Source organism: Phyllostomus hastatus, unplaced genomic scaffold (assembly GCF_019186645.2).
Source record: "Phyllostomus hastatus isolate PE091 unplaced genomic scaffold, TTU_PhHast_1.1 phas_contig_17, whole genome shotgun sequence".
Lineage (NCBI taxonomy): Eukaryota > Metazoa > Chordata > Mammalia > Chiroptera > Phyllostomidae > Phyllostomus > Phyllostomus hastatus.
This window is the reverse complement of record NW_025333664.1, coordinates 885350-1147767: the sequence shown is the minus strand read 5'-3', so window position 1 is coordinate 1147767 and position 262418 is coordinate 885350. Positions and strand designations below refer to the sequence as shown.

General features: G+C 70.1%; 15 protein-coding genes and 1 long non-coding RNA gene across 21 annotated transcripts in view; 8 read left to right on the top strand and 8 right to left on the bottom strand.

Moving 5' to 3' along the window:
• Window positions 1-6265, top strand: part of LSM14B (LSM family member 14B) — a 9757-nt gene extending 3492 nt beyond the window's left edge. The window contains exons 4-10 of one of the 2 annotated variants that reach the window (XM_045833455.1): window positions 485-601; window positions 2521-2715; window positions 2838-2915; window positions 2995-3156; window positions 3424-3574; window positions 4908-5093; window positions 5274-6265. In XM_045833455.1, the coding sequence (XP_045689411.1) occupies window positions 485-601; window positions 2521-2715; window positions 2838-2915; window positions 2995-3156; window positions 3424-3574; window positions 4908-5079 (875 nt within the window). In that variant the 3' untranslated portion in view covers window positions 5080-5093; window positions 5274-6265. The remainder of the gene's footprint in view (window positions 1-484; window positions 602-2520; window positions 2716-2837; window positions 2916-2994; window positions 3157-3423; window positions 3575-4907; window positions 5094-5273) is intronic. The other variant, XM_045833456.1, reaches the window with a different exon arrangement.
• Window positions 6266-7477: 1212 nt separating this feature from the next.
• Window positions 7478-12405, bottom strand: PSMA7 (proteasome 20S subunit alpha 7). The gene is made up of 7 exons (XM_045833000.1): window positions 12219-12405; window positions 10128-10254; window positions 9501-9625; window positions 9001-9123; window positions 8487-8606; window positions 7993-8055; window positions 7478-7686 (listed from the first exon to the last, which is right to left on the bottom strand). The coding sequence occupies exons 1-7, from the start codon at window positions 12312-12314 to the stop codon at window positions 7594-7596; spliced, it is 747 nt and encodes a 248-aa protein (XP_045688956.1). The 5' UTR covers window positions 12315-12405; the 3' UTR covers window positions 7478-7593.
• Window positions 12406-12646: 241 nt separating this feature from the next.
• On the top strand, window positions 12647-24870 carry SS18L1 (SS18L1 subunit of BAF chromatin remodeling complex). Its single transcript, XM_045833105.1, has 11 exons — window positions 12647-12856; window positions 19079-19155; window positions 19798-19882; window positions 20085-20229; window positions 20370-20567; window positions 21323-21487; window positions 21824-21928; window positions 22734-22826; window positions 23281-23400; window positions 24188-24315; window positions 24716-24870. The coding sequence occupies exons 1-11, from the start codon at window positions 12788-12790 to the stop codon at window positions 24740-24742; spliced, it is 1212 nt and encodes a 403-aa protein (XP_045689061.1). The 5' UTR covers window positions 12647-12787; the 3' UTR covers window positions 24743-24870.
• Window positions 24871-26720: 1850 nt separating this feature from the next.
• Window positions 26721-27857, bottom strand: LOC123815141. The gene is made up of 2 exons (XR_006785024.1): window positions 27719-27857; window positions 26721-27310 (listed from the first exon to the last, which is right to left on the bottom strand). It is a non-coding gene; the product is annotated as an uncharacterized LOC123815141 (long non-coding RNA).
• Window positions 27858-27873: 16 nt separating this feature from the next.
• Window positions 27874-36300, top strand: MTG2 (mitochondrial ribosome associated GTPase 2). Of its 2 annotated transcripts, none has more exons than XM_045833345.1 (8): window positions 27874-28011; window positions 28810-28985; window positions 31498-31693; window positions 32588-32735; window positions 33434-33549; window positions 34068-34286; window positions 34471-34609; window positions 35186-36300. In XM_045833345.1, the coding sequence occupies exons 3-8, from the start codon at window positions 31502-31504 to the stop codon at window positions 35578-35580; spliced, it is 1209 nt and encodes a 402-aa protein (XP_045689301.1). In that variant the 5' UTR covers window positions 27874-28011; window positions 28810-28985; window positions 31498-31501; the 3' UTR covers window positions 35581-36300. The 2 variants fall into 2 exon arrangements, with proteins under 2 accessions (XP_045689301.1, XP_045689302.1); XM_045833346.1 differs by lacking the exon at window positions 27874-28011 and adding an exon at window positions 28026-28196.
• Window positions 36301-40084: 3784 nt separating this feature from the next.
• Window positions 40085-44926, bottom strand: HRH3 (histamine receptor H3). The gene is made up of 3 exons (XM_045833179.1): window positions 44296-44926; window positions 43101-43267; window positions 40085-42030 (listed from the first exon to the last, which is right to left on the bottom strand). The coding sequence occupies exons 1-3, from the start codon at window positions 44555-44557 to the stop codon at window positions 41119-41121; spliced, it is 1341 nt and encodes a 446-aa protein (XP_045689135.1). The 5' UTR covers window positions 44558-44926; the 3' UTR covers window positions 40085-41118.
• Window positions 44927-58066: 13140 nt separating this feature from the next.
• On the top strand, window positions 58067-78352 carry OSBPL2 (oxysterol binding protein like 2). 3 transcript variants are annotated; one of them, XM_045832900.1, is made up of 14 exons: window positions 58067-58207; window positions 65316-65464; window positions 66120-66264; window positions 66578-66653; window positions 68039-68173; window positions 68691-68788; window positions 70244-70426; window positions 71413-71520; window positions 72050-72139; window positions 73446-73569; window positions 74755-74892; window positions 75579-75702; window positions 75824-75914; window positions 77087-78352. In XM_045832900.1, exons 2-14 carry the CDS (start codon window positions 65428-65430, stop codon window positions 77187-77189), a joined length of 1452 nt encoding a protein of 483 aa, XP_045688856.1. In that variant the 5' UTR covers window positions 58067-58207; window positions 65316-65427; the 3' UTR covers window positions 77190-78352. The 3 variants fall into 3 exon arrangements, with proteins under 3 accessions (XP_045688856.1, XP_045688858.1, XP_045688857.1); XM_045832902.1 differs by lacking the exon at window positions 58067-58207 and adding an exon at window positions 59989-60010; XM_045832901.1 differs by lacking the exon at window positions 58067-58207 and adding an exon at window positions 61938-62255.
• Window positions 78353-85101: 6749 nt separating this feature from the next.
• On the top strand, window positions 85102-90578 carry ADRM1 (ADRM1 26S proteasome ubiquitin receptor). The gene is made up of 9 exons (XM_045833696.1): window positions 85102-85241; window positions 86045-86258; window positions 87055-87171; window positions 88410-88620; window positions 89174-89255; window positions 89480-89712; window positions 89842-89999; window positions 90117-90219; window positions 90357-90578. The coding sequence occupies exons 2-9, from the start codon at window positions 86046-86048 to the stop codon at window positions 90458-90460; spliced, it is 1221 nt and encodes a 406-aa protein (XP_045689652.1). The 5' UTR covers window positions 85102-85241; window position 86045; the 3' UTR covers window positions 90461-90578.
• A 290-nt stretch (window positions 90579-90868) lies between these two features.
• Window positions 90869-131946, bottom strand: LAMA5 (laminin subunit alpha 5). The gene is made up of 80 exons (XM_045832720.1): window positions 131640-131946; window positions 127686-127838; window positions 120413-120530; window positions 120026-120144; window positions 119779-119949; window positions 119590-119687; window positions 116738-116853; window positions 116416-116534; window positions 116219-116309; window positions 115851-115985; window positions 115678-115737; window positions 113950-114090; window positions 113733-113870; window positions 113504-113638; window positions 113291-113425; window positions 113067-113204; window positions 112622-112674; window positions 112301-112406; window positions 112117-112169; window positions 111917-112022; window positions 111507-111606; window positions 111227-111383; window positions 110950-111088; window positions 110676-110818; window positions 110482-110588; window positions 110237-110390; window positions 109722-109882; window positions 109524-109632; window positions 107862-107959; window positions 107576-107777; window positions 107343-107469; window positions 106704-106843; window positions 106049-106164; window positions 105728-105939; window positions 105151-105355; window positions 104802-104946; window positions 104450-104590; window positions 104166-104327; window positions 103901-104002; window positions 103725-103808; window positions 102876-103106; window positions 102465-102578; window positions 102184-102311; window positions 101926-102006; window positions 101628-101842; window positions 101204-101304; window positions 100747-100927; window positions 100494-100643; window positions 100057-100208; window positions 99879-99989; window positions 99576-99687; window positions 98901-99065; window positions 98616-98812; window positions 98350-98466; window positions 98051-98205; window positions 97734-97875; window positions 97529-97631; window positions 97077-97187; window positions 96249-96428; window positions 96002-96150; window positions 95749-95919; window positions 95526-95662; window positions 95286-95439; window positions 95038-95171; window positions 94800-94962; window positions 94533-94655; window positions 94289-94437; window positions 94074-94206; window positions 93854-93997; window positions 93562-93692; window positions 93284-93454; window positions 93059-93194; window positions 92826-92968; window positions 92556-92751; window positions 92313-92480; window positions 92042-92204; window positions 91789-91922; window positions 91613-91706; window positions 91352-91471; window positions 90869-91217 (listed from the first exon to the last, which is right to left on the bottom strand). The coding sequence occupies exons 1-80, from the start codon at window positions 131898-131900 to the stop codon at window positions 90979-90981; spliced, it is 11148 nt and encodes a 3715-aa protein (XP_045688676.1). The 5' UTR covers window positions 131901-131946; the 3' UTR covers window positions 90869-90978.
• A 12467-nt stretch (window positions 131947-144413) lies between these two features.
• On the top strand, window positions 144414-145688 carry RPS21 (ribosomal protein S21). Its single transcript, XM_045833393.1, has 6 exons — window positions 144414-144511; window positions 144684-144746; window positions 144829-144892; window positions 145059-145130; window positions 145482-145537; window positions 145627-145688. The coding sequence occupies exons 2-6, from the start codon at window positions 144697-144699 to the stop codon at window positions 145634-145636; spliced, it is 252 nt and encodes an 83-aa protein (XP_045689349.1). The 5' UTR covers window positions 144414-144511; window positions 144684-144696; the 3' UTR covers window positions 145637-145688.
• A 116-nt stretch (window positions 145689-145804) lies between these two features.
• On the bottom strand, window positions 145805-155857 carry CABLES2 (Cdk5 and Abl enzyme substrate 2). Its single transcript, XM_045833392.1, has 10 exons — window positions 155448-155857; window positions 151970-152041; window positions 151772-151864; window positions 150811-150888; window positions 150128-150236; window positions 149590-149755; window positions 149094-149197; window positions 148838-148944; window positions 148065-148269; window positions 145805-147854 (listed from the first exon to the last, which is right to left on the bottom strand). Exons 1-10 carry the CDS (start codon window positions 155831-155833, stop codon window positions 147714-147716), a joined length of 1461 nt encoding a protein of 486 aa, XP_045689348.1. The 5' UTR covers window positions 155834-155857; the 3' UTR covers window positions 145805-147713.
• A 789-nt stretch (window positions 155858-156646) lies between these two features.
• Window positions 156647-170015, bottom strand: RBBP8NL (RBBP8 N-terminal like). Of its 2 annotated transcripts, none has more exons than XM_045833056.1 (14): window positions 169937-170015; window positions 165759-165878; window positions 164736-164778; window positions 164064-164159; window positions 163639-163751; window positions 163173-163245; window positions 162555-162679; window positions 162353-162432; window positions 161976-162133; window positions 160787-161477; window positions 160494-160620; window positions 159953-160035; window positions 159719-159851; window positions 156647-158122 (listed from the first exon to the last, which is right to left on the bottom strand). In XM_045833056.1, the coding sequence occupies exons 2-14, from the start codon at window positions 165817-165819 to the stop codon at window positions 158103-158105; spliced, it is 1803 nt and encodes a 600-aa protein (XP_045689012.1). In that variant the 5' UTR covers window positions 165820-165878; window positions 169937-170015; the 3' UTR covers window positions 156647-158102. The 2 variants fall into 2 exon arrangements, with proteins under 2 accessions (XP_045689012.1, XP_045689013.1); XM_045833057.1 differs by having other exon boundaries at window positions 169915-170003.
• Window positions 170016-189226: 19211 nt separating this feature from the next.
• GATA5 (GATA binding protein 5) lies at window positions 189227-198331 on the bottom strand. Its single transcript, XM_045833232.1, has 7 exons — window positions 198094-198331; window positions 197379-197919; window positions 195978-196153; window positions 191829-191954; window positions 191230-191317; window positions 190845-190972; window positions 189227-190555 (listed from the first exon to the last, which is right to left on the bottom strand). The coding sequence occupies exons 2-7, from the start codon at window positions 197896-197898 to the stop codon at window positions 190400-190402; spliced, it is 1194 nt and encodes a 397-aa protein (XP_045689188.1). The 5' UTR covers window positions 197899-197919; window positions 198094-198331; the 3' UTR covers window positions 189227-190399.
• A 27839-nt stretch (window positions 198332-226170) lies between these two features.
• LOC123814973 (translation initiation factor IF-2-like) lies at window positions 226171-230844 on the bottom strand. Its single transcript, XM_045833127.1, has 3 exons — window positions 230837-230844; window positions 230506-230718; window positions 226171-226957 (listed from the first exon to the last, which is right to left on the bottom strand). Exons 1-3 carry the CDS (start codon window positions 230842-230844, stop codon window positions 226429-226431), a joined length of 750 nt encoding a protein of 249 aa, XP_045689083.1. The 3' UTR covers window positions 226171-226428.
• LOC123815060 (homeobox protein CDX-1-like) lies at window positions 230030-238932 on the top strand. Its single transcript, XM_045833218.1, has 4 exons — window positions 230030-230583; window positions 230803-230985; window positions 233129-233222; window positions 237997-238932. Exons 2-4 carry the CDS (start codon window positions 230871-230873, stop codon window positions 238376-238378), a joined length of 591 nt encoding a protein of 196 aa, XP_045689174.1. The 5' UTR covers window positions 230030-230583; window positions 230803-230870; the 3' UTR covers window positions 238379-238932.
• A 20470-nt stretch (window positions 238933-259402) lies between these two features.
• Window positions 259403-261027, top strand: LOC123814971 (proline-rich protein 2-like). Its single transcript, XM_045833126.1, has 3 exons — window positions 259403-259492; window positions 260120-260144; window positions 260244-261027. The coding sequence occupies exons 1-3, from the start codon at window positions 259403-259405 to the stop codon at window positions 261014-261016; spliced, it is 888 nt and encodes a 295-aa protein (XP_045689082.1). The 3' UTR covers window positions 261017-261027.
• Window positions 261028-262418: the final 1391 nt, after the last annotated feature.

Here is a 262418-nt window from a genome sequence, read left to right as displayed (position 1 = left end):
TCCGCCTCAAAGGACCAGTGATCACCGGGTGTAACCACAGTGCGCCTACCTGCCTGCCCACCTGTAAGCCCGTAGACGTGGGACTCCGACGCAGCGCCCCCACCGCCTTCTCCCGGTCTCCTGAAAGCACCTCACGCAGAACCTCCCCTTCCTCCAGGGGGGACAGCCCTGGGCTGAGGCTGCCCACATGCTCAGAGCAAGGGACCCCCGGCCCCGGCCGGAGCTCTGCGGCGACAGGGTGCGATCGGGCCCTCGGCGGTTCTGTGGGGCCTGAGCTCCAGGGAGCCCGGTTGCCGTCACCGCTGCCTCTGGTGTGGCAGTGCCCTTCCCGGCCAGCTCCCCGGGTCCCCGACGAGGTCTGTGCGAGCAGGGCGCCGTGGGGCGGACGCTCGGCCTCTCCAACCTCCACGCCTGCCGGGCGCAGGGCGAGCTTCTCGTCGCTCACCTGTGCCCCTCTGTGCTCTTGTCTCCCCTCCCCTTCCAGAGAAGCTGGTGAGCCCCCCGGCCTCAGCCGCAGCCTCCAGCCCCAGCTCCTCTCCGTCTCCACAGCCCGTCGCAGAGCCCGACCTGTCCTCAGAGCCGCACCAGCTCGCCTCCAAGGGTACGGCGGTCTGGAGAGCTGCGCGCTGTCCTGCCATCCAGGGGGCGAGGGGTGAAGCGTGCGCCAGGTGCCTGGCTGTGGCAGAGCGCCAAGCCCGTGGGCCGGCTAAGCCGTGTCTCTGGTTCGGCACGTGGCGCTGGCTCAGTAACTAACGCGTGGAAGGAGGGTCAGAGAGCCGGGGGACCGGCTCCGGGTCGACCTGCACCACACCCGCCGCCCTCGGCTCCACCCGCTGTGTGGGGGGCCGTCTCCCGGGGACCGCCGCTTCTGCGGGGCCTGCGCGGTGGGGCAGGACCGGCGGGGAGCCTGCGGGGCGGCCCGCACGCTGCTCTGGGGCTTGGGCGGCTCCACGTCAGGAGGCCGCTTTAAAGTGCGGTGACCAGCCTGAGCCATTGGCAGGTGAACCGTGTGGGCCCGACGACCGGCTCGTTCGTTCCTCGCTGTGCCGCACCAGCTGGCTGCCGGCAGCGGTCCGGGCGGGAGTTTCTGGGCTTCGGAGGGCGGCGGTTCATTCCGTCTGGCCCAGGTTGTGGTGTCGGCCCGTGTTACCAGAGGCAGCCCCCGCCCACACTGTGGGGGACCATGGTGGAGACGTCCAGGACAGCGTTTGTCGGTCTGTGCTTGCACGTGGTGTGCGGTTATCAAGGAGTAATGCTTTCTTCCCGTCTCAAGTTACTGCGCACGTGCTGCTGTTCTTGGGACCCTGCACACCGCTCCTGGGCAGGACGGTGTGACTGCTCCGCCCCCGTCAGAGAGAGCAGGCGGGCCCAAGGTTCTTGTCCGTGTCGTCCGGGTGTGAGGAAGCAGTCCGTCCGGGTGTGAGGAAGCAGTCCGGAGCTGTGTCACTCGGGGAGGGCTGTGAGGGCTGGAGGAGGCGCTTTGGGGAAGGGGCGGTGCCCAGCGTAGGGACCCTGCAGAGGGCCAGTCAGCTTGGGCAGTGCTTTGATCTGGTAACGAGGACTTTGTCACAGCGATTCCTCTGGTTTCTATTTCTCGGGGAGAAACGGTGAACTCTGCAGTCCTCGCTCGCCCTGGCTGCCCCTTGAGGGTGGGGTCTGGAGGTCGGTCAGGGCTGGCTTCTGTCTCCCAGCTCCGAGCACCACCCACTCCCCAGGCCGGGGCTGGAGGGGGCGACAGCGAGTGAACAGGGTGCGTCCCTCTGCACTCGCGCGGCTGCCAAGGGCCCCTCCGGAGGCTCTGTGTCTGCGTGTTCTTGTCCTGGGCCCGGGCCTGGGCCTGGGCCTGGGCCGGCAGGGCAGCCCCACTGCTAAGGGCAGCCTGGTGCCTGCTCCTCAGGATGGGCCTCCCCTCTGAGAGCAGTGCAGGCTGTCTCTGCCGCTAGCGCTTAGGTTCTCCTTTCCACCTCTGTCGTTCCTTGTGCAAAGCTGACAGCGTTCTGTTCTGCGCCTTAACCCCAGTGGCCGATCACTGCGCTCTCTGGGCCATCCCAGACCGGTGCTTACTCAGCGCGGACCAGCACGATACGCATTCTCAGACCGGGAACACACCAGCATCTCGGGACTCCCGAGCCCCCTCGGGGTCCACACCTGCGTGGTTTCTGGAAAGCCATCCCTAAACCTCCCCGAGTGCTCGCTGACGGCCAGGTGGCGTTCTCTCCTCTGGTGTCCCAGCACGGAGCCGGGGTCGGCGCCCCGTGGAGCTGGCCTGGCTGTGGGGGCTCCTGCAGAGGAGGGTCCCGCCAAGGGCCTTGCCTGTGTTAGGTGGACCCTCGCTGGGCAGTTGCCGCACCCGCCTGACCTGCGACCTGAACCTGAGTGTTGGCCGGGGGTGGGGCGCTGCCTCCCCTCCCTCCCCTCCCTCCCCTCCTCCCTCCCCCTCCCTCCCCCTCCTCCTCCCCTTCCCTCCCCTCCTCCTCCCTCCCTCCCCCTCCCCTCACCGGGCCTCCCTCCTGGACACAGGAGCTGGCTTCCCGTCCGTCCCTGCCGGGAAGAGCCCCATGGTGGAGCAGGCCGTCCAGACTGGTTCCCTCGACAACCTGAACGCCAAGAAGCTCCTGCCCAGCAGCAAGGGCGCCGTGGGGGTGCAGCTCAACGGGCGCACGGCCCCACCCAGCAGCAAGGGCACCAGCGGCACCGAGACGCGCGCTCCCTGGGGTGCGCACCCTCCGCTCTCCACGCACGCTGCTGCCTGGGGCCTCGTGCCCCCATCCCCAGGGGGAGGGGGGGCGCCTCTGCCCCGGTGGGCGCCCGCCTCACTGTCCCCTCTGGTGCCGTAGATGTGAGCCCGCCCGCCGCGGTGCAGGCGCCTGCGCAGGTCAACGACGAGAACAGGAGGCCGCAGAGGAGGCGATCAGGTACCCGCGCCGCCGCCGGCTCGCCCGTGCTCGGTGCTGCCTGCGGTGGCCCCCGGCCCTGACCGCCCTCTGTCCGCAGGGAACAGGCGCACCAGGAACCGCTCCCGAGGGCAGAGCCGCCCGGCCGACGTCAAGGAGAACACCATCAGGTTTGAGGGCGACTTCGACTTCGAGAGCGCGAACGCCCAGTTCAACCGAGAGGAGCTGGACAAGGAGTTCAAGAAGAAGCTGAACTTCAAAGGTCTGCGTCTGCAGGAAAGCCGCCCGCGCCCCAAAGAGCCTCCCGGAGCGGGTCGGGGGACGGCAGCTGGAGCGGGCGGGGGGCGGTGCGGGGGGCTGCGCCCTCTGAGGGTGACTGGGGCGTGCCCCGTGGGGCGGGGGCCGGGGCTGCAGGTGGAGGTGCCACTTAGCGCAGAGCGGCCGCCGCCGAGGGGCCGGGAGGGCCTGCCCGGGACAGAGGGGCCTCGTCCGCCTGCTCCCCCAGCTCAGGGTGCCCCTCTGGCTGCAGACGACAGAGCTGAGAAGGGAGAGGAGAAGGACCCTGCGGTGGTGACCCCCAGTGACGAGGTCCCTGCCGAGGAGGACCACCTGGGGCCCTCCTGCTACTACGACAAGTCCAAGTCCTTCTTCGACAACATCTCGTCCGAGCTCAAGGCCAGGTGGGTGGGCGCGGGGGGCCCCGGCGCTCGCCCTCAGTGCCCCCGCTCAGCTCGGGGTCAGGGCGCGCCTCTCCGGGCCCGCTCCCGCGGGGCCCCCGTGGACACAGCGTCAGCGGCACGGGCGGCCCTCCTCGGGCTCTCCCTTCGGGCTGGGCTCCCCCGCCCGCCCGCCCGCCCCAGTGGTCGGGGGCTTGCCTCCTGTGCCCGGCTGACCCTGGAGGCGCGAGGCCCTTGCCGCCTGAGGCGACCTGCGGGGTGTTCAGAGGGCCGAGTTGTGGGTGCTCTTCCCTGACAGCGGGGCGCAGGGGCCTGGCGCTGCCCGTGCGCCGGCTGCACTGGGCGTGGAGTGCGGGGAGCGAGCGTGCTGGGGGCTCCGACCCACCTGCCTGGCAGGCCGGGTGCCGGGCACGCTGAGCACTGGGGGTACACGGGGCACGTGCTGGGGTCCCCGCCGGCTGCGCTGAGGCTTCCTGGCAGGGAGCGGGGAGCGAGGGCGAGGGCGATGTGCACACAAGATGACGCGCGTCGGGGAGAACCGGGGTGAGGGCGGGTGACGCGGGCAGCAGGCGGGGCCCCCCAGCCTGAGCTGGGCGGGTGGTGTGGGGGTGGGGCCGGCGGGCTGTGGTGGTGACCGGTCCCCACCCGGCGCCGTGGGGCGCCCAGAGGCTCAGGGCCCGGGCTGCGGCCGGCTGCCGTCTTGGCGCGGAGGTTCTGCAGTGAGCGGCTGCGTCTCAGCGGGGTCCGGGGGAGGCTTGGCTTCCGACGTGCTTCCCAGGCCGGGCTGGCGGGTCTGCTGCTTGGGGGCGGGAGGGGGGAGCAGGTCTGCGGCCGGGAAAGGCAGTGGGGATGCAGCCTCGCTGCTGTGAACGAGACTGGGGACGGACGTGGGTCCTCGCTGGAGGTGCTCGGGGAGCACAGGGCGCTGCGGCTGTGCTGTGCTGTGCTGGTCCCCGCCGCCCCCACAGCGCCAGCACGGTGGTGGGGACCCTGCCCGTGCAGCCAGCCCCTCCTCGTCCGGTAGAGCCCGCTTGGAAGGGATCTGCTGCGGGTCCCTGGGACTCCAGGGGCCAGGCCAGCCCGGGCGGCTCCTTGGCAGCCCTCCCGTCTCAAGCTCGCCTTGGGTGACTGAGGGGTGGGTTCTGTGCCCAGTGGGCTGGTCCGAGGACGCCTGGCCGGGGTGCACCTGCAGTGTCGGGGACTGGGGCTGGCTGGCCGCCCCTCTCACTGGCCCTCGACTGTTCCGGGAGCACAGTGGCCATCTGCCCTTGTGCCTGGGTTCAGAGAGCTGGGCTGCGCAGCCCTGCAGTCAGTCCCACGCCCTGGTCTGGTTCAGTTCCAGGAGGACCACGTGGGCCGAGGAGAGGAAGCTCAACACGGAAACCTTCGGCGTGTCAGGGAGGTTTCTCCGTGGCCGTGGATTCCGAGGTGGACTGCGAGGGGGCAGGGGCAGTGGCACCGCGCGGCGCAACCCCACCTCCCACAGAGCCGGGACCGGCCGCGTGTAGGGAGGCAGGCGGAGGTGAGTGGGGGCCCCTCAGGGTCCTCAGAGGGCAGTGCGTGCAGAAAGGACTCTGTGCTGGGTTGGTGGGGGTCTGGGCAGCCCTGGCCCGGCTGGGGCTTGGGGTGCTGCTTCAGTGCATCACGTGGTGGTCTTCCCCCTCCCCATCCCTTCCCTAACCCCCTCCCCTTGGCCCCCCAGGCTCTGGCCGAAGCAGCAGCAGACGCCACAGAGTGAGGACGCCGCACTCACGGGCAGACCTGCGTCAGGTCACCCTTCTCCGTTTTTGTTCCCGTCGTCACGCAACTTGGACGAGGTTCCGCTTGTTTTCGGGGTGTTTTGGGGAGACCTCTCAGGCCTCTGGACCCCTTCCTCTTCAGTTTTGCACAGTCCGGTCTACGGTTGTATTTTGAAAAAAGGTTTCTAAAGTGAAAGCCCGATCCTCACTTTGACTTTAAAAGTGGAGGCAGATCCCGTTTGGCTGCACGGCAGTCAGGAGCAGCCCTGTCCCCCTGCTGGACCCGGTGCTGCTGGCCGGCCTGGCGCCCTCGCTGCCACTGGTGGGGCCTCGGGAGCCAGGCAGGGGCGGCCCGGGGGTTGGGGCCCCGGGCAGGGAAAGGGGGTCCCCACCGATCATGTTGTGTGAGCGCGCAGACTGCCTGGCGCCTGGGGGGCGCGGCGGAGGTGAGTGCCCCCGAGGGCTGTGCGCACTCAGAGCCTGGCCCCCCAGGGGGGTCCGGGTGCCGGTGGTGTCCCCGCCTTCTGCCCCGCCTGCCCGTGGCCTGGCCAGGCTCTGGGGCTCGGCTCCAGCCACCATCGGCGGCTGCCCCTCTTGGACGTGAGCCCGCGTTTCCCAAGAGGCCAGCCGACCGAGAGCACGTTCTCCTGAGCTGTACATAGTTGTTTCTTTCGTGGGCGGCGGGAGGGAGGCGGGCTGTGCACCGTCGCATGCGTGAGCGGGGCACCCTGGCACGAGCATGCGCCCCTCCGGGGCGGGGCGGGGCGTCGCGGCCAGCCGGAGCGCCGTGGGGACTGACCCCCGGGCAGCTCTGAAGATTTTGGTTCTGTATTAAGTTACTGTAAAAGCTTGGGTTTATTTTTATAGGACTTACGGCTAAGACTTAGAACGTAGCAACAGGGCTGCTCTGTTGGAGTAATGTAAATTGTAATTAAAATAAACACGCAGACTTTAATTTAAGACTTGCTTCTCTGCCCCGAAGTAAGTGGTCCCGTCTGGCTCTGCCTGAACCCTGTCATGCCCGACACGCCATGGGTGGGCTGGTCGCCGAGTCCCTGCCCCCGCCCCCGCCCGGAGTGGCACGGCTCTTCGACACAGATGGACCTGCTCAGGAGCCCCCTGGGGCCGTGCAGAACAGCTGCTTCCCAGTGCCCCCTCCACCGAGATGGGCGCCGTCGGAAGCAACCCCACAGGACGGGCCGGTCAGCCAGCTGCGCCTGTCCTCCCTCCGGCCGGGGCAGCAGCCGTCCCTGCACACACCGCAGCCGGTGCCTGTCCACCTTCCCCTTGTTCGGGCCGCCGATGTCCCTGACCGGGAGAGAAGATGCCCCGGAGTGCCCGAGGCACCCCCGCTTCCGTGGGCACTACACACGGGCCGATCCCGCTGCTGGCGGCACCTGTTCAGTTCGTGTCCTCGTTCCCGTCAGAGACCGGGCGCAAACTGCAGGTTACATGCGGGAAAGCACCTGTAAGTTTGCTGGAGACTCTAGTTAAACAGGCGAGTCGCCCTGAAAGTGCTTTGATAACCGCCTGTTCCATGCCGGGCCGGCCGTATCCTCAGAAGGTGCACTGTAGCAGGCCCGGCGGACGGCGGGCCACCCACCGGTCACCTGGACTGGCAGGGCCTCGGGTGGAGCGGAGCCGCATCGCTGCGCAGGCAGTGGCTGGTCTTCTGCTGGGTGCTGCAGGGGGACCCGCTGCTGCTGGCCTGGGGCCCTGAGGGGCGGGCTTCTGGCAGGCCCCGCGCGCCGCAGGGAGACAGTAGTGGCCCCGAGACGGTACCCAGAACCAGAGGTCCGAGGCTGCGTCAGAACAGAGCTGCCCCACCAGGAAAGTCGGGGTTGACATTTCACGCCGAGTGCCCTTGGGCTCCCGGCCGCCACCTTATGCTGATTAGCCTGAACAAGGTCCAGGGAACAGGGTCAGCCTGTTGGGGAGCCCTGAGGGGGCACTCCTACCCCCGCCAGAAGTGCCGGGCTCCCCGCCGACAGCAGCTGTGGACGGCCCCGAGCTGCTGGACCACTCCCGAGAGCCCTTCCGTGGCCCCGAGGGGCGGGCGGGCAGGCAGGGGAGCAGTCCCCACACTCAGGAGCGTGCTGACCGACGGCTCACGCTCACAGCTCCCCCCCCCCCGGGGGGGGCACATGATCTACGAGGAAGACGAGGCTAAAAAACGCGAGTTTATTGCAGACGCTTGGGCGGCATGGAGATGCCGATGCGTACCCCCCCCCATCACCCATGACCGGAATTTAAAAATCACTCCCAGCCAGAGCCCTCTGTCCATCACGATGCTTTCTTCTGTTTCTTCTTCTCGTTTTCTTCCTTCTCTTTTTCAATTTCAGCAACATACTTCTCAATTTCTTCAGGATTTAGAATCTACCAAAGGGAGTGTTTCTGGTGAGCCCCTGGGGGAGGGGCTCCGGGACCCCCATAGCTGCGCCCGCGAGGAGACAAGGCCAGGTGCCGGTGGGGTCCGGCCCCGGAGGGGGTGGAGCAGTGTGCACGCCTGCCGCCAGCTTGTTCGAGGGCCAGGGCAGCACGGGAGGGCCACCCGGGACCAGGGGTCAGCACTCGCTTCCCACCGGGTCGTGGGGACACCCCCAAGGCCCACAGGAGCCGGCACTGCCCCCACCCATGCGTGGGAGTGGGCCACTGCACACACAGCCAACACCCAGCCTTTACCTTGAGTGGCTGGTCGCGCCGCATGACGGCCAGCTCGATGTTCTTGCCCCCGGACTGCACCACCTGGGGGGCGGGGAGTGGGGGGGAGAAGTGCCTCAGCCAGCCTCGCCCACCCCAGGACCACAGCTCCCTAAACGGGCGCCCGTGCACCCAGCCCCCGCAGCCTCTGCCCCCCTCCTGCCTCCTGCAGGCAGACTCGGGCACAGCAGACCCTCCGTCCCACCTGCCAGCCCTCCCACCAGCACCTCCAAGGTCCAGAGCCCCCCAGCTCCCAGCCAGCTCGCCCAGCCCCCCTCATTGCCGCTCCTGTAGCAGCTGGAGCCCCTGAGGCTGCGCGATGGCGGTGAGCGGGGCCTGGCCTGCACCTGCTGTGCACATGGGGGCTGGTGCAAGCGAGGGAGCTCCTGCGGCCTCCATCCCTGCCACCCAGCCAGAGGGACACTGCCGCGGCGTGAGTGTCTCGCTGGCCGCCCAGACCTCAGAAGCAAACTTACTTCCAGGAGAGCCTTGATGACCAGCTTGATGGTCAGCCCATCGGTCTCAATGGCCTCGTCGGTGTAATTCTTCTCTAAGAACTCGCGCACGGACTTGGCTCCCCGGCCAATCGCGTTGGCCTGAAAGACACGTGTGTTCTGTGGCACTGGACGGGACAATCCAGAGCCAGTCCGACAAGGTGGCCACCGCGTGGGCCCGCTACTCTGCGCTGGGCCGGGAGGCAGTCTGGGCCCTGAGCCCTGGGCCCCGCCCCCGCCTCCAGGCGAAGGCTGCCCGGAGCCCCTGACCCTCGCCCGTGACAGGTGGCATTTCCTGGTCCACACACCTGCGCCTTTCGCCGTGAGGCTGCGTCCTTCCAGCTCGCTGCCCAAGTCTCCCAGACGGGGCCCCTGCACAACCCCCGGCTCCCCCGGGAGGGTCAGTGTCCGGGACAGCCAGTGCGAGTGCACACGCCTGCAGCCCGAGGCAGTGCGACACACAGGAGGCGCGGCCCCCGCGCCGCCCGAGCCTCACCTTCCAGGCGTGGTAGGTGCCCGACGGGTCGGTCTGGTACAGCCGGGGGGTGCCGTCGAAGTCGAAGCCCACGATGAGCGCGGAGATGCCAAACGGCCTGCGCCCGTTGCTCTGGGTGTAGCGCTGGCGGGAGGAGGATGGGTCAGGGTCCGCGTGCCGTCTCCCCACGACGGGCCCGGAGTGCGCCGTCAGCACCCGTCACTCCCCACGCTCACGCCCACACCGCTGCGCCCGTGCCGGCCCGCCCCTCCCCCTCCTGAGGCGACTGTCATTAACAGCACTTGGGGATTGCCCCGTGGTGCCAGTCGACGAGCACCGTGCCAGCCGCACGGGCAGGTGACGGGCGAGGGAGGAAGAGCAGGGCTGGGCATGGGGGCGCTGGCGCAGGCCTCAGCTTCCCCGCCCCAACATGTGCCGGCACCCACGCAGCACGCAGTGGGACACCCTCCGGGACGCAGGAGGGACCGCCCGTGCCCAGAGCCGAGCCTCGGGGGGCGCACCTGCTTCAGGCTGGCGATGTAGCGGGTGATGTACTCCACGGTGACCGGGTCCTCCACCGTCAGCCGGTGGCTCTGGCACTCCACCCGGGCCCTGTTGATGACGATCCTCGCGTCGGCGGTGAGGCCTGCGGGGACAGCAGACGGCGGCGCCGTGCTGATTGCGCTCACGTGCAAACACGGGTCGCACGAGCAGACAGCATGGGTTCCCTGCGGCCCAGCACTGGGGCCGTCCAAGGCACCGACCCCCGGTGGACCGGGAGGCCCGGTTAGCCCCCGTGACCCTCCTGAGAGCACCGGGCGCACTGAGACCAGGGCGTGCCAGGCCACGCGGAGCCGGGCAGGGCAACCCCAGGAGCCTCAGACGTCCCCAGACTGGACCCCGAGAGAGGAGAGTGCTGAGACCCTGCGCCCACAGCCCCCGCCTCACAGGCGCAGTAGCTGTGGGCAGCCTGACCTCTCTCTACAGACCGTGAGGACGACCAGGGACGCGCTGACGCCCGTGGAGGTGGCCGCAGCGCCCGCGTCCCGGGGCCACCTTTCCTGCACCCCTTGACTTAAAGGCCCGAGCCCCCGCCCTGGAGGACTGGGGTGCACCCAGCCCCCAAGACCCCGCAGCCGCCGGCGCACCCGCGAAGGCCATGCAGACGTTGTCGTCCAGGGCGCAGATCTTCCGCACCGTCCTTTCATCCTGCAGTTTGGCCACCGACTTCTTCTCCACGCCCAGGACCACGATGTCTTTGCCTCGGACGCCCACCTGCGGAAACACCCGCACGGCACTCGGGTTTGCTGTGGCCCCGCGGAGCTCCGAGTCCCGGCCCCGGCCCCGGCCGAGGGCACCACACCCACCAACCACGGCCCTGACCCGCCCGTGGCCCAGTCCCCCAGGTGTCCTGACCTGACCGGCCAGCCGCCTAGTTCCCTGCCCTCACGATGCCGATGTGCGGGTTCAGGGACGACACCACCGAGGGTACCTGTGTCCCTTCAGCCCACTGAGTCAGATCCCACGTGCGGCCTGGCAACTCAGAGACCTGGCGTTCACGCGGGGCCTTCAGAAAGCTGTGGTTCTGCGGCTGTGACCCACACCACCCCCTTGGGGAGGGACGCCTGTCTCCCCTATTCCCTGGAGGGTGGCGCCGCCGGCAGGCAGGCACAGACCCAGGGGGCCAACCGCTGGGAAAAGCAGGGCTCCGCGGGTCCTGGGCTGACCAATTCTTTGAGGTGGGGGCCGCCCGTGTTCCCCCCACGCACACCAGGAGCGCCCTCCGTGGCCTGGACAAGGGCTTCCACCTGCACAAACGCCCCCTGGGCACACACCGTGGGGGTGGGAGCTCCGGTGTGCTGAGTCCGACTTCCAGGTGCTGTCTCCCCTACGGTCTCCCCTCCCCCAGTGTTCGTGGTTCTCCGGAGCCCGCGGGGTTGGGGGCAGGTCCGGCAAAGCCACCCACCCCACGGGCCTGAGGTGGCATGGGGGGGGGGGGGCAGCGGCCTCCACCCCAGTACTCTTGAAGCCGAGTGAGGCCGGGAAACGGGTTCTGGACACTCAGTTCCAAAGACGCTCAGGGAAGGAGAACACCCAAATTCTCCGAGTTGTGTGCGCTCTGTCTGCGGACTCAAACCTCGGACACGCCGGGTAATACAAGAAAAACTGACGGACAGGCAAACCCCTAGGTGTCTCACGCTTCAAAGGGCAGTCAGAACAAGAGGTACCTGCTCAGATGCCCGCGGGGACAGTGGGTCGGTCAGCGCACTGCCCGCCTCGCGGGGGAGGGGGGCGTTGTCAGCGGAACCGCACAGCCCAGAGCAAGACCCGCCCCGCCCCCCTTGGCTGCGGAAGCCCACCTGCACCTCCAGGACAACCGCTGTCCCTCGTGCGGAAAGTCCCTAACTGGGCCCGGGCCGGGCACACTTCACTAAGTCGCAAGTCACCCACTTGCTTAACATCTTCGGAGCGCGCGCCTCCGCTCGCTGCGGGGCCTCCGCGCAGCCACACCGCGACCAGGCCGGGCTCCCGCTGCCCGGGCCCAGGCGGCCGCCAAGATGGCGTCGCCACCCAGGCGCGCCTACCCGCTCCGCGCTAGTGAGAGGGAAAAGGAAGGTGGCCCTTGGAAGCTCACCACCCACGCCCAAATCGCTGGTCCGCACAGCACCCGTCGGTCACCAGCAGACCCCCACCTCGAATGCCCTTGGCGACAATCCAGTGTTGGGAGGACAGGTCCATCCGACTGGCCAGCCCCGCCGGTTCCCCGACCCGGGCGCCCACAGTGTGCAACGCGCCCCTCTCCACTTCCTTCGTCAACGCCAGCGCCACGGCTCCTCTGCGTCCATCTGACGCCGCGGAGCTAATTCCGAAAGGTCGATCGGATAAAAAGCACCCGGCGACGAAGAGGAGGCTGCCAGCACCGGCACCTGGCTGAAGCTCCGGGCGGGGAGCGCGTCCCGGCCCCGCCCGGCCGATGCAGACGCCGCGCTCCAGGGGTCCGGGGCCGAGAGGGACGCGGTTCCTCCGGACCCCCCTGCTGTCTAGAGCCGCGCCGGGGCCACGAGCGCTCCGGCTGCCCCCCATTCGGGGCCTCTCCGCGCCTCAACAGGGCGGCCAGGCCTCACAGGCTCCTGGGCGCCCAACACGTCGCGGGCCTCCCTCGCCTCCCGCGCCCCAGCAGCGCCCCTAGGCCCGCCCGCATCCAGCCGCCCGCGCCCGGCCCGGGGTTCGCCGCTCACCGCGGTCGAGCCCTTCTTCACGGCCTCCTGTGCGTACTCCACTTGGAAGAGGTGGCCGTCGGGCGAGAAGACGGTGATGGCGCGGTCGTAACTCATCCCGGCGAGCGGCGCGGTCAGGCCGGGCAAAAGCGCACACTCACCGCCGCACGGCCCACGACTCCCGACGCGGCGGCGCCCGCCCCCCGGCCCCGCCCACTGCGCTGCGGGCGTCAGGCGGCGTCGGGCAGCGTCTGCGGCGTCGGGCGGACGCGCGCGCGCCGGGGCGGGGCCGGGGCGAACCATCCGCCGCCAGCCGCGGGGGACAACGCGGCGGCGGCGGGCCCCGCGGGGGGCGCAGAGCGGCCGCCGGGGGGCGACGCGCAGGGCGGGGCCTCGGGAACTGGCGGCGCGCGTGGCGGCGCGGCGGCGGGCGGGAGGGCGGCGCGGTGGCGGCGGCGGGGCGGACGAGCCCAAGGCGGAACCCCCCGCGCCCCCGCCCCCCAGCGACTGCGGAGAATGAACACCTCAGGCGGCGGAGCGCAGCGGGAGAAGAAACCCCGATGATCTCGGGCTGAGCCCGCGCCGGGACCATGTCTGTGGCCTTCGCGTCCGCCCGGCCGAGAGGCAAAGGGGAGGTCACGCAGCAAACCATCCAGAAGGTGGGCGGGGGCCCTGGGGCGGGGGGCGGTACGGGGTGCGGGCGGGCGCGCGCGGGGCCGGGGCGCGGGCAGCCGGCGGGCGCGGGGCGCGAACAAAGCCGGGGCGCAGCCGACGACCGTGACCCCGCGGGGCCCCGAGAGCGCATTGCCGCCAGCCTGCGCCAAGTTCGGCGGGGGCTGCGGGCAGGGGCACCGGCGCCGGGCGCCTTCGGGATGGTGTCCGAGGGGTCGTGTCCGCGGCCAGGCTGCGCGCAGCGGATCTGCCGCCTTCGGGGTCGGGGCGCGCGGGGATCGTGGGCCAGAGCGCAGGACGGCGAGGCTGCGCGCCCTCGGGATGGTGTCCGAGGGGTCGTGTCCGCGGGCCAAGCTGGGCGCAGTTGGGACCCGCCGCGATCGGGAACCCTGCGCCACGGACAGGGGCGCAAAACGCGTGACCGGGCGCCCTCGAGACGGTGCCCTTGGGGGTGGTGACTGCGGGGTGGGGGTCTTGGCCCAACCGAAAGGAGCCGGACCACGCCAGGCTCAGGGGGGACCCTCCTGGCTGGCCAGATCATTGGCGCAACCCGGCGGGCGGCCCCTGGCCTCAGCGCACAGCTTGGCGAGTGGACGGGGAGCTGGGGGCGACGGGGGCCCGGCCGGGCAGCGGGCCACGCTCCCTCTCCGTAAGGTGTTCGCACTCCGAGGCACAAAGGGGCGCGTCCCGAGTGTGCGACGCTGTTCCAGCGTGTCCGGCGCCCTTTGGGGAGCGCGCTACGCCGCGGGGTCTACCTGCTGGCCCAGCCTCGCCGCCCTTCCGCGCCTGTCAAATGGTTTCCCAGCGTGACACCCGGGCCAGGCTCCTCACCTAGCAGAGACTTTCCAGACCCGCGTTACAGCCTTTCCCCGCGTCCCTGCGCGCGGCCTCGGGGTTTTCCGGGGACCACGGTCACAGGGAGTGGGGGCGGGGGGCGCCTTCAGCGAAACCCTGGAGTGTGTAAGTTGAGGATTTCACATTTTCCGCAGTTTTCTTTAGAAGAGAAGTCCAGAAGGAAAAAGGAACAGTGTTAGTCTTTCCGATTGCGTTTTCTCGACGTCTTTGGTAGCTTTGTCGGTTGCTAAGCCCGGGGCTCGTGGGGTTAACAGCAGAATTCCGTGTTCCCGCGGGCCTCCCATTTCCCCGGGAGGGAGGACTCTTCCTCTTGACGATGCCGGGACCCCGAGGGCCCCGTCCACACGAGTGGAGACGACCTTTGCCGCGGCTGGTGTGACCAGTGAGAAGCCTCGGAAAACTCTGCTCAGCGAACTCCAGTTGAGGAGCAGTAGAGATACAGACTTAAAAGTGGGGCGTTTTTTAAATTTGTTTATTGAGCACTTATGTGGTGCTTACTGCATACCAGACACTGTTCTAAGGGCCTTGTGGGTTCACATTTGTCATTAAACTCCTGTAATTCCTCGTGGTAGTCGCAGCCGTCCTCGTTGTGCAGATGCGGAAACTGAGGCAGAGGGAAGCTAAGTGGCTGCTGACCAGGGGTGGGACCCCGACGGTGGCTGCAGGGCCTGCCCACCCGTGATCCCCAGTGTGGGGACACTTGGCGAGGCGGAAGGCCAGGCGCCTCTCCCCGGGGCCTGGCTTTTGGTCCTTCAGTGTGACGAGCAGAGCTGCTCTTCCGGAAGCCACGTTTGCCTTGCACACTGACCTGGTTGGTTGCGCTTTGCACCCTCCCCGTGTTACAGCCCCCCACGTTTTCCGGGCGGAAGCACCGCCCCTGAAAATCGGGTCGGAAACGGGGAGCCCCACGGAGCGCCCCGGGGCAGGAAGGCGGCCCGCTCCCCGCGGAAAGCCGGTCTGCAGTTCAGGCAGCCGTCTGGTCTGACCTGGGCGGGCTGGCGGTCCGTGTGCTCGCACACCCAGGGCTCGTTGACCGGGGGACGGAGAAGGGCGTGCGAGGTGCGCGTCCCCCGCACTCGTGGGCTGTGTCCACGGGGTGTGCGTGTGCACCGAGGAACGCCGGGGTTGCTCGGGAGCCACCGGGCAGGGAGGGGGCAGGAAGCACACTGCTTCCCCTGCTGGGCATCGGGGGTGGGGGGGACCCTGCCAGGCAAACTCCCGCTCGGCCCCTCCCGCCCGTTCCCTCGGCGGTCACGTGCCGGGTGCGGCACTCGGACACGTCGCGTGGGCTCCCAAGTCTGCCCGTCGGTGGCTCTTCTGCCGCGCCCGGCCCGGCCCCGCCAGCGCCCGTGCCTCCTGGAGCGCCTGTGGTCCTGGGCGCGTGTGGGGGAGGCGGCGAGGGGGAGGCGGCCGTGTCCGTTCCCTTCGCTGCCCTGACAGCTACCCCAGACCGGGCGGCTCGAAACGGAGGAAGCTGATGTTCTCAGTTCTGGGGGCTGCGAGTCCAGCATCAGGTTGTCGTCAGGGCTGGCCCCTTTCGGGGGGCTCTGAGGGAGGACCTGGGCCCTCCTTTCCTCTGAGCGGCTGGGGTGTCCTGGGGGGTCCTGGCCCGGCCGGCGCTCCTCGGCTTGCAGACGCGTCGCCCCCATCCGCGCCTCTGGGCCTACGTCCCCTTCTTCTCCTGGGGACACCAGTCACGGGGACTAGGGCCCGCCTGACCCCGGCCTGGCCTCACGTCAACGTCACCGCGTCTGCAAAGACCCGGCCTCCAAGTGAGGCCCCTGGCGCAGGCACTGGGGCTTGTCCGGCTTGCGCGGATTCTGAGGGACGCAGTTCAGCCCGGAACAGAGACCGTGTGGGGGAGGGGCGGGCCAGACCGGGAGCGCCGCGGAGCCGGGGAGGAAGGGCCTGGAAGATCCAGGGAGTCGTGCGTGGTCCTGCCCGTGGTCGGCAAGGGGCAGGCGTGAGTCCCAACGTGGAGGGCCGGGGGTGCTGGCTGATCTGGGGAGCCCGGGTCCGGGGGCTGAGGTGGTTCAGCTGGCAGTGACCAAGCACAGTTGTAGTGCAGGGTGAGGTGCAGGTGCGACTGTGCTTTGGTGACAGCCACAGGGGCCCCTGGGGTGGAGATGGCAGTGTCCCGGCAAAGTCCTGTGGCCCTCGGGCCTGGCCGGCTGGCCTGCGGGCCAGCACCCGCCCCTGCAGCTCTCTGTCGTTTGGGGCCAGGGAGCCCCTGCTGTCCGGGGCTGTGCCCCCAGCGCTGCTGAGGTGGGGTCGCGGCCGTCCCCACGCACCGAGAGGCCAGGCCTGGGCTCCTTGGAGGGGCCTCCGGGGCTGGCACGTAGGCGCCTCCTTGCCGCTTAGCACAGGCAGGTGCTTAGTGTGAACCTCATGGTTCCCATGTGCTTTGGGGCTCTCGATTGGTTTTCTCTGCGGGAGGGTGGGGAGGGTGTCTCGCCCTTCCACCCCCAGCACCTCCTGTGGGGAGAGACACGCTCCACGGGAACAGGACGGAGTGGACAGGCCGGTGGGCATCCGGGGCGTGTGCCCCCTGGGTCTGGAACAGGACAGTGGCACCAGTGAGGGCAGGCGCCGGGGCCAGCGTCCGGGAGCGGCAGGAGCCCGGCCAGCCCTGCCCCACTGTCCATGCCCGGGGCCGGGGTGCGGGGCGCAGGGGCAGAGGAGGGCGTCTGGGCTGGGGGGCGGGGGCGCCCTGGGCTCTCAGAGCTGGAAGGCCTTGCTCAGGAGCGAGGGCTGACTTGGCAAGGAAGCAGCATCGGCCATTTGCGAAAACTCCAGCTGCCCCGCCTCCCGTTTGAGCACAGCAGTTCGGGGCCGGGGCCTCCCTCCACTTGGCTAACAGGTCGCTTCCGACAGTTGTCGCCGAAAGCACTTGCTCTCCAGGGGCGAGAGGGGGCGCTGTCTCCTCGCCCCAGCTCGTGGGGCAGCCCTGGGGAGCATGGGGCTGCCGGTGGCCTGGAGACAGCCCGGTTCCCCTCCTGGCACTTCTCTCGTTTCACCGAAAGCACGCAGCCCGCCAACCGTGAGGGTCGGGCGAGCCCTCCTCCCGCCCCCAGCAGCGCCCTCCTGCCCCCTCGTCGCTAAGCCGTGACCGAGCGGCTGCTGCTTCCGTGTTTCTCGCCCCGGGGACCATGTGCTGTCCTCGTCGGCCCGCTCTGCTGGAGGGCGCCTAACGGGCACACGGTCCTTTCCCGCAGATGGGGAGGCTCCAAGTCCGCGACCCCGAAGCCGCAGGTTCTGGACTCCGGGCTCCGGGCTCTGAGTTCTCGGTTCTGGGTTTCCGGTGCTGGCTCCTCCCACCGCCCCCACCCCTGCTCCCTGGCCCTCCGTGTCCTCCTGTCTTTCCCCCCAGACTCTCCTCCTCCCTGGGAGACACCTTCCCCGCTCCCCAGCCCACGGTCCCGTTTCCTGCCAGGCGAGCGGTGGGGAGGACCCACGGGTGTCAGCCGCCTCCAGCCGGCGGCTCCCCGGTGTGGCTCAGGGTGGCGCCCAGCACCCTGGGGTCTGCCAGTCCTGCTGGCCCTTGTCCGAGTGCTGCTAGCGCCCTGCTGCTGGCGCGGCCGGCTCAGCCCTGGTCCCTCCGCCCCTGGGGGCGTTTGTCTTTTTCATCCCTTCCTCACTGCGGGGGGGGGGGGTCCACTCCGCTCCTTGACCCCCAGTCCTGGCCGTTGTTCCTGACCTGAGCTGGGCGGGTCCTCTGCGTCCTACTCCTTTCCTTCTTTCTTTTTCTTTTCTTCCTTCTTTTTTTTTTTTTTTTTTTGGTCACAACATTTTGTAACACATTCTCATGCTGACAGATTTTGTAACATTTTCTCATGCTGATAAACTTTGTAACAGTTCCTCACACTGATAAGTTTTGTAACAGTTTCCCACGTTGATAAAGACCTCGGAAGGCTTACAAAGCTGGTTCACATCCTGATCTGGTGCCACCCAATGCCCCCCCCCACCCCCGGGGCGCTGCTCCTCTGCCCCCCGCCCCTCCCCCCGGGGAACACCCTGTGCAGAGCGGGGTTGCCACGCTGTGCATCCTTGGAGGGACTCCGGCGCCGTGACGCCTTTAGGGGCAGCTTTCCCGGAGCGGGAGCTCTTGTCACAGTGGTTCTCCTCCGCCCACCCATCTGGAGAAAAGAGTCACAAGGCGCAGACGCCTGCAGTGCCCTTTCCCGGAGTGTTTGAGCGCCCTTCACCTGTCCCCAGGTGAGCGAGGCAGGCAGCTCCGGGCTCACAGCGCCCCCTGGTGGCACCCCTTTTCCTGGGCCCAGGCGGGGATCGCTGGACTTCGGGCACCGTTTCTGAGGTGGGGACGGAGGGGGCCGGCACGGGCAGGAGGAAGTGGCGATGGAAATACAAACCAGAGCAAGGGGAGCGGCAGGACTTGGAGGCCAGGGCGCAGGGGCCGCTGGCCAGGCCCTCCATGTGCCCCCACCCCCGCCCGTCTCTCCTTGGTGGGCAGGTGTGGGCCCAGGTCTCCGTGGGAGCAGAGGCCACCGTCAGAGCCCAGTCAGGCGGCCGTGTTGCCCGACTGGCAGCAGGGAGGGGTGGCCCTGGGGCAGCGTGCCGGGGGCCAGGGTGGTGGCAGGTGGATGGCCCCTCTGGAGCTGAGCCTGCCCGCGGGGCCCGGTGACGGGGCGCCGCCTGGTGGAGACAAACAGCACAGGCTTCCCCTTGGGGGGCCGTTCCCAGGCTGAGGCCTTTGGACGTTTGCGTGGGGGCGGGGGGGGGGGCTCAGTTCTGCTGCTGCCCCCAGCAGGGATGGGCGGCCGCAGGGACAGGCTGTGGATACACGGTGTGCCGCCCCATCACCTCCCTGGCCCACCACCCCTGCCCCCCGCTGGCCGTCCTGGGTGCAGCCCCTCCCCTCCCCCACGCCCCTTCCCCTCCCCCAGGTGTCGGCCCAGAAGAGCTGGCTCTGGTTTGTCTTTGTGATGCCCGGGGGCAGGGGGGGTGGACACGAGCTGATGCCCACGCACATGGGTTCTCAGACCTCGCACCCTCTGGACGGGGCCTCAGGGTCCCGCGTCCACGCTGCGGGTTCCTCGCCCACCCTCGGGGGGCGGATGCACCGTGTCGGGGGCCCTAGATGAGGGGGCCTGGGGCGGTGGGGTCCCATCCGCAGGTGAGGGGACCTGGGCCCCGCCCCTGGGGGATGAGGCGTGGAGAGGGCCCTGTCCTGCCGGCCGAGGCTCCGCGTGGAGTGACAGCATGGACACAGATGCCCGCACACCGAGGGCAGGGCTGTCACGCCGCCCGAGCGGCTGACGGAGCACGCGCGCCTCGCCCCGCAGGGCCCCGTGGATGCGCCCCTCGCCCCGCACTCACGTCTGCTTTCCCCGCAGATGCTGGACGAGAACCACCACCTGATACAGTGCATCCTGGACCACCAGAGCAAGGGCAAGACGGCCGAGTGTGCCCAGTGAGTGCTGCCCCCGCCCGGCCGCTGCCGGGCGGACTCTGCTTTTGCCCAGCACTGGGGGCACTGGGCTGCGGTCTCCTAAGCCGCCGAGCAACACCCCTCGGAGGGCGGCTGGGGGTGCCCAGGCTGGACGCTGCGGGCAGCTCTGTGGGTGGTGGTTGGACACACTGGGGACAGCGAGCTCCGTCCTCCAGGGCTGGACACAGCAGGTGCAGGAACTGGGCATCAGAGCCCCCAGACGGTGGCCGGGTGAGTGGCCATCACAGCCACCTGGGCTGTCCTCGGGGCGAACTGAGCCACTTCGTCTCCTCCCGGCACCTCCCGGGTGGGGGTGGGGCCGGGTTAGCTGGGGTCGCCTGGAGGAGGGCTCGTCTGCACCCCTGTCTGAAGGGACCGGGTGACACCTGCCCTTCGGCCACCGTCTCGGAGTCTTTGCAGCATTTTGTCGCTGGACCGGAGCGCACCCCCCACGGGCCCATCCTGGACCGAGGAGCGCTCCGCCGCCTGGCCTGGCCCCGGGGTCCTCTGCGGCCGGCGTCCTGGCGCTGGCTGCAGGGCAAGGCTGTCCTGGGTGAACTTGGCTTTCACCCAGAGGACTGGCGGGCAGCTCCCCGGCCCACCACACGCCCCCATCTCCCGCAGGTACCAGCAGATCCTGCACCGGAACCTCGTGTACCTGGCCACCATCGCCGACTCCAACCAGAACATGCAGTCCCTGCTCCCCGCCGTGAGTGCCGGGCTGGGGGCGGGGGCCGGGGCCCTGCCCCAGGCTGGGGGTCCGGCCTGGCCTGGCCAAGGTCCCTGATGGGGCGTGGCATGGGGCGGGTCCCCCGTCTCCAGGGAGGTCGGGTGGATGGGTCTGGGGAGTGGCTGCTGGTTGGCGGAGGTTCCCCAGCTAACCGCTGTCCCGCTCACCCCCGTTGCCGCAGCCGCCCACCCAGAACATGAACCTGGGCCCGGGCGCGCTGTCCCAGAGCGGCTCCAGCCAGGGCCTGCACCCGCAGGGCAGCCTCAGCGACGCCATCGGCACCGGCCTGCCCCCGGCCTCCCTCATGCAGGGCCAGATCGGCAACGGTGAGCCCCCTGGGGTGTGGCTCGGGCTCGTGGGCGGGGTGGGCGCCACCGGCATGGGCTCCCACGCGGCCCTGCAGGGCTGGGCACGGGTGCCCTGATACCTCTTTGCGCCACCCCCCCCCCCGCCCCCGCCCTGGCAGGTCCGAACCACGTGTCCATGCAGCAGACGGCACAGAGCACGCTGCCCACGACCTCCATGAGCATGTCGGGCAGCGGCCACGGGTCGGGGCCCGGCTACAGCCACTCGGGACCCGGCTCGCAGAGCGTGCCCCTGCAGGGCCAGGGCGCCATGGGCAGCTACGTGTCTCGGGCCAACATCAACATTCAGTCCAACCCAGGTGACGCCCCACCGGCCCCGGGCCCCCACTTGCACCTGCATGTCCCCGGGGCCCCCGAAGCGTGCAGGCCACGTGCGGGCTGCCCTCCTGCCGGACGCCAGGCCAAGGCTGCGAGGGGCACAGGGCTGCCCTCCGGGACCTTCCCCAGGGCTGGGGGTTGGGGGCACAGCTCAGGCGGGGCCCGGCTTGGGGGGGCTGAGGCCACTCCGCACGCCGGCTCAGGGAAGGCTCTGAGGAGGGCATCCGGTGCCTGCTGGGAGGACGGGCTCGGGGTCACGCGGGTGGGGGGACGGCAGGGCGGAGCACAGCAGTGGGGCGGGGCGGGGCTGGCTGAGCAGCCTGGGCTGAGCACTGGGGGGAGGCACCAGGCCCCAGTGGTGACGGCCCGCGAGTGACGGGCGGTGGGCCCCGGAGGCTCGGCTCAGAAGGGGCGGCGAGGCGCTGGAAGGGGCCACGCTCTGCACGTGCCGAGTCGGATGAAGCACGTCACCGCGCCGGGCGTCCCCTCCTCGCTCGCTCCCCGGCGTGGCTCCCGTACCGCTGCGCTGGGCGTCGCCACGCCGGAGGGTTCTGGGAGGGCACGGGAGTGGACAGGCCAGGCGGCGGGGGGTCGAGGTGGCGTTGTCCGAATGCTGCGCCTGGTGGGCGTTGGCTCGGAGGTCCCCTAGCAGGGGGGTGTGCCGGAGACCTGGACGGGGTCGCAGGGACGTGCCCCGGGAGCCTCTCGGGGTGACGCGGTCTGTCCTGTCGCCCAGTGTCCCTGATGCACCAGCAGGCCGCCTCGTCCCACTACCCCTCGGCGCAGGGCGGGAGCCAGCACTACCAGGGCCAGCCGTCCATCGCCATGATGGGCCAGAGCGGGCAGGGCAGCGGCATGATGGGGCAGCGGCCCCTGGCGCCCTACCGGCCCTCCCAGCAAGGTACCGCGGGGCGGGGGGGCGGCACTGGGCGCGTCCGTCGTCACCTGCGAGGAGGACACCGGGGCTGGGGCTGCGGGGCTGGGGCTGCGTGGGGCCCGCACCTCCCCAGGGGCGGGCGGGGCTGGGGCCTGCCGTGGGGGGGTCTCGGGCAGGGGCGCGGCCGCGGAGGGGGTGGGCCGCTGTGTCTCAGTGGACAGATAGTTCAGGGTGCAGAGGGCTGGGTGTGGGGACAGTGCCCTGCCTGGTGTCCCCGGGGTGGCATGGTGGGCCCGTTGGGGAGGTGTCGGGGGCGGGGGCCCCCTGAGCTCATGCCGCCGCCCGCCCGCCCGCCCGCAGGCTCCTCGCAGCAGTACCTGGGCCAGGAGGAGTACTACGGGGGCGAGCAGTACGGCCACGGCCAGGCCGCCTCGGAGCCGCTCGGCCAGCAGTACTACGCCGACGGTGAGGCTCCGGGCCGTCCGCCCGCCCGCACACTGCCCGCGCAGCGGCGTCCAGAGTCCCCCGGCCTGAGTGGGCCTGGGCCGGAGTCTGGTCCCCGCCCGGAGGCGCTGCTGGCGCTGGCCGCAGCCACTCGCCCCCTGGGGCTGCTCCTCTCTCTCCCCGAGAGGCAGCCGAGCCCCGGGTGGGGGCCGGCCGCAGCCCTCTGAACAGGTGGCTGTGGACACTTGAAGGGATGGACACAGCGGTCAGGCGGAATGCCCTCAGGACAGTGGCAGATGGGGTCTGGCCGCTCGGGGCTCGTCACACGTGTCACCAGCTGCCTGGTGTGACTCCTGCCAAATGTCCCCCTTCGCCGTCACCTTGCAGTCACCTTGGGTCGCCCCAGGGTTCTCGGAGGAGGCTTTTACGGGGGTCAGAGGGGATGGCTGGGGGGGGGGGGGGGGGTCTCCCAGACGGGGACCCAGCGTGACTGGGGTGGGCTGAGACCAGCGCAGGGCCTCTAGGGGCCACCACCCCCCGAGCGGACAGCACGTGGGAACCGTGCAGTAACGCCGACAGCCAGCAGCCGCCGCCGGCCGTGTCCCGTCGTCGGGCACCGAGCACAGTCCATGCCCACGGAAGCCCGAGGGCAGAACGGCTGTCTGCGTCTCCCTGAAGTGGACCGACCGTGGGCGCGGCCTGTGGGGGCCGCCGCGTGCCCAGCGCTGGCCACTGCCCGACCCCACAGAGCTGCCGTCCGGCCCACGGCCGTCCCCTGACAGTCAGGCGGTCGGGCCCCTGACCGCTGGCCGCCGCCTGCTTGCAGGGCACGGGGACTACGCCTACCAGCAGGCGTCCTACTCGGAGCAGAGCTACGACCGGTCCTTCGAGGAGTCCACGCAGCACTACTACGAGGGCGGTACGGAGCGCCCGGGCGGGACGGGGCGGGCTCGGGGTGGGGCAGAGCTTCGGGAGGCCGCGTTGACCTCCGGAAGTGGGAGGTCAGGCAGGGCGCTGGCCCTGCGGGGAGCCCGGTGCTGTTTTTGCATTTCCGAACCCCCGGAAGTTAGAGCTGATGCTGAAGCTGCAAGTGCTGGCCACGTTGCCGTCCCTCAAACCAAAGGGCCCAGACCCCGCCCCCGAGTCCGGCAGCTGCAGAGCCGGGCGCAGGTGCCTGTGGGTGGGCGCTGGGAGCAGCGAGGACAGCTCCTCCCGGAGACAGCCCGCGCGGGGCCCCTGAGCTGCACCCTGGCTCTTGGAGGGGTGGTTTTATGGAAGACGCCAGCCAGCCAGTCGATCCCTCGTCTGCTCCTCGGGCCTGGTTTGTGGTGCGGTGGCTGACGCCAGCATCTCCCCGCCCCGCCCCCCACCAGGGAACTCGCAGTACAGCCAGCAGCAGGCGGGCTACCAGCAGGGGGCGGCCCAGCAGCAGGCGGGCTACCAGCAGCAGTACCCCAACCAGCAGAGCTACCCGGGCCAGCAGCCAGGCTACGGTAAGAGGGGTGCCGCCCACGCAGACGGCACGCAGCGCCGTCCTCAGGCACACGCCCAGGACACGCTTACTCGGGGACAGTGTCACGTGTGCGGGACAGCTGCGAGGGCCGTAGGGTCCTGTCGTTGCCCTCATCCGACAGGCGTGACCCTGAGGAGTAGGTGATGAGTTCGTGAAAAGTGAGGTCAGGGAGTGTCCCTAAAACCCCTCCGTCCACACCTGCAGCACCTTAGTTTGCCTTAAACTGGACCCCGCCGCGCCCACCCAGCCAGAGCCAGCCGTCCCCTCTGCACACCGCACGCCGCGGCCTCTGGTCTGCCAGCGCCTCCGAGGGGGCCTGCCGAGGCCTCTGGGTCTCCGCCTTCCCTGCCGCCGAGTCTCCTCCCGGGACGCTGCTCTGGTGTCCTGGCGGCCCCGCCCGAGAGCATTCTGGCTAGGCCCTCAGGTGCAGCCTCAGTGAGGCGGGAAGACGGGTCAGGGCTCCGGCAGCCTGTTGCAGCCGTGACTGGCTGAGTCGTGTCTTCTGCAAACGTCCCCGGCCTCCCCGGGTCCTCCCCAGAGCCTCCAGCTCAGCCCCCGCAGGCAGGATGGCCGTCTGTCTTGCACACGTGTGTTCCCTGGTCGCTGCGACCTCACGCGGTGTCCGTGACCACTGGGAGCGACGGGAAGCGCTCAGGACACCCGGCGGGGGTGCAGGGCAGCGGGGCAGCGGCCGGCCCCGGTGGGTGTGCGTGCTCTCGCCATGCCGACTCTGCCCGGAGGCCTCACGGCGGCGGCTCTGTCCCCAGGCCCGGCCCAGGGGGCCCCCTCGCAGTACTCCAGCTACCAGCAAGGCCAAGGCCAGCAGTACGGGAGCTACAGGGCGTCGCAGACCGGCCCGTCCGCGCAGCAGCAGCGGCCGTACGGCTACGAGCAGGCAAGCGTGCCGGAGGTTTCCCCGCTGCAGGTCCGCGTGCCTGTCGGCACGGAGCCTGGGCCCCTCTGGGCTTCCGCAGAGGTCCCGTGCGGAGCGTGGCTCTCCGACCCTGTGAGGGTGTTGGTGATTTCCTCCGAGTGGAGCGCGCTCTGGCCAGACCGCTGGCCGTTTGTGTCCTGGGCCCATGTAGACCCCAGCATTCTCCTCGGCCGTGGCGCCCTCGGCTGCACGCTGGAGGCATGCGGGGACAGCACACAGGCAGCCCAGTTTGCCGACGTGGGCAGGAGGCCTCCTTCCTGTCTCGTCCCCCGCATGGGCGGGGGCGGGGCGGGGGCAGGGTGAGGGCGGGCTCCTTAAGCTCTTGACTGGGGCATAGAACTCCTGTCCCGGTCTCTTCCAGGGCCAGTATGGAAACTACCAGCAGTGAGGGACAGACGTCCTTGGTGGAGCCTTGCGCCGGCGTGTCCGCCCGGCACGGCTGGGCCCGAGGCAGCTCTGATGACCTGTGGCTTGTCGGTCGCCCCTTGGCCCTGCGCGTGCCGCATGTGAAGCGTGCACGTTTCGTGCCGGGCATGACGCGGAGCGTGCGCCGAGGCGCAGGACCGAGCCCCGGCGGTGTGACGTGCCTGGTGCCGTGTATAGTGTCCTGTGTCCCTCCAGTGGCGGGGGGCTGTCCCTTTTTGTCCCCCCCATGTGTCTAGCTAGCTTTAGGGGTCCTCTCGTCATCGGAGTGTTCTGCGCCCAGCGATGGGACAGACACCTACCTACAAGATGCCATTGTCAGTGTTTCCACGTAGACAGACCTTGGGTCCAGATCTCCCCGCGCAGCTGTGACGTGGGTTGCAGGCGCGTCCCTCGACCTGCTGGCGCAGCCCCGGGCACGCCTCCCCCTGGGCCTCGGTGGGGCGGGGGCCCCTTCTGGGGCGGGTCTGCTTCTGTCGAAGGCCACCTCTGCTTCCCCGGGGAGGCCGCGCCTGCGCACCGCCCCGAGGTTTCTGGCACCCGCCCGTCGCCTGTGTCTCCAGCCCATTCAGTTTCCCGGAGGGTCACCTGTGCGCGCTGCCAAGGTAACAAGGGATCAAGGATGTGCTGCCAACATGCGTCCGGGCAGGCCGAGATCAAGCCTGACCAGGGGGCTGTGGGGCGACACCGGCAGCAAGGGGAGCTGCCTGGCGTCGCCCTCACTGCGGCCCTTGTTGGTCTGATGGTCATTTTGGGGGTTTGAATATGTGATATGCCCCTTTCTAAACTTGCAGCTTAAAATAGTGACGCCGGATTTTCCGCACAGTGGAGTTGTTCCTTTTATTTCTTCCAGAACCTGCTTGTTTAGATCTCTAAGCAGGTGGGGGTTTTTTTGTTCGTTTGTTTTGCTTTTTGAGGGATATCTGAATTTGCATCTCTTATTTTTTTAAAAAGTTTTATTTATTTATTTTTTAGAGAGAGGAAGGGAAGGAGAAAGAGAGAAACATCGTGTGGTTGTCTCTCGCGCGCCCCCTACTGGGGACCTGGCCTGCAACCCAGGCATGTGCCCTGACTGGGAATCGTACCGGCGACCCTTGGGTTTGCAGGCCGGCGGCACTCAGTCCACTGAGCCACCCCAGCCAGGGCCACATCTCTTTTTTAAAAAGAGCCTCACTGAGTTTACTGTGTTCTTCCTAGTGAAAAGGAAAGGTTTTATATAAGAGAGAACTTTGAATAAGTTTTACATTCCCAGGATGTTAAATCTCATTTAAATTCTGTGCAACCATGGAAGACGGCTCACTGGGGGAAAAAAGTCTGGTCAGGAAAAACCCTACATTTCCCTAAGTAATACTGACATTTTATCAATTTTTACTTGGATGATAATGCCCACTTTTCCTGTAATCTTTTACAAACATCCTTGGATAGTGCTGACGTATTTCCAAGAACAACCAAGAAAATACACACAAAAAGAGCTAATTCCATATACACTGGGTCTCCTGGGATAGAAGCGTTTACTTGTGGGCATAGGGGTGTGAAAACCCCGCACACTGGTGAGGGCTCAGAAGTCCACCGTCTCGGTGAGATCGCCGGGCGGGAGCCCTGGACTGCTGAACCACAGGTGTGGGCAGTGGCCGCCTTGTTCTGTTTCTTTCCTGGCAGGTTTCGTAGAACTAAGTTGCAAACTCAATCAAAAACTAAAATTTCCCACTGAAAAGGTTCAACATTTTAGAAAACTGTGAAACTAGTCTGTTTTTATTCCTTGCCATCCTGGGCATAGGCCTTGTCTGTGTGCGTGTGTGTTTTGTTTGTTTGTTTGTTTGTTTAAGTGCTGTCTGAATACTTTTTTTAAAAGGGCACTGAAAAGTTACCCCGAAACTTCAATCTGAAATGTCTTACATTAAGAATTTCTTGAATGTTGTGTATATATTTTAAAAAGCACTTTGTGAGATAGTTTGTACATTTATTTCCTTAATTTATACATGATTTTTGGTGTTAATATATTTAAGGATTAATAACAGAATATTTATTTAACGTGTAGTCCATTTTTTAAGTAATATTTTTGTGGGGAAAGTGACGGCAGCAGCAGTGTCATTAGCTGTATTATTTTCTCCTGCGTGACCCGAATGTTTGCAAAAGCTTACGCTGAGAGGAACTGTCCGCGCAGGGTGGGGGGTGGTGCCTCGTCGTCATGACTACTTCCGCAGAAGGCCCGTGGAGATGCAGAGGAAGACTCGGGAATTGACGCTGTCCTCGACCCCGTTGTCCTCGACACCCAGCAGGTCACAGATTTTAAAAGTGATCCGTTTTCAGACGTGCTGACAGCTTCATATCGGTACGCGGAAGCTTGGCACCCACGGGCCGGCCCCAGACTTTCGGCAAAGCCCGACCGCTCCTCGAGCTGGAGCCTGCGCCGGCCTCGGGTTGCACCGGTTTTCACTGATGCAGCTGCTGGTGTTGGGCGTCCGCTCAGAATCGTGCAGAGTGGAAGGCCGTTTCGGTTTTCGTTTTCAGTTGCTCAGCCATTACTTCATCTCTATTTATTGAACAGGTCGGGATTCGTTTTATTTGTGAGCACAGCACATTTTTTTTTGAAGATCATCTTTATTTCATTCCCCCCCCAGCCAGAATTTGGCGTATAAATTGTTTATGCTTTCGGTGTAATTAATAAACTGGTTCTTCAAAAGTCATCCTAAAAAGTGAGTTTTCGCGAGGTCAAAAGGGTAGGTGCGCCCTTTGCACCTGGACCCAGGGGACTGTCTCCACGGACAGTCGCCTTCCAGGGGAACCTGCTACCTGGGCAGTGTCCAGCGGGCCACCGGCGGCCTGAGGGCAGGCTGTCCGGTGCACATGACAGCCCGCGGTGGCAGGGAGCTGCCCCCGGGCGCTGCGTGCACGGCGTAACGCGACGGGGAGGGGCCGGGGAGGTAACCCGAGACCACACCTGATCCAGGACGCGGACGCGGCTAGTGGTCCGCTGGCCCAGGCGGAGAGCGCTGAGAAGGCGGACTGGGGCTGGAGGGAGCGGCGCTGGACGGCCAGGCCCGGTCTCCCGCCGTCTCGATTCGGCCCCCGGCCTCGCGCCCGCACGGTCCCCAAGCTTTGCATCCCGAGACCCAGCTCGGCGCAGACTCGGCGCGCCGGGGACGCCCTGCGCAGGCGCAACCCCGGCCAGACCCGGAAGTAACCGCGGAGGTGACAGCCGAAACCCCGGAAGTGATGTGACCTTCCGCGTGGGTGAGTGCGAGCGAGGGGTCGTGGCCTTTGGGGGCTCGAGTAGGAGTGAGGGGTCGCGCCGGGAGGACGGAAGAACCCAAAGGAGGGGCCGACCGGATGACTCGCCATCTCCGTCCTGCGTGTAGAGGGACGGTCGCCGCGGGCGTGAGCCGACCCGGGCTTCCGGCGGAGCGCGCCGGCGACCGGTCCGTGGGTTCCAGGCGCCGGGTCGCAGCTCCTTCCGCCCCTGGCGCGCGCACCCGAAGTGAACGAGTGCGCGCGTTTCCTTTGGCCCACGGTCCTCAACCTTTCTTCCGGGTGTTTTTTTAAGATTGTATTTATTTTTTAGAGAGAGGGAAAGGGAGAACTAGAGGGAGAAAAACATCAGTGTGTGAGCGATGCAACGACGGGTCGCCTCTATCTCGCCCCCGAGCAGGACGGCCTGCTCCCCAGGCACGTGCCCTGACCGGGAATCGAACCGTTGACCCCTCGCAGGTCGGGGGCTCAGTCCAATGAGCCGCACCGGCCAGGGCTGCGTGTTTCGTTATAATCAGTGGCACATAGCAACGTCAGCAAGCACACACCGAGTTTCGATAAACATTTCATTAAACAAAAATAAAGTTTTATTGCCAATGCAGCTCTCCATGGGTGGGCGGTTCTCCGGGGAGCTCACTGGCCACGCGGCGCCCGCAGTCTCACTCCGTAGGTCTACATAGCAGCGGACAGAGGTCTCGCGTTCACACTGGCCAGCCGGGTGGGGATCCGCCGGTGCTTTGGGAAGGAGGAAGGGGAAGCCCAACGCGATTCTTTCCCTCCCAGGTTCCAGCCAGAGCCGTCTGATCTTTCTGAACTTGCCCTCCCGAGGTGGCTGTGCGTGCACCAGCACACTTTGAAGATCCCTGCCGTGAGATTCAGCCCAGCACCCTGCCGGCGAGGCCAGAGGGCGTTGTGCCAGCTGCTTCACCCGAGTCTCCGCCTCCCCGGCTTTAAAATGGGTATGAAAACGTGTCTAGGTCAGCAGTCACGACCCCGCCGCACAGAACAACTCAAGGAGGGTTTCGAGAGGGAGAGTGTGGGGAAACGGAGGTGGTGTTTCAGCCTGCAGCGGTGACGGTGCGGTTGTGTGCACCCCTAGGTGCTGGGGCCTGAGGGGAGGGGCAGTCACAGAAGACCGCAGCGCAGACAGGGCCCCCCTTCAGTCTGGGCGCGGCGGGGCAGGGGCAGAGAAGTCCCCTCCTGGCCCCCTGCTCCTCCCTCCGGTCTCCGCCCGCAGGCAGGGGAGCCGAGGGGAGTCCCTCAGGGCAGGCCCTCGGGGCAGCAGCAAAAGTGGGTCAAGAAGAAGCAGACGAGGTGCCCCGTGTGCACTGCCGCCCCTCCTGCCGTTGCCCTGAGGAGTGAGCCTGCGAGTTTCCGCACAAGGTTCAGCAGGGGCCCCTGGCGCGGGGGCGTGGGTTGCCGCGGTCCAGCGGAGCTGAGCGTCCAGCTTCAGGGCACACAGCAGTGACCCTGGCGTGCAGCCCTCGCCCATGTGGAGTCGCTGCCGGCAGCCTTTCCGAAGCCCCATCCTGCCGTCGAGGGGCGGCCGACTCGGCCCGGGCTTCCGCACGGGCTCAGCTCCCCCAGCCGGGAAGCGGCCAGCCGCAGAGGAGTTCGAGTTCACCGCTCTGGGTCCGCACTGTGCGGCAGTGCGGGCAGGCGGTGTGGACCGGCGCGGCCCCGCGGGGCTTCCTGTGGCGGCGGACACCTTCCCGTCGGGGCTGCCGGGGTGGGCGCCCGTCGGCCACACGCGCCTGTGAGCACTTGGAATGAGGGAGTGAGGGTTTGCATTTTTAAGTTTTTAGTTGACTTAAGCCACGGGTCTCAAGTCGTCACCAGGGGCCACATCAGCCTCACCGTTGCCTTCCCAGGGCCGAAGTAATTTTAGGGCTGTGTACATGTGACTTCTCCTTCACTGCTAAGGAGTTGACATTACATGCAGCCCCGTGAAGGCAACCTCGAGGCTGATGTGGCCCCGGTGAAAATGAGCCCAGCACCCCTGACTTCAACTGAGTGGCCACGGGGGGCTGGTGGGCACCTAACTGGGCGGCACAGGTGCAGCAGGAGAGGGACCACGACGACCACGCCGCAGCGTGAGGCCCAGCTGAGTGTGTTCAGCTGGCAAGGGGGCGCCGCGCTGCACAGGCGCAGATGGAGGTGTGTCAGGACACGGAGAGGGTGGAGGGGGCCTCTGGCTGGCCTTGCCGTGGACCAGGTTCCCACCTGCTGTGCCCTCCTCCTCCAGGTCCCGTGTCCTCAGGGCCGGGGCCTGGTGCCCGACGCTGCGGCTTCCCAGCGGGCTGAGCGGCGGTGTGGCTAGTTGGTGGGCTGGTTTCTCTTCCCTCCAAGGGCCTGTTCTCGTGCCCCGCCCCTGCCCGTCCCGTCCCACAGTCCAGGGGCAGGTCCCTGGCGCTCTCTTGCCTCGGCTCCTTCACTTTCTTCACTGAGCCGCGTGGAGGACTCGACGACCTCACCCCCCGGGAGACAGCCGGGCCCGGGCCCTGCCGGCAGCGAGGCAGAGGTTCCGAATGTCGGTCACCGGACTCGTCTGCAGGGACTTCTTCGTGACTGGTGTTACCGCCCGCCAGTGCGATTGTGTTCCGCCCGTTTGGGAGACCACAGTTGTTGTGTGTGCTGCCCTGGTGACCCGCGACCTTGTTCGGTTCACGTGTCCTGGTCAAGTTTCGCAGATTTCCATGGAAACAGACCTTCCGCAGCTTGTTCCTCCTTTTCTAAAAAAAGCTTCAAGACAGTGGGCGCAGAAGCAGCAGTGGACGCTGGGCAGTCAGTGTGGCATGGGCTGTGGGCCTCTCAGGGTGACCGTGCCCCCTCCACCCCCAGTTAGATTCTCTGCTCACGAGTGGGTGTGACATCTGCCCGACGTGTGTGGCGGCCGGTGTGGGGTCTGACCGCCGGTGACTCGTGTCTCGGGTCGTCCCGCATGGTCCTGGGTGCGTCTGCTGGGCGCACCTGGACACGGCGAAGTGAGGGTTGTCCGCATGCCGTGAGCTCTAGCGCCTTCTACTGCCGGGACTGCGCGGCTGCAGGCTCCTCTGGCTCCTCCTCGGACTTCCTCCTGCGCCTCCTGGGTGGTCCCGGGGGGCGATTCGTCTCCGGGCTGACGTGCCCTCCGGGCACGAGGTGACAGCAGCTCGTCTGAGAAGACGGACACTTTCCAGGGGTTTTGGGCCGAGGCTCACGCTCCCTCTGCGAGGTTCTCGCTCGGCGGGTGTCGGACGCCCTCAGGGAGAGTCTCGGGGCGCGGGAGGGCCCTGGGGACCCCCACGCGCTCACACACACGTCCTGTCCCTCAGGCCCGCGGCCCCTACGACTCAGGCTCCCGTGTGCCGAGCGACGGGCCGGCGTCACGGCCTCCGCTCACTTCTCTGTCTCAGAGACGCACGCGGAGGTCCTGGCGCGCTCGGTAGGTGGTCAGGCCCCTTACTCCGCCCGTCTGACTGTTCTCATCAGGACCATGACGCCCTCGAGGCTGCTCTCTGCAGGATGGCGGGGCGCGCTGGAGGGCCTGGGGCGCTGGACTCGGCCCCCCGGGGCCGCCCTCCGCCCGCCCCTCCCGGGGCCCAGCTCCCCCCGGCGGCTGTCGCTCAGCTGCGCGGACCCGGCCAAGGCGCCCCCCGGGAAGAAGCCGCTCTCGGAGAAGAGACTGGTGAGCCTGCCGGCGGGGCGGGGCCTGTCTGCAGCGGGGGACCCCCCCACCCCCCAGGGACGCTGTTCTCCCTTCTGTCTGTGGCGTCTGGTTTGCCCTGACGGCGGCACCACCGAGGGGCACGGGCAGGCCTCGCAGAGGAGCTCCCGCGGAGGCTGCCCGGCGGCGCGGGGAGGAGCCCGATGGCGGATGAGGCTCCCCCGCTCGGGCCTGCACGTCTTCCGCACATGCGCGGGGCTCCGCTACGTGAGCAGGACGTGGGGGTGCGTGCCCGGGATGCGGGCGGAGCTGCGCTTCCTCCCGGCCCCACCCGCTTGCCCCGAAGTGGGGCCCCGGGCAGCAGCCCCCCCCCCCGCGTGCAGGGGCGCTCAGGGCAGCGTCCGGGGCGCTGTCCCCCCCCCCCCGCACCCCAGCGGGGGACGTCAGGCCTGGCCTAACCCCGCCCCCCGCCAGGGCGCATCAGGGTGATTTGGAGATGTTGGCAGACAGCAAAGTTAGGGTTTTTAAAATAGTAATTCATGGTTTTTCCATGTGGTGGTGCCAAAGAATCTTTAAATATGTGTGTTTCCTTAAAAAAAAAGATCTGGGGGTCAAGTAGTGGGCGGAGAGGCCGGTGCCCTGGGCCTGGGGGAGGGGCCGGGTGGGGCCGGTCCGTGCAGGCACACGGAGGCGGGCGGGGCGGGTGCCTTGCTGGCCCCCGTGTCACCGTGGGAGCGGACGGTTGTTGAAGAGGATCCTGCTTCGGGTCGGCTCCTGAGCGAGACTGAGCACCCCCCGCCCCGGGACCCGCAGAGACCCCTCCCGTTGGGAAGCCCGCTGCAGGCAGCAGAGGCGCGCGGCGGGGGCGGCGGGGGTGGCGTGAGTGGCAAGCTGCCGGCCCCGTGCTCTCCGTAGAAAAGACACTTCGTGGACCACCGCCGGGTGCTGTTCCGGGGCGGCCGCGGAGGCAACGGAGCGAGCTGCTTCCATAGCGAGCCCCGGAAGGAGTTCGGGGGCCCCGACGGCGGCGACGGCGGCAGCGGTGGCCACGTCGTCCTGAGAGGTAGGTGCTGGGGGGAGGGGGGGTCAGGGGGGGCAGCGCTGGCCTGGGTGGGTGCCTGGGGGCAGGAAGGGTCGACCTTATCCTGACGGCAACTTGAGTCAAAAGTTGGTGGATGGCATCATTTTTGTTAAATTATGTGATGCTCGCCTTTAAATGATGCACCAAAGCCCAACTTTGATAGTGGGGTTGTCGTTTTGTTGTTTCGTTTAATCTCGGGCGCACACCGGGGAACCTCCCTGTCAGGAGCCCCGAGTTCCAGCCAGGCGCAGGGCAGGCGTGGGTGCTGGGGTGGTGTCCTCGCTCAGCACCTTGCGGGCGCAGGCGCAGTGAGCTGGAGACTCGGTGAACTCGGTAAACGTCGCCCTAGTAGGATGTAGCCGTGTTCACATGGTAAACACTCACAACATCATAAAGTGTAGCTATTTTTAAATCGACGGCACAGCTGGTTTGGAAGTTTTCAGAAATTGCATTTTCTGAAAGAAATTGCAATTTCAGAAATTGCATTTTACACAACAGAGTGTAGCTGTGGCCGCCCTGGGAACTTCGGCGGCAGCCTCGCCCCCACCCCCGAGCGCGAGGCCTCGGTGGCCCACCCCCCCCCCGGAGCGTGCGGGGGGGGGGCGGGGACGCAGAGGAACAGGGCGGCGTGCGGGGGGCGGGGACGCAGAGGAACAGGGCGGCTCTCCCTCCGATTGCAGTCGACCGGCAGGTGAAGTCCCTGTCCTTGGTCCTGCCCCGGTACCAGGGCACCGACGGAGAAGACGGCGGCAGCAAGAACTGCTCAGGGCGAGGCGGCGCCGTCCTCTACGTCCCGGTGAGCCCCGGCCGCAGAGCCCCGGCTGCAGAGCCCGCCCGGCTCGGGTCTGGCCCTCCCGGGCTCCCGGTCGGTCCGGCTGTGGCCCCCGGAGCCGCGGCCCCCGCCCAGCGGCCCCGCCCCAGCCCGGGCGTCGCGCGGACTCCACACGGGTGTGCGTGGGGCCGCCCCGGCAGCCACAGAGCCACCGCATGTACAGAGAGGGGGCCCTGGGGGGCCCCGTCCCTCTCGCCTTGGTCCAGGAGTCGCCCCCAGTCCCCACCCCGGGGGCCCTCTGAGGGAGGGGTCCCCGATGTGCCCGCTCCCCTCGGCTCACCTCGCGTGCCAGAGGCACTGTGTGAACAGCCACCTGTGCTTCTCATCCTGGGCGGGGGCGGGGACCTCTTCCTGTAACCCCCAGCTGCAGCTGCGTGGAGGGCACCTGGCTGTGCCTGCCCCGCCCCCGCCCGACCGCGTCCCCTCCCCGGACTGGGCAAACACACCTGGTCCCGCCTGACGGTCACCGCCTCTCTTCCCAGGTCCCCCTGGGCACGCTAGTGAAGGAGGGGAGCAAGGTGGTGGCCGACCTGTCCCACCCGGGGGACGAGTATCTCGCCGCCCTGGGCGGGGCCGGAGGGAAGGGCAACCGCTTCTTCCTGGCCAACGACAACCGCGCGCCCCTCACCTGCACCCCCGGGGAGCCCGGGCAGGAGCGGGTCCTCTCGCTGGAGCTCAAGACGGTGGCCCACGCCGGCATGGTGGGCGTCCCCGGGGCCCCCGGCGGGGGGTGGGCCGCGGGAGACTGGTGTCGGGGGTGGGATGGCCGCCGGCCTGCAGGAGAGCAGCAGCCCCCTCTCTCCGGCCGGCCTGTGCCCTCGGCCAGGAGCCGTGCCCGGCCCGGCCCAGACGGAGGAGGTGGCAGCATGTCCCCCTGTCTGGCAGGTCGGGTTCCCCAACGCGGGCAAGTCCTCGCTCCTCCGGGCCATTTCGAACGCAAAGCCCGCCGTGGCCGCGTACCCGTTCACGACCTTGAACCCCCACGTGGGCATCGTGCGCTACGAGGACCACCAGCAGGTGGCAGGTGGGCTTCCGGGACTCTTTCTGGGAGGTGGGGCTGGGCGAGGTGGGCTGCCTGGAGTCTGGGACCCGGGGGCCCGGTCTTTCTCGGCGGGGGGCCGAGGGTCTGCATCCGCCCCCGGGTTCGTGCTGCCCTCCCCCCACCCCGCGTCTGCGCTCACGTCTCCAACGCGAGGAGGCGGCTCGGCCCCTGCGGGGCTCCCGCCCCTGCCCTGCGAGGAGGAGCCTCTTCCGGGGGGGGGGGGGACACGTCCCAGAAAGGGCAGAAGGGCAGGCCTGCTGGGGGCTGCGCGCCCCCTCGGCACCCCCGTTCACCCCGCGCCCCGTGGGTGTCTGCTGGGAGCCGGGTTGTCGAAGGGCCGCGGGCGGGGGGGTGGGGGGGCGGTCCCCTTCGACAGCCACGTTGGGAGCTGGGAGGACTGGAGCATGCCGTTCCAGCCAGTAAACACTCCTCGTCAGAAGGGCCCGTCACCGTGCCCGTCACCCAAGCAGTCCTCGGCCCTCTGTGAAACTCAGAGCTGAGGTTCCAGGGGTCCTTGAAAGGCGTGTCTGAGACCCCAGCCCTGCCCATCTCCCGCAGTGGCCGACGTGCCGGGCATCATCCGAGGCGCCCACCGGAACCGGGGCCTGGGGCTGGCCTTCCTCCGGCACATCGAGCGCTGCGGCTTCCTGCTGTTCGTGCTGGACCTGGCGGCGCCGGAGCCCGGGGCCCAGCTCGAGGCCCTGAAGTTCGAGCTGGAGCAGTACCAGCCGGGCCTGTCTCGGCGGCCGCACGCCGTCGTCGCCAACAAGGTCGACCTGCCGGAGGCGCGCGCCAACCTGCCCGCGCTGCAGGCCCGCCTGGGCGGCACGGCCATCGCCCTGTCGGCCGTCACCGGGGAGAACCTGGAGGAGCTGCTGCTGCGCCTCAAGGAGCTGCACGACGCGCACGTGGCCGCCGAGCTGGCCCAGGGCCGCCAGCCGCTCAGGTGGTAGCGTGCCGCTCGGCGGGGCTGACTCCCTGCTCTGCACGGCCCCCCCTCAGCCTGCTCCCCCGAGCCCCCGCACCGTCAGCCTCCTGTCCGACTCTCGGGGACCTTCTCGTCCCTGCGGTTGGTGCCCGCAGCAGCAGGGGCCGTGCTGCGGGGGTGCAGGGCGTCGACCCAGCGGGACTGGAGCCGGAGGTGCCCTCGCGGCTCGTCGGCGCCAGCCTGCAGGACAGCAGCCGCCACGGGTGGCCCTGCGAGTCCCCGGCTGTCCCCACGGCCTCAGAGCGGCTGGAGACAGGCCCCGTCTGCAGGTGCCTCTCCGACACCGCCACCGCCACCGTGTCTGGAGGAGCAGGGAGGTGCCACCTGCTGTCCCCAGGCGGCCGAGCCTGGGAGCTGAGCCCGGTGCCGGCGTCATGGCTGAGTGCACCCAATATCCGGCCCCGGGGCAGGCTGTGCGGCCGTCTGCGGCGGTCAGGGTGACTGCTGGGCCCACGCTGGCCTCCAGCCTTCTGGTGGGCTCGGGGAAGAGCCCTGGGGGGCGGGCCGTCGAGGCCAGGGCCCACCCTGTCTCTGCTGGAGTGACCCCGGAGAGGCTGAGGGCCCCAGCGGCCGCCCTACCCGCCGCCCGCAGGCCGTGAGGACAGCCAGGCCGAGGCCGCTGTGGCTCATCCACTCCCCCAGCAGAGCACCACCACCGTTTCCCCCAATAAAGTCTGATGCTGCCGACCTGTCCCCGAGGGCCCTGCAGGGGGGCGGCGGGGCGGAGGGCAGGGGAGTGGGAGGACAGGCTGGGCCCCGGGATTGGCCTTGAGGTCCCGGGGTTTCTCTCCTGCATGTAGCGGTCAGCGCTGTGGACGGGCTTCGCACCGGCCCCCCACCAGGCACTGTCCTGCAGGGTCAGCTCCTGCTCTGGGGGGTGGTCCCCACGCCCGGCCACCTGCCGGGCCCACAGAGCCTTCCTCTCGGGGGCCAGGCCTGAGGTGGGCGAGCTGCCCGGGGCCTCTTGTCTCAGCGGCTGCGCCCCCACCACAGCACGCAGCGGAGGGCACGGTCAGGCTGCCTGCCCGCAGGAGCGCCCCCCGGAGGGAGGGCGGGGTCCCCATCCCCTCCCAGCCATGGCCCCGCAGCCTCCAGACTCGGCTGTGTGCGGAACGAGGGGGCGGACGGCGGCTGGCGTCAGGTGTGGCCGGGTGCCTTTTCTCTGGAGGTGTTCGTGAGCGGCAGGTGGTGGTGCCGAGGGGCTCCCGCCAGAAACACCGCCCTGTGCCGCTCACGCCCGTCCCCACTGCCACCCTCCAGCCGTTTCCGCTACAGCCATCTGCCCCGACGCTGTTCGGCTGTGGCTTCTCCATCAGCCCGGCCACCGCCTGTCCACATCTCCCTGGGGACATGGACTTCGATCTCCGACGTCCCCCCGCCCCTCCCCTGGTGGCCCGGGGCTGCAGGGGGGCTGCCCTGGTGTGCACAGCGGGGCCGTGCCCAGCAGCGGACCCCACCTCGCCCTCCATCGCCCCATTCTCCCCCGGCCTCTGGGTGTGGGGAGCGCCTGCCCCTCCCTGTCGGTCCCCCCCCTCCCGTCCCCTGCTGTGGGTGGCAGCCCCGGCCTCTCCAGGCGGCTCTGAGGAAGGGGACCGAGGCTTCGGGACGCAGGACCTTCCGAGTCCCCCATGTCAGCCCTACGGCCCAGCACCCCCTTCTCCAGAGTCCTGTGTCCACACTTCAGGGCTCCCCCAGGGCACAAGGGGCCTGGGGCTGCCGCCGTGCCCCCTGGAACCCCCCCACCAGCCTCTGTGGGAGCTGTCAGCCCTCCCCTGGTCTTTGTGGGGGTCCATTGCTTCCTCCTCCCTGTTCTATGTTAGAACGTGGGGCCTCGGGTAGCAAGTGGGTGCGCACCTGTTCCCAGGTGCAGGAGGGGGCTGGGGGAAATGGCGGAGAGCTCCGTGCCCCCTCGAGACTGGGGCCCCCTTTGGGAAGCCCCCTCACTCCTCCGGCAGCAGGACCGTGGCCGGGGCTCTGCCCACCCCGCTGCAGGGGCTTCGCCCCGTCCCTGCCTCCTGCCAGGCTGGCCTGCCCTCCCTGGAGCCTCCAGGCCTTGCTGCTTCCTGCCGCCCCTCCCTCCGCACGCAGCGCGGGGGTGGTCGCCGAGGCCGGGACAGTGTGTGGACACCATCCCAAAGAAGCCCGGGGGCCCCGAGGGCACCAGGAGGGGCCGGCGAGGAAGCACAGCCCCCCCCCGCCCTCCCGGCATCTCAGAGACCAGATTCTGCCCCGAGGGGGGTGCAGGGTGGGGGCGGAGGGCGCCCCCTCCCTCGTTCCCACAGCCCAGCTGGGAGCCGGGGTCTGCTGGGCGCTCTGAAGACCGCCCGGCACTCACAGCGCCAGCACGTAAAGGTCCCCGAGCCAGTCCGGATTTGGAAACCAGCGTGACTTTGGGGTGTCAGACCCATTTTTAGCTCGGTGCCGCTCCCACAGCGGCCACCCTCCTCCTCCTCACGTCCCTGTCTCCTCCCTCCTCTGAAGGACGGCTCTGTGCCCCCCAGGGTCCGTCTGAAGAGTTCCCACTGAGGCGCCACCCGAGACGGGCGCCCGCTCCCTGGGGGACAGCATCCCCGTGTGAGACCCGGGCTCCTGGGAGCCATCCCAGGATGCACCTCCAGGACACGTCCCCCACTCCGCTCCCACCCCGGGGGACACCGAGATGGCACCCAGGGGAGAACCCAGCGGAGGGGCAGCTGGCGTCCCGGCCCCAGTCCTGCTGAGTTGGGGGGTGCAGTCGCATCCCGGCCTCGGGACCCCAGTTCTCGCATCCGCAGAGCAGAGAGTGTGAGCGCCCCTAGTGGGCGTCTGCGTGGACGTCGGGTGCTCCAGTGTGTGGTGGTGGAGAGGCTTTGTCTGGGATGGGGGAGTGCGGGGAGGTAGGGGCCAGACGGTCACGGGGGCCTCCACATCTCAGCCCTGCCAGGGAGAGCCCAGCCCCCTCCGTCAGGGCCCTGGCCCCTCAAACGCAGCGATGATTAACTGGGCCTCTTTAGGGAGGACCAGGGGCTGCCTGCTGGGCACCATGAGAACTCAGGGTCTTGGTCCCAGGCGCCCAGAAGCTCTTCCTGGGGCCCCTGCAGCCCGTGCCAGCCCTGGGCCTTGCTGAGCGCCCGGCCTGTGCCTCTCGGGGGCCCCCCCTCCTGCCCCCGTGACCACAGCCCTGCTCGTGCAGCGTGGGAAACGCCAACCCCTCAGGAAGGCCCCCTGGGCGTGTGAGCTGGGCCGCTCCTCTGGTCCCCGCCCCCGTGGGAGCGACTCGCTTCCCTCTGTGTGTGTGTGTGTGTGTGTGTGTGTGTGTGTGCGTGCGCGCGCGCCTCCTAGCTGTGCGCCAGGCACACAGTAGGTGTTCAGTAAACATCCCCAGCTGGGGGGGACAGGCAGGGGGCGGATCAGCCTCTGTGTGCGGCGGGCGCGGGGCTGGGCTGGGCTGGGCTGGGCGGAGGGGGAAGGCCCCTGGCGAGTGTGTTTGCCGCAGGGCCGGTCTCCTCAGCCCTGTCCCCGTGCGGGAGCCCGAGCGGCACTTTCCAGAGATTGAAGGCAAAATTGCTTGAAAGCCTGTGCTTTTATCCTCCAATTTGTAGCCATTTAGCAGGCTGGGCGGAGGGGCAGGGAGCCTCTGGCGGTGCTGGTGGCGAGGAGGGCGGGTCCTTTGTCCTTGCTCAGATGGCCCTGGGCTGCAGGACGGGGGCCGACAGGGGGCTCAGGCTGGGGCCAGCGGGGTCAGCAGGCACAGCTGCCCACAGGGGCTCCCCTGAACTCTGGGCCCCGGAGACGGTGGCCACCACCGTCCCTGCACCAGCAAACCCTGCGCTCGCTGCCACCTACGCTCCAGACAGCACCCAGCCTCCAGGGGAGCCCTCGGTCATGAGGGAGGGGCCGTCGGGACCAGGGTGGTCCCGGGCATACCAACGGGGACCGAGGGGGAGGGGTGCCAGCCGAGGAACCTGGAGGAAGTTTTCGGGGTTCTCGGGGAATATTTGGAAGTGCCGTACAGCTCCCCAGGGTGGGGCTGGTCAGCTCCCTGTGGTCAGGTGCTTCTCCCCACCCACCCAGCACCCTCCAGTCCTGCCTCTGGGCCTTTGCACTGGGCAGCTCCCCACCAGACCTGCCTCCCCTCCCCCTGCTGGGCCTCCCCCACTTCTTGGGCTCAGCTCCAGCTCCCACACCCCTGGAAGCACCCCAGACTCCAGGTCAGAGCCAAGGACAATGACAGCCTCTGGGGGCAGCAGAGGGGCCGGGTGCGGGGAAGGGGGGCCCTGCTGGGTGCCTGTCCCTTACTGGGGTGTGCTGGCCAGGTTGCCCTTTCCCCCCACAGCAGTCCCCCCACAGTGGGCCCCCCCCCACTTGGAAGAGAACACTGAGTCCGGGAGAGGGGCAGGCCTGCACCTCAGGTCCACCCGCTGAGTGGCCTCGTGTCCCTAGGGCCCCACTGAAGCCCACCCCCGCAACAAAGGTCTCAGGAATCAGCACCAATAAAAAATACACTTTACTGAGGGCCTCAGGGTCTGCAGGGCCAGCGCAGCGGGCACAGGGGAGGCGGGGCATGCAGGGCGCCCACGGGTGCAGGAGACGCGGTGAAGTGGCCCCCCACTCAGCACCCCAGCTCTGGTCCCCTCTGACCACCCCACGAGCCTCAGGACCCCGGGGCAGGGCTGGGGGCTGGCCCTCGGACCGCCAGCCCCAGGACACGCTGGCGGAGCTGCCAGGCAGGCGTCCGGCCCCGGACGCCCCCCGAGCCACCAGCCGGGGGCAGGGGGCGGGCGCAGCTGGCGCAGCCCCGCCGGAAACGAGCCGGAGGCGTGAGGGCGTGGGAGCCCGCACCTGCCAATCCTGCCCGGAGCTGCTCTGCAATCTCGTCTCTCTTGATTAAACACCCAAGGAACAGCGAGTTCACAGATGTGTTTTCCCCGTCTTTGTCTTCCCGAGACACCCAGCGCGAAACGCAGAGAGTGGCAGCGCGTCCCCGGGGGGCCGGCGGCTCTTTGGGGCGGTGGGTGCCGCAGGAAGGAGGGCTGGACGGCCCGGGGCCCGGACGGAAGCAGGGGGCGGCTGGCAGCAGGGGGCGGCCCGGGCTCGTGGGGGGCGGGCGGGGAGGGTGCACCGGTGCGCCCAGGTGTGTGCAGTGTGTGGGGGGCGGGCCCACGAGGGGCCGACCCCGGGTGGGGAAGCCCGGAGCACATACCAAGCATTTGCTTTGGGAAGAACGCCAAGCAGCAGTTGTGCAAAGGGTGGACACCACTGGCCATCACTGTCTGGGGGTGGACATTGTGGCTGAGACCCTCCTGGGGTGGACCTCGGACTCGGGGGGCAGGACCGGCCACCCCATTTCAGTTCAGGCAGCGAGCTCGGCCCACCCACCAAGCCGCCTCCCCTGCGGGTGGGTGGTCCGGGAGAGGCCCCCACGGCGCACAGCCTGGCCACAGACGAGGGGCGGCTCCCACCCGGCAGGCGGCCGCCCGGGAGCCCGGGCCGCAGCGTGGAGGCGTGGCCGCGGCGAGCCGGCTCACTTCCAGCCGTGCTCCAGGGAGCTGTGCGGCTGCGCCTTGAGCCGGTGGGGGCACAGCAGCTTGGTGAAGGCGCGGCGGAAGCTGTAGTGGCACAGCGGGTAGAGGACCGGGTTCACCGCCGAGTTGGCCCACAGCAGCCAGAAGGACGTCTCGTACCAGTAGTCGGGCACACAGCGGCCGTGGCAGGCGGCCCGGATGATCATCAGCAGCGTGTACGGGGCCCAGCAGAGCCCGAAGATGCTCACGATGACGGCCAGCGACTTGGCCACCTTCTTGTCCCGCGACAGCCGGAAGCGCTGGGTGATGCTCTGGGACACCATCTTCATGCGCTTCTCCAGCGACGCCGAGGACGCCGACGGCTTGGAGCCCCTCTTGAGCGAGCGGGGCCGCTCCGCGCCCCGCGAGGAGCTGCCCGAGCTGGACGTGGGCGAGCCCACGGTGCCCCCGCCGCTGCCCCCCGGGGCCGCCTCCCCGGCCTCGGGGCCGGGGGCCGCCTCCCCCGCCCCGCACCTGTGCAGGGGCATGGCCTCCCCGCGCCCCTTCCGCCGGCAGCCCCAGCAGCCGCGCGCGGCAGCGGGCGGCGAGGGCTGGGCCTCGGGCGGGGGCTCCGGCCCGGCCGCCCCGTCCAGCCGCTCGCGCGTGCGCCTCTGGATGTTCAGGTAGATGCTGAGGTTGAAGAAGGTGACGCTGAGGAAGGGCGTGAAGAACTCGAGCGTGGAGGCCGTGATGAGGAAGTACCAGTTGTAGAAGAACTCCGCGTAGCACTGGCCCTCGGGGATGGCGCTGTGGCCCGACAGGTGCTCCCAGCTCAGGATGGCCGGCCCGTACAGCAGGAAGGCCAGCACCCACACCAGCACCATCTTCCACACCGCCCGCCGCGTGTCGCCCTGCTGGGCCCGGTAGGAGACCTGCGGCGGGACGAGGAGCGGTCAGGAGGGACGGGGCCGAGCCCGGCCGGCTGGCTGCCGCCGGCTGCAGCGGGACTGCAGGATGGGGGAGGCCCGCCCGGCAGGGGTGCCGGCTCCCTCTCCTTTCTGCCCCCGCCCTTCCCCTCCCCCTCGGAGCCCCGGGCTGGCCGGCGCCTGTCACACCGTCCCACAGCCAGGTTCTGGGGGCGTTTGCCGCCCCCCTCCCCGCTGCGACCCCCCCCAAAGGTGGGTGTCGTCCTCCCTGTCTCCCGAGCACCCACAGGGCCCTGGGCCCTGTGCACGATGCCTCTCGGATACCGCTTCACGTTAACCCTCTCAGTGGCCCTGTCGCTGTCCCCACTTTCTTTCCTGATGGCTCAGCGAGGGAGGGTGGACCGGCTGAGGAGGCGGGGCCGGGGGCCAGCCCAGGCCTGCGGGCCCGACCCCGTGCTCCCCGCACCCTGTCCCCTTCTCCCCAGACAGCACACGTGTGGCCCCAAGCAGAGGGCCCATGGGGCGGCAGGTGGAGCCATCAAGGGGAAGACGAGAGGCCAAGGGCAGACCCCCACCCCAGCGCTGCCAACGGCCCACCCGCGTGGCAGCGACGCCGGACACCCTGGCGGCCCAGGGCCCCGGCCCCTGGGAACCTGCAGAGCCAGGACCCCAATGTCTGTCTTCCTCGGAGCCCACGGGCACACACAGACGCACAGAGAGACACACAGACACACACGCAGAAACACACACAAGGGGTCCTGCCTCCAGGGACCTCTGGCCCAGGCCCGCCCTCAGCTGCCAGGACTCTGGGCCTGCCCGGGAGAGGAGCATCGGGTGCCGGGTCCTGCCGCTGCCTCCGCCTGTCCCGGGACCACCCTCCAGGCAGCGCGGGGCCGCTGAGCGGGCAGGTGGCCGTACAGACTGCCCGGTGTGCCGGGTGTGAGGCCAGCGGGGACCGGGCTCACCCGGCTGTGCCCACCACCCAGAAGCGGCTGCCCCTGCCACGTGCCTCCCGGGGCCACGGTGGACCCCCGCCCCCCGGGGCGCGAGCGCGGCCCCCCCGCACCCAGACTCACGGCGCGGGTGACGGACAGGAAGCGGTCGTAGCTGATGAGCACGACGTTGAACACGGAGGAGGTGCAGAGCAGGTAGTCCACCACCAGCCACAGCTTGCAGAGGCCCCGGCTGAAGGGCCAGCGGCCGGTCAGCACGTAGGGCACGTACAGGGGGATGCAGAAGGCTCCTGCGGGCAAGCGGGGCCGTGCTGGGCCGTGCGGGGCCGTGCTGGGCTCCGGCCGGCTGCACTGCAGAGGCGGGCGGGACCGGCCGTCGCCCCAAGCCCACCTCACCCACCTCCTCCACCCTGTCTCCCAGGCACCCCCTCCGCCCTGGAGCTGGCCTGGCGCCTCGGCCCGGCCCCCAGCTCCACTAGCGCCCCCTGGGGTTGGGGGTGGGAGGGAAGCTGCTGCGGGGACCTGGGGGCCCCCCAGGAACAGTGAGCCTCTGATCCTGCATTCCGTGCTTCCTAGGCCTCCTTCCGCCCAGCCCTCCCGTCCCCAGAGGGAGGAGGGAGGAGAATTTTCCCCGTCTCCTCTGGCCGGCCGGATGCCAGACCCCATCCTGATTTCTGACAGCCTTCCCTCGGCAGCTCAGAAACCAGGAAAGCCGTCCTCCGGGCTCGCAGGGCACTTGGCGGCGGCCGAGCCCTGCCTGGAGCGCCAGCAGACGCTGCTCCTCCTCGCAGCCCCAACAGGTGTCTGGCGCTCCAGCCCCCACCGCGGGTGCCCCGCCTCCCCGCCGGCAGCAGCTCGGACACGTGAGAGCGCGCTCCTGGGAGCCTCTCCCCACCCCCACCCCTGCCTTTCCCACGGCCCCCCTCCCCCAACACGGCTCCCCCCCATTCCATGTCCACTCCGCCAAACCTCACTCCAGCCCCCTCCGCCCACCCCGACTCCGCCACAGCCTTTGTTTGGCTCCTGCAGGAGCCAGCGCTGCGCCCGAGGCCGCCGTGCCTTGCGCCTCTCCCGGCGGCCGCCTGCTCCGGCCCCTTCCGCAGGGGCGTCACACCCCAGCCCCCTTAACGTCGCGGCAGGGAGGCAAGGCGCCTTGCCCGCGCCCACCTCCCCAGCAGTCCCGAAGGCGCCCTCCCCGGGCCGGGCCCCCCACAGGGGCGCGTGCCCCAGCAAAAGGCACTCTAGTTCGGCGCTCCAGTTCCCGCTCCCCTGAGCGGGCCGGGAGCCCAAGGACTCGGGCGGGGGTTGAGGGACTCACCCACGAGGAAGTCGGAGATGGCGAGGTTGAGCAGAAAGAAGTTGTTCTGGGTGCGGAGGCTCGAGTCGGCCACGAAGGCCAGCATGACCAGCGCGTTGCCCAGCACCGTGGCCACAATGAGCAGGGCCATGAGCGCGGCCAGCACGGCGGTCCAGGCGGCGGAGAAGCCGCGCGTCCCTGCCGCCGCCGCCGCCGCCGCCGCCGCTTCTTCAGCCAGCGCCCCCGACGCGTTCAGCGGCCCGTCGGGTGCCGTGCGCTCCATGGCCCCGCGGGCTCAAGCGGCGCCGGGGCGCGGGGCAGGGTGCGGACCGCCGACCGGCCGGCCGGGAGGGGCCCCGGGCCGGGAGCCTGGTGTTTGCGGGCTTTCGGCTGGGCCGGGTTCCCCAGGGGATGCCCGGCGCATGGTCCGCGGGCGCCTAGGCCGGGGCGGTCGGCGCCGAGGGGACGGGCGGATTCCGAGCCGAGTGGGGCCAGCGGCACGACCGCTGCAGCCGAAGCGGGGCAGGAGCAGAGCCGGAGCCCAAGCCGCCGCCGGAGCGCCTGTGCGCCCCGAGCGCAGCGCGCTGCCAAGAGCGCCCCGCGCCCAGCCCGCCCAGCCCCGCGCAGCGCCCCGGCCATTGGCTGCAGCCCTCGCCCCGCCCCCGCCCCGCCCCCGCCCCTCCCGGCGCCGGCAGCACCACGGACAGCGCCGCGTGCCCACCGGCCGCCGGAGCCCAGCCGGGGTGCGCTCGGCTGCAGGCTGGGAACCGGGCCGGGAGCGGCGGGGCAGGGCTGGGGGCTCTCTTGCTGTCAGCCGACCCGTGCGCACAGGGTCCGATCTCTGGGGCGCTCGGCCCGGCCGGTGCCCTCTCGGCCCCGGGGATCTGGGGCTGGCGGCTGGCGGGAGCCGGGGTGACTGTGGGGACCCGGAGTGGGGGTGGGGAAAGCACCCGCGCTCAGGGGCCCCTGCGCGCCGGACCCTCCTTCGTTCTTGGGTCAAGCGGGTCTGAGGGAAGAAAGGTCTTTACGAGAAGGGGGGAGGGGTCCTCAAGGGCCTGCGCCCTGGCCGGTGCGCTGCGCTCCCCATGTGCGTGGGACTCTGGGTTTCAGTCTTCGCGCGGGCAAGGCCCAGCACAGAGCCCAGGGTGACCCACAGGGCGCAGACAAATGTGGAGTTACATAAGGAAAGCCGAGGGGCCAGCAGACCCCGCTGGGAGGGGATTGCGCCCACCCCACCGGGGCGCAGACGGGGGCCGCGAGTTGAGGGGGGAGCGGCCAGCACCTCGGAGCCCAGGTAGAGGCCCCCCCAGCGGACGGCGCGGTGGCGTGGTCACGGCTGCGTGGACAGACGAGGTCAGTGCGCTAGGGCGCAGCCAGGCGGCGTCTGTCGCTGCGCTAGCGCCTGCGGAGAGGGATGGGGGAGGAGACGCTCAGAAAGGCAGCGCCCCTCCCCCCAGGCACGTTCAGACCGACAGGGTCAAGGACAGACTCCGCGGCAGACACAGCCAGACAGACAGACACGCCCACAAACAGACGCACGCGGACACCCACAGACCAGGGAAACAGCCAGTGAGCGTCAGCCTGGGGGATCGCAACGGCAGTCAGACACGCGCATCAGGCAGCGACGGCGAAGGGAACAGCGTCGGAGGGGAGGGAGGCAGGGACTCTCCGTGCCGAGCCCGTGCCGCCGCGGTCCGCCGGGGCCTCAGGGACGCAGCGGTGGGCGTGTCTGCGTGGGGGCTGGGGGCTGGGGCACCGAGGCGGGGGCGCCGGTCCACACCGCGCCGCACGCCTGTGCTCCCGCCGGTTCCGGGTCCTGCGGGACCACCCCTCCGCCCCAAGACGTGCTCCAGAAACTTCGGGGAGTGGGGGCGGGGCTGGCTGCAGGGAGGGGACCCACTGTTCCACCTCTTCCTGCGGCCTGTGCTGGGCTCCGCGGGGAAGCTCCGGCGCTCCCCGCCCAGCCCCGCCCCATCCCCTCTCTGTGAGGCCCTGGCGGTGCCCCTCCTGCCCGCCAGCGGGGCCTGCTCCCCCAGCTGCCGGCCCACCACACACGCCACAACGTGACGGGTGGGCAGCGCCACGCCGGGACTGGACACCTACTCCAGCCGAGGTGAATAGGTGCTCTGGCGCGCTCTGCGAGGGCGGCTGGACCCAGGGCTCCCGCCGAGAAGCCTCCCCAGGACCTGGGCTGCTCCCTGTCTCCCGCTCCCTGAAGGCGGGACCCCACCCGGCCCTGCTCCTCCCCGAGGCCGGCCCTGGCCACACTGGGCTGCGCCAGTGCCCCCCGGCACGACATGCCCAGCCCATCAAGGGGGGTGCTGGGCGAACGCCCCGCTCACCCCCCGCCCCCCCGCCAGTCAGCCAAGCCAGAGCCTGCAGCCCGCCCCCAGGAGCGAGCTCGCCCACCCACGGGGTGACCGTCCACCCGTCCGTCCGTCCGAGGGTCCCCCGAGCTAACCGTCGAGCACCTGCCGTCGCTGAGGGAGTGGCCCCGGCAGATGGTCCCAGGTGGTGCACGTGCGGGCGCCAGGCGCTGGGGGGAGGGGGCACAAGGCCGGGCACGGGCCCGTGTGCTGTGCGGCCCCCCCTTCGGGAGAGCCTGCCGTGTGGGCGCAGGGGGCTCACAGGTCCTGGTGGCGGGGCCTTTGGGGCTTGCTGCTGCGCTGGAGCGGAGGTGAGGGACCCCTCCTCCCAGTGGGCGGGACTTCCGGCTCCTGAAGGGCCCTGGTGAGAATCTCTCCGGGTTCTGGGGCACCCCTGAGTGTCCACCCCCCCAGCCGCACAGACCTGCTGGGCCCCCCCAGTGACACATCCTCCAGGAGAAGCAACCGCCACCTGGTGGCGCAGCGGCCAGGTCCGGCCCTGCGGGACTGGACAGCCCTCACGTACCTGCTCAGGGGTGGGCTTGCGCGTCCCCCACCCCCACCCTGTTCATCCGGGGGCTCGAGGGGTCTGGCCCACAGGTGTGGGGTCCGCTGCAGCCCGGGGCCCGCTTCCCAGACAAGGACGCACTGGTGGTGTGGCCCTCTGCCTCCCCTTGGAGCGGCTCGCCCCCCGGGACACAGGAAGGGGCTCCCGAGGGCACAGTGGAGGAGGTGGGTGCCACCCTGCGGGGTGCGTCCTACCGCACAGCACGGCGTCTCCAGCAAGAAGACCCTGAGCATCCAGGGCCCGGGGGGAAGCCGGCCGGGCCCCAGGGCCCCCCTGCCAAGGGACCCACTGCGGAAATTGTGCCTCGGCCCCTCCGGGCTCTGTAGGGTTAGAGGTCCCCCCACAAGGGCCCACGGGGGTCTCCGCGCACTCAGCTCCTGCTGCAGCGTGCAGGGTGGCTGAGCCCCTCGGCCGGGAGCCGCAGGCGGGAGGAGCCGGTTCTCTGGGGCTGACCGTCCCCATCGGCAGGAGGAGGAGGTGGGGCCCGGGCACCCACACAGAATTCAGGGCCCCCTCCGCGAGTGGTGTCCCCGAGCAACGGGCACTGTGGCGGGACCGAGTGGCCCCCCCAGCCCGAGAAGGAACGGTAACTGGAGCACAGGCCTGCAGGAGTGGGGGCTCAGGCCTTGCCCGGGCCGACCGCTGCCCTGCAGAGGTGACAGCTGAGGTGTTGTCCGCTGGAGAGCGGAGGGGGAGGGGACAAGCATCATCCGTTTGGCCCCCTCTTCTGCAAACGCCCCAGGGGAGAGACACCCCTGCAGGGCCCCCCGGGCTGGGGACAGAGCCCACGGCACCGGAAGCATGCTGTGCAGAGGCCCCTTCTGGTGAGGGGGGCCGAGCTGGAGCTCGGGGAGGGGGCAGCAGCGCAGTCCTCCGGCTGAGGGGGATGGTGGCCAGACGGGGTAACCGCCTGGCCAGGTCCTGGGTGTCTCTCTCTCTCGTGTTGAGAGAGAGGAAGGGAGAAGGGAGAGAAACGTTGACGTGAGAGAGAAACATCGATAGGGTGCCTCCCACCCGGGCCCCAGCCGGGGATCGAACCTCCAACCCTTTGGTGGACGGGACGACATTCCCAGCCACTGGGCTGCCCGGCCGGGGCTGTGGGGGGATTTTGAAGCTGACCCGTGAGGGGTGTGAGAGAGAGTCCTGGCTGGCTGTGGGGTCTTGGCTCCTGCGGCCGGGAGGGTGGCACTGGGAGCCTGTGGGGGCAGCCGGGGGGGGGGCGGAGGTGCTCTGGGTGGACAGCGTGGAGCTCGGTGCCGAGGGGGCCGCCGGAGAGGAGGCTGCCGGGCCCCGGCCCCAGGGTCGGAGCCTGGCCCAGCAGAGGTGGCCTGCCCGCCTCCTTCTGGGTCTGGGGCCAGAGCAGCTCCGGGCTGCAGACAGGGTCGGAGTGGCCAGCCTCAGGCTGGCAGGGTGCTGTCCCTGCGTCCCCTGGGCCTGGCGCTGTCATGGGGCAGCAGGCTCTGCCGCACTCCCTCCCTGTGCTAGAAGATCCTTTCTGCTCCGGCCACGGCAGGCCTGGCGCTGTCCCTGAGAGAGCTCTGCCCTGTGTGTGGGGACACGGCGCGCTAATGAGAACTGATGAGGGAGCCGGGCGGCCGAGGCCAGCCGCCGGTGGCTGTCCTGCCCGCTGCGGCCGCGGCCAGCGCTGTGGCCCTCTGGAGCAAGCGGCGCTTGCTCTCTCCTGCAGGCGCGTCTCGGCTCAGAGAGGCAGCTTTCCCCTTTTTTAGTTCCTTGTCTTTTTTTGTTTTTCTCCCGTGACATTCTGAGCTTCAGTGCAGCCTGAGGCGCTCAGGGACAGAGCATGATCAGCACGGAGGCCACCGCTTTGGAATGAAAGTCTGATGACCCTGCCTTCAGGGGTAAGGCCCCCGTTCTGCCTCGGGCCAGGGGCCAGGAGGCCCCGAGGAGGGGGCGGACAGGAGAGCCCACGCACAGCTGCTGTGGTGGCGGGTTTATTGTCCGAATCGGGGAAAACTCGGGGTGGGGGGAGGGCTTCAGACACGGCTGCATCCAGGGGCTCGGAGAACAGCCCTTCTTCCCATCCGTGCTCCCTGGTGTCCTCTCCATTCCCGGCAGGATGGCCCTCGGGCCGTCTCCCTGCAGCTCCCGCCCTCTCCTTCACCCCCCAGCAGGAGGGGGCTCCGCCACCAGCACCCCAGAGCGAGCCCGTCGGCCACGCTGGAACAACCCTGGTGGTGCTGCCCGAGCTTCCAGCAGTGTGGGTCGGGGGTCGGGGGTCAAGGTCACCTGAACAATTTTTGTGGAGGGCACAGGAAGCACGGAGGGGAGGGGCGTCAGGCAGGGTGAGTCCGAGTGGTCCCCAGCAGCTGATCCTGGGGGTCCCGGGAGGGGGCTCTGCCCTTCCCAAAACCCGGCTCTGTGGCAGAGCTGAGGGGACCGGCACGGTCCCGGGGCCGACGGCCTGGGCGCCGAGAGCTCTGTGGGAGACCCCCGCCCCGGGAGCCCGATGTTCCCTGCCCGTGGACTTGGTCGGGGTGGGGGGCCAAGCCATTCCTCGGTCTGCACACTCGGCCGGCCCCTGGCCCACTGCTGGCTGCCCTTGGGGGTCCTGCCCCCCGGAGTGTGCCCCTGCTCTGCCCACAGAGCCACTGCCACAGGGCGGGGACCCACCGTGCCAGCCTGACTTTCCCGCAGCGACCGGGTGCGGTGGCCCTGATGACAGCGCTGCTGAACTGACCCGGTCCTTCGGCAGGCCCCAGGCCCACAGTCCCACCCCGGCCTCACAGGCTCAGCCCCCCCAAGGCCCCCTGCGCCCCTCCCCTCTCAGAAGCCCTCAGGTCACCCCTGGTCTCCACGGCCCTGTGTGTGGGAACACGTGTGTGCTGTGTGTGTGTGTGCGGCCCCACCCCCCGGGCCGACGTCCCCGCGTGGCGCCCTGGGCCCCGTTTCCCCCAGAGGCAGCCTTGCGGGGGGGGGGGGGGTTTGCAGGGGTTGCAAGGAGGGGCCCACACGGGAGCTGCTTCTGCAGGAGACAGAGCCCAGCCCCAGCCCCCCTCTGCCGACTCCTCGCCCCCCCGGGGACGCGGCGGCCCCCCGGGGAGCCTGCGCCTGTCAGGGCGATGACGGATGAGCTGCTGCCTCCGTGTGCAGGGCGCGGGACCCAGTTAATGGAGGCGTCTCCCGAGGCCCTGAGGGAGGAAGGCGGGGGCTGGGCAACCCCCGGGAGGGGGGTGTGTCGTGGGTCTGTCTGTGTGTGTGTGCGTGTGCGTGTCTGTACGTGGCCCCTGTATGTGGAGCGTGGGCCTGGCTGTGTGTCTCGGTGGGCGTGTTTCTGACTCGGAGCAGGGTGAGGGCTCCTGGAGGGAGCTGGCCCTTGTGCCCCCCCCCACCCGTGGGGACAGGTCAGACCAGAAAAAGGCCCCGCCCCTCCCCGGTGGCCTGGCTGTGGGGCCAGCCCCTGGGCCAGGGCAGAGGCCGGGCGACGGCTCCAGAGTCAGCCCCCTCCCCACCCGGTCTGGGCCCGAATCTCAGCTAGAAACATGCTGACTCTCTTGGGCAGCCCCCTGGCTGGGCGGGGACAGAGGCCAAGGCAGGAGGGGTGGGGGCAGTGGGGGGCGGAAGCTCTGCAGATGGAAGGGCGGCAGGGCTGGGGTACCCAGAGCAGCCCCTCCCCGGTCTTGCCAGGGCTTTGCTTAGGAGGCTGGTTGGCTTGTTCAGAACCTGCCTGGCCCCCGGGCCTCCCCCTGCAGACAGGCCACCGGAGACCAAGGCCAGGAGCAGGAAGCGCAGACCCGGCGTTGACTCAGGGCGTTGACTAAGGACGGTGCAGTCCCGGCCCTGAGCCCCAGACCAGAGCCCCGCCTTCCGCACTGCCACGGTGGGTGGGGCCCGGGGTAAAGGCGCGCCTGCCACTCCTGCAGGACCCCCTGCCCTCCCCCCACACCCCTGCCAGACCTCAGTGTGGGCCCCCCTTTTCCTGGCACTGCACAGTCTTCTCGTCTATTCCAAGGGTGCTCAGCGGACTCCTGCACAGCTGGGGACGCCCCTGCGGGACGTGCTGAGGTTCCCTAGGGGCTCTTCTCCCTCCTGGGCTCACAAGCCGCCTGGGGGCAATGCCGGGGGCTTCGTGGAGCCTGTCCGTGGGAGGCTCACCTGCACCCCAGCTGGAGGGTGGTCCCAGCCTGGGGCGCCCTGACGGGGAGAGGAGGGGTCCAGAGGCCTGTCCAGACAGGCGGCTGTTCTCCTCGTGTGTGGAGAAGCAGGCATGGAAACCGTGGCTCCACAGGCATGAACCTGACAGTACACTGGTGGTGCCCCTCCTTCAGGCATGGCTGGATCCAGGAGCCCCATGCCTCTCCCCAGAGACCGTGTCTGTCAGCCCTCGGCTCGGGCCTGCTCCCTGCTCAGGCAGCTGCGCCCTCCTGTGGCACCTCCAGGCTGACATCCCACCGCTCTTGGCCCTGAGTCAGGCTGATGCACTGTTGTCCCAGGTGCCAGTCCTGTGCCCCTGTCTCTGCAGCTCCAGGTGAGGTCAGCCGGGGAGTGGGGGTCCCCACAGGAGGGTTTGGGCAGAGCACCAGCCGTTTGTCACAGGGGGCCTCTCCCATGTCCTCGCACCCCCACAGGCTCCTCGGAGAAACCGAGGCTTACACGGATTCTCTCTCAGCGAGCTGCAGAGCCTGGGTCGGGTCAGGGTGCCAACCTCAGCCCCACCCCAGGCCATCTGCCCAGAACGGACGGGCCCACCCCCTTCTGGCAGCTTATTGAGCACCTACTACGTGCAGCTGGGCTAGGAGCCAGGAAGGTCCCATCGTTACCGAAGCCAGGGACTGACCGGAGGTGCCAGGCCAGGTGCCCTGGAGAGTACCGCCCCCCCCAGACCCCCCTGTGTCCCGGGCCAGGGCCTCCGGGACAGACTGCCTTCCCCGGAGGGGGGGCGGGGGGGGCCGTGCCGGCGTGCGGCCGCTCGTCAGCCCCTTCACCTCTTCCCGGGCACAAGCCTGGCCCCAAATCCTGCCCTGAACCCCCTTCACGTAGGACGACTAGAGAATGGGGGTCCCAGTGTCCAGTGCAAATGTGGGCCCCTCCCCCAAACTAAGAATTTCAAATGGTGACAGTAGAGCAGTCCCCTGAGCCCAGAACCGACCCCCCCGGGACCACCCAGGTTGCCCCCCTGTGAGCCCTGACACTCCCAGCCCCCAGCCCAGCCTTCGGGGGCCCCGTCTCACCCCTCCGCCCTGCGCCGCGAGGGCAGGCCCGGGGCACTCCTGGCTGGCTGCCCCCGGCCCCTCCTCCCCGCCCCTGCCTTCCTCCCCCACGGATGGAAAGGATAGAACAGTAGGGAGGGGAGCACGCCTATCCCCAGGAGAACCCAAATGCCGGCTGTCTCTTACCCCGCCCTGCGGATCCCGGCACTCCTGCCAGGAATGGGGGGGGCCTGCCGCCAGCCCCCTCCCGCTGGCAGGAAGAGAAACGGATCACACTACCCTCCGAGCCCCCACCCCCGCTCCCCAGGCTGCTTGAACTTTCCCCTCCCACCCCCGCGCCTGGCAGCTCCCTGGCCAGCAGTTCCGGTGAAGTTAAATTTACCCCTAGCCCAGCTGTCTGTGTTCCTGCTCCTGCTCCTGCCCGCCGCCCCACTGGTCCCCGTGTGCAGCCCCCGGGGAGGGTGGAGAGAGGACGGGGTCCCTGCTCACCCTCTGTTTCTCTGGCCTGTGTCCTGGCTGCGCCCACACATGAAGGAGGGCCAGCAGGGGGCCAGCAGGTGCCCAGCAGGTGCGCGCAGCAGGTGCGCTCAGCAGGTGCTCAGCAGGTACTGCAAGAGGAAGCCCGCTGCCAGCCCCCGGAGCACGCCCAGGAAGACAGAAACCGCAGGCAACCTGCTGTGGGCACTTCAGTGGCCAGGGGCAGCCTGGGCTCCTGCCCCACCCACTGCTAGGCCACGCACAGTGCGGGGATGCACAGTGGGGGCCCAGGCGTTATGCTGCCAGGGTGTCAGGGGCTGAGAACAGAGAGTTCCGCGTGGCCGGGCAGTGCCCTCTTCCCTCACCGCGTTTGAGGTGCCCACGACGCTGGGCCTGCCTCTGCCGGCGCCCGAGGACACCTGGAGGTGGAAGGCAGCCCTGGCCACAAACAGGGCTCTGGGTGGCATCAGCAGTCTTCGCGGATCCTCGGGGAGGTGGCCGCCCACGATCGTCTCCCTGGGGGGCTCTGCTTTGTCCAGGCTGGCAGTGCTCACTCAGCTAAACCGCTATCGCGCCAGGAGCAGTATGGAATGAAGTTCCGGCCGCTGAGTTGTCAGCAGAAGCGCCTGCTGTGTCTTCGGGGTCAGGTCCTCAAAGAGAGCTGACTCAGCCCTGGCTGGTGCGGCTCAGTGCATCGAGCGCTGGACTGCGAACTGGAAGACTGAAGGGTGGATTCCCAGGCAGGGCACAGGCCTGGCTTGCACACCAGGTCCCCAGTAGGGGGCGCGTGTGAGAGACAAGCACACACTGATGTTTCTCTCCCTCTCTTTCTCCCTCCCTTCCCCTCTGTCTAAAAATAAATAATAAAAAGAAACTCTTTAAAAAAAAAGAGAGAGAGAGCTGACTTACCTGGTGGGGCAGCTCAGGAACTGCAAGAGGAAACCATCTCTGCCCTTGTTCTTTCCCTCCCTTCTTCTTTCTTGCCACACATGCATGTGATGGCTGGAGCACAAGCAGCCACTGTGGGCCATGAGGTGACAATGAGACCAGAAGCTAGCACTACAAGTGTGGTACAAAAACATAGGGACTGGGTCCTGGTGATGCCTGGTACCCCACCTGACCTGTGGCTCTAATTCTAAAGGGCAGGCAGCCAAGCTGACCCAAATGTGCCCTCCACAAAGTGGACAGCCACTCCAGCATCCTACAAGACATTCCATAGAAAAGTCTCCCAGTATTTATTGTTTTTTAAAATATTTTATTTTTAGGCAGAGGAGACGGAAGGGAAGGAGAAAGAGAGGAAAAGAAACATCGATGTGTGATATACATAGATCAGTTGCCTCTTGCACTCCCCCTACTGGGCACTGGTCGCACATCCCCCGGGCACGTGCCCTGATGGGGACTCAAACCGGCAACCTTTAGGTTCGCAGGCTAGCGCTCAGTCCACTGAGCCACACCAGCCAGGACAAGTCTCCCAGTTGTAATAAACCTTGAGTTTGCCGCAGGCCCTTCTGTACCTCGGTCTCGCACGAACACCGGAGCCAGCAGGGCCCTTGGAGCCCTGCCCTGGGGGGTGGGGGGCATTGGCTGGCCTTGTTTAAATGGCTTTCCCGGGCCCACTGGACACGCTTGCCCCGGAAACACCTGACAGCAGCCAGAAAGGCCTTGGAGCTCCATGGCCCCTGGCCGGGGACACTTCAGGGGGAACGGAGACAGTGCACTGACACGCACCCAGCCCAGCACCAGCACACAGAACACGCTCAATAAATGCTGGGGGGGCTCCTAGAGCTGGAAGTGGGGTCCACGCGGAAGGAGGTCGCCTGCCCCCCTCATTCCTGCTTGTTCTGGGGCGTGGCCTCTGCTCCACCCTTCCTCTCCCCACTCCGGCCCACTTCCTCCCGGCCAGGCGGGTGCCCCGGAGGCCAGGCCGCAGCGTGGCGAGGCTGCAGGCTGAAGAGCAGGCAGAATTTAACGGGCGCAGGCCGCTCGGGTCCCGAAGCCGCGGGAGAAGAAAAGAAAAGGCCCTTTGAGGCTGCTATTGATAACTTGCCTCTCTTCAGGTGGTGGGTTCAACACTAAAAATACTCGCTTCCGATGACGGGGTGCCAAGCACCGTCACGTTGCACAGGAGGCTGGGAAGTTTCCCGGGGAAGGGTCAGCTTGGGCCACGTGAGGGCCACCGCCCTGTGGCCGCCCGGGCTGCCTCTGGGGAGAAGGTCCCCTGGGAATCCGCAGAAGGGAGTTGGGGCGGCCGGGGGAGGCGTGAGCCCTCAGGGCCAAAGGCTGGTCAGCAATGCTGGGCCCCAGCACCCTGGCGTGCCCAGACCGGCCGGAGCCTGGGAGGTGGCTGTGGCCGCCGATGGAGATAAGAGACCAGCCCTGGCCCGGCCCGGCCCGGAGACCTGCTGGGTTGGTGAGAGTGAAGTGGGGGAGAGGGCAGTGAGCTGTGGGCAGTGCCGCCGCCGCCGCTGCCCTGCTCTGCTGTGGGGCCCTGGGCCGGCTGCTCCACTCTCTGAGCCTCAGTTTCCCCACCCGCAGCGGGGAGCAGTTGCCTCCGCTCTGCCTCCTCGGGGCAGATCCAGGGCGTGTGCTCCCACACGGCTGGGACCTCCGACCCCGGCACGCCAGGGTGTGTGCCCAGAGGGTCTGCTGGCCAACGAGGGGAGGCGGGGCTGCCTTCTGGGGAAAGTCGTGGGCCGTGATATCCGCTGATTTTGATTCAGAAGGAGTTGGGGTGGGAGGGGAGCCACAGACGGACATGACTTCGAGGATGGCTCGGGGGGCTGGCCCGGGCTGAGGGCGTTTCTGGTGGAAGCGGTCCCCCGAGTGATCGGTGAGGCCAGCACGTCTCAAACGCCCGGGGCCCCACGCGGATGGCCCGCTGGGGTCCTGAGAGGACTCTGGGTGTGAGCCAGGCCCGAGTGCTCGGCCCCGTGATGACCCCAGCCCTGGAGCAGGCAGTCAGCCAGCTGTCTCGTGACTCGGGCTCCCTGAGGTCCCAGCCGCCCAGGAAGAACACCTGGGCTTCTTGCTCAGGCGCGGATCCTGGTGCGGGGGGTGCCGGCAGGTTCTGCCTTTCTGACAAGCTCCCGGGCTGGGCCAGGCCACGGGGCTGCCCGGTGCGGGGCCACTGCCTCCCACTTGAGACGTGGGAGTGGGGAGACACAGGGCCTACTCAGCTGCCTGTTGCAGACGTGCGACCGGATGAGGTGACCAGAGCACAGGCGCTGGGTGATGTCCGCCGTCACCTTTGTCCTGTCGTGGCCGCGTGGCCCAAACCTCCGTCTCCAGTTCCGCTCCCGCCCCTCACCCCACTCCTGGGGAATTTGCCTCTGGAATTAGCCTCTGCGTCGAGCGCAGATCAGGAAAAGGCTCCTAGGCACCGACTGAGGGCGGGCTCCCGTCCAGTCCCAGCCTCCGGGCCAGACGGAGGCGGCCTCGGGTGGGAGCCCAGCTTGTTGCCTCTGTCTAAAGGGGGCGACACGGGTGGGCCGTGGGCAGACCCGAGGCTCACTGGACCCCAGCCTCTCCTCAGGCCCCAGCTCTCTCACCCCCGAGTTCAAGGCCAAGGGTTGAGCCCCTCCTCTCCAGGGCATGTTCTTTACACGGGGGTCAGAGTCTTAGGGACTTGCCGGGGTTCAGGGTCGCAGGGGGTGGTGGGTTTCTAGAACTCCGCACCAGACCTGGCCCAGGCGGGCCAGGGAACCTGCTAGTATCTCCGTGGCAACCGGCCTCGTCCTTGTCCCGGCTTAGGGACCAGCATGCTCCACACACCCTTTCCTCTCCTGCTCCAGCCGGTTTCTTCAGGGGTAACCATGGCAACGCCTTTGTTTCTGAGGCCCAGCCCCGCCTCCTTCTGGTTTCTCCGAGCAGAAGAGGCTGGGAGAGATCCTTGCGGTCCTTGCTCGGTGCCAGCACCCGCTGATAGCGGGCCCACCAGTGAGCTGGCTCGGTCTGGGGATGGGGGGCGGCTGGCGTTCTGGCTGCGGAGGTGCAGCCTAGGCCCCACCCCTGCCTCAGAGGCCCCACCCCTGCCTCAGAGGCCCCGTGCATTCACTTCTGCCCTGCTGTTCGCAGGGGGCACCTTGACCTTGAGGCACCCACGTCCTGCTGGGGCAGAGGGTTTTCGGGAGAGGCAGCAGTGCGCTCTGGGGTCACAGGGGCCGGTCGGTGCTCTGCGGCCCACCTCACTGGCTTAGACAGAAAGGAAAGGCCGGGTCACCGGGAAGTCTAGAGCAGAGGTTTCGAGAGGCGTGGCTCGTCCCAGGTGACTCAGGGCATTTCCTCTGGGTTGGTTTCACTCCCAGGTGGCCGTTCTATTCATGGTGGCGAGATGCCGTCAGCAGCCCCACGCACACATCTTTCTGTCACCTCCCCCCATTCTGGGAAGGCCTGTGAGCAGTGGGTGAGTCCTCTGACCCCCGCTGCCACTCGGGCCTGAGCCCTCTGACCCTCAGCCAAAGTCCCAGGGCCAACCCTCAGCGGCCAGCACAGGGTCTCTTGCCCTCCTCAGAGCCAGCCAGGTTCACGTGACTCCACCTGCCCCTCCAAACCAGACCCGAGACTCGGGTGGGACGAGGGCAGGAGACACCTGGTTTGCAGAGGAAGCTCTTGGTGTTGGCAGGCTCAAGCCCACTCGTCTAGTAAGGACACCAGCTCAGCGCCTGACTCCAGCGCTTCTGGGCTTAACCACGGAGCCACTGAAGGTCAGTGGGACCCCCAAAAGATTTTAAACGGGAGCAAAGGGTCAGGAATGCAGCCAGAGGGTAAACAGGCTCCGGATTTGGGTGAGCTGTGAAAGGCATGCCAAGAAGGATGAGCGGTGGGGAGTCCTGCAAGATGCTTAGCTGAGGGAGGCAGCTTGGGGAGAATGACTTCCGCCCCCGCCCCTAGACTCGCCCTGTGGGTTGCGAAACCTGGGCACACAGCCACCTGCCCGTGGAGCGTCAGCCACCTGACTCGGTGTTTGTAAACTCAGCTCTCCAAGCCACGCCCCTTCTCCCACCCCGCCCGCCCCTTGGGTCAATATCTGCATAACCACGCCTCCTCGTGCTATGATTGGCTTTTCGCGTCGTCACTCCTCCGCGTGGGCGGGACCCCCGAGGGAAGGAGAGAGGTGCTGCTCTGGGGAAGTGATTAGCATAATCCCGCCTCCCGGCTCCGTGCTCAGGTCTAGCGCTGATTGGGCGAGCGGCAGTCTAGGAGACGGCGCGGGGCGCCTCGAGTGGCTGGCGTGGGCTGTCAGTCGATAGGGCGGCCGGCCGCACTTCCGCCTCGGTGTCAGTGGGTCTTGGGCCTGGTTGGGGGGGCGGGGCGGGCTACGAGGCTCTGCAGGCGCTGAACAGACTACAGTCCAGGTGAGTGACCCCAGCCCGGACCCCGGCCCGGACCCGGGCCCGGACCCTGCGTCCCCGGGAACGGCTTCCGGCCTCGGGCGGGCCTGGGCCCCGGGCGGGAGGCGGGGAGGCCGGGCCGGGGCATCTGGAGCCCTGCGCTCCCCGCTCCGCGACCAGGCCCCGACCGGCCCCGACCCCCGCCTTGCAGCCCCGGCCCAGGAGTCCCAGCCCCGAGGAAACTCGGGGGGAAGTTGGCGGCCGGCGGCAGGGCGGCTGGCCCGGGTCCCGGGCGGCCGCCGGACCCCCGCGTCGCCGGGCAACTGCGGCCCCGGGCGGGACCCGCCGCAGCAGCTGGAAGCGGGTTGGGGGCCGCGCGGAGGCCGGGACGCTCGCCGGTGGCGTCCGCGGGGAGGGGCCGTCAGCTCCGCGGGCTCCCCGGCAGGGGGGCGGTGCGACCCCCGGCTTTCCTCGTGTGTTTGCGGCGAGAAGTCGGTCCCCGGGCTGGTGGCCCGGCGCCTCCCCTGGGGCGACCCCCTGTGGGGCCGCCGCCTCCCGGGGGGGCTGCGCGTGTGCCCGCCCCCCACCCTGCTTTGTTTTGTTTCCAACCCGCCGGCGGGGGCGCCCCGCGCGGTCGGCCGAGGGCGCCGACCCGGCTCGCCGCGGACTCGCCAGGCGGGCCGTCGAGTTGGAAAGGGTCCTCGCCTCCCAGGTCAGGCTCGGGACCCAGGTCGCTGACTGCCCGCTCGTGCGCGCAGATCCAGGCTGCTTTTCACAGCCTCCTTCCTGCACGGTACGATCTGGGCCCCCACCCACCGCAGCCCGGCTGTGTCCGCCCCTGAGCCCAGACCAGCACTGCTGGGCCGTCACAGATCTGACCTCCCGGTTCCCGGGCACAAGAAGCTAGGCGGGTACGTGGCTCCTGGGGCGCTCCTGAGGTGGGGGGTCACCTCCCAGGAAGCGGTGGTCATGCACTGGGGGTTTTTTTCATCCTGAAGGCCCGTGGAAGCCAAGCCCGGGACCAGGAGCCAGGCACTCTGGCCCTAGTCCCTCTTCTGGGGCGGCCGTGCCCACCTGGAGACCGGTCCTTCACCGTGTCCCGGCCGCGGGGTCACCCCCACCCCGGGGATGACGGGAAGGCACAGGTGGGAAGCACAGGTCCTTCCTGACTCTGCTGGGCCTTGGTGTCCTCCCCGGTCCCCCGGCCTCGGTTCCCTCCTCTGTGGCAGGCAGCGGCCAGCCGGGCGCCCCGAACTGCCGGCCCCCTTGCTCCGTGCTGAGGACAGGAACCTCATCTGCGGGCTTCCTCTTTGTCCGGCCCAGTGCCTGCCCCGTGTTGTCATTTTAAACGGGACGATGAGGAAGCAGGCGATCTCCCGAGTCGAATTCGCCCTTCCTGTTTCCCTCCGGTGCCCTCCGGTAGCAGCTGTTGCCCAAGGCGGCGGTGACGTGGGGCACTGCCCCAGGGTGGCCAGGAGCACCTCACAGCCGCTTCGTCGGTGCACGCTCCTCAACACCCAGGGCCAGCCTGGTGCCGGGCTCACGCCGGTGGGGCTGCCGGGCAGAGAGGCGGAGCCCCTTACCCGGCGGCGTCACACAGCAGCGAGGGAGCTGTGGAGCGCGAGGCAGGCCGGCTGCGGGGTTCACGGTCTCCGGCGCCTCTCCCCGCGGCCTCGTAAAGCCGGCCTCCTCGTTCCCAGGGTCCCCGGAGAGTTTCCTGTGGAGCGTTCCAGCCGCATGTCAGAGCGTCGTTTCTTGACGCATCGATGATAGGTGCTCATCTTTCACAGGCACAGGTGCTGGTAAAACCGTTGTGTTTCTTCTAAGGTAAAGCAGCTCCCCATCGATCCCAGCTTTAGCCGAGGCCCCTCGCCTGGTTAGTAGTGAGGTTGTTGCGGTTGTTGCTCGTCTGGGGCAAAAGGGGGGGTTGCGGGAGTAGGGTGGCGCTGCCGTCACTGGGGTCTGGCTCCGGGCACGCTCACTGCGCGGGGCGCTCCTCCTCACTGCGCCCAGGGCCCGGGCTTCACCTGCCTGAGGCCGGTGCGCGGTGTCGCTTTCGTGTTTAGAAAGTTTAGAAAGTGCGTTTCATCCTGGAGCCTCTGCTCCGGGCACGGGAGGCTGGGGTCTGGCTTACAAGCTGCTCAACTTGGAAATGTTGTTACCTCCAGCTCATTACAAAAGTAACGCTTCTTTTTGGTGCAGAAAGTTTTGAACCATTTGGTGTACTTTTATGCTACTTTCAAACAGGGAGCCACCCTCTCCGGCCAGCATGGATCTGGCTCCCTATGAGGAGCCCAGGCCCCCTTTTCCTGGGAGCGTGGCCGTGGCCGGGGTCGGTGTGTCCGGCAGTGGTGGCCGGGGTAGGAGTGTCCGTCTTTCGTCCCTGAACAGAAGCGCTGACGATGGGCCTCGAGGTGACTCACAGGTTCCGTTTGAGAGGCTAAGGCTCCTTCTGGGGGTCAGAGGGGAGAGCGAGGCCGGGGTTCTCGGGCTTGGCAAATGGAAGTGACCTGGCTGCTCTCGCCTCCGGGGTCCTGGCCCACCCGGTGGGTCGTTGAGCAGAGCACAGGTGAGGGAACGTGAGGGCGCGGGTCCGGTGTTGCCCTGGGCGTCGGCACACCTGCGGCCGCCCACCTGGGCGTGGGGACGTCCACCGCACCGGACAGGGACGCTCCCCCACACACAGGCAGCGCGGTCGGAAGTGAGGCGAGGGAACCTGCGAGAACTGGGCCGCACGCAGTGCCCCACTGTGTGTGGCCGTGGCGCTCTGGCCTGACGGGTGCCCGAGCGAGGCCGTGCCCGGGAGAAGCCGCAGGGCCCCGGGGGACGGGCTGTCGGGCAGCCACGGGCCGGGGTGGCAGGCTGCCAGCGGGGCGCGGGCGGCCCCCCAGCGGCGCCGCACTGCCTGCCGGAGGGTGTGTGTTTGGCGGTTGGCAGCTGTCGGCGCGAAGCGTGACCCTGAGCCTGGCGCACTTCGAGGCCGACTTGTCGCTCACTGGGACGGAAGGGAAGTCAGTGTGCGAACGGGACTGAGTCTCACAGAACAGGGAGGTCCTGCGAGTTGGTGTGTTTCAGGGCCTGGTGAGACGCTCTTTGCAGTTTCCACGGGCAGTGGCTAAATTGTATCTCTGCTCGAATTTTTGCTTTTCACGGTGTTTTTCCCAGCAAGGGGCAGGTGCTGGCACAGTCCGGGCCGGGCCTGCCGTGGAAACACGGGGGGAGGGAGGGCCGGCGGCAGCATTTACCGACCGTGCAGTTGAACGAATGGGCATTGGCTGTGCCCGTGACCTAGACGGTGCTTCTGTCTTGTCTCCCCAAACTCGGAAAGGAACTCGGGGTCACTGGGCAGGCTGCCGGCACATCCCATTTCCCCCACTGGCCCTCCTGGTAAGGCCGCTCCCTGGCCCCTGACCCCTGACCCCTGCGCCGTGGGAGGGAGCCTTCGGGGGCTGCCTCTGGGCAGCAGGGCCGGAGGGGCCACCTGGCCAGGGCATGTGCTGGCGGAGCCGACCCTGGCCGCACGGTTTGGCCTGAGAGCGGCCCGGGCGCCTCCCTCCCCTGGCCCCTGCCTTCCAGAGGCCCGCCGCTGGGAACCGGCCGAGTGGCTCTTGCTGGGGCAGACCTGTCTGACCGAGCTCACGCCTTGAGCAGGGGGCGGCACCTGTGTCCTTAAAAGGTGCCGAGAGGTTCCGGGAAGCCTGTCGCAGGCCGGTGCCGGGTGCCAGGGGAGAGGCGGCCTGAGAACCGGCTGCTGCGGGGAGTCGTTCTGACCTCAGGGCCGGGGCGCCAGCGGCCAGCGGGGCAGGTGCACGCTGACGCAGAGGGAGCGGCCGTGTGTCCCCTGGGCAAACACCGGCTGCTCCCAGGCGGCTGTGAGGAGAGCCAGGTGCAGCCTGGCACCTGCGTCCCCGGTCCGGCTGGGAAGTGACTCCCGCCCGCGGGTGTCGGCGGGTGTTGGCCCCTCTGGGGTGCGAGTGGGAGCCGGGCCAGGACTGCAGCGGCACCAGGGTTAGCGGGGCGCCTGTCAGACGCCCGGGGGAGAAGGGCCAGGGCCCTCTTGTCCCGACTCCGGGTGAGTCAGGCTCTGCGTGTCAGGGCCCCACCGCGACCCCTGCACGGGGACGTCACAGCGTGGTGGGGCGGGGGGCGCGGGCAGTGTGCGGGGAGGAGGCTGGGCCCCGGTGTGGCCACGGCTCCGAGCGCCGCCATGCTCCCCGGCTGCCGTGTGTGTGCGTGCCGCATGGGGCTCGGTGCTGGGGCAGGGTCCGCGGCTGCAGGGGGGCCGGCCTGTCGGACGGGGAACCAGTGCACGCCTGTGGGGGGGCCGGGGAGGTGCCGGGTGGCCCTGCACTCCGCGGTGCTTGGGGTTCCCCGTGGGGCCACGACCTTGCTGTGGATCAGGGACTCCCCCTGAGCACCTGATGAGTGTCTGAGTCACCTCCTGGGGGAAATGAGCACAAACAGAAGTTTGTCATTGTTTCCCTTTCATTTCCCTCTTTTTAAAAATGTAATGTGTCTTTTTAAAGCATTGTTACATATATATATATTTAAAGATTTTATTTATTTATTTTTAGAGAGGGGGGAAGGGAGAGAGAAAGAGAGGGAGAGAAATATCAATGTGAGGTTGCCTCTCATGTGTCCCCTGCTGGGGACCTGGCCCAACCCAGGCATGTGCCCCGACCGGGAATCAAACTGGTGACACTGGTTTGCAGCCTGCGCTCAATCCACTGAGCCGCACCGGCCAGGTTTCTTTCTCTTTTTTAGGGAGGTGTAGAAATTCGAGGATTTTCTTGACCTTGGTTTAAACCCCGCCCGCACCAAGGCCCAGGAAGTGTAGCTGGGCACGGGGCAGGGCAGGGAGGGCGCTCCAGCAAGGCTGCGGGGGCTGCGGCGTGGGGCGGAACGCCCCCGGTCGAGTCGTTGCTTCCACCTGTTCTTGCACCCTCACCTGGGAACACTCTCACCCAGAGGGCGGGGGGCAGGGAGAGAAAGCACCACGGTGAGAGGGAGCGGTGTGGATCGGCTGCCTCCCGCACACGCCCGGACCGGGGATCGAACCAGCGACCTTCCGTTTTCCCAGACGGGGCGCCAGCAGCTGAGCCACCTGGCCGGGGCCCCGAGGCCTGTCTTTAAGGTCCCCTGAGAGGCACCCGCGGCCTCGCGGTCTGGGGGCGGCCCCTGTGCCCCGAGGAGACCAGGGTCGCTGCTGCGTCTGGGGGCGGAGGCCCTCGCTGTGCGGGTCTCTGTCTGCGTGTTGCTCACGTGTAATTTCACGGCGCCGAGTAGACTGTGTGTCATCCGAACAGCTCGACCTCAGAATTCGCACCGGACCTGCACAGTGGACGCGGAGTTCTCGCGTTGTCGGGGACTTTTCCCGCTCTCCGGGGGCTGCGTCTCGGCTGCCCCGCCCATTTCCGCAGAGAAGAGGGGCCGCCCGCGCCCCTCCACCTCCGTGACCCGGCCTGGAGACCCGGGTCTGCAAGCTCCGAGCCGGTCGGGCGCTGCCCCGCAGGCGGCCAGCCCTGTCTCCAGAGGAAGCCGTAGGGGCGGCTGCCCGAGGCCCCCGAGCCAGCAGCCCGGGAGGGCGGGCGTGTTGGGTTCTGAGCCGGGGTCCGCAGGGCGGGACGCGTGGCCCTAGTGGGCAGAGCCGGGCATGCTCGTCCCAGGCGGTGGGTGCTTTGTGGGAAGTGGGCAGGCACGTGGGGGGGCGTCCTGGGCTGGTGCCCGGCCGGGGTCCCCGTGGTGAGACTGGGAGACTAGGAGCAAGGATTCACTGCGGCTGCCAGGGGCCCGGGGCTCCCTCCCCCACGCTGCTCCGCCGCCGTCCCTTCTGTGAAGGGACGTGCCCCGCCCTGGTCATCTGGCCGCACAGCCGCGCCGGCTGCCTGCGCTGGACAGTCGGGGCAGTGGCTCGACGTGTCCTGTTGTCCACTGGGCTCCGAGAGCCTGTGTTGGCCTCTCCGGGGCCCCGGTTCTCAGCTTGCTCGGCGTCTCTGTGAGCTCGGGGCGGGGCGGGCCGCCCGTCCTCATCGTGGCCCACGCGTTGGTGCTTGGACCGCCGTCAGGGGGCCTCTGGGGGTCGCCCCGGCTGCGGCGATATCTGACAGCTTCCAGCCGTCCAGTAGGACCCCTGTTTCAGCACCAGCCTGCTCCCCTCCAGGGAGGCCCGGTTCCCCCGGGTGGCTCCTGGGGGGCAGAGCGGGTTGCTGGCCACGTGGCCGGACCCTGTCCGTCCTCTCAGAGCAGTGAGGAGCGAGGGGGGCGGCGGCTCCTCCAGGGGGTGGAGGAGAGGCTCTGCTGGGGCTCTGAAGGTGCCGGCCCCCTGGGCGGGTGCAGGGTCGGGGAGCGAGAGGAACTCCGGGGCGAGGCCGCCGAGTGTGCGCAGGACCCCCGCCTGAGCCGCTCCACCGCTGCTGGTCGCCAGGCTGCACGACAGTTCCCCGGGGTGGGGTGGGGTGGGGTGGGGGGCAGGGCCCTGGGGAGAGCCGGGGGGCCCCCTGCTGCCGCTCCCACGCTCAGGGCCAGGCCCGTGGGGACAAGGCCCGCCTGTGGCTTCGGTGTCCTGCCGCCCCTCCTGATGGGACGCGCGGACGTGCGTGGGGGCACACGGCGCCTCAGCGGAAGCTGAAGTGGGTGTCAGCTTGTGCTGGCAGCTCCTCCAGAACAGGGACGGCTTCGGGCTGACGGGAAACACACGTTTCACCGAGCTCTCCCACTCCCAACACCTGCCTGCTTCTGCCAGGCCCCGCGGGGACCGTCAGCACGGCCCCTGCGGGCTTCCAGCGCCCGCGGCCGGCCGAGACTCTCCTGGCCGTGGGACCGTGCCACGAGCGCCGCTTCCTCGTGTCTGTCTGTGCGACTGCAGGGGTGGCCCCCCAGTGAACACGGCTCGTCGGCAGACGCCGGTGCCGCCCCGGGGGGTGTGTCGGTGCCTTGGGGTCCCGGCGCCCTGTCTCCTCGCCTGTTTTCAGAAACCACGCATCTGCTGTCTGCTGCGGGACCGCTCACTTCGTCCCTTTGCTCAGACGTGACTGAGGCTGACTGAGAAAAGGAGCACGAGGGGGTGTCTGAGGACCGTCTCCAGCCGTGGGGCCTCTGGAAGCTAAGTGTGCAGACACGTTTCTCCCCACAGGCCTCCCCCACCGTCGGACCCCCACGCAGCCCCGTGCGGTGCCCGCCCACCGCCGATGGAGACCGGGGCGATGGTGCAGTAAGGACCGCGGGCGGGCAGGCCGCAGCCAAGGATGGACGGGGACGAGGAGTTCTTTGACGCCGTCACAGGTGGGCGCGTGACCCGGCCCAGGCCCAGACCGGCCCTCGCGGTGGGGGTGGGGGTGGGGGTGGGGGTGGGAGGAGAAAGCCCATTCCCAGGCCGGGCCACCGGGCTGGGGGAGGAGTGCGGCCCGGGACCCCCGGGGTCACAAGAGAGGGCAGCCGAGGTTTAGTCTTCAGGAGTCTGGCCCCGTGACGCCACTGGTCAAGGGCCGGCTGGTGTTCGACACCCCCCACCCCCCATTACGGCCGTGGTGAGGAGTGGTGCCGCCTGGCGCTGGGAAGCCGCCCACCCGGGTGCCAGAGCAGGGACGGTGCGGCTGGGGTGAGCCACGTGGGGCCCGGAACCGGAAGGTCAGGACGGCCTTGGCTCTCTGCCTGCGCCCTCGGGGACTCCGGAACCCGGGCATGGACCAGCAGCCCAGGTCTCTGACCGACCCCGGTTGGACCCCCAGGAGGGGCTGCTGGGCACGACGTCCTCTTTCACAGTCAGGGCCGGGGCCACGCGCTCCGGGTCCAGCCGAGCGCCCCAGCCCCCCCCCCACCAGCCAGCGTGCGTGTCCCCTGCGGGGCTGCGGCATGCTGCCCGCCAGGGCTCTGCGGGCGGGCGGGCCTCCACCTCCTGGGCCGCACGGTGACCTGACCGTCTGCTTGTCCTGAGCAGGCTTCGACTCTGACAGCTCTTCCGGGGAGCTCTCGGAGGCCGGTCAGAGGGCCCCTGGCCCGGCTGACGCGGACGCCGGCAAGAGTAACGGCGTCGGCCAAGACGAGGAGAGGCCCCCTCAGGAGAATGGGGTTCAAAAGCACAGGTATATCATCCCGCGTCCGTGTTCTGGCACCTTCCAGCCTGTCTGTGGTGGCCCCAGGGAGCTGCGTCCTGAGTGCCACCTGGGCCGGCTCCGGGCGGCACCCCGCGCCGGCTCGGCCCAGGATTCCCAGACGCCACGCCGCTCCGAGTGGGCCTGGAGACCCGCGGCGGCACCTTGCGGGGACTCGGGGCGCGCCGCAGGCGTGCTGGTCGGTCGGACGTGAGAGGAAGGGCTCGTTGCGGGGAACCCGGGTTGCGAGCGAGCCGGCGCCGGCCGGACAGTGACTCGTGGCCACTGGGCCACTGCCTTTCAGGACGCGCCTGCCGGCCCCGGCCTTCACCAGGAGCGACTTCAGCCTGTGGGGGATCCTGAAGAAGTGCGTCGGCCTGGTGAGTGGGCGTGTGCCGGGGGCTCTGCGGCGAGGCGGGGGGCGAGGGGGGGGGGCACTAGACCCAGGAGGTCGCCCTGCTTGTGCAGCGGCGTGGCCCCTGGTCGGCTGCCTTCTGTGATGGGCGTGAGTGGGGGTGTCTGTGGGGTTCACAGAGGGCGCACCCCGGCAGCCCGCCCACGCAGGGCTGCAGGCAGAGCCAGGTGCTCAGAATCTGTAACTGGGAAGAGGGGTCCCTGGGGTGCAGAGGCCATGGGTCCGTCCCTGTCCCTCCACCGACTGGCAGGGTCCTCGCTGTGCTCCCGGGGCGCTCCCCAGCGGCGGGTGGGTCCATGCTCGGCCGCACCCGGGGACCCGGCCCCGCTCCAGGTCTGCGCAGAAAGGCTGCCCCTCAGGTGCCCGTCCCGTCCTCCTAACGCTGCCCGCCTGCGGCCCCGGTCCAGCTCCGTCCTTGCCCCAGAGGGACCTTCATGGCGTCTCCCAGCGGCGTATTTTAGAGAAAGTGTGGACCCACAGATGGGCGAGGCCGCACTCACCCATGGGGTGGCAGAGGTGCGGTGACCCGGCAGAGGGCCCCTCGGTGACACTGCCGACTGCCGTGGCGCGGGGGTGGCCGTCCCCTTGGTCCGCTGCCCTTCCCCCCGCACGTTCAGGAACTCCCCTCTCCGCGGCGGCGGCCCCCCGCCCGGGGCTGGACCGCTCCGGCCCACGGAGACGTGCGTCTGGGGCCCTGACCCTCTGGGGCTTTGTGGCTCTGTTCTGTGGGGGGCCTTCCGGGGCGGTGGTTCGCTGCTGGCTTTCCGGCTGAAAGCTGCTGAATGCCGTCTGGGACCCGCAGGCAGCCCCTGGTACGGGGAGCGGGGGGACGCAGGCCCTGGGGCCCCTGGGAGGCTGCCGGGTGGGACGGCAGCAACTGTGTTGTGACTTGTGTCCACGGTGCTTCAGACTTGGGGCGACAGGACCCCTCCAGCCCATGTGTGTGTCTCTCCTGTCCCCCGACACCTGGGGGTGAGAGGGGCTGAGGACTCTTGGATGATGTTTTGGGGCCACAGATCTGGAAGTGGCATCGGGGACACACTGCAGTGGGGGGCGGGCCACTGGGGGCGCAGGTGGGGTGGAGGAGGGCGTCGTGGCCTCTCCTGCCGCCTGGCTGTGTTGGTGGTCTGAAATGGGGGTGGGGGGACGTGGGGGGACGGGGCCCCAGTCGGAGCCATCCTGTGGGAGGCAGCAGGGCGGAGCGGCCAGGGAGGAGCGTCCAGGGGGAGGACAGGTCCCTGCAGTCGTGGGCCGCGGCTCCGAGAAGTTAGAGGGTTGCAGCGGTGGGGGTGGGACACTGTGGGCAGGGCTCCCGGGGAGGGCTGCCTGTGACGCCCCTGCCGGCCCCAGGAGCTGTCCAAGATCACGATGCCCGTGGCCTTCAACGAGCCCCTGAGCTTCCTGCAGCGGCTCACCGAGTACATGGAGCACACGGCCCTGGTGCGCCGCGCCGCCCGCCAGCCCCGGGCCCTGGAGCGCATGCAGGTGGGCCGGGCCGCGCTGTGGTGGGGGCGGAGCTGGGGGGCGGGCCTCAGTGTTTGTGGGCGTGGCCCCCTGTGGCTGACCTCATCATGGCAGGGGCCCGGCACGCCCTGGCGCAGAGGGCCTCGCCCTGGGCTGTCCTGCCCAGCGGCTGAGACATCGGTGCCGGGCCCCACAGGGGTGCACCGAGCCTGTATGTGTGTGTGCACGTGACGTGTGCCCCTGTGAGTTCGTGTGTGTGTGTGCGCGTGTGTGAGGGGGGACAGACACACGGCCCTCGCCGCAGGGCCTGCCGGGAAGCATGGGCTGGGGCGGGAGGGCTGGGCCCCTGCTGTGTGCAGAGGCAGAGGCGGTGGTGACGGAAGGGGCTTCCCCGGACGGGGGAAACCGGCACCAGGGGCAGGCTGAGCCGGCACCAGAGGGACAGTCCGGACGAGGGCGAGTGGGGTGGGGGGGGCCTGCCGCCCTGCCGCCCGGGGGCTCCTCCCCGGGGGCCACTCACAGCCCGTGTCGCCCGCAGTGCGTGGCTGCCTTCGCGGTGTCGGCGGTGGCCTCCCAGTGGGAGCGGACCGGCAAGCCCTTCAACCCGCTGCTGGGAGAGACTTACGAGCTGATCAGGTGAGGCCAGGCCTCGGGGGAGGGGCCGAGGGGCAGGTGTGGGTGTCCGGTGCGCGTCCGCTCTGATCTCAGGCCCCGGGGGCGGGGTCGTCCCCCCCCCCGGGGGCCCGCGTCTGCAGGCACGCCGCTCCCCGCCCCCTGCTCCCGTGGGGGGCGTCCACGCGGGCACTCACGTCCTAGGGCCTGACCTGGGTCTGGCCGTCCCGAGGGTGGTGCGGGGGCGTCCCCGGGCCTCTCCGGGGGACCTTGGGTCGGCCGGCTTGGAGCCGGCAGAGGTGACGAAGGGCACACGCAGCAGGTGGCCCTGGGCCCAGGAGAGGGGGGCGGCCCTGCGCCTCCCGTGTCCAGACGGGGAGACTGAGAGGCCCAGAGGCGCTGCCGGAGGGGGCGTGGTCTCGGATTGACCAGTGCTGTCCCCCGAGGGGCCGGCCAAGCAGGCACCGCGTGGGTGCGTGGGGTCGGGACGGGGTCAGCCCCTCCGTTCATCTCACGGGAGCCGAGAAGGAGACGGGGGGCCGCAGTGCGATGGGAGGGGCGACGGCGGGAAACATGCCCCCCCCCGGGGACCGAGGGGCCAGGGCGCCCAGACACCGGGGGCCGGGCTGCGCCTGGCCCTCCCCTGCTCAGGGACCTCCGCAGGCCCGGCCCCGGGCTCGCCGACGGGCAGAGGAGCTCTCCCGCCGCGGTTCCGGCGCCCGGGGGCCGTGTCTGCGGCTCGTCCTGCGGCCAGGGCTGGGCAGCTGCCCGGTGGGAGCAGGAACCGGCCGCGTCCGCCCTGGCCGGTCCGGGAGCGACAGACGCCACTGCTGCTCTCGGACGAGCACTCATGCCATGAGGTCTGTGCCCAGGCGGCCACCTCGGAGCCTAACTTTTCGACTTTCCTTCCTCTTCCTCTGCGCTGGTGGGAAACTCAGAACCCAGCGAAGTCAGTAATTATGTGGTTTAGCTTTTGTCATTTCTGATGACTGCAGCTGTAGGTGTGTTCATAGTTCCGGAACAGTTTAAAAATGACATTTTCACTGAACAGGAGAGTGCGGGAAAACTCCCGTTTCCTGGACAGAAATATCTTAGGGCCTGAGACACCCCGTCGGAAAACCGCCCGGGGCTGCGGAGGAGCTGGCGGGCCCTGGGGGAGGCGGGCAGCCCTGGCCCCCGGGCCTCGTCCCGACGGGCCCTGGCAGCCCTGCGTGTGCTCGGGGCGGCCCCGGGGGCCCAGCTCGCACGTACGTGTGTGCGTGAGTGTGCACAGGCGCGCGTGCCGTCAGCACAGCGCAAGCGGGACGTCACGGCGCAGGTCGCACATTTCTCACACGAGCGGCAGCGTGGAGTGGTCCTGTCTCCCAGCGCCCCCCCCCCTTGCCCCATGGTCCCGCGGCTGCAGGGCCTGGGGGACACAGAGCCGGCCGTTCTGGGGGGCCCGCCGTCGCTCACGGCCCCCCTCCCCCGCCCGCCCAGGGAGGACCTGGGGTTCCGCTTCATATCGGAGCAGGTGAGCCACCACCCGCCCATCAGCGCGTTCCACGCCGAGGGCCTGCGCCAGGACTTCCGGTTCCACGGCTCCATCTACCCGAAGCTCAAGTTCTGGGGGAAGAGCGTGGAGGCGGAGCCGCGGGGCACCATCACGCTGGAGCTGCTCAGGTGGGCGCCGGCGGGGGACGCCCCTTCCCCAGGGGCCGCTCTGGGGGCGGGGCGGGTGGCCGTCCAACAGCAGACACGTCCCCAGTCCAGCCGGAGCCGCGGCCGGCCCTGGCTGAGTGGGGGGGGGAGTGAGTTCCAGCAGCAGAGGTGCCTGAGGGGCTACCCGTGAGGCTGCCCCACCCTGTCCACTCTAAATCTGAGCGCTCCTCCGTCCGCTGTGGGCCACAGACACGTCGGAACAACCGCAGTGTCCCCAGCAGTCACCCGGCTGCGGTGGAGCCATTGCAGCCGCGGCCCAGGCCGGGGAGCAGGCGCAGGCTGCGGCGAGGCTGCGACCGACTGGACCACCGGCGGAGTCTGTCCCCCGTGGGCCCGGCTGGCTGGCTGGCTGGCTGCGAGAGGCCCACGAGGCCCCGGGCGGGGGGGGTGTCGGTGAGGTCACCAGGCCCAGGGAGGACGGCCCCTTCTGGGAGACGTTTGGGTTCCACCTGGGAGACTCGAGGAGTTGCAGATAGTTGCCGTGAACCACGTCACCCTGAGCTGGCCTGGCCCTTAAACGTGGCTCTTCGATGCGGCGTCCCTGGGGACCTGGGTCTGGGGACGGCTCATCTCACATCCGTGGGGGCTTTTCCTTGGGGGTCAGGCTGCTGGGGAGGGCGAGGAGCTGGGGGACGGTGAGGGCCGTGCGGTCGGCAGGGCAGCCCTCGGCGCCTCTGGGAGCCCCCGCCCTGCCTGCCTGTGCGGTGCGGGCTGCGGGCCAAGAGCCCCCTCCGTCCAGCCTCATTGGCATTCAGGTGGACACTCTGTTGTCGCCACAGAGGAGGGGGGGCTCGGTTTCAAACGGAGGCTGAGTGACTCAGCGGCAGTTCAAAGCCGCGGCCCGCTGCGGCAGGCTTTGAGGCGGTGGCATCCGCTCTGTCTGGGGTTGTGCTCCGCGGGCTGGCCGGGCTGGGCCCGCCCCTGACGCGCCGCGGCCCCCCTGGCAGGCAGGAGGAGGCCTACACCTGGACCAACCCCACCTGCTGCGTGCACAACATCATCATCGGGAAGCTGTGGATAGAGCAGTACGGGACGGTGGAGATCCTCAACCACAGGTAGCCCCCGCCCGGCGCACCCCGCCCGGGGCACCCTGTCCCGCGCCGGCGGCGGGGCAGGGAGCCCGAGCCCGTGGGGGTGGGGCGGGCCCTGCCGCGCTCTGTGTGGACGGTGCTTTCTCTCTACTCACGAGCCGGCTCCTTCTGAAACGCTCAACCACACTGGACAGCGGTGCGGGGCCCAGGCCACTGCCCGGTGTCCCCCCTCCCCCTGTCCCGGCCCCTCCGTGCCTGCTGTCCCCTCCTCCTGGACCCCACCACTGCCCGGCCCGCCCCGCCCCGCCGCAGCTCTGCTGAGGCGTCACTGGCTCGTCAGAAAGTCCGCCGTTTAGGGTTGGACGCTTAAGTGACCTGTAGTCTGTGGGCCGGACCGTGCAGCTGCCCCACGGAGGGCCCGGAGCCTTCGCACCCCCGGGAGGCCCCACATGCTTGGCCGTGCTCCCCCCGTCCCCCCCACCCCCGCCGGGGCAGCCTGTCCACCCGCCCCCGCCCGCCCCGCAGCGGAGGCCTGTGTCTGCTCTGCCCGCAGGACCGGGGACAGGTGCGTGCTCCACTTCAAGCCGTGCGGGCTGTTTGGGAAGGAGCTGCACAGAGTGGAGGGCTACATCCAGGACAAGAAGTAGGTCCGCGGGCCCGGCGGGCGGGCGCGGGGCCCTCTTGTGCCCCCTTTCCGTTCAGACAGATCGTTTCGTGATTGGGCGTAACAGGAGCAAAAGACGGGTTCTCGGTGGCCCATCTGTGTGCCGCCCTCTCTCGAGGGTGAGGGACACAGTGGGGCGTCGCCACGGAGCCGGGGCCGCGGCCTCACCCCGAGCGGAGACCCGCAACCCACGGGGCCTCCTCCTCTCGCCCCGCCCCCCGCCCACCGCGTGTCCGTGTCCGCGGCACGGTTCTCTCCAGTCCGTGGATCGGGGAGTTTTAAAGGTTTTGTGAGCAGAGAAAGGGTCAATAGCGTCTTAACAAATTTTCTGCGTGTTTTTTTCCCTCTGGGTTATTTGCCGTATGTTTGGGTCTCAACTTTCTCCCAAGCGACTCAGGTCACGAGGCTCCGTCCAGCCCCTGCACTCTGTGCGCGTGTGTCTGGTGAGACACAGGCCGCTCCGTGACGCAGGGGGGCGGCTCGGTCCGCTCTGCCGGGCCAGAGGGGCCCACCGGGCAGCCCCGAGAGCGCCTGGCACTGCGGCCCTGCCCACCCGGCCCCCTGAGATAAGTCGGGGCTCTGTGCCGACCGCCCGGACAGCGGTCCCGGCCCAGGCAGCGGGACCTGCTCCGTCACAGCCTGTGCCTGGTGGAGTCCCCCCACCCTGCCCTGGAGGGTCCTCAGTGAGGAGTGGCGGCCCTCCAGGCTGAGCCGCTGAGGCCGGGTGCGCCCGATGCCCCGCACTGGCAGAGCGGATTCCCAGGCTGTGGGGCTCCCCCCCCCGCAGGAAGGGGGCCTCGCTCCTTCTGGAGCCGCGGGGGCCGGCTGGGAAGGGCCGCGGAGGCGTGCCGCTGCTGGAGGAGGCAGGCGGGCGGCGAGGGGCCTCGTGTGGCCACAGCGGCACAGCCCACTCCCTGTGCGGGCTCCTGCCCCCGGGGCGTGGGAGAGGGGCGAGAGGGCCGGGCGCACGCAGCCCCGGGAGCCAGCGAGTCTCGGGGCGTGATGTGCATGCGTCTGTGTGTGCCTCTCTGCCCCGAGCCTGCGGCCGGCCACCCCGGCCCGTCCCGCCCCGGCCGCCCTGGCCTCTCAGGGCGTGTGGTGTCTGTCTGAAACGGCAGGAGCAGAGGCCCTGAAACGCACGTTCCCTCCTTTGCGTTTATGCGCAAGAGCCCCACGTGGGCGAGACAGCCAAACCGCCTGTGCTCTATGGGCGAGGCTGCGGGCCTCGAGCGGGACGGCCGGCGCCTCGCCCCGCCTGACGCGGCTCCAACCCCCTCCGTTCCAGCAAGAAGAAGCTGTTCGTCATCTACGGCAAGTGGACCGAGTGTCTGTGGGGCGTGGAGCCCGAGGCCTACGAGTCCTTCAGGAGGCAGGGGCGGCGGGCCGAGCCCCCCGGAGCCGCTCAGCTGGTAAGGTGCCGCCCGCCCGCCACCCCCGCACGGCCGGGCGCGGGTCCCGGGAGAGGACGCCAGACTCGCCGGTCAGTTGGGGCCTCTGCGACCCCACGGCGCGGAGGGCATGCTGCCCTCGTCGCAGTGTCGGGTGGCACCGGGGGCCCTCCGTCCCCCCTGGAAACGCCTTGCTGTGTCTGCCTGAGGGCTGACCCCCGTCTCCCAGCCCCTGGCGGCGCAGGCCCGGCCGAGAGCCAGCAGGACCATTCCCGGGGCCGCTCTGAGGGACAGGCAGCGGCTCCTCCCGGGGCCCCTGGGCCCGCCCACCCGCAGGGCCCCGTTTCCCGGGTGACGCACCGGCCCTCCGCGTGCGGTGTGGGCTGGTAGCCGGGCCCAGCGACCCGCAGACGGGAAGCTCATGCTTCCTGTGTTTCCGCCCCGGGCGCTTCCTGCGTGCGGCCAGGCCTCTTGTGCAATGAGGCTCCTGCACGGGCAACGAGCCGGGCGTCCCATGAAGACCCATGGGCAGGCACGTCGGACCCCCCCCCCCCAGCTCGCTGCCATGTTTGTGCTGAGCGTCCGTGTTGCTGGGCCCCCTGGAGGTGACGGAGCCTCGTCCCGGTTCAGCTCCGGGACCCACCGCGTGACCTGCAGGCAGGCGGCAGCCTGCAGCTGCGTCTGCCGCGCTGACCCGGGTGGCCACACAAATGAGCGCCATCCCCCGGCCCCTTGCTTCTGGAAGGGGGCCGCAGGCCTCTCGGGGAGGTGTGGTCTCCGGGTGGGCGTGGCCTGCAGGTGCGTCCCCGCCTCCCCCAGTCCGGACCACGTCTGGGCTGGGGGAGCGAGGAGGGGGTCCCCCTCATGCTGGACAGATCGCGCTTCCAGACCGCTCCGCCAGCTGGCGGCCAGTGGCGGTCAGACGTGGAAGCGCGTCCTTTCCCGGGTCCGCACTCCCAGGAGGAGAGCCGGGCCCACTGCTGCCTCCGCGCCCTGTCCGCGGGGGGGGGCCTCAGCACGGGAGCCCGCCAGGGGGCGAGCACACAGAGGCAGGAGCCCCTAGACTGTGCTAGCCAAGTCCAGACGGGCAGCGGCGTGCTCCTCCCCGGAGTGCATCTCGCTCCGCTCGGGGCTCAGCATCGCGTCGGAGAGGCGTTCCCAGGGCCGCTGCCCCTCCCCCGCTCAGCCCTGCGCTCCGCGTTCCAGGACAGCCGCGCGGAGCGCGCTGACGGGGACGCCGGGGACGCCGGGGACGCCGTGCCTGAGGCTCCGGAAACGGTGCAGGTCATTCCCGGCAGCAAGCTGCTCTGGAGGGTCAACAGCCGGCCCCCCAACTCTGCGCAGGTCTGTGCGCCCCTCCCCGACACCGCCCTCCGCAAGCCCCGCCTTCCGCCGGCCCCGCCCCCGCGAGCCTCCCGGCCCCGCCCCCAGAGCCGCATCCCGCGGTCAGGCGACACAGGCAGTGCCCCGTCCACATGGGTCCCCCAGACGCGTGGACGCAGCCGACCCGCACGTCGGCACACGGGGGTCGCTGCCCCAGTCCATGGAAGGCGTCCGCCCAGCGCCCTGCGGAGCGGTTCGCGGGGACGCTGCCTCTGAGTGGTCACTCCAGATGCATTTCGGTGTTTGTTTTTGGAAAACTTGCAATCTGTGTCACGCACAGTGACATGTTAATAGTTCTATAATAAGGATAACGTGACAAGTGCTTTTTCAGTTTTAAATTGTACATTGTTTACATACAGAACACATGCAACATATAACTTTTCGTGGCATCGTCACACCCTCTTACAGCGCAGGGCACGTGTAAAGTAAAAAGCCACTCGCCCCGGAGATGCAGGGGACACACATGCAAGCTGGGGGTCTGCCCCGAGAGGGGGGCGAGGGGACCGAGGTCGGCGTGTCCCCGGCCCGGGAGGGGCCCTGCCCCGGCGTGAGCTGCAGGGGCGTCTCCAGGCGCGGGAGGCCGTGCCCGCCCCGGACACCCGTGTGCCCGTGTGTCCATGCCCGTGTGACACCCCCTCTGCCCTCAGATGTACAACTTCACCAGCTTCACCGTGACCCTCAACGAGCTGCAACCGGGCATGGAGAGGATGCTGGCGCCCACCGACTGCCGCCTGCGCCCCGACATCCGGAGCATGGAGAACGGCGACATGGGTGCGTGCCGGAGCGGGGCTCGGGGTGGGGCCCCCACCCGGGCGCGGCTCCCTGGTGGCAGTGCGCCGTCCTCGGGTCCCCAGCGAGGGTGGCGCCTCACCCGGCCGCGTGCTTGCCCCAGACCTGGCCAGCCAGGAGAAGGAGCGGCTGGAGGAGAAGCAGAGGGAGGCCCGGCGGGAGCACGACAAGGGGGACACCGAGTGGCAGACGAGGTGAGGCCCGCCGTGGGGCGCGGGGGCAGGGAGGGGGACCCCCCACATCTGGGGCCACGCACGAGCCGCCCCTGCCGCTGTTGCGATGGTGGCGGCAGCCCCGAGCCCAGCACTGCGCCCACCAGGCCGGCAGGCCGAGGCCGGGAGTGAGCCCAGGCCCCCCCCGCCCCCCCCAGCCCTGTGTCCTTGGCCCCGAGCACTGTCCTGAGTGTGGCAAATGCACAAAGACAACGTGGCCGGAACGGGCCGGTGACGGAGGGGGGCCGCTCCCAGGGACGGCAGGCTGCGAGCGGCCGCTGACCCCACTGCCAGCCCCCGTGACGGTGCCCGGCAGCCGCGGCGGTGCCGCACTCCTGCCCGCCTGCGGGGAGGGCTGTCTCTGCAGCTGTCACTGCTCTGTAACTAACGGCCACCCCCTGGCTGCAGCCTGAATATGGGGTTCGCCCCCCCCCGGGGGCTGCCAGGCCGCAGCAGCATGAGTTCAGGGTCCAGCCACGAGCCGGGATTGGGGTCTCGGGGCACGAGCGGCTCCACAGCCGTGTCCAGGGCCCGGCGTGGTCCCCTCGTGGCTGTCACGTGGGTGTCGTGTTCGAAGTCAGCTTTCAGCAGCGGGGCGTGCAGTTTCGCTCAGTATTTTACTCTCGGCAGTTTGATGTGTGGAGTGTGCCCTGTCCCAGCAAGGGACAGTTAATGATGCCCCTGCTAACTGAACCCAGCTAATACCCCTGCACTGCTTTTAAGCAGCCAATTTCAAAAAATACCGTGCAAACACTGATGTTTGTCCCAAGAAGACGATCACCCCCTTTGTGGGTCCCCACGCCCGCCCCCCGGCACCCTGCGGGTGTCCTTAGCTGTCCCCACACCCTGAGCAGAGAGGGGAGGGGCGGGTGGGTATGGTGTTGGGGACTGGGGACAGCGACCGCGCCAGCCCTCCCCGGGCCACAGCCTGTGGCCACCCTCACCTGCGGCGGCACGGGCAGGCCGCTCGGGGCTCAGGCCCCTCTCCGGCGGCGGGCCAGCCTGCCGGTTGGCTGCGAGGCCCGTGAGGTTTCAGTCGGGGGTTTACGGCGTGAGCGGGGGCTGCCCCTGGGGACGCAGGCTGCTGGGCTGGCCCCGCCCCCCGCCCGCTCCATCCCCTGACACCCCCACCCCCACCCCGCCCTGTGTTGCAGGTGGTTCCGCCGGGGCAGGAACCCGCACACGGGCGCCCCCGACTGGCTGTACGCGGGCGGCTACTTCGAGCGGGACTTCTCCGGCTGCCCGGACATCTACTGAGCACCAGGGGTGCCCGGGGCCCGGACGCTGCTGGGCCGCGCTCCACCCGGGGCTCCCCCACGCTCCGGCGTGCAGAGCCGGCCTTCCTCAGGACCGCGTTCGGGGAGAGGGGCGGCCCTGGCCGGCGCCCCACCCCGGTCACCTCTGACCGCCACCCCGTCGCGCTGGCGCGGCCCCTCCATAAAGCTCCCCGTGGGGCGGCTGTGCTCCCATCGAGGTCTGGGAAGGAAGGTCCTTGCACGCCCTGCGGGACGGCGTCCGCGGGGCGTGGCGGCCGGCAGCGCCCCTGGCGGGCCTGTCTCTAGAGGAAGGAGCAGGAAGGAGGGGCCGGGGCCTCCGAGAGGCGGCGTCCCCGTGTCTGGGGCCCCGAGAGCTGGACTCGGCCCCGCGGGGAGCCCCTCCGGGCCGGGGCGAGGCTTCCGGGCGTCAGAGCGGGGAAGTGAGTAGCTGTCAGACTCCGTATTTTTCGCCAGTCTTCAATGATGTAAGGACGACTTTTAAAATTCTTAAGTTAAAAGTTCTCGACTAGGATCTGCTGAAGGCAAGACATGCATTAGTCGCCAACTGTGTACATCCACAAAAAGGCGTCTTCACGGCCCCCGGGGGGCGGCACTGCTGGCCTCCAACGAGTCTTGGATGGACCGCTCCCGGCCACGCCCCCCCCCCCCGGGGCCGCATCCTGCAGGCCACGCCCCCATCCCCAAGCGGGAGCCATTCCAGAGCACGCGTGGTGTGGGCCCACAGCGCCAAATCCTGGTTTTCCCGCCTGTGTGTCTGACACGCGGGCACTGGGGGCCAGGGCAGAGGCTCCGTCCAGGTGCCAGGGGCCCCAGGCGGCGCCCGTCCGGCCCGGTGGCCACTGTCTTCTGAGGGAGCTCAGCCTGGGTCACGGCCCCGCGCTCCGACGGGAGACAGCCCGCTGCACGTGGCGCATAGGCAGGCAGGCACACACACACGAGCACACAGGCGCACGCAGCACACACCTGTGCACACACACACGGCGCCCCCATGCACGCATGAGCACACGGCACACACACAAGCCGTGTGCGTGTGCACATACCTGTCCCCACACACACTGGTGAGAGTGGCGGGCTCCCGGGGAGGGTGTCGCCGCTGTGTCCGGTTGGAATCACATCTGTAATTAAAACACGATTGGCAGCGAAGACTCGCTCCGACGGCGTCCCTGTGTCACCTCGGCCCCTGGCGGCCCCCGTGCTGCAACAGAGCCCTGCACGCAGCCACACGGCCGTTGGCTTGCCGCCTGCTTTCCCGGCAGCCCCTGGGCCTTGGCGTGTTCTCTGTACGACGTCGCGTCCCGGGACCCGCGGGCGTCGACTGCAGCGAAGGGGCCACTCAGGGTGGGGATGGCTCGGCCCCGGAGTGCTGTGGCCCCCAGGTGGGGTCGGGTCGGGTCAGGAGTCCCCAGCCCCTCGGGCTTCCCGCCCGGGTGCCGCCTGCACAGAGAGGTCGCAGAGAAGCAGGTCCTGGTCCCTCGCGGGCGCCCCAGCATTCAACCACCCACGGCTGCCCGTCTCAGCGTCCAGTTCTCTGGGGACGTGCGCCCTCAGCAGGGCCGTGCTGTGTGAGACTGGCCGTCACGGCGCCCCCCAAGGAACGGAAGGGGCCCATGGTTGTCCTGGGCACTGTGCCCCGCTCAGACCGTCCCCAGGCTCAGCTGCTTGTGCTAGAGGAAGGGTCCGCCTGAGGTCAGCCACACCCGTGACCCGGTCTGAGCCCGGCCACCTGGGAGCCGTCTGCCGGGGAGGCATCTACCGGGCTCGCGGGGCTCTGGCCGTCTGCTGGCTGGGTCCCCGCCGGGTCGCGAGGTCAGGAGCCCAGACACACTGCCCAGAGGCGCCCCACAGGCCCCCGCTCCGGGCGCAGTCTCCGAGCGGCAGCGGCCGGCTCACAGGCCCGCAGGCGCAGGTGTAGGCGTCCGAGGGTGCGCGGGCGGGGAGACGGGGTCGCCCTCAGTGCTGCTCCCCGGGCCCGGCCCCCGGGAGGTGGAGAGTGGCTCCTCATGGACAGCGGGCCCAGTGGGGTCGGTGGGTGGGTCTCCTCGTGCTGGTTTCTGCTGTCTCAGCGCTCAGACCCCCAGCCGTCCCCCCGGGGATGCGGCCGTGTCCCCAGAGGGCACCCGGGTGGGTCCCCGGGGGGAGAGCAAGTGACCAGGGCCAGGCCTGCTGCGTGGTGTCCTGCCCCCCCCCACCCCGCCTGTGCAGTCAGTCTCTCCGCCTCACATCCCTCGCACCCTCGGGGGCGGGGCGCTGCAGAGTGATGACCGGTGGCAGCGGTCAGCACCCGCCCGTCCGGGCACACGGAGCAGGCCCTCAGGGTTCCGGAGGACTGTGCCGGCCAGGGAAGATCGGGGCGAAGCCAGCTCCTGGCAAAGGCCCGGCGGGGTCGGCGGGGCCGGGGGAGTCGGCGGCAGCGGGCAGGCGTCTGTCTGCTCTGGGCGGCTCTCACCGCCCCAGTGGCTCCGGCCTTTCGGGACGGGCGCCCGCTGCCGGGGAGGGGCGTGGGTTCTGCAGGGCTGGCTTTGCGGACGGACAGGGGGCCTGGGCTCCCTCAGCCTCGGGAGTCCTGCTGGGCAGTGAGTGTCCCTTCTTCCTGGGCCCAGGCCCGGGCTGGAGGCACTGTGGCCCCCAGAACCTGCTAGTGGGGCCCGAGGGTCCCCGCGGCCTGGCCCCGCCCTCGGTGCCAGCGGCCGGAACTCCCCGGCAGGTGAGCTGGCGGGGCTCTCGTCCCAACGGCGGAGGAGGCTGGGGGGGGGGGGACAGTGCCCCTAGGTGTGAGCGCGCTCAGAGCGCCGCTCGGCTCCCCATGTGGCCGCCGCCGTGGGTCGCAGGGTGTGCACACAGGGACCGTGGACCCCGGGCCCTGGTGGCGGTGATGGGCCGAGGGCCACACGCAGGGAGACTGTGCCGAGAGTGCCCCCGACAACGCGCCCTGCTCTGCCTCGCGCCCCGAACGTGGGGCCTAGAACTGCCCCACGCCCCGAAGAAGACGCAGGGCCTGAGCCCCACGCCGCTGGGCGTGGAGGTGACCGCCGGGATCCCTCACCGAAGGCCCGGCCGGCCGCGGCGGAGTGAACCGGCAGCCCACACACCGGGAGGGGGGCCTTGAAAACCACATCCGGCAGCAGATCAGCGCCCGGGGTGCAGAGAGAATTCCTAAAACCCAGCAACATAAACACACGCGGGCAGACACGCCGGCCTCCTCGCCCGCCCACGCCCAAATGCCGAGTGGAGTGGCGGCTGACGGCTAGGGAAGTGGGGAAGCCACGCCCACCCAGGCTGGCAGCACGGCACAGACGGGAACGGCTGGTTCCTCGCCCGCCCACGTGCGGCGGATGAAAACGGTGGTGCGGGGGGAGGGATTTCTCGGGAGCGAGGAGGCCCAGCCCCACCCAGGTCCCCAGCCCAGGGTCCCAGTGCCCGGAAGGTAAGTCCCTACACTCTGGCCGCAAAAACCAGTGGGGATTGAGTCCGTGGAAGAAACTTCTGGAGCCCCAAGCAGCTCCCCTTAAAGAGCCCACACACGGACTACTCAGACGCACTTCCTCCGAGCTCTGGCGCTGGGGTGGCAGCTTGGAAGGCCCCAGTGGCGTGCAGGGGGAGGCTGAGGTGCCTGGCACCGGGGCGAGCAGAGGCCACTGTCCCTTTTCTGAGCCCGCTCCCACCACACAGCTGGCAAGCCGGTGCCGTATCTGAGACTCCGTCAACCTGGCTGACGCTGTTTGACCTGCCCTGGAGACCCCCAGAGACTCCTCCCCACCCAACTTAGGAGCCCACCCGAGCTGTTAACAGAGACTTTTCCGTACGAACGACTGGTCCTGGCTCCTGCCGCACGGCTTCCTAAACCCTCCCGGACAAGCAGCAGCCGGCCTCAGTGAGCCCCGGGCCAGCACTGGCGGCAGCAGCCCAGGTTCCCAGCTTGGCTTCACCTGGGAATCTCCGAGCCCAGCACAAGCAGCAGCCAGCTCAGGTTGCTTTACAGCTCAGGCAGGGGGCCCCGGGCACAACACAGGTGGGGGCTGACCTTGACCTGCACCCCCAGAAAACCCCGGGCCAGGGCACCCAGTGGACAGCTACAGGCCACGTCGGAGCACCACCACCTGCCCCCGCACGTTTCATCCTCCACGGAGGGTGGAGGTGGGTGGTCGGTGGTCACAGCCGGTCCTTGCCCCTGACTGGCCTGGGTCAATCCCTCCCACTGACCTGCCAACAGCACCCAAGGCTCAACTACAAGAGGAGGGTGAACTCAGCCCACATGAAGGGTGCACCTTGAGTACCCAGCTTGGGTGACAGGGGAGGCTGTGCCACTGGTCCCTACAGGACACCTACTACACTAGGTCACGTTACCAAAACACAAGAGTCAAAGCAGCTCTACCTAATACACAGAAACAAACACAGGGAGGCTGCCAAAACGAGGAGACAAAGAAGCATGGCCCAAGTAACAGATCGAACTCCAGGAAAAGAGCTAAATGAAAAGAAGGCAAACAATCTATCAGATCCAGAGTTCAAAACACTGGTTATCAGGACACCGCAGAGCGCGGCGAGGCCCTCGGCGGCACGGAGCACACCCAGGCAGACGCGAGGGACACGGGAACCGGAATAAGGGACGAGTCTCAGGGGAACAACAATTGCAGGGGGATGAAGCCGGGATTCAAACCAACGATATGGAACGTAAGGCAGCAAGACACAACCGGTCAGAAGAAGAAGAAAAAAGAATCCAAAACAAACCAACGAACCAACAAACCAAAACGAGGATGGTGTAAGGCGCCTCTGGGACAACTGTAGATGTTCCAACATTGCTTCACAGGGGTGTCAGAAGAGGAGAAAACAAGAGTTCGAAAACCTGTCTGAAAAAGCGAGGGAAGAAAACGTCCCTACTTCGGTGGGGGAAGTAGACACACGAGTCCAGGAGGCCCAGGGAGCCGCAGACAAGCGGGACCCAAAGAGGCCCACTCCCGGACACATCGCGGTTAAAATGCCAAGGGTTAAAGAGAAAGAGAGAATCTTAAAAGTACCAAGAGAAAAGCAAAGAATTACCTACAAAGCAGTTTCCATGAGACTATCAGCTGATTTCTCAGCTGAAAAAAAGAAACCTTACAGGCAAGAAGGGGCTGCAAAGAAATATTCCAAGTCACGTTGTGAAAAGCAGGGACCTACACCCAAGACTGCTCTACCCAGCAAAGCTATCATTTAGAATGGAAGGGCAGATAAAGTGCTTCCCAGACAAAAAAATCAAAGGAGTTCATCATCACCAAACCATTACTACATGAAATGTTAAAGGGACTTGTGTAAGAAAAAGAAGATCAAAACTGTGAACAATAAAGTGGCAAAAAATACATATCTATCAACAATTGAATCTAAAAAACTAAGCAAGCAGGCAGAACAGCGACAGAATCATGGGTATGGAGAGCGTTTTGGTGGTTGGCAGATGGGGGTGTGTGGGGGGAGGATGGGGGAAGGGGGAGGGGATTGAGGAGCACAAACAGGCAGCTGCAGGGGAGCCACGGAGACACCAAGTACAGTGTGGGAAGCGGGGACGCCAAAGGACTTCCATGCGTGGCCCACGGACATGGGCAATGGTGGGGGGATTGCCTGGGTGGAGGTGGGCAAAGGGGGAATCATCAGGACAACTGTCATGGCACAATCAATAAAATATAATTTAAAAATATTACAAGAAAAACAACCTGATTCGGCAACGGGCCAAGGGCTGGAAGAGACACCCCCTCTCACTGAGGAGGACACAGGTGCGGCCGAGGAGCAGGGAAAAGACGCTCGGCCTCGCTAACCCCCGGACATGCACATCGAACCGCAGCGAGCCCCGGCCTGCGCGGCCCCGTGGGTTGGATGTTGTCCCCCAAACCGAAAGGTCGCTGGTTCTGTTCCGGGTCAGGGCACAGGCCTGGGGTGCAGGCTAGGTCCCCAGTGGGTGGTGCGTGTGAGAGGCAACTGACTGATGTTTCTCTCCCTCTCTTTCTCCCTCCCTCCCCCCTCTCTCAAAAAAAAATAAATTGGAAAAAACAAAACAAAACACCATCAACAACCCTACAAGGAGATAACCACCTCTCGCCCATTAGGAAAGCTGCTATCTGAAAAATAAAAATGGGCCCTGGCTGGTGCGGCTCAGAGGATTGAGTACCGGCCTGCAAACCAAAGGGTCACTGGTTCGATTCCCAGTCCGGGCACAGGCCTGGGTTGTGGGCCGGGTCCCCAGTAGGGGGCGCGTGAGATGGAGCACATGGGCACTGTTGGGGATGCAGACTGGCGCAGCCGCTGTGGGAAGGTCTGGAGTCCTCAAAAAATCGACAACGGAACTGCCCGGTGACCCAGCAACCCCACTTCCAGATACGCACCCTAAAGGGTTGTGATCTGGGTCCCGGAGAGCGACCCCGACCCCGTGAGCACAGCCACTGCAACCTGCGGGCCGCCAGAGCGCCGCAGACTGGTGAACAGGGACCAGCGCGGACAGGCCGAGCCTCTGTCTTTGTGCTCGCTGGCCCCCCCACGCCCCCCTCCCAGAGCTCAAGGACAGCGCAACAGAGTGGGGGCTGCAGGGGCGGGTGTGGTGGGAGGTGGAAGAGGGTACAAGGGGGATAAATGGTAATAGGAAAAATAAAACACAATACACTGTTGAAAAATAAAAACACAAAAGCCACCTCTACATTTAGAACGAATCACTCAGCCTCCAAAAGGGAAGGAAGTCCCGCCCTCGCCGTGGCTCTCGTGGTCGGACTGTTGACTCGCAGCCGCAAAGGCTGCGGGTTCGATTCCCCGTCGCGGCGCCTGGGCCGGTGGGGGAGGCAAACCAGTCCAGGCTTCTGTCTGGCCTCTGGTGCTTCTCTCCCCCCCTCCCCAACTCCCCCTCTCTCTCTCAAAGCGATGAAAATACGTCTTCGTATTGGTGAGGATTACAAAACAAAAACGTAAACGAAGGAGGGAGACCCTGACCCCGGTCGCGACCTCGAGGACGTCACCCTCAGTGCCCCGAACGGGACACTGAAGGGCACGTGCTGCGTGTGGGTTTCCTCCGCGGTACCCGACAGTCCGAACTTTACACGAAGAACCGCAAGCACGCTGATCGGGAAGGGCGGGCCCGTTCACTCGTGACCTTGGACGGCGTTCCCTGCAAGAAGCAGCTCCATTTGGGGGGACACGAAACGGGCTGGAACTCGAGACCCCGCGGCAGCGCCCGGAAGTCGAGTGGGCGTGGTGGGAGCAACTGGGAGTAGCAGCGCTTTCCGCTCCCCGGCTCGTCGTGAAAACGCACGCGAGGTACACACGCAGCGGCCGCCGGCCCGCGCCCCGGGGGGGGAGGGGCACCGGCGGACGTCCCCTGGGGGGAGCCCCCGGGCAGCGGCAGGGCGCGCCCTCCACTCCTGCGCTGTCCGGTCGGCCTTCCGGGAGGACAGCGGCCGCCAGTCTGCTCCGACCCCACGCCAGCCGCTGGGGACTCGAGCTGCCCACGGGACCGAGGGGAGACGGCCCCAGCGCTATCGTCGGGGGGTGTGCAGGCACCGCAGTGGGGACCGCGCACTCCCACGAGACGGTTCAGTCATTTCCCGGAGGACGCGAAGCCAGACCCCCGTGTCCTAGGATACCCCTCCCCTGACCCCCTGACCATACCCCCTACATCTCGGGACCTGGCGCCCTTCACCGACGGTGACCCTGGAAGGCGCCGCCTCGGGCCCCGCAGGTGCCCCCGCCGTTCCGGGCGACCCCCTCCCGACCCGCCATCCCCAGGCGCTGCCGCCAGGGGCCGCCGCCGCGCCCCTATGACACAGCAACAATAGGAGCCGCTCTGGCCCGCGCTTCGCTGGCCCACGCCTCCGCCGGAAAGGGCCGGGTTGGGGGGATGGACGGCGGACCTCGCCAATCGCTCGCGGGGCAATGCCACCCCTAGCGTCTGCCAGAGACCAATCGGCAGCGACAGCTGCGGGCGGGGCGGGGCGAGCGGGGGCTTCCGGCGGGGCCCGGCAGGCGCCGAGGAGGAAGAGCGAACCCAGACGGTACCTCTCGGCTGAGTCTCTGTGCGGGCCAGGTGAGTGGGCTGGCCGGGCACCGCGGCCGCTGGGGGCGGCGCCTGCGCCGTCCGGACCCCCGAGGCGGGCGCCGGGTCTGCGGAGGCCCGAGGGGCCGGGGATTCGGGGCGGAGGGGCTCGGGGGCCTGGGAGCCGGGGTCCGTGAGCGGGCCGGCGCTCTCGGAGTCTGGGAGGCCTTTGGGGGGGCGGCCTGCGCGAGGCGAGGACTTTCGGGACCGGGGACCCGGGAGGCGGCTCTTGGGCCATCCCGGGCCTTCCGCCCCGCTGCAGGCCGCCCGGGCCCCTCCGCCCAGCGCGGAAGCGAGGCCGTCGGGCTGTCAGGGGTGCGGGGCGGGGGCGGGCCGTGCACCTGGCGGCGGGTCCCCCCCGAGTGCTGGCTGTTTTCGGAGGGAGCGCCCCGCAGCCCCACGGGCGTGGGGCCAAAGTCTTGTGTCCCGCCCGAGTGTTGGCGGTGTCTCCGCCCAGCCCAAGCTTTTAAATCCTTGGGGCCGCGGCCGAAGGAACGCGTTCTCGAGGGAGAGCGGCCGCGGGCCGCGAGACCGCGGAGATGCAGAAGTTGATTTCGTCCTTTGAGAAACGTGAGAAGCTGCGGGGTGGCTCCGTGGCTCAGGTGCCCGGAGGCGCTGCCCCCCCGCGCCCCGCCAGGTGCTCTGAGCGGGTGTTGGGCAGCCCTCGGTGTTCCCTTGTGCCCGGCGGAGGCTCCGCGAGGGGCGCCCTCCCTGGGTCGGGGCCAACGCCGCGCTCGAGTGGCAAGTCTGGCCTTCCACGAGTGACGGGGTCTGCCCGCTGGTCCCCTTTCCAGGATGACGACTTCGGGCGCTCTGTTCCCCAGCCTGGTGCCAGGCTCCCGTGGGTCCTCCAACAAGTATTTGGTGGAGTTCCGGGCAGGAAAAATGTCGCTGAAAGGAACGACCGTCACCCCCGATAAAAGGAAAGGGCTCGTGTACATCCAGCAGACGGACGACTCCCTCATTCACTTCTGCTGGAAGGACAGGACGTCCGGGAACGTGGAGGATGTGAGTGTGGGCGCCGCCCCCAGCAGAGGCCGCGCCTGCCCCCCGGGGAGCTGCCCTCCCGCCCTGCGCAGGGGCTGCTGCCTTCAGGAGCTGCTCCGCGCTGCTCCTGGGTCGTCCCAGTGCCAGCGACCAGCCGGACTTCCCCGTCCTGCGTGCGCCGCAGACCCCGAGGGTGAGGGGCTTCGGCCCTGGGGACCTGCTCCAGGCGGCTGGCTCGGCGCCCTTCACCCTCCAGGCTACGGTGCCCCGGGTTAGGTTCGAGAGCAGGTCGGAGGTGGCTTTCTGATTCACCTCGGAAGTTGTTCCCAGAATGTCTCTATTTACAAACTCTTTCAAGAGTGGAAAGTGTCATCCTGGTTGGTGTGGCTCAGTGGTTTGAGCACCAGCCTGTGACCCTAGGGGTCACTGGTTCAACTCCCAGGCAGGGCACAGGTGCCCAGTAGGGGGCGTGAGAGGCAACCACACAAGGATGTTTCTCTCCCTCTCTTTCTCCTTCTTTCTTCCATTCTCTAAAAGTAAATATGTAAAATATAAAAAAAAAAAAATCGAAAGTTCCCTTTCCCCGTTGGGTGCTGGGCCTACCCCAGGCCCCCTCTCCCTTTGCAGGGGCCTCGGACCCTGCACCCGGCTCGTCTGCCCCGCAGGGACCCTGCCGGTGAGGAGCTGGGTCTGGTGCCCTCCCCGCACCGCACCGCACCCCGAGGAGACACAGGGCCCGGCGGGCGTCCCTGGGAGGCTCTGGGGCCGCAGGGCGTGCGAGGGAGACACTGACGACCCCCTCCCGTGGCTGCCGCAGGATCTGATCATCTTCCCGGACGACTGTGAGTTCAAGTGCGTCCCGCAGTGCCCCAGCGGGCGGGTCTATGTGCTCAAGTTCAAGGCGGGGTCCAAACGGCTCTTCTTCTGGATGCAGGTGCGTGGGACCCTCGTTGGCATTCTTTCGCGCCGTCAGCAGACGCGGTGAGCGCAGCCCTGCGCAGCAGGCGGCGGGGCCGGCTGTCCTGGCCGGCGGGCGCTGGCTGAGTGCGCTCGTGGGCCGCCACGGAGGTCCCTGTGCGGCTGGCCCTCTGTGGGGGGCGGGGGCTGCTTCCCGAGCCGGGTGCCTGCGCTGGGCCGTGAGTGCCTCCCTGGGCGTGGAGTTCCCTGAAGACGGGCACAGATTCGCGGGCCGGGGCCCCGCTGTGGTTTGCTGGTCTCTGGTCCCCTTGAGGGTCATGAGGACCCCAGGGCGGAAGCAGGGTGACGGTGTATGTGGTGTCTGCACAGCGCGTCGGGCGGGGACGCAGGGTCCTTTCTAGGGCGGTGCCAGGGTGTCCCGCACCCACGCTGGCAGGCCGCCTTGTGTCTGGCCACGCTGCCGCTGTGTCGTCGGCCGGTCGCGGTGCTCGCTGTCACAGGCGGTGTCGCGAGGAGGACCCTCGTGCCAGGGCCGCCTCTGCGCGTGAGCCCGGTCTGCAGGTCAGAGCGCGGGAGCGGCTTGCGCGTGCAGTGGGCACAGGTGTGTGCGGGCGTGGCAGGAGTCGCCGCACTCCCCCCGCCCCGGGGCGGAGCCTGCCCCTCCCCAGCACCTTCTGGGGCCCGGGGGAAAGGTGTCCGTGGCGGGGGCCCCGCCGCTGCCTGTGCCCAGGCGGTGGGAGCGCGGCCGTGGTCCGGTCAGACTGCGCAGGCTCGGGGCGCGAGCTCCGCAGCCGCCGGGGTAGAGCTCGTCGCTGCAGTTTCGCCGAGAATTCTCGGCAGACGTTCTCCGCGCGCTGGTGTCGCTCCTGGGACGGCGTCCCTCCACTGCCCGCCTGCCCTGTCTCCATGTCCCCAGCACGTGCTCAGGGGCTGCTGGACGGAGGAGGCCTGGGCGCTGATAGGGTGACCCTGCCCGACGCGCCCCGACGCACCCCGACGCACCCAGGGGCTCTTCCTCCCGCCCGCTCACCCCAGGGGCTGTGGGCAGGTGGGGCCGGGGCTGAGGTCACTGCATTGCAGGCACTCGCCGAAGGGGGCGCTGTGGCCGTCTGTGGCCCTGGGGGCGGGGCCTCGCCCTGGCGGGGGGCGGGGCCTCCGACTGGGGCTGTAGAGCACTTGTCGGTCGCGGAGGATTGCTGCCGTGTGGCTGGGGGGCGGCCCGCTCAGCGGCGGCGGTGTCCTGTCGCCCCGCAGGAGCCCAAGACGGACCAGGACGAGGAGCACTGCCGGAAGGTGAACGAGTGCCTGAACAACCCGCCCATGCCCGGCGCGCTGGGGGCCGGCGGGGCCGGCGGCCACGAGCTGTCCGCGCTGGGCGGCGAGGGCGGCCTGCAGAGCCTGCTGGGGAACATGAGCCACAGCCAGCTCATGCAGCTCATCGGGCCCGCCGGCCTCGGAGGACTGGGTGCGCCCGCCGCTGCGGGGGAGGGGGTGCTGGGAGGCTTGCGAGCTGGTGCTGGGTTCCTTTACGCGTCTGATTGGCCCTGAGGGGTGTCCGAGTGTGCGTGTGTATGCGTGCGCGGGCGATGCTACTCTCCTGGGGGAGGGCCCGTGAGCGGCAGCAGGGCGGGCGAGGTGCCTCGGGTGCAGCTGGCTGAGGACGGACCCGAGGACTTGTGCTCTGGTCTCCTGCCTAGCGCCCGGGCTCCCTCCGTCCCGCCCGCTGTCCCTGGGGGGTTTCGTCAGCCGTATCCAGGGATCGCTGGGCAGCACTTGCTGCTTTGTGCTGCATCTGCACTGTGGTCACGCTGACCCCGAACGTGGTGGGCGGAACAGGGGCCATCCAACCGGATGGGATGGGCTTCCAGAACTGTTCGCGCAGCCGCTGCCCAGGCTCTGGTCACCACCTGCCCGCGTGCCCCTCGGCCTCTGGGCCGGCCTCTGCGCCATTGACGGGGGGTGGGGGGTGGCACACCAGGCGGCTGTGGTGGCTGAGCCTGTGTCCTTGTTCCCTGCAGGTGGGCTGGGTGCCCTGACGGGGCCGGGCCTGGCCAGCTTACTGGGGAGCGGAGGGCCTCCAGCCAGCAGCTCCTCCTCCAGGTGAGCCCCCGTCTTGTCCCCACTGCGCCCTCGGGTGCCGTCAGGAGCTCCCTCCTCAGGGAGACTGGGAGTAGGAGACGTGGGATGAAGCAGGTGTCTGGGAGGGTCCTTTCACGGTCCCGGTGCTTCCCGGATGCCTGCGCCTCGACGGCCTTTGGGGCGGGGCCAGCGGCTGCGGGGCACGTGTGGGCGCCCGGCGGCTCCAGCTGCCCTGCTCTTCCCAGCTCCCGGAGCCAGTCGGCAGCGGTCACCCCGTCCTCCACCACCTCTTCCGCCCGCGCCACCCCAGCCCCTTCTGCTCCAGCAGCCGCCTCGGCCACCAGCCCGAGCCCCGCGCCCAGTTCAGGGAATGGAACCAGCACGGCAGCCAGCCCGACCCAGCCCATCCAGCTGAGTGACCTCCAGAGCATCCTAGCCACGATGAACGTGCCGGCCGGGCCGGGAGGCGGCCAGCAAGGTAACGCATGGTCCTCAGCTCCAGAGGAAGGGGCCGGCCGCCCCAGCGGGTCTCTGCGGAGCGTGTCCCGCCCTCCCGGTGGGCGCCAGGCCGGCCTCTGACCCCTGACGGCCGTGTGCTCGCCCCCAGTGGACCTGGCCAGCGTCCTGACGCCCGAGATCATGGCGCCCATCCTGGCCAACGCGGACGTCCAGGAGCGCCTGCTGCCCTACCTGCCCTCCGGGGAGTCGCTGCCCCAGACCGCGGAGGAGATCCAGAACACGCTGACCTCCCCGCAGTTCCAGCAGGTGCCTCACGCCGTGCCGTCTGCGGGTGGCCCGAGTCCCTGCCCTGCGAGTCCGGGTCCCGCTGGGGTGGGTGCCCCGCCCCCGGGCTTGCTCAGAGGTGCCGGCCCTCCCTTGCAGGCCCTGGGCATGTTCAGCGCGGCCTTGGCCTCGGGGCAGCTGGGCCCCCTCATGTGCCAGTTCGGTCTGCCCGCGGAGGCCGTGGAGGCTGCCAACAAGGGCGGTAAGTGCCAGCCCCCCGCTGCGGGTGGGGAAGGGAGTCTCCCCGGGGGCGCGGCGCGGGCCGGGTGCCCCCACGCCTCAGTCAGCGTCGGCGGGCCGGGGCCAGGCGGGCGGCCTCACGCCTCGGACGCCTTGCAGACGTGGAAGCGTTTGCCAAAGCGATGCAGAGCAGTGCCAGGCCGGAGCCGGAGGGCGACGGGAAGGACAAGAAGGACGAGGAGGAGGACATGAGCTTGGACTGAGGCACCGCCGGCTCTCCCGGGGCGCGGCGCTCGGCCGTGTGGGGGCCGTGCCCGCCCGCGGGGGCCCCGCGGCTCTGCCCCGACTTGCTAATAAATAAAGGTCTTGTCTTTTATCTCACAACTCTCCGGTTCTGTGCCCGGGACTTGGTGCGGCTGCCCTGCCCCCTTTTCGGCTGCACGGGAGCCGGTGTCTCGGGGTGTCCTCACCTCGGGGCGAAAGGCCGTCCCCCCCACCCCGTGGGCCCGCGACCGGGCTGTCCGATGCCTCTTTTTCTAAGTCTGAAGTCGGCGGTCAGTTAAGTGATTCCCTTTTAGTTCGTGCTTTAAGGAAAGGGACCAGCGACTTACAGCCTTCTCAAACTATTAAAAGTTGGTGGAAGGGAAACCTTGCAATTACAAGCCAAGATCAGAAGTATAAAAACCCAGTTTTATTGTATTCCCTCCTGTGTAAAAAGACATAACTTAAACGGTTCCTGGAAACGAGGTCACCCGCCGTGTGCAGAGAAACCCCACGGACTTCATCCACGGGCCCGGCCGCGGGCGGCCTGGGTGGCCGGCTGTTCGCTGGAGCGGGTTTTCCAGGAGGCAGGACCCCGCCCGCCTGGGCAGCCGCTGGCCGCCACTGCGCCCTGGACGCCCGCGGAGCGCGGCAGCGTGACCGGGGACCCGTTCACCGTCAGGCTCCTCATGCAGCCCTGGAAACCCGGAGGCCGTGGGCGCGGCAGGGTCGGGGGCCCGTCCTGCGTGTCCTCGAGTTCTGGGGTGTGGGGGAGATGGGCCGGGGGGGGGGGACACGGGTTGGCGCACAGCCTGGTTTCCAGCGGGCATCCCACCCCGGGAGGGTGGGAGGAGATCGGGGCGACCCCCTCCCCTGGGCGAGGCCGCACTCACCGGGCAGGCCGCCGAGGTGCAGGGGCACCGGGGTGTGCGCTGAGGCCTCCGGCGTGGGGCCCAGGGTCCGGCTGCTCTGGCCGTCCACCTCCAGCCGCAGGGCGCTCCCGCCTTTGGTCACTGTGGGCACAGGCTCCCTGAGGCGGGGCTGGGGGGGCCCTCGCCAGCCGCGGGGCCCGGGCTCGGCCATGCTGTTGGCCTCTGTGGGATGGTGCCCGAGTCCCCACCTGGCTCCGGAGTCGGGGGAGGGGCCCGGCTCACCTGCCAGCTGGTGCCACTGCCCGTCACACAGGGCCCTGGAGAGCGTCACGGCGGCGGAGAACGCGCCTGCTCCGTCGTCTGCCCGCAGCAGCACCTGGGGTGGGGGTGGCCGTCAGGAGGGCCCCGCCAGCCCCCATGCGACCCCTCGGTCACGGTCACAGCCCCCGCTGGCTTACCTGCTTCCCCAGCACCTGCACCTGTAGGTAGGGGGGCGCCTGGAGGCGGCCCAGGTGGAAGAGGAGGCCGGTGGCTGTCCGCGGCCGCACCTCCAGCTGCAGGCTCACATTGGGCAGGCTGGCCCCCAGGGTGTCTGCAGGGGGGTGCCGTGAGCAGCAGGGGAGGCGGCCCCAGGCCCCTCCCTGCCTCCCCGGCCGTGGCCCCCACCCTGCGCCGCCCGGGCCCTGCCAGGAGTGGGGCCGGCAGACACACCTAGAGTGAGGGCTCCCCCGCCACTGGCGAAGAAGAGGCCCCGCTCCAGGGGCTCTGAGAGGCAGGGCATGACCCCCACCATCATGTGGGGGGTCCTCAGGAGCCGCCCGTCCAGGGCCAGCCTCTTCACACAGCCGCTGAACTGGGCACTGCTCACGGCCGCCTGGGGGCACAGCACACGTGGGGTCAGGTCCTGGGGCTGCTGCGGAGGGGGTGCCAGACTGGCTGGGCTGGGGCCCGGGCGGGGAGACTGGGCAGGGAGAGCTCTCACCGGAAGCCTGGGGCTGTGCTGGCTGCCAAGAGGAAGACTCCCCACCAAGAGGGTGTGGGGCCGGGGGGCCTGGGCCCCCCGGTGCCGCTTGTCCGTCTCCTCCCAGCCCTGGGCCCAGACCCCGTTCACGCCCAGCTGGATCCGAGACTTGTCCCAGCGCACAGACACCTGGGGGTGGGCAGAGGCAGGTGAGGCTGGGAGCTCTTGGAGCCCCGCCCACGTCCCTTCCCCTCGGCCCCTTACCCGGTGCCACCGGCCGGCCTGACCACGCAGGCGGCTCTGAACCCGGAGCCGGGGCACAGGGCCACTCGCCGTCTGAGCCACGAAGTGCCCGTGGCTCAGGAAGAGGGCCAGGGCGGGGCTGCCGGGCGCCCGGGGCACGGCGAGGGCCAGGAGCCCGCTCCGGGAGCGGGGGCGGACCAGCATCGAGAGGCGGGACCTGGAAGCCAAGGGGGCGTCACCTGGGTGGTCCCTCTGCGCACGCCCCGCCCCGCCCCGCCCGGCCCAGCTTACCGATTGCTAAGGGGCGCTGGGAGGCCTGTGAACTCCAGGTAACTGGGCAGGGGGCCCCCAAACTGGTAGGTGCCCTGGAGGATCCCGAGGGGCTGTGGCGTGCAGGCGGGGTCCTGGGCGGGCTGCCGGCTGCGCCGGGAGGCCTGGGGGTCAGAAGGGGATGCAGGGGTGCTGGGGAGCTGTCTCCCACCTGCTCCGGCTCCGCCCACCCCAACCGTGACCCCAGTGCCCACCTTCCGAGCCGCTGTGCCCTGTAGTCCTTGAGGTGCAGGTGATGTCGGGGGCCTGGGGGCCGGGGCGCAGCCTGAGCTCACACTGACACCCCCCAAGTTCTGCTGCAGGTCAAACACGCGCTGGGGCCCCTCGAGCCTGCGGGGGGAGGCGGGGGGCAGTCAGCCACGCGGGCGGCCCCTGGGTTTGTGCGTCAGCACCAGCCTCCCAGCACCCGCTCAGCTCACCTCTGCACGAAAACGTTGCTGATGCAGCCACTGAAGTTACGGTAGGTGTCCGGCTCAGGCAGGCCCCCCAGGAGGAGCCGGGGGGGCTCCACGGGCTGGGGCCGGGGCCTGGCGGGGGGCCCGCGGTGGGGCACCATCTGCTGAAGCTGGTCGTCCACGTACAGCCAGACCCTGTGGGGAGAGCAGCATTTCTTCCCCCTGCCCCCCTTGCCCCCCAGCCCCCCAGCCCGCCTGCAGCAGGGCCGGCCTGGCCGCCGCCCCGCCCGCCCCCGGCTCACCCTGTGGCGTTGCTGTAGAAAGCGACGTAATGGGGGGCACCGTCCGCGAGGTTCCCTGACGACCTCACCTCGGTCCTCACATACCGCAGGGTCACGTGGCCCTGCTGCAGGGACACGCCGCACAGCCCGTCCTGGGGACAGTGGTCAGGTCAGCAGACCATGCCGGGGTCCCAGGCTTGCTCCCTCCCGAGGCCCGGGCCCTGACGCCCCAGCTGCAGGGGGTCAGAGGCGCGAGGGGAGGGCGGGGCAGAGTTGGGGAGCAGCCGGAGGTCCGTGGGGCCGCTGGACCCACCGGGGAGGCTCTGTGGTAGAGCAGGCCGCTGTCCTGGGTGCTGCGGAAGCCGAAGCCAGAATAGACTTGGCCAGTGAGGGGCGCGACGTCTGGGAGCGCCAGGGGCAGGAAGCCGCGTCCGGTGAAGGTCATGGCCCGTCCCACCTGTAGGCAGGCGACAGTGAGGCCCAGGTCCGGCGGCAGGAGAGGGGCCGCCGGCGGGGGCGGGCGCGGGGCTCACCAGCAGGTCCGCGGTGCAGCCGGCGCTGATGCCCGTGGTGTTCAGCCGCTTGAGATCCACGTACTTGCCCAGCGACTTGATGCCCTTCACGCAGCCGCGCACGGAGCCGCCGGTGGGGAAGAGCCGCAGCAGGCTGCGGGGGCGAGCGCGCGTTGGGGACTGGCATGGGGGCGGGGAGGGTGGGCGTGGTCAAGGGGGGCCCTGCGCCGGCTCACCTCGGGGGCAGCTGGTCCGGAGGCACGCCCCCTAAGTAGTAGGAGTCGGCCTGCTGCAGCACGTTGTCCTGTTCCACGTTGAACACGTTGGCCCTCTCCACGCGCACCAGCACGCGCTGGCGGCCGCCCCCCAGCAGGAGCACCTGGATCTGCAGGGCAGGACAGGGCAGGACAGGGGCTGCGGAGCCTGCAGCGTCCGCCGGCCCCTCCCGCCCGAGGCCGCCCCACCCGGCTCCAGCCTTACCGCCTTGCTGGCCGAGGTCAGGAGCGGCGGGGTCGTCAGCGGAACGGCCTCCTTCAGGCCCTCGCCGAAGTCGTAGAGGAGGTGGAGACTGCCGTCCATCACCGCCAGGCACAGGAACTGGCCCTGCGGGGCGGGCGGAGTCAGCGTGGGGTGGGGCTAGCACGGGGTGGGGCCGGCACGGGGTGGGGCTGGCACGGGGTGGGGCCGGCGGCGGAGGGCGGGGCTGTGGGCGGGGCCAGCGTGGGGAGGCGGGTCCAGCAGGCCTGCCTGGTGCTGCAGGAAGAAGATGATCCCGTTGGAGGACACCAGCCGCAGCTCCTGGTCGAAGCGCTTGGTGTTGCCCGACGGACTGGCCGCCTTGATGTGGGCGAAGCCGGAGCCCTCCAGGTAGGAGCCGTCTGTGAGCCACGGGTCTCCAGTCGACTTGGAGCTGCAGGTCAGAGGTCACGGGGTCAGTGGAGAGTGGGCCAGGTAGGGGGGAGGCCGGGCCCCAGGCGGCACCTACCGCGGACAGGGCTTGTCCACCGCGGTGTTGAGCTGGAAGGTCTGCTCGAAGTTGTAGAGGCTGATCACCTGCTCGTTGAGCGTGCCGACCTCGATGCAGCCCTTGTACCCGGGGAGGCGCAGCGGCTCCGGCGGCTGTGGGCGCAGGCTGCGTCAGGGCGCCGCAGGGCGGGCTGGCGCCAGACACCAGCGGGACGTGCGGGAACCAGCGAGGGGGGAGGGGTGGCCGCATGCGCCGGCCAGGCTCACCGTGAAGCTGCTGGGGTAGCCCCCCACGTAGAAGACAAAGTCGTCGGGCTGCAGGCTGAGCAGCCCCTCGTCCCCAGGGGCCACCGTGTCGCCCTTGGTCTCCTGGATCACCCGGTTCTCCACCGTCACAGACATGTGGCCGAACTGGAGGGTCCTGAGGGCAGAGCGAGGGCGTCTGGAGTGGACACGCAGCCCTGGCAGGGGGCGGGGGAGGCGGTGGCGGGGGGGCCGGCTGCCCACCTGTCGATGCTGACGGCCGCAAACTGCTCCCCGATGTTCTCGTCGACGCTGAGGTTGGCGGGGCCCGCGGCCCCCAGGTGGTACACCCAGTGCACCTTCTGGTCCCGGAGGGCCACACCCATGTAGTCGCCAGTGGCCTGTGGACGGCACACGCGGTGGGACGGGGACCCAGCCCGCCCACCACTCCAGCCTGACCACCCAGCCCACCCAGCCGGCCCGCTACCTGGCGGCTGCCCATGTACAGCACGAACCGGTCCTCGGAGGACTGGTTGGCCCCTGGCTCCGGGCTCTGCAGGTAAAACTTGAGGGCGGTGTAGGCGGCAAGGTCGCTGAGGTCCCGGGGGGCGCGCAGCTGCACCCCCGAGTTCCCGTTGAACTTCATGGACACCTTGACCTGCGTGGACGGTGCACAGCGCATCAGCATCCACCGCCCAGCTTCCCGGGTGCCCCCCGCTGCACCCAGCACTCTCGCCCACCTTGCTGGCGGCGCCTCGGGCCTGGGCGATGAGCTCCCGCACGCGGCCGATGCTGGCGGACAGGGCCAGGCTGGTGTTGTGTGCCCCGCGGTTCTCCAGGAGGCTCAGCTTGGCCAGCAGCTGTGGCAGCGTCTTCTCCAGGGTGGACACTGCGGGGAGGGGGGCGGAGGGTGGGGGCGGCTCTGAGACCCCTGCCTCCCACCCCTGGCCCACCCCCCTCAGCGGGGAAGGAAGGGCGGGGGCCCACCTGAGCGGCCTGCGTCGAGCACCACCTGGCCCAGGTCCTGGCTCTGCAGACCGCCGTACTGGCCCTGCCACTGCTCCAGGTTCCTCTGCATGTCCCGGAGCCGGGACTGCAAGCGGGCAGCCGTGTCCTGGGCCTCGGCGGCTACTGCCTTGGCGTTGGCGATCTTCTTGCTGGTCTCGTCTGTGGTGGGCCGGGGCAGGCTCAGCGGGGCCAAGCAAAGACAATGCCGGCCCTGCCCCCGCCAGGGAGACCGCCGAGGCCCCCCACGACGGCCAGCAACGGGGACGCTGAGAACACGGAAGCCCACACTCCACGCCCCACCCCCGGGTGGCTGCTTCTGCACCAGCCTCTTGGACCCGAGCAGGGCTGCCCGGACGCCTCCGTTCAGCCCGGTCTCCCTGCAGCCACCACTGCCGTCCCCGGGCCACCGCCCTCTCCCCGTGGCCCTGCCAGGGTCCCTGGGGCCTCTGAGGCCTCCACTCAGGAGCGGGCCCCACGGGCTTCCCGCACACCGGGGTCGGACGCGCGGCTCCTCTGCACCGAGCCGGCCTGGGCCCCTCCGTGCACCCACGCCCCTCCGTGCTGGCCTGCGGGCCGTGCCCCCTCGCAGTTCCCACTTGCTGCTCGGGTCCCTTTTGTTTGGCGTTCACCTCCTGGCCAGCAGGAAGCGCCCAAGGCCGGGCGCCCAGGGGGGTCGCCACTGTGGACGGCGCAGGTGTGAACATGTCCCCTATCACAGAGCCCTATCGCCGGCCGCTCGCGTGGGCAGGTGTCCCTTCGCCTCTGGGGACAAGCAGTGGGGGCGGGAGGTGGGGAGGCCCGACCTACCTGTGTCCATAGCCAGCATGGCCTGCACCTCCCGCACTCTGGCTGCCAGCTGCTCCTTCCTGGCCCGGGCGTCGCTGAGCTGGGTCCCGGTGCCCTGGAGTGTGGCCCACACTGCGGGGGAGGCAGCCTCAGCCCCTGGGTGCCCCTCCCCTCCACGTCCGGGTGCAGCCACCCTGGCCGGGGCAGACCAAGGCTGGCGTGCACACAGACGGACAGAGATACCCAGACACGAAGGCCCTCGGCCCAGGAGCAGGTGCTGGAGGGGCCGGGGCTGCTCCTGGTCCCACCGTAAATGAGATCACCCCGTTGTAGAGACGAGACCCCAGAGGCTCAGAAACGCCAGCCGCCGGCTGAGATTCCAGCAGCAGCTGGCCCGTGTCCCCTGACCTGGGCACTTCCACCCCCCCAGGCCCCTCCCAAAGCCAGGGACACCCAGGTGTGGCGGCACTCACCGCGGCCCAGCCTCTGCTGCTCCCCGAGAATAGCCTCCTCCAGGGCGCTGCTGTTGGCCCGCAGCTCCCGGGCCCGGGAAGCCAGGCCCTGCTGGACCACCGTCTGCAGACGGGGGACAGGACACAGGTCACACCCATGTGACAGGAGTGGGGCAGGCGACTCGGGGGGCTCCTTCAGCCCGGGGGGGGGCGGTCAGGGCCCCACCTCCCATGTGCGGCTAGCCTGCTGCAGCGCCTGGCCCGCGGCACCCTCGGCGGCCTGCACGGCTCTCAGGATGCTGCTGTAGGCGTTGGCGGCCTCGATGGCGCGCTGGATGAAGCGGTCCTGGTTGACTCCGAGGATGATGCTGTGGGGGGGGGGGCCGAGGGCGGGGTCAGGTGTGTGCAGGTGGGGGCCCAGAGATCCTCAGGGGGCTCAGGGGCCTCCCTGCTGAGGATAACCGCTCCTCCCTCTGGGACCTGCCAACCGTGTCCCGCCGAGGCCCGGCCCGGTCCCCCCGGCACCCTCGGCGAGCCCCGCACCTGGACAGGTTGTGCGCCAGCTGGTCCAGCTGCCATGCATGGGCCTCGGCGGCCTCCACCAGCTCCACCTTGCTGTCGATGGAGGCGAAGGCCCGGATCTTCTCCTGCAGTGGCGCCCGGGCTCCGTCCAGGCTGGCGGCCAGGCGCTCGTACTCCTGGGGGCAGAGGGGCCGGGTGGGACCCGTCCCCTGTCCCCACCCCCTGTCCCCACCCCCTTGGGACCCCAGGGACCACGCTCTGCACGGGGGGGAAAAGCCTCCCGCCCCGCCCAGGGCGCAGCCCCACGGCGCAGTGCTCACCTCCTTGGCCCGGTCCATGCCCTGCAGAAGCTCCGAGACCCGAGCCAGGGTCTCCCTGGCTGCCTGCAGGGTGTTGCTCAGAGTGGCGTTGTCCCGGGACAGCTCCTGCTTGCGACGCTGCAGGGGACGAGCACAGTGTGGTGGTGGCGGCAGAGACAGAGAGATGTGATGGGGTGGGGGCAGGTGACTGGGGTGGAGGGATGCGGGGGGTGAGGCAGGGGTGAAGGGTGGGAGGGGACAAGGGCTGGGTGGGGGTGGGCCCGCACCAGTGCCTCCTCCAGACGCTCCTGGTTGCGGCTGTTGAGCTCCTCGGCCTCCCGCGTGGTGCCCACTGCCCGGTTCAGGGCCTCCCGCAGGTCCATGAGGCCGGCTTCATGCTGCGCCAGCTGCTCCCGGGTGCGGGCGGCCAGGGCCTGGTTCCCCTCCCAGCGGCTGGTCAGCTGCTCCTGCACTCGGGCCAGCACTGGCGGAGATCCGGCATGGGGACGGTCACTCGGGCTGGGACCCCCGGAGCCCGCCCCTGCCCCTGGGCCAAGGCCTCCTCCACTCACATCTCTGGGCCTCGTCCAGCTCGGCCTCAGCTGCCGCCCAGGGGGCCCCCAGGTCGCGGGCCCGCATCTCCCTGAGCATCCGCTCCACCTCGGCCAGGGTCCGGCGCAGCTGCTCGCCCGACGGGGCCGTGGCGTTGGCCGGCAGCAGGTGCTCTGTCACCAGCTCTGAGGGTTTGAGAAGGGGGCTGTCGCGCCCGGGGCCGACACCGGCCGGCTCGGTCCTCTCGCCCCACCCCTACCGCCCCCAGCCGCTGTGCCCCTGCTCAGCCTTCTCCCTCGGCCCCCCCCCCCCCGGGCAACCCCTCCTCCGGTCCAGTGCTCAGCTGGACCTGCCCTTCTTCCCCGACCCTTGGGCTGAGTCAGGTCGCCTCTGATCTCTTCCTAGTGACACATTTCGGTTTGTAATTAAGGTGCTCCCTAGCGAGTTTCCCCAGGGGGCAGGGTGCCCACCGGGCGGGCACCAGCCCACCTCCCACTGCCCTCCCACCCTTTCCCTCTGGTTGCACCGGCTGCCCCTCCCACCTCGGACTGTGCCCGGCTGCTTCCTCGGCGGCCGCACCCTCGGCCCAGTGAAACACCCGAGCTCCCTGGAGGCCGCTGCCTTGAGCCCTGAGCCCTGAGCGTCATCCTGCTCACCCCTGCCCCCCCACCCCCACACCCGGGGCCAGCGCCTACCGCTCAGGGTTCGGCCCAGAGCCTGGACGGTCTCCAGCAGTGTCTGTGCCCGGCCCAGTGTCGCCTCCGTGCTGGCCAGCAGCTGGCCAGCCTGAACTCGGGCCCCTGTGGCCTGTGGACACAGCAGCCCATCAGCCCTGAGCCTCTGCTGGCTGCAGGGCGTGGGGAAAGGCTGGGCCTAGGCAGTGACCTTGGACCTGAGCGGAGACTCAGGAGAGATATGGACAATCTGGGGCCCGGGGGGCGGAGGGGTCCGTGGGAGGAGACCCCTGAGGGGCGGCCCTGAGGGCCTTGAGGTCCTGCCTGTCCGTCCAGCCGCTGGGTGTCCTGCCCGAGGCTCTCGCTCTGCCCCTCCAGTGCCTCCAGCTGCCGCACGGTCTCGTGGAGGGGGCCTCCCAGGCTCCGGAGCTGGTTCTGTGGGGAGGGGACTGTGAGGGCCTGCCGCTTGGGGTGGGGAGGCCAGGGGGCCGCCGCTCAGTACCTGCAGGTCGGCGATGGAGGCGTTCAGCCTGTGCAGCCGGGCCCAGGCCGCAGAGCTGATGTTGATGCCCTGCAGCTGCTCCCGGATGGTGGGAAGGAGGCCGCCGAGCCGCTCCAGGTCATCCAGCAGCAGCACCACGCAGTGGTCGCACACTGGGCAGGCAGGTAGACAGGTGGGGCGGGTGAGCCAGGGGGTGGAGGGCAGCCAGGGGCTGCTGAACTGGGCTAAGGTGAGGGCCAGAGGTCAGCCCAGGGGGTTGAGGGTCAATGTAAGGACAGATGCAGCATCCCTCAGAAAACTGAGAGGAAGAGTTGTGGCCACAGGACTCCCCTGGGCGTTGAGGTCAATGCTGGGGTCGCCGGGTCAGTGGGGGCTGGAGGAGGGGGTGTGGTCGAGGGCGGGGCGGGGCAGCGGGGCGTGGCGGGGCAGGGACCCACCTTCGCAGTGCACACCGGGGGCCCCGGGCCGGCCAGGCACCGGCACCTGGTGCTGTTGGCTGCAGGTGTCACAGCGGTCCCCGCTGAGCCCCGGGGGGCACATGCAGCGGCCTGTGTGCACGTCACAGTGGCCCCCCTGGCACTGGCAACCTGGGGTGGGGGGCAGAGGGTGAGAGGAGTGGCTGGCAGAGGGCCCCTGGGTGCTCGCCACCCCGAGGTGCCCCACCCCATGGGCCCCACTCGCCACACTCACGCCTGCAGCCTTGCTCAGGGCGGCCCCAGTGGCCGGCAGCACACTCTCGGCACTGGAGCCCCCCCGCCCCAGGCCGACAGTGGCACTGCCCACTCTGGGGGTGGCAGTCAGAGCCCTCGGAGGCTGGTCCGCAGGCGCACGGGCGGCAACCCCCACAGCCCTCGAAGCCGAAATGTCCTTCCTGCGGGCACAGGTGTGGTCACAGCTCTGGCCAGCCCTCAGGACCCTGCCTCCGCCCCTCCTTCCACTCTAAGTTCCCACCCTCCAGCCCGAGGCCCCGCCCCTGCACACCAGAGCCCACCCTCCAGCCCGAGGCCCCACCTCTCCAGCCCGAGGCCCCGCCCCTGCACACCAGAGCCCACCCTCCAGCCCGAGGCCCCACCTCTCCAGCCCGAGGCCCCGCCCCTGCACACCAGAGCCCACCCTCCAGCCTGAGGCCTGTCCCAGGCAGCCGTACCTGGCAACGGTCACAGCGAGGCCCTGTCACACCGGCCTTGCACAAACACTGTCCACTGTGGGGGTCACAGGCCTCTGTCCCACACGGGGAGCAGTCGCACCCTATAGGAGGTGGAACTGTGACAGTAGCCCTTCCCCCCCCCCCCCGCCTCTCCCCTCCCCCACACTTACTGAGCAGGAGGAAGGCCGCCCCTCGGATCCTCGCCTGCCCCCCACTTTTTACCACCTTCCCCTGGTCCAGAGTGCGAGGACGTCCCACCCGACCACAGGTGGCCCCCTCACTGTCCCACCCCGCCAGAGGGACCGGCCGGAGCCCTCCCGGGGTTCACCCTCAGTAGAGGCCGGCCCCGGCAGAGGACACAGCCTGCTCCCAGGGACATCCAGCACCCGCGCTGGGCCGCCCCACCCCACCCCGAGGGACCTACGGGTGCAGTTTCCTGGCAGCAGGGCGTTGCCGTAGAAGCCGGGGGCGCAGGTCTCGCAGTGGGGCCCGGCGGTGTGGTGCAGGCAGGTGCGGCAGGCGCCCGTCAGGGGGTCGCAGTCGTTAAAGAGCAGGTTGGGGTCCCCGTTGCCGCTGCAGTTGCAGGGCCGGCACGAGCTGCCCAGCACCAGCGGGTTCCCGAAGAAGCCGGGGGCGCACCTGGGGCGCGGGCGGGGTCAGCGGCGCACTCGGCTGCGCCCCGCCCCGCCCCCACCTCGTAGGCGCCGCCCCCCGGGGCTCACCGCTCGCAGGACGCTCCCGCGTAGCCAGGTTTGCACAGACACTGCGCGCGGCCCCCCGTGAAGACGCAGCCCACCGCGAAGCTGCCGAGACGGAGGTGGCTGTCACGCACCCGCACGGCCCGCAGGAGCGCCCCTCGTATCCAGACCGCGCTGGACGCCAGGGGCCGGGCATCACCCGTCACCCCCACCTCAGGGGCCCACCCAGCTGCCCCGGCCACGGAGGACGGGAGGACGGCAGGGTCGGCTGGACCAGCTTACTTGTTGGAAGGCACCGAAACGGGGCAGGGGCAGCTGACGCAGGGGGCTGCGGGGTCCTCGGACCCGCTGCGCACGAAGCCGGCCTGGCAGCGCTCGCAGTGGTCGCCCTCGGTGTTGTGCTGGCAGCCCTGGGGGGAGGGGCGGGGGGCGGGTCAGCACGGAGGACGCTGACTTCCAGCTCCCGCCCGCACTCCGCCCAGAGGCCTCCGCACGCCTCCGTGGGTCCGTAACCCCTCGTGGGTGCCTTGGTGGCTGCCCTCCCTCCGCCAGGGCCCACTCACCACGCAGGTGCCCGTGCCAGGGACGCAGAGGTCTGAGTGGCCGTGGCACTGACAGGGGACACAGCGACCCAAAAAGAGCCCTTTGACGTCCCGGTAGTAGCCGGGGGCGCATTCCTGGGGGGCGGAATCGGCATGGGGGTCAGCAGCGGAGGCTGGCCAGCCCGGCTCAGGGGCGGACCGGGAACCGCGCTCACGAGCCAGACTCAGGCGGACCGGCGGGCAGCCGGGCAGCGAGCGTGTCAAGGGCGGGGACACCGGGTGACAGGGGACGAGCAGACAGCGGCTGGCCCGGCCCGAGGTGGGGGGGTCGGGCTGCTGGGAGGGTGGCACCCGGCAGGTGGAAGGTAAAGTGGGGTGGCAGCAGCGGGGACCCAAGGCAAGAGTGGGCGGCCCGCCCCTCCCCCACCTCACCTGGCAGGAGGCCCCCAGGTAGTTGGCGGGGCACATGCACAGCTCCACGCTGCTGGCCGGAGGCCCCCTGCCCGCCTCGCCGGCCACCTCCAGCGCCACCCCGCGCAGGGAGACGGCGGAGGAGACCCTGGAGAAGAGCGCGCGGATCTGCAGCTGCTGCAGGCCGGCCAGCACCATCATGAGCTCCTCGCGGGACACGGGGCTGTGCGTCTCCGCGTGCCGGAAGTTCCCCTGCGGGGCCACCACAGTCCTCAGTGGGCGGAGCCGGCGCCCGCGACAGACCCTCCCGCGGGGGCGGGTCACGCCCGGGCTGGAACCAGCCGCCGCCGTGGGGGGAGGGGAGGGAGCCCCAACAGCCCACGGTCGCTGTCATCGTCGGGGGTGGAGTGGCCCCGGCCCCTCCCTCCCGTGGGGCACAAACCCCAGCTCTGGGTGCGGCGAGTTTTCCAACAAAGAGCGAGTTGGAGCTTTTAGAAAGAAAACCGGACGTCAGGGAGACACACTCTCTCTTAAGGGAGACGCAGAAATGCCCACTGCCGATGGGAACGCCGCGCGTCCGAGAGCGGGGAGCGTGAGGACTTCTGCCAACCCGAATGTCTCAGAGGGGACGGGCGCGCTACCACCCGGGAGGGGACGGCCACTTCTCCGACCTCGGGCGTGGGGCAGGCACGTGTCAGGAGCGACAGCGAGGCCTCGGGAGACAGGCTTCGACCCCCAGCCGAGAGTGGGCGGGGCAAAGACACAGGCAAACCCCAGTGGGGAGCCCCGGGGCCCAGCAGGGGGCAGGGACGCAGGCTGGCTGGGGCTGGGGCTGGGGCTGGGGCTGGGGGCGGGGCCCGCTCCACCCACCTCCACCAGCTGCAGCTGCCCGCGGTGCCCGCGGCCGGGCTCCGGGTACACCGGCTCCAGGAACATGATGCTCATCTGGTTGCCCTGGGGAGGCAGGCAAGGGCCCCGTCAGGGCTGCCCGAGTGCTGGCTGCGCCGCGCCCGCCCGCCCGGCTGCCCGACCACCCCGTCGGCCACCTGCAGCACCACGTCCGGCCTGCTCTCCGTGGGGAGGAACACGTCTCCACGCTGGATCTCCGAGTGCAGCTCGTAGCGGAGGGTCCCCCCGTAGGATGACACCTGGAGGCCGGGCAGAGGAGTGTGACCTGGCCAGACGCTGCCCACGGGTCGAGTCGTCTGCGGCGGCCTTGGGCACGCTCTCGGAGCCCCTGCGCCTCCCTGCACACAGGCACCGCGCCACCCCCCACCCCCCCCCCGCCCCAAAACCGGGGCGCCTGCTCACCCGGTCCCCCAGGTAGGAGGGGGGCGCCTGCCAGTACAGCTCCGGGGAGCCCTCGGGGACTCGCCGCAGGTCCGCGTAGAGCAGGCTGCCCTCCTCCCGCAGCTCGTGGGGCACCACCTGCCGGTCGCCGCTCACCAGCGTCCAGCCCTCCATGTCCACGAACTGCGGAGCACAGGGGCGGGTGAGCGCCGCCCCAAGTCCCAGGGCCCGCCCTCCAGGGCAGACTCCGCTGATTGGCGAACAACGTGGCCCCTCCCCGAGGCGGGGCGGCCCCGCCCACGCACCTCCTGGCGGCCGTGGGTGGAACTGCGGCAGCGCTCCGTGGCCCCGAAGCAGAAGCAGCGAGTGCAGCCTTTGGGGTTGGCAGCGTCCAGGGAGAAGGTCCCGACGCGGCACTGGTCACATCTGGGGCCCTGGACGTTCTCCTGGGGGTGGAGGTCAGGGCGAGCCGGTTGGCGGGCCGTGTGCGGGCCCCCGGCTGCCTCGTCTCCTCGTCACCCCGTCGTCGGCAGGCGGCGGTTCTCCCACACCACCCGGGGGTCCCGGCCGTCCCAGGGGACGGGCTGCTATGGGTGAGGCAGGGCGAGGGGCAGGTGGGGCGCAGGCCCCGGTCCCCCCGGGACCCTCGCCCCTCACCTTGCAGCGGCACTGGCCTGTGACGGGGTCGCACACGCCGGGCGCAGAGCCGGCGTGCAGGCAGTCACAGGGGCGGCAGCCGGGGTAGCCGTAGAAGCCTGGGGCGCAGGTGTCACAGCGGCGCCCAGCCACGTGGGGTCTGCACCTGCCGGGGGCAGGGGTTCAGAAGCCGGCTGGGCCTGCCCTCCACCCGGACCACTCACGCTGAAGGGAGAGACGGCAGGCGGCCCCCGGCCCCCCAGACGGAAGGGGAGCGCGCTGAAGAAACCCAGGAGCGATCGTGGGGGCAGTGTGGGCTCCGCCCAGAAGTGTCCCCAGGCCCCTGGAGGCCCCTGGCCCGGGCCCTCACTTGCACTGGCCGCTGTCCTTGTCGCAGGTGGGGTCGGTGAGCTCCTGCACCCCGGGGCCCGAGCAGTTGCACTCCTCGCAGCCGGCCAGCGGGTGGCAGCCGAAGGTGTGGGGCTGGCAGACGGTGCACGCGGGCGGGACGGTGCGAGGCGGGCAGATGCAGCGGCCGGTCAGCTCCTCGCACAGGCGGCCACTGCAGTCGCAGGCTGTGGGGTCGCCCGCAGGGCTGGTGGGCCTGTCTGCCCCACGGGGAGGCCCAGGCCGCGGCTCGGGGCGGCGCATCCCCGGCCTCCCAGCCCGGTCCCCCACCCCCCAGCTCCACGCCCAAGCCTCAGGCGGCTCCTCCAGCCCGGGGTCAGAGGCCCAGAACCTTCTGGACAACCCTGTAAGGCCTGGGCCAGACACTGCCCGAGGTCCCATGGACAGGAGGTGGCTGGGCTGGTCTGCCAGGCTCTAGAAGGTTCTCCTGACCACTGTCCCTACTTCCTGGGGAGCCCCCTGGATCAGAAAGCACCCCCCCTGAATTCAGGCGCCACCCCCCCCCCCGTGCTGGCGAAGCCATGGACCGAGGTACTCACGCCTGCAGTTGGGGAAGCCCCAGTAGCCGGTGGCGCAGCGGGAGCAGTCTCGGCCAATGACGTACGCACGGCAGGGACACTGGCCCCCAAAGGGCTCACAGGTAGGGCCGGTGGCACCCACTTCGTGGCAGCCGCAAGGCCGAGCCCCATTGTTGTAGAAGAGGGACAGGGAGGTGGCGGCGTCACGGCAGAACTGGGACGAGCTGGTGGGGCTGGGGCGAGGCGCACGTGGTGAGGCCAGCTCCCGGCCTGGACTGGCCCCGCCCCAGAGCCCCGCCCCTGCCTGGAGCCCCGCCCCTCCCCGCCCTGAGCCCCGCCCACCTGATGTGGTAGCCCTGGCTGGCACACTGGCTGATGAAGTCGTAGGATTTGTCCAGGGGCTCCTCCCGGAGGTAGCTGGGGCTGTAGGCGTCCTCGGGGACCACCAGCACGTACTCCTAGGGCACCAGGGTCTGGTCACCTCCCAGGAGCCCAGCAGAGGGCCCGCGTCCGGGAAGTGTGTCGGAGCCTGCTGGCTGGAGCTGAGCTCCAGGGGCCACCGCGACCAGCCACCATGTGGCTGGGCAGCTAAGACGGAGTTGGCATCACCCCTTGGGCCCAGGCCCCGGCGAGGCTGGCAGGGTCTGGGTCCCTGCCTGGGCTGCGTGGAGGGTGGCTGGACTCCAGGCCTCCCGGGACCTTGGGGAGCGGGAAGAGGCAGCACCTTCTGCCAGGGGCCCTCCCTCCGTCCCCCTGCAGGCCCTGCCCGCTCCAGGAAGACCACCCTGACCGGCAGGGCTCTGGGGGATTGGTGCCCCCTCTGGAGTCTCATGCTCTGGAGGTCCCCAGAGGTTGCTGCCCCTGACATCCAGCATGGGTGCAGGCGGGGGACACACCGTGGCTGAGTGGCCTCGGGCCGTGTGACAGGTGTGGGGACGGCTGGTCCCTGGACAGGTTCAGGATGCCCACACGCAGGGACACCAGCCTCAGGACTCACCAGCCACAACCACCGGCCCTTGGGCACGCGCACAGTCACGGTGAGCTCGCTGTCGGTCACGTCCAGGACGGCCCGGCCCTCACACACCACCAGGACGCGGCAGCCGTAGGCATGTGGGCAGAAGGTGGCGTTGGCATGGCCTGGAGGGGCAAGGACAGGCAGGTCAGCCCTTCCCCCGACAGACCACCCTGGGTCGGCAGGGGCGAGGACTCGGCCCCACACCCCACGAACCAGTGTGGCCCCTGGGCTGGGCCACGAGAAGACAAAACAAACGTGTAGGAACACGTGTGCCGTCAACCCGGGACCCGTGGTGACCCCTCCATCACCCGTGTGTGATGGGCGACCCCTAATCCGTGGAACGGGTGGGAGGAGCAGAGTCTGGGAAGGGGACAGGAAGGCGGGGCTGGCTGCACAGGACACTGGGTGGGCCCCGGGGCACCTCGCTGGGGAACTGGCGGCAGGCGGGGGCGGGTGGGCCTGTCACTCCCAGCCAGGTCCATGGGCCACGTGACCTGCGTAATCGGCACATCACCTGCCCGAACCACATGGTGACCCCACGACAGGGCCGTGTGGGTGAGTTCCCCAACGGGCTCCCAGTCTGGAGCTGTGCTGCCCCCGCCGCCCGCCGCAGCCACTCACCCTGCCAGACGCGGCCGCCGTTGATGAGGACCTCCACCGGGAAGCTGGGGTGGTCGGGCTGGTAGCCGTGCAGCAGGAAGGCGTAGCGGCCCAAGGCAGGCACGTGGGTGGCGAAGACCACCGTTCCCTGCAGGCAGCGGCGCCGTGCGTGAGCTGGCAGGGGAGGGGGGACGTGGGGGCCCCCCTGCGAACCCTGCCTGCCCACGTCCCTGTCCCCAGGCCTGGCCCCTCACCTGGGGGTGCTGCAGCAAGGTGGGCTCTGCGTCGGGGTCCACAGCGGTGGGGGGCCGAGGCTGGGGCCCCGGTGGGGCGGTGCCCGGCGTGAGCTCCTGCGAGAGGGTCAGCGGGAGGCTGGGTGGCAGCGGCAGCACCTGGCAGTCCCTGAGGATGATGGGCTGGGGCGGCTTCGGGAAGCGGGAGGGCAGGCAGGTGGCGCTGCGGGGGGCACAGGGGTGAGTCCTCGTCCGGGTCAGTGTGCCCGCTGGCTGCTCCGCCCCGCCCCGCCCCCGAGCCCGCTACCTGCTGGGGCTGAAGGCCCCGTGGCTGCTGACACAGTGGACCTGGGGCTCCACGAACTCCAGGCTGAATGTCTCCACGGGCACCAGAGTGACGCTGTGCTGTGGGCAGAGGGCCGGGCGTGGACGTGGAGGCGCAGGTGCAGCCGTCCACCCCGGCATCGGCCACCAAGGCTCCGCCTGGCTCTGCCGGCCCCTCCTCCGGCGGCCCAACCCCTTGCCCTCAACTGCAGCTTCTGGGGCCTGCGGCACCTCCCAGCTGTCCCCAAGGCCACTACTCTCCGCGGGCCACCCCCTCACCACCGGCAGTCTGACTGCCTGCTCTCCCCGAGCTCCCGGGATGGGGTCTCAGGTTCCTGCCCTGGACCGTCCCCTGGGACCGGAAGTGTGCGCCTGACAAACGCGACCAAAACAGGGCGTGGCAGCTGGGTGACCACAGCAGCACCCACATCCGTCCCCCACACGGGGTTGGCAGGGGGGCGCCCTGTGTGACTCGTTATGGAGAGTTCTGGAAGGGGCAGAGCCGGGATGCCCTCGGGGTGCGGGTGGCTGCCCTGGGGGCCTGCGGGGTGTCCTGTGCGCCGTGGGTGCGCTCCCACGTGTGTGGGAGTGCTCCGTGGAAAGGTGGACAGAGCCTGGTCCTTGGACGGGGGTCCGGGGGGAGCTCGGGGCCCAGCATGGACAGACTGGCAGCAGCCACAGCGGCCCGTGTCTGCTGGTGACACAGAGAGGCACTCGGACTCCGCAAAGTGGGGTTGGCACCCTGGGGCGCGGGGCCCCTGTCCTGCGTGGCCAGTCTCTCGTCAGTACCGGACGCTCAGATGAAAACTGTGCATTTATGGCTCCGAGGAGTCTCCCAACGGTCTGGGGACCGCGACACAGCGGACCGTGGGGCGCCGTGGAGGGGTGCCCCAGAACCACGGAGCCTGTGCCGTGTCCGGCCATCGCGACGGCTTAGCCCCCAGGAGCTTGCCAGCCCGGCGAGGCTGGTGTGGGCGCAAGACCCGCGGCACAGGACACGGCTGAGCCCTCAGCGTCAGGATGCCCAGCGAACAGGACCCTTCCCAGCGCCGGGGAGGGCCCCTGGGCACGCGGTGGGGGGTTTCGGTGAGTTATGCCCCAGACAGGCTTTCGCTAAGACCACCGTCTCTTCTCACCCCGACTCAGGGACTCACGCGTCCCCGTACGGGGCCCGGGGGCGTTACTGGTAAATAGAGAAGCGTCTCGTGCCCCGAGGAGGGGAGAAAAGCCCGCGGGGGAGGGGTTCTGGGAGAACCAGGACAGGGCACGAGCAGACCCGGCCCTGGAACACTCGTCTCCCTACTTGTTCCGTGGGTCTAAAATCTGAGCGATCTGCCCTGGCTGGTGTGTCTCAGCGGACTGAGTGCAGGCTGCGGACCAAAGGGTCGCCGGTTCGATTCCCAGTCAGGGCTCATGCCTGGGTTGCCGGCCATGACCCCAGTGGGGGCCACATGAGAGGCAACCACACAGTGATGTTTCTCTCCCCCTCTTTCTCCCTCCATTCCCCTCTCTCTAAAAATAAATAAAATCTTTAAAAAACATATTTAAAGTGAAGTAAAATAAAATCTAAAACATCTCACCTCACCCCCGGGGGTCCTGGGGCCGGTGCAGGTGAGAGGTCAGAGGTCAGGGGTCAGGGCCTTACCAGGAAGAAGTGGGCCTGCTCTGCAGTGAGCCGGATGCTGGCGTCCGTGTCCAGCTGGAAGACCGCTGGGAGCTGCTGGTGGTCCAGAGCGGCACCCCGGCATAGCGTGCTGGGGGGGGCGGGGCGGTCAGCAGCCGGGCAGCCCCAGGGCCCGACCCTCCCACCGGGCCTGCAGCCCTCCCACCCCTCCGGGCGCACCTGTACAGGCAGGGGTGCAGCGTGAGCACCCCCTGCTGGGGGGGCTGCCGGGGGGTGTGCACAGCCACGCCCAGCTCCTGGCGGGCCGCCTCGTTGGCGTACTGCACCACCAGGGTGTAGCGGCCCGGCCTGGGCACCGCCACCTGCAGCTGGACATCCACCTGGGGGGGCGGGGTGATCAGAGGCCCCTCCCGCCCCTCCCCCCAGAGAGCAGGACCCCACGGGGACACTGCTGGACGCTGCCAGGGGCCCTCATCCCAGGACACTGCAGCCGCTCCCCGCCTGGCCTGCCCGCCCACCCACGGCCCCGTGCTGAGCCTTCGGAGGGGACCAGCGACCCGCGTGGCCTCTCGGTGAGCCCAAGGGCCGGGGCTGCGGACCGGGCCCCCCGGGTGTCCTGGCTGCCAACGCCAGGCCCTGGCCTTGCCCGAGTCACTCCCGCCCCGCGCCTGTGTCCCGTCTCCCCCCAGGCCAAGGGCACCCTCCCCGCAGGTCTGGACCCCGGGGACACGCACGTCGCTGCCCCGGCAGAGGACCAGCGGGGGGTGCGAGGGGCTGAGCTGCTCCGTCGGGCAGGGCCGAGGCAGGCTGTTGTCCTGCAGGCACAGGGCCCCGGGCCCAGGGGCCGAGGGGAAGCCGTCCAGGGGCAGGTGGGCGTAGAGGAGGCAGCTGTGGGTGGGGGCACGGTCCAGGTCAGCTTGGGACCAGCGGCCTGAGCACCGGGAGGGCCGGCCCCCCGCCCCCGAGAGGCGGCCCTCACTTCTCCGCGGAGCCCTGGGCGGCGGGCCGGAAGGTGCAGGCCTCGGTCACCCGCAGCTGCAGCAGGGCGGCCTCGTAGTAGGCGCTGGGCAGCAGGGCCACATAGTCCTGGGGGCGGGGGCGGGGTGGGAGGTTGGTGCTGCGGCCTCGCCCGGCCCCGCCCTGCCCCCCCACACTCTTGAGCCCCTGCCTCACCAGGAGCACCCCCTCGGCCTCCACGAGCAGGGCCCAGGTGCCGGGGTTCAGCACGAAGGGCTCCCCAAAGCCCCTCTGAGGCACAGTGACGAAGGCGGGCTCCGTGCTGGGCAGGAAGACAACAGGCTGGCTCTGCTCCGTGCCTGGGGGGGAGGGGCAGGGTAGCTGGGACTGGACGTGGACGGGGCGGGGCCCGGTGGGATGCCGGTGCCAGCGGGTGCAGGGGGCGGGGAGAGGGGTGCGGGCGCGGCACCCCCCGCTCCCCGGCACTCACAGTTGGTGCAGGCGGCAAACTTGCTCTCCTCCTGCACGGAGACACGCCCGCTCACGCTGGTGGGCCCGCGGTTGACGTAGCGGAAGACCAGCCAGAAGAGGTCAGGGGAGGTCACGGTCAGCCTGGCCACGATCCTGGGCTGGGGGTGGGGAGTGGAAAATCGGAGTCGCCCCTCCCTGGCCACTCCCAGCCCAGGATCCTGGGGCTCCCCAGGCCCACCCACCCATCCCCCTGGGTGCTGCCCACAGAGCCCGGGGGGCCGCAGCCCCAGGCCCACCTGGATGGGCGCCATCTGGGCGTAGCCCCGCCAGCTGAAGTTCTCGAACTCCAGCGGGTTGAAGCCGAAGCGCACCGCGTGGCCCTCGGGCGTGGCTGCCTCCTCCAGCTCCAGGCGCAGGTGGTGCAGGTCCGGGAGGTAGTGGTTCCGCGCCGGCCTGGCCAGGGCAGCCGTGCGTTTGGGCAGGGTGGGCACTGGCCCCGCTCGGCCCCCGGGACCCCGGGGACAAGCCCAGGGGCCGGGCCACCCTCCCCCCAGCCCGGGTGGAGTGGGCACTCACTCGCTGCAGGTGGGGCCCTGGGTGTTGGGGCGGCACCGGCAGGCGCCCGTTCTCGGCTCACAGCCCTGGCCCAGCGCACCGCCGACGTTGCACCGGCAGCCTATGGGGGGTGGGAGGGGGGCAGGTCAGCGCCCCACCCCGGACCCTGCTCCGTGCTCACGGGGCTCCGTCCGCCTTGTCGTGTGGCTGAGGCACCGCCTGGCACTCTGGACGGGGGAGGTCCCGAGGCCGGGCCCAGGGGCAAGGGGGTGGATCCGTGAGGCCCGAGGGCACAGGACTGAGCGGAGGAGGCCTGAGGGCAGAACCCCGCCCGTGCCCGGGTCCCGCTGGGGACCCCCGAGGCACCTGTCCCGCCTTGGGCTCAGCCTCCCCCGGGACGGGGCCCCAGGGCCCAGCAGGCGGGCGCTCACTGCGGCAGCCGAAGTAGTCGGCCCGGTCCAGCCCGAAGAAGCCGTCCTTGCAGGCCGCGCAGGTCTGGCCGCAGGCGTGAGGCTTGCAGAAGCACTGGCCACTTCCCTGGGGGTCGGGAGGAGGTGGGGTTGGGCGGGCGGGGTCTCCCCCACCCCCGTGCCTATCCCACGGCCCCTGGTGCCTGGGCCTGCAGACTCACCAGCTGGCACTGGGCGGCCCCTCCCAGCGTGCCCCTGGGGTCGCAGCTGCAGCCTGGGGGAGGGCAGAGCAGGACTGAGAGTGCGGTGGGGGCGGCGGGGCCTGGGCTCTGCGGGGCCGGCCCTCACCTCCCGACCCCCTCAGGCGTCTCCCCCAGCCCCAACACCCACTCCGGGGAGACTCACGGGTGCAGCCCTCAGGGTTGGTGGGACTCAGCCCCCAGAACCCCGGTTTGCAGCGGTCACAGCTTGGCCCCTCCACGTGCGCCCGGCACCTGCAGGGGGCCTGTGTCTGGGGGAGGGGGAGACCGAGGGTCAGAGTGGGCCCCCACCCTGCTCGCCAGGAACCCTCAGCCCTGGAGCCCTCACCCTGGGCCAGCTCGGGGGTGCCCCTGGAGTGGGGACTGAGGGCCAGCAGGGGAACAAATGAGACTGGGGGTCGCCCCAGCACCCCATTACTACGGGGTGCGATGGTCTCAGCCCCGCGGAGGGCTGACCGGGACTCACCTCGGAAAAGACGCCATCGCCCGGGGCCAGGCCAGCAGGGTGGCAGGAGCCGGCTGTGGAGAGACCCCCCCCTCCCCGCGGTCATTCCTTGTCTTTGATCCTGCCGGCCAGGCACCGCCCCCGGCCTGGCCGGGACCCACAGCTCCCACAGGCGTGAGCAGGCGTGAAGACGTGCACCTCCGTGCTCTGGTCCCACACTGGGAGGGCGTCCCTCCCTCTCCCCCCACCCCCTGCACATGGTTAGGGACATGCAACAAGCACACACTGCACGTGAGTAAGCGTGTGAATGCACACCACGCACACGGCATGTGCACACACATCCAGGAACCACCACGCAGAGCTGTGTGTGGACACTTATGAGGTGCATGGATGTACACGCAAGCACACGGGCCTCACGTGAACACACGCGAGAACAAGCACGCGGGCACAGCCCCGCCAGCCTCACCTTCGCAGGCGGGGAAGCCGTAGGTGCCGGGCTCGCAGGCATCGCACCGCAGCCCCGTCACGCGGGGCCGGCAGCGGCACTGCCCGCTGCGGGGGTCGCAGGCGGCGTGCAGGGAGCCTTCCGCCGAGCAGTGGCAGGCTGGGGGAGGAGGGGGTGTGGGCACCTGGTGGCCGGCAGGCGCCTGCCCGCCCCCCCAAGCTCCCACCCCGCCCAGGGACACTCACGGGTGCAGGAGGGGTAGCCGTGGAAACCGGGGCCGCACTCCTGGCAGGTGGCGCCGGCGTAGCCAGGGCGGCAGCGGCACAGCCCGCCCGCGCCGCAGAGCTGGTCCAGGGCCCCGTGGGGGTCGCAGCTGCAGGCTGCGAGGGACACAGGGTCAGGCCCCGGCTCCACGGGGGCGTGCCGGCCCCTCCCCCCAGGCCCCGGCCGCTGCTCACCGCGGCAGTCAGGGTAGCCATGGTGGCCTGGGCGGCAGCGGTCACAGTGGGGGCCTTCGAACTCGGGCCGGCAGGGGCAGCGGCCGGCCTCGTCGCAGCCCGTGGGCAGGGTCCCCGCAGGGCTGCAGCCGCACACTGCGGGGCGGGGAGGCGCATGGGGCGCTGAGCGGGGTGGACGGGGCCCCAGCCCACGCCCCCCACCTGTGCCCACCGGGGACACCCCGCTCACGCTGGCAGAGGGGGAAGTGGAAGTAGCCGGGGGCACAGCGGTCACACGCGGCCCCCTCGAAGCCCGCCCGGCAGGTGCACCGGCCAGAGTCTCGGTCACAGTCGCCGTGCAGCACCCCGGGGCTGGAACACTGGCACGCTGCGGGAGGGGTGGCCTCTGGGTCAGAGCAGGGCCGGCGGCCCGCATCTGTGGGGTCGGGGGGGGGGGCGGGACTCACGCTGGCAGTCGGGGCCGTGGAAGCCCGGGGCACACAGCTCACAGTGGTCGCCCTGGAAGCCGGGTTTGCACAGGCAGCGCCCGGCCCGCGCGTCCCGCTGGCAGGCGTTGTCCTGGGTCCCGGCGGCATTGCAGTCACAGTCTGCGGGTGGGCAGGACGGGGGGCTCAGGGGCCTGCAGGCCCAGCCCCCCCACCGCCGACCTCCCTCCGTCACCAACACCTCCCCTGGCACTGTCACGCGGCACAACGGCAGACGCCCAGTGGGTGCCAGGCCTGCTGCGGGAGGTTGCCAGGGAAGGCGCATGGACGTCTGACCGCTGCCCTGTGCGTGACAGCGTAGGTCGGGTGTGACTGGAAATGGTCTTTAATGTCAAATGGAGCCAATGAACGACAATGCAGAACTGGCCCCCCGACTTGGAGAAGACGGTTGTGAGTGGTACAGTGAACACAGGGCTGACCCTCAAAATACATGGAGCACTCATGCCGCTCGACACAAAAAAAACCAACAGTCCGATTAAAAACTGCACGGAGACCGGACACTTCTGATCAGACGCTCCTCCGAAGAGGACACACAGGTGGCCGACGGACCCATCGTGACAAGATGCTCAGCGCCACGAATCACCAGAGAGATGCACCTTAAAACCGCAGTGAGACGCCCCCTCACACCGGTCAGAACGGCCGTCACCAGCACATCGACAACCAACCAGAGCTGGCGAGGACCTGGCGGAAAGGGACCCGCGCACCCCGCTGGCGGGGACGCGGGCTGGGGCAGCCGCGGTGGCCAAGCCGTGTGGGGGTCCTCCGAAAACTAACAGCGGGGCTGCCCCGCTGGGAAGGCGTCCGAAGAAAACGAGACTAACCGACTGACTGGGAGAGAGATCCCGCCCCGTGTGCGTGCGGTGCAGCGTGGTCGGCCGCCACCACAGCCGAGACCCGTCCCGCTGGGAAGGAAGACCCCTGCTGGGGACAGGGACACGCCGTGGACCAGAGGACGGCCCCCGGCTCCAGAAAGACTCAGGAGGAGGGGTGTGGGTCCTTCCCCGGGGTGGGGGGGACAGTCAGGCTGGCGGTGAGAAACCTTGCCGCGTCCTGAAAACAGGGACCTGATTTATTGCGTGGGGGCCGGTGCACAAGGGCGGGCAGTTTCACCCTGAGAGCGAGGGGGCGGTCACAGCCCGAGGGTCCCGGCGCGTTCCCCTGGAGCCTGGGCAAGGAGGGCCGTCCCTCTGGGGAGGAAATCTTCCTCCGCAAGCGCTAGGAATTTATGGGAAGCTTGAGCGGCAAGGATGTTTATCCAAGCAGGACTCAAAAAAGGAAAATTGGAAAGAACCTAAATTTCCAGCCACTGGGAGTCGGTTAAATAAACGCTCCCTCTTCCTGTGCCTCGCGGGACAAGAAGGGACTCGTTGACAGGGCGGCGGTGCGCGGAAGGCGCAATCCTGAAACGCACACCTGCGTGTGTCAGCGCCGAGCGTGCACGTCCACGCGAGGGCCCGGCGCTGGGAAGGGGGGTTATTTGTGGGGGTGGGTCGCTGGGGAAACGCCTCCCTGGACCCTTCGCTCACCTGGGTTTTTTGACGCTTTTCTGGCGTGAATGTTTTGTTTGCATAAAATGCGAAGGACCGAGATGAAACCCCTGCCCCAGGTGTGGTCCCCTCCCGCCCGGCCGCCCCGGGGGGGGGGGACTCAGGGCACGGGGCGGGGGGGGGGGGCGCGGAGCACACTTACTCACGATCTGTCCCGCCGGCAGCGTCTGCGCCCCGCTGCTGTTGTGGGCGGGGGCCACGGCTGGGGAGGAGATGCGCCCGTCAGCCCGGTGGTCCCCCCCCCGCCGGCGCACGCTGGGGGGAGGGGCGGGACGGGAGGCCCCCGCCCCGCCCCCCGGGCGGCCCGCGCCTCACGGTGGCAGTGCGGGAAGCCCTCGAAGCCCGCGGCGCACGCCTCGCACCGCTCCCCCGTGAAGTTGCGCCGGCAGTAGCAGCGGCCGGTCAGGTCCTCGCACGTCCCGTCCGTGAACTCCGACTCGCAGTCGCAGCCTGGGGGGCGGGGCGCGGGAGCGGCCGGCCGTGAGACCCCAGCGCAGGGGCCTCGGCCCGGACAGGCTCTCTGCCTCCCCCGTCTGGGCAGTGGGGGAAGCGCAGCGGCCCTGGCTTCCGGAGCGGTGGGCGCGGGCCCGGGGGTCGGGGGGGCGGGGACACCCAGACCGCCGCTGCCCCCGCTCCCGGTCAGCCCTGCGCCCGGGGTGCCCCGCCGCGGCCGCCCCACTCACGCCGGCAGGTGTGGGGCGAGTCCAGGGGGTGGTCCGGGGAGCGGTAGAAGCCGGGCAGGCACAGCTCGCAGTTGACGCCGGTGGTGTGGTGCTGGGGGAGGGGCGCAGCGCCACTGAGTCCCGGCCGGCCCCCCAAGCCCTCCCCCCCTCAGTCACCGCATAGCACCCCCGGCCCCACCCAGCCCCAGCGGGCCCACCTGGCAGTCGATGCACACGCCCCCGCCCCGGGAGACGCCGCCGGGGCCCTGGCCGGCGCCGTGCCGGTCCACCGCGGGGTCGTAGTAGCAGTCGTCCGCGTGGCCGTGGCAATGGCAGGCTGCAGGGAAGGGCAGGCGTCCGGGGGTCAGCAGGCGCCCCATGACCCCGCCTGGCTGGGGACCCCCGGGCCACTTCCCACAACCACCCCAAGTGTGACCTGGCTCGGGCGGCAGCATGGGACACGCATGTGCATGCATGCACACGAGTGGGAGCTGCCGGTGTGCACGTGGGTGCGCGCGTGTGGGGCGCGGGGGCACTCACGCTGGCACTCGTTGGCGCTGTCGGGCGTGGCCGGCTCCCAGGGCCGCCGGTTGAAGCCGCGGCAGCAGCGCTCGCAGGCGCTCCCACAGGTGTTGTGCTGGCAGGCGCACTGCAGCCTGGGGGCGCAGGGGCGGGGCTTAGGCCACGGGGACACGCGGACGCACGGGAGCACGGGGGTCTGCGGGGCCGCGAGGGCAGGGTCGGAGGGCGCACAGGGGCGGGGCACTGAGTGGGCGGGGCACTGAGTGGGCGGGGCGGTGGCCCCTGCCTGTGGGTCCGCCGGGAGCAGGGAGTCCTGGGCTCTGCGGTCCCCTGCAGCCCAGGACCCGAGGCCTCAGCCTGACTCAGCTGACCTCCCCGAGCTCAGCAAGACGCGCCCCCATGCATCCAGGGCACCTCCCCGGGGGGCAGGTGGCCAAGAACTGGTTCGTCTTCCAGCCGGGGGTGGACACCAGTCAGATGGCTGTCCCCTGCCGCTGTCTTGGATAGCACCTCCCGCTGGCTCAGCAGGCAGGGGGACAGCTGACTGCAGCTGGGAACTGAGGGTGCAGCCACCTACTGCCCAGACACCCGCGCCAAAGCCCCACGCCGGCAGAGACCACATGTCAGCCTAGGTGGGGGTGGCAGGGGCCCTACACCAGGCCGGGTGTCCCCAGGGCCTGGCCAGCGCTGTGCCTGACCCCGGGGCCAGTTGTGAAGTGAAACCCGGAGCTCTGGTCCTGCAGCTCCAGCCCTGTCCCTGCGAGCGTCCTTGGGACCTTGGAAATGAGCACTGCTGTCCCTTAGCATCCAGGGACACCGTGGTGGGGGTGGGGGGGGGCTCCAGGGGAGGGCAGCAGGGGCGGCTGCGGGCAGCCTGTCTGTCTCGGAAGTGGAACCTGGGGCCACAGCTGCTGTTGGGTTTTCCGGCAACCGACACGGCCGGGGGGCACCTCTAAACCGAGACATTCACGCAGGGGTGGCGCCAGGCGGGGGCACCCAGGCGGGCTTGGCAAAGGCCCTCGCAGAGCCATGGTGCCGGCCTCGTCCCGACCCGGGGGACGGGGGCGCCCCAGTGATGAGCAGCGTCAGCCACAGCGGCAGACACGGCCCCGGCCCCCGAGATGTCACGACCGGGCAGAAACCGTGTGGTAAGCACAGTCAGATGTTACGAGCTAAGGAATCTAGAGCTTCATTAAGAAAGAAAAGGAATGCCATAAAAAACAAGCAGACGCGACCCAAAGAGCCCGCCGGAATGTCTACAGACAGAAAACGAAACGATCGTGTTTAAGACTCGACGGGTGGGCTGCGCGGCAGAGGGGAGACTCAGCGGGAGGACAGTCCGGAAGACGAGGCAGGGTCCAGATCCAAGACAGAGGGACGCGCGGCCCGGGTTCCAGCAAGAGAGCGGGGACAGGGGACAGAGGAAGGGACCTGGCAGGTAGCGCACTGGCGGCCAGTGGGGGGGGTCCTTGGGGGTCAGAGTCTGAGTCACAAAGCTGGGGTCCTGAGCCAGAAAAAACTCATCTGCCTTTGACACCACGGAGCACCCGGAAGACAGCGTTGTAGCTTCCAGCGGACGCCCCGGGCACCAGAGACGCCAAGAGACCGTGAGCGGCCGCCTCCGAAGTGTCCAGAGACATGGCCTTCGACCGGAAGTCTGCGGCCAGCTGACCGCTCACCCGAGAGTGAGGCCAAATCAGCCGTCCAGACGGCGGCGGACAAACTAGCACAGACGTCCAGGGGACACACCAGTCACCACTGACGGCTCTTGTTCCCCCAGAGCCACCTACTGAACCTGGCCCCCCAGTGGCAGCCTCTGGGGTCTCTGGGGGGTGATGAGGTCGGGAGGGCGGAGCTGTGTTAACGGGATAGGTGTCCTGCCCCCCGCCCCCCACCCGCTCTGCGGGGACTCCGAGAGGCGCCAGGCCTGTGGGCCGGGGAGTGGCCGGGCAGCCTACAGGCAGGGCTGTGAGACGCGAACCCACGATCTCGGGGCTTGTCCGAGTGGCCGGAGAGTCTGGGACGCAGGCAGCAAGGACCGTGGACCGTGCCAGTGCAGAGTGGGGAGGGTGGACGCACAGAGCCGGGCAGGAGGACAGGCAGGCTGCCAAGTGGGCACTCTGGGTGCTGGGTGCCGGAGTCTGGGCCCTCGGGGCTAGCTGAGCTCATTCACGCCCAAGTGCAGGTGAGGCCGGGCGGTGCCGGCACCGCCCCGACAGGCTCAGGCAGACCGGCGCCCTCCCAGACCGCCCCGCCCCCGAGCAGGCGCCCCTCCCAGCCCGCCCGGCTTTCCACCCCGCCAGCTCCGCAGGCAGAAGCCCCCAGGGCTGCCCGAGCCCGCCCTCCTCAGGCCCATCGGCCACCATGGACCGGTCTGGGGTCGGCTTCCGGCCGTGGCTTTGGCCACGAGACGGGGGTGAGACCCTGTGCTGTCTGGGCTCCGCTTGCCCCCGTGCAAATCAGGGTGCAAACCAGGCAGTAAAGCCCCAGCGGAAGGCACAGAGCAGGCCCCAGACCCGAGAGCATGGTGTGGGCCCACATCACCCGCTGACGCCCAGTCTGTGGGCCCGGGGCCTTGGCCCTGCCCGTGGTGGGGGGCCAAGGTCAGGGGCGTGGGCACAGTGCCCAGCCCAGAGCACAGGGGCGTGCAGCCTCAGGCCGACCATCTCGCTGGTGACTCCTGGGCTCAGGGTGCAGGCCAGAGCCCACCTCCGCTGGCTGAGGGGCCCAGGGCGCTGCCCCTCCACCTGGCCGTGCACTCGGGGAAACTGAGGCCTGGGGGTGGTGGCCACCGGGCTGGGGAGAAGGCAGGCATGGAGGCGGGGCTCCTCCGCCGGAGAGAGGGGTGGGCAGGCAGTCTGGAGCCTCACCTGAAGGGGTCGGCGGGGTCCCTGGCGTCACAGACGTCCGCGTGGCCGTGGCAGACGCAGCGGCCGCCGATGCTGATGTCCTTGATGCTGTAATAGTACTGCAGCCGGCTGTGAGCGCCCCGCCGCCCGCCCCGGCCCCGCCACCCCGGCCCCCACCTGCCCGCCCGCCCGCCCGGGCCACCCGCTCACCCGGCGGGTGACGGTGGGGTCCCGCAGCGCCTTGCCCATGAGGTGGCCCAGCAGCGTGTTGGTGCGCAGGAAGCGCAGGCGGATGTTGGTGGCCTTGGTGAAGTCGCGCAGCAGGGGCGAGTAGGAGAAGTTCGTGGCCCCCGGGCGCCCGTTCACCAGCGACACCACGATCTGCGGACGGGACCAGAGAGAGTCAGGCCAGCTCTGCGCCGGGGCCGGCCCCGCCCCGCCCCGCCCGCCGACGCACCTCGCCGTTCTCCAGCGGCACGATCCGGGAGTACTCGGTGCTGCAGACCACGTCGTCGTCCCGGGAGATGCGCTCCAGCGTCCGCGCCCCGAACCGCTCCAGGCAGTCCCTCCTGGAGGCTGCGGGGACGCACGGGGACGTGAGGCCGGGGCCAGTGCTGGCCTCTGCCGCCTCAGGAGCCGCCCAGGCTGAAGCCGGGCTGCAGAGAGCCACAGGGCGGCACCTGAGCGGCACCTGCGCCGGGCCCCAGCCGGGACCCACGCCGGGGATGTCTGCCTTGGGGATGCGCCCCGGCGGTCCTGGCCTGCGCGGAAGCCGAGGGTGACAGAGCAGGGCGACCTGGCCACCCCGAGACCCGCCGGCCAGCCCCGGGCTCCGGGGACTCACAGGCGAAGTACTGCCAGGGCTGGTAGGAGAGGCCGAAGTCGGTGGAGCGCTCCAGCACCCAGAGGTCGGGCCGCGGGGCGTTGGCGAACTTGATGAGCACGTAGGCGACGTGGAAGACCTGTGGCGGGGGGGGGGGGCGGTGAGGCCTGGAGGGGTGCCCCGCCCCACAGTGCGGGCCGCCTGGTCCCACAGCTGTGGGCTCTCCTCTGGGTCCAGGGGCACCCCGGGGAGAGGGCTAACCTGCTCAGGGAGCTGCCCCCGGGCCGGGGGGCTGGGCAAGCAGGACTCAGGAGCTCACCCCCTGCGGGTCACGCGGCCAGGCACGGCCCCTCGCTCCCAACAAGCCTGGCCTCCTTGCCCGCCTGGCAGGGGACGCCCCCTCCTGGGAGGGGGCCCCTGTTCCAGTCTCACCTGGTCACCCCCCATTGTCCTCGGAGCCACCTCCGAACCTGCCTGCCCATTCTCCGACCCGCCCTCGCCAGGAGGCCCCAGGTGCCAGGGGCCTGGGCCGATGCCGCCCCGACAGAGGAGACAGGCTGGAAAGTGGGGTGCCTTGTAAACGCCCCAGGGACGAGGCACGAGGCGGGGTCCCCACGTCGGGGTCTGGAACGCCTGACCCGGATGGCCACAGCCCCCAGAAAGGGGCGCTGGGGCCCAGGGACAGCGTGGGCTCAGACGCTCCCGCTCAGCCCGAGGCCGCGAGGTGGCAGCTGGGCCGCCCGGACCCCCGAGAGGGCGGGCGTGTGGGCGGGCCCCACCCTTGAACCCAGCGTGCAGGCCTCCTGTCCGCCCCTGAGCCCCCCGGGAGTGCCCACCCCGGGCTGGGCCTCCCGCAGGGAAGGATGTGAAGATGTGCTGGCAGCCCCGCCCACGGGCAAGTAAGCCCCGCCCCCTCGCTTCCAAAGCCAAGAGCTGCTGTCCGGGCTGGTCCGGGCTGGGCTCTGTGCGAGGGATTCGGGCTCCAAGGAGACGGGGCAGGGCATCGGGGACACGGCCACCCCAGCTTGCACTCCGGGGTGGGAGGCCCAGACACACTGGAGAACATGTCACGTGTGGGGGGCGCCCCCCTTACCCCCCCAGCCAGGGCCTGCTCGTGGGGACGGCCCCGCGGGCTCTGTACTGTCCACAGACCTCCAGGGTGATGTCATGCTCTCGGCCACTGCACGCACCCTCAGCGGGGCCCTGGCCGGCCAGGGGAGCAGGCCCCCCACCCTTGGGCGTCCACCGGTGTGGACTTCTGCTTCGGACCAGCTGAGGCAGAGAAGGGCTCCCCTCCAGGGCCGCCCGGGGCCCACAGTCACCCCCCAGCCCTCGTCGGCCTGAGGCTGACGTGGTGACCCTGTGGAGGGGCGGCGACCCCTCGAGGCCCAGCCTTCAGGAGGCTCGGAGTGCCGGGGAGGTGGGCAGCGTCCCCGGCCCCAGAGACAGGCCCGCCCTGCATCCACGCCCTTCCCGAAGGTCCGCATGAAGCTGGGTGGCTTCTCCCCGAGGTGGGGGTGGGGGGGTGGCCTATTCACCCACGTCCAGGCTCTGAGGTCATCTTCCGGGGCTTCGGTTCGGGGAGGGACGCGGCCCCTGGGGGAGGGACCCTGCACCCAGCCGGCACCTTGGCCAACCCTGAGGCCTTCCAGGGAGTCCTGGGGGGCCGCGGGGGGCCTGGATCACAAACACGGGCTGCTCTGGGGGCGGGCGCAGCTGCACCCCCCCCCCACGCCGAAGGCCCCCCCCCCGCAGGAGACTCAAGGTTCCCGCCGAGCCCCCGGGACCCGCCCCCGCCTTTCCCTGAGCGAGGCCACCGGGCTGCCCCTCTGTGTCGGCGGCCCACCGCGTTTCCCCGGCTGCGGGCACCGGCACGAATACTGATTCAGGGGCACCGGTCAGGCAGGACAAGGGCGTCCTGGGAACTTCCCGCACACGCCCACCCACTGCACTCAGTGGCCGTGCTTCAAGAAAGGCCCCGCCCCCGCCCCCGCCACTTGGCCATCGGTCTGTCACTGGGGGCCCGGACATCTGTCCCCGAGGCTGCTGCACACGGGGAGGGGAGTCTGCAGGGAGGGGGCGACAGCGGCCCAGGGCTCCCGTCCCTCCCAACCTGGTGCTGCTCCCGGGGCCGCCGTCTCGACCCCGGAGAGGTGTGGGCCCCGGCCTCCGCCCTCCGCCCTGCCCCCACCCCGCCGCCCGCCAGGCTCCGCTGCCAGCGGGGGCTGACCTTTCCCGCTGCCGCGGCCTTTTCTGCCGAAGGAAAGAGCGTCTTTTAGAGCAAAAGCCAAACAAAGGCCTCCCGAGTTATTTTTAACAATCTGGCTATTTTGGGGCGGGCAAGTCTCCAGGACAGCAGCCCAATGGTCTCCCGGCCACCGCGCCCCCAGCCCCCACGCCTGGCCTGGCGGCAGGGGGCCAGGGCCCCCCAGGAGGGCGTCTGCGCCCCGACCCGGAGACCGAGGTCCGACGGGGGCCAGGGCCAGCGCAGGAGGCCCCGTGTGGGTTCCAGGCACCAGAGGCCGTGGGCCCTGGGCAGCCGCGTCCCCACCCGGGCTCAGGGGCAGCGGAAAGACAAACACAGAGGAGGGGCGAGGGCCAGGGGTCAGGGGTCAGGGGTCAGGGCGCTGGCAGCACAGCGAGGTGGATCCCTCGCTCAGGAAGATGCCACCGTCTCTGGGTGGCCGAGCCGACACCCGAGCCCCCTGTTGGGGTGCTGCAGAGGGCCCCCCCATGCCACACCGCCCTCCGGCCGCAGAGGCTGAGGCGGGGGAGGGGCAGGCGCAGGGTCGGGGCTGGGATCTGGGCGTCACGGTCCCTGAAAGCCTGGCGGGGCGCAGAGGGTGACAGCTGGCCCACAGCCTGCCGGGCCAGGCCCCCGCCTCACCGAGGGCAGGAACCCCCGGGTACAAGGGGGCCCGGCCAGCGCACCCCACGCCTGCCTGGCCCATCTCGGGGCAGGGAGACCCAGGTCTGTTCCGGGGGAGGAGGGAGCCCGGCCCCCACCCGCCAGCGCCCGGGCGCTGCTGGAGTCAGTCGCTGGGCAGCCGGTGACTCAGCCCCGGCCCTGCCGGAAGCAGGGCCCAGGGCTGACTCCTGGGGCCAGCCAGGGTCCCAGGCTGTGGCCGGGCGGAGGCAGGAAACCCCTCCTAGACCCGGCGTCCGGGTCAGCTCCCCGGCCATCGCCCTCGGAGCGAACAGTGGGTACCCAGGCCTCCTGCATCCCCCACCCAGACCGCTGGGCCGGCCTTCTGGAGCCCCACCCCCCGTGCTGACCACTCCTGGCCAACCCCCCCCCCGTGGGCTCTGTCCCCTGCGTGTGTGTGGCCCTCTTAGCAGATACCCCTCTGGGAACCTTGGTGGAGATAAAGGCCACCGCAGGGGCTGGGGCTGGGGTGCAGGGCAGGGCGGGCAGGCCCCCTCCTGGGTAAATAACCAAGGCCCGCCGGCTGTCCCCACACGGGCAGGGAGGCCCCGGCTCCAGGGGAGACCGGGCGTGGAAAAGCAAAACAGAAACTCGGAGAACACAGCAGCGGCCCCGGGGGCCTGACGCTGCTGGGTGGGCACCGAACGAACCAGCGTCCGGAGCAGGGGTGGGGGGCTTTCAGGGAATGGGTGGGGGTGGAGGAACCCGACGGGTGGGCAGGAGCTCAGGGGCTAGAGCGGAGGGCCATGCCCCGGGTGACCCAGCGCCTCAGCAAAGCTGGCTGGGGGAGGGGATTCAGAGACAACCCCCCCACCTCCAGGGGCTGCCCGGGGCCCGGCCTCGGCCCAGAGCTCCCCGCCACCCCCCGCCCCCCGCCCCAGGTCAGGCCAGATGGCCAGCCCCAGGCCGCAGGAAGCGGAGTTTACCTCTCGAGGACCCCAAACCCAAACAGTTTAGTCTCTGGTGAGCGGGACGCGGTGGGGGTTGTTTAAAAGCGGATGGAAAACAGGAGCCTCTGGGGGCGGCGGGGCCTGGGGGGGTCCAGCGTGAGGTGGCGGGGGCATCTGTGAGCCCCCAGAGTGAGCGGAGGTGGGGGGCCCCGCTGGCGTGTGTGTTGGGGTGGGCGGCGCACGGGCCAGGACCGGGAGCCCCTCCGTCCTGGGAGCAGGGGCCCAGGGAGGCTTCGCCCATGCTCACGCGGAGAGTCTGGCCGTGCCGGACCACGAGGTGCCCCCGCTGGCCACCCAGGACCCCCCCTGCCTGCCCCCGCCCTCCCCAGGGAGCCCGGCTCAAGGGCCCGTGTCCGGTCCGGCCCCCACACCTGTCCTGGCTGCTGGGCTCCGTAACCAGAGCCTGGCTGGCCTCGGGCGAACTTCCTGCCGCTGCCCTGGAGCCACCCGCTGGCCCTGCGGGGGGACCAGACACATGGCCGAGCGCCCAGCCGGGGCCAGGAGCCCTGCCCGGGGAGCCCCGAGCCAGCCAGCCGCAGAGCGCGTGCCGCCTGGCCCCGGGGGTCCCGCCAAAGCAGCTGTGGGGGGCCTTGCTGAGGAGCCAAGCCCCTCGAGCAGGTGCCCGGGTGCTCAGGTGCCCTCGGCCCCCTGTGCAGACGAGGAGGCTGAGGCGCAGAGGCCAGGTGGCCAGCGGGGACAAGCCCGAGTCTCTCCAGAGACCCGGGCGAGCTCTCGGCCCCTCCCCACAGGTGCTCTGTGTCCCCAGGAGTCCAGGGACACCCTCACCAGAGCTCTGTTCCTCGGCACCCCTCCTGGTGTCCTGGCCCCCAGGGAGGGCACAGGCCCCTCGCCCGGCACTTCCAGCCCCCGACCCACACTTCTGGCCGCAGCAGCACCCACCCCAGCCCACCCCCGAGGCTGGCCCGGCCCCCTCTGCACCTTCCCCTGCTGGGCCCCTCCACCTGGCCCCACCCGGGGCAGAACTCGCGCCGGGGCTGGCCACTAGCAAGGGTCCGACCAACGAGGGCTCTCAGGCCGGAAGGCTCCCGGCCCAGGTCCGCACCTCCGACAGGGCAGGTGCCGTGGCCCTGGCCGCTTCCGGCCCCCCAGCCAGGACGTGGCTCCTGGACCCTCAGTTTCTCCAGCTGCGACCTGAGAAGGGGGAGGGCCCAACACCCACCCCCACGGGAACAACAGAACAGGATTCGGCGTGGCCGTGGGAAGGGGGACCGGCTCACCCGCCCGGCCCACCCACCAGGTGTGAGATGCGGCTGGGACCAGGCCCGCGGTGCCTTTCTCGGGCCTCCCAGGGGCAGGAAGGCCTCCCGGTGCCCGGCGCTGGCTGCCCCCACCCCCTCCGAGGCATCCGCTCCAGAGCCCAGAACAAAGGCGGCTGGCAGCCCGCCCCAGGGAGTGCCCAAGCCCGCCGCCCGCTCAGCCCCACTTCCTGGCGGGAGCCCCGGCCCCACCCCGACCCTCGTCAGCAACGACAATGACGACGGCCCAGTGATGACGACGGCGGGGAGAACCCCAGTCGGGGTCGGGACCCCTGGGCCGGGCGGGCGCAGCCAGGCCCCTCCCGCCGGGCCCCAGCTCTCACGCCCAGCAGGGAGTGTGCTCGGAGGGTCCTGCCCTGGGGACCGGCCCCGTCTGACCGCAGGCGCCCGCCGCTCCCGTCACCGGCCCAGGGCAGGCTCGCCGGTGCAGACCCCAGGGCCGCCACCGCAGGGGCCCAGGCGGATGTGTCCCAGGCCGGCCCCTCCAAGTGCCTCCCCGGGGGCTCCGGCCCCCAGGGCCCTCCCTCCCTGCCCTCGTGGGCTCCTCTGCCCCAGACCGGGTGCTGCAGGCGGGACCCGGTCCCCATCCCCAACCTCTTCCCCCTTCGGACCATTTCACGGTTGGGGAAACTGAGGCTTGGAGAGGCAGGGCGCACAGGTGGTGAGCCCCCTCTCTGGCCCAGGACCGGTCGGCACAGCCGGGCTGGCAGGTGAGGAAGCAGCGGCTCGGGGGTCTCGGAGCCCAGAGGGCCGGGGCCCCACCACAGCACCGGGCCGGGCACCGTGCCCACCTGCTCTGAGGCCACTCTGGGGTTGCCGTGGAGACTGGGCCACTGAGCCCCCAGCCGGGGCCCGGGCCCCTCCCCCAGCCCGGCCGGGCCTGTCCCACAGGGAGGGGAGGAGCAGCCGCTCGAGAACCCACCAGCTCAGCACGAGTTCCTCCGACTGACCCTGGGTGGGGGCAGCTGCATTTCCCCGCCGGCAGTGCCAGAGGGGGGACCCCGGGTCACACGGGGCTTCGAGGCTCCCTCCCGGCTCTCAGGGACAGGCGAGCAGGCCGAGCCCAGCCAGACCTGGGCCCTGCAGGCCAGGGGCCACTTCACCCCCTTCCTCTCGGGCTGCTTCTCCTGCAGACCGACAGCCAAGCCCCGGCCCCCGAGACTCCAGGCCGCTTGTCAGGACCTGGACCCACTCCCCTCACTGCCCACCTGGCCACGGGGCCAGGCCTGCAGGCCGGGGCAGGCGGTGCCCGACAGTGCCCCCCAAACCCACCCTCCGGGCCTGCCCTGCCGGCCAGCCGGCTTACGGACACACTTCACCGCCTCTCCCCTGATGCACCGGGCCCTGGTGGGGGGGGCTCAGGAGGGGGCAGGCAGCGCCCCAGGTCACAAGACTGGGCAGTGGCCGGCTGGCCTGGACTCTAGCCCCTGGACCTGACTCCTCCCTCCCCCAACGGGGTGGGGTCTGGCGGGATCCACCTTGTAGCCCCCACTCCAGGCAGGGCCGGCTCCATCCCCCCAGCCCCACACCCCAGGGGCAGCGGGACCTCCAGCCCACGTCACAGGCCGGGCACTCGGCAGAGTCACACGGAGGGCAGGACACACCCCGGGCCCGCGTCTGACCCGGCAGGTCCGCCAGTGGCGGGGCTCTTCCGTCCCTTGGAAACTCCCTGCCACGCCCTCCCGCCTGCAGGGCCCGGAGCAGGAGCACCTGACCCCGAGGTGGCCTTCCGGCACAGGTATCCCAGGAATGTCCACTTCCCCTGGCCTCCTCCGCATTCCTGGGGCCCGCCCACCGCAGCAAGCCGGAGCCCAGCTCCCTGCGCAGGACCGCTTCCCAGCAAACGCCAGCACTGCAGCCCAGCGTGGGGCGACCTCCGAGCCAGGCCGCAGCCCCCCGCCCGCTCTCCCTGGCCCCGCAGGCAGCACCTGCTCCTCCCGTGCGCTGCAGGGAGGCAGGAAGAGCACACCTGAGGCACCCACGGCCTCGCCTTTGTCTGACTGGGCCTGCCGCCCGCAGACAGTCCGGGCCTAGTCCGGGCGCACTGGGTGGGGACCTCCCCGTCCAGCCTGTGCCCGGAGGGGAGCCCCGGCGCCAGGGACGTGGGGGCGGGGCTGCGGCAGGCACCAAGGGGACTCTACCTGGCCCAGGTCCAGGGTGACGTTGACCTCGTTGTACTCCAGGCCGCGGGACAGCGGCGGGCTCTGCCACCAGCGCTCCGTGCCGTCGACGGCGTTGCTCGCGGGGTGCGCCTTGTTGCTGTTGGCGGCCGTGCAGATGTCACAGTACTGGCCCTGCGGGGGCACGGGGACGGGTCAGATGGCCTGGACTGGCGGGGACCTCTCGCCGCCTCCGGTCGCCCTCCCCGCGTCGCCCGGCCCACCCATGCACTCCTCGCCGACTCCGGGCCCACCCATTACGGAGGAACGGAGAGAGTGGAGAGGCAGACGGCACCCGCTCTGGGTGTGCGGGAGGAATCAAGGTGGCCCTCTCTGAGGAGGTGGCTCCAGGCAGAGGGACCGTCTGTGCAAAGGCCCTGAGTCAGGAACAGCTCGGAGTGGAGAGAAGGCCAATGGAGCTGGAGCTGGGGGCGGGGAAAGGGGCCAGGCCCACTGCCCACCTCCAGCGGCCTGTCTCCCGCCGCCCCGCCAGGCTCTCTCCCAGAGCCATCTGGGTTCGGGTCTCCAAAGGGCCGGAACTAAGCCGTTCTGGTGGCTTGCCAGAATCGGCCCTGGAGTGAGGGCATGTGGGCAGCCAGAGGGCGGGACCTGGACCTCCTGGGCCTGTGGCTTCCCAGCCCTGGGGCCCGGCCAGGTCGCGGCAGCTGCCAAACCTCAGTGTCCCCGTCCAAAGAGTGGGAGTAAGGTTGGCACCTGCCTTGGCCATCCGAGGATTAACCACCCCACCCCAGGCCTGGCAGCTGCTTCTGTCACGGTCCAGACACCTGCCAGGGGCCGGTCCTCGGAGAACACAGCTCCCAGCGGCATCCTGGCCTGCTGTCCCCGTCCGGGAGGGGCAGGTGCTGGGAGCCCTGGGTGGGGTGGGGGCAGGGCTGGGCCCTGGCCGCTGGCCCGGCGCGGCCCAACCCCCACCCCGGAGGAAAGCAGACCTGCCATCCCTGTGCACACAAAGGCGGCCTTCCCGGACTTGGCACAGGCTGAAACCCGAGAGGCCGCTGCTGGGAAAGGCGGCCACCGCACCGCCCGGCCTCCCAGGGGGCCGGACCCCGTCCTAGGAGCTGGGGTGGGAGTGTGGGGCGCTCCACCCTCTCTCCCAGGCTTCCGCCGTGCATCTGGGTGGGCGAGACCCACAGGCAGCAGAGCAGGCTCCGGGACCCTGGTGCTGGGTGCTTTGGGTGCCCCGCTGCGGGCCTTGCTCCCTCCTGGGGCCTTCGGACCCCGATCTCCCGCCCCCTGTCTCAGTGCAGACATCACCTCCTCCGCAGCACCCCCACCCGGCTCTAGGCCACCCAGCACGCTGGCCTGACGCCCCCGGGCACCCCACGCTTTATTTGTTCTACCTCCAGACCTGGAACTGTCTGGCTGGCAGTGACTCTGCATTCACGGCCTCCCCAGGCGTGCAGAGCTTGGGGTTGAGGGGCGACACGCCTGCCTTGTCCCTCACCGTGGTCCTGAGCCCTCCACCCCGAGCTGCCACACCTGGGGGGCAGGGCCACAGGGATGGGGCAGCTGCCGAGGGTCCTGCCGGGCAGCAAGGAAACGGGGACCAGCAATAACAGCTTCCCCTCCCAGTGAGTCACCGCTCCGGCAGCCTAGCCCCCGGCTTCCCCTGCGGCCCCAGGGCCGGCCCTGAATTCCTCCCATACCCACCTTCGGCCCTCTGAGCCACCCGCACGGCCCCTCCCCCCCCGGGCTCACCCAGGCCCCCACGGGGACCCCTGCCCCAGTTTCTGTCCCCGCTCCTCCAGGCGGTCCCCCGGGAGCTGGGAGCCTGCAGCCGCGGGCCCCTGTCCTCTGTGGCCCAGCCCCCGTGCCGGCACACGCCTGGGCTCTGCGGGTGGACGGCAGCGGGGCCTCAGCTCCCTGGCACCTCCTGTGCCCAGCCACCGGCTTCCAGCTGGGGTTGGCGGGAAAGGCCCTACCACCAGCCTCACCGGGGGCCGGGGTGCTGGGCAGAGCCCCTGCTCCTAGGGGAGGGGGCGGAAGCGCTGGCCGGCCCAGGGACTCATCCAAGGGCACATGGTGTCCACACGGTGGCCGGTCTTTCCGCCATGCCTCACCCGGCGGCCTCAGAGCTGGGGCGCCCTTCGCTGGGGGCTGCTGGCTTTCAGGGACGGCTTTGGCCTCTGTTGCCCGACCGTGGGCTGGGTGAGCAGGCTGACCCTGGTCATTCAGGTCCAGCTCCCTGGCACCTGGCACCAAGGCTGCCACCGACCAGCTCCAAACGCATGTGAGGCGGGCCCTCGCACTGCGCCCATTTCACAGACACGGAGACTGAGGTTGTGGGAGGAAACCACACAGCTAAGGAGAGGCAGCCCCGGCCTGGCTCCCCAGCTGCTCCTTTAGGCGCTAGGAGGGAGCACGCAGGGCCCTCCCAGCAGGGACCCAGCTGCTGGCCCTTCTCAAGGGCCTGTCCCCTGGGGCCAGGCAGCGTGGGCGGGCTGAGAGGACTGGTCTGGGGCTCAGAGATGGCCTGGAGCTTCCGCTGCCTGCATAGAGGGGCAGCGGGGCTCTGCCAGGCCCTCCGGGGGGGCTTTGGACACCCCCACATGAGCTCCTTCTCTGACCTCAACCGGACAGACCAAGGGCCTGGGTCTCCGCCGCTCCCCCAGCCAGGTCAGGGTCCAGCTGCGAGGCTTCCGCAGGTGTCTGCACCTGTCTAGGCCTCAGTTTCCCCATCTGGAATCTCAGCTGTGCGGGGTGTGGGGGGCAGGGCAGAGGGGAGTGTGCAGGTGGGTCGGGGGCCTGCAGGAAGTAGTGCTGTGTCCCTGGAAGGGGGCGCCACGCCGGCCCCCTCAGGTCCTCCGCTGCAGGGCCAAGGGCGGGAGCAAGGGGCCCCGGCTCCTCCCTCTCCCCCTGTGACTAATCCGCAGTCCGACGCCCTTCCCGCCCCCGCCGCCCGCCGTGCCTCCCTCACCAGGAAGGTAGCAGCCTGGGGCCCCTGCCCCGGCAGAGCGGGCTGTAGCCCCGGGGGCCCCAGACTCTCCCGAGGGGCCAGCAGCAGGGGAGGAAAGATGGGCCCAGAACAGGGTGTCAGGGAGTCCCTAGAGCAGACCCCGCCCCCCCAAGCAGGCCAAGGAGCCGCCTCACAGGACCCCGCTCCCACCCCGTCCTCGGGGGTCTGTCCCACAGCCCTGCCTCCCTGGGAGTGTGCATGTGTGGGGCCACCCAACTGTTCCCCGCCTGCAGGCTCAGGACTTGCGGGGGTGCGCCCCCAAGGGTCCCCAGGGAGACCTCACACCTGTGTGTGGGGCAGAGACTCGGCCCCCGGCTGCAGCCCCGTGTTCCCAACCCCAGGGCCCTCCCCGCGGGCACTTCAGGGCCCCACCGAGCCCCTGCTCCCCCAGCGGGGAGGGCTTCGCGCTGTGCAGCGAGCCGGGAGAGCCTGCGCGGTCTGGCCCCTCCCGCCGGCTCCCAGTCCCATCCGGGCGCCGGCAGCAGGTTCCAGCTCGTCCCGCGGGAAGGCGGAGCGGCCCGCCCCCTCCCCGCAGGCAGCGGGCGCCGCCGCCAAGTCCCGCCTCGCCCGCATCCCGGGACTCTGCGCCGCCTGGAACCGGGCACGAGCCCCCTGGGCCCCGCGGCCCGCAGTCCGCGCGGGGGAGGCTGCGTCGGGCCCTCCCGGGGGTGCGGTGGCGTGGGGACGCGCAGGTCTCTGGCAGAGCCCGAAGGGCCGAGTTGGGGTCCGCTCAGTCCTCCGCAACGTGAACCCCGCGAGTCGGCGCGGGACACGGGGACTTCGGTGGGCACCTGGCCTCTCCCGGGCCCCGGGCGCGCCCGGCCAAGTCAGGCCGGAGTCGCGGAGTCCGAGCGCGGCCGGCCCGGAGCCCGGCCCGTCCAGCACCGGGTCCTCAGGACCGCGTCCCCCCCTGCCCCCCCCGCCCCGCCGCCTAGCCCCGGCCACCGGCCCGCGCTCACCTGGATGGTCTGGATGGGGTCCCCGCCGGCCGCGGGGCCCCCCACTAGCTTGCAGTAGAGGTCCTCCGTGGGGCGCGGGGCGCCGCGCGCCGGGGCCTCCTCGCCGCAGGTGGCCGAGGCGGCGATGCGGGCTCCCTCCGCCAGGTTGAAGTAGGGCGGGTGCAGGCTGAGGTCGCGGGGCGCCGCCGCCTCCAGCGCCGCGCCCAGGAGCGCCAGCCCGGCCAGCAGCCGCAGCGGCCACGCGGGGCGAGACCTTCCCATCCCGCAGGTCCGGCCGCGCTCCTCGCACTCTGGGACTGCGCGCCGCGGGCGCCCTGTGGGGTGTGAGCGCGGGGCCAGCCGGCTGGCTCCGCCCGCGGACGTCAGGCCCCGCCCCAGCCCGCCCCGGCGACCGAGCCCCGCGCCCCGGGGCCGCGGAGGGGGCGGGGCCGCCGGCAGCCTTAACCCTTCGGAACCCGAGCGGCCGGCCGGCCTCCGGAAGGGGCACCTGCTGGCCTCAGGCCGGGCCGTGGGAACGCGGAGCCCCCCAGGCCCCCAAGGGCGTGGCCCGAGTCCTGGGCCGCACCCCCGCGCCCCACAGCGCCCCAGCTCCCCGGCGCACCCGCCCGGCTGGTCCGAGCCTAGAGGCTCCGCTCTTTGTTTTCCTAACTTCGGGCACCTCTCGGCGGCCGAGCGCCCCCGGCGGTCCGGGCGCAGGCAAGGCGGCCGGGAGTCGGGCACACTCGCACCGCGGCGGAGGGGACATCTGTCCGTCAACGGCTCCGCGCGTCCCCACCGGTGCCCCCCAAACTGCAGAACGTTCAGAGCAGCAAGGGATCCTAGACGTCTGGCTATCCCCACCCCCACCCCCACCCCCGGGTCCGGGTGCCCCCGGGAGACCCTCGCCCCACTCCCCAGGCGGGCTTCCGGCTGCAGTCCCTCACACGGCTTCTCTGCCCCATCTTGCCAGCGGCGGGAAGGGGCCCTCTGCACCACGTGAGTGGCTGCGCGTGGGGGCCGTGAGGGCACCGGTCCGTGGAGGGACGAGGACGTCCGCAGTGGGGACCCCCTGCCTCCAGGTCAGGTTCACCCGTGCCCCTGCGACCCGCTGGGGTTAGAAACACCTGAAAGCAGGACGTGGGGCAGGAGGGCCGGACGGCTGCCCACCTGCGCAGCCAGGGAGGGGCGTCTGTGGCCCGGTGGGCACTAGGAAGACCGACCGTGGAGGACAGTTTTCCAGCACCTGCTGGGGGCGGGGGGCAGTGAACCTACCCTTGGGCCAGGCAGTGCCTGTGCGGGGGGCCATGTGGACCCCAAGTTTGTGGGCCAGGCCGAGCCCTCCCGCTGGGCACCGGTCCCCGCCAGGGCGCTGGAGGACGCCCGGGAACTGGGAGGACCCCGGGAGGCAGGCCCCCGCTTTGTCCCAGCTGTCTGTGCGCTCCTCGGGCGGCTCCGGGCCGGGTCGGTCTCCAGGGAAGCCCGCGGGGGTGGGACGGGGTCGCAGCTGCCGGGCTGGCAGCTTCCCCCGCTCTCCGAGCCAGGCCAGCCGGGCGTCCGTCCCCGTCCCACGTGGGGGCCCCTGGACGGTCCCTGGGGCCGGGGAGTTCGAGGGGCCGCATCCAGCTGGCCCTGGCCGGGGTCCTGCCCGGCAGCTGCTCCCAGGGACTTGCGCCACGGCCCACATGTCCTGGCCACCCCGCCTCCCCCAGTTCCTGAAACTCCAGGGGCTGGGCGGGCCCCGCTCCCTCTGGAGCGGGGACACGGGCGGTGGGAACAGCCCTCCCTCCCCTTGCCCTCCCCAGCTCCGTGACTGAGACTTCACTTTTAGTTCCCTCTGCCGAGAAGCTCTGAGTGGGGGAGGGCCATCTCAGAGGGTGGGCAGGAGAGGAGGAATCGGAGTCCCCAGATGGGCAGGCTCGGGAGCTAATTTACGATCTCCTGCAAAGGGCGGCCGCCCCGGGCAGCAGCAGACCTGTCCCAGACGGGGAGTTCATTCGACCTGCCCAGCCTTCCCTGGCCCCGAACTGACCCGCCCCACCCCCGCCCCGCATCTGGCACACCGTAGCCGCATACTGCTGCCCCGGCATCCCCTGGACATCTGGGCGCCACCCCGGCAGTTGCGGTTGGAGACGGGGAGCCCTCTCTCCCCCTGATCTGGGCAGGCTTCCCCACATCCCCTGCAGGGGCCAGTGGGCAGAGGTGGCGTGTGGGCGCCCTCTGAGCCCTGTAGCACCCAGGCCTCCGCTGGCTGCCGGGCGGGCAGGCAGGAGGGGCAGCTGCCCAAGAATGCGCTGAGTCAGCCACGGTGCCCAGCTGGAGGACCGCAGGACAGCTGCCCCTGGAGTGGAGCAACGGATGGCCGCCAGGCTGGGGAGTGGGGACAGAGGAGATTGTGGTGCCCACCGTCTGCCCCCCCCCCCCGTGTGCCTTTGCACCTGGTAGGGAGGGGACGGCATGGGGAATGAAGGGGGAGCTGGTGGGAGATGCGCTGGGCAAGGGGGGCTGTCCCGTCCCATCCCCAAGTGGCCCATCAAATGTGTCTCCTGCCTTCCTCAGACTTCGGGGCCACCCAGCTGCCTTTCCTACTTAAAAACGGAAAGACTGAGGCCGAGAGGCCCTGAGGTGACTCCAGAGCACCACGTGAGCGAGGGGGAGGGACTCGGTCAGCCATTCGCTGCCCCCCCCCCCCCCGCATCAGGTAGCCCAGTTCTGTCCTGAGTCCCCAGGAGAGGCCCACCCAGTCCTGGAGGGTGGGTGCCCCAAGAAGGCCTGCCTTCCTGCGCCCGCCCCACAGCAGTGGCCTCCCAGGAGCCCCTGCTACCCCTCTGGGGGGCGGGTGTGGGGGCCCGCAGGCGTACTGGGCTCAGCCAGGGGCGGCTGCTCAGGCGTCCAGGTGCTCACAGTGGGCACCAGGCGGCCGTGCCAGCGGGGCCTCCGCTCCCCGGGCCCCAGCTCTGCCCCCGGGCCCTGTCCCCCTGGGGGAGGCCACAGGGGCCGGTGCTTCCTGGTCCATGTTTGTTTCAGCAGGAAGAGGGTCGGGGAGCTAGTGCTGTGGTTTGGGGGAGCGGGGTCGTCCCTTCCCGGTGCCCGTCCAGGGGGCCCAGCAGGTGGGCACGTCCACCCCGGTGGGTGCGGGGCAGAGAGGCCGGGCGCGGGGCGAGGCTGATTCCGGTGGCTGCTGCCGGCGGGGCCCAGTGTCCTGGAAGAAGCCTCCCCGGGGTCAGAACCCAGCAGCGAGGGAGAGCCCCGGCCTCTGCTCGGCCCGGACCGAGCCCCCCATGGCCCGTAGCTGCACACGGTCCAGTGAGGGAGCAGGCGCAGCACCTGGGAGCCCCAGAGCTGGGGCCGGTGGGCAGGGGACGGGCCTCCAAACCCGGGACCTGGATCCGAGGACCAGCAGCAGGCCCTGAACAGCGACTGGACCCCTCCCCGGGCCGGGAGCCCCCCACCACTTGTCTCCCTCCCTGAGGGCCACTGTCCTCAGATCCGTTTTTTAGCGTGAGGAGGGACCGGGGACAGGTCCCCTGTGGCCCTGGAAGGAGTGGTCCGTCCCCTCCCTGCTTCGGCCCCGACGGGCCACCGCTGGCCCACAGGGCACGTGGTCCTGGGGAACCTCAGAGACCGTGAGTCTCTGGGTTGACCCGGCAAGGAACTGACGTTTGTGACCCCCGAGCTGCTGGGCAGGGCCCCTCCGCTGGGAGCCTTCTGACCCTGTGTGCCCAGCTCTCAGGCCACGCCCCAGGGTGTCCACTGCAGGCCTGGCCCTCGGGCGGACGTCCTGATGTGGGGGAGGGGAGGGACGCAGACTTAGGTGTGCCGGGCGCCCGCGGGCCTGAGCTGGCCGGCGCTGCCGCTCCGCAGAGGCGCCCGGTTCGGCTGCCCTTCCCGGCAGGCACCGTGGGCTGGGAGGGCCAGGCCGGGAGAAGGGCACGCCTGTCCGGCGTGTTCAGAAGTAGGGGCTGTGGCACTCCGTGGCGCGAGCAGCGTGACCTCCGTCTGGACTCCAGAGGCGGGGGTCCAGCTTGGATGCTGCCCCCCGGCCTCCGAGTCACCGCCCCAGCCGACCCTGGGACCCTGGCTCTGCGAGGTGCCGGGGCCGTGAGCTGGAAGAAGTCAGGAGTCAGCACACTCAGAGTCTGTCCCTGTCCCGCAGGACGACCTGTGCCCCGGGGCTGAGGGCCTGCTGGGCCGGCCGCCGGCCTCCCCCAGGCGCATGGGCTCCTGTCTGCGCTCAGACGAAAGCCAGGCCCCACGAGGCCGCCCGGCGACGCCCCACCCCCCCTCGGTCCTCGCCCGCCCCCGCCAGGCTGGGCCTGGTCACCTGCACCCCGCACACAACACAGCCCCTGCCCGGTCCACTCGAGAACCTTCCGGACCCGCCGAGAACTCTTACGAGACTCACTCGGGCCAACCGGTGACATCGCCAGGGGCCGGGTCCCAGATGCTTCCCAGAAATGACACTTTTGCGGCTGCGTTTACGCGTCTGCGACGGAGGAGGGGATGCGAGGGACTGCATGTGCTGGTGGGAGAAAGCCCGGTGGGGGGGTGGGGGCGGGGACAGGGCAGCCGAGAGCTCACTCTGCCCTCTGGAGGGGCTGGGGCTCTGAAACCCCGGCTTCCTCGTTTTAGAGAGAGAGGGAGGGGGGCAGGGAAGCCTCGCTGGGCTGTCCCACGTGTACCCCAGTGGGGGGCGCACGGCGGCCCCAGCATGTGCCCCGACCGAGAAGGGAACCCCCAGCTTTCGAGTGCACCAGACGGACGGCGCTCCAGCCCACTGAGCCACCCTGCCTCCGCCCCCCCCCCCCCCGGGCCAGGGCCTCAGGGGGCGGTGGGGCTTCAGAAGAAGGGGTCAAAGGGGCATTTCCAAGGTGTGCTGGCCTGGTTGCCCGGAGACAAGGGGTGGGCCGGCTGAAGGCGGAGAGGACCCTTGCATGCCCAGGGCCGGACTGCCCCCCACGACTGACCGCTCGCCCGCTGAGGGACTCATGCCCGGGGGGCCCCATGGGGTGGCCCTCTACGGACCCCCGTTTCTGTCCACAGGACTTCGCCTGGTTCCCTCCCTGCCGGGTCCGGGCCCTCTGGGTGCCTCCCCAGAGAGCCTGCCCTTCCAGGCCCCCCCTGCAAGAGCAAAGGGGGGGCTGGTCCAGCCAGGCTGCTCTCAGAACCCGGCACCACGGGCCTCGCCGAGGGGAGCCCATCCGGGTGCCTCTCAGCACCTTGCCAGGGTGTGAAGTCGGGCGTCCAGGCCTCCTGATGCCAGATTTGTGGGGAGCGCTGGGGAGGACCCCCTACATGCTACTGTGTGCCAACACTGGTACCCCCCACCCCATCCTTGCTACCTCCCTGCTCCATGCCCCGGCCCTGGGGGGAACGGGCAAGGGGTGGGCCCTTCCCAGCTCAGAGGGAGGGACCCAGCCCCAGGCCTGGCGTGCCCTGCCCCCTCCCTCCCACGACCTGGGCTCCTGCAGCCCCCTCCCACACTGGTCCTTGGGGCCCGGCCCAGCTCTGGTTCCCATGGGGGGCAGGGTGAGGGCTCCACAGCTTCTCCAGGAGGTGCCCGCAGGCGGCCTTATATGGCCAGGAGGCCTCGAGCCTGGGAGGAATCTGATCTCCCAGGAAGGGCAGGCAGGGATGGGGCTATGGGAGAGGGGTGCCCGGAGGTAGGGCCGGCCCCACCCCGCCCTCCAGGGCCAGTGTGCTCCCGCTTTGGACCGCAGCAGCTCCCGGGGCCTGACCCTGCTGGGGGGCTGTGGTCACGAGAGCTGCCGCCGGGGTCAGCCCATGTCTCTCGGCACCGCAGAAACCACACAGACGCCCAGCCGACACGCCTGGCCTGGGTCCAGCGGCTGCCGGGCTGTGCCTGGACCAGCCGGGCCACGGGCTGGGACTCAGCGTGCCCCCCTCTCCACGCACCGCGCTGCCCCGGCCCCACCTCGGCCCCCTAAGCCGGGTCCCCTCCTTCGCTCCCCCAACACGAAGGGTCTCTCATCCTCTCTCTCTCCCTGTCTCTCCGCGCCTCTGTCTCTCCCCACTGCTGCCCTAACTCAGCCAACTGCAGCCCCCTGGGCCGGCCCGGGGCCCCCACCCCGGGGTCTGGCCTCTGAGCACCTGGGTCTGCTGGGCATTTGGAGAAGGGACTTGTTTCCCACAAGGGGCAGCTGCACGGTCACAGGGCCACATCCTGCCCGGTTTGCCCACCCGCCCGCCCGCCTGCCTGCCTGCCCGTGGGGAGCCCTCCCACCCCTGGTCCGTGCCCGAGAGAGGTGTGAGTGGCGTCCGCAGGAGCCTGCCTGTGACCAGTCCCCCCGGCACTGTTTCCGACGGCCGCCGTGGAGGCAGCCCACGTGTGCCTCCGCGGTGAGCGGGCAGGTCCGTGGGGTGGATGTGAGTCAGCCAGGAGAAGGCAGACTTCCCGCACCCACTTGACATGCAGGAGCGGGGGCAGAGGGCCGGAGGAGGCCCCCCTGGCCGCTGGCCACTCCCAGGGGTCAAGACGGAGCCTTGTCGGGCAGCGCCCTGCCCCAGACAGGATCGTGGGGGCTGTGGAGGTGAGGCTCAGGCGGGAGTGGGGGAGCGTCAGGCCTGCAGGTGGAGAGGACGGAGGCCCGTTACCTCAGGGCGCCCGTGGGCCACCCACGTGGCCAGCTGACGCGCGACAGCTGGCCGGTGCCGCCCGGCAGCAGCGGGAAGTGTGGGCCTGTGTTTAGGGTCACGGTGCACAGCCAGCCCACCACAGGGGCCTGACTCAGCCTGGAGGGCCAGGCCCCCCTCACGCTCCTGAGTCACGTCACCCTGAGTCACGGCCCCCTCCCGCCCTGTCCTTGCGCGGTCCCCACGGGGTCCCTGGTCGCTGTGGGGGTCGGTCTGCTGGTTCTGCCCTAGAGGCTTGACCGTGAAATCCGCCCGTCCGACCCCAGGAGGCCACCAGGTGCTTCAGGTACAAGCAGCACCCCAACCACTCCCGTCTACAGTCCCCTGATTTCACAGAGGAGGGCTCCAGAAGGCCAGAAGGTGGGGGGCAGGCAGGGAGGTCCAGCAGGGCCGGGCCGGCCTGGGCACCCCCATCGGGCCTGCCTGCCGGAAGCCTCCGACTCAACACTGGTGGGCGAGGGGGAGAGGGCGGGCCAGGTGGCCCCCTCCAGGACCCCCCACCCGGACCCCTCCCCGTGGAGAGAGGTCGTGGGTGGCCGGGAGGCTCCTCACAGTGACCGCAGGGGGCTGCTGAGTCCCGCCCTCACCTGCAGGGCGCCCACCCTGCCCCCGAAGGTTTGCTGGCCTCTGACGGCCCCCCCCCCCGAGTGCCTTCCTGCTGCACAGCTGACCCCGCCTGGCCGCGGCCGGGCCCGAGGCCCCGGTTCTGAGAGGCAGGGCAGTCAGGGCCCTGGAGGAGGCTGATGACTGTGACGACCAGGACGCAGCCAGCCTGGTCCCACCACCCCTGTCTGCTCCAGGAATGCAGCCCCCCCACCTCGTCCCCCACCCAGGGGAGGAATGTGCCGGAGGCTGCCGGGAGCTGGGCCCTGGGGGGGAAGGTGATGCGGGCGACCGCACCTCCCGAATTCCTCAGCCGGCCCCAGACCCCACTTATCCCCTGTTCCTGCTGTGCCTGGCCCTCCCGGTTCCCCTCCGGGCAGGTTGCTGGGGGGACAGTGTCCCCTCCTCGGAGGTGCCTTCTGCTGGGTCATTGCCCTGCAAAGCCCCGGACCAGGCACGGTTGCCATTCCGGGCCGCAGCCTCCCTGGGGGGCTGTCCTGGGTGCCATGGCGTGCTGAGCAGCACCCCAGCCCCCCCCCCCACTAGTGGCCAGGAACACTGTCCCCTCCCCCAGCTGCGACAGCCTGGCATTGCCCCCTGTCTTGGGGGGACCTGCTGCCCTGGACCCTCTGGAGGTGACGTGGGTATCGTCCTCGTATCCAGGCTGTGAGCACCTTGGGGCTGGGGTTCCGCCCCCGTGGGCGCAGGACAGCCCGGGGCGCCACACAGCCACCTGCCCGCAGGCCCCTGCAGGTCACAGCACGTAGAGGGATGATGGCGCCGCCCGGCTGGGCCCTGCTGAAACCCCACAGCCTCAGCGCCCGGCACCCGCGGAGCTGGCGGGGAGGGGAAAAGCTGATGGGAGCCAGGGAGCCAGGGAGCGGGGCGGGGCGGGAGGGCCGGCCAGACAAGCCCGGCCAGGCCCAGTCCCCGGGGCAGGAATCTGGGTGCAGACCTTTGCCTCTGGGTACGCTTTGGCTGCTGACGACTCTCAGCTGGCTTGGTGGGTGGACGGGGCCCAGGGAAAATTGAAGGGAGCACCGTGAATAAGACAGTAAAGCAAAAGGACAAAGTAAAGTAAAACACTTGAACTAACGACACGGAGCGGAACGGGACACTGGCCCGGGGCTCCCGGTCTCCCTGGGGCTCCGACGGCCAGTGAGTAATGCAGCTGGCCCACCTCAGGCTAGCCGCAGGAGTGACCCCCCCCCCCCCCGCCGCGGGCCGCCCCCGGGGCGGGCCAGAGGGTGGCCCCCAACAACCAGGGGGAGGCAGTGGCCCTAGGACCTGCCGAGTGGGCGGTTCGCGGAAGCCTCCGGCTCTCAGGCTCCCACGGCCCACGATGCCCTGGGGCAAGGCTCTGCTGAGAGCCAGCCCCCCTCCCAGAGAAAGGAAGGCAGGCCGGAGGCGCAGCCGCCACAGCTCCTGTCCCCGGGCCTGCGTGGGTGGGAGCTGGTCCCCTGGCCCTGACCGGCGGCTCACCCCGGGCCGGCGCCCAGGCCTGGAAGGAAGTGTCCCCTTGCGGGGCTGCTCCTTCCTCACCCAGTGCCTCCAAGGCTGGCCTGGCCCTGCCTGGCCCACAGACCGCAGGTCTGGGGGCCAGCCTCCCCTGGAAATCTGCATTCTGTCTGAGGCCTCCTGCCCGCCCTTGAGGTGAGCGCCTGGTCGATGCGGAGAAGCAGCAGGGGCCACGCCCACCAGGCCGATGCTACTGGCCGCCGCTGCGGGTCTAGGCCGCCTGAGTGGGGACCTGCTGGAGGTTGGGGCGGTTACCACGCAGGTCCTGTGGTCACCAGCTGGGGACTCAGATATGCCGTGCGACCAGGGGCCACAGGTCACAGCCATGGTGATGGTGGTGACGATGGTGGTGTTGGGGATGATGGTGGTGATGGTGGTGATGGTGGTGGAGACAAGCAGGGAGCTGGTGGCAATGGTGTTGAGTGCCACACCAATTCTGAGCCCAGCACGTGCTGACCCACTGGACGCAGGCGACCCCAGCCCTGTGGGGCGGCTCTCTTACCGCGGCCCCCACCACACAGCTGGCAGAGGAGGTGGCCGAACAAAGTGTCCAAGAGGCGGAGGGGGAGTGGGAACGCTGCCTGTCGTCCCGACGAGGTGTCAGCCGTCCAGGCCCCGCAGAGTGCGCTGGGGCGGAGGGTGGGCAGGAAGAGGAAGGGGGTGTGCTCTGGAGCCGACAAGGGCACCAGCAACCCTGCGGGAACCGCCCTTTGGAACAGCCGATCCCCTCGGCCTCTGGGGCCGCCCGGGAGCGGCAGAAAGGGCCCGGCTGGACAGTGCCTCCAGCGCCAGGCTCTCCTGCCCCCGCGCCCTTCGTCCCGCCAGACCTCTGACGCCCTCCCAACCCACCGCAAGGGGCTGGGGGCCTGGAGCCTGAGGGCGGCGGCTCGGCCCCCTTCAGCTAGCAGGGGGCAGACAGGGGAGCCTCTGCCTGGGGGCCCCTGGAAGGGCTGCGTGCAGGGCCCGGTGTGGCGCCGCTCCCTCCCCTGCAGCTGCCGGGGGCGGGGGGGCCCTGCTGCTGAGGCCCCCTCCACTCCCATCAAGGGACCTCTTGCTCCTCCTCTTCCGTGGGATCTGGACTTCGGACAGCAGGGCTTCTCAAGGGGGGCTCGCCCTGCTTTCTCAGCCCAGGGCTGGGGGGGCAGCTTCCCTGTGAAGAACTTGGCCTTGGGACCCTGCCCCCAGGAGAGGAGACCACGAGGCCTCATGTGTGTGTCCTGTAAAGTTTTTTATTGTGGTCAAGTATCTATACACCAGGCTCACCGCTCGGTGATATCGAACACACCAACACCGCACCGCCAGCGCCGCCGTCCACCTGCAGAGCTTTTCCATCCTGCCAAACGGACACCCCGGCCCCGTGAAGACACTCACCGCCCCCCGCCCTGGCACCCACCATCCCACTCTCTGATTTTGATGGGTCTTAAGCACCCCGTTTAAGCACACGCACAAGCCACAGTTTCCCCCCTGTTCCGTGCTGAATAACACTCCACGGTACGCGCCTGCCGAGTTTTGCTGGTCTGTTCATTGACTGATGGGCCCTCGGGGGTGTGTGTATGTGTGTTGGCTGCTGTGAACGCAGGTGTGCAAACCTCTCCCTCCGCATGATCCGGCTGTCAGTTCTTTCGGGCGTGTGCCCAGGAGCGGAATAGCCAGATCATATGGTAACTCTACGTTTAATTTCTTGAGGAACCTCCATAGTATCCCCTACAGTGGCTGCCCCAGTTTATATCGTTTCCGACAGCGCAGCAGGGCTGTGATTCCCCCCTCATCCTCGCCAACGCTCATTTCCTCCGTGTGCGTGCTCACGGTGTCCGTTCGAACAGGCGTGGGGGTACCCCGGAGCTCTGACTCCTTCCCATTCCCTGGCGACCGGCCGTGTCGAGTGTCTCTAAGTGCACTCTCGGGTCACTTACCTTCTTCGGTAAAGGGTCTACTCAAGCCTCCTTTTTGAATCAGCTTGCTGTTTTGTTTTATTTTAGGGGTTCTCTATATATTCTGCATATTACCCCGTTATCAGATGTGTGGTTTTTAAAATATGTTATCCCACTATGTGGCTTGCCTTTTTACTAATTTTTTTAAATTTATCTACTTTTTAGAGAGAGGGGAAAGGGAGAGAGGAAGAGAAGCATCAATGTGCAAGGGATACATTGACTTGTTGCCTCTCAAGCGCCCCCTACTGGGGACCTGGCCCACATTCCAGGCAGGTGCCCTGACCGGGACTCAAACCTGTGTTGGGTTCTCAGGCCCACACTCAATCCACTGAGCCAATGCCAGCCAGGGCTTACTGTTGATTTTTGATGTACAAATTAAAAAATTTTTTTATCAAGTTAAACTGTCTTTTTTGTTGTTGTTGTCTGTGCCTTTGGTGATACACCTAAGAAGTCACTGCCAAGACCGGTGTCAGGAAGCTTGTGCCTTTGTTTCCTCGTTAAGAGATTGGGGTCTCGAGTTTGGGTCCTTTCTCAGCCCCATTTGTCTCGGAGACGGTCCTTTTCCCCTTGGTCTTGACAGCCTTGTCAAAACCCACGTGACCCCGTATGTGAGGGCTCTCTGCTCCCCACCCAGGGGAGCCACCTGCGGGCCTCTCCCTGCCTCTGGCGCTCCAGCTGCCCATCTCTTGCCGTCCAGCTCCGGGGAGAATCTCTCATCACCGGCCCCGCCGGGCTCGCCTGCAGGCAGACGCACGGGCAGGCCGGCTGTGCAGATCCCCAACCGCAAACATAAATCATGTCTGCACGTGTCATGTCTGCGCACGTGCTGGGGGCGCATCACATCTGTGCATGTGCTGGGGGTGCGCAGCACCCGACCTCAGGGCCGCCCCAAGTGCTGGAGGGCCATCTTGGAAGACTGGGGCTCCTGATGCCCTGTGCCCCGGGCTCCGTGGGAGCGACAGCAGACACTGCCGGCACCGAGCTGGTTTCCAGATGCAGTTAAATCCTCCCAGAGCCACCATGAGGCTCTGGCCAGGGTGACCAGCGTCACTGACACATCCTGTCCCAAAGGAGAAGCAGGCAGACACGGGAGAGCCCCCGACTGTGCAACCAGGGACCCGGTGGGGGGAGTCACGTGGGGGCTGACAGAGGACAAGGAGGGGGTTTCTGGCCCGCTCAGCCTAGAGCAGCCACCATGGGGGAGGCAGAATAATACAAGGTCTCAAGCCCTCCTTCAAGGGGTCTTGGGTTCCATCTGGGAGATGAAGCCCCAAGCGGATGTTTCAGCGGAGGACCGCCCTGCGCGCTCGCAGGAATGTAGGGCAGGGACTCGGGAAGTGGCCTCTGCAGTCTGGGAATTTTCTGTTATCTTTATTAATGGGTCTTGGCCCCAGGAGGGGGCCGGCACAGGCTTCTGTCCGCGAGGGCTCTGCAGGACTGCAGCGGGGCGGGGGGAGAGGTGGTGGAAACGGTCCTTGGAGAGCGGTCAGACGGAGCAGCGCACGGGCTTGACCCGGTTCTGCCACCAGGCTGGGCCGGGCTCCTGCCCGCTCGGGCCTCGGGCCTCGGGTCTCCGAGGGGTCGGCCCCTACGTCCCAGGGCGGCGTCCCGCCCACAGGAACCTGGCACAGCCCTGCGGCCCCCCGCCTGCGTCCCTGGCCCGCCGCCTGGCTCTGTCCGCCGCCTGCTCTTATCTTCCACTGCACCCAGAAGAGTTCCTCCTCCGCGGGGTCCGTGCCCGGACTGGTCTGCGTCGCGCATTCCGAAGGACGACCCCGCAGCTTGGTCTCGCCCCGGCGGCGCGGCGCCCCCGCCGACGGGGACTCACGGTGGGAGCCGGAGCCCCGAGATCTGTGGCTGCACGGGCTGCGGAGACCTCAGCCAGCCTCCAGGCGGAGCGGCCGCACGCCCGGAGCCCGCGCCGTCCTACGGGGCCTCAGGGCCAACCCCGCCCCGCCCACAGCACCCTACTCGCCAGCCGACGCCCCAGGCCCCGCCCCCGCCTCACCCCGCCCGCCCCGCCCACCAGAAGCGGAAGTGCCCTAGGGCGCCCGGCCAGGCTCTGCGCAGACTCGCCGCGGCCCGCTGGGACCCGGAAGCACTCGCCGAGGCCCCGCCCCTCCCGCCAATAGCGCTGCCGGGGGAAGCTGCGCTCTCTTTCTCCGGACGTGCTCGTGGCGGTGGCAGCAGGTAGGCCGCGCTGCCGGTGCCGGCTCGCGGGGGCTGTGGGCGGGGATCGGGGCGAGGGTCAGGGTGGGGGCTGGGCGCGCGGGGTCCGGGCGAGGCCCCGGCGCGGGAACTGCGGTCGGGAGCAGGGCTCGCGGACACGCCTGGTGCTCACGCGCTGCGCGGGGCCCCGCAGGCGCGCTCTCACCATGCAGAACGACGCCGGCGAGTTCGTGGACCTGTACGTGCCGCGGAAATGGTGAGCGCCGTCCCCGCCCGGGCCCTTTTCCCCAGCCGCCTCCACCCCGGTCCCCCTTCCGCTCACAGCGCTCTCCCCGCAGCTCCGCCAGCAACCGCATCATCGGCGCCAAGGACCACGCGTCCATCCAGATGAACGTGGCCGAGGTGAGCCGGGCGGCGGGAGGGATTGCACGGCCGGGGAGGAGAGAAAGCTCTGGAGCGCGGGAGCGGGGCCTGGGCTGGCGCCGGCGTGGATCGTTCCGAAGCCCCAAGTTCAGAACGAGAGTCGCTGGGGCGCCTGTCTGGTGTGACTCTCGTTCTCCATCAATAGGTCGACAAGGTGACAGGCAGGTTCAACGGCCAGTTTAAAACCTACGCTATCTGCGGGGCTATTCGCAGGATGGTGAGTGTCTGGGGGCTTGGCCCACCCGGGCCTTTGGGGGCCGAGTGGTGTCTCGCCTTTTCTCATTGGTCGGAAGGATAGTTTGAGCCTGCGGGACTGGCTTTCGCGGGCTGCCCATCCCTGGGGAGGGCGGGGAGGTTGCTTATAGACAGGACCGACGGTCTTGGGAACACTCAGCCAGTCTTTACTTTGGAGCCTCCCAGGTACCCCACTCTCCCCCTCCCCCAGTCTCCAAGGCCTCCCCTGTCCCGAGAGGCATGAGGCTGGGAGAGTCTCCCCCCCCCCCCCCATTACTGCTGTGTGGCCCCGAGTGGGGACGGCAGGGGACATGCCCCGTGTGCTTTTCCCCAGGGCGAGTCAGATGACTCCATCCTCCGACTGGCCAAGGCCGACAGCATCGTCTCAAAGTAAGGGGGTGGGGCCCAGGGGGGCTCAGAGGCTGGGACTCCCCCCCCCCCAGAGCTGAGGCTTTACTATGGTTCTTTCTCTCGTTTAGGAACTTCTGACTGCAGAGCATCACAAATGTGAGATTTTCCACAAATAAACAATGAAACTCCCCGTGTTGGTTCCCTCTGTGCTGGTGGGCGCGCCTCGGGCTCCGCAGGGCCAGGGCTGACACCGAGCTGTGAGTGGCCCACAGGCGGCCAGCCACAGAAAGGAGACAGTCTGTGAAATGTGCTGCGAAACCACGTTTTACTCATGAGCACAAATACAAACACCTGTGACGTGACTCGGTATTGAGGTCAGATAGTTGCTTAACATCCATTGAAAATCCACAACTGCTACTGGGAGCCGACGGGGGGCCCGCGGCCCTTGACACCCCTCAGGTGCCCGGGCTTGCTCTAGAGGATGGCGTTCGGCTGAGGTCTGGCTGGAACCTTGGCTTCGCTGCAGGGACTCCTGAGCGCCACACAGTGGCGGCTCGGTGCTACCAGAAGGGACACGGATACGGGTGGGGAGGGCAGACAGGGTCGACAAACGACTGGATCTTACGACATAAATAGGCAAACTTAAGTTATGGCATTGGTCAGCGGCTCTACAGCTGTACAGAAACCACTGGGCGGGTGGGTTCCTTGAGGCTGAGTTGTAAACCAGGACTTTCGGGGCGACAGTGCTTGTAACACAGACGTGTCCTTGAGATGCTATGGGGGCCCGGCAGGTTGCTCTCCTGGGGCCTAGCAGCTGGCACCTTCCTTCCACCTCAGCTTGGGCCCAGGACGGGGGGTCGGGGGGGGGGAGCGAGGCCAGTTGGGGTGCAGATGTGGGCTCGGTCCTCCATTCCTTCCCCAGGAGTGGGAGAGGGGGCGGGCCTGCGGGGGGCTGGTGGTGCCCCCCCACCGGGGTCCAGGCCGAGTTGCTGGTGGCTGGGTGCTGTCGTGAGCACAGTGGGCCTTTCTGTAAAGGGTGCGGGGCAGGGGCCGGCCCAGAACCCCCTCGGCGACAGGTTTGTGGCGTGCTGGCGAAGCAGTCCGATGGCCCAGGCGGTGTGGCCGTTTCCCAGATGGGCGCCTTTGCCAGTCCTTGGTTCTTAGTGTTCTGGGCCGGGTGGCGAGCCGGGGAATGACGTCACAGCTCATGCAAGGACGATGCAGGCCTGCAAAGCCGAACATGGTCACGCTGGCATGGCCCAGGCTGGCTCGGGAGTGACAGTCACCTCCCAGTCTTCTCCCCACGTGGGGGTCAAGTGTAGTTTCAGGTCAGCTTCGCACGCCTTGGTCGACCAGCCTTTGTTCCCTCCGGAAAAAGACCCCCCCAGGCAGGGTCCCACGTGACGATGAATAGGCTGCTTTCCTGCCACGGTGCTGCCTAGATCAGGAGCCAGCCGTGCAGCGGTCACCTGAAGGTCCGGTGCCACAGCCCAGTGGTGCTCTCCTGGCGGGCAGCGTCCGTGTGGGGTGGACACGTGTGCCAAGGCCTGTCGGGGTACGGCGTGACACGTGGGCAGCAGGGCTTCGTGGTGACCCGATGCCTGGGAGAGCAGAGGCCCGAGAAGACAAGTGGTCAACAGGAACAAGAGTTCGCTCTTGCTGGCCTGACGGACTCCAGGGCTGTGTGGGTGTGTACGGGCCGGGCGGCTGGACTGGAGCCGGGCCATAGGGTGGGGTTGTGTCCACAGCACTGTGTTCACACCAAGCCCCAGACAGTCAGGATTAATGCTTCATCACGTAACCGCAGCGACCTCAGTGTGTCCAGCATCAGGCCGCCCAGGTGGCGAGGCCGGGCCTGTGCAGAGGGCTGTGACCCTGCGTGGGAGGCCAGGCAGTGCAGAGATGGGGACATAGGCCGTGACGTTAAATCTGAGGTCCTGGTGCGGGACCAGCCTCAGGCCCGGGAGGACGCCTGTGCCCCACACTGTGTCCATGTGAGCGCGCAGGAACACTCGGGAACGCCAGGGAGGCGCGCTGCGTCTGGGAATGAGCCACGCCCCCAGGAAAGCGAGCGTGTGTAGGCGGGGCCTGGCGCCCCTGCCCGGGGGCAGTGGGACCGGAGTGCACCTCCCGGCCTGGGCACAGCCCGTGGGGCCCACAGTGGGGGTGCGCCGAGTGGGGTGGGCGGCAGGGGTGGTCTGTGCAGCGCCCCCCGCTAGAACTGCTGCGTGAGGCGTCTGTAATGAGGTAACACCTGGTTCTCGGGGAGATAGAGAGCAAGTTCCAAGGCCACGAGCACTGTGAACTCGAACCCGATTAGGTCCCGTCTGTTGAACCGAAACCTTTCTTCCAGCTTCTGCGTTGAAGGAGAGAGAAGGGTTCAGTGTGGCCCCCGCTCTGGTTCCCACCTAAGTCAGCGGGTGGGGAGTGGGCGACGACCACCGCCCCCAAGGGGCAGTGCTCAGCGATCAAACGGGAGCTGGGGTGAGGACGAGGAGCGGACCTGGGAGGGGGCGTGGCCAGCTGGGGGCGTGGCCAGGGCGGGCGGGTGGGCGCGCACACTCACGTCGATGAGCTGCTTCACTTCGCTCTTGCGGAGGTCGCTGCTGATCTTGGCAGCCAGCAGCACGCACGCGCCGGCGCACAGCTTGCGGTTCTGCTTGTTGAGCTTGCCCTGCAGGACGAGCTTCTCGAAGTACACGTAGGCCATGGACACGGTCCCGGGCTCCAGGCTGCACTCCTCAGAGAGGCTCCGCATCTCCCGTTTCAAACTGCGGGTTCACACGGGACTCAGGCGGTCTCCCTTAGAGCAGCAGCTCGTCCCGCCCCGTTCTGCAAGGGCCACCGCGGAGGGCAGAGGGCGGAGAGCGCAGTGCCTGCTGTCCTGTGGCTGCGCGGCGGCGGGTCACCACAAGGGCACAGGCGCCGAGACGTGGGTGTGCTGAGGTGGCCCTCGGACCACCCTGGGAGCCTCGGCGCTGCGGGGGCTGCCGGGGCAGGTGTCAGTGGGAGCCGGCGGGGCAGGGCCCGGCGGAGGGCAGTGGCCGGGAGCCCGGCTTCGGCCCACAGCTCTGGCAGCTGCCCGCTGCGGGGGCTCAGTGGGCGTGGGCAGCTGCCGGAAGCAAAGAGATGGCCTGGCCGCAGGCAGCACGCGTGTGTGTGCACGTGTGTGCGTGTGTGTGCACGTGTGCCCAGGTGTTGTCGGCGGGGCGGGGGCGGGGGGCCCCTGGGTCTGTCAGGCTCCGGCCGGTGCAGGAAATGGGGAGGCGTGCTGCCGCCGCAGCAGCAGCAGAAGGGGGTTCGGAGGTGTCCGGGGTGTGGGGGGGGGGCGGCCCCTACCTCCTGATCTTGCTCAGCGTCAGCCTGACGTGCGGGAACTTCTCCCGGAACGTCTCGTTCATGTCCTTCTTGAGGTCGGAGGGCTTCACGTACTCGATCACCGTCGTCTGCAACACAGGGCAGGGGGCTGGGCAGGGGGCTGGGCAGGGGGCTGGGCCGGCCGCTGCTCGGCCGCTTCCCGCCGGCGCCGTGCCTTCCGCGGGGCCCCGGGTCCGGGAGAACGGCTCCCCCCCGGGCGGCGGCCGCGCTCACGTACCATGTAGGAGGCGAAGATGAGGACGCGCTTGTGCTTGCCGCAGGGCCACTGCGGGTCGTCCAGCAGGTTGGGGTTGTACTCCAGGGCGTCCCCCGCGTCGCTGCCTGCGGGCGGGAGGCAGCCCTGACCCAGCGCCCCGACCCGGGGGCGGGCGCCCTGCTCCTGCCTGCGGTCACACTGGGCAGGGGGTCCTAGGCCAGGTCCCACGGGGCTTGGGAGGGGCTCCCAGCACTGGAGGAGTGGAAGGGCGACCTGATGGGAACGCCCCGGCCTCCAGAGCCGTCTGCGGTTGCGGCTGCTCCCCACCGCCTGGCTGCTCTGCGAAGAGCCCCTTCTGTCCCGAAAGGCCACGCCCCAGCCCCAGGCCCCAGGCCCAGGCCCCAGCCCCAGTCCCAGCCCCAGCCCCAGGCCCGCCTCTGTTTGGACGGAGAGCTGTGGGTTCAACGCGACTCTGCTCTGCTGCCACCGGGGGGCGCCCGCGCGCCGGCCAGGGTACCTAGCTCTGTGCTGGTGGGCGGGGGCTTGGCGGCAGCAGGCTTGTACCGGGACGCCGGCAGGGCCCGGGGCACGCTGGGCCGGGGCTGCGGCGGGGGGCCGTGGCCGTCTGTCTTCTGCGTGACCAGGGCATTGGTGGGGTACAGGAACTTGGCGTAAGACACCACCTGGGGAGGTGAGCGCATCAGCGGCGGTCCTGCCCCTCCTCGCTGCTGCCCCTCCAACGCACCCCGCAACCCGGCTCAGGCCGGAGCTGGTGCTGCTCGCCTGACCCTCAGCCTTCTCGGTGACAAGAACATTCTAGACTGTCGCCCCTGCCAGCCCTCGTCTGGGCCTGTGACACGGGCACACTCTCCCCGCCTCCGACACCCTTGCCTCCAACCCCCCTGAGTCCAGGGGCCCGCTGGCATGGGGGGCAGCCCACTGCCCCAGCCCCTGGCACTGAGAGGACCAGAGGGGAGCACCCACCCACGCACTCCTGCCCCCTCCCGGGACCTGAGCCCCGCCCCTGCCCGGCTGTGTGCGGCGCCAGCTCTTGCCTTTCCGTCGGCCCCCAGCTCCACTCCTTCCAGCTCAAACACCATCTCGGAGGAGACCGACACGCCGCCTGACGGGTGCCTCTGCTTCTGGCTGTCCACCCGCAGGTCGCTGCAGCGCACAGCACAGGGAGCTGTGGTGGGCCCTCCCCTGCCCCTCCCCTCCGGTGGGCGGGGCAGAGCCTCCCCTCCCCCGGCACCCCCCCACCCCCAGTCTCGAGGGCAGGTGCCACAGCGCCCGTGTTGGAGAGCGGCCGCGGCGCTGGCGGTGCTGGGGACGTGGGCGAGGACGCCTGCTGTAAGCTGCCCGGCCGCACCCCTTCCCCAGGCCGGGCGCTTCCTTTAAAGCATCGGTGGCAGCGACGCGGCCCCGCAGCCCGGGCCCCAGCCTCACCCACGGCTGCGCTCCAGGGGTGCCCCCTACGCTGCAGTCACACTGGGCGGAAGGTTTCCACGCCAGGTCCCAGGCGCCATCCCCTGGGCGGCTGTCCCCTTCTTCCTGGGTCACACAGAGGACACAACTACCTGGCCGGACCACGAGGACACACGGCAGTGTCCCCTGGAGAGGAGCACCCCTGCGCTGACCTTCAGGCAGCCCAGACAGAAGCGAGGAGCGTCAGGCCCCTCCCCAGGGAGCCAGGAGACGGCCCTCTGCGGCACATCTGCCGCGAAGCCCGGCCACTCACCTGACCCGCAGGCCCTCCCCGTAGGGCAGGACGGAGAAGGCGGCGCACAGGGAGCGCTTGGCGCAGATGAGCACGATCCTGTGGGGAGGGGGAGGGGGAGGGCGCCGGTCAGAGCGGCGGGGGGGCGGCGGGGGGCTCTCCCGGGCCGGGGCCAGTGGGTCTGAGCCGCCCCAGCGCTCACTGCTCCCCCACAGGTAGCACACGGCACGCGGAGGGTCCTGCCCGGCCCCCGCGGCAGGGCCCAGGCTGGAGGCCGGGACCCTGGTTCCCACGGTCAGGTGTTGGCAGATGCACAAGGCAAAGGGGAGTGCCCACCAGGCCGCTGGGTCTGGGGAGCCCCTCCTCAGCCGTCCTGGGGAGGCAGGGCCTGAGAGTGTCAGGAAACACCTCACCCCCCGAACCCCCGTGGCTGCAAGGGGCCCTGGCACAGGAGTGCGCAAGGCAGGGGCAGCCCTTGCCCAACTGGGAACGGCTCTGCTCGGTGAGGCCCCGGCCTGGCAGGGAGGATGACAGCTGGGCTCCCCTCACGTCTGGGATGCCTGCCCATCGAGTGCCCACTGAGGCCGGCTGGCCTGTCAGGCATGCCCGGGCCCACGCCCCTCAGCCCCAGACCCAGCCTGTCGTGCTGGGCGGTCCGGGGCCGTCCGACCACGGCTACTGCTGGGAAGGGGGTACGGCTGGCAGCCATCCGGCCCACTGAAGGGTGGCCCTGCCCTGGGGATGCCGCCGGGCTGGGGCTTTAGTTCGGCCCCTCCCCTGCGTGTCCGGATGAACCCGGCCCTCTGTCCTGCGCGCATCTGCCTGTGCTCTCGCCCCTTCCTTCTGCGCCTGCGCTCATCTGCCATCCCTGGGGCTCCGGGGACGGCCAGGGCAGGGGGCTGCGATGGACCGGCGCTGGGCTGACGTGGGGGCAGGGGCGGGCGGCCCCACGCAGCCGCACCCGCTGTTCCTGGTGTCCCACCTGCTGTTCCTGGTGTCGTACTGCCGCATGTTCTTGATGAAGTGGGTCTTCTTCAGGCCCTTGTGTCTGGGGGAGCCGGGCACGTGCTTGGTCCTGCGGGCGAGACACAGGTCACCTGTCCCTCCCACGCCCCCTCTGGCCCCTGGGGCAAGTGCGCAGGGCCACAGAGCTCTGGCGGGCAGCAGGCGGGACCTTTACCTTGGAACCGAGGGACATCCCACCGTGTCTTCCAGGAACTCGAGGGAGCAGCGCTGGGAGGCGACTCGCCTCCTGTGGAGAAGACACGGCAGGGCTCAGCGCGGAGACCGGGGTGGGCAGGGCAGACCGGGCAGGGGCTCGCGCTGCAGTGGCGCCCAGCCAGGATGGGGGCCGGGGGGAGGGGCACAGCCAGGCCTCTGCAGGTGGGGCGCTGGCTGCCCACTCCAGGGGCAGCAGGGGAGGTCTGCTGGGCAGATGCCCGCGTCCTGAGGCCCTGGGTGGGTGCTGTGGAGGGGGCCAAGGCCAGCCCTGCCCTGAGAGTGGATGTCCAGCTGGAGTGACCTCCAGGACTTGTACCGGGAAAGGGAGCCGCCTGGTGGGAGGGGATATCCCTGCAGGCGTCTGCGGCTGCGCCTGGCCTGCCCCGAGGGCGAGGCCCCCAGGCCCCAGGAGCAGCCCCAGGGGCAGCCCCTCGGGGCTGCCCCAGCTCATTTCCTCAGGCAATTTCCCAGGTGGTGCCAATGGCAGGTGCACGCCTGGGGCTTTGTCTGTGAGCCCGGGCCGGCGGCGGTCCCCACAGAGACGCGGGCGGTGCTGCCCCGCCCACCGAGCATGGCCCTGAGGCCCAGCAGCACCCGCTCGGCAGGGACGGAGCCGCCTGTGGCCCCGCTCGGAAAAGCTGCTCCCCGTGGGCTGGGCAGACTCCTGTCTGTGACGTTCTTCCACCTTCCCTTCCTTGTGAGTGTTCTGTAGACACACTGGATCCTCCCAACAGCTCCCCCGGGGAGGCCGTGTTACCACCCTCCGTTCACACGCTGGTGGGGAGACCGAGGCACAGAGCTGGGGAGTGGAGCTGGGCCCCCCCACCCCCCCCCCCACACGACTCTGCAGCCCAGATGCCGGCCGGCCCCCCCCGCACTGCTGGGGCCGGCGCTCCTTCCGGATGCGCTGCGCCGGCAGCCCAGCAGAGACGTCGCGGCACAGCAGATGCTGCCTGTGGCGTCCAGGAAACGCCCCTCACCTTGTAACTGAGAACACCCTGCCCGGGGGCTCCCGACACCCACGGCCGGTGAGGGGGCCGGGGAAGGTGCTGCTGCACCTGGGGCAGGCCACCTGAGAACGGCGGCCCCACCGAAGCGGCTGCTCTTCGTCAGGCGCCCGACAGGTGCCAGTGACTTTGAACCCTCCCTGGAGCCCCTGGAGGGCGCGGGGCCCCGCCCACACCCCAACCTGACTAGTGACCTTGTAGACCACTGCAGGCCACCCCATGCGGGGCTCTGTCCGGCAGCCCACTCCCAGGATAGGGGACAAGGGGGGAGGGGACAGAAGCACCGTGACACGGCACCGGGCGGGCCGGGGGGCTCCTGGCAGCCTGGTCTGACCCAGTCGGCAGCCCAGGCCCCGGGGTGCTCACGCGCGTTGGTGCCGAACTGAACGTCAACACCGCGTTCGCAGTCCTCAGAGGGAAACGAGGGTCTCGGGGGCTCCCTGCCGTGGGCTGAGCCCCGTGCAGCCTGACTGCCACCAGGGTCTCCTGTCACCTGGCCGCGGCCATCCTCGCTAAGCCCTGGACGTCCACCTGGCCTCACGACGGCCCCCAAGCAGGCTGCGCTCCACGCGAGCCCACCCCGTGGAGGAGAAAACTGAGGCTCAGAGAGGCCATGCCACCGGCTCGAGGTCACAGAGCCGCTGGGTGGTGGGGCGGGGGCTCGTCCGCGGCTGTTCCCACAGCCTGGGCCCTGGCAGGACACCAGGACATGGGGTCTGGGAAAGGGCCTCGGAGTCCTCTCCGCTTCCAAAACACAACAGCGGGTCCTCGAGGTCTGAAGCCGGGAGCCGGCAGCCCCCTCGCTGAGGCTGGCCGCCCCCACCCGCTGGGCGGCGACCCCCTGCCCGGGCCCGGGGAGCGCGGAGGGAAACCAGCAGTCCGTTTTGCCCTGTGGTCGGTGGGGGCTGCGCGGCGATGCCCAGGCAGGAGGGCGGGGCCCCAGGAGGGCAGGAAGGGCACCTGGACCGGGACTCGAAGGCCACGCAGGAGGGAGAGGCGAGGGGTGGAGGGACACAGGGCACCCGACTCCAGCCACACCCCGCCCTGTCTCAGTTCCCCCCGAGCGCGGGCCTGCCCCACGCCCTCTTCGGAACCGGGCGGTGGAGCCCCAACCCCACTGGGCTCCGGGCACTCCCCGTGGCCGCCCCCCGGAGCCCCTCCCACCAGCGCAGCTCCAGGGCCCAGCCGCTGTCCTGGGCACAGGGTCTGTCTCGCAGATCCCCCACACGGCGCCTGGCCCTCCCAGGACTCTCACCGCCAGAGGGGAGCGAAGCTGCACCTGCGAGGTGCTGTGGGTGCGGCCCGCCCGGCCGGAAGACCCCGGGACCCCCGAGGGTCGGGGCTGGAGGGGGCGATGCCGGTGCCGCCCAGATGACTCCCACGTGAGAGGCTGTGCCTGGACTCCAGGGCCAGCCTCAGAGGCTGCCCACTGCCCGGCAGCTCTGTGCTGCGGACTGAAGGCCAAGCAGGGGCCGTGACGAGCAGGCGGTCCCCGTGCCCAGGTGCAGGAAACCTGTCACTCCTCGGGGTGAGGGCTGTGGGCGGGGCTTACCCCAGGGCCACCCCAGGGCCCAGAGGTAGGGGCCAAGGAGGCAGGGCCACTGGACGCTGCCACTCTGCTTCTGGGAGATGGAAGCGGGCGTCTGGCTCCCAGGGGCTGTGGGCAGGGGCACAGACCGCAGGGGCTGAGCTTGGGGTAGTGGGCGCAGCTCCAGGACGTCCGAGGGGTTCCTGGAGATGGACTCAGGGCCGAGGAGTAACTGCCGGCCAGGACGTGCCAGGACCAGGGGCGCAGAGCTCAGAGGGGGCCGTGGGACGGGGGCAGCACAGAGGTGACGGGCCACCAGTGCCGGGGCAGCCTTGGTGCAGGGGGTGATGGTCTCTGCAGGAGACGTGGGGGCCAGCTGTCCTTCCCGTGCAGGGACCCCTGGTCCGCAGGGAGGGGCGCCTGGAGCAGAGAGCCCAGGGCACAGGGGAGGCGCCTGGGAGCCTGTGTCCTCTGTCGGGCACTGGGGAGGTGGGCTGGGAGGGGCGTCCCAGGACTGCGGCTGGGCCTGGGGGCCGGCGGCGCTGAGCAAACCCACGTTCAGGGCACTGACAAGGTTGAGAGCTCCGAGACCCCATGGTCAGCCGCCGGCAGGACTGGGGGCCATGACCCCGGTGCCTGGGGACCCACAGGGTCGGAGGGAGCCCCAACACCGTGTCCAGGGGTTGGCCGAGCCCCGGAAGACCCGGCCCTGCCATCCCAACCCTGTGCCTGGGGCTCACAGAAGGTCAGGGTCACCTCCTGCACCCCGACCTGGCGTCATGGGCGGGGGGACCCCGGATGACCCCGCTCCCTAAATCCTGTGCAGGGGGGCCGCAGGCCCCACCCCAGACTGCCGGCCCCAAGTCCCCGGGTCCCCGCATCCCCGCCCGCCCCCCACTCACCTGTGGCGCTGCGGGTCCAGGCCGAGGCCGGCGGGCGCGGGCGCCGGGCTGAGCAGGCCCTGGGGCGCCGAGGCCCTGTTCCCGGTTCCGGGCGGGCCCGGCGGGGCGGGGGGCGCGGTCTCGGGCCCCGGGGGCGGCGGCGGCGCCGGCGGCTCGCGGGCCTCGGCGGGCGGCGGCGGCGGCGGCGGCGGCTTCTCGCCGACCGGGCCCAGGCTTGGGGGCCGCCCGTCCAGGGAGATGTTGTTGAGGAAGAAGAGCGCGGCCTGTCGGCGCCGCGAGTCCCCGCGCCTCCGCAGCGCCTGCGGCGGGGCCCTGGCTGCAGGACCCGGGCCGGAGCCGGGGCCGGGGGCCGGGCCCGGGGCCCCACCCGCCGCCGCCGCGGCCATCCTCTAACTGAGCCCGCGGGCGGCCCGCCGCCGCCGGCGCGCAAGCGCCTGGGACAGCCGCTCATTGGTCGCGGCGCGCCCTCATGCAAATATACCTCCGTCGCGCTCGGCAATTGGTCAGCATGGAGCCGTGGGCGGGCCGCCGAGCTCGGGGGGCGGCTCCCCTGGGTCACGGAGGTGGTGTCCCTGCGCCCCGAGGGCCCGCGCCCGGTCTGCTAGCCCGCGTTTCCGCCGGGCCTGGCCCGGGGCCAAGCGACGACCGGGCCACGAGTTCGAGTCCCCGCTCGGAAGCCGGGCTCTTGCTGGGCTGCGGCGTTCGGGATCGCTCCGTCGAGACTGCGTCTTCAGGCTCCAGCGCACTTCCCCTGCGGGGGTGTGCCCCGCAGGGCCTGTAGCTGTGTCACCTGCCGTGTGCGAGGCCCTTCAGTGTGCACACTAGACAGTCTTCGCCGAGGATCCCCGGGCTCCCGGAACGGCTGTGCGGCACCGCAGCGGTGCCACCAGGGCTCCCTCCTTAACTGAGGAAGAGACAGCGGGTCTGTGGACAGGAGGGTCTGGGAGGGCTGGCGGGGCGGGGCCGTCCTACCCCTCCCCCAGCAGCCGAGCGATCTAGGCCTCAGTGTCCTCTTCTGCACCCGCGTCCCTCTGGCGTCAGAGCGGTGGCTTCAGTCCCAGGTGCTGCCTTCGGGTGGGGACAGCGATTTCAACCCCAGATGCAGTCGGGAAGGCGCTGGCTCCGCAGGGGGCGTTGCCAGCGCGGTCCGCCCTGGGCTGGAAGCCGGCGTTCGCCGCTTGGTTATGCGGCTCAGCAATGCCCCTGCACGCGCTGCCCGTCGCCCCGGGGCCATGGTCTGCGGGCACCAGGAAAATGGGCGGCGCGCCTCGGGTCGCGAGGTGTATGAAGGTCATCGCCATCACCGTCGTCAGTCAGGGCCCGGCTCCACGGCCGCTCCCTTCGGACCCTCACCCCCCTTTCGCCCGGGCATGTCCCCTGGTGACCTTCATTGGCCAGCACAGTGAGGCTCGCTCAGTGCCCAGCCTGTCCTCTTACCTTTCCCGCCGCCCCTCCAAATTGCCCACAACCCTTCACCACCCAGGCCTGCGAATCGGATGTTCTTTTATTTGATTTTGGGAAAATCAATGCCACCTTCAGCAGCTGGGAGATTTCAGGCACTCGTGGACCCCCCTCCCCCGCCACCCCAGACTACTCTCTTGGGAATTTAGTCTCTGTGGCCACTTGGAGTGAAGTGGGGAGCAGTGCCCCCATGAGTCGGCCTGCTGCCCCAGCTTGCCCAGGCCAGTCACCGCTCCATGTCCTGTGTCTGTCCTGGACTGGGGGGGGGGCAGAAAGTCCTGGGGGCTGAGGGTGGAGCACTGGGTGGGCTGCCCGGCAGCATCAGTGGCAGATGCGGGGCCAGGGACTGGGGGTGTCTATGAGGAGCAGCTGTGTGGGGGCCGATGCCCATTCTCAGTGCCGTTCCCCACCGTCCCCAGAGGGCACCCTGTCCCTGTAGCGCCCTGCTGGTTTTGATCCTGCTCTCCTGTAAGGGAGTGAGTGACCTCCCTGGCCCTGGACGCACTCGAGAGTCACCTGTGCCAGCTGCCCCCTACCTTGCTCGTCACACATGCCACCTTCTTTGCACCGTCATTCTCCCAGCGCCCCCTGGGGGCCCTCTCTGCAGAGGCACCGCCCCCCGCCCCCCTAAACTCCCAGAGTCTGTTTGTGGGACTCCGCCACCAGGGGGCGTCCAAGACCGCCACTTGCACCTCGGTGCCCGCGAGGAAGGGAAGCCGGGAGCGCGGGGCCAGCAGGGTCTGGGCTGGTAGGAGGGGCTGGGTGACAGGGCGCTGCCCAGCAGGGAGTGTCTGTGCGCTGCGGTGGTAGGGCTGGGCTGGGCTGGGGCCCGAGCGTCCCTGCCGCTGGCACCTTCGAGCCCCTGCTCTGGAGAGGGTGGGATGGCAGGTCCAGAGGCCATTCTTGGGAGGAGTGTGATGGAGGGGTTCGAAAGACCACCCAAAGGCTCCCTCTCGGGCTTCCCAGCTCCCGTGCCCACCGTGAGGACCCAGGCCCCTTCCCCCTGGACCGGGCTGTGCTGGCAGTGGGAGCTGTCCCGGCTTCGGGCAGTCAGGTGGGTGGGCCGTGGTGCCCTGTCCGAAGCACTGTGGGTCTCCCCCGGCCGCTGCTGCCAGACGAGGGGCCCTCGTCCTCAGGGTCCGGGGCTCCCGGGCCCCCGGCCGAGTCAGGGGCCTTCCTGGAGTTCCTTCTGCCTCAGGACAGCTTCTTGGGGCCTGAGGGGAGCGGCCTGAGGTTAGGCTTGGACACCCAGCGCTGGCCTCACATGTCCTCCCTTGACATGACACTGGGCTCCCCCCAGGGCCTTGAGGGCAGTCTCTGGACACGGCCACCCGAGAGCCCACCCCGGCAGGGGTGACTTGTCATGACACCAGCAGACACTGGAGCCACGGGATCCTGACCGGGCCGACAGTGAGCCCTGCGCGTCTGCCGGGAGAGTGGAACCCCTCCCCCGCTGTGTGACCCGGAGGCCGGCCAGGCTGCCCAGGGCCCCCCTCGCTGCCTCACGGAGGGCAGGGCACGTGCTGGATACCCCAGGCCGAGGGGCAGCCACTCCCAGACCCCCTGAGACACTGGCTGGGTGCCTCCACAGGCCTGCCGTCGGGCTGGGGCCGCGGGGCAGGCACTGGCCCAGGACCCGGCAGGGGCGTGGCTGCAGGCACATCTCTGATGCCGAACGAGACTCAGACCTGCGTCAAACCTGCCAGGGTTCTGATCCTCTGCACCTGCTTTGTGACCTTGGGCAAGGCGCTGCCCCTCTCTGTGCCTCAGTTTCCCCACCAATGAGACAGGAGCCCACCGCTGTCCAGGCCCAGGGGCGGTGTGAGTGGACGCCACTGGCACCGCCCCGGGGGCGTGAGCTGCAAGCGTGCTGCCCCTGTGCCGAGCCGTGCAGTGCCCTGCCTGGCGCTCAGCGGGGCCAGCCACATGCCGGGCCAGGGCCCTGTTCTCACCGACCGCCAGTGTGGGTGCTGGGGGGCGCCGGTGCCTGTGGGGGAGCCCCAGGGCCAGCTGCTGGGGGGAGGACGGGGAGGCTCAGAGTGCAGGGTGGGGCAGGACCTGAGTGCCCCCGAGGGCCACGCCTACCAGGACGGTTTCCAAACAGTGCCCAGCAGGAAGTGCCTGGAAATCAGACAGGTGCGCCGCCCCCCCCCCACCCCCCCGCCACCTCCAGCCTGGCAAACACAGGCCTTGGCCACCTGCGTGGCAACAACGGCACCTTGTGGCAGCCGGGGCCCGGCCGGCCTCGGAGCAGACCCGCCCGCGCAGACAGCCGGGCGGCGTCCGGTGTCAGCCCAGGCGTGCTCGGGCTCTCTCGGGCTCCTGGGGCCTGGCCTGAGCTGCCTCTGTGGCCAGGGGCGGACATGGGGCAGTCCTGATGCCGGCCCACAGGCTGGGCTCCTGCTTCCACTGCCCTGTGGGGCGGGGCTGGGCCCGCAGGAGCCGCCCTCGGCAAACACTTGAGCAGCCCCACCCCCACCCCCACCCCCGTCCCCGGCGGGAGCAAGTGCGCCCTGCGCCCTGGGTTCTTCGAAGGTGGCCCTACCCCTCCAGGGTGGGGGGACTGGCCGGGCTGGCAGCGAGGGGGAGGTGGGCCGGGAACCCCCCCGGGCCCCGCCCGGCCCCTCCTGTTAAGGGAGAGCCTGCTGGGGGGGTGCTGGAGGGGGTGGGGGGGTACCAAGGGCTGGTTTCTGGGCTCCCATCAGTCTGAGGAGGCCATTCCCCCAGCGCCCAGAAAGGTGGGGTGGAGGTGCTGCGGCTGTGGCGACTGCTCATCCTCCCTGACCCCTCACCCGCCCTTGGCCACTGACCTTTGTCCCGCGGGTCAGAGGACGGGGCCTGCTTCCTCTTCGGGGGCCGGCCCTGCCGGGGCTCCGCGGTGCAGAAGCACCTGGCCGCCTTCGCCCGTGTGCTTGGCGAGGCCTCCTCGGGGCTCAGTCCCCCCTGGCAGGGAGGGGTGTGGTCAGGGCTCGGGTCCCCCCCCCCCACCTTGAGCCTGGGGCAGCCCTGGCTGAGGGGGGAGCCCACGTAAGCCCGGGACCCACCTCATCGTCGGAGGCATCAGGAGTGTGCGGCTCCTCCGGCTCGTCTGGCGCCGGCGGCGGCTGCGCCTCGGGCTTGCTGGGCTCTGCGGGGTGCAGGGTGGGGGTCAGGCCAGGCGGGTGGCCTGGGGCCCAGCGGCAGCAGGGCCCTCTCTGGCCGACTGGCCCAGGAGGAGTGAGTGGCAGCCACTGTGCGGGTGAGGAAACTGAGGCACAGAGGAGCGTGGCTCCAGTGCCTGTACCATGACCCCACCAGTGGGGGTGTCCCCTGGCCCCGCTGCTGTGCAATGCGGCGCCCACCTCCTGCCCCCAGGCCCTAGCTGCTGGACGCCCTTCCCTTCACAGCCTGTGGTCAGAGGCGTGCCTGCCCTGACCCCCCAACTCTTTTCCAGCTTTGCCTGTGGGGGACCCAGGGTTTGGTCCGGCGGGCCCCGGGAGGGCTGAGCTGGGCCCCGGGACACGCCTCCCTCCCGCTGACTTTGACCACGGCGTCTCCCTCCCCTCCCGTGGCCCCGCTGCTGGGTCCCCGTGGGCGCAGCCTTACCCGGGGGGCCCCCGGCGTCGGGCCTCTGTGGGTGTGGGGACGGTTTGGGCCTCTCTCTGGACTCACCTCCGGGCCTACCCGGAGACAGCAGGCTGGGCTGGGGCCCCGGGAGAGGCTGTGGGGGTTCCTGGGGGGAAGCGAGGTAGTGGTTTGGGCTCCTTTGAGTTCACTTGGGCGCAACCCGTGGGCCCTGGCCTGGGTGCAGCCGGGGGCTCGGCCAGGCTGCCGGGCGCCCGGAACGGCTGACGGCCTGGGTGCGGGCCCTCGGAGGTGGGAACAGGGCGGGGACTCACCTCGGGGGTGCGAGGTTCTTCCGGCTCCGGTGCTCTGGTCCCCTTGGTGCCGTTGCTGTGTCCCCAAGGCCCAGACTGGGCAGGGGGCTCCGCTCCCTGGGGGGGCTCAGGACTGGGGGTGCGCGCAGTTTGGGGGCTGAGTGACCCTGGCCGGCCCGTGGACTTGAGGGCGTCCCGGCCCCGGCCCCACTCCGAGAGGTCCAGGGGCTTGTCTGGAACGTGGTCCTGCACGGTCCTGGCCTCCTTCGCCCTGGGGCTGCTGGAGCCCGTGGGCCGTGGGTGCCGCTTCCCGGGCAGGGCTGCCCTGGCCACCTCGCCCTCCGGCCCCTCCGAGTCCGACCCGACGGGGGGGGAGGGCAGTGTCTCCCCTGGCCTGTGGGGGCCCCTCGGCCTGGCCCCGTCAGCCTGGCCCTGCGCCCGCAGCTGCTGGGCCAGGAGCAGGCTCAGGGCCCCCTGCAGCCGCTGGCCCACCAGGGGGCCCGACAGGCCCAGCAGGCCCGGGGGCTCCTCCCAGGCCTCCTCCTCTCCGGCCTTCGGGCCCCGGGGGGCTGTGGCGGGGTCCCGGGGGCTGCTGTGGCAGCTCCGCAGGTGCAGGGACAGGCGGTGGCTCAGGAGACAGAGGCGGTCAGCCTGGAGGGAGTGCTTCAGGGACTCGTAGGTCACGGCGGAGGGCCGGGGGGCCCTCGGGAAGCTGGAGAGTGGGGAGGAAGAAACCCAATCACAGGGGCCACAGTCAACTGCCAGGTCACAGGGGAGGACTTGGGGCCCAGGGAGGTGAGGAGAGCTGCTGCCCAGGTCACTGGGTGGGTAGGGGAGAGGGCGGGTGGGAGAGGAGAGGGTGGGTTCCTGCCCCCCCATGCCATCCCCACCCTGGAGGCCGGGCCGTGGGGCTGCCTGGCCAGCGGAGACTGGAGTGTGGGGTCGAGGCCTCTCCTTATGGGCATCAGCTCCCTGGCTCACCTGGCGGGCCCAGCCCCACCTCCTCCCCGCGGGTCCCCTGCCCCACCCTGGGAGGTGTTCAGGAGGTGCCCCCTGGGAACTCTGCGGTGGGTGGGGGACCCGGAAAGCCACGTTTCAGAAGGGCAGAGCCCCTCCTGGGCCGTGGACCCCTCCCCAGTGCGGGCCGGACCAGAGACTGGGGCTCGGCTGAGGCCGCCACCCCCCGCGATGGCTGTGGGCGGGGCCGCACCTGTCCAGGGGCAGGCCGCGCTCGTAAGGCGGGCTGGGTGGGCCGCCGAGGGCGGGGGGCGTCCCGTTGGCGGAGCCCCGGTCGGCGGAGCAGGCCCGGGCGCCCGGCCGCACCACGGCGATGGTCCCGTGAAGCTGGTTGGAGATCCGCTGGGGACTCTGCACAGACGGTGGGGGGTGGGGGCGTGGCAGTTAGCGGGGCGGGGGGGTGGTGGCGGCCGTGGCCTCTGCCTCTGCTCTCCGCGCGACCTTGGGCAGGGCACCCGCCGTCCTGCGACGTGCCGCCTCCCCCGTCAGATGGAGCCGGGCGGTCCCGGTGTGGCAGAGAGGGCGGGCACGTGGCACGTGGCACTCGGGGCGGGGGTCCCTGGCGCTCACCACGTCTGGGGCCCTCGGCTCGGCAGGGTTGGCACTCGGGGAGATTTTGGCCCCTGGAGACGCCCGGTACACCAGCTTCTCTGCGGGAGGAAAAGCGGAGGCGGAGAGACCAGGTGGTGAGGTGGCCCCCCCGTCCCCGCTCCCCCTGCCCCAGCACCTCGGCCCATCGGGCCAGCGCTGCCCACCCGTCTGTGGCGCACACCTGGGGGGTGGTCCTCCACTTCCTCTCCAGGCAGCTTCTCTTCGGTGGCCTTGCGGGCGCCTGGGGAGATGCACGGCGGGGGCGAGGTGGTGTCTGGGGTGCCCTCTCTGCACGGGGGCTTGGGCCTGTGTCCCGAGGGGAGGGTGAGGGCAGTGCCCCCAGAGACAATCAGAAAGGGTAAGGTGCCATTCTGGGGTCCCTGCCACTACTGTGGGGGGCCCCGGGTGACCCAGAAAAAGCTCTCTCGACACTGCCTGAGACCCCACCCCCAGGGCTCCCGCTGCGGGCTCAGCGGCCCTGCCTGTCCGCCTCAGACCCAGAGCCTCCAGGTTGCCCGCAGATCCATGCTGCTGCGGGGGCTGGGGACGCAGCCTGTTTCTAGGGGGGCCACTGGGCTCCTAGCTGGTTACAAGCCCCCCGTGTGTGTCGCTCCGAGGTCAGGAGTCGGCTCCATGGTGAATGGCTGGGGGGGACCCCCACCCCAGTGCTGGGCTGGTCCCCCTCTCCGTCCGGTGCCCCATGCCCCTCCCCCCGGTGCCCCACAGATGCGTCCTGGGGGCCCACTGTGAGTGGGGGAGGGGGTCGGGTGTTCAGGCCTCTGGCGCCTTCCGCACTCACCCCGAGCCCCGCAGCCGGGCCACCTCTTCCCTCAGGGTCTCGTTCTCCTCCTGCAGCCGGTTCATCTCGCTGGCTGCAAAGGACACGGGTCGGACACCGGTCAGCCAGGGCCGGGGGTGGGAGGCGGGGCGGGGCCCTCACCGCTTGCTGCCTGAGGGGTTGGTCACTTGTGGCCGGGAGCATAGGGCCAGCCTCAGGGCTGTGCAAAGCGATGGGGACCCTCCCCCCCAGGAGCTTCTCCCCCCCAGGAAGAGGGGGGAGGGTGTTGAGGGCCAGGATGCCGGGGGGGGGGGTGGGCCGGGGGTGCAGGACACCCCAGCCCAGGGCACTGATGAGGGAGGGACAGGCCGGGGCCTGCTGGGGAACTCGAATCACTGGTCTGCAGATTGGGGTGCGGGTCACCTCCCCCACAGAAGGGTCGCCGGGGCGGGGGCCGCAGCGCCCCAGGAGGGGAGGGCGGGCTCACTGAGCAGGCAGATGTGCTGCAGGTGCTGCAGGAGCGAGTTCTCAAAGTCCTGCTGCTTCTTCCGGGCCAGCTCCTGCGTGACGGTGCAGCGGTCGCACAGGCCAGCCCGCAGCCTGCGGGGCGGGGAAGGCGGGGCCGCTCTGAGGAGGGGGGCTGCGGCCGTGGGGGGGCCGCGCCCTCCGGGACTTGCCCCTGTGGCCCCTATACCCTGACGGCCCACCTCACCCCCTGCCCGGTGTGTTTAGGAAGGAGCCTTGATCCCGCAGTTGGCTTAAGGCCCTGTGGGGCCGGGGGCTGTCTGGTTCCGTTTATTCACCCCCGGAACCCCCGGACTCCTTCTCCACGGCCCCTGGTCATCCTCCCCCTCCCCCGGCTGCTGCGCCCCTACGCAGCACGGTGGGCAGGCGCCCCGCCGCCTGGCCCACCTGTTCTCCAGCACCCGCACGTTGTCCTTCAGGGCCTTCTGCTGCTCCCGGAGCTGGTGGTTCTTGGCGCAGAGCTCCTCCACCCTCTGGGCGTCCCTGCGGGGGGCGAGGCGAGGGGGCTGCTGCTCTGCTGGGGGGCTCCACGCTGCCCCCCGCCCCGCCCCGCCCCGCCGGCCTCTCCCAGGGTCCCGGGCTGGGTCCCACTGGGCGTGCCCGCTGTGGGGACTTCTCGTGCGTGGGGACCCCGTGTGGGCCGAGCTCAACCCAGCAGGCCCCACGCCGGCACCGCAGGCCACCGGGGTGACTGCTGCTGTGTCCCGAACGACGGAGCGGAGCCCTGCTGGGGGCACGGGGAGGCCCCTGGGGCCTTGGTGCCTCGGGACTTCCGGGCCTGTGGGTAGTCGCTGGGGTCTCAGGTGCCCAGATGGACCGGGGCTTGCTCAGCCCCACGAGGGTCCCTGTGCGCGTGGGGGCTTTGTAGTCTGCAGTCCCGGGGCGCCAGCCCCTGGGCCGTGACGTGGACCCGCGACTCCCTCCCCCGCCCCCACCCACGCCCAGCCTGTTTCTGCTTGGGCCAGGGGACCCTGGCCTCGGGGGTGGTGGTGAAGGGGCAGACGGGCCGGCCGCTGTCCCTCACGCCCGTTCCTGCGGGGCCAGGCTGTGCTGACTCACCGGCATCGATCCGAGTTCAGCTCCAGGAGCTTGTTCTGCAGGCCTGGAGGGCGGAGGAAGGGGCAGGGGGTCAGGCCTGGCCGTGTGGCCGGCCGACCCCTGCAGCAGAGCCCCGGGCATCCCCCACCGTCCCTCTCCACACCACACCCCTGCCCAGGTCCCCCCTCTGACTCTCCAAGGCCGCCCCACGAGGTGACCAGGTGGGCGCCCGGTCTCAGGACCGCTCGGAGCCCGGCCCGGGCCCAGCGTCTCCCGTCACTCTCCCCGCGGGGGGCTGTGGCTCTGGCGTCTGTCTGGAGATTGGCCACGACCTCGAGGCTGGGAGCAGCCCACCACCGGGCCAGGCCCTGGGCGGGGTGTTTTTGTGGGTGCAGCTACTGCTAAAATACAGTGGGGCCCTAGGGGAGGCCCCGGCAGACCCCTCCTCGCCACCTCGATGTGCCCCAGCCCGGGCTCGCTGCCCAAACGGGCCCCGCCTCTCCAGGTCTCTGGGGAGGTGACCCGGGCCCTCGGGCCCTCCGGCGTGTGTGGGGGCGCCGGTGGGACGCTCGGTCTCCGGAGGGCCGGGCCCGGGCCCTGAAGCGGGGGGACTGCAGGGTTAGGCGTGTGTCCAGCGCGGTGGGCGCAGGGCAGAGCTCAGACTTAGTGTCTCGGAGGGAGACAGCAGCCTTCGCACCGCACCCCAGAGCCCTCTGGTCAGGCCTCTGGACCCGAGGGTGCCCTCCCAGAGGTGGGCGGCCTCCCTCCTGGGGGTGCTGGGACCCCCGCGCTGGGTGGGGGAGGCCGTTGGCTCTCTGCATCCGGGCCAGGCTGACCCTTCGGGAGACCACCTGCAGGGCCAGCCTCGGGGCTCTGGGGTGAGGCTGGGCGGCTGGACGCGTGGACACTCTGGGCTCGAGGCCCGAGGTTTGGAGGCGCACCATGGGAACCCCCAGGCCTGGCCTTGACGGTTAGAACATCTGCCCAGGTGGGGTCACCTGTGGGGACACCCGCCCCGCCCGCCCGCCCGCCCCGCGTGCTCACCCAGGACCTCCTGCTCGTGGGCAGCCTTCAGCCTGTTGAGGGCCTCCGTGAAGCCGTCCATGGCCCGCAGCGCGGGGGCGCGGGCTGGCCCCTCGGCCCTACTGCTGCTCGGTCTCCAGCCTGTGGGTCAGGAGGTGCGGAGGGGGCCCGTGGGCGTGGGAAGGGCCTGTGGGCCACCCCACACCACTCCCACGGGGTCATGCCCACACGGAGGACCCAGTGGCCTTGTCCACACTGTCCCACTCTCAGGGCACCTCCTGTGGGGCGCTTGGAGAGGACCGGAGGCATGGGTCCTGTCCACTCAGTCTCCCCTCCTTCACCCCGGTCACCCCGGCCGCACCGCAGAGCAGGCCTCTCCCCCCGCACTCCCCCACGGGTACAGATTGGCCCCAGGCCGGGAAGGCTGGGCCACAGGCCCGGTTCTGTCGGCCGGACCCTGCTGTGCCGTGTCCACCAGGTCCGAACCCCCACGGGACTGCCACCCAGGACGGGCTCCTGTGTCCGGCTCCTTTCCTCCGCCCTCTCCCCAGGACACACTCCGCACTAAACCTCTGCTCGATCCCCCATCGGCCGGTCGCTGGAGACCATGGCCACCGCAGGGGCCTTGAAGACGTGCGGGCCTCCCAAAAGCAGCACCCCGCAGTCCCGAACTGGAACCCCCAAAGCTACACGGATGTCCGTGCACGAAGCGACGACTGTCCCCAAACCCACCGCCATGTCTGTGCGACGCCCGGAGGCCAGCCCCCTGCCCACCAGTTGTGGGATGCACAGCTGCCCCGGGCCCCTGGAATGGGGGGCGGCAGGCACCTGGGGGTGGGGCTGGGGGCCACTCTGCCCGGGGGAGCAGGCCTGGGGACTCTGAGAGAAGCTCAGGGCTTCGAGCGCGGGGCCGGGGCTGCCCGCCGGGAAGCAGGCCATCAGCCGGGCTCCCAGCTGGGCCCTGGCCCCCGGGTCCAGAATCAGAACACTGGGAAGCAGGGACTTGTGGATGCGGGACTGGGCCCGGCTAGAGGACAGGGTGAGGCCCTGCGCCCTGCGGTGTCTGAGGAGCCGCCCCGGCGGGGTGCTGGGGTGCGGTGGGGCGTGGAGGGACAGGAAGATGGGGCTCCCCGAACTCGTTTGTCAGACCCACCCGGGCTGCCGGCCACGCCCGGCACAGCTGGGGAAGCGGGGTGACCGTGTGGTGGCGCCGTGCGGGCGGCGAGGCTCCGGCCACTTGGCCGGGGGGACGGTGCCGGGTCCAGCGGCTGAGGGGGCTCATGGGAGCCAGGGCGGGAGCTTCCTGTGAGGGCGGGGGGGTGCACCCTGCCGTGTCCGGGGCCCTGCCGTGTTCACCCTGCTGATGGCGCCTCTGGTGGGGCCCCTGGGAGGGAACCCTTGGAGCCCGGGCCTCCGTGGACTCGGGTTCCCGGCAGGCGGGCGGGGACGGCCTGGGACGGGCTGAGCCGCAGCGCCGGAAATTCTACCCGGACCCGCTGGGCGGGAGGCTCTCCCTCCAGCGCCGGCGGGGGCCTGTGGGCGGGCCGCCTCCCCTCCCGTAAAGGACGAGCCTGAGGGAACCTGCGGTGGTGCCGTGGGCCTGGGAGAGGCCTGCGTGAGCTCTGGCTCCCGGCGGGAGGCAGGCGCTGTCCCCAGTGGGGTCCCTGCGGTGCCCCCTGCGGGCCTGCTCCCCTCCCTCCAGGCTTCTCCCGGTGCCCCGGGCCGCCCCGCTGGCCCTCCTGGCTGCTCCTCGCAGGGTCCATGGCGGACAGCGGGGGCACCCGCCTGCGCGCTGGGCTGGGGAACAGCATGGACAAGTGTTCTGGGGCAGGGCTGTGCGGGCGGCTGGGGCCCCTGGTCTCCCGGGGAGGCCCAGGGCTGTGGGGGCCGGGTGATGTCCCCAGGAGGGCAGGTGACCAAAATGGACTTGGCTGGGGCCAAGCGGACAGTGTCCCAGGTGGACACTGTCCCGTCCACGCTCCCGGAGTGTGGGGAGGGTGGGGGTGGCGGGAGGTGGAGGCGGAGGCGGCCTCGCTGCTTCGGGGAGGAGGGTGGCCGCTGTGGGCAGAGCGACCCCGGGTGGTAGCCCCCTCCTGGGAGGTCAGCCGGCTCTGCGTTCGCCGGGAGTGCCCCGCACAGCCGGGGGGCTGCGGGTTCGGCGAACTCTGGGGGTGAGGTGGGCCCCGCCCAGGCCTGGGGGCCCTGTACCTGCGAGGGTGGCCCGAGTTGCCCCCTGGGGTGCGGTGGGAAGCCAAGACCTGAGTTCTGCCCCTGAGGGCCCCAGACCCCACCTGCGGCCATCCCCGCTGGGACCCCTCCGCTGGGACCCCTCCACTGGGGCCGAGCCTTTGGGAGGAGCAGGAAGAGGGAGGGGTGAGTGGGGGGCCACACTGACGCCCCTGCCTACCTGCCAGCCCCCAGGCCTGGGGGTGCAGGCCCCAACCCTGCAGCCCTGGCGAGGACCCACCCTGCCTCGGACCCCCCTGCGGGCTGCGGCGAGAGGTTTTACCTCGCAGAGCCTCAGTTTCCTTGCGTGGGGGGTGACGCTGCCTGCATATCAGGGTGCCGTGGGGCCCCTTCCCGTGACGGGTGTCCAGGTGACCCCTCCCTGGTAACACGGCCCCAGCCCCATGCCTGGCAGGCCAAGCGCTCAGTTCGCTGCCGTGGAAACCCTGCGCCCCCCCCGCGTGCCCCCTCCCTCGAGACCCCCGGGGGGGCCAGCAGTTCTGTTTATAGGCCCCCCTCCCTTGGGCCGGCGCAGGTCCCGCGGCCACCAGGGCCCCTTGCGGGAGGACACCGTCGTCCTGAGGGCCGGCTCGGGGCCAGGCCCACCGCCGGAGCCGCCGCGCGTTCCCGGCCTCAGAGTTCCCCGAGCACCTGCCGCGTGCCCGGGCTCAGCGCGCGCGTGCGGCCGCCTGAGGAGGGCTGCTCGGCCCCGGCCCGGGTCTGGCCCCGAGGCTCCAGGGTCTCCATCCGCCCCCCCCCCCACCGGGGCGCCCTGCGGCCGTGGGCCGTCGCCCCCCGGCCGAGCCCTGGCGTCCCCGCCGTCAGGCAGACAGGCGGGACCCCTGCCCCACGCTCCCGTGCACCTCGGGCTGTCGGGCTCCTTAGACGCCGCGAGCGTTCCAGCAGCCATCTGCCCAATAGGCGGTCAGCGGCCGGCCTGGGCCCCCACGGGCCAGGTGCCCCACACACGACGGCCTGGCGGGTCTCACGCTGGCCCACGGCGGCCCCGTTTACGGACGAGGAAGCTGAGGTGAGGGTGATGCCACCTGCCACAGTCGCCGGCTCCCAAGGGGCACAGCTGGGACAGACATGGGGACTCCCGGTGACCTTCTGGGCCGGCGCGGGGTGGCGGGTCATGTCCAGAGGTGCATCCCTGCCAGGGAGGGCTCTAACATCCCCCAGACACACGGATCCACGGCACTCGGGCATGGCCGGGATGCCCCCACGCTCACACACGGACGGACGGGATCCTAACACGTCAGCACACACCCCGACACACGAGCACCGTGTGCTCATGTGCCGCCCTCAGCTTCCCCCCCGCACACACATGTGCGTGCATGCACCTGTGTGCTCGTGGTTGCAGACCCCACATGCACACACACACACATGCACAGAGGGCAGGGCAGGTGTGTCCTGGGCTGGCCCAGGTCGCTCTGCGGCTCAGGTAACTGTGGGCCTTGCGACCGAGCTTCCTGAGGATGGGCCGGCCGCCTGCTGCCTCCCTGAGGCCCGGCTGGGGGAGGCCGAGTAGGACCCATGTCCCCCCCCACCCGAGGTCTTTGTCACTGTTCCCCAGGGACCCCAAGCTGAGAGCAGCTGTGTCCCACCGCGCCCAGGCTGTGCCGTGGACCTCGCCCCACACCTCGGCACCCCCGCAGCCCCAGGACCCAGCTGTGCAGCAGCCCCGGATGGAGTGCCTGGCCAGCCCCTTCCCGGTGCCCCCGCCCCTCGCCCCCAGCCTCGCCTCTGCACCCCGGCCCTGCCCAGGAGGCCCCCGGCCCCTCCCCCACTCAGCTCCCTGGAGGAGCTGCACCCCTCTCTCCAGCCTGGCCAGCCTCTTCCCCAGTGAGCAGAGGCTGGGGAGCCCCGGGGAGCACCCTCACGGCGACCCTGGCCCCTGCCCTGCCCCCGAGGGCTGGAGCCGAGGGGCCCCGGGGTCCCCGGCACTCACACGGCCCCTCGCGCGTGCTGACCTCTGCAGCCCTCTCCGCCGGCCCGAGCGCCCGCCTCGGAGACGGGAGGGAGCAATGCGTGATCTTGCACAGGCAGCCAGACGCGATTTTGGCCAAACCCGCTCGACAGGTTCGGGGCCGTCCCTGCCAGGAGCAGAAAGGAGGCAGAGACGGCCCGAAGCCGCCGGGCGGGTTCTGCCATCGCGCAGAAAGCGGCAGAACGGGTCGGGCCTGAACCACATAGAGATGGGATTGTTTCCCCATAATACCCCGTGGCCCGGCCCCCGGCCAGTTAGCAAGGAGAATCCGGGACCCGGGACACGGGACTGAGGGCGGGGGGAGGGGGCTGGGGGCGGGTGGGGGCAGGCAGGAGGGAGCCGACCTCTGGTCCGGTCACCTGGCGGCACCGGTGGCCTGCGGGGCCCCCTTCCGCCTCCAGTCCCGGCCTCGGTTTCCCTGTCTGCAAAGTGAGGATGAGGAGCGCAGGGCCTGCTGAAGGCACCCTGCTGGTCTGGGGGGTGCCCTGCCCAGCGCCGCCCCCTCTGCCGCTCTCCGAGGAAGGCAGGCAGGCCTGTGCAGGGGGGCAGGCCGGGGGTGCCCCGTGGGGCTGGGCTGCGGCCGGGGCCTTGTGGTTTGCGTGTTTGCTCTCTGCATGGTGACCTTGTGGCCGCACTCGGACGGGCCAGAGCTGCCTCTGCAGGGACAGCAGCACCCCGCCCCCCGCGCAGCCTCTGCACCCCCACGCCCCCAGGCCCCCCACCTCCCTCCTCCCCGGCGCCCCCCCCCCCCGCACATACTCCCTTCCCCCACCGCCCATGCCTCCTCCATCCCCTCCCCACGCCCCGCCCCCACCCTCACAGCCCAGGAGCTCCCGCCCCGCCGCCCCAACGAGGTCTGGCAGGAACTTCCTGCTCCCAGGAGGCCCCTGGGGCCACGGGTGCAGGTGGCCCAGCCCTGGGCCCTCAGGAGCGCATCGGGGTCAGCCAGGCCTCGGAGCTTTTCGGGCGGCCCCTGCACAATGCCCTCCCCTTCCCGGCTGGGCTCTGTGTGAGAGGGGTCCTCGGGCCACCAGCTGTGTGTTTGGGTGTGTCTGCATGTGTCTGCGTGTGCCTCGTGAGGGAGCGCGTGTAGCGAGTGCAGGCACAGTCTGACGTGTGTGGCCCCCATGGCTTCCGTCAGGCTCTCACCCCGAGCCCCAACACATGCAGACGCCGAGCGGAAGTGTTTGTGTATCACACATGTGACGGAGTTCCCCAAGTGCCACAGGGTCAGGGAGGCGTGGGACCAACCCCCTGAAGTCCCCCTGCACCTTGGCGGCGGGACCAGATGGTGCAGGTGACATGGCGGGCATGGCCACCTTAGGTCTCACCTGGCACATCCATTGGGCAGCTGCTTAGAGAGCACCCACTGTGCGCAGGCCCTGGAGACGCAGGACAGAGGCTCCTACTTACAGAGCACCCACTGTGCGCGGGCCCTGGAGACTCAGGACGGAGGCCCCTACTTACAGAGCGCCCACTGTGCGCGGGCCCTGGAGACTCAGGACGGAGGCCCCTACTTACAGAGCGCCCACTGTGCGCGGGCCCTGGAGACTCAGGACGGAGGCCCCTACTTACAGAGCGCCCACTGTGCGCGGGCCCTGGAGATAGTGACAGCCCTGCTCCGGTGGGCTGGGGCCCGCGCTGTGGGGAGGGGAAAGCACAGGACAGCTCGTGACAGGCGGAGGGTGCCCCGAGACGGGGTGCAGGGCAGGAGGGGTGCGGGGACACCGTGGGGGAACCGCCCCCAGGAGCCACGGGCAGAGGGAGGGGACAGCTCTAGAGAGGAGGCGGGGCGTCGGTGTGCCCTCCCAGCCGTGCAGGAACTGCCGCTCGGTCACCCGCTTGGCTCTGGGCGCCGCCCTGGGCACATGCGTGGCCGTGACCCTGACTGACGTGCATTTTGGCCTCGCGTGTGGGCACCTGGCTCTGAGAATCGGACACAGGGCGGGCGTCCCCTGAGCCTGGGCTCAGCCGTCAGTGGCGGAGACGAAGGCCGGCGGTGCCCGGAGGAGTGGCTGTGAGGACTGAGATCACCGCCTGCCAGCCTGCGTCCATCATTCTCTGCCTGTTGACGCCCGGGGAGCCCGGTGCTGGGGAGCGGGGCGCCCTCACCTGGCAGCCCCTGCCCCTCAGACGGCACCCGGCCAGGCTCCCAGCGACGGCCTGGACCACCCTGCAGACTCTGGCTTCCCCCCCAGCAGAGCCCAGGGCCAGGGTGCTGCTCACGGCCCACCTGCAGCTGGAGGCCAGGGCCCAGGTGGGCTGGGTGGCACCTGCCGGGGCTGCAGGGAGTCAGGGGCCCTCCCAGAGCCCAGCCCGGGCTCCCCTGGGCCCGGGAGCACTGCACTCTGCACCTGTGAGGGGCTGGGGCCAGGAGCCTGGGGAGGGGTCTGTGCCCCCCCCCCCCAGCCTTTCTTCTGAGGCAGCTGGAGGCGAGCCCAGCGGGGTGGGGCGGTCCGCTTTCATGCCCCGCTGGGAGGGGCTGCAGATAAGGCTTCAAAGACGACTGCGGGAGCACCTCTAAAAGCCTGGCCTGTCCCACCGCTGTTTGTGTTACGGGACTGATAGATGGCGGCGCGGGCAGCAGCCCGGCCAGGCCAGCCTGGGGCCCTGGGTCCCAGATAAATGGCTCACCTATTAATAAGGCCTGGCAGAGGGGGCCTACGGGGGTGAGGAGGCCTTCTGGGGTGTCTGGGGCCCCTCCCTGTGGGGGGCTCCCAGGGACTCTGCACCCAGACTGCTGCTGAGGAGCAGGGAGCGGGGGTGGGCCTGGCCCGGCGGCGGGAGGGGGGTGCCTAGTGATGTCTTGCGGGGGCGGGGGAGGCAGCCCCAACTCTCCCTCCGCGGGGCCTCAGCGCTAGGCGCCCTGTTCTTAAAACTGCAGGGTCCCAGCCCAGCGGAGCGAGGAGCGCCCCCTCTCGGTCAGAGCTGAAATGGGCGGGGCCACCGTCCCTGTGCCCCGGGGACCTCGGTCCGGGGGCCGCCTCTGCAGAGCCCCCTTCCCGCGCGTTCCACCCGCTGTCCAGCGCAGGGGCGCCTGGCACAGTCACAGGGCACAAGGGTCACCGTGGTCTGGCCCCAGGCCCCAGGCATTGTCCTCGCCCCCCCCCCCCCAGGAAACCCGCACCGTGAGCCCCGGCGGCTCCCCGTCCCCACAGGGGGGCGGGGCCTTTTCCACTCTTCTCCCAGCCCAGACGCGGAGGGGCGAGACCCCGCGGTCTCTGGCGTCCTGCGGGCCGGCTCCCCGTTCCTTCTGAAGGCCCAGTTACGCCCCGTCGTGCGGAGGGTCCCCGCTGTGCCCCTCCGTCACCTGTTGGTGGGCCCTTGGGCCGCTGCCGCCTGGTGGCTGCTGCGGGGGCGTGTGTGTTCGGTCGCTGGAGGAGCCCCTGCTCGCACCCCCTTGGGCGTGCGTCCCGGAGGGCAGTGCCGGCTCACGCGGTGATTCTCGGTCTGAGGAACCGCGGGCGGTGTGGGCGCCCCAGTCGCCCCAGTAGCGGGGACCACCGACCGTCTGCCAGATGGCCAGTCCTGCTCACGCTGACGGGGGCGCCGTCGGGGAGACCGAGGCTCCGGGGAGAGAGCCCGCGACGGGGTCAGCAGGGGACGGGTTGGGGGGTCAGGAGCGGTGCCCCCCCCCGGGGCTGGGGTCAGGGTGGGGACAGTGGGCGCAGAACCAAAGGCAGCAGCAAACACTCAGTCATCGAGAGAGAAGACACGCTTTGGGGGTTGCTCTCAATGACACCCCCCTGGAGAGGACGCGGGGCCCCTGCCGCGGTGAGAAACGACACCCTGAGGCCCGGTGTGACTTTTCCACGGAAGGCGTCCCCCCCCCCCCGGGGTGGCGTGTCGTCCACATCCACATCCGTGAGCGTGCGCATGTGTGTGAGCTACATTCTACACGATTTTGAGGTTGTTCCCAAGATCCCTGCGACCTCTGCCTTGCAAATACCTCCCCCCGCCCCCCGTGGCTCGTCTTCCCGTTCTCGCGGCAGTGGCTCCCGTGGAGCAGAAGGTTCTGGTTCCAATGAGGTCCAGCCCATCGGCTCTCTCTCTCTCTGTCTCTCTCTCTCTCTCTCACAGGCTGGGCCGTGTCTTCGGTGCGGCGCCTGAAAAGTCAGCGCCGAACCCCAGGTCCTCTAGGTGTCCCCGGGTCGCCTCCTGGGGGCTTTCTGGTCTGGGGTTACATTTGGGTCTGCGGTCCGTCCCGGGCTGACTCCGTGAAGGGCGCAGCCTGTGTGTGGGCTGGTGGTTCTGCACGTGGACGTCCAGCGGTCCCGGCCCCAGGCAGTGAGGGACCGTCCTTTCTCCGCCGAGTGGCCTCCGCTCCTTTGTCAGAGGTCCGCCGACCCTGCTGGCGGGGGTCTGTTTCCGGGCTCCCCGTCTGTCCCGTTGGTCTGTATGTCTGTCCCCGCACCGGCGACCACAGCCGGTCCCGCGGCCGGGGCCTCAGCCCTCGGACTCCGCTCTCCCCCCGGCTGCTCAGCTGGCTGTTCCGGGTCCTCTGGCCTCGGCGCAGACTTCAGAGTCAGTGTGCCCGCGCCCCAGGGCAGCGGGCTGGGTCCCGACGGGGGCGGCGTCGACTCTCCCAAAGTGGACTTCACTAGCCGTGGGGTGGGGGCTCGGGGGACAGGGACCAAGGGGGCTGGGGGAGAACCAGAGGGTGCCTGGGGCTTCCTCCACCTCAGCTTCCTCTGGGGGCCAGTGCGGTGCCGCCCCGGCAGGGGTCGGGGTCAGACCAGAGGCCTCCCCGCGGGAGCTGGGTCGTGCCTGGCCCAAGAAGTCCTCCCATGTGAGTGGGCGCTCTCGCGCTGGTTCGTGTCGCCGTTTTGGGGGTCAGCAGCTGGGGAGGGCCCGACCCCCAGCCCGTGGCGAGGCGTCCCAGACCCGGGGCAGCGATGCTCCCCGAGAGACGCGCCCCCCCGGAGCCGGTCCGGCGGTTCTGGGCCCTGCGGCCTGGCTCCGGGAAGTCGGAAACTTGTTTTTCTGCTTCCTGGTCCCCGGACGTAAACAGCCCCGACCTACGATGGCAGCGCTCCCGGCCTCGCATGTCTGCACAGAACGGCCTCCGGCTTCCTCGAGCTGCGGGGACCGGGTGGACATCACTGCTGGCCGGCTGGACGGGGTGACCCGGCCCTGGGTCGTGGGGCCAGGGGGCGGAGCAGGCGGCCGTGAGGGGAGGGGCCCAGCCAGAGTCCGTGCATCGCAGATAACAGAACCGGGTGGGCAGGGGGACCGTGTCACACCCAGAGGCCGGGAGCGTGACGCCAGAAAGCCCCGGCGCGCACACCGTGGACCCCCTCGTGCACCTCGTAAAGATGCAGTGAGGGCCCCCGTGGCTCTCGGGAGATACTGATGTTGTTGTTTTGTGAGAAACGAGAGTTGAAAACACGAAAAGCCGGAATTCTGTGTCCAGGAAAAAAACAGTTGAATGATGCGGACAAGGGAAGGGAGGTCAGGCTGTCTGTCACCGCTGGTCTCCGCTCCCTGGAGGGACAAGGTGGGGAGGTGGCTGCCTCCAGGGCCCCTCGGAGACCCCGCCTCCACCTCCGCCTCAGGGAGGCTCAGGAGGCCCCGTTTTGGGAGGGGGGGTGTCAGGTGTCCAGGCAGCTTCCTGCTCGGGGGGTGGGGGGTGGGGCGGGCACCCCAGACAGCACTCCGGCTCCTGCAAGCCCGGGGCCGTCAGGTGACAGGCCGGGTGCTCCGATGCCCCGCTGTCCCCCAGCCCTCTCCAGAAGGAGGTTCTCCCGGCCACCCGTGCTCTGGGCCAGGCAGTGGTGCACGCACCGCAGTGCAGAATTCAAGTCTGCATTTCACGGCTCAGCTGCAAAGGAAGGGGCCCCAGGAGATACTGTGGACAGCCCGGGGGGTCAGGGCAGCTCTCCTGGGGTCCCCGGCCCTCAGGTGGGACGTTGTTCACCCCGGGAGCCACCCACCGTGGGTGCTCGTGGGTGCTGGAGGGCCAGGGAGGGACTCGTCTGGGCGAATGGCTTTTCTCGTCTGGCGTGGCTGGCCTAGGGGGCTGGGCTCCACGCCGGGGTCAGCGGGACGCGCGGGGCAACACGTCCGTCCCCAGGGTCCTGGGCCAGAGTGGGAGGGCCGCCCCCTGGACGGCACCCCTGGGGCTAGGGTCTCCAGACACACTGCCTGGGGTTTTTGATTTTTAATTAAGGCACAGTCCCTGCAGCCTGAAATGGACCGTGTTAAAGCGACTGACCCAGAGGCATCGAGTGCGTTCATGCTGGTACGCAAGTGCCCCCTCCACCCGTTCCAGAACACCGTCACCGCCACGGGGGACCCGTGTCTGTGGAGCACTCCCTCCCCACCCCTGCCCCAGCCCCCGGCCACCCCCGGTCTCGAGAGAGTTGCCTGCTCAGGACGGACGGTCCCCAAGCGGAGCCCTGCCCTGTACGGTCTTCTGTGTCTGCCCCCTCCCACTCAGCACGCGGGGGCCCGTCCACGCGGTGGGCTGTATCTGCGCCTCACTCCTTCTCCTGGCCGGCCGGCGTTCCACTGCGGGGATGGGCCGCCGTCTGTCCGTCCGTTCCCCCCGACGGGCGCCGGGCTGTTCCCCCTGTGAGGCTGCTGTGTGGGCGGGAGGCTGTGACGCCCAGGGCCGAGGGGTCTGCACTCCTGTTTCTGATTGGGGAATCGCACTCAGGTGGCCGGCCCTTCCTGTCCCCCTGTTGTCTGAGCGCTTCTTACTCTTTAAAATCCTCGCCCGAGGGTATGTTTCTTGATTTGAGAGAGAGAGGCAGGGGGGAGAGAGAGAGAGAGAGAGAGAGAGAGAGAGAGAGAGAGACGTCGTTTGGTTGCCTCCCATTCGCGCCCCAACGGGGGATCGAACCCGCAACCCCTTGGCCTACAGGTGATGCTGCAGCCCTAGGAGCCCCCGGCCCGGGCGGCTGGAGCTCGTGGGGAGCGGCTCTCACCGTGCGTCTCCCTCTGGCGTTCCGCGGGGCCCTCCTCCCCCGGGGCCTTCCCTGTGGCCGTGCCAATGGGCCGTGCAGCTGCGCGGCCCCCATCCCCGCGTGGGCCCCTCCCGCCCTGCGACTCCGGAGCTCCGGGTGCTGGGAGCCGCTCTGTCCACACCGCCGCGTCCCCAGCTACCCTTCCTTCCTCTCACGCAGCAGGCCCCTCTGGACGGATGGACAGATGGACGGGCGGATGTGGGCGGCCGTGACCCCCTCGGCCTGGGGAGCAGCCGTCTGGCCCTGCACCCCCTGGGCATTCCTGCCGTGAATAATGTGTCTGAAAAGTCAGCGAGGGGCCGCTGCCACCTTCCTGTGCTGCTGGGACGGACGACCCGGGGGTGGGGCGGGCAGGGGCTGCGTCGTCCTGTCCCGGGGCCCGGCAGGGTCGCCCAGCCTCGGCGCCATCGGCTGGAGCACCAGGGAGAAACCAGGCGTCTGCCTCCACAGAGGGGCTTCCCGGGGGGGCGAGCGGGACAGTGCACCCACCTGGCCACCACGGAGGGAGCCCACCCTGCGGGGAGACTGGTCCCCGAGGGGCGAAGGGGCCCCTTGGCCTCTCCTGCAGAGGTGGGGGTGGGCGGGTGCCGCCTCCCTGAGCCCAGCTCCAGTGAGCCCAGCGGGCGCCCTGGGGGACAGCGCCCTGGCCCCGGGAGTGGGGAGGGGCAGGGGTGGGGGGCCGGGGCGGGGACCCTCCCTGGCCCCGGGGGACACGGCCCTAGCTGGGGCCGAGGCCGTGTGGTCCCTGGCGGCCTCTGTTGCTCCCCAAACACGCAGTTGCATAAACGGCGATAGCACTTCATAAACATTTTTCTAACATGCGAGTGTTTGACGTGACTTTCAGCTGTTTCAGAACTAATAAACAATTGTCAGTGTCATGGCCGACGGGCAGCAGAACCCGGCGCGGATCTTGGGGAAGATCAAAGGCAGCGCGTCGGGGCCTCTGCGGGGGAGGGGTCCCTCCTGGCCACGCAGGGCGGCCGCTGCGGGGCGGCCCAGGCCCGGGTGGCGGCAGGGCCCGGGGGGTGGCCGGAGGAGCGGGGCCGTCTCCCACAGAGGCACCCGGGGGCCCAGTGCCCAGGCCTGGAGGAGCCTGTCCCTGCGGTGGGGGGCCACCCGGTCTGGGGCTGGGTCTGCGCTCCTGGGCGAGCCCCGAGTGCTGCTGGGTGCCCTGCCCGCTGATGGGGACCGGAGGGGGTGTTCCCCGTCCTGCCTGAGTGGGGCCCGGGTGTCAGGACGCCCGTGAACACGACCCACCGGGCCACCAGCCCAGCGGCCCGGGGCTCCCTGCTCCGGTTTCCTCCGTGTCACTGTCCCTGGGGGGCTGCGGCCGGTGGGGGCATGGCTGCGGTGCCCACGTGGGCAGAGGTCCCCACGAGGGCAGCCGCTGCACGCCTGGGGCCCAGAGCCCGGGGGTCTGGGGGCGCCGCGGAGCGTGCAGACGCAGACGTGCACACGGAGCCCAGGAACACGGAGACCCCACGCTCACGGGCAGCGGAGCTCAGCGGGGGCGTGGGCCCTGGGCACGGAGGTCGACGAAGGCCCCACTGGGCGGTCGGTGTTGGCACAAAGTGGACCGTCCAGGAGACGTCCCCACATGGCACAGCGTCTGCCTGACCGCTCCCCCCCCCCGGGCAGCCTTGGGGTCGCACAAGCAGGGTTGTGACGCCTCAGGGCCCAGAGAGGCCGAGTGACCTGCCCGCGGCCACACAGCCGGTTGTGCAGAGCCGGGGCTGGAACCTGGCTCTGTCCCTGCTCCTAACCCCCTGCACCTGCCCCTCCTAGCGATGTGGTTTGCATGCGTGTGGGTTTGTCTGGGGGACCCGTGAGGCCAGGGCCGGGGGCCTGTGCCCCCCGTCATCCAGTTGCTGGCGCCGTGGGTGGGGTGCATGCGGGCCCTGGACTGCAGGGCTCGCTGACGACATGTGGGGACAGAGCAGGTGCTTCTGCCCTCGGACTGAGCGCCTCCATTGGTTCAGTCCCTCCTGCACCCACTCCGGCCGGCCGGCCGCGCTGCATGGCCCCCTGCAGCCCAGGGTGCGGGTGACAGCCGCCAGGAGCCCGCGGTCCACTTCCCGGCGCCGGCCAGGCCCTGGAGAAGCCCTGTGCCCTCAGAGGGAGTGGGCCTCACGCTCGGGTGGCTCCTGGTGGAGTCCTCCCCTGGACACGTCCACCCTCCCCACCCCTCACGGCCCCCAAGACCACGGCCCACGGAGGCCGACCCGGGAGGGGGTTAAGAGGCCCCTTCACTCGTCGGCCCGGCCCCCGGCGGCCTCGGCCGCGGCTCTCATCGGAAAATGTGAGTCTCCCCTCCAGGCCCCGGCCCCGCCCCCCGGGGCATCAGCCGACACCTCGGCCTGGCAGCAGAGGCTGGCCTGACCCCACTCCGCTGGGCCGCCGGCCGCTCTGGGGTGTCCGCTGGGTGGTGGCACGGAAAACCCACCCCATCTGTCACGGACAGACTCGCGGCCCTGGGGGCTCTCTCCGAGGGGGGCTCTCTCCCAGGGGGGCTCGTCTCCAGATCCTGGCTCAGCCTCGTCTTTGGGGTGACAACTCACCACAGGGGCCCGCTGGGCTGGGGTTGGGGTCCGCGGGGGTGCTGTGCCACCTCTGTCACTGTCACTGCATGTCATGGGGGGACAAAGGGGGCCCAGGTCCTCTTCCTCCCCTCTCACCCTCCAGGGGGGCATCCAGGAGGGGGGCGGGCTGGCCCCCCCCCAGGCTTCCACCCTCCTGCCCCTGGAGGCAGGGCCGCCCGGAACCTCCACCTGCCCCTGTGGACTGCACAGGGCGCGGACCGTGGCCGGGGGGTAGCACACTCGTCCACGTGTCCCTCCGTCGTGAGCGAGTGTGCATGAGCGTGTACGGTGTGACGAGACCCCTGCGCCATCCAGCGCGGCGGCTCCGAGTCCCACGTGGCGGCTGGGCCGGGAGGTCCGCGTGACTCCCATACCCGCGCGTGCAGGCCCCGCTCCAACACGGGAATGAGACTGCAGCGCTCTCTGCGGTGACCACGCGACGAGATGTCCTTCACGTGCCCGCAGCCCTGCGGGAATCACACGTGTGGCTTGTGTTGGATTTCTCCTGGACGGCGCCGTCTGGACGGCAGGCGGACACCCCCGGGGAGACGCGTGGCGAGGACAGCCCAGGTGCTGGGTGACCCGGGAGACGGGGCGGGGCAGGGGTCTGTGGACTCCGGCTGCCTGTGTGCGCCCCTCTGTGTAGGGGGTGGGCCGAGCCCTGGCCCAGCCCTGGACGGGCGGCCCAGCTGGTGGGAGTGTCGTCCCGTGCGTGTAGCACCAGGTTGCGGGTTCAATCCCCCGTCAGGGCGCGTATGGGAGGCAACCAGTCGAAGCTTCTCTCTCTCCCTTCCTCTCTCTCTAAAAACCAATAAACGTGTCCTGGGTGAGGGTTTAAGAAACAAGACCCCAGCCCGAACGGTGGTAGGGGTCGCTGTCATTGCCACCGTCGAAGTCGGCAGGGCAGGTCCCGTCTCCTGGGCGGACAGCCCCGAGGAGGGGTGAGGGGGGCGGAGAGGGCCACCGAGAGGAAGCCTGGTCGACCGGGGGCTCCGGCCCCAGACATGCGTCCTCTCTGGGGGCCGGCGGCGGACTCCGAGGTCCAGGCCTCGGCAGGGCCCGTCCCTCCCGCGGGGACCTGGCCCAGCCTCTCTCCAGCTCTGGGGGTGCTGGCGACGCGTCCCCCTGTCCCCCTGTGTGCGTGTCTGTCACAGTGTCCCTTCCAATAAGGGCACCGGTCCTGTGGGACTAGGGCCACCCCTCCAGAGTGGCCTCGCCTTAGCTAGGGACACCTGCAGCCACTGGTTTCCAAATCAGTCCTCGCTCTGAGGCTGGGCGTAGGGTCTCCGACGGGCGTGGCTGGGGACAGAGCCCACACACGCCGTGTGGGGGAGGAGCAGCAGCCCAGGGCTCTGGGTGCCGTCCGCAGGGGCCCCGAGTCCGACTCGGGCTGGGAGGTGGCAAAGATCACCGGGTGCCCCAGGGTCAGGAGCTGTGCCTGTGCGGGGACAGCCAGTCCTGGGGGGCTTTGTGTCCCTGGTTCCCAGGAGCTCGTGCCCTGGGCGATTAGGTCTGGTCCCCGGAGGCAGAGCTGAGCCCGAGGCCCCGAGCTGGGTCCCCAGATGGGGCTCAGAAGGGCTCTGGGATGCGGCGGGTGGGGGGGGGACAGAGAGTCTAAGCCGGGGGTCTCAGCGCGATGCCCCGGAGTCAGCCCCAGACACCGACAGGGCACTCGCAGCCCATCCCCAGGCCTCCTGGGGGAAGGCGCTGGCCCCCTCCCCTCTCAGGGCACCCGCCGTGCGGGGTGGGGCGCCACTCAGTCCCCCCACCCCCCCGCAGCCGCTCCCGGCACCTGGGCTCAGGGCCCTGCGGGAGGCTCCCAGCACCCAAGGTCCCCGACACTGGGAGCCGCCTGCCGCCCGAACCCTCCTTCCAGGGCACGGCGCCCCGCGGTTTATGGCTCCTTTCTCTCTTCCGGGACCTTTGCACCGGGATCCCCATGCACCCCACACGGGGCTAACGTCCCCAAGGCCACTGACCCCTGGCTGCCCCACCCAGGGTGCTGGGACGGGGGCCGCCTGGCTTCTCAGGCTGGGGAGACAGGGCTCGGTGGGAGCGAGCTGCTGGTGCCGAGGGCGGGCGCCGGCCCAGGCAGCCCGGGGGGGGGGGCGGGGGGTGTGAGTCTGGGGAGGGAGGGCCGGCCGGCGGGGGGTCCGGAAGGGGGGAGGGGGCTTCAGAGTCTCCAGGGGTGGGCAGGAGCTGGAGGCAGACCCACGACCGACCGGGGTCGTTTGGGGGCGTCAAGGAGGACCCAGAGATCCCGGGGGACACGGGTCCCGCCGCCCAAGCTGGGGGGCTGGCGGGGGCTCGGAGGGGGTGCCCGACCCCCGGCCCCCCTGGGCCCTGCTGCCAGTGGCTCCAGGGGGGACACATTTTTGTCCGGGCTTCCTTTGTGCCCGCCACACGCAGGGTTTCACCGTGAAGAGCCATAAATCACCGACCGGGAAAAACATCCCTGTCCCCGCAGAGGACGTGGCTGTCCCCGATGACGAACCGCTCTGAATGAGCCTTATTTAGTATTTATCGCTTCCGCGGACGGGACTCACAGATGTCCCTGGGAAATCCTGCCGCCCGCGGGTATTTTTAGCGCCCATTGTCCGCCCCGTCCAGGTCTCTCTGGGCGTCTCTCTGGGGGGGGGCGGCACCCATCCGGGTCTCCAGGGAGCCGGGGGCCTGGCAGGGGGTGCCCTTCGGCCCTCGCTGTCCCTCACCGAGTCAGCCCAGGACTGACCGGGCATCACTGAGTCCTTGAGCTTAGAGCTGGGGGAAGGGGAGTGGGGGCTGGGGGGCCGTGCTGAGAACCCCTGTCCTGTTAGGGAAGCAGGCAGGTGTATGAGGGCTGGGAGGGCGGGGCAGTCCCCCAGTCCCCCAGGACAGTGGGGGTCCCATGGCCCGCGGGGTGGGGTCTCGAGTATCTGTGAGCAGCCTCCCTCTTCCTGGTGCCCCAGGGGCTGCGCCTCCCTTTGGGGGTGCACCGGGGGGGTGCCCAGACAGGAGCTTCATCTCCGGCCCCATCTCAGGCCCCGTCTCCAGCTAAGGCCGGCGGCCCGGTGGACGCGAGGCCCAGGGGGGCCGTGGGGTTCAGCCTGTGCTGACCTTGGTGGCCGAGGTGCCGCGCGGTCCCCGTGAAACTCCTGGAGGACGCGGACAGGGCGGAGGACAGGCGTCTGGCCGCCTGCAGGGCCGCCGTGGGCTCCCTGAGGGTGGGGACCGGGGCGCAGCGGGGCTGAGTGTTCCCCTTCCGGCCGCCTCGTCCGGGGGGCGGGTCCCCAGCCTGGGCCTGTGCGGCTTGCTCTCGCAGCCCCGAGTGCCCTGTTAGCGCCGGGCGTTCGCCGAGCGGGACGCGCCCCCTCCCCCCACGCCTGTGCTCTCCCCGGAGCCGCAGGCCGCCGTGCGGCCCTGAGGTGTGGGCTGGGGACACCGTGCACTGCCCAGAGACCCCCAGGGCCTGGCCCCGAACTCCCTCAGGGCCCCCACAGAGCGGCCAGCGCGACTCTCAGTGTCTCTGGGCCCGGCAGCGGGTTAGACGGCTTTCATTCGAGCATCTGACGTCCCCTCTCGTCCGTGAAATAAACACGGGGGATGTGTGTGCGGGGGGCCACGAGTGCTCGCAGGCACTGCGCGGAGTCCGAGGCCCGGGCGCAGGAGACGCTCGGGGCCCGGCCGCTGTCCAGGGAGGAGCGGGCAGGGGGCCAGCGGGCCTCCCTCCAGTTCCGAGGGGTCGCGGGGCTGGGGGGCAGCGCCCTGATCTCTCACCAGACACTCCCTCGGAGGTTGGGGGCGGAGCTTGGGCTGGCACCTGCCGGCTCCAAGTGCCGGGGACCGGAACAGGAGGCGCCGCGACCAGCGTTTTCTGACTTTGGCTCGGAAGCGTCAGAACACGTCGTCAGGCTTTCCTCCACGCCCCCGGTGGCGGCTCCAGGACTCGGGGCTCTGCAGTGAGGGAAGGGCTCAGCGGGCTTGGGGTGGGGGTGACTGTCCCCCACGAGATGCTTCTGGGACCGAGGCAGGTGGTCCCTGAGGGAAGGGCCCCCAAAGCCGTTCGTTGCGGTACCCTGCTTGGCTGAGGAGTCGCACCACCCGCTGTGCCCGGACCCCGTCGGTCCCCCTCTGCCCTGCCCTTGACCCTGAGGGCGGCGGACGTGCCCGTGAATGCCACGTTCAGGCTGGGGACCATTGTCCCTCCTCCTCGGGGGCACCGCCCCCCAGTCCAAGCTCGGGCCCCGCTGCCTACTAGGCGGGTCAAGGCCGTGCTCAGTCCTGGGGCAGCCCACTTCGCTGACCTCCGAGCCCTGCCCGCGGGGAGACGCAGCGGTCGAGGGAGGGCCCTGCCCCCGGGGCGGCTCACCTGTCCGTGGGGATGCGGAGGGGGCGTCCAGGCTGGTGTCGGGGCCCCTCCCCGACTCCTCCGGCCCCCTCACCCTGTTTCCAAGTTGCTAGGAGGAGGCTCCCGCAAGGGGAGCGCGGCGGCTTCCAGCCCAGCATGAAGGGTTTCCGCATTTCCCGCAAAATCTTTGCTCCTCACCTGGCCTTCCCGTCGTCGGGGACGGTCTGCTGCTGCCCACCCTGCCTGCCCCCTGCCCCCTTGCCGCCGGCAGGCTCTGCCTCGTGGCTGTCATCTCCCCAGGACAGGCCTCGGGCCAAGCTCGGGGGGTGGGGGGAGCGCTGTGGCTATCAGACTGCAGGTGGTGTGCAGCCGGGGCCCCGAGCCGCGCCTTGTCCTCTCTTCGTCCGCCGGGTCGCTCCGGCCCCTGCCCGCCCCCACGGCCTCGCCCCTCCCTCCCTGTCCTCCTGTGGGCGGGCGCACCTTGACCTACCCAGCCCCGGCCCCTAGAGCCCTGGCAGGCCGAGGGCAAGGGGCCTGCCCTCGGCCCTGTTCCGAGGTGCTCTGCACGTTAAGAAGGAAAGACACACCAGCACGGGGTGTGACCGCTGTGTGATCCCCGAAGTGTTTATGTCGAGCGACTCGGCCCGTTTTATACTTGAGAGACCGGCACAGAAACAGCGAGTTCAGAGGTCAGGCGCAATGCCTCAGACCCCGCCAGGGCCCCCGTCCCTCCCCACCCGGAGTCACTGCCAAGCTTCCGGGGACCAGCATCCAGCAGACTCGGCCTGGCCGGCGTCCCCAGCTCCGCGTCCCCGGCTCCGCGTGTGCCCGGCTCTGCGGCCCCTCCAGCGGCCCCTCCTCTCCCAGCTCCGCACACAGTGGTCCGGGGGCGGGAACGCCCAGCCCCGCCCCGCCCTGGACCCAGGACAGGCCTGGGCTCCGCCGTCCGCACCGGCCTCCCCGCAGGGCCTCGGAGGCGGCGGCAGGCGGTCTGGGGAGAGGGAGGCCGCACATCCCCGCCCCTTGGGCCGGGACAGCCTCAGCCCCACGCTGCCCGCTGCCTTCCTGCTGGCTCAGCCAGGACGGGGTCCCCTCTCCCCCTCTGCTGTTTCTGGGAGCACAGCCATCACGAATCCTCCCGGCCACAAACCCTCCTCTGGGGACCTCGTCTCGCTCCCTCTGTCCCCATCACCCCTGCGGCAGACGGATGGGCTCCGGGGGGTGGGGGGTCCCGGAGGGGCTGGTCAGCCCCCGCCCCACACGGGTCAGCCGGGAACAGACCCGCGGTTCGTTCACGTGTGTCTTCCCCACCCCGGGTGTCAGCAGGCGCTGGGCCCGCTGCAGGGACCCGGACGAGCCCCGTGCTCAGGGGAGGTGTTTCCAGCTGGGCGGGACGGAGGGGGCGCGGGGGCAGCCCACCTGCGCTGACAGGTGCCCGAGCGCCAGGAAGGCTGGCGGTGCAGGTCTCCATTCGGATCGGTGTGGACAGCAGGGCCGGTCTGAGGGGTGGCCTTGGGGCTGAGGCTGTGCAGCCTCCAAGTGGCCAGCCGGGGGGCAGCGTCCCTGGCCCGAGGGGGGCCTGTGGGCTGGGGCCTGCCCAGCTGGGACCTGGCCTGCCCCGCCTCCCCTGGCCTCTCAAAGCCCCAGCCGAAGGGACAGTGCCTGTCACCACCTCTGCTGAGGCTCCCGCGGGCGAGACCGGTTTGGGTTGCGGCCAGGTCGCGGGGGGGCCCCAGGCGGTCCCTGCCTGTCCTCAGGCCCCCCACTTGCCCCTCCCGCGCAGACCCACCCCTCACGTGGGCACAGTGAGGCGGGTGGGCAGGGCTGGCCGGGGAGACCCCGTGGAGCCCCCTCTGTTGTCCCCTTGGTTATAAAAGCCGGTTCGGGGGAAACGCTTTAGAAGAAGCTGGCGCTGTTCGGGACCCTTGGAACTCGGACCCTCCGCGGCTCACAGACCACATCCTCCGGGCGGCTGGACTGACTGGTGCCCCTGGCTGGGCAGCTAAGGCTGCTCCCTCTGTGCCCGGCAGCCCTGGGGGACGGGGGGGACCTCTCACTGGCAGGGACTCCGGGCCACCACCGCCCAGCTGTGGGCTCAGAGAAAGGCTCGTGGGGGGGTGGTGTCACAGGTCCTTGACCCCGAGTCCCCCGTCCCTGGTTAGGTGCGGACAAGGAAGGGTGTTGCGGTCACAGGGAACAGCACATGCAGACGCGCAGAGGCGATGCGTCCTGGAGGGTGGATGTGGGCGCTGTGGAGGGGCGCCCTGAGGCCTCGGGGCCACCGTGGCTGCGGCCAGCGGAGCGGCTGCTGGGGCGGCACCCGGGCCAGAGATTTTGGAAGCAAAGGAGAAACAGACCCAGCAGATTTGCATCATGGGAAGTCGGAGCTCTGGGCCAAGCGGAGGGTGGGGGGGCGGGCTGTGGCAATAACTGGGTGGGTGGACCGGAAGGCCCCAGCCGGGGGGTCTTCCTGGGACCAGGGGGAGCAGGGTCCGGCAGCAAGGGGGCGCAGGTCTTGGAGTGCGACCCCCAGGAGGGAGGCCGCGGGGTCGGCCCCGTGCAGGAGCTGGGCCTCTCCTGGGCCGGCGGGCCCGGAGGGCAGCGGGAGAGCAAGGCCGTCGGCCGGGGGGAGGCGGGCCCAGATTCCTCCGCGCGTCCTGCCCTGGATCCAGTGAGGAGGCCCGTTCTGGCCGCCCGTCGGCCGCCCACCGCTCCCTCCCCCAGGCCCCAGCGTGGCCAGACGCCGTCCACCAGCGGTGCCGAGAGCCCTTTATCAGATAATAAATAAGTCGGCTGGAGCCGCCCGTGTCAACATCTTGGCGGGCCTCGCAGGGGGGCTGCCCGCGGTGGCCTCCGCGCGGCCGTCGAGGGCCAGCCACCCCCACTCTGGCTCCGATGGGCCTGGGGGCTCAGCCAGCCCCCGCCTTGGGGCCCGCCCGGACCCCGCGGAGACGCACGTGGGCGAGGAACAAGGCACCTCCCAGCCTCAGGGGGCCGGCCCTGGGGCTTCTCGTCTTCCAAAAGGGGTCCCCGTGGGGGTCCCGGACGTGGGGGGCCTCAGCAGCACCTTCCTGGGCCCCGTCCACACAGCCTGTCCACACGGCGGCCCCCGGGTCATCACGCACTGCCCCGGGCGTGGGGCGAGGGGAAGAGCGGCAGGGGGTGTGCAGGTCTCGCTCCTCCCTGGGGCCGCAGCCCCCCCCCCCCCGGGGGTTCGGGGGCAGAGGACGGGGCGGCGGCAGCCCGCCTTCTCCCGGTCTGGTCGGAGTGAAGGCCGGGGCCCGCTCGTGTGGCTCCCCCAGGGTGCTGCCCCCTCGTGCGATCCCCTCGAGTGGCCTCCAGGAGGGTCTGAGCCGCTCTGCGAGGGGCCAGCCGAGGGGGACCAACCCTCGGGGGCTCTGGGGCCGGGGCACCCGGGGCCAGCGGGATGCAGGGGGTGCTGGTCGGAGGGCCCAGGGGAGAAACGCACCCTGGTGTGTGACAGAGACACGGTGGGGGCCTCTGATGCCCTCGTCCAAGACCCACGTGTCGGGGGGAGGGGGCTGCTTCTGCTTCGGAGCCGGCCTGCGGGGCTGGCCCGGGGCACTCTGGGCCGCTGCTCGGGGTCGGGGGTGAAGCTCGAAAGAGGGGCTGGCGTGGGGGGGGAGCAGGGCTGGTTCAAGGAACCCCAGCGGAGGGCCTGGCTGTCTCCCCTTCTCTGTGTCCTGTCCGTCCGTCTCTCCGCCTCCCTGGCAGGGCCTCCCCCTCCCCAGGGACACAGGACAGAGCCTGGGGGTGGGGGGAGCTCGGTGGGTGCTCTCTGGGACGGGGCTTGGGGGGACGGGGGCAGGGTGGGGCGCCCCCTTCCCCAGACTCACTGGGAGGCTAGGGCATGCTGTGGGCGCAGGCCGGCAGCACCCACAAGGTGGCCTTCCTTCCCAGCCTGCTGCTCTGACAAGCAGCCAGGCTGCCCCGGCCTGCCAGCCTCCCAACGTCCGGCTGTTTGTGCCCGGCGGGCAGAGCCCGGGGGGCGGGGGCGGGAGGAAGAGCTGCAGGAAGGGGGTGCTTGGTGGCTATATTAAGGCTGCAGGTCCTGACAGCTTCCGGCCCAAGAGGCGCTTGGAGAGAAAGGCTTAAATTTAGCAGCGAGATGTGCATGCCCAGGGGTGGGGGGCCTCGGTCCCCCTCACCCAGGGCACATCCTTAAAAATGACAGAAAGAGGCGGGAGAGATGGCATCTTTTCCTCTCTGCCAAGTTCACTCCCTCCGTCTGTGGGGACCTGCCCCATTTGCCTGCCCGCTGTGGCCACCTCCAGGAAGCCTCCTTGGGTTGCTCAGCACCAAGCACGGCCTCCAATCCTGGGACTCGCAGGGTCTGGGGCCCCCACACACACGCATGTGGATTTCAGAGCCAGGCATAAGCCCGTGGCCCTCCCCCAACTCCAGGTGGGGAAACTGAGGCTCCGACAGAAGCTGCCGGGCTCCCCAGGGGCAGCACTGTGTTGTGCGGATGCCGCATTGTTCCCTCCAGCCTTGCTGCGGCCTGGTGCCTCGTGCCACCTGGTGCCTCGTGCCACCTGGTGCCTGGGTTTCTCCCATCAGTGTCCACCCCCTCGGAGCGGGGAAGAGCAGGGGATGGGGCTGGACCAGGACACGGGCGACCCCCTCACCTCTCTGTGCCTCGGTTTCCTCCCCGGGAAGCCTGTGGGCATGGAGGCGAAGCGGCAGCGGTGTCACAACTGGCCGCCAGGCAGGTGCCCCGGGTGTGGCCCTGCAGACGCCGCCTGCTCCCGTCCCTCCCGTGCAGGACGCTGGCCGTGCGCCGACAGACCCTCCCTAGGGGGGCTTCCTCTGCAGTCCGGCACCGGCTGCCTGGTTCCCTGTGTGACCGCCGCCGCGGGCACTGCGGGGGGCGGGGGGCATGCCCGTTCCCAGGCTCCACCCACCGCCAGTCCAGCCCCAGGCCCTGAGATGCAGCCTTTAACCGGCTCCTTGGGGGAGGGTCCTGCCGCAGCTCCGCATGGGGGGGGGGCCGGGGATCCCCAACTCACAGAGGTAGAACGAGGCCGGTGGGCAGCCCTGAAGGCACCCTGTTCCTTAGCGGCAGCGCCCAGGCCTGCAGACACCCTCAGGGGCCCCTGGCCCGATGCCGAGTGGCCGCCGAGGTCCAGTGGGGGGCCCGGGACGCGCCTCTGGAAGGGGCGGTCTGCAGGTTGGGCTTGTCGCCTCAGGGCCAGGGAGTCCCCCAGGTGACGGGATGGGAAGGCCAAGGCAAGCTCTTTATTTCACGTGTTTTCTTACAGCCTCGCCTGTCTTTAAAAGACCCGTGCGGACACCGGGCCGGCTGGACCACGACGGACGCCAGGGAAGACTGCCAGGACGGCCCGGGGGGCGGGCCGGCCCGCAGCTCGCTCGCGGCGCTCGAAAGAGCTTTGAATCAGGCCCTGGCCGGGTGGCTCGGTTGGGGTGTCGTCCCAAGACACCAAGGCTGTGGGTTCGAACCCTGGTCAGGGCACGCACGGGAAGGAACCGAGCGCATGAGTCAGTGGAACAACAAATCAATGTCTCTCTCTCTCTCTCTTTCAAATCAATAAATAAAAATTTAAAAAAAGATTTTTGAGTCAAGTTAGGAGTCGAGGAAAAAAGCTTTCAATTGGAAGGCTTTACATTAAAAATAAAAATTGCAGTTTCTGCTTTCCCTGGGAAAACCAGGGGGTCGTGTTGGGGAAAGGCAGAGTCCATGTCCGCGTGGCAGTGGCCTTGGGGAGCGTGCGCCCCACTCCCCACCACTCCCTCTCGCTGCCCCGACAGCAGGCTGTGAGCAGCCCGCACCAGCTCCCTCAGGCAGGGCGCTGTCCAGCCGGCAGGACCAGCCTCTTTGTCACCCGACCCTGGGAGAGGCCTCGGGAGGAGAAAGGGGGGCGGTGAGCAATTCTGCTGGGACCTCGGACAAGCCGGGGACGGGTCCCTTGGGGCTCAGGGACCTCGGTCTGCCCGTCACAGCGGCTCACGTGCACCGACCCGGCCAGACCAAGGTCCTTCACTGCCCCTCCGGGAACACCGTCCACGCACACTAGTGCGTGGTGGCTGCACGGGGAAAGGCTTCCCCTCGGCGTGGGGTCCCCCACGGTGCAGGACCGGCACGCCTGTCCCGGGGGTGAAGCCCGAAGGAAGGGCGGACCCTGAGGCCCGGGGTGTCCCGGTGTGGCCTGGCCCTGGCCGCTCCACGCCTGACGCTGGGTGTGCAACAGCCGGGGGTCGTTCCGACGGCTGCCCCCCGCACAGGTGACGGTGGCGAGCGTGGACCACGGAGGCCAGGGCGGCTGTGGGCGCCCCCGTCAGCGTGGTGCCGAGCCTCCTGCAGTGCTTGGGGGTCCCCTGCTGTGGGGAGGGGCTCCAGTCTCCGTCCCCGTGCTTTCCTCCTGCCTGGGGCCTGACGGCCACCTGGACAGGCCTCCCCACCACGTGCCCAGGGCAGTACAGCGCCTGGATGTCCTGCTGGCTCCTGTCCCTCCTGGCGGGTGGGCCCGGCGGGCTGTCCCCTGGGCTGGAGCAGCACAGGCAACGAGGTGGGTCTGGCGGGTGACTGGGGTCTAGGCCAAGGCCAGCGCACACCAGGCCTCCTGGCGCAGGGCTCCCCCGAGGCCAGCCTGGGGGCCCAGGGCCGCAGAGGGGAAGGCGAAGTCCTCGGGCTCGAACTTGAACTCCAAGTGGCTGGGGCCCAGGGGCTCCTCCGTCTGGCTGGAGGCCTGCAGGGGGGACGGGGGACGCGTGGGAACTCAGGGACACAGGTTGGCCCACGTGGGGTCGGGAGACCTCACCCTGGGGGGCCCCCTCACTCCTGGAGTGGGGTGGGGGGACCCCTCGGGAGCACCGACGAGATCAGACACAGGGCTCTTGGTCTGCGTCACCTCTAGGCACCAGTGACCTGCCGTGTGGCCACCCCTGCGCTCCCAGAGAGGCCCGAGGGGACTGTGACCTGGCCAGGGGGTCAGGGCTCCCTGAGGAGGGGCCCAGAAGCCACCCCGTCTGCCTTACCTGGGAGGTAACACTGGGCGTGTGGCAGGTAGGGGACGCCAGGCTGGGCTCCGGTTTCAAAGCGGCCGCTGCATCCTCAGGGTCGGGGACAGAGGGCGGCTGGGAGGCCGAGCCGTTGCCGGCGGACCCTGGGAGGGGAGGAGGAACGCTGGCGGAGACCCTGGCAGCCAGTGAGGGGGCCGCGGGGGCTGTGCAGTCAGTCCCTCCCGCCTCGCCCCTCCCCCCACCAGACTGGTCTGCGGGCAGAGTCGGGGTGCTTGCACTTCAGGGGGCGGCGCTCGCGCCAGACAAGTGAATCTCTAATGGTGGAACGTGGGGCACCAACAGGGAGACCGCGAGCCGGCGGGAGGGGCTGGAGGTCGGCCGGCGGGCCCTGGCCCTGCACCTGAGGCGCCCTTGCTCTTGGCCGTGCTCTTGGGCTTCCGTTTCCGCGTCTGGATGCTCTCCTTCTTCATCGCCAGGGGCCGCGGCACCTGGCAGACACGGGCCGGGTGGGTGGCGGGGTCCTCCCCCCCAGTGCCCCAGGCCCCTGCGCCGCCGCCCACCCGGCCAGGCGCTCCTGGAGCCCACGCGTCCTCACAGCCCCGAGGGGGCGCTGCGGAGGCCCCTGGTGCCCTCCTCGAGGCGGGGGGCCGTGCAGAGGCGGACGGAATGTCCCGCCTCTGCCCCCGGCCGAACGGCGATGGACGAGCCTCTGGTCCCGGTGCGCCAAAGGACAGTGTGCGAGGCCTCCTGCGTGAGGGGGCCAGCCCAGAGACCCCGCCCCGTCTCCTGCAGCCCCGCCCACCCCGCCCGCCAGGCCCCGCCCCACCCACCAGGCCCCGCCTCCTGCCGCCAGGCCCCGCCCCATCTGCCCGGCCCCGCCCCATCCGCCAGGCCCCGCCTCCTGCCACCAGGCCCCGCCCCATCCACCCGGCCCCGCCTCCTGCCACCAGGCCCCGCCCCGTCCGCCCGGCCCCGCCCCATCCGCCAGGCCCCACTCACCCCGTGCAGCTTCGTGTACAGGCCGCAGGCGTTGCACACGGGCTCGCCGTCCGCGTTGCGCCGCCACAGCGTGGTGTTGGTCGTGCGGCAGTTGGTGCAGCAGAGGCCGGCACGGCGGGTGGAGGACTGTGGACAGGGGAGGCCAGTGTGACCCGGTGCTGGGCGTGGCCGGAGGAGGACGGATGGAGGCGGACGTGGCCCGGAGGGTTAGGGGTCAGCAGGGGGGCCAGCCTCAGTTTCCCCATCTGTCAGCCGTCTCGAGGGCCCTTCCCCCTGCAACGACTGTGTGTAGCCAGGCTGGCTGACCACCGCGTCCCCTAGGCTGTGGCCAGCGGTCAAGGGCACCAGTTGGCCCCTGCGAGTGGCCTGGGAGGGCCCGCGGGGGCCTGTCGGGAGCCTCCGTACCAGGCACCAGCTCCCACGGAAGCCCAGGCCCTGTGAACGCCCCTCCACCGGAAGCCCGTGGCCACGGCCTCCCCTGGTCGGGAAAGCAGCCGCTCGTACTGGACACGGCCCCCCCTCCCCGCTCCCACCCCGCCTCCCCCCGTCTGCCCCTCAGGGGCCGGAAGCTTGGCACACACAGGGGGCCCCCACCGCAGGTGGCCTGGGTGCAGAATCCGTGTGCGAGGAAAAACAGCCTCCCCCAAGCCCGCGGACCTGGCCCCTGAACCCCGGGAGTGCCAGGGGACACCTGCGGGCCGCGTCTGAATCTCTTTACCGGGAGGACGGGTCCCAGGGAAGAAACCGGAGACCGGGGAAGGCTGGGGGTGGAGAGGTCGAGCAGGAAGGAGAAAGGACCCGTGGGCACAGGTCCTGGTGCCGTGATTGCAGGGAGGGGGGTGGACCGGGGCTCCATGGTGATGGAAAACAGACGATACATTTTTTTAAAAAAAGAAATGGGAAATTAAGCTAAAATTAAGAAAACGGGGGCAGGGGAATAACGGAAAAAATCCAAAGCGTTTGCTCGTTGGCCTTGCCCTCCCCCCTCACCAGACTCGACTCACAGAGGGGACACTGAGTCTCAGAGGCGCCGAGGGCCCTGGTGCTCCCCGAGTGGGCAGGACCGCCCCGCAGCAGGACACGCGGCGGGGACTCGTCCCCGAGCCTCCGGCGGCCCCGCGGGACCCACAGCCGGGCGGCCGCGCTCCGTCCGGCCCCTGCCCGCCAGGCCGCTGGGCTGCCTTTGTTTTCTTTTCCAGTGTTTTTTTTTTTTTTAAGTGGAACTTCAAAGGCTGCTGGCTGCAGCAGGCCACCCCAGCGCTGGGACATCCAGGGCAGTCAGGGTGGGGGCGGCAGGGAGGGGGTGCCGGCGGGGGGGGGAGCAGGGCCGCTGGGGGAAGGCGGGGAGCCTGCAGGTCCCACGTTCGGCAGCCTCCAACCGTGGCTCTGGTTTTGAACAGGCCCCCCCACCTCTTGGGCACAGGCGCTGGGTGTGGGGGACGCGCCGAGGGATGGAGCCTCGTCCCGGGGCTCAGGGCACGCTTCACACTCCGCAGGGACGAGAGGCCGCCAGGCAAGGCCAGGCTGGGCTGGAAGGAGCACCCGCTGGGCCGGGGCGCCCGGGGCCCCAGTCAAGGTCCGACTCCCTCAGCAAGGACGCCGGGCCCCGCACACGCACGGCCAGGCCCTTCCCGGCTCTGGAACCAGGGCCCCCGCGGACCAATAAACCTGTGGCCCCCTGGCCTTGGCTGTGGGCTCCCCTGTTGGTGGGGGCGGCGGCTGGGGCTGCAGTGCCCTGAGCCCTACGAGCAGGCCAGCGGGGAGGCCCCCCGGGGTGGCCTGGGGCAGAGGTGCGCCCCGGCCTGCGGGTGACCAGAAGCAACACAGACACCAGCTGCAGGGCGGGGGGCGGGGGACGGGGGACGGGGGGCAGGTCCTCACTGCTGTGTTCCCGTGTCCTTGGCGACCAGCTTTGGGGGCATTCTGATCGTTTAGGAGGTCAGGGCGGGTTCTTCCCAGGGAGGCCCCTCCTGGGGCATCAGGCCTGGCCCCATGCAGGGACAGGGAGGCACGGAAGTGGGGGCCAGTCCGGGGTCACTGGCAGCCTCTGTGTGGCGGGGAGCCCGGTGGACCGAGCTGTGGTCTCAGGACCCTGTGCGAGTCTCCGGGTTTCTATGCGAGCGTGTCGTCCCCCCCCCCGCCCCGCCGCCAGGACCAGCCACAGGGGCCGGCCGCCCTCCCTAAAGGCCAGGTGGGGCCCCCCAATGCCAGTCAGAGTGAACCCCGAGGAGCCTGCTCGGGGAGGGGGGACAGGGAAGCCCCCTGACCTCTACCCACTCGGCAAACAGACTCGGGTCTGCGCGGGCCTGGATACAGGGGTGGGGACGGTCCGCCCTCCGTGGCCTGTGGCCCTGGGGACATGAGCGGTCTCACAGAACGCTCCGCCTCAGTGGGCGTCTGAGTCACCCCGTGTGGCCCAGACGAGCACCCGAGGCCTCAGCAGGCCAAGCGCCCGGACGCGACGGTGCTCGGGGCCGGCCGAGGCCCCGGCGCTCTGCGGGGCTGGCTCATTCAGCCTTCGGTGCAGGCACGGGGACGGCTCCTGGCCCCGCCTCCCAGGGCCCGGTCGGGAGACCCAGGGCAGGGGGCTGGGCCGGAGGGGGACAGAGGGGCCCCGGGGGCGGGCACCCCTGCTGTGTGCCCAGGTTTGCCACCTGCCCGCTGTGAGCCCGGGGAAGCGGCCCCCCCGCCAGCCCCGGATTCGTTGCCGGCTGTTGTGAGGATGCACGCCCCAAAGCTTCGATAGCAGCCCCCCCTGCCCCCCACCCAACACACATGCCAGGGACTTTCTGCCGGGGGGTGAGCCCTGCAAAGGGTGGGGACACCTTCCTGTTCTGGAGGCCCATGTGTCCAGGCACCCCGTTTTGGGCCTGGGGTCAGAAGGTCTGGGTCGCAGTCCCCCAGGACCCTGCCCCTCTTAGCCTCAGTTTCCCCACCAGTGAGGGCCACACCAGGCACCGGCCAGTACGGGACGTGGGGGGCGGAGCAGGGGCATGAACGCAGGGGGAGACCGGAGCGTGGGGTGACGTGGGCTCCATGGGGCCCCCTCTCCGAGCGGCACGGTGTGGCTGGGGACCCACAGGGCCCAGGCCGCAGGCCCGAGCTGGGGGAGAGACAGTGGCCGCCTTGGAGCGGCCAGACCCAGGTGGCCCAGCGCCGTTCCTGCCCGGTGCAGGTCTCGGGGCAGGAGCCTGGTGCTCCCACAGCCGGGGGTGTCGGGGCCGGGGGCAGGTGGGGGATCCTCTGTTCCCAGGACGGGCCTGCAGCTGCGCACCCCCAAGCCCAGAAAGGCCACCGTACAGGCTGGCTGGGTCGCCCCACAGTGTCGGCCGGAGACCAGCCCGGCTCTCCCCCCCTGCCAGGGCCTGATGCACCGGAACCAGCCGGAACCAGCCAGAACCAGCTGGCCGGCCGTGACAGGGCGCGAGGGAGCCAGCGAGTGTTAGACCGGCGGCTGCTGCACCCCCACCCAGGCCTCGCTGCCGCAGACAGTTCGAAACCCAAGCGGGCCCTTCCGCTTGTTTACAAACTTCAGCGAACGTCAGAGTCTGCCTGCAGACGGGTGGGCAGAGCTCGGTGACTTCTGGGGACCCTGCCCCGCCTGGGGCAAAGGTCCGGCTCGCAGTCCCCGACTCCCGCCGGCCGCACGACAGGAGGAACCAAAAGTGAAAACAAGCTCAGCCCTGGCAGCCGCCGAGCAGCCCTGGGCCCGGCCCGGTCCCCACCCAGCAGGGCCTGGCACGGAGTGCTCCCCGGTCCGGCGGCAAGGGGCCTCCCACGTCCTCCAACGCAGCGCCCACTCTCCCCTCCGGGCCGCCCCCCCCAGGTCCCCTGGTGCCGTCACCACCAGCCAGACAAGAAGCTCGCCACCCCACCCCGGTCACCCTGGGGGCCCCAGGCTGAGCTCCCCGCGGCCTCCAGCGCAGGAAGCAGGTCTTTCGTCCCTTCCTGCCACGCCAGCCGGGCAGTGCTGTCTTCCCCGCCGGCCCGGCCCCCCCACAGCGCTCCCCTCACGGCGCCCAGGGCTCCCGGGACCCCCAGACCCCGAGTGCGTGGGGGGCTGCGGCGCCACCGGCCGCCCCGGGACTGCTGGCCGCCTCCTCCTCCTCCTCCTCCTCCCCCCACCCCACTCCGGCCGCCCGCACTCACCAGGCGCTTCTGGGGCCGCACGAGCGGCCGGTTGACGCCGTTCATCTTGTGGTAGAGGCCGCAGGCGTTGCACAGGTAGTGGCTGGTGCCGTCCCGGCGCCACAGCGGCGTGGACAGGGCCCCGCAGTTGACGCACTCGCGCCCCTCGCCGGGGAACTCCTCCAGGAAGTCGGGCACTGCAGGACGGGCGGGCAGCGCGTGGGGCCGGGCTCCGGCTGTCCCCCGTCCCCGGGGCCGGGGGGCGTCTGCGGCGCTTTCTGCCCTTTCGGTTTGGGCCTCCCGTGTGTTGTGTTGTGAAATGTGTTTTATCTGACTTGAAGATGGCGTGCGGGGCAGTTTGTGGGAGCGTGAACACCCCTAGGGCTGGTTTAGCCCGGGGGGGGGGTTCCACAATCTAAACCTCAGGGAGGAAGACAGGGTCCGGGGGTCCGGGACCGAGGCCTGTCACTCTGATGCCCTGGGAGGCGGGGGCGTCCACCCGGGCTGGGGGAGGGGGCCCGAGGGCCTTGCCCTCTGCAGAGCAGGAGGATCGGAAGGGCCGGGTGCAGAGACCCTACGAGAACCAGGGGCTGTACTGTTGGCACCCGCGGGAGGCAGCTCGGTTTGGCCTCCCTGGGCCCTGGGGCGGAGCACCCGGGACTGTGGAGCCCCCGGGCTTGCTGGGCCCGGGCCACGCAAGGTGGGGGGGGGGGCAGGGGGCAGGGCGGGGATCAGTCATCGCCCGGCCAGGGTGGGCTCGCGGGGCAGAGCGACCCACGTCCTGGGGCCTGGCGAGGAGGGGGAGGAGGCGGCGGCATGGAAGGCTGCTCTGGGGTGCAGCCGTGAGGCTGCCCCGTGGCGGCAGGAGGGGTGGCCGGAGCGGCCCTGAGGGCAGCACACAGGGGCCTCGGGGTGAGAGAGTGTCAGTGACCCCGACTCCAGCTCCGCGGGAACGGGGCCCTGGAGCCCGATTATCCAAATTCACGGCAGGGCGGCACGGCGGCCAGGTCTCACGCCAGAACACGTAAACACTCTGGGACAGAAACAAAGGTGGCAGCTTCCTTCAAGACGCCGGTGACCTGAACTCTGTAGAACCACGTCCCGAACTTTCCACAACAGCCTTCCCCAGGTGGGCTCTCCCCAGGTGGGCTCCCCCAGGTGGGCTCCCCCAGGTGGGCTCTAGCACGGCGCCACCGGGAGCGGAAGGGCAGGGGCGCTGACACGGGGCCTTCCGACGCGGGAGAGGAGTTCAGGACCCGGGTCTCTCACCTGGGGGGGGGGGCGGGGGAGGCTGTGGCCTCGCTGCCTGGCCCCCATGCAGCCGAGCGACCCCGCCGGCCTGGACAGCCCTGCCCTTCCCGGAGCAGGTTGCGCCCAGGGACCCACGAGGCCCCAGTGGAGCCCCCGCAGCCCCGCACTCACCCAAGGTGGCTCTGCGGCCAGGGAAGCCAGCGGGGCGGCTCTGGAGGCTGTGCAGCAGGCTGCCCTCGAAGGGTCCGGAGGCCCAGGGCGGGGCCACCTCGGCGCTCACGTAGGCCGGGTAGGCGGTGGGGTATGCGGCGCCCGCAGGCCGCCCGAGCGGGCTCGGGTACTGATCTCGAGCCAGCAGCGCGCCCTGCCCCGCGCCGCCACCGCCCGGCCCCGGGGCGCTGTGCGGGAAGGAGAAGCCGGCGGCCCCGGCCGGCTGGGAGGCCGGTGGGTGCGGGCTGCCGGAGCCGAAGGCCGAGGAGTCCGCCGAGGCCGCCTGCGCCCAGCCGGGGTGCGCTGCGAGCGCGGAGGGCTGGGGGCCCGGCTCACACGGCGGCAGGTAGGGCAGCACGGAGGGGACGCGCGCCGGCGGCACGAACACCGGGGAGGCGGCGCCCGGCGCGTGCAGAAAGGCGCCCGAGTCCGCGTACGCGGCCTGGCCGGGACTCGGGGCCAGCGCCAGGCTCTGGTACATCTTCCCGGGGGCGGTCGTGACCTGCGGGGAAGAGGGCGGGCGTCGAGGTCGCGGCCGCGGTGTGCCCCCGCCGCCTGGTGGGTGCTGCCCCTCGGGCTGCGCTCCCCAGTTTCTAGCCGGCCGTTTTGGGGACGGGTCCGGACCGCGGGGCAGGACAGCGAGGGCAGTCCCGGTGCAGCCGAGCGCCGAGCTCACCTCCTCCCCTGTCCGGGCTTCCGAGGTTCCCGGCGTGGGATCCGCGGGGGCTGAGAAAAAGCGGCGGGTCAGGCCCCCGTGCGCAGGGCGCAGGGCCTGGGCGCGGGGGCTCCGCGGAGCTGGGAGAAGGCGCCAAGCCGCGAGGCCCCGAGGGCGCGGCGGTCGAGGCGGCCCGGTGACAGGCGGTCTGCAGACTGGGCGCCGGAGCCCGCGCCGCTCCGCAGGGAATCCCGGGCACTCCGGCCGCCCCGCCCCGGCCCGCCCCCGCCGCGCCGCCCCTTCCCTGCCTGCGCCCTGAGCTCCCTCCCCGCGGGGTCAGCGCTGGGGCTGCGGCCGCGGCGCCACGTGACTCGCGCAGGCCGGGCCCGCCGGGCTGCGCAGGGAAGGCGACGAGGGCGCAGGGCGCTTGGCACCCGCGCTGCGTCCCAGCCAGCGCAGACAACAGGGGGCCGGCCCATGCTCCGCGACACCCGGGACAGTGAGGGCGCGGACACTACTCTAAATTTGTTGCGGGGGGGGGGGGTCGCGGAGCCCCACCCGCCTTCCTCGCCAGCCCGGGTTCTGCGAGGCTGGCCTGGCGCACGCTTCCGTGCCTGTGGATGAGTGCGCGCTGCGCTCAGGGACACCCGGCGGTGGGGCCGGGTCACTGCGCCCCTGGGGTCCGGACCCAGCGCAGGGATCCGGTTTCCATGGGGACCGCGGGCCTCAGTGTCCCTAGACCGGTACTGGGTGTGCGACGGCCGCTGCGGGCGCGACCTCGGCGGGAGTCGCACAGGTTCCTCAGTTTCCGCCCAAGCAAGGCACCTGCGGGTCGTGTTCCCAGACTGAGGGAGCTGGGGGCGTGGAGGGGGGGTTGTCAGGCCCGGCCGGACGCACCACCGGCTTTGCGCGAGGCCCCAGCCCAGACTCCAGCCCCACCGGTAGGTGGGACTTTCATTCGCCTGTCCTCTGGGGACTGGGAGTCCTGGAGGTGCCCCCTGGGTGGCAGCGGGGTGGCCCAGTGGCCTCAGCTCAGCTCGGCCGAGGTCAAGCTGGGCCCCCGCCCTGCTGGGCTCCCTGAGCCGCCGCCCTGAGGGTGGGGCCAGGGCTCGTAGGGCCGCCCTCGGCCGTCCGCAGAGCTTGGTGCCCTGAGTGTTTTCCGTTTGCAGCAGCCGGCTCTTTGCTCAGGGCCCTGGGTGCAGGGAACTCCGTCTGGGGCCAGGGTCGCCTCCTCGGGGGGCTGGACTCCCAGGCGCTGGACTCCCGGGCGCTGTGGGCCCCGGAGGGGCGGGGTGGCCCGACTCCCTGCTGGAGGACAGTGGGCAGGTGCGGGTGCCCATGGAGGCGTCCAGGGTGGAGTGTTCTGGAAGGTGCCAAACAGGGTCCCCAATCAGGGCTCGGCGGGGACCCCACGTGGGCCATTGGGAAGAAGAGCCCGGAAGGGGGTCCTTCGGTGCGGTCAGGGTCCCCCCTTCCCCCCCAGCGGCCGCTCCGTCCTCCCCCGCCCTCAGGCCCCGGCCCAGGGGGCTGGGTGGGACTCCCGGGGTTCCTGCTCCCCCCACTCGCTGTTCCCCCGCTCGGACAGGCCCTCCTGGCCCCACCCCCTGCAGGGCAGCCTCCCGCCCTGGCAAGGCCGCCGGCCAGTGGAGGGGGCTGAGCTCCGCCCCAGGGCCCTCCCAGCCCAGGTGACCCAGAGAGCTCACATGCCAGAGGAAGGTGCGCAGCCAGCCTGGGGGCCGGGGCGGGGGACAGCGGGGGGACTGGCTTGCTGGGGGCTGAGACACCCCCTCCCCTGAAAATAGTCCCAGAGCAAAAGGAAAGATCTGCAGCAAACGGGGGTCCTGGGGGGCCCCGGGGGAGGCTGGAAGAGCAAGCCCCGGCCTGCAGTGGGGGGGCTGTGCTTTGCCCCCTGCTGTGCCTATTTAGTTCTCTGTCTCCAGAGGCCCACTACAGCTGAGGAAACAGCACAGAGAGGCTGGCCAACCCGTCCAAGGTCACACAGCGAGGAAGCGAACGAGGTGACTGAAACAGACGCAGACCGCAACGGCAGGCCTGAGGCGGTGGTTTCTGGTCACTCTTTCTGCATGAACACATTTCTGAGTGGGACGTGTTTTGACAGTTAAAAAGCCAACACTGTTTCCGGGGGAGAGGTGGCGGGGGGTGCAGAGGCAGGAGCTGGGGTCTCTGTCTGGGGGAGGCCCCCCCCCGCAGGGGGCTGTACGGGCTCCTCTGGCCTCCGTTCCTGTCCCCTGTCCCGTGCCACGGCCCTGCAGGCAGGGGATGCGCTCACGGCTGCTGGCGGTGTTTCCGCATCCCTCGGGCTGGGCACCCGGCCTCCCCTCCAGCCCCCCGCCACAGGAACGGGGCGGGGGGGTCTGTCCTGGCAGCAGGACCCCTCCACAGACGCCTTCCTGCGTGAACCACAGAGAGAGGCATCTCGGCCGCGAGTACAAAGCCAAGGTCCCTCCGCCCACGCACCTACCCAGCCCCCACCCAACAAGTCACTGTGTGATACTCAAGGACCCTGTCACCCTCCACGGTGCTGCCAGGCCCCCCTTGCCCCCCAGGAGGGAGCCCGCTGTCCCCGCTGGCCGGTCCGGCCACAAGCCTGCTGCTCCCCTCGGCCTGTGCCCTCGCCGCTCCCTAGCGTGAAGGGCCCTCCCTTTGCCCTCGGCTCCACCTGCTGAACTCCTACACACCCCTCAAGGCCCAGCGCGCCAGGCCCCTTCTGCCTGTGGCCTCCCCCACGCCCCCTCCTCTGGTCCTGCCCCTGTGCCGCATCGGGCTCTGTCATGGCTGGGTCCGTCCCTTTCTGCCCCCCCCCCACCCCCGCCAGCAGACGCGGGGCCCCGAGGGGAGCTCTGGGCCTGGGGACAGCAGTCCCACCTTCTTCCGGGCTCCGCCGCGCCGGCTCCGGGCCGTGGGACCTCCGGCGACTTGCTGTTCTGGCTGTGCCTCCGTTCACCTGTCCAGCGGGGGTGACAGCGGTGCTCGCCGGCTCCCTGGCTCTTGGGAGTTCGTGAACAGGCGACGCCGGACCTTGTAAACAGCCTGCCCTGGGGACGACCCGGCCGGGGCCCCGGGCTGGCGGCCGCGCTCACGGGCGCCGCGTCGTCTGGGAAACCCAACCTGCTTTCAAAGCCCCGCGCTGGCAGGCCCTCGCCGGCCAGGCCACCAGAGAGCGCACGTGGAGAGGGGTCCCCTGGGCAGGGGCCGAAGGCAGGTCTGTTTTCGGGGAGCTGTCGTCACGCAGGTCCGCCTCCCGGTTGGTGGGAGCGTGTGGTCCATGTCCTGTCACGTGGAGGAATGTTTGCGAGTGGCCTCCAGGCCCAGGGGCTTCTGTGAAAGGCTCACCCGCGGGCGGACACGTGGGGGCAGGGACAGGGGGCGGGAGGCTGGAGGGTGCACAGGGCTGGGCCCACCGTGGGGCCTCTGGCTCCTGTGGCGACATGAGGGGCGTGGACAGCCCTGGCCGGCTGGGGTGGCCACGAGCCGGCACACTCCAGTTCTGGGCTGAACCAGGACACCTGCGGCCCGTGACCCTGCGTGCCCACGAGGTCCCACCTGGACTGCAGGAGCCACGGCACTGCATCCTCTGTGACTGCGCTGTTTGCCTGTCGCCTGGGGGTCAGCTGCTCCGGCTTCGGGGCGGCCACTGCCCTAACCCGCTGCCCTGGGCTCAGTGGCAGGCGCTGACTGGCGTCACCAAGCCACTCGGGTGGGAAGGCCAGGGTCCGGACTCCTGGTGTCCCCTCGCCCCTCGCCTCGGGCGCCGCTCCTCAGTCCGGTGTGCGCAGTGTCACTCGGGGCCCCCGGGGAGGGGGGCGGGGTCCTCAGGGCTGAGTGCCAGAGTCTGTGCGTGGGCCGCGCTCCTGGGGAGAGGCCCTGCCCCAAACTGGGGAGCCCAGCCTGCCCGAGGCCTGGGTGGGGAGCTGCTGCCCAGGGTGTTGGGGGTGTCACCCTCGACAAACCCCCAAACGTGAGCCCGCGGGCACTCTCGGGCACCCTCATGAGCACGCGCGTGGTGACACCGCCGCCTCCTGGGCACGGAGCCTTCAGGCAGCCCCGGGAGCTCAGACAGGAAGCCCGTGCCCCCCCCCCCCGGCCCTTCCCGTCTCCAGAGTGACATCAGCTGGGGGGCCTCTAAAGTCTCCGAGTGGTCCCTCACCCCCACCCAGCAGGCCCGGGGGACCCGCTCCTGTGGCGGCAACGCCATTGTCCGCACTTCCCGCCGAGCCGTCGCTGGGCAGTGGCTGCTCTCCGTGGGTGGGGGCGACCTTGGCCCCCAGCTTATGAGCGACGGTGACAAAGGCCCCAGCACCCCTGTCTCAGTAGCACCCCGGCTCTCCCAGAGCCCTGCGGCTCCCGCCTGGACCCCCTGGTCAGCCCCCGGGCTGCAACGGGACCCCCAGCGTCCGGATGGGACCGAGTTCCGGGTCCCAGGCTGCCCAGGACTCACTGGGGCAGGTGCCCAGCCGATGACCCCTGCCCCGGGTCTGGAGGGCGGGGCTGCAGGCTGGTGGACGCCCCTCACTCGTGCTGACCCCCAAGGGCTGCGGGCTCCAGCCGCCTCCTCCGCTGTCCCAGGCTGCGCCTGCCGCCGAGCCGCCCGCCCATTCCTCATGCGCAAAGAATTTCCCTGCCGCCGGCGCCGCCGCAGCTGGGACGTCTCTCAGATGGGTCGTTTGCGGGGGGCGGCGTCTCCGTCTCCTGCTGCAGACGCGGGCGGGCGTCCCAGCCCCTGGGCCCCTGCCCTGGCTCTGCTTCCTGGGGAGGGGAGATAAGGGGCTGCTGGCATCGGGTGGGCTGGGGAGCGCGCCCAGCACGCGGACAGGGAGGCGTCAGAGGCGGCTGCCAACCCCCCGGGGCAGCTCCCCTCTCTTCCCGCCCCGCTGGGGCTGGGCTTTCAGCACCTGGTGGCCCACCCGGCCAGCCCAGGGAGGCGTGTGCGGAGGGGTGTGTGGCGCACAGCTTGCCCTTTCCTGGCGGCGCTGGAGCCAGGCACAGCCTAGGACGGGCACACGTGTTTTGTCTCGACTCCTCTGCCAAGAAGCTCCCATCAGGGCTGGGGCCACCCAGACGGGCCCTGGAAGCCCCGACAGAGGCCAGAGAGAGGCCACCGCCCCTGGCAGCTCCGGGCACCGCTGTGCCCCCTGCCCAAGACCCCTGGTCCGAGAACAGCGAGACCAGAGGCTGCACACAGGCGTGCCCCGCCCCCCGCCATGTTGTAAACACGGGAAACTTCTATATATAAAAATCCAGATTTATTTCATCCTGGAAAAAAGTCCCAGTCAGCTGTGACCACACGGGGCCAGGCCGAGCCCCCATCCAGAGCCAGGGTCGGGATCCTCCTCGTTGCCGCAGACCTCGCCTCTCCTTATTGTCTCGCCGTCCTCTGCACGGCCCTTCGTGGCCGACCCCTGGGTCGGAAATTTCGCTGAGAGACCAGGCCTCCCCGGGCAGGTCCCTGCTGGCAGGACGGCCCCTGGAGCTGAACTCAGGAGACTGGACTCTCGTCACCGACTTCCCGACCGATTTCAGCAGGACCCCGGGCCCCCTGGAGCTGCAGCTTCTTCCCCCGTCAGGGGCTGCTGCCCGTGTCAGGGGCTGTGCTGGGGCTTGAGCCGCAGGTGCCCCCAGCTGGGGATGGGCCCAGAGCCGGCGCCCGCGGCTGGCAGGTCCCTCTGCGACGGGAGAGGGGTGCCCGTGCGCACTGGCTCCCTGCGTCCGTCAGTGCTGCCGCGGGGGCCGTAGAGCACACCCTCCTCGGAGCACCGCCAGGCTGGTTGGGACTCCCGGCCCTTCCGCACTTCCTCGGTCGGCATGTGCCGCAGCGGGGGCTTCTCCGCAGCTGGGACGCCCGCAGGTGGTCCTGGAGCTGGGAAGTTCGGGGTGACCCCAGGGGCCCTCGGCCTCGAGGGGCGGTGTTTAGCTCCTGCTCCTCCACGAGGAGAGGCCTCTCTGAGCCCGGAAGGGGTGGGACGAGTGCAAGACTCGGAGCAGGCCTCTCTCTGGAAGGAAGACGGCGGGTCTTCATCGGCATTCCTCGGGAAGGAAAGGGTTAACCGGGCCAGGTGTAGACAAAGCAGAACGGGCTCCAAAAGGTGCCCTTTGGGAGGACTGTGCGCCTGGTCTCGGCGGGGTGGGGCTGGCGCAGGGCGTCCCCCGAGCGTGCGGAGCGGGGAGCCCTCCCGTGAGGGGCGTTTCCCAGCGGCGAGGCTCCCCAGACGCCGCCCCAGCGACGCTGGACTAAGCAATATGACACGCTCGCCAGTTCTGTGTCTCCTCCGTCGTGTCCGAGTCTGTCGCTCCCTGCTGCCCCCAGGGGCGGCGTCCCCTCTTCCTCCAGCAGGAGGCGCTCACGCACAGGGTGGGGAGTCCGGAGCAGCCCCGCGGAGACCTGTGCGGGGCAGACGGTCCGTCTCAGAGCAGGGCGGGGGAAGGAATGAGGCCGCCCCCCCCCCCCGCGCCTCTCCTGGGAAGGGCAGGGCCTGTTCGCCGGCCGGAGGTGGGGGGGGGGTGCTGGGCCTCCCGAGCTGGCCCACAGGCAGCCTCGTGCAGCCCTTTCGGGTTTCTTCCCAGAGGCTGCTCCCGCTCCCCCACTCTCGGGCCGATAAGTCACGCAGCGGGCGGCTGGCAGCGCCGGCCCCGTGGGCTCAGGGAGGGGACTCTCCACCCACCGTGGAGATAAGCCTGCGAACCCGGGGCTGGTCCTGCTGCCTGGACAAGGAGCGGCAAAGGCCCTGCCGAGGGCTGAGCGGCGCGGAGGCGTGGGGGTGTGGGGGTGTGGGGCGGGGGGCAGGGGTGTGCCCAGCCCGGCTGCGGCTTTTTCCTCTGTTGGTTTTGCCCGGGTCTGATAACCGTGCCGGCTCTGGTCAGAGCCTCCCCCGGGCTTATCTGGCCGAGTAATCCCCTGGCTTTGGCTGGAGCACAGCCGCTCTCCCTCCCTCCCTGCCTGCCCGCTCCCTGGCCCCTGTGGGCAGCTGGGGCTGGCATGGAGGGGGCGGGGGGTGGGAAAATGCCTGTCTTCCTCTTGTCACCTTTCCCAACCTGGGGACGAGGAGGAGGCCTCCCTGAGCAGGGACACCTGGGCCGGCAGTACGGGTTCTGTCCACACCGGTCCCCCAGCTCCCAGATCCCCACACGCCACAACCTCACTGTGCCCTTGGGACCTCATCCCCAAGGGTCCCCAGGCTCCAGACTCGGACCTGGAACTATGTTGGTTTTTGGAAGAGGCCAGCCTGCCTGGGTCCACAGAGGGACGCACTGGAGCAGCCGGTCACATGACAGATGGGGAAACGGAGTCCGGAGAGAGGACCCAGCCCAAGTCTGTACGAGGAGGAATCGCCGTCTCCAGCCTCCTGACCCCCAGCCCTGAGCTCTGTCCCCCCCACCCCCGCCACTCGAGACCTTGCGGGGTGGCCCAGGGTTACCCCGGCCTGGCCCTCCTTCCGGAGACCTGAGCGTTCTGGGCCACGGTTGCGGCCTCGGAAGCAGCAAACCCGAGTCCCTCAGCACCGAGGCCTGGACTGCGCTGGCCCAGCAGCCTGACCAGCTGACCGGGAGACCCTGGGGCTCATCAGGGAGCGAGCTGGGGACCCTGGCCCCGGGGGTTGTGGGCATTTGTGTGGCGTTCCCAGCCTCAGGAGGGAGGCCCAGCACTTCCCTCCCCTCGTGTGTCTGGGGCAAGCCCGGCCCCTGTGCACCCGGCCCCCACATCTCGGGACTGAGGGGCGGGATGCGCTCTTCCGGGCTGGGCCACAGGCCCTCGTGCCCGCTGGCGGTGACGCGGCATCACTGAGCAGGAGAGCCCGAGGGCCACCCCTCTGTCGGTCCTGGAACCCCCCCTGCCACGGGCCTCGCTGCCCCCGTGACAGCTGGCGGCCAGGGTGGGGCTCGGCCAGGCCCCCCAGCAGGTCCGTCCCACCCCCACCCCGAGCCTCTGTCGGCCTCACAGAGGAGGGGCGTTCGGGCAGGGCTCTGCGGTACGGGTAGGAGTTTGCTGGACGGGGCGAGAGGGAAAAACTGAGTGCACAGAGAGGGGCGGCCGAAGGGTCTGGGGCCCCCGAGAGTGACCGCCCTGAGCGAGCAGCTGGGACGGGGTGGGCGGCAGCGGGAGGAAGCCTGGGGGGTCGCCAAGCCAGGCGGAGTCGGTTCATTTTAATTATTTTATGTATTTTATTTTTATTTTTTTTGCTGAGACTCAGCCTCCCATGGGATTCCCTTTGGCCTTTGAATCTCAGGAGTCAGTCCTGCCCACCGCAACAGCTTGGACGCCCGGGGGCCTCTGAACGAAGACCGACGGTGGCCCCGCGCCGGCCGCTCAGAGGCCCCGGAGACGCCGAATGCGCCCCCTCCCGGCTCGCCCCGCCCCTTCACACGAGGACACACGCGTGTCAGCCCAGGCCAAGGGCGCCCGTCTGGCGTGCGGTTGGCCCGGCCTGAGCGGATCCCCCTTCTGAGCCTGTCTTTTCCGCCGGCAGCGGTGGGTCTTCCGCGGTGGGGCGGGCGGGGCGTGGGGGCCAGCCAGTCCCCGCGGACGCGGACGGACGCGCGGGGTGGGGGTGGGGCTCCAGGCTCCCTGCCCGGCCCACGCGCACCGCGGTGTGGGGCGGCGCCGGCGGGAACGGGGGGCCTCCGTGAACTGCGAGCGTGGGCCGGCTGGGGCAGCTCCGAGCCTCGTCCCTCCGTTTGGTAAGAGCGGCAGGTCCCGTCCAGTCCGGGAGGGCCCGGGGGCGTGGCAGCCCGGCTCTGCGGGTCCGCCGGCGGCGGCGGCGGCGGGACGGTGAGGACCTGGGACCAGCGGGCGGCGGCTGCCCCCTGGTGGCCGTGTGGGGAGGAAGGCAGAGCCCAGCTGGCGGCAGGGCTTAAGCCGCGGGGGTCTCGGGGAATTAGGCCCCGGTGCAGAATTCGGAGCCCCCTCACCAGGCACCCGCCGCGCTGGCACCCCCCCCCACAAAGGCCCGCTGCCGTGAAAAGTGTGTTTGCGTCGTGGACAGCCCCGCGGTTCTCATTGCTTGAGGCCAACTCGGATCCTGGCAAGAGTGCAGTGCGCGGAGGGAGGGACTGTGCGTGCAGCGCCCCCGCGTGGTGGGGCTGGGGCGCCCTGCGGGAGAGGGGCCTGGCTGCCCCTCACCTTCCTCAGGATCGGGGCTGGGAGCCGGGGAGCCGGTGAGCGGCCTCTGGCGGAGGACAAGAGGAGTTTTTTGGACCCGGTGCCCAGCGCCTCCGACAGGGTCGGCCGAGTCCCCCCACCCCCACCCAGGGTGTGCGTGAGGCCCTCGGAGCGCGGGGCCACTGGCGAGCCGGCCGCAGCTGCCACAGGGCCCCGGCCGGCTGCACGGAAACCGCCTGACTCGGCGGTTCCAGGCCGACCCCTCCACTTCCCCGTCCGCCCCTCCGCGCAGGCCGGCCCTGGCCGAGTTGTCAGCAAACTCCTCCTGGGGGGGCGGGTGGGATCAGCCCAGGGTCCCCTGCCGCGCTCCTGCCCCCACTGGCCAGGGGCGTTAGATCTGCCCGGGACAGGGCTGGACCGGCCGGCTTTCCTGGGGGCCATGCGCACCCGTGCCCGATTTGGAGGAGCAGTGGGGCGTGGGGTGCCCCGTGCTTTCTTCCTGTCCCCCATCCCCCACCTGTCCTCTTCCGGGCCTCAGTTTGCCCATCTGTCCAGTGGGAGGTGGGCCAGAGCAGAGGCTGCCAGCCCATTGCCTGGAGGGGCCGGGTAGACCACAGCTGGTGACCGCCTGGAGGGGTGGGGGCCGTGTGGGCCGGGCCCCCCCACCGGCTCTGGCCTGGGCCCCAGGAGCTGGTCTCCCAGACGTTCGAGAGAAGCCGGAGTCCCGGCCTTCGTGTGCAGTCTCCGGATTTCCAGGTGGCGGCGCCTCAGAGCCACTGACACTCCGGCGTGCTGAGCGGCCGGGGACGAGGGCGGTCCGTAGCAGTCTCCCAGACGAGCACCTGGCGCCAGCAGTGTGGCTCGTCTGTCACAGCACACGGACCCCCTCGGAGGCCCTGCGTCCCAGGACCCCGCCCCGGGGCCCCAGGCCAGCCGGCCGTCAGGTCCCCGGGACTCCCCAGGCTGTGACGGCGACTCGGGCCCCCGGGTCTCCGAGGGCCTTCGCAGCTGCGGGGAGCACTGCTGATGGTCTCAGGTGGACCGGGCAGCGGCCCCTCGGGGGGACCCCGGGAGGACTGCGCTGTGCACAGCAGGCGCTGCAGGTTCACCGGCATCTGTGTGTTTGCTGTGGAAACACCCACGGCCCCCAGGCCACAGAGGACCTCTGGTCCGTGGGCGGGGGTCAAGGGCCTGCTCCGGGGTTGAGGTCCAGGTGGGTCACTGCGCCGGCCCGGCCCTGGACGGTGCATTCTGACAACTTGGGGACCGCCGAGACGGGACCTGTCCCTGGGGCAAGCATCCAGCTGATGGACAGGTTCTCGGCCAATCAGTGGAGAGGAAGCAGCGGCTGAGTCCGGCGGGGGCGGGTGTGGGGCCCCAGCTGGACGCAGACCGAGCCCTGGGGGCCGAGGACACTGTGTGTCTCTGTGTTGGACACGAACTGGGGGGACAGCCAGAGCCGGAGCTCCCGGGGGAGACGGAGACCCGTCCGGGTGGCGGGCGCGGCGAGCACCATGGCGGCCCGCCTTCCTCTGCCCGGCTCAGCCATCCCCGGCCAACGCCCGCCCGCCCGGCCGAGCTGAGGTACAGCCTCAAAATCCCGCTGGACACGGCCGTTCGGCGGGCCGCCAGGGCAGAGGATGGTGGGAGTGGCCGGTGAGCCCGCTGCCCCCCCCGTTTGGACAGGCCACTCAGCGGGGCGCCTCACGGGCCCTCACCGGCGGCCCCTCGAGTCTGTGCATCCCACACGCATGCCCTTGGGGGACGTCTGGGGACACTGCCTCGAGCCCTCTGCCTGGGACCCCTCCTCCCTGGGTGCCCCCTGCTCTGGGCCCGGTGGGCAGGCTGTGGGCCACTCTGGTGAGAAGACCGTGGCCGCGTGGGAGGGACCAGGGTTGGCCCCGTGAGCTGGGCGGGTGGCAGGGCTGACCTGGCTGGGTCAGGTGTGGAGCTTGGACCCGACCCCCGAGGTCCCCGGAGCTGGGCGGGCAGGCAAGGGGCTCTGCCTTGGACGGGGCGGCCTGCAGAAGGCTGTGGGGCTGGGGTGGGGACCAGGCCACGGCCAGGCCTCCCGGGGTCGGCTGCTGCCCTGCCCCCATCTGCCCTCGACCTTGGGCACCACGTTTCCCTCCCCGGCTGTGCTGTACCGCACCCCCCTGAACTGTGAGGGCTCCCCTGCCCTGGCTGCCCCTGGGCTCTGACCAGGCCAGCCTGGCGGTCACCCCTGGGGTGGGTGCTCTCCGCCAGGGGTGGGCGCACGGCCATGGGGCGTCCTGGCGAGGCCGAGGCGCCGGGCCGAGTGGCCCGAGCTGTGTGGCCATCTGCCCGCAGCCTGCGGCACCTGCCACGGGAGCTCCGGCATGTTAATTAGACTGCGGCGGCTCGGGCTGGCACCCACCCACATGGCCACCCACGGGGTGCCAGCCCGAGCTGTCCTCCGTCCTCCTGCCACGCGCCTCCCCCCCCGGGTCTCACGCCTCCTTCCTCTCCGTCTCTCCCTTCCTCCCTCTGACCCCCCCCCACCCGCTCGTCCCCGCACCCCTGCCTGCTCCCTTGTCCAGGCGTGCTCCCGGGCACCCCGTGCCGGTCCGGCTCCAGCACGCCCCGTCCCGGGCGGGAGTGCAGGTGTGGCTGGACGCACTCGGGGCTCCGGGAGCACGGCCACCCCTGGGACCAGGGGACCAGCCGGCTTCAGGTCCTCGGGGCTCACGGGGCCACTCCACAAACAGCCAGGGGCAGGGCACTGAGTGGGGGTGCTGCCAGGACCGCCGCCCCGCCCCGTGGACGTGAGGGGCCGGGCGATGCTGGGGGTCACTGGGACTTCAGTAGGAGTTATTCCAGCCCGCCCCATCCTTCCACGGCCCTGCGGGGAGTGCTGCTGCCCTGCTGGCAGGAGGAGGAAATGCGTGAACGGCCCAGATGAATGAGTGGCCCCGAGCTGCCTGGTGTGGAGGGGCCGCGACCTTCACCGGGACATGGTCGGTCTGGGGGGCCTCGAGGGCCACGACAGTGAGGACAGTTTCTCAGTGGAACGGCCACAGTCACCCGCGGTGACATGCAGGCGTGGCTCCGGTTGTGGGCATGAGGGCACCTGGCCTTTTCAGGGGCCCGCGGACGGCCTCCGAGCCTCCGGGCCAGCTCGGGCTGCAGGCCCGACTCCACCGTCCTCCCAGGCAGGTGCTGGCCCAGGACGGGACGAGCTGTCCCAGCGGCCGCACCGCACCCCCAGGCCCTCCAGGGCCCAGCCCGGGGCGTTCCCACGGTGGCGCTGAGCTTCCCGCCGGCCCTGCCCCGGCACGTGGTACAGCCACCCCCGCCGGCCGGCCAGGAACCTGGGGCCGCCCTGTGCCCCCAGGGCCAGGAGCCCCGCGAGCCAGCTCTGCCCCCCGGGGCCAGCTCGGGCGCCCCGTCTGCCCGTCCCCACACCTGTGCGCTCCCCGCCTTTCCACGGCAGTGACGGGACCCCCTGCCCCCGGGGGGGGGGCGGCACGCTAGGCAAGGGCTTCCCAAAAAAGCCGCATCTCCCCGAGGCCGCGGCAGGTTGCCCAGCCCTGGGGCACAGCAGGGATGCGGCCAGAGGACAGTCCCCCCGGGCAGCTGGCCGCAGACCCAGGATGCCCGGGTTCCGGCCACACCGGCCTCTGCGCACAGCGACCTTGAGGAGGGCAGCCGCTGGGTGGCCTGTCCCCGGTGTCCGGGAGGGGCCTGGGCGAAGCCCCCTCCCCCAGAGGCTGCGGCCTCTCCTGCCCGGCTGCCCCTGTGAGTGGTGCAAGGCCCCAGTCAGGACGTGTCCTCGGCTGCCCCCCGCTCCAGGTCCGGTGTGCCTGTGGGTGCAGCCGCCCCCCTGGAGCCCAGGCAGAGCCACCCAGCGCTTCGCCCTGGCCAGGGCCCCGTTGCTCTGGCTCCAGGCTATTTTTAACCCGAGAGTGGCGAGAGACTTTCTGCAGGAATCTGCTCCCTGATCGATGCCCAGCGTGGCCGCCCGTGCGCTGGCCAGGGCTGTAACCGGATCCCCACAGCTGACGGGGGCAGGATAAGCCTGGCCCCTCCGACAAGTGCGTCCTGCTGCTCTTATCTGGTTACAGACGCCCAGCCCCAGCGCCGCTGCCGGTCCTTAATATAACTCTGAAATCACGCCTGGCGCCCGCCCGGGGCCGGGGCGGGTGGAGGCGGGGCTGGGACCCCGGAGCCTGAGCCGGTGACGTGGCCTGAGAGGACCCCCCCTCCGGAAGGGTGGAACCCGGACTGGCCCTCAGGGCGGGAGGGTGGTGCCCTGGGCCCCAGCCTGTGAGGCTGCCTGACGGGGTGCAGGCAGGAGCCGGGCTCCCTGCGGGGCCAGGGCCCCCCGGCCGGGGAGCAAGCCCTGGTGGGCTTGTGGGGGACGACTAGAGCTTCGTCAGACCCCCCGAGGGACCCTGGGCGTCCGGAGGCTCCTGTCCAAGGAGGCTGGTCCCAGGTCACGCAGCCTGTGGCCGTCCAGCTGCCCTGACCCCCGAGTCGTCCCAGCCCCCTTGTTTGCACCGGCCCCCCACCCGGCCCCCTGCCGTCTGTCCGCCCCCACCTCCTGTCGGAGCCCCGGCAGCGGCAGTTCACGTCCTCCCTGCGGAGAGTGGGCCCCACCGGGCGGGGGGCCGCCACTGCACCGCGGAGAGTGGGCCCCGGGGCTGGGAGCCCCGCCGGGGACTCGGCAGCTGGAGCCGGGGTCTCAGTCAGGACCTGCCGGGCCGGGCTCCGTGACAAACACGCCCGCCCGCCCCGTCTAGTGGCCTCAGACGAGAAAGGTTTTGTTCTTGTTTCTTCGTCCTGAGGCTGGAGGCTCGGTGGTCTTGGGGGGGCGGGGCGGGGGGGTTGGCTCTCACGGATCCGCGCAGGCCCCCAGGCTCCTCGTCCCTCCCCTCAGGACCCAGGCGCGAGGGACACGATCGTTCAGAGGGGACTGTCACCTGGGCCCCAGGTGACCATCCCCTGGGTGGGCTGGGGGGGCCTTGCCTTCCAGGGGCACCGGTGTCCACACGCTGCCCCTCTGCACGGCCAGCCCGTTCCGTTCGGCCGCTCAGAGCCCATGCCGGGAGCGGGGAGGAAAATCGGGATGAGCCCAGAGAACAGTGAGCGGGGCTCCCAGGGACATGAGCCACTCTCTACAGCCCCGCACGGCGGCCAGGTGGGGGCTGGGGGCAGCCCGGGCTGATGCTGCGGGGGCGCGGGGGGCCGGGAAATGAGCAGGCGTCCCCCCTCACAGGCCCCACTTTGGGGTCCCAGGGCTTGGGGGCCGCGGGAGCCCCCTGGAGGCCGGGACTTCTGCGCGGCGGGCCCAGCTGTCCACCTCGAAGGTGTCCTGTGCACGTGGCACGTGGCGTGAGTCTCAGCGGGCGCACATGCAGCCCTCACGGCGACAACAGCCGTGGACCGGGAGCGCCCCTGTCCCCGAGGTCACGAGCACGTCTGTAAATACTCGTCCTGTCTCTGCAGAGCAAAAACCGCTCCTCCCGAGTCCATCCCGGTCCCGCCCTGGCCCCATGCCACGGTCGGTCCCTCCGCCAACTGCGGGATGGCCCCCGGTGGGCGCAGGTCAAGGCCAGGCACCGCCACCCGGAGTCTGGGGCGCCTGCACCGACCCTGTCTGTCACAGGCCTGGGTCCCGAGCACGAACGTTCCTGGGTGATGACAGCTGGTGTGTGGGAAGGGATCCCTTTCCGGGCCCCGCCCCAGCCCCCACCAGGGTGGCCGGACCACCGGGCCTGTCACGCCCCCAACCATCCGGCCCCAGATGAGACAAAGCAGACCTGGAGAGGGCGGTGGCATGTGAACAGGAGAGCCGGCTGGTGTGAGGCATTAGGGCGAGGTGGGGCCTGTGGAGCGATTGTTGGGGGCAGCCAGGGACAATGGCTGCTTGGTGCCTGCATACTGGTGCCCGATGGGGAGTCCTGGGAATCCAGGGCCCTGAGCCCCGCCAGCCAGAGCAGACGCACTAAGGACTTGCTTCGGCCACCGCCTTCCGGTCCAGGAGGCTGTTGGACTGGAAGCTTTTTGCAGACAGGAGAGGCCTGGTCCCCCTGAGGCTCCCACACCCCACAGGGAGCCCCACGTGCCTGGTTGACAGCCTTACACCTGGCCGGGCTGAGCTGGTGTGGCGACGTTTGCTGAGTGACAAGGACCCCGAGTCCCCACGCAGCCCTCCCCACCGCCCAGAGGGGGAGAAGCAGGTTCCAATGGCCCCAGGACGCCGAGGGCGGTCTTCTCAGAGCTGTGAAACGTGGGTGTCCTGTGGGTGCCCCCCCCACCCCCTGCACAGCACACAAAAGCCCTGGACCAGCTGCCGGCCAGCTGTCGGGGCAGAAGGACGGGCTGGCAGGACACCGTGGCCCAGGACAGGCAGGCCTGAGGGGCCGGAGCCCAGTCCCTGCTGGGGAAGGCCAGCCACCCTCCCCACGGGGACGCCGCAGCTGTGCCCGGGGCTCCCGGACGCGGAGCAGGCGGCCAGGCCGCCCCTCCCATCCCGCTGACCCGGGGTTCTCCGGCGCCTCGGCAGCGGAAGCAGGGCTGCCTGTGGGACCTGCCCCGGAGGGCCGCGCATGCCCCCCTCACTCAGGACCAGGTGCTGGGGGCTCTGTTGAGGCCAGAGCCTCGTGGGGGTGTTAAAGGCCCCGTCAGGGCAGGCCGCCCCGCGCACACACGAAGGTGCCAGGCCGGTGCTGCCCTGCGCTGAGACTCGGGAAGCAGGAAGGGCGGGGCCGCATACGGTCCACCTGCCGTCACAGCCCAGACGCTTTGGGGCCGAGGCTCCCGAGTTAGCCGCCCCCGCCCAGTCCCCGTGGGAGCTCCGGGCCGGCACAGCGTCAGGAGTGTGAGGCTGTGCCAGGTGCCTGCCAGTGCCTGCGTGGCGCTGGGCGGGACGCAGCCTGGTGGGGCCCGGGACGTCTGGACCCCCCTGCCTGGCGTGGTCCCGACCTCACACATATAATCATTCAACCAACGTTCAGCGAGCACCTACTGCGTGCTGACTCCCTAGGTGCCCGGGAGACAGTGGTGGGGCAGCCTGGCCGCGCTGGCCTCCCGGGGCACGTGGCCCAGGGAGGGGGGCGGGCAGAGGGCACAGAACCACACAGACACGTGCAGCGTGACAAGACCCCGGAGAGACCCGAAGGAAGGCTGGTGCCGCTCACCCCAAAACAGAAGGCTAACGGAGGGGCGACAAGCGTTTATGGAGATCAGTGAGAACAGCTACTCCAGGAGCATGGATTCCGGCAGACGCCCGGGCGCGTTCCCAGGAGCACACGGCGGCGGGGGGTGGTGGGGGGGGTTGTTGTGAGGAAGGGAAGGGGCGGACCGGGCCATCCAGGAGGGTCGCCACTGTCGCTATACTGTTGTTGTGGTAGAAAGAGTAACAGGGTGACGATAATTATAAACAATGTTTCTCGTTGTCCCTCTTGTATCATGCCATGTGTTTCCTTGCTGCCTTTGTAGAAGGTTGTTCGGGATACAATGTTGCCGCAGGCCCAGCCCAAAGGTTACTTCGCCCTGTTTCAACTGCTCCAAAGCTTTGAGTGGGAGCAGGGGGAGGCAGATCCTCGGGGGGGCGGCGGCTCTGGGGCCGTGTGTGTGTGTGTGTGTGTGTGTGTGTGTGTGTGGTTTTTTTTACGTAACCGACCCGCCGGGAGGGAGGCGGCGGGAGGCGGCGGCGGAACACCGCGGACCAGAGGCCTCCCGGAGGAGGAGCAGAGGCTGGAACGGGGAGGAGGGTGATGAGGAGTGGGGGGGGGGCAGACTCACTGTGGGCCTGTCTCTGTGGAGCCACCGCCCCCCCCACCGGTTGGGGGTCTCCTTGGAGCCCCCCGGAGTTCTGCTGGCTCTCCCAGCCCTGTGCCAGGCCCTGGCCCCCTTGGAGAGGCCGACGCAACCCAGATGCTGCACAGGTGCAGTGGTGTCGGGGACACCCGGGGACAGAAGTACCCAGACTCCCCCCGCCAAAGGGGCCCCGTGAAAGGGACCCCTTCCCAGGCACCCACAAGCCCCCCAGCCAAGCCCGAGGAGGGGAGGGGGCTTCCTGGGCTGCCCAGGCACACGCCGGGCCTCCCCTCTCTGAGTCACTCCCCCTGCCCCCCACCTAAGTTTCTTTATGAAGAGAAAAAAAAGGCTTTCTGGATCCCAAACGTGGGTGGTCTCAAGTCTACCCAATATTTGCAGCACAGAACGTAACGTGAAAGCCAGGGCTGCAGGAGTTGGATTTTTAAGTGTAATTATAGCCTTTGCGTTTCTGAGCAGCTTTAGGTTTAGAGGAAAGTTCTGTGCGATGTACAGCCAGTTCCCAGACGCCCCCCCCCCCGTCCTGTTCCTGACGCCTCGCGCTGCTGCGCTGCTGCGGTTGCTGCAACTGATCTGACACCTTGTTCGCACCCAGAGGTCACAGTGTGTTTTAGGGTCACGCTCGGGGGGGTGGGTGCGCCCTGTTTGTCTGGACCAGCGGGTGGTGACGCGTGTCCACTGTGACGGTGTCACACAGAGCAGTCACCACCCCGAGTCCTCTGGGCTCCTCCGTGCATCTCTCCCACCCAACCCCCAGCGCCCGCTGGTCCCTCCCTGCCTCCACGGCGTGGCCTTTCCCGGGGGGTCCCGAGTGGGGAGCACACGGGGTGTGACCTTTTTCAGATCGGCATCTTTCTTCCTTCGTGTCAATGTTTTATTTCGTTTTTTAGAGAGAGGGGAAGGGAGGGAGAAAGAGGGAGGAGGGAAACATTGATGTGAGAGGAATGTGGACTGGTTGTCTTCTGCAAGCACTCCAGCAGGGGGCAGAGCACAGAGCCCGCCACCCAGGCAAGTGCCCCGACCTGGAATCGAACCGGCGACTTCTTGATTAGCGGGACGACGCCAACCCACTGAGCTCCACCAGTCAGGGCTCAGATGGGCTTCTCTTCACTTAGTCACGCGTGCATTTTACATTCTTCCACGTCCTTTCCTGCTTTGACAGCTCATGGCCCCAGGTGATGCCCCCTGCCCTGCCCAGGAGCGGGAGGACGTCTGGGTGGCCGCCGGGCCTGTCCAGGAGCGGAGCTGCAGGGAGGCCCACGGGCAGGGTTTTCTGTGGGCGGAGCTGCCGGCTCCCCCGGTGAAAGCCGAGGGGCGTGGCTGCTGGGTCACGGGAAGAAGCCACCCAGCTGCCTCCCACAGCGGCACCTGCCTCCCACCTGCGCCCCACCTGCTCCCACCCGTCCCCACCTGCGCCCCACCTGCTCCCTACCTGCAGGGCCCGAGCGTCCCCGCGGCTCCCTGTCCATGGCGCTGGGGTGTCTCTGTGCCCTGGGGTCCGGTCGCTCTCACGTTTAGTTCACGCGTCCCTGGTGACGTGCGACGGGCGCATCTTCTCCTTCGCTCATTTGCCACCTGCGTGTGGTCCTGGGCGAGGGTCCGCTCCGGCCGGGGCCCGTCTCAAATCAGTGGCTTGCCTGTTTACTGCCGAGGGTGGAAAGTTCTCCGCACACTGCGTGCGGAGAACAGCCATTTCCCTGAGGGACCCGTGCAAACACTCGCTCCCCTCCGCGGCTTCTCCGCCCCGTGTCTGCCGCAGGGCCACGGCCTCCCGCCTGCGGGAAGCCCGACCCGTCACCTCCTCTGGCACGGCCGGCCGCGCTGGGGTGTCGGAGCTAGACGCCCCCCGCCAAGCCCGAGCTGCCCTCGTGGGGGACGGTTTCTCTTCAAGAGGGAACGGGGCCGGGTGCGCTGCAGCCTCTCTGCTCCCCGGGTTCATTTAGATTTATTTATTTTTATAAGCTGCGGCGCTCCCTGCGAAATCGCCGAGGGGGAGTGCGAGCCAGTCACACCGCGCACCGGGCGGGAAGTGCTGGGGGGATGGGAAGCGCCCGGTGGGTGGGCCGGCGGGCAGGTGGGCGGCTTCCAGCCGGGACGGAGCCGGGAGGCGAGAGGGGCCTCCCCGCCGCGGGACCCCGCTCCTCGCTTACTGTCGCGGCGGGAAGCGGAACGGGGCAGGGCTGGTGGCGTCAGCTCTGCTGGGCTGGGACGCATCCCCTTCCGTGGGCACGACCGCGGGGAAGGGGCCGCAGACCGGGCCACACGGGCCCAGGGGACAGGCGCAGGGCCAGCGCGGCCCAGCCGGGGCCGGTGCACAGGGGTCGGGCTCCCCGGGGCCGCGCGTCTTACCTGCCCAGTGGGCCCCCCACGCGACTCCAGGGCACCGTCGGGGAGAGTTTGTGCCCCGCCCCCAATCCCTGTGCGGAAACCTACCCCCCACAGCGGTGTTTGGGGGGCCGTCGGGAGGGGCTCAGGTCACAAGGGTAGAGCCCCGTGAATGGGACTAGTGCCCTGAAAAAGGGACCCTGCGGGGCTCGCTCCCTCAGCCCCCCGCCCCAACCGACACCCTGACCTCCGCCTCCAGAGCCGAGGGGAGGAAGCGGGTGTCGTGGGTAAACGAAGGGCCTCTCCGTCTGCAGTATTTCGTCCCGGGGGGGCCCAGCGGCCTGAGCCGGGACTCCTGTGAGTCAGGGCGGAGGCCCCGGCCCAGCTCGGGGGAGGTGAGGAGGGGGTGGTGGAGGGCCCCCGACAGCCGCGGCTTGGCCTCTTCTGGAAGGCCCTGAGTGGGGGCACGCGGGGTGTGGCCTCTCCATCGTGGGCCCCTCCACGGCTTCTCAGACTCAACAGCGGGCTTCTCCGCAGCTCTGAACCCCCTGTCCCGCTGTCCGGGGGGGCCCCCGGTCCACCTGCTGAAGGACGTCGGGTGCCTTCCAAGTTCCGGCCACTCTGACCAAGGCTGCCGTGAGCGCCCGTGTGCCGGTCTGGTGCGGCAGTGACCTTGAACACGGCAGCGCCCTAAGTCTCCGTGCTGTGGGGAGCTGGGCCCCCCCCACATCCTCCTGCTGACGGCCCAGGACCTCAGGACCCCGTTAGCCCTGCCGGTGGCTGCTTCGGAAATCGGTGGTTGCAGGCGTCACTAGCCAAGGTGAGTCCACGCTGCAGTAGGTGGCCCTAGTCCAGCAGGACCGGTGTCCTTCCTAGAAGGGACACTGGGGCAGACACGCACGCAGGGAGAGCTCCGTGGGGGGTGGAGGCGGAGCTGGGGTGAGGTGTCTGCAGGCCAGGGGACCCCGGAGCTGCCAGCCGCCACAGGAGCTGGAGAGAGGCCCGGGGCGCCTTCGCCCTGGGGAGGAACCAGCCCCTCGGACCCCCTGACCTGGGACACCTGGCACCCGGCACAGAGAGAAGATCACTTTGTGCTCAAGACGCCTCCAGTCAGTCCCTGGGGCTCCGGCCGGCAGCCCTGGGACCCCACCCCTCGCCGTCCCACCAGCCTGGTGACCGCGTGTGTCCCCCACACACTGTCTCACTGCCCCTCCCCAGTAGCCTGTGGTCCAGTCCCCGAGCCGTCCTCCTGTTTGCGGCGGAGGATGCGGCACAGGTGGCTCCCCCGTGGGCGGCCCTGCCCACGTGTCTCCGTTCGCCCGCTCGCTGCCGGCTCCCAGCCGCCTGGGCTGAGTTACTGGGGAACAAGCTGAAAGGGGGGGCTGGCATCAGCCCTGATAGCGGCCCCCCAGGGAGTCGAGGGGACCCTGGGGGAGGCCCCAGGCTGGGGGGGGAGGGGGGAGGGACGTGGAGCCGGGAGGGGGTGGCTCTGCCCGCCCGCCCCCGCCCTGCGGCCCGCCCGGCCCCGCGCAGCTGACGAGGCACAGAAGTCGTTTCTGCAGGAGAAGCAGCTCTGCTCCTTCGTGACGCGGCTGGGACGCCGAGGCCGCGCGGCCGGGGCTGCGGCCAGCCCTGGGGTGACCTTGCCGGCCGCGTGAAATGCCCTTGGTGATGTCCAAGTTAATTGTTTCTAGAAATGTCAGCCGGGCCTCATGAGTGTGAGGCACGCGGGCTGCAGCTCCCCGGCAGCGGGCTGGGCCTGGGGGCCCCGGGGGGTGCAGGGTGCTGGGCACAGGGGTGGGAGGGGGCCCCTTCCGGCTGTTAGTCCTGGCACCCGTGTGGGCGCCCGGGGGTGGGTGGCTTGGTCAGTGGAGGTTGGGGCGGGGGAGGGGGGTCACAATCTCAGGGCTCGTGGAGGCCGCCCCCACCCTACACCCCTCCTTCCCTGCTCCGGGCTCAGCCCCTTGGTGCGTACACCTGGGGTCCCCCCTTGCCTAGGGTGAAGTCAGAGTTCCTGCCCAGCCCACACCCCGCCGGACCCCCGCCGGCCGCCCCTCATGTCGACCATTGGCTGCCTCGGTCCCGACTTCCCTCTCGTCTTGTTCGCTGTTTGTGTCTGTCTCTGCCCCTCGGCTGGGGTGGGGGGTGAGTCCACCAGGCCCGGCCCCCTCACTGTGGGCGGGCGGCTCTGAGCACAGTTCACGGCAGGGGTGGCCCCGGTCTGTCAGGGGCCTCGGACGCCGCCTGTCGGAAGTGTCGCCGGAGCCCAGCGCCTCTGCCCTGCAACCCCCGGGAAGGCGGCGTACCTCCTGCCGACGCGCCCGAGAAACCGCGACGCAGACACCGCCACCTCTGTGAGCTCTGTCGGGCTCTTGCTTCTGGAGTGACGGCCGCCCTGCCCCGAGCAGACGTCCCACTGCCACCCCCACCCCCCCGGGCCACCACCATCACGGCCCATGCTGCATTCACAGATGTGGAAACCGAGGCACGGAGACCTGAGCCGCCCGCCCAGGGACTCCCGGCGGGAAACCAGCAGAGCGGGGGGCGAGCTGGGGCTCAGAGCGGGCGCCCCTCCCTGCAGCTGCCTCGGGGACCTGCCCCCCCCCACTGGCCACCCCCAGGCCGCCCGCAGAGGGGTGGGGACGCTCCTCTGTGGACCGGCCGGAGCCCCCCGCCCCCCGCTTCCTGGGAGGCAACCAGAGACCAGCTGCCTGAATAAGTAAAAATCCTCTTTACTGGCAACGAGGACTATTTCAGGTTTCACCTTTCAGCCAATCGATGTCCAGCGTGCGCCGGTGGTCAATACTGCTCGCCGGTGCGCAGGGACCGGCGGGAGGGCCTGCCTGGGGGCTCCGAGAGGGCTCGCTGGGGGGGGCGGCGATGAGCCCCTGGAGGCCCAGCTGGGCGCAGGCCTGTCTCCGGGCCGCCCCCTCGGGGGTCCGGGCCGCCCCCTCCCCAGGCCCGGCTGCTGTGAAAACGATGCGGCCAGCCCCGAGCCCGGGGCCCCAGGGCCCCGAGGCCCCGCAACCCCACCGCCCCGCGCGGAGACGGGGCCTGGCGGACAGTGGCCCCGGTCCCAGATCAGACCCGCCGTTCGGCCTCGGAGTCTGAGGCCGCAGCACCTGCTGCTTAAGCCTCAGTTTATTGTGTCACTCAGATTGGCCTTGGGGGACAAATAGGTTTTTAAGGACGCTGGTGACACATTCATTGGGGGGGCGGGTCAAAAAGGCCGACGTGATCTTGGGGGCCAGGGGAGACGGGGTCGTGGTCCCTAACTGCACCCGAGGGTTCCCCAGCTTGTGGTCAGAACCTGCCAGGGACACGGCTCCACCGGCGGGGGGGGGGGGGCGGGGGGCTCCTGCTGGGGGCTGGGGAGGGGTTGGCACTCCGGAGAACCTGGCCCCTCACTGGGGCGGGCAACACCCCTGCTGCTGGGGAGGCCCCTTCTTTCCTTCGTCTCGGGGCTGGGGAGAGGCGGGGGGCTCGTGGGGCTGGGCCCGGGCGGCGGGGGGTCTGGGAGAAGGTGGGCGGGGCAGGTAAAGCTCTCTGCGGCGTTGATGACAGCACCCCCCCACCTCCCTCGTGGGGCCTCACCTCTGGGTCCCGGGAACCTGGGTCCCCAGCCCCGGGGGCGTCAGGCACACGCCGGGAACCCCGAGGGGCTGCTGACCCGGGGGGACGGTCCCTGGAGGGTCTGACAGTGGCCCACTGCAGTGTGGGCAGCTGTGGGCACCCCAGGTCGCGTGCCTTTCGGAGTGTGGTCCTGCTCTCCGCCTTGACCCTTCCCGCCAGGCCACCCCCGCTCCGCCCAGGACACAGCCCGCAGGGAACCTCCTGCATGTGGGGGCCACCGGGCGCCCTGCCTGGGGTGGCGGCGGGCGGGGTGCACACAGCAGGTCAGGGTCAGGCACCGGTCCCCAGGGCCCGGGGCACGGGACTCCCACACCGCAACCCCACCCCCCCCCGCCGACTCCCCCATCCCAACAGCCACTCAACTCAGCTTCTTGGAAAAGGCTGTTCTCGGGTCGGCCCAGCAGGTGCCCAACGTTGATGTCAGCCTCCCAGAGCGTCCTGGTCGGGTGCCCAGGTCGCCGCGGGCCCGGGCTGGACAAGAGCCCCAGGCTGGCTCCTCGGGGCGGGCTCCGGCCTCGGCTGGCACCCCGAGTTCGAGCCCCCCGGGGGCTGGAGGGGGGGCCGGAGACCCTGATGTGCAGTGGAGGCCACTTCCTCCAGGCAGCGCTCCCGGCCGCTGCGTCCCGCCTCCAGGCCGCTGCTGGTTCTGAGCTCCGCCGGAGCCGGTGTTTGGGTGACGGGGGGCCAGGCCCTGAGCTGGGCCCTCCTCACGTGCTGGGCATGGTGGCCTCCCGACTCCCAGGGGAGGGTCCAGGCCTCCAGGGGCTGGGTGCCTGTCCCAGCCTGGAGGACAGTGGGTAGGGGCCCAGTGGGCATCGCCCGGGTGGACAGGGAATGAATGTGGCCCCGACCTCGGCCACTGTCTGGGTCATGGGGCACAGAGGACCCATGTTAAGGGGCTGGCGCTGCTTCTGGGGACCCCTGGTCTCTGGGGAGGGCAGCACCCCGGTAGGCCCCCTCCCCCAGGAAGCCCTCCGGCCAGCACCAGGTCCCGCTAACTAACGAAAGCACCGGGAAAGGAGCCGGCACTGGGGCCGGCGTGGTGGAGGCGGGGTCCGCGGTGGACGGAAGGAAACGTTCGTCTTTGGCAGCCGTCCGTCCCTGCGGCCACGTCCTCAGGAGCCTTCTCCCGCCGGGGCAGTGACGCCGCCCCCCAACGTGAACTCGGGCGCGCTCCCCGGGCCGCAGTCCCCGCGGCCTCTCGGAGGTCACTCCAGGCCCCAAGAGGCTTCCCGGGGCGCCTGGCACCCCGGGAGGCTGAGCCCCACACGACCCCCCCCACACACACACAGGACGGGGGCTGGCTGCAGCACCCGCCCGCCCCCGGCTGTGGGAAAGGGCCCCACCAAGCAGGCCGTCCCTCCAGCGGGAGTTAGTTGGGTGACAATCTTGCTCCCTCACCTCTGGGTGAGATCAGCTTCGTGGGGGGCTGGGGTGTCGCTGTGGGGGAGGGGCAGTGCCACCAGGGGGAACAGCCGTCCCCCGGGGACTAGAGTGGGGGGAGGCGAGGGAACGGGGCTCCGACATTCAATCGCTCTCCGCTGCTGCGGGCCTGGCCTTATCTGTTGTCTCAACAGAAAGGGCCGCCTGGGGTCTGTCACCTGGGGCGGGGGGCGGACAGGAAGCGCCGGCAGGGCACCCGGTCTCTGATACGGGCCGTCACACTGCGCCCAAACCTGGACACTCGACAGTGGGACACCCCCCCCCCGCCCCCGCAGCCACCACCAGACACAGCACTGTCCTGCGGAGCCCGGCCCGAGCCCGGGGGCCTGCCACCTGGCCCGGCAGCCCCGGCCCCGGAGCAGGAGGGCGGAGGCGCGGCAGCCTGCTGCTGCCCCCGCACCGGGGAGAGGTGCCCGCGCAGCTGGCCCTGCCCTTCTGGGGTCGGGTTCCCGATGTGTGTGCGTTTCCTGGGCCGAGTCGCAAATCCCCACCCCGTGACAGCTCCCAACTCTGCCCACGCGTCTCGAGGCGTCCCTGGCGCAGAGGTCCAGAGGGCAGGGTGGGCCCCTCCGCTCGGGGTCTCTCGGGGCTGAAACCACGTTGGGACGCAGGGGGCCCTTTGGAGGCAGCTGGGGGCCTCTCCCGGGGAACACTCAGGGAAGAGGGAGGGAGGGAGGGAGGGGGAGAGGGAGGGTGGGTGGTGCTGGTCAGGACCCCCGGGGTCTGCGTCTGCAAAGGGGCCTTTCCTACAGGGTGCCCGGCCTGGGGCCCTGGGGCGCCGTCTCTGCTGCAGGGAAGCCCCCCTCCCACAGCCCCCCCTCGGCTCCCGGAGGCCGAGCACAGCCTCGGAGGAAGCGGGAGCCCCCAGGGGCTGGCGGGAGCTCCCAGCACCCAGTGACGGGAAGGCCGGACCGGATGACCTCCAGCCCAGCCCCAGCCCCAGCCCCGACCCAGACTGTCCCAGGGCTGGTCCTTCTTTGGGGCCCAGTGACCCTCTCCAAGGACATCACCCCCCCACACTTATGCTCTACGCTTCATGTGACGTCTGTGGGTGCTGCCTGCAGGGGACCCAGGACACCCGCGGGCCCGGAGGGGCCGTCCTGTGGGAGCTCTGTCACCCCGCCAGGTCGGGGCTCAGGCCGGCCGGCAGCCGCTCCAGCTCCCCAGTCTGAGCGAATGCGGCTTTTTCCCTTTGTAGCACTTTTGTAACGATCCCAAAATGAATATTTATAGGGCAGGGATGAGGGAAGCAGCTAACTGCGGCCGAGATCCTGTTGGATCAACACTCCCGGCCTCCCCGGGGGGCAGCAGGGAGCCCGAGCTGCTGCCTTAACCCGGGGCCCGGGCTCCGGGGGCGGCCGGAGGAGGGGCTTAGAGAACCCCGGGGCCCAAGCAGAGGGCACTGCTGCCCCCCCCGCCGAGCTGTTGGCCGAGGGGAACCCCAGGGCCTGGTGCGGACTGGGAGTGAGGGCCCCACCGGGTGCCCCTGAGTGTCTGTCAGGGCAGCTCGCACTGGGCCGCCTGGGACTGCCGAGGTCCCCTCAGACAGGAGACGTCCTCCGAGGTGCCCCCTCTGCCCCCTTCAGCCAAGCCCCAGGGCGGGGCGGGGAGCAGGTGCCCCTCGGCATCGCCCCTGTGTCTGTCTGGCCTGACGGGAGGGGCGGGCGGCCGGTGGGGGGTGTCCAGCGCTGGCCACGAGGAGTCCGCTGCAAACCAGGCCTGCTCCGGCCCCTGGGCACAGGTGCGGTGACCCTGGACGGCAGCCCCGTCTCCGCCTCCAACAGCGTGCAGGGGTGACACTTCGGGCTAAGTGGGTTGGAAGCCAAGCGGGGTAGAGGTCTGGGGTTCTCTCAGCTCTTGGGGTCCTGCAGACGCGAGCGGCCTCTCAGCTCGAAAGGCAGAGAGTCTTAGCAAGAAGGGCTTCCTGGGCCCCCACCCCCACCCCACGGGGGATCTGCTCACACCTGCTGGCTAGGCCCCCCCGTCCTGGGGGCTCTAAAATAGGTGCCCTCTGTCCTCAGAGCGCAGGGGCGACCCCCAGGGCCCCAGTGCTTAGCCTGGACCCCTGTGCCCCTCCAGCCGGCCGCCCCTGCTCCCCTCGCCCCCGCTCTCCCCGCCGGGGACTCTGGGTCAGCAGTAGGGGCTCACCGTGGAGCAGGACCGAGCCCCCTGCGTGGACCCCCAGTGGCACTGACCCTCTCAGGAGGCTCCAGGGGTGCCACGTGGGTCGGCCCCCCCATCCCCCCGCCCCCACGGAAGCGTCCTGAGTCCGGATGACAGTGAAGCTGTCACCATCGGGACCGGGCAGCTCTGGAAACAAACGGCTGTCCGCTGGCGTCACGGCGGAGAGACACAACTTCCTTCACGAGCTGGCGGGGAGGCCTGCCCACCACCCACCAAGCTGGACATGCACGCCGTGTGTGTGTGAGCGTGTGTGCGTCCTGCGTGTGTGTCTGTCTGTGTGCACGTGTGGCTGTGAGGGCTGGAGCCTGGCGTCTGGCAGCCCGTGACCTCCCGGGGCAGGGCTGTGGCAGTCACAGTCCCCCCCTCGGGCACTTCTGCCCCTCCGGCTGCCAGGGCGCCCACGGCCTCCTCTGAGCTTCCCCGGATGCCGGGGGCCCGTGCGGGCCGGGCCAGCGGTCAGCTGACGCCGGGCTGCTGGGCCTCCTAAAGGCTCTGAGAAGTCCCGCAGACAGGCCTGCTCTCCGCCGGCCGAGCGCAGATGCCCACCAGTGCCACCGCCGTAGGAGCCCCTCTGGGCCTCAGAGGGGGCCGTGGTCCTGCCACCCAGGCCCCAGGCTGCTCCTGGCTGTGGGTGCAGCCCCTGCATGCTGAGGGTGCCCCCTACACCGGTCCCCGGCTCAGGCCAGCCCCACTCGGAAGGGCTGGTTTGCTGGGAGCCGCCGGAAGCTGGCCAGGGCTTCCTCCAGCTGCCTCACCTCCATCGATGGCTGGGTGGGCCCCTCCCTGGCCGCCCCTGCAGGACCAGCCCCTCCCCAGCCCCAGGGCCTTCCTGAGATGTGTGGGTGTCTCTGGGGGGCAGGTGCGCCGTGAGCGCCCCCTGCTCTGCTCCCCCTCAGAGCAGGCTCTCTCCTCTCTGGGTCCAGAGGGGGGTCCCCTGGACAGAGCGTGCAGGGGGTGGGCTCCCTGGGGCTGCCGTGACGAACGGCCACCCAGTTTGCGGTCTGAAACGGCACCTTTACCCTCCCACCGCTCCGGGGGTTGGGGATGTAAACCCGGGTGTGGGAGGGGCTGGAGCCTCCACTTCACCCCCACCCCCCCGCCTCTGCCCTCCCGCCCACCCCCCACCGTGGTGACCCTGTGGCCCCACCTAGTAACCAGGGCCCCTCACTGAGGGACACCTGCAAAGCCCCTTTGGCTGCTGAGATGACGCATGCCCCGTGGGCAGGTCCTGGGGCCCGAGTGGGGGCCTGTGTGGGGAGGGGCGCTGTTCCGTCCCCCACGGGGACACTCCCAACGCAAACGGGGCCGGGGCCTGTGAAGTCCCCTACAGAGTCCCCAGCCGATCTGGGACTGGGGCACTGGGACAGCCCGTCTTCCCCGGCCTCTCTGCCCCTCCCCTGTCTCCCCCGCCGCCCCAGTGGGGCTGGGGCTCCAGGTGTCAGCAGAGGCAAAGTCGGAGCCGTGCCCAGGCCCCACGGAGGGTCAGTGGGGAGAAGCCGGACCCCGTGCCTGACTCGTCTTGACTTACCATTTTTTTTTTGTTTTTTAAAGATTTTATTTAGTTATTTTCAGAGAGAGGGGAAGGGATCAAGAAAGAGAGGGCGAGAAACATCAATGTGTGGTTGCCTCTCGTGCGCCCCCTGCTGGGGACCTGGCCCACAACCCAGGCACGTGCCCTGACTGGGAATCGAACCGGCGACCCTGTGGTTCGCAGGCTGGTCCTCAATCCACCGAGCGGCACCAGCCAGGGATTTTTTCTTTAATTGAAGTGGAATCCGTGTAACATCCTCCCTCTGCATCCCCTCCCCCGGCCCGGCCACCACGCTCGGTCTCTGTCCCTGCGTCCCGCCTGCTCACCTGCCCAGCGCCCCCTCCCCACGCCGGGGCTCCGCTCCCCCGTGCTGGCCTGTCCGGTCATCGGGGGACGCACCTCGGGGCCGTCTCCGCCTCACGCCGGTGCATGAGGGACTGAGTCCGGATTCCGAGTTTTGGGCACACACGCAGGAGGGGACTCGCTGGGTGTAACGAGCGCGACCCGCCGAGGGGCCGCCAGAGCCGTCGCCAGAGCCGCCTGCGTGTGCGCCTGCACCTGTCCCCGCCGTCCCCGGCCCCGGGCGGGCTTCCGGCCCCTTCCTGTCCTCGCCGACACTGCTGGTGTCCGCCGCGGGGCTTTGGTGGCTCCAGGGCCGTCCCGGTGGCCACAAGACGCGCCTCACCGCGGCTCTCGTCCGCGCTTCTGCAGCGACCAGGGACTCCGAGCCCCTGCCCCGGGCCTGGGGCAGCCGTCCGTCTTCTCTGGGGGACGTGCACTCGAGTGCCGGCCCGTCGCTGCGCCGGGTGCTGTGTGTACCGCGGCGTCCACTCACCCCTTCGTTCCGGCCCCTGCGTGGTGGGAGCTGAGGTGGGTGAGTGAGCCCTGGCCCCCCAAAAGTGCACAGCACAGCGTCAGCCCCTGCGGAGCCCACCCCTCGGCTCAGCCCCGAGGCCACCCCCCAGGAGGGGCCAGGCCCCCGAGTCCCAGACGGCGACGCGGAGGCTCAGGGGCATTAGAGGTGCCTCTCACCACCGCCCCCCGCCCCGTGCACCCCGAACCCTCCTCCACCGCGCATTGGGGCTCACACCCCAACGGGGGCACTGGGTGGGGCTGGAACCGGCCCCGCTGGGGTCTTCCCAGGCCTGAGCCCTCTCTCTTCCGGCAGGAAGAGGGGACGCTAGAGCAAGGACCGCCCGGCCTGCGCCCCGGGGACCGCGCTGCCGGAAACGCTCTCAGCCCGAAGCCACTGCCCCCAGGGGCGTGCTCAGGGCTCCATTACCGTCCTCGGCTTCCAGGAAACGCCGCTCCACCCTCCGCTCCGCTCTCGGGCCCGCCGGGGCGGGCGGGGTGCCGGAGCCACCCTGGCCGATCCCTGGGCCCCCAGGGTGCGCAGTGGGGCTCCAGGCTCGGGGGGGGGGTTCGGCCTTGCCCTCCCCGCTCAGGCCCCCCCTTCTGCCGCGGGGCAGCACCTCCCCCGGGGACAGCGCCTCCTGCACAGGACCTCAGGCCTGTGGCCGCCTGCCCTCCCCTCCCCTCCCCTCCCCTCCGTGAAGACTCTCCCTCCCACCTGCTTCTCTTACGCAGGAAAGAGACCCCTGGGTGCCCTCACCTGACACCCCTTTCTCACGAACACCTCCCCTCAGTCAGCAGCTCCCGCGGGCACGCTCTCCAGGGCCGCCTAGAGCCGGAGCAGCCTCCACACAGCGCCGCACCTCCGGGGTCTGAGCCCGCGGCCTGGTGGCCTGGGCTCCTGGCCACCGCGCTCCCTCCGCAGTGGCCCTGCCCCTGCCCGCCGGCCGTGGGTCTGTCGCCCTGACGTCACCTGGGCCACCCAGCCCGGGCCCCCCCTCCCCATGCCCCCTGGATCCCTCACCCTGAGCAGCACCAGCTGAACTGCACACCCTCCCTGCCGGCGCCCAGCACGGGAGCCGCGGCCCAGGCGTGGCCGCTGAAACCGAAAGCGGGGGAACCGCCGAGGGTCAGGCAGGGGTGTGCGTCTGCAGCCGGGCCACGGTGCTGCGGGCTCTCGGCAGCCGTGGGGGCCGCACGGCCTGGCTGGGGCGCTCATAGCCACCCACCCCGGAGGACTGGCCCCCACCTGGCTGCGAGGGCGGCCCGCCCTTGGTGGGGCAGCACTGAGGGGCAGGCTGTGGGGGCTGCTGGCTGCTGCTCTGCTCCTCTGCGCCAGGACCCTCTGCCGCCTTCCCGAGGACACCCGGGAGGAGGCCCCGGTGGGGCCTTGGCATGCTCTGGGCCTCCCTCCCCAGCATGGCGGTCGCCCTGGGTGGTTTCGCAGGTGCCCGAGACAGGGCCCCCTGGGTCAGTCTTTACGGGGCTCTGGAAGGAAGCAGAGGCCGGGCTGTCCACCACTGCCCCCAGCCCTGCGGCCCTGGGTGAGTCGGACCCCTCCCAGCCCAGCTCCTCTTTGGTGAAGTGGGGTGATAGGGTGCCCACCCCTTAGCGCTGCTTTGAAGACCAACAGACAATCAATCCCCAGGGAGCCCTGGGGTGCCCAGAGACACTGGATTCGAGCACAGACAGCTCTGTCATTCGGCTTGTCCTGGGGACCTCGGGCACCTCCAGACACCCGCCACACCCCTGGCCCCCCGCCCGGGCCTGTGAGCACCGGCCGCCGTCGGGAGGGTGACCGCGAAGGTGATTCACGGCCGGGCCTGCCCCACCCCCTCCCTCTGGGCCTCAGAGCATCGCTGACAGGAGCCAGCCTGCCCGGAGCAGCGGGAGGGCCGAGAGGAGAGGCACGGGGCACGGGGCCGGGGGCACACGGGGCACAGGGGACAGGTGGGCGTGGGCAGTTCCGACGCCACCCCCCACACCAGCTGCTGCCCCTCTGTCAGCTGGAGGCCAAGGGGCTCTTTGGTTTCCAGGAAAGTGCTTGGGTGGGGGCAGCTGGAGACGCTCGGGGCGCCCACCGCCCTCGGGGAGAACCGACCTCGGCCCCCCAGCTGGGCCCGGGGGCCTGGGAGCAGAGCCCGCGTGTGTCCCCATCGTGGCCCCCGAGCCGTTCCAGGCTTCCCCAGGGTCTGGCCCGCCGGGCTGGCCTGGCCTTGCCTCCCCGGCCCCCTGCCCCCACACACACACTGTCCAGAGCCTCCTCCAAAAGGCAGCCGAGCCCCCACCACCCTCCCTGCCCTCCTGGCCTGGTGTGGGGCATGGGCGGATCCCAGGGGTGAGCCACGGAGAAGGTCCCCTCTGCACCCTGAGTCCTGAGGCTGGTGCCCTCTGGCCCAGACGCCCTCCCCGAGTGCCCGCGGAGCCGGGGCGCAGGGGCCCAGGGCTCAGGGGAGGGTGGAGGGCTGTGAAATCACAGCGGGTCGCTGGGGCCTTGGGCTGCACCTGGTCAGGACACACAGAGACACCCTCGGCCCCTGCGCCCCAGCTCCTGCAGGCCACTGCTGGCCGCCAGGGAAGGGGGCCCACCCTACTGCTTCGGCCCCCTGTCCGGCATCCTGGGGCCCCCAGAAAGGCAGGGAGACCTGCCCAGCTCACTCAGCTGTGGGGGACAGCCGGCCCTGTGAGGACACGCCCCATGCACTGTTGGGGCGTGAACCCCGGACAAGGGCGCCTCGGCAGCGACCAGCGCGTGGTCTCCTGGTCTCCCGAGCATGCACATGCCCGGTTGCGGGCCTGGTGGCGTGTGGCAGCTCATCGGCCTGGCTTCCTGTCCAAGGTGACCTGTGGGCGTCACTGTTCAGGGCTGGCTTGGGAGCCTCCGGAGACTTGGGCGGCCCGTCACTACCTGACCTGATCCCCAAAATGGACAGAAGGGCAAAGCCTGGGGGGCACCAGGTGGGTGGGGCCCAGCTTGCTGGAGGCCGAGAGCGGGAAGGAGGCCCCGGCTCCTCTGGCCAACCCCGTGCCCCGGGAGTCACCTGGGTCTCCCCAGGGCACCCCTGGGACTGGGCTGCGTGGCCCGGGAGGCCGTGCCAGGCTGCCGAGAGGGCCTCCGTGCAGGGCCCGGCTAAAAATAGCAGGGGGACGGCGGGGCAGGGACAGCCGGTGGGAGGCTGGTGGGGAGGGGCCTCGAGGGGCCGCGATGGCAGCCCGGGCCGGGGCGCCGTCAATGGTGCTGGCGCACCCACCCTGTTCCCGGTGGCCGGCCAGCCGGCAGCCCAGCTGACGGGCTATTTTTTCCCTGCTTGACTAAATATGGTCAGGGAGCAGAGCCCGAGGGGGCCACTCGGCCGGCCGCGTGTTTGGGATGCTTGGCCGGGTATATAAGGACCGCCAAGGTGAGGCCCGCTCCTGACACCAGGGGGGCCCCACGCCCACCGGGGCCCTGGGGCCAGCCCTCCCCACGGTCCCCTCCCCCGCCTGCGCGCCTGTGCGAGCCTGCACGCATCCCGGGTGTCCCCTTTTGTTCCAGCCTGACCTCTACCTTGCGCTGACCCCGGCTGGGGGTGCAGGAGCGCCCCGCGGGCGGCTGGAGCCCGGCGCCGGCCGGGAGGGGCTCAAGGTGTGAGGGGGCCGGGGCGCTAGCTTCTCCTCACCTCTGCGCTGCCCGCCGCTCCGCGGTCCCCCCTCCCGCCCGCCCTCCCCCTCTCCCCGCTCCCTCTCCGCGCCCAAGATCTCCCTGCCTGCCCCGGCTGCGCTGTGGCCGGAGGGCTGGGGGAAGGGCAGGGGTGCGCGGAGGGGGTGCCGGTGTCTTCTTTCTCCCAGCCTCCCCCACCCCCAGGCGCGAGTGCGTCGGGAGCTCCGGCCTCCCCCACCCCTGCATTCGCGATTGGCTCCGGGAGAGGGTGGATGGCGCTGCCGCGGCTGCAGCATCTCCCGGAGCGCCGCGCGGGGCGCACCGTACCGCGAGCCGCGACCCTGCGCCCGCCGCCGGCGTCGCCAGCCCGGCTGGAGGGGCTCCTCGGTGAGTCCCGCGCTGCCCGCCCTGCCACCCCCGAAAACTTGCCGGCGCCGCGGTGGGGGTGTGCCCGGCGCGCGGGGAGCCGCGGCGCGGGCCGCGTGGCCCCGGCGGGGGCGCCTCGGAGTTTGCTCTGGCTCGCGGCGGCGTCCGCATTCGGAAAACTGCAGAGCCAGCAGCCGGCAGGGCCGGCGGGGCGCGCCCAGCGGGGATGCGCGAACTTTGACAGGCGGGCGCCTGGCGAGCGAGCAGCCGCCTGCCGACGCCGGGCGGACGGGGGTCGCGGCGCGGGGGTGGGGGCGGGCGCGGTTAACCCGCCCCGGGCGACAGAGCGCCGCCCAGACCAGCGAGCGGCCGAACTTACCTCGGACTCGCCGCACTGACAGCGGTGCGGGGCGGGGCGGGGCCCTGGCGCGGGGCGGCGGCGCTGCCCCAGGCGGGGTCTCTGGACTTCTGTGGCTCCCACCGGGGCCCGGGGGGTCTCTATGCTGGGCGTGCACAGCGGGGTGCGCGTGGGCGGAGCCTGGGGCGCCTGGCCGGTGCGGCGGGCGAGGTCTCTGCAGGGGAACAGGACATTTGCTCCGCGCGGGGCTGGGGGGTCCTGGGGGGGCGGGGGGGGGCCGGGGGGTCCAGGTGCCAGCTCACCGCCGGGGAGGGCCCCTGGGAGGGGGCTTGGTGCTTCCTTTCCGTCCAGATGGAAAAGTTTTCCCGAGTAGCCGAGGTTCATTTGTGAGCAGGTGGAAGCTCACAGGGGCTCTTGCTGGCCCCGGGGCGACTCCCCAGGCCTTGGGGCCCCCAACCGTCCCCTGACCTCCAGACACCGTCTACATGGGCGCCTGGGAGACAGGGCGAGGGGGGGCCCAGCCTGAGCAGTGGCCACTGAGTCTCGTTTGTCAGGGGGTGGCCGCGATGTTCAGACCTGGGCCCCCTTCACGAGGGGGAGTTCTCCAGAGGGGGCACACAGGGGTGCGAGGCCTGCCAGCTGCCCGCTGTGTCCTTGGCGAGAGGAGGGTGCGGAGTGACCGCACGGAAGTGGGCCGGCACTCCTGGTGTCTGTCTGCTCCTGCCCGTGAGCGGGGTGCCCGCTGCAGCTCTGCTCCCACACCCCCGCGCAACACCCCAGCCGGGGGCTTGAGAAGTCACCGTCGCACACTCTGCCCGGTGACCTCGCGTCCCCATGCCTTCCCTGGGTCACCCTGGCAGGGACGGGCGGGCTGCCGTGTCCGGGGGGCACAGGCAGGGCACCTGGGTCCTGTCCTCTGACGGGAAGGGCACTGGCTGCACGCTCGGGCCCGGGGTCCGGTCCCCACGACAGGGCCAGCTCCCAGCGGCCCAGGACAGGGACCCAGCCGCCCAGGACCCGTGTCTGCGCTGGGCGCCCCGCTCCCACCCCAGCCAGCGGCCCCCCTGCTCTCCGCCGCTGCGGGCACCCCACCGTGAGTGACCCCCTCATGCCCCGGCCTCCCCCGGGTGGTGCCGGGGTCACCTCCCACACTGCTCCCGGCACCCGTGGGCTCCCCCCTCCTCCAGATGGGGGGCTGCCCTTCCCGCCCGCGGACGGGCTTGGCCGCAGTGCTCGAGGGCCCGGCCGCGGGGTGGCCGCGGGAGCCGGGGAGAGGGGCCCGGACGCCTCCACCGCAGGGACGGGCTGGAGACGCAGGAGGAAGTGCTGGCACAGGAAGTCTCCAAACGTGCTTCGCTCGCCACTTGCTAAGTTTACTTAAACCCTCTTTAGCGGGTTCATTAGAAGCCAGTGGACACGGGGGAAATTCATTAACAGGAAGGTGGCCCTGCGTTTGACTGGAAATTGGTATTGATCAGCCCCGGCGGGGGCTGGGCACAGGCCGCACGGGGCCAGGTGAGGGCCAGGGCCCGGGTGCCCCCGTGCACCGCCGGCCGGTGCGAGCATCGTCCCAGGGCCCTCGGCGGAGGTGGTGACGCCAGAAGAGGAAGGGAGGGAGAGGGTGAAGACAGCGGTGGAGGAGGAGGAGACATGGGGGAGCGGAGCCAGCCCAGTCCCCCGCGCCGGGCCGGCGTCTGCTCTGCGACCAGGCTCCGGCACCGAGGGAGCCGGCCGTCCGAGGGGGCCGGCCGAGGGTCACCTCCCAGCCGCTGTCACTGCCCTCCGGCGACGGGGATCCTCCCGCAGGTCTTCAGAGACAGCAGCCCCGAGCCCCACCCCTGGGCGCCCGTTCCTGGAGGCACACGGCCAGGGAGCTGCCCCCTAGGTGCCCGACGCCCAGGTAAGCCCTGCCCCTGCCTCGGGTCTCCTGGGGCCGCCTTCCCTCTGGGCCCACGGCGAGGGCACAGCCCGTGGGCCCTGGCCGTCAGGCTCCCCGGCTGCTCAGGATGAGGGTCCTCTCTGTGCCCCCCACCCCCCACCCGGGACGAGCGTGGCGGGGCTGGGGAGAGGGAGGGGGCTGGCTGGGCTCGTCGCCGTCTGGGGGGGCGAGCAGGGCACCCCCTTCTCCAGGCTGAGGGTGGGAGTGGCAGCCTGGGTCCTTTCTCTTCCCCCTGATGCAACACTCCACGGCTGTCGGGGGATCGAGGGGGTTCTCCAGACTTTCTGGGGTGCGTGGTCTGCTTCTGCCGCCCCCACTTTGCCTGTGTGAGGGAGGGAGGGGGGAGGGAGGGAGGGAGGGTGCTGAGGCCGCAGGGACCGGCCCGCAGAGCCCCTGGGACGGTGGGAGCCCAGGGCGGGGCTGTGCCTGGAGCCGGGCTCCGGGGTGTGGGCGGGCAGAAACCCAGGCCCGTGCGGCCCCCCCCCACCCGCCGCGGGGCCGCGCCTGCGCCCGCGGAGCTGCGCACGTGGAACTACCCGCCCGGGAGACATACTTCTTTATATGCCCATATGACCTGCGAAGCTATGGAATGTAAAGAAGTATGTATTTCAGGTCGGGGACTCGGTCGCCGGAGCGAGGGGGCCTCCGGGGGGACAGGCGGGCAGGCGGCGGCGGCCGGGCCAGGCCGGGCCCGGGTGGCAGGCCGCCTGGGCCCCGGTGACGGCCCTGTCCCTGGCCGGCATTGTTCTGTCACTTTGCCTGTGTCAGCAGGTGGAAGCACCCGTCAGACATTAAATATTCAGCGTGCTGACTGCGGCAGAGGGGAGGCGGCCCTGTGGCGGGCGCGGGGGCTGGGGGTGCGTGGGGGCGCCTCGGATGGGGACGCGGGGCGGCCTGCCCCTGGGGGTGTCGCTCCTCGGCACCCGGACACGGGCCCGTGGCCAGCAGAAAGGGCTGTGTGTGTGGCGGGGACAGCAGCTGCTCAGAGGCGCAGGGACAGCACCCTGCCCCCGGGAGGACAGGCCGGCGGGCGGCGGAGGGACGAGGGGAGGGCGGGCTGGCGGCCGAGGGGTGTCTCCGCGGAACGGCGCTGGCTGGCTTGAGGCCGTGCCCTCGGGGGCCGCCCGGCGAGGCAGAGGTGACCGGGCGCGTGCAGCTTGACCTTCTGACCTTCAGGGGCGGGGGCTGCCAGGGCAGGGTCCGAGGCGCCTGCGGCCCCAGGCCCCTCCCTCCCAGCACCTGAGGGCACCTTGGGCTCCGCGGCAGTGACCACAGGCAGTGGAGGTCTGAGTCGGGGCCCTGCTGGGGTGAGCCCACCGGGCCCCGCGCCCCACCCCAGCCCCCCCAGCCCCCTTTTCCCTGTTTTCCCCGACTCAGCAGAAGAAGCGAGTTCGCCGTGAAGGACAACGCCGGCCGCTTAGTGCGGGTGGCGTGTGGGACCCAGGCCCCTCGGGCTGGGGTGACGTCCTGTGGACCCCGCGGCTGGGTGGTGACGCCGAGACACTGTGTCCAGTGTGCGCGGCCGGTCCCCGCAGTGCTGGCGGTCGAGCGGGGGCCGAGGGCAGAGGGTTCGGGGTGGCCGGTGGCACCGGGCTGCAGTGGGAGGGGTGCGTGCCGGCGTCCACCTCTGACCCCCGATGGGGCCCACGCAGCCCAGGGCATGTCCTGCTGCCGTCTCCGGACGCGAGGCTGCTGTCCCCATGTGTGTGACACCTCCGCTTGTCCCTCGGCCCCGCGGTCACTGCCCTGGGCCCACAGAGGTGCCCCCGCCCCTCCCTCAGCCTGAGCTTTGGCAGGAATTCCTCCCTGGGGGTGGGGGGAGCAGGCCCTCCCTCTCTGCTGCAAGCGTCGGACAGGGGCAGCCAGGCTCCCTGTGCCGCCGAGGCCTTGCCAAGCTGGCTGGGACAAGGACAAGAGGCTGCTTCCCCGCTGGCACTTGGCCGCAGTCAAGGTCCGGGAGGGCTCTGTGGTCTGGGGTGCTTCCCGATGTTCGGGCCCCTCGCCTCCGGCCCCCCCACCACCGGCAGGGCCAGGTAGGACTGTCCTCGGCCGCTGCCTTCCTTCTGGCCGCCGGGCCTGGAGGGGCCCGTCCGTGTCCCCGGGAAGGTCATTTCTTCCCCACTGGCTTCCAGCTCCGGCCGCAAGGAGGGAAGTAGCCAGGTGTGCGCCCACCAGGGCCGGCCGCAGCCCGGCCGCAGGCCGCCCGCCCTTCCTCTGGCCGCGCCCGCCACCCATCAGGACACTATGGCAGGATGTGGCGTTCGCACGACAGCATTAGCGTCCGGAACTCGGCGGGACTGAGCAGGAGCAGGAGCGCTGGCAGGGAGAGGGCCACCGCCGCCTGCTCGGCCAGGAGCTGCCCGTCCGCGGTCTCCGGACCCGCCGCGTGCAGAAGGCACCCCTCAGACAGGCGGCGGGCCAGAGCCCCCTCCCCACGGCGGGCCCCTCATCCTGGGGGCTGCTGCCCACACCCGGCTGCAGCATCTGCACTTGGGGGTCCGAGTCTGGCTTTCCAGGGGGCGGGGCCTGGGAGCCCCAGGACAGCCACCGGTGGTCAGGCCTTTCCTTGCCAAGGAGGAGGGGAGCAGCAGCCTCGCCCAGGGGGGCTTCTCCAGGACGGCACGGGCACCCCAAACCGGCAGCCAGGTTTGAGGGAGGGAGCCAGGGTGTGCACTGGTGGCATCAAAGCAGGACCCACGGGGGGCTTGCCCCGCCACCAGGTGGGTGTCTGTGGGGCGGGGACTGGGCGAGGGGGCTGTGTCTCCCTCTCTGAGCTCTCAGAGCGGGCAGCACCCGGGGCGGCTGCCGGCGGAAGGGTCCGGAGTGGTTGTCCCGCGGTGGCCCGAGGCAGGCCCCAGTCCCACCGGCGGCGGCGGCAGCTCTGGGAGGGGTGGGGCTCTGCCTGCAGGGGGCTGGTCGGCCTGCACTCTCCGCCCACAGCGCACGCTGCCAGTGGAACTTGCACCCCCAAGGGAGACCGCCACAGCCGGGACGGAGGGCACAGGGCTGGTGTCGCCGGCAGGGGCCTGTGGTCTCCGAGTCCCCCGCTCCTGAAGCTGGGGAGCCGGGCGCAGGGGGCACGTGCGGTTATTTTAAGGCGGTCAGTCCCGGAGCAGGGCGTTGTGTCGACGGGCGGACCGCTTGGCGGGGTTAGCGGGACAGCGGGACCGCGGGACCGGCGCCGGCGCCGCCCCCGCGCGGTCAGTGGGGGCGGACTTCGCCCGAGTTGCAAATAGGCCCCCACGACGCCCCCCAAATGCCCTGCATGGAAAATGAGGGAACCTGAGGAGTCTTTGGGGCCAGGGCACGGCCGGAAGTTGGGGTGTGGAGAGGTTTGCCAGGCAGGAAAGTGGGGTGGGCGGGGCCAGTTGGCAATGGGTGGGGCCTTGTGGCGAGTGGGCGGGGCCTTGTGGTGGGTGGGCGGGGCCAGTGGAGCTGCAGTCATTGCAGCCACTTCTGCATAAAGGGTCAGCGGGGTCCCTGGTCAGAGGAGCTGCGTGCTGACTCAGCTTCTCCCGATGGACACACGTCCGACAGGGGACACACCGGCTCTCTGAGGACCCTGGTCACTGCCTTTGGTCACCCTAGGTGGGGCCTGGGGCACGGCCTCCGCACTCCCAGTGGCTCTGCTGTCTGTCTGCTCCCCCTCGCCCAGCTCTGGGCTTCCCCCGCTGCCTGCAGGCCCGGGACCCGGCCGGGCACAGCTGCCCTGGGCTGTGCTCCGGCGTGCCCAGTGGGGACTGCCTCAGGGCCCGGCTCGGACCCGGGCGGGCAGGCCGGCCACTGGGCAAGGGGGCGGCGCTGCACTGCAGCGGGCGGCGGGCACTCAGGCTGTTGCAGAGCTGCTGCCCGGGGTGCTGCAGTGCCGGTGCAGCTGCAGGCGGCATGCAGGGCTGCGCGTCTCCGGGGCGGGGACAGGAGGGCCAGCTCTGCAGAGGCTCCCTGGAGCGCTGGCTAACAGGCTGCCCGCTTCTCAGAGGCCCCGCTGAGACTCAGGTCAGGTCTGCTTCCTGCGCCACCAGGGGGTCCGGCTGGGTGCACGGGACCCGGAGGGCCAGGGACACAGGGCCGAGAGGCGACCAGCCCGGGGGGAGGACAGAAGAGAGAAGGCCCAGTGCGGAAGGACCGGTGGGCAGGTCCCTGGCGTGTCCCCATCCTGGGGGGGGGGGGCGGACCCCCGAAGGACCTGGTGGTCGGGAGTCTGGCCCCCCCCCCACGGGGTTAAACCTCGAGCGTGGGGTGGGGCCGGTGAGGAGCTGGGGTCGGGGCACGCGGGTGTGCCTGAGCGTGCAGGTGCGCGGAGGACAGCTGAGGGCGAGGGGACAGTGACCCGGGGTATTTTTAAACTGCGGGGAGGAGAGGAGGCAGCTGCCCTGGAGCCCATCACAGGGAGGGGGGTCAGCGGGGCCTCGGGAGGTTCAAGGACGCCCAGGACAGACGCGTGGTCTGGGCCCGTGTCCCTCAGCGGCCTGCGCGCCGTCGGTCATGCCCACATATGGCCCCCGGGCTGCTTGTCTCTCCAGCCGCCCGCCCGCCGCGGCCGGTATAAATAGTCCGCATTCCCAGCTGTCCTCCTGCAGACGCTGGACTGGGGTGACTCTGGGCCGGGGAGGCTCAGGCGGGGCCCCTTGCACCCCACCCGCCACCGCAGCGCCCGCAGTTGAAGCTGGGGTGGCCCGCCAGGCCAGCCCAGGCGAGGTCTTGAGCTCTGGCCCCCTCACCTGCCCCTTTGCAGGTGGCAGACCCAGGCGGGACCCGGAGACCTCCTGTCGTCCATCTCCGAGGGTCTGGCGGGACCTCTGCCCGCCGAGGCCTGGGGAGCCCCAGGGCCCGCACCCCGGGCTGGGGCTGTGGGCACTGCCCCCGGCTCTGTCCTGCAGCAGGCGAAGGCTGTCGCCAGGGTCCCCTGCCCCCCACTTGGTCTGCCACCGGCCGTTCCCTCCTGTGCCAGACGGCGGCGCCGTGACCCAGAGGCTGCGCAGCCACAGGCCAGGGGCTCGTCCCCTCCTTCCCAGGGCCCCTGCTCTCCCTCCACCTTTACCCAGAAGCGACCCTCTGATGGTGGATTTCAAACCACCCCCCAGGCCTGTGAGCAGAGGCCCTCAGATACTGAGTGAGGGAGTGGGGGGACCCGCTGAGTGCCCGAAGCCAGCTGAGGGGGCCGGCCGGTGGCCAAGGGCACACGGCTGCGTCATTCACGCCTCCCTCAGGAAGCCGGGGGGCCAGCCGGGCACCCTTCTCCAGTGCAGGGCCCCATGTCCGTTGCGTGTGTCGCTCGGGCCTCACACGGCAGGCAGCCCAGGCCCGCGGTGGCCTCGCTGGGTGCCCTGCAGCCATGGCCGCCCCTGCGCCCTGAGCCCAGGCAGGAGCACGGGATGCCAGGTGGCCTTCCCAGTCTCGGTCACACCGGCCACGAATGTGCTCCTGAGCCGCCGGCCCCGCTCCTGACCTCAGGGCCCTCTGGTCTGGGTCTCGGCCAGGCCCATCTCTTTCCCTAAATTATGCCGCGGGAGCCGGCCCGGTCTTCCAGGTGATAAGACACAGAAATCCATCCTGCCGCTTCGGCAAAGAAAGCTCCGCAGTTCTGTGACCTCTGCACCCCCCGCACGCCCTGTCCCCCGCTCGTGGGTCTGTTTGAGGCGGAATTGATCTCCAGGAGGGGTCCCATCCATCTGCCCTGCTCTGCTGCTGACAAGTGTATTAAAATCCCGCACAACTCTGAATTAAACTTTTATCAGGGTTGAGAAATAATACTTTTTTTTTAATAGAGAGAAAAGTCACAACACTGGGCCGAGTGTGTCCTGCTGGGTGTCTGGCTGGGTCAGTGTTGGTGACAGTAAGGAACAGTGTGGTTTAGGGGGGCCCTTCTCTCACCTTCTAATTTGGAGTCCCCCCGGAGACACCCCCGTCCAACCCCCCGCAGCCCCCAGCGGCCCCCGGGAAGGCCCCTCCTGCCCGCCTGGCCAGGCCCGCTCACGCTCCTGGGGCTAACCATAAGTCTTTGCTATTTATTTTAATAATTAACTGAAATCTGAAATTAAAAATTAATTTAGTGGTGAATCCGAGTGCTAATAGGTAATGTTGCTGCTGGAGAAACAGTGGGCTATGAATGTTTAAGTTTTAAAAGCTCCATAGTAAAAAACAACAACAGTAACAACAACAACAAAAACAGAAAAGCCACCAGATATGAGGTGGCGGCGGCTTCCGGGGCCCACGGAGGAGGGCTGCCACCCCGGTGGGACCTGCCCGGCCAGATGGGTGTTCAGACGGGGCTGGAGGCTGGGGGGCCCACCAGCCTGGCATGCCCTGGCGTCTGTCTTGGGGCCTGTGCCTGTGATGGCCGGTGCAGCGGCAGCCTCGCCTCTGCCACGTGGCCTCCCCGGGCAGTGTCTTTCTGGCAGGCGTGCCTGGCTGCTGATTGTCCTTGAACAGAGGTTGGAGGCCTGTTGTCACTCCGGATGCTGGGGTCAGTGACACGTTCTCCTGGGGAGGAGGGCCCTGTGTGCTTTTGCCTGAAATGGACGCCCTGCCCCAAGGAAGGGACATGGCCGGGGTCCCCTGCTGACAGGGGCATGAAGTGGCAATCCCAGGAGACCACTTGGGGCTGGCACCCTCCGTGTGGGGAACTGAGGCTCAGAGAGGCCAAGGCAATCCCCAGGACCCCCAGCTAGGGGGCGCTGCAGAGTCCAAGGTCATCCTCTGCTCCACCAAAGGTCAGACCCCGGAGCCTCGAGGTGGGAGGGCCACGGGGTGTTTAGATCCTGCTTATCATGTCCAAAGTCTGGCACTGGGGCCCTGATCAAATGCAGGAGGGCTTCCTGGAGGCAGCGGCAGCTGCTGCTTGGCCCAGAGGTGTTGGCACGTGACCACCCGGCTGGGGGTGTGCGGGGGCCAGGCCTCGGTGGCGGGACCCAGCCTCCTCAGGCGGTGCCTCTGGTGGGGGAACCCCTTGAGCTCCGGATCCATCTCCACCGCCGTAGTCCCCGGTCGTAACTAATTGGACACGCTGCGTTTTCAGAGCGTCTAATTTTCTATTGATTTTTCGCAGGGCTGCTGGTGTTTTCGGCAGCAGGTCCCGTGTCTGGTGTCAGTTGGTGCTTAAAAATGCTGAGCGTACTTCCCGTGCGGGATGATTCCATCAGCAGATGTTTTAAAACCAAGTTAATTGTTTGGTGCATAAAATGCCCCCACGGCACAAGCCGCGGTCTCCCTCTGCTGTGCCCACAGGACGACAGAGGCGGGGACGGGGCCTGCAAACGCACGGCCAGGCCCGGGCTGGCCCTGGGCAAGTGTGTCTTCCGGCTGGAGGCGTTGCCCCGTGAATGCAGGCGTGGCGGCAGGTTTGTGGCCTCGGGGAGGGCTCGGCAGGGGCGCCGCCTGCCTTCTGTGGGGGGCTCCGGGGTCCCGTGGCCCGGGAGCAGCCAGGGGGCTTCAGGCTGCCGGGGGGTCACGGGGGGAGGGGAGCGCAGGGCCTGGGATTGGAGCAGGGGTTCTGGGACCCCTGCTCCTGCTTCAGGGGTTCTGGGGCCCGAGAAGGCGCCTGGCCTCTGAGCCTCGGCCCGTGCGATGCCAGCGTCTCGGCCCTTTTCAGAGGGGAAGGAAACAGGACTTGGGAGGAGGTCGGGAGTCCCCACTGCACGGCCCCGTGGGGGCGCTCTGTGTGAGCTTGCCCACGGCGCGTCCGCCGTCGCCTGAGGCTGCATGGCCACGCGCCATGTGGGGAGGAGGGGGGTCTGTGGCGAAGGGACCTGGGCTCACGGTGCGTCTCGGCGATGCCGACCCTCCAGGCCTTTGCTGGAGACCCCTGGCCCTGAACCCCAGCCCGGGCCTGGTGATCCGACTCCTTCTGGTTTGGCGTCTGAATGGCTTTGAGCGGGGCCTGGCCAGGCCGCAGGTGGACGGGACTCGTGTGGGGCAGGCCCCGTGGGAGGCCCTGCGGCAGGAGCAGAGGCCTGTAATCTGGGGGCAGTTCCTCCCGGCCAGGGTGACACGCGGAATCAAACAGCGGGGGGCCCACCGGCGCCCCCTGCCCGGTGTGGGCTGTGCAGTGTTGGCTGTGGGGCTTCTCGGAGAGGCTGGGCTGGGGGTGGCCGGCCCCAGGTGCAGCCGCCCGGCCGTCTGCCCTCCGCCCAGCCCTGGCGGCTCGGTCAGCCCGAGGGGGGTCACTTCCTGTCGCATCTGCGCTCCGTGGGTAACAGCGGGGATGGTGGAAGCTGCCCGGGGCTCCTCGCTCTCTTCCCCGGTGCGTCGGTGGGGCCGGCCCGTGGGTCTGCCCCTACCTCTGTGCTTCCGGAGGTAAAGCAAGAGAGGTGTTTGCGGAGCTGGGTCCGGCCGCCCTCGCTGTCACCCGGGGGCCACCTGTCTGGTCTGGAGACGCGGGGCTGGGAGGCTCTGAGCCCACCCTGGGCTCCCGGTGACCTTCAGGGGGCTGACCTGGAGGCGGGAGGTCAAGGCGATGGCAGAGGGGTGTCTGTGGCGCAGTCCCATTCAGCACCCCGAGGAGGGGGCCGCAGGTGGGGGGCGTGGGGGCTGGAGGGCCGGTGTCAGGCTGCACCCTTGCGCCCACGGCCAGAGTGTCCGTCCCCGCAGCACCGGGAGGGGCAGAGAAAGAGGGGTGCTGAGCTGGGCAGCCGGGGGTACTGCGGCCACCCCGCCGGCCAGGCCTGCCTGTGCCCGGAGGGACCTCCACATACACGGAACCTCGAGTCCCCAGCCCTGCCGGCGCTGCTGTCCCCTCGCCATCCACCACCCCGGCGCACGGGTGCTGGCAGGGAAGCTGGTGCTCTGAGGCCGAGCTCATGTCCCCTGAGTCGGTGCCGGGGCCCGGTGGGGCTGAGGGGCGGTCCTGCCCCGGCTCCAGCCGAGGTCCTGGTCGGGCAGAGGGGGTCGAGGGCCCACACATGTGGGGGCCCCATCTCCCCAGGACGCGCCCCCCACCAGGGCGCCCTGGGCACCTGACGGAAGGCAGGGGACAGGCAGGGTGGGGTCGCGTCATCGACGGGAAGGGCCTCTGCCTGTGGCCCCTCCGGACATCCCAGGGGGCCCCGCGGGTGAGTCCAGCAGGGGGCTGGGAGGATGCGTGTCTGTGTGTCGGAGCGTGTGCATGTCTGTGCGTGTGAGTGTGGCTGCATGTTCCCGATCTGTGACCCGCCACACCCCCGTCCTGGCTGCCCCCCTCACGCTCAGGCCCTGCAGAACCCAAGGGGCCCCTCGGCAGGGCGGGCGCCTCGGGGGGCCCAGCTCATCCCTCGTCGCTCCGGGAGCCACCATCGTCGCCGTGGACGCCGCCGCCGGTCCCCGCGGACCCGGGAGCCGAATGCTTTGCTAAAGCTGGTAAAATGGAACCAAATCAACTGTTCAATGGATTTGGTCCCCTTCAACCAGCTGTAGCTGCGCATTGATCGCGCCGACGCCCGGCAGGAGTCACGGCGGCCTCGCGGAGAGAGGCCCGGCAGGGCCGGTCACTGCAAGTAAGCGAACCCCACCCCATCCAGGCCGGAGGCCGGAGGCCGCAGGACTGAGACGCCTGCCCTCCTCCGGGTGGGGGGTACTCGGAGAGGCCTCCCCTGCCCCCCATGTCCCCCATCCCCCCCGGGGGGCCAGCAGAGTGGCCGCTGAGTCTGTGTCCGGCCGCTGAGGAAATAAATGATAGTCTCCACACCGCGGTGCTCCCTGAAAATGTGTGTCCTGGAGCCCAGCCCCCGTGGGGCCTGCTCACTGTGGGCCCGCCCCCCAGGCACCCCCTAGCCGGTGACCTGAGGGTCCCTGTGAGGCGGCCAGGAAGGCTCAGGCAGGTGGCCTGCACGTCCTAGTGTCCCTCTGGTCACTCAGGTTCCCGGACGGCCAGCAGGCGGGGCTCCCCGGGGGTGGGGGAGGACAGAAGAAGCAGGGCTGGGCCCCGAGGCCCCGCCCCCAGGGCCCAGGGAAGCTGGGGTGCATCTGAGGGAGCAGCCAGCTTTTGTGAGAGGACCACAGGGAAAACAGGCCTTGCCGATAGCAAGGTGGACGCCTTGCTCTCCGTTTTGGGGTGCTGAGCTTTGGGGAGACACCAACACACATGCCCTTCCTGGGTGGGGCCTGGCACCAGGGGCAGGTGGACTGGTGCTGGGGGGCCCGAGGGGCCGCCATGAGCTCACAGGTTCCCGGTGGGTGGCCTCTAGGCAGGGGGCCCCACTTCCTCCAGGAGTGGAGGGATGGGGGGCCCAGGGGGGACCCCCGCTGTCACACCTCTCCCTGCCGCCCCTGCCCCCACTCCCAGGAAGACAGACACCCGGGGCCGCCGCCCTCTCTGGGGCACGTCTCAGGGGACGCTGACGCTGTCTGGAGGGGGGCCGGGGCCCGTCCCGGGGCGGGGGGCGACTTGGGAAATTCTTCCAAAGGGGGAGTGGGTGGCCTGGTCGGCCGGCCTCCCGCCCCCTCCTGGGCACAGCCCCCGGTGTGCAATGTGGCGTCCGACTGAGCCCCGAGCCGGGCACCCACCCACCCTTGTCCTCAGGCCCGGGAACCTCTGCCCCCCCAATCGGCACCCAAGCAGCTGACCGGTGAGCTTTCCGGAGACTAGGCATGGTTCAGGTCCATCTGCTGTGGTGGCCGGTGTGGTGGCCGGCACTGCCCCGGGGCTGGGACCAGAACCCGCGCGTCCACTCAGCACCGGCTGGGAGACTGGGCTCTGACCCTGGCCTGTGTGGCACCTGCCGGTGGCAATGACCGGGTGGTGGCTGCAGGGGGACCACCCCCAGCAGGCAGAGCCTCGGCAGCCCACGATGGTTAAGGCAGGCAGGGGGGTGGGGGCAGGGGGAACCCACAATGAGGGTCCCTGCGGGGTCCAACCCAGTCTCTGCCCGGCACCCAAGGCCCAGGGCCTCCTCGCTCCCAGCCTCCCCGTGAACGGAAGGACCACCCAGCCTGAGGCTGTCCCCACCTCCGCCCAGACTGGGGGCTTCAGCTCCTGAATCGCATCCACCAGCCTGTTTCTGCCCCCCCCCACCCTGGGGCCTTTTGGGGGGTCCCCGGCACGGACCACCGCACGGACCCCAGGCTGCCCTGGTGACCACACCGGGGGCTGTGGGTTCCATGAGTGGAAGCGCGAAGCCGGCTGCGCCCAGCAAGCAGCAGGGCCCCGAGGGCCGGCAGGGAGCCACACGGCCCCACTCAGCAGCCACGGGTGCAAACAGGCAGGGGGGCCGCCGGGAAGCCTTCCTGCCCGGGATTCGAACTCAAATTCCGTAGCATCTTCATGTGTCACAAAATGTTACTTTCCCTTTGCTTTTTTTTTTTTTTTAATTTTTATTTATTTTTAGAGAGAGAGGAACGGGGAGAGAAAGAGAGGGAGAGAAACATCCATGTGTGGTCGCCTCATGCACCTCCTACTGGGGACCTGGCCTGCACCCCAGGCACATGCCCCGACTGGGAATTGAACCGGCGACTCTGCACTCAGCCCACTGAGCTGCACCGGCCAGGGCTGCCCTCCCTGTGATTGTCCCCGTCATTTACAAACACACACGTGTTCTCAGCCCCCCCCCCGGTCTCCCCTGCTCCCCTGGCTGAGCTGAGTGCGTGGGTGAGCCCACCAGCCCCGTGGCGTCAGCCGAGCGGTGGGCGTGTGGCGAACGGCAGCGGAGGCCCCAGGAGCCCCTCACCCACTGTGGCCCAGCCCCAGCGTCCGCCGAGCCAGGACAGCCCCTCCGGGTGCTCTCTGAGGCCAGGTGGGGGCTGCCCACCCCGGTGGGGGGGGGGAGGACAAGGCCTCTCTGGGCTGCCTGTGGACCTGGCTCCCCCACAGGCAGCCCAGTTTCCTGGGAGCCGGTCTCACAGTGGCGCCAGTCTCCAGGAAGTTGCTCCAACCCGGGCCCCTCCTTCCAGGGCCCATCCTCCTGAGGGTGGGAGTGAGGCGGGGGTGGGGGGATGGGCAGGAGCAGGGCTGTGAGGCAGAGGGGCCTTGGCTCCGCGTCGGGAGGACTCGTCAGGGCTGGGGCTGGGAGAGTCCGTCCCAGCAGGGCGTGGGGAGGGGGGCTCTGGCCGGCATGGAGGAAGAGGGGGGCTCAGTAAGGAGTCCAGGCCCGCCCCCCAAGCCTGCTCGTGAGCCACACCAAAGACGCCAAGGTGTCACACTGACATCAGCCGCAGGGGACGGGACGGGGGCTGCGGGCGGGCCCAGCGGGGGTCTGTCCACTTTGAAAAATGACGCCGAGAACGCCGGGCCTTGGTCGCAAACCCGGGGGAGGGTGCCACCTCCCACTCCGCCTTGTCAGGGAGGCCCTGACCGCAGAGCCGCCTGCGCAGTGCGTCCCACGACCCTCAGAGTGATCGCGACCCCTGGACCCGGAGTGGGGAGCTCGCCCCAAGGACCGCGCGTCTCGCGTCCTCACCTGTCCTTGCCACCGCGGGCCCTGGCTCCTGGGATCCCTCTCTGGCGTGGATTGGACAGACCAGCACTACCTGAGAGCTCAGGGCGTGGGGCACCTCCACCCACCGCCCGCCCACCCAGTAGCTGCAGGCCTGGCCCGCCCACACCCGGCTGTCCCACTGGGAGACCAGGACCCCGGGGGGCGCTGATGGGGCCAGAGAGCCTGTGCCGGCCACCTCCACCCGCGCCCTGCCGTGTCCCGTGCGGCCTGGCCTGCCAGTCCCCGGTGGGGAATCAGGGGCAGGGGGTCTGGGGAGCCCTTGGGATGGGCAAACCCAGTTCCCCTAGTGACCTGGGAGCACCGTCCGTCACCTCCAGAAAAGTGACCATGGTCTCCTGCCTGCCTGAGGGCTCCCCTGGCTGCCCCCCCAGATCCCATGCTCAGTAACTGCAGCTGTCCCAGGTGCGCCCCTTTCCCAGCCCCGGCACCGACCTTCGGGCCACTCTCGGCGAAGGTCACGTCTGCTGTTCATGTGGCCCCGTTTCTGGTCAATGCCGTCTGTCCCAACAACCTCACAAAAACAGCAGCTGCGTGTGCATGTCCTGAGCGTCCTTGCCACCCCCCCCACCGTGGGACGTGCCCCCGCCCCTGTGCCGGGGGTCCTGGCTTGGGAAGGGGCCGCTCACGGACCGGAAGGGGCTGGGGACCGTCTGTTTCAGGCCCAGCCGACGGTGTGCCGGAGGGCCCTGGGCACACTGGGTCGCGTCCTCGGCGTCTGCGGACTCTGCCGGGGTGGGGTGGGGGCGCAGGGCTGGGTCCAGAGCAGTGAGAACGGGGAGGTGGAGCACGGCTTTCAGGACCCGCGTGGGGACAGCTCCCGGCAGCCGCCCTCCCTGCCTGTCCGGGGGCTGGGGGCGGGGGGCAGTGGGGGCAGGGGCGCAGGCACCCAGGAGGCGGCCAGGCCCGCACCCCCACTGGGCCCGGGAACGGAGCCCCTGGGCGAGCCGAGGGGCCCAGTGACGGGAGTCTCGGCAAGTCCACCGAGACGCTTCGCTCGTGGTCCCGGCGAACTGGGAGCAGAGAGTCCGTGTATTTGGGGACCCCCTCCCCCCCGTCTGCCCACAGGCCCTGGCAGCGCCCCCACGCGCCCTCCACAGACCGGAGCTCCGGCACATGGGTTATTCATGAGGCGCTGCATTAATTGTATTGATACATTAATAATTAATAACGACACGCTCGTAACTGCCGCTGCGGCCAGGCTGCTGGCTGGCGCTTCCCGCGATGCCCCGCCCTGGGACTTGGGGCGAGGAGGGCGCGGCTCCAGGGGGCCGCAGCCGGCTTCAGGGGAGAGTGGGCCCGTTGCTGGGTCGGGCCCCTCCCCGGGGGGAGGGGGGTTCGGGGAAGGCGAGAGTGGCGTTGTGGCGAGGGTCGGCCTGCGTGTGCATCCGAAGGGGGGGTCCCAGGTGTGGCCGGGCGTCTCCCTGAGCGGAGAACCAGGGGCGCAGAGATCATCCCTGCCTGTGTGCAGACCCCGCCGTGAGCCCCGAGCCGCCACCGTAGACCCGGCCCCCCCCCCCCCAGTCCGTCCAGGAGGCCTGCCCAGGCCCTGCCCCCTCTCCGAGGTTCCGTCTGGCCCTCTGTGGGTGGGACACGGCGGTCCCTGCGCCGTGGGGGTCTGAGGCCTGGTGGGCGGGAGGCGGCGGGCGGGAGTGGGAGTTAACGCTGGCCCTGAGAGCCCCCTGAGGCCTCTGCCTCATTTCTTTCCTTGGAAAGCGCTGGAGTAAATTCTAGAAACTGCCAAGTTCCGCCGCATCCTGCCGCCTCCGGGCTGGGGAAGGGTGGGGGCTGGGGCCTGTCTCTAAAGTGAGGGCCTGGCGGGCTGGGGGCTGGGGCACACAGGGGCAGGCAGCCCAGAGGCTCCCGGCTCCCGGGGCCTCCTCGCCCCCACCCGCACAGCCTCACGGTCACGGGCCACCACCGTTCAGCCCCGTTTCACGGGGCAGGCAAACAAAGTGCCCCCCCCCCAGGTCACCACTGCCCAGGGAATGGCCAAGCTGGGTCTCCAGCACCGCAGCGGAAGATTCCAGAACCAGACAGCACGGCCACTCGGGGCTGCGGTCGGAGAGGCCGGGACAGCAGGCCTTCCGGACGCCCTGCGCGGCGCGCCCCTGGGGGCCCCGCTCCCCTCCCCACGCCGGTTCCGCTCCATCTTCCCTGCCCCCTCCCCCTCCCCCGCCCCGTGCGGGGGCGGCTCCGGGGTGGCTGTGGGGAGGGGCCCCGAGCCCGTGAAGCCTGTCCCTGCCGGGCGTGTGCATGCGTGTACGGGCGTGTGCACACGGGGACTCCCGGCAGGCCCCGCGCCAGCCCGTGCTCGTGTCCTTGACCTTCAGAGCTGGCTCCCCTGGGCCAGAACCGGGGCCAGAACCGGGGCCAGAGCCGGGGCCAGAACTGGGCACGTGAACAAAAGCCGGGGGACTTGCTTCTGTTCGCCCTTGACAGCTCCCTCCAGATCGGGCTCTGCCCCCGCCCCGCCCCGCCCTGCCCCGGCGCAGCACCCCCTCGGGGCAGGCCCCCGAGGACGCCGGGAGGACAGCGCGGGGCGGGGTGAGAGGAGGTGACTTCTCCCGGGAGGCGGGGGCGCAGGGGGGCCGCCCCCGCTGAGGCGCTCGGAAGAGGGCCCGGGGAGGCCCCTGGCAGTGCAGGCTCACCCGGAACAGCCGCCAGCCCCGAGCTGTGCGGGCCCCCGGGGGGCAGGACGGGTCCCCTGGGGCCGACGGCCGAGTGGGGTGGCGCGGGTGTGCTGCGGGGCAGAGCAGAGGGGGTGTCAGCGCCCCGAGAGGCGCTGTGAGGGGCAGAGGGCGGTGCCCCTGCAGCCTGGCACCCGGGCCTGCGGTGACCTTGAGCAAGAGACAGCACGTCCCTGGATGTCAGTGCCCTCGTCCTCATAGTGGGCTTGCCACGGGCACCCATGGGTTCCCTAGGGGTCGCAGGAGGGGGGGCGCTGGGCTGGAGGGCCGGCAGGGAAGCCCAGCCCCCCACCCCATGACCCCACTCAGGCAGGCCTGATCACCCCCCCACCCCCCGTGCACTGGAGTCTGAACTGGGCCTGGAGGGGGGACGCCTGGGGGCAGGGACTCCTGGGCAGGAGGACAGGGGGGTCCGGGAGGGGGTCTCAGCGCAGTCACTGCACAGGCTGCCGGCAGGTCCGGTGGGCCGGGCAGAAACGCCTGGGAGGTGGGCGCCGAGAGGCCGTGTCGGGACGATCGGGGTAAAGCGTCCACCCGTGCTCGCGTGCACACGGGTGTGAACAAGGCTGCCGCCGAGTGAGGCGGCGGCGGGGAGGGGCCGACTGGTTCGGTTTTGTTTCACACTTTTCCCAATGGTCCGGACGTTAAGCCGGCTGCAAGGGCTGCTCTTGCCTGAAAACTGGGGCCGGCGCGCTTTGGAAGACGGAACGTGGGCGTGAAGGGAGCACAGACCCAGGCCCCGGAGTCGGGCCGCGAGGCCACCAGCCCCGGGCCGCCCGCCCTTCGTCAGAGCCCCCAGCTGGAGCGGCAGGACCCCGGCCTCCTGGGCCAGTGTGGGCTTTGGGGGGAGGCCACGAGGGCACGACGGCCTTCTCCCTTAGTGTCCGTCCGGGATGTTTAGAAAGAAAGCGCTTGGGACTGTGCCAAGTTTGCCGTGAGCAGGCGCCCTTCCCGGCCTCTTGGAGCCGAGGGGGGCAGACAGGCACACAGCACCCAGGATGCTTCGTAGCCACCCGCCCCCACCCGGAGCCACCGCCCGGCCGGAGGGACCCACTGAGCCTCGGACCCCCGGGAAGCAGGGCCGCGCCCCAGCACTCAGAGAAAGGGGCCTCCCCTCCGAAGCTCAGTGCCGTTCACCCCGGAGCCTGGTCTGGGCGGGGAGGCTGCCGTGCGTAGGAACGCATTCGGGGCCCCAGCAGCAGACCCCGGGGCGGGGGGGGGGGGGGGCTCACGGTTCTCCTGAGGAGGCGTCAGCAGGCGCAAGGGGGAGCCAGGGGCTGCGGCCCCGAGGGGAGGGCAGGCAGCAGGGTGACGCTCTGCACAGCTGGGCTCAGTTCCTGCGAGGACGGAGGACGCACTGTGCGGACACACTGTGAGGACACACTGTGCGGACACACTGTGCGGACACACTGTGCGGACGCCCTCGGAGCCGCTGGGGGTCGCTGCGTGTGTGTCTGCCACCCGCCACCCCCTTGTGAGCGTCTGTCCGGGAGACCCGCTCTCCCGCACGCCCAGCCCGCCCCTCCCACCGCCGTCCACGGGTGGCCAGGGCTGCCCAGCCGTTCTGAGGTGGCCTCGGGGGCCGCCGGATGTCACCATCCCCTCCCTCCGCGACACGCGTGTTCAGCACCGAGGACAGCGGCCGCCGGCCTGGTGGGCTCTGCCCAGCGCGTGTGAATCTCCCAGTTCCCTGGTTCCCTGCCCGGGGCCCGCCGGGCCGAGGGAGCTGTGGCCGGCAAACAGCTTCTCGGGCAGCAGCATCTGTGGAGGCAAGATTTACCGTCGTTTTGGGCGTGAATAACCAATTCCCTGCAAATCTGCCAGCGTCCCGCTGAGACTGACCAAACTGTATCCGTCTTTGGAGGCCTTTCGTGGGGACTCTGAGCTGCCGTGGGCAGCGTGGGGGTTGTGGGTGGCGGGCTCCCCCGCTGGAACTGGGAGGCTGCCCACGGGGCGGGGCAGGCTTGTCTGGGAGCCCACCGTGCGGCCCCCAGGCTGCCCCCCAGCCCCCAGCCCAAGGTCGAGCAGCTGCACCCTCTCCGGGCGTGCCTCCCAGTCCCAGAGGCCCGAGTCCCTCCGGCCAGAAACCGGACCCGGTCTCTGCTGTGCGGGGGTGGGCGAGGGGCTCAGGCTCCACCTGTGCCTGAGTGTTGGGGGTGGGGGGCGGGACGGAGCGGGTGCTGCTTTTAGGCGTCCAGGTCCCCCTGCTGCTCTGAATGCCTTCCCTGCCCCCACATCCCCTCCTCCTACCAGAACCGCCTTGCCCCTCCAGGCGGAGCTCAAGGTCACCCCCTCCCTGAAGCCCCCCACGGGGCACAGCACCTCTCTGGCCCCCCAAGGCCCTTTCTTCGTGCTGCCCTCGTGGCTGGCTGCACAGCCTGGCCCCCGGTGCTTGGCCGTTTGCACACTGGCTTTTACCGCTCGGGGTCCCGGCTGCGACCCCAAACCCAGCGTGTGCCCACGGTCCCCTCCCTTCACCCTCACCTGGGCCCCTCTGGGTGGGGTTGGCTCTCCCAAACCTCAGGTGAAGGTAGGGACTCGGGGGGACGGGGCAGCTCCCCGGGCCACACAGCCCGTCGTCGGAGGCAGAGCGGGGTTTGAGCTCCGGCTGGGGTGCCAGCACAGGTGGCCTGGTGGTGTCGGGAGCCTCAGGCAGACACCTGGGTCTGTGGGGCTCAGGGAAAGCCTGTGGGGGCCTCAGGGGACCGGAGGCAGCTGGGGGGCCCCCCCTGGTCTGGAAGGGGTGTCTGCTGGGCATTATCTGGTCTGTTCTCGGCTCCCCGCACCCCTCACATCAGCCCAGGACAGCCTCTGGGGGGGCTCCCCAGCACCCCCACCTCACAGATGAGGAGGTGGGGGCACAGGGAGAGACAGTGACAGGGGCCGGGTCACACGGCGAGCGAGTGGCAGGATTCATGTGACATGTGTCCACACTCTTGGCACCTGTCGGCACCTGTCAGCACCCCAAGGGCGGGGGTGTGGCCGGTGTCTGCCACCCACACTGGACCCGGGGACCACGGCTGAGCCCTGGGGGTGGTTTGGGACGTCCACCACCCAGGTCCCCGCCAGGCCCTCAGCTGTGCCTGCTGCCACCTCTGCACATGCACACACACACTTGTGCACGCACACACGTGTGCACACGCCCCGAAGCACCCCTGCAGTCGCCCTTCCCACGCCCCCAGGGAGCCCTCTGGGGGGGCACCAGGCAAGACCGGGCCCAGTCCCGGCCTCGGGAGCCTGGGAGGCTGCCTTCCCCCCGAGTCCTTCCACGGTGGACGGTGGCGTCCGGGAGTCCGTGCGGTGACCGGTGGGAACCCGGGTTTGTTGAGCTTGTGCCCGGGGTGGTGCATGTGGCCCCCGCCCCCGAGGCCGGCGCGTGGGGGGAGGGCGCACGCCAGCGCAGGCTGCGGGAAAGCGGGGGCGGGCAGGCGGCCTGGGTGCTCCGAGGCTCCATTAGTGGCAGGAACTGAGGCTCCGGGCCGGAGGCGAGGATGACTCAGCGAGCCGCGGCGGGACGCGGTCCAGGAGAGCGCCCGCAACCCCCGCCGCCCCCCCAGCCGGCGCCCCACCAGGGCCTGCCCGTGAGGGGTGAGTAACTCCGCAGGCCGACCCAGACAGGGGCGGGCAGGCCGGACTGCTGGCCGGTCCCTCGGAGGGCAGCCAGGGCGCTGCTGGAGGCGCTGCGTGGGCTCCCTGAGCGGTGTCACCCCCACGTCCCTGGAGACCCTCGTGAGGGTTTCAGAGCTGGGGAGGCTGAGGCGGCCTGGGGGGCACCCCCTGCACAGCCCTGCACTGGCCCTGGCCCCCAGCAGGGCTGCTCTGGCAGAGAGTTCGGAGCAAAGTGTCTGGTGGCGGCAGGACCGTGGGCCCCAGCGCAGGCCGGGCAGCAGCCGCAGCACAGCAGGCCCCCAGGGCCTTCCGGGGCCCAGGGCACCTCCGGGAAGGACCGCGGAGCGGCCGCGGCAGACACCTGGTGGGCGGGTGGCATTGCTCTGTTCCTCTCTGGTTCCCACCCCTGTGAGTGGCCCCTGGCTTCGCCGGGGGACATCTGAGCCCCTCAGAAACCCGAGCCAGCCCCCCAGGACCTCCCAGGACCAGGGGAGCCACCCAGCGTCCTGCTGCAGTTTGTGCAGAGGGAGTGGGGCCAGGGGCTGGGGCCTGGCCCAGGCAAGCCCGGCACGTCCCTCAGGCACCGGCTGGTGGCGACAGCACCGCCCCCAGGGGGGACCCGCCCTGCCCGGCAGGGGCACTGTCGGACCCCCGCAGCCGCTCGGAGCTTTCAGGATCTGGCAGAGACCCCACGCCAGCAGCCTTCCTGCCAGGGCTGCCGTCGCGTCTGTGGTGTGGGTGGGCACCTCCCAGGCGTCTGGGAGCACAGCCCCTCCCCACCTGGGACAGGAGGCGGCCACGGCCTCCCCGGGGCCAGGTTCAGACCCCGCTCTGCCCTCACTGCGCAGGGGACCCCGCTGGGCGGCGCTGGGGGTGGTTCTCGTCACTCCTGAGCAGAGCAGGCTGGCTCAGTGCTGGCTCAGTGCGGGTGAGCGAGTGCCTCTCAGCTCTCCGCAGACCACACTGCCCACGCTGCCCAGGGCACTCCTGCCCGCCCTCGGGCCCTGGCCATTAGGGGTGAATGTCGGGGGACAGGCTGCAACCCTGACGGGGGTGAGCGCGTCCAGGGCGGGCTCCTGGGCCGGGAGGCTCCGGCCCCAGGTCCGACTGCCCGGCCGCCCTTCAGGCCCTGCCCTTCCCGGGACCACGACCTGTACCGTCTGTCGCCCTGGCAGCGGGCGCTTGAAGCCGGCCAGTCCCCGGGCCTTGGACGACACGGAGGTGTGTGCGGGTGCCAGGTGATGCAGCGGTCTGGCAGAGGACCAAAGCCCGGGGGACGGGCACGGTGTGGTGTCGCCGGAACACGCCGTGCCCGGGCCAGCTCTCCAAAGGGCCGGCCATTGAGAGAGCGGGCCTCCAGGGGGCCCAGCCCCCCCCCCGCCCCCTACCCCCCCCCACACACACCCCGGCGGCCTCTTTCCCCGTCGCTGGCCCTTCGTCAGAGCTCCAGATGCGGAAAATTCCGTGGAAGCTAGCGTCATTCACTTTGTTTGTGTTAAGCCTCGGCGCATGTTTTCAAGGGAACGGAAACCATCGTTTGTGTTTCTTGAGTCACCTTGCCCAGGGCCCTGGGCCTCAGGGCCGCGCCTCTCTGCCGTCAGCGTCTGTGGCCCGGAAGGTCAGCCCTGACGCAGTGCGGCCCCGTCCCCCCTCTGGGCCCTCCGGGACACCTTGCCCCGCCCACATTCCCGAGGGGCCCGTCAGCCCCCTGCGTGTGGAAACGGACCTCCGCCGCCCCCCCCCCAAGGCTCTGCCCTCGCTCCTGCGTGTGACCGGGGCCCGTCCCGCCTGCGTGTGGGGTGTGCTCTTTGGTTTTCAGCGGTTTGACCACCACGTTTCCAGGGCGCTCGTGTGTGTGCGTGTGTTTATCCTCTTTGCGGCCCTCTGAAGCCCTGGGCATTTTATTTTACTCGTAACTTATTTTTTAAAAAACTAACCCTCACCCGAAGGTATGGTCATTGACTTTTTGAGAGAGAGGAGGTGGGAGGGAGGGAGGGAGGGAGACATCGGTGAGTGGCCTCACCCGTACGCCCCCCGACCGGGGATCGAACCCGCCCCATCTGGGCGCACAGGGGGGTGCTCTGACCGAGCCCCCTGGCCAGGGTCCCTGGAATTTTCACACTGGCGTCTCCCCCAAATTCGGGGGGTTCCAGCCATCGTGCTTCCCGTGACCACCCTCTCTCTGGGACCCCAGGGCGTCCCTCTGGCCTTCGCATGCGGCGCCTGCTGGTCTCCGAGCACCCACTGGGCTTGTTTTTCTAATCTCTGCTCCTCCGGTCGGTCGCACACTTTCTCCAGTCCCTGTCTGTCCCCGGGCCGGAGCCGCGTCCCCCCGCGACCTCTCCCTCTCAGGGGTCGTGTTTCCAGCCCCGGCGTTTGCATCTGTTTGCCTCCTGCAGCCCCAGCGTCTCCCCCTGGGAGCCCTTCCCGTGCGCGAAGTGACCCTCTTGTCCACTGTCCCCCGCCCAGGCCCCTCCTGCCTACGGGGGCCCCTTTCTGGCTCTTCCAGCGGAAAGACGGGGCTTCCCTCAGAGCCGGGTCCCCTGGGTGCTGCGCTGGGTAGGGGCGGGGGCGTGTCCTCCAGGCAGAGCCACGAGGGGAGCCCAGAGGCTCCAGGTAGGCCACGCCCCCCAGGCCCCGGAGGTTGCTCCTGCGGCTGCCTTCCGTCCGGACTTTGTCCGTGGGTGTGGAGGGACGGGCCCTGGCCCACTCAGGACCTGGGGGCTGGGCATGAGATGCCCCCCCCTCGTTCCCTGCCAGGGCCTTGTGGCAACAAAGCTTGGGGAGAGGGCTCTGGGGGCCCGAGGGGTGTGTGGGCGCCCCCGGCGAGGGCCGGCGGGAGGACCCCTGAGCGGCTCTCGCTCTGGGACACTGGCTGTCCCCCTGCCCGTGCCGTGGGGACGGGAGGGGCGGCCTCAGGACCAGGCCGCCCCCCCACCCCGCCCCCACACGCGGAGGCAGAGCCCCAGCTGCATGCGAGTGGGGGCAGGTGTGCCAGAGGCCCCGCCGGGCCCCGCCTGCTGTCCTCTGAGCGCGGCCGCGGCCCGGGAGGACAGCACAGTCCTTGCCAGCCCTCGGCCCAGCTCCGGGCGGGAGGCCGGGGGCAGAGCCGGTGAGCTCAGCGCTGGCGGCGGGGCGGTCTGCCCGGACGGACGGCGGCGGCGGCGACTCCGAGGGGGAGCAGAGGGGGAGCCGGAAGCGCAGGCGTCTCGCGCGCCGGCCCCTCGGAACCCGGCGGGGGGGGGGGGGCGAGACAGATGGGCTGTGACAGCTTAATGGCCTCGGGCTGAAGCGTCCCCTGGATGGGACGGGCGTGGGGCAGGCGCTGAGCCAAGACGCTCTGTCCCGGGCTCTGGCCCGAGGCCCCACCTGCGGGAGGTTCTCCCGCCACCAGTCCGCCCGGCCTGAGGGGTGGCGGACGGGCTGGGGAGAGGGCACATGGGGGGCTGTCACCCCAGGAGCCGGACGCAGGGGGCAGGCAGGGCCAGGGGCGCAGGACCCCGTCCCCTGGCGTGGGGAGCAGGAGGCGGGCGGATAGGACCCGAGGACCCCTCTGGGGGGGCGGGGAGAGTGGGGAGGCAGCCCCCACTGCAGCCTCGGTCCCTGGAGACACAGCCCCCGAGGGGGTCGAGCACGAACCTGCCCCAGGGCATCCCGGACCACCGGCTGCACCCCCTCGTTTCTGGCCAGTGAGGGGCTCTGCTGAGGGCGCCTCAAGGCCAGGAACCCCGCCCCCGGGCTGTGTGTGTGGACCTGGCCCCTCCGTCGTCAGGGGCCGCTTGTGTCTAAAGCAGACCCAGCGTGGCCAGCTCGGGGCAGGCGTCCCCCCGTGCCCGAGAGGGGAGAGTCCAGTGTGCGGGGGTCGGCAGGGCAGAGGCGGAGAGGGCAGGGCCTGGGGAGGGGGGGCGGGACTGCCAGGGCCGGCCCTCGTCACCAGACACCTACCAGCTGCCATCAGGTCCCCACCCGGGACCCCTTTGGGACCCAGTGCCCGCCCCAGGCCTTGCTGCGTGTCAGCAGGTCGGGCGGCGGGGGGAGGGTCCCCTGCAGGCCGTGCCCGTCCTCGGGGGACCGTGACCCGCTCAGGGTGCTTCACCTGCAGGCGGCTGGACGGCTGCATCATTGTTCCAGGTGTGCGCGTCACACTGAATACGAATGAGCCGCCCACCGCCCGCGGTGGCCGCCAGGAGTGACGTCCCCGGTGATTTATCGTAAACGCTGAGGTCGCTCTGCGGCTGGATTAGCGACGGGGCCGGGCGTCCCCGGGACACGCAGACGGTCCCGCACTGCACGCCAGCGCCCTTCCTGGGGCGGGGAGCGGGGGGGGCGGGATGGGGAGTGAGCTCACAGTGACCCCTGCCTGCCACTGCGGTCACCGGCCCGGTGGGTTTCCATGAGAATGGGTGAGAGACACTGCCAGACCGAGAAAGAACGGCAGAGGTGGGGGACTGAGAGAGGGGGGAGAGAGAGAGAGGGAGGGAGATGGAGGGGCAGAAAGAGAAACAGAGAGACAGGGAGAGACAGGGAGGGAGACCGGGACCCAGAGACAGAGGTGGACGGGGTGGGGGCAGCCCCAGCCGGGGCAGCGCCTGCCCCAGGACCTGCGTCTCCGCACCCGCACGCCCGCCCGCCCGCCCGCCGCAGCCCAGCCGACCCGACCGCAGGCCAGGGAGAGGGGCTCGCCGCGGCTCTTCCTGCTCTCCGAGGACCCCGCGCTGACCCCGCGCTGGGAAGCGCTGGGCCGGGGGCCAGCGAAGCACTCTGGATGCCCGTTTTTAACTGGCGTTATTCATTAGCAGTTTTACTCAGCTGGCTGGCACGGCACCAAGACGGCCGGCAGCCTCCGCGGCTGGAGCGATGCAGGCAGGGTGCACATCCCCCAGGGCCCGGCCGGCGCACCACACACGGGGTCTCTCTCCAGCGCTCAAGTGGGACTTGGGGGGGACCATGCGCCCCCAGAGCTTACCCTTCCCCAGGAAAGGGCGCCCCACAGCTGGCTGCCAGCCCTCGCTGGCCGTGAGGGTGTGGGACCCAGAGGCAGGCGGGTCTGGGGGTGGGGGCAGACGAACTCTATCTGCAGCAGCTTCACACCTCAGAGGTCCTCATGCACGAGGGGCGGGCCCGAGGGTGCCACAGTGGCCACAGTCTGCCCCGGACGCCGCTTGGCCGAGTCCATCGGGGGCAGATTGTCGGCGCTGAGCCCAGCCGACCCCAGCCCGGCTCCGTGGAGCTCAGCTCCGCGATCGCACTGAAGACTTCGAGGTGCTGTCATGGGCTCCGGTCTTCCCGTGGGGACAGCCCCGCCCCCCAGGCAGGTCGGGCGTCTGCAGGAGCCAGCCAGCGCCTGCTCCCACCGGAGCTGTGCTGTCCCTGTGGGAACCAGGAAGGCCTGGGAGAGGGGCTGCCCAGCTTGCTCCCAGAAACGCCACAGAGGGACCAGGGTCTCCCACTGGCCGGGACTTTTGGGCCCAGGGAGCTCCCCCTCCATCCCCTGCCCGGCGGGGCCCTGCGGCTGAGCGTTCCGGTAATCTCACCGAGGACGCCGAACCTGAAAGGGTCGCCTTCCCGGAAAAGTGCTGACGCGCCGGACGTGCTGGCAGAGAGACAGCTGGAGGGGGCGGGCCCTGGGCCCGGGCGAGGCGCACGGCTCAGACGCTAATCAATGTCCGACCCTTGCCGCGGAGAAGAGCGTCTTGATTTATGAAATCCCACAAGTCGGCGCTTCTCCGAGTCGCCCTCAGGAGGAGCCGGAGCGGCGTGGCCCCCGCAGGCGCCCCCGCCTGGGGCTGCGTCGTCCCGGCAGCCGGAGCCCAGACACCCCACAACGTCCGATGTGGGGGACGCAGAGTCTGCACTTGTCGTCCCTTTCCTTTTCCTGGACCAGAGACCTCGCCTGCGCCGCCGGGGTCAGCGGGGGCTCTGCGATGGCCGCAATCTGGGGGTCCCTGCCCAGTCCGTGAAAATATGACCAACGGAGGGGAAACAATTCTCCCCAGTCCACCGCCCGGGAAGAACTAGGGTGTGTTTGGGGGTCAGGTGAAGATATCCGGGCCATCAGCTTCTACCCGTTGAAAACCATGGACTAGCCGTGACTGGTGTGGCTCAGTGGACTGAGCACCGGCCTGCAAACCAAAGGGTCACCGGTTCGATTCCCAGTCAGGGCGCAGGACTGGGTTGTGGGCCAGGTCCCCAGTAGGGGGCGCAGGAGAGGTGACCACACATGGATGTTTCCCTCCCTCTCTTTCTCCCTCCCTTCCCCTCTCTCTGAAAATAAATAATAAAATCTTTCTTAAAAACCGTAGACTAGTTCCATCTGCAATCTCTGCTCACCAAGGTGAGACCCTCCGCTAACGGTGGAAGGAGGCAACTGGAAGCGAAGGTGAGGACCGTGACATCACCACAAACTGCAGCCCACCAGGCAGGTGAAATGTAGCAGGGACGCAAATGTATCATTTGTTGCCCCGGGCCGGGCCGGGCCGGGGCATCCCAGGCACCACCGAGGAAGGACTGGGCGGCACGCGGGACCACAGGAACATCCGAACCGCTCGGGCGGTTAAAGACACCACAACCCCCAACAGAAAGCAAGTGGCGAGGTGGGAGAGGGTGTTCCCACCTGCGCTGCGGACACGCGGCCAACCGCGGCCTCATAGCGGTGCGTTCTCGAAGGACGGGGCGTTAGTAGGCAAACGGGCAGGGGCGGTGAGCAGGCCCTTCCCCGGTTGCGCCCTCGCCCGTAGGCCTGTGGCCGATGCCCCCCCCCCCCCGCACTCAAGTGGCGTCCCGAGAGCATCGGCGACATTCCAGGCGTCTCCCGTCAGACCGGCAACCGATGTTTTACATGGCGACACCTATTCTGGCCGGAGCAGAGAGGCACGACGCCCCCCGGGGGGATGCAAACTGGCTGGTCTTTTGCCGAAGAGTGGGGAGATGGGGCCGTGGGGCGCGCTTTGGCACACGGCACCGAAATCCCGACAAAACTCATAGAAATGTATCCTAAGGAAATAAGTGTCTGCGTGCAAAGTCACATGCAAGGACAGTCACTGTGTGTCCACGCTGGCAACAGCCCCCGAGAGTCGCAGGGACCCTGGTGGGACCGTGTGCGGCCACCGGAGCTGCCGCAGAGTACCGGCGACCCTCGGTCAGCTGCCGAGTGGAAGAGAAGAGGGCGACCGTGACCGTGGACACCACAAGAGCGCCCTGTGGGGAGACGGGAGTGATGACACAGCTCGTCAAGGGCATGTGGACAGGCGCCGGCCGTCCCCGCGATCGCTCGCCGGTGACCCAGGGACCTCCCCGCCCTTCCGTGCTGTGAACCGGAGGGCGTGATGACCGGGCGACCGGGCGAGCGGCTCGGTGTCCTGGCTCACAGGCTGAGTGGTCCCCTTTCTGCGCCCCGGTCTGGTTCTATAGATCACTCTCAGCGGGGCCGCTGGCAGCCATGACGCAGAGAGGCACGCACTCGAACCAGACCAGCAGCCGCGGCCGGGAGACGGGCCCCTTCCCGGCCTGCTGCCCGGCCAGCACGTCAGTGACGGGGGGTGGGGGGTGGGGGGATGATGGGCAGGGCCGGGTGGCTGTCACAGCACTTACCCTGCAAGTAGACAGGACTTTTTAAAAAGATTTTATCTATTTATTTTTAGAGAGAGGGGAAGGAGGACGAAAGAGAGGGAGAGAAACATCCGTGTGTGGTTGCCTCTCGTGCACCCCCTGCTGGGGACCTGGCCCGCAACCCAGGCCTGTGCCCTGCCTGGGAACGGAACCGGTGACCCTCCCGTTCACAGTCTGGCTCTCAGTGCCCTGAGCCCCGCCAGCCGGGCCTGGATGGGGCCTTTGAAAATGCAGAGCAGGGGAGGGCGAGGCGAGGAAGCGCAGCCTGCCCGCACCTGCCTCCAGATGCGAAGGAAGATTGCATGTCCTGGGGGGTTCCCCCGGTTCCCGGCTTCCTCCAGAGCGCGGGGCAGAGGCCACAGGACAGCAGACCGCCCCCTTGCCCAGCTGCCGGTGAGCCCCCCGCCCGTGCCTGTGGCCCCCCGTGATCTGGGACTTCAAGAGCCCACCCCCGTCTCTGGGGCTCGGGCGAGGCTGGAAGCGCTGTCCCCCAGAGGAGCCGTGACGGGAAGACGCAGGACGAGGTTCCCATCAGCTCCTTGAGTAGCTGAGTCTGAAGGCCCCGGTCAAGGGTGGGCCTCCTCCCCCCGGGGGGCGGGCGGCGGGCGGCGGGCAGGGAGTGGGGGCAAGGCAGCGGCCAGCTGGGTTTCATGCCTCCCTTCCTTTTCAAGCTGCGGACCGGACGGTGGCCGGGCCCGGCGTGGAGAGACACAGCAGCCGCCCGCGGAGCCCCGAGCAGGAATCCGGCTCAGACGCCAGCCCCCCGGGTCCGAGACGCAGCGCCGCTGTCCACTCAGAGCAAGTGCCAACCGCTCACCTTCCTGAGGGTCCGCTGCTCGCACGGGGCGAGGTTCCTGAGCTCCCAGGGCCGGGGGCCGGCAACGGGCCGGACACGCGTGGGCTTCTGCTCTGGGCCCCGACGCCCCCCCCTCGCCCTCCTGCCCACCTCTGCCGGCCCCAGCGAAGATGCCCCGTTGACCTGGGGCCACCAGGGGGCAGGGTGGCCGGGGGACGGCCCCCGCTGGGCGGCCTTTCGCAGCAGGCTCCAAGGCCCAGGGTGGCCCGGTCCCTCCCGCCAGAGCCCCTCCTCATTCAGGGTCAGGGTCAGGGAAGGGAGGGGGAGGGGTGGCCACAGAGAGGGCCAGACCCTGCCCGGCCTGGCCCCATGTCCTGGGTGGGCTTGGGGCCTCCCTGCCCCAGGCAGCCAGCCAGCTTCCTCGCCTCCCTGGGCGTGCTCTGCCGTCTGAGAGCCCAGCTGTGCCTCGCCGTCTCCGGGTCTGGGAAGCCTCAGGGCTGCGGGCTGCGGGCTGCGGGGAGGCGCACGGCACATGGGGGCCGGGTCTCCACAGGGACCCGCTGGCTTGGGCCGGGAGAAGGAAAAAGAGCGGAGAACTGGGAGCCCCCAGGAGACGGTGAGGCCCCGCAAAGGGCGGCTGCACGCTGAGGCCACGCCTCCCCGTGCCCACCCACCCACCTGCCGCTCCCCCCACCCGTGCCTTCCCAGGCTGAGGGGGGCAGAGCGAGTCTCCCACCCCCCACCCCACAGAGGCGGTCGCAGGGGAATCCCGGGAAGACGCCTGGCAGTGCCCAAGGTCGTGGGCAGAGCAGTGACAGCCACACACCCTCCCCTCCTGGCATCTCTGTCCCCAGCTCAGCGGGGGCATGGCTGCCCCCTCCTGGCCCAGCCAGGTGCTGCCCTCGGGCTCGGGGCCCCGGGAGGGGGACCACGCTACGGGGCTCTCCGTGTGCTCAGGACAGAGGAGGGCACTTTGAAAGGACAGTGGAGCGTGACAGGCTGGCTCCATGGTTGCCAGGCCGCTAGCTGCGAGGCCTGTGGACAGCCATGGCCGCAGCCCAGGTGCCTGTGGGTCCCCAGCGCACACCCCCCACCCCGGGCGCCGGGAGGGCGGCACAGGAAGAGCCAGAGTAGAGCAGCGCTCTCTGTTGAACACCCCTCGCTGCCACCCTCGGGGGCCGCCGGGAAGGCTGCAGGCCTCTCGCGGGGTGGGGCCCTCCCAGCAGACCCAGGGCCCTGGGGTTGGACTCGGCCCTCCCGTCCCCCCCCACCCCCCCCCGGCTCGGGGAGGCCCGGCATCCCCCGTGTCCCCCCCACCCCCAGCTCACTGGAGAGGCTCCTCCGAGTCCCGCCTCGGGCCGTGCTTTTCCACTGCGGGTGGGGTGGGAGGGGCGAGGAAATTACTTTCTTCCACCCTGAGGGAGACAGAGAGCTGCCTCCCCTCCCCGCTCCCCCACCCCGCCTCCCGCCCTAGGCGGAGACCACAGATGCCCCGGTGTCTGGGTGTCGCCCTCGGGCTCCCCGGAACGGCAGGGGCCGCTGGGCCCCCTGCACAGGCGGACGGGGCGGGGCAGAGCCCCCCACCCACCCCGGCCCCCACCTCACCCGCAGGCTGCCGTTCCGAGGCCAAGAATTTCCCAAAGAAAGAGTTACGGCCCGTCAAACATTTCCACTCCTGCCCCCACGGGAGGTCACGGCGAAACCAGTGACGTCCGCATGACCTGACGTTTCCTGAGCGGGAGGCGCGGGCTCTGAGTAATTGCAGGGTCACGGGTCCCCAGGAAGCGGCCTCCTCGTGAGGGTGAGGAGGCCAAGGGCACCCAGTAACCCGCCCGGCCCGGGGCGGGGGAGGGGGGCTCCAAGTCCTTCCTGTGGAAATGTCCCCGCTCCTCGGGCTGCAGGGAGTCGCTGCTCACACACGCTGGCCTGCTGCCCCCCCCCCCCCCCCGCAGGGACACACCCGACGCCCGGACACACGGACACACCCTGTGCTCGCACACCCTGCACCCGCGCCCCCCTCCCCGAGCCCAGGTGCTTGCGGTGACCGGAC

Excerpts from the sequence above, each read along its gene's own strand:
- SS18L1 (XM_045833105.1), top strand. The coding sequence starts at position 12,788 with ATGTCTGTGGCCTTCGCGTCCGCCCGGCCGAGAGGCAAAGGGGAGGTC. Across the intron at positions 21,488-21,823 it reads CTACCGGCCCTCCCAGCAAG|GCTCCTCGCAGCAGTACCTG; the intron begins GTACCGCGGGGC and ends GCCCGCCCGCAG. Across the intron at positions 21,929-22,733 it reads CCAGCAGTACTACGCCGACG|GGCACGGGGACTACGCCTAC; the intron begins GTGAGGCTCCGG and ends GCCTGCTTGCAG.
- GATA5 (XM_045833232.1), bottom strand. The coding sequence starts at position 197,898 with ATGTACCAGAGCCTGGCGCTGGCCCCGAGTCCCGGCCAGGCCGCGTAC. Across the intron at positions 196,154-197,378 it reads TGGCCGCAGAGCCACCTTGG|TGCCCGACTTCCTGGAGGAG; the intron begins GTGAGTGCGGGG and ends CCCGTCCTGCAG. Across the intron at positions 190,973-191,229 it reads CAAGAGCAAGGGCGCCTCAG|GGTCCGCCGGCAACGGCTCG; the intron begins GTGCAGGGCCAG and ends CTCCCCTCCCAG.
- PSMA7 (XM_045833000.1), bottom strand. The coding sequence starts at position 12,314 with ATGAGTTACGACCGCGCCATCACCGTCTTCTCGCCCGACGGCCACCTC. Across the intron at positions 8,056-8,486 it reads TCATCAAGGCTCTCCTGGAA|GTGGTGCAGTCCGGGGGCAA; the intron begins GTAAGTTTGCTT and ends CCCGCCCCCCAG. Across the intron at positions 7,687-7,992 it reads GGCGCGACCAGCCACTCAAG|ATTCTAAATCCTGAAGAAAT; the intron begins GTAAAGGCTGGG and ends TCCCTTTGGTAG.
- HRH3 (XM_045833179.1), bottom strand. The coding sequence starts at position 44,557 with ATGGAGCGCACGGCACCCGACGGGCCGCTGAACGCGTCGGGGGCGCTG. Across the intron at positions 43,268-44,295 it reads CATCTCCGACTTCCTCGTGG|GAGCCTTCTGCATCCCCCTG; the intron begins GTGAGTCCCTCA and ends GCTTGCCCGCAG. Across the intron at positions 42,031-43,100 it reads TCCTGTCCGTCACCCGCGCC|GTCTCCTACCGGGCCCAGCA; the intron begins GTGAGTCTGGGT and ends GTCCCGCCGCAG.
- RBBP8NL (XM_045833056.1), bottom strand. The coding sequence starts at position 165,819 with ATGGACGGCTTCACGGAGGCCCTCAACAGGCTGAAGGCTGCCCACGAG. Across the intron at positions 162,680-163,172 it reads GCCCGGCTGCGGGGCTCGGG|GCCCAAGCCCCCGTGCAGAG; the intron begins GTGAGTGCGGAA and ends CTCGGGACACAG. Across the intron at positions 160,621-160,786 it reads AAGAACCTCGCACCCCCGAG|GAACCCCCACAGCCTCTCCC; the intron begins GTGAGTCCCCGC and ends GCTTCCCCCCAG.
- CABLES2 (XM_045833392.1), bottom strand. The coding sequence starts at position 155,833 with ATGGCCGCGGCGGCGGCGGGTGGGGCCCCGGGCCCGGCCCCCGGCCCC. Across the intron at positions 152,042-155,447 it reads CTGGACCCGCAGCGCCACAG|GAGGCGAGTCGCCTCCCAGC; the intron begins GTGAGTGGGGGG and ends TCTTCTCCACAG. Across the intron at positions 148,945-149,093 it reads TCATCTTCGCCTCCTACATG|ACGACGGTGATCGAGTACGT; the intron begins GTACGTGAGCGC and ends CCTGTGTTGCAG.
- MTG2 (XM_045833345.1), top strand. The coding sequence starts at position 31,502 with ATGACGCCCTCGAGGCTGCTCTCTGCAGGATGGCGGGGCGCGCTGGAG. Across the intron at positions 31,694-32,587 it reads CGCTCTCGGAGAAGAGACTG|AAAAGACACTTCGTGGACCA; the intron begins GTGAGCCTGCCG and ends TGCTCTCCGTAG. Across the intron at positions 34,610-35,185 it reads GGACCACCAGCAGGTGGCAG|TGGCCGACGTGCCGGGCATC; the intron begins GTGGGCTTCCGG and ends CATCTCCCGCAG.
- LOC123815060 (XM_045833218.1), top strand. The coding sequence starts at position 230,871 with ATGGCGCTGCCGCGGCTGCAGCATCTCCCGGAGCGCCGCGCGGGGCGC. Across the intron at positions 230,986-233,128 it reads CCGGCTGGAGGGGCTCCTCG|GTCTTCAGAGACAGCAGCCC; the intron begins GTGAGTCCCGCG and ends ATCCTCCCGCAG. Across the intron at positions 233,223-237,996 it reads CCTAGGTGCCCGACGCCCAG|GTGGCAGACCCAGGCGGGAC; the intron begins GTAAGCCCTGCC and ends GCCCCTTTGCAG.
- RPS21 (XM_045833393.1), top strand. The coding sequence starts at position 144,697 with ATGCAGAACGACGCCGGCGAGTTCGTGGACCTGTACGTGCCGCGGAAA. Across the intron at positions 144,747-144,828 it reads CTGTACGTGCCGCGGAAATG|CTCCGCCAGCAACCGCATCA; the intron begins GTGAGCGCCGTC and ends CTCTCCCCGCAG. Across the intron at positions 145,131-145,481 it reads GCGGGGCTATTCGCAGGATG|GGCGAGTCAGATGACTCCAT; the intron begins GTGAGTGTCTGG and ends GCTTTTCCCCAG.
- LOC123814971 (XM_045833126.1), top strand. The coding sequence starts at position 259,403 with ATGACGCAGAGAGGCACGCACTCGAACCAGACCAGCAGCCGCGGCCGG. Across the intron at positions 259,493-260,119 it reads GCTGCCCGGCCAGCACGTCA|CTGAGTCTGAAGGCCCCGGT; the intron begins GTGACGGGGGGT and ends CTCCTTGAGTAG. Across the intron at positions 260,145-260,243 it reads TCTGAAGGCCCCGGTCAAGG|CTGCGGACCGGACGGTGGCC; the intron begins GTGGGCCTCCTC and ends TTCCTTTTCAAG.
- LAMA5 (XM_045832720.1), bottom strand. The coding sequence starts at position 131,900 with ATGGGAAGGTCTCGCCCCGCGTGGCCGCTGCGGCTGCTGGCCGGGCTG. Across the intron at positions 112,170-112,300 it reads CAACCCTGAGGGCTGCACCC|GCTGCAGCTGCGACCCCAGG; the intron begins GTGAGTCTCCCC and ends GCCCTCCCCCAG. Across the intron at positions 95,440-95,525 it reads GCGGCCGTCAGCATCGACAG|GACCCTCCAGTTCGGCCACA; the intron begins GTGGGCAGCCGG and ends CTCTGCCCTCAG.
- LOC123814973 (XM_045833127.1), bottom strand. Across the intron at positions 226,958-230,505 it reads CCAGCCGGGGTCAGCGCAAG|GGGCCGGAACGAAGGGGTGA; the intron begins GTAGAGGTCAGG and ends CCCACCACGCAG.
- OSBPL2 (XM_045832900.1), top strand. The coding sequence starts at position 65,428 with ATGGACGGGGACGAGGAGTTCTTTGACGCCGTCACAG. Across the intron at positions 71,521-72,049 it reads GTGGAGATCCTCAACCACAG|GACCGGGGACAGGTGCGTGC; the intron begins GTAGCCCCCGCC and ends CTCTGCCCGCAG. Across the intron at positions 73,570-74,754 it reads CCCCCGGAGCCGCTCAGCTG|GACAGCCGCGCGGAGCGCGC; the intron begins GTAAGGTGCCGC and ends TCCGCGTTCCAG.
- ADRM1 (XM_045833696.1), top strand. The coding sequence starts at position 86,046 with ATGACGACTTCGGGCGCTCTGTTCCCCAGCCTGGTGCCAGGCTCCCGT. Across the intron at positions 86,259-87,054 it reads CGTCCGGGAACGTGGAGGAT|GATCTGATCATCTTCCCGGA; the intron begins GTGAGTGTGGGC and ends TGGCTGCCGCAG. Across the intron at positions 90,220-90,356 it reads GGAGGCTGCCAACAAGGGCG|ACGTGGAAGCGTTTGCCAAA; the intron begins GTAAGTGCCAGC and ends GACGCCTTGCAG.